The sequence below is a fragment of the Vipera ursinii genome (genome assembly GCF_947247035.1).
Source record: "Vipera ursinii genome assembly, chromosome: 2".
NCBI lineage: Eukaryota > Metazoa > Chordata > Lepidosauria > Squamata > Viperidae > Vipera > Vipera ursinii.
In genome coordinates this window covers 169449052-169693962 of record NC_139513.1, presented here as the reverse complement: position 1 = coordinate 169693962, position 244911 = coordinate 169449052, and the positions used below count along the sequence as shown (strand labels likewise).

Here is a 244911-nt window from a genome sequence, read left to right as displayed (position 1 = left end):
TCAGAAGCTCTCTGGAGGGCAGCAGCATATAAGCAACCCCACACACACACATTCCCCACCCCCCAAAAAACCCCTTGAGAGTTAGCTAGTCTATGGTATAACATGAATGAGGTCTTAAGTTTGGCTTCTTCTTTTTCATAGGGCCATGTATAAAAATACTAGCAAGAATCAGATCAATATAGAGGTCCCTTTGAATGCCTGCACAGACAAAATGAGCATCTGTTTAGGGGCTTTTCTTACCAGACACACAGCATTGTTTTGAAGACATCACTCATTAAACCTAATTCTCTGACTGTTGGACCCAACTAGGTATTTCCACTAGACATATATGTAAGAGTGCATGCAAGTTAGTAAAAGGTGGCTTCATGTTCAGCAGATTCCTTAGCTTGGCTTTAGCATATTGGCTTCCAGATCTGGAAAAGTTTCAGCTGTTAATTCATGCAAATCAAATTGCTAAGGTCACAAGAGCAGGTCAAAGGAGGGGGGGAGGGGAGGGTTCTGTCTGTCCCTGGCCAGTTGCCAGTCTAAATGCATTCTATCAGGACAACTTTTGTATATGAAAATTGTACCCTCCAGATATGTTCGATTTCAACTCCCACAATCCTTAACTAAACAGGAGCTGAGGTGCATACCAGGCAAAAGTAAACACAGTTTGTTTGTTTGTTTGTGTCTCAGCAATTGTATAAAGCCAAGCATGCTTTATGGCAGATTGTCTGCAAATTGTGGTTGATTCAAATAAATCATGGCTTATATTAAGTATACAATATGCTGTTGTAATATCATCAGCATTTTTCTGTCTTCTCTTAAGCCAGGGTGGATAACCTTCAGGAGCTGCTGTGGGTGGGTGCTGAAGAAAGATAAGGGGATCATTCAGTGCTGGATTTGTTTGCAGGGGAAAGTTCCAGGTATTTTGGGGACTGTCATCCATCTTTAAAAGAACATCTAGCTTATTTTAGAGCCTACAATACTGTAGGGACATCCAAAGGTTGTGGGCTGAGGGTTGCACTTGGATTTTGAGTCGCATGTGATGGGCAACTCTCCTAAAATGACTGTACGGATTCAGAGGAAAAATTATTTACATTAACTGCAGTTAAGTAAACCCTCAATACATTGGGAATCTCTGCAATCCATACTTCAAGGCTACATGCAGATTTAGGACTTCAAGCTAAGCTTGTAAGCCGCCCTGAGTCTTCGGAGAAGGGCGGGATATAAATGGAATTAAAATTAAAAAAAATAAAAAAGGTCTGCACCTCACTTTGTGTGTGTGTGTGTGTGTGTGTGTGTGTGCGTGCATTTTGCCTTAATGGGGCAGTTGTTAATCATTGATGCCTGGTTAGAGGTGGCTCCAGGAACTGCAAAACAATTTTGGAAGCCACCTGTAGTAAAAAAAAAAAAAAGTGAGCCATGATGATTTTTAGGTAGAATTGCCAGCAGAAAGAAATAACAAGAGCTGAAGGCTGGCCAATTGTGGTGCTGCAAATAGATCTATGCAGCCTAAGCTTTTCACAGCATAAAGCCTGTGTTGCAGTTACCAGCTAAGATCAGCACTGCAAGCTGCTCTGAAAACTTTGGTATAACCAGCAAAATATTGTGTGTCAAACAGGATATCACAAAGCTAAGTACCCCGCTTGCCAAGGAGTGTGCTGGAGCAAGCAGAGAATGGCCAAGAAATTTGGATCCTAATTGTTATTTACACTGGAAGTTTTTGGTTGACCCTGATCCAGCCATTTTTTTCCCCTCAGCTCCATCACCAGATTGTTGCCACAGCCTAGTATGTTTTTACATACACTCCCTTCATTTCATTTCATGTACCATCCCACCTTATCCCTGTGGCAGCTCCAGCCCCCAGGTTCAAGTTTGTGAATATTTTTCCATGGCCCAGATCAGAGGTTTTCTCCTGTATCACAAGTCAGTTTTCTCATCCTACCTCACTTGACAGGCTGACAATTGTTTTGGCAGAGACCATCTGCAAGCAAGGAAAGGGAGGCCTGGTGACTGCTTTCGCAGGGACGTAGCAGGCTTGGGAGTAGAAAAATGGTTCGGTTTGCACAACATGCTAAATCACAAACTTGCCAGTATCATTTTTGTCTAGAGGACTGTACAAATCCAGCCCCATGTTTATGATGTCCTGTATTGTGGGAACCCAGAAACCTGGACTGAGTAAAACATAGCTAACAATAAAGAGTAAAAATATAAATATGCAATCTTTTCTTTGTCAGTAATTTTGTAATTACCCAGCTCTGAGGACTACAAATCGTCTGTAAAGCTCAAGTTCAAAGGTCAGTTTTTTCAAAGAAATTCGCACATGGTACATCTCCCTTCCTTCCACTACAATATATGGAAGAGAACCTTTCAAAGATGCACTAATAGTAAGCCAGGTCTGTTAGGGAAAACTTCATGTTAGTTTCTGTCTAGTTAGTACTTTTTTTTCATCCTTGGATCCCTGACTGGTAGGAATTTGATACATAGTGTTGCTTCTTAAGGGTTATACCTGTTGTACCGCAACCCGATGCATAGAAATTGAGCATTATTTTCTCTGTGGAAGGAAGACACCCAATTTCTGTTCTGGTGGCACAGTGGTTAGAATGCAGTAAAGGTAAAGGTTCCCCCGCACATGCGTGCTAGTCGTTTCCGACTCTAGGGGCCGGTGCTCATCTCCGTTTCAAAGCCGAAGAGCCAGCGCTTGTCCGAGGACGTCTCCGTGGTCATGTGGCCGGCATGACTGGACGCCAAAGGCGCACGGAACGCTGTTACCTTCCCACCGGAGTGGTCCCTATTTTTCTACTTGCATTTTTACGTGCTTTCGAACTGCTAGGTTGGCAGAAGCTGGGACGAGTAACAGGCGCTCACTCTGCTACGCGGCACTCGGGATTTGACCCGCCAAACTGCCGACCATCTGATCGACAAGCTCAGCGTCCTAACCCACTGAGCCACTGCGTCCCTTTTTAGAATGCAGTATTACAGGCTAATTCTGCCCATTGCCAGGAGTTCAATCCTGACTAGCTCAAGGTTGACTCAGCCTTCCATCCTTCCAAGGTTGGTAAAATGAGGACCCAGATTGTTGGGGGCAATAGGCTGACTCTGTAAACCACTTAGAGAGGAAGTGGAGACCGAAAGGTATATAAGTCTAAATGCTTTGCTATTGTTAAAAATGCAGAAAGGCTGAGAAAAATAACAAAGTAATTGAGATGAATACCAATACCAACATTTACTGTCTCCTCTGGCCAAATTATCAGGTGAGGGTTTTCATGGCACTAAACGAAACTGCAGATCAGACTCCTGATAAAAGGCACTGGTAGTGGATGAGAGCAGGAGAACGTGCTAATCAGCAGCCTCCTTTGAGCTCAACCTGATTGGTGTGTGCTATAAAAGTAACTACCCAACTGAAATATAAAGATTGGATTATACTGTATTTACTAATGCTCACTATGACAGGTGGGTGGTGTGGGCGGTCGCTATTTTAACTTTAGTTTACCACTGCGCTTTAAAAAAAAGAGATTTAAATACAGTATACAATTTCTCACTAGACCTCAGACTGCTGAAACGTGTGGTTATATGGAAATGGGCATCAGTTTGGGTAAATTAAGACTCGTGTTTAACCAAGCATCTGCCCTAGTTTTAAGTCCCCCTTGTGCCGAGCCTGTGGCTCCTTTTATCCATTTATTCCTGCACCTTTCTCCCGTCGTCTTCCTCATTTCCTGTGCAGAGTAAGAGCTGGGTGAAAACTGTGTCTGATGAAGTAGGGCATCATTGCAGTTTTGGACTCATTAGCGGAGAGAACAAGAGCTGATGGTGCTTCTCATTTCTGTGGATGGCAGGGCTTATATATTCCAGCATGCATCAGCTACTTCCTTCACTCCTTGGGCTTTTTGGAAAAGAGTCAAGATTGTAGAAGATGTTAAGTAGCACATTTTAACATTCGCCACATTCCCACTCTTCTACTCCGCAAAGAATTTGCCACTGAAATTCTTACAAACCTTCTTGCTGGGTAGGTGTTATCATCATCCCCATTATTACAGACAAGAGTGGGGAAAGGGGTAGGATGTCAGAGTGCTTGGTGGAAAACCCCTCAGTGAATTCAGGATTGAAAATATGTAAGGGTGAGCAGGAGAAAGAAAAATGCTTCTGCCAAGCAGCCAGCAATGCCGTTACCAAATACACAGTTCTAAGGCCAAAGCGACGTATCAGTGTCGTATTCTACCCGTTTGCAATTTTGCTCCAAGGACACTGTATTTTGTTTCTCCTAGAAGTGAGCAGCAACTCTTTTCTGTCTCACAGAATTCAGTGTGAGAATTGTGGAGAATCGCTTCATCTTCACCTGCATAGCCTCCTTAACCCAAGTTGTTGGTTTTTTTTTTTGGTATTGTAGAATCTCCATTTTTTAAAAAAGAGCATGACAACAGAGAACGTTAGGGAGAGACTATTTATACGTGTGTCTGTATTTTAATCAGACCCCAATAGTTACATGGGGAGGGGGCCATTAGCAGGGGGAAAAAGCATGCAACCAGGACGGATGACTACAATTTGCATCATCACCGCAGCTGGCAACACCCACTCATTGGAATGTCACTGAGTTCCTGATGCATGGATAAATATTTCATTGTTGTTGTTCCCCCAGATCAAAGGCCCAGTTTTATTTAGATGCTCGGGGGCGTTGTAAGCAATGGGGGAAAGACACAAGGAAACGCTCAGAGAAATTCAGGCTTCTCAACTTCATCATCTGAAAACCAAAATTTATGGCTGAAAAGAGCCTGAAATATACAGCTTAATTTAATGACCGTGCTAAATGGGATTGGCAACTCTGTTAACGATGTGGTTGTTAAGTGAGACATCACATGACTTGCGATTTCACCACTAGCTTCTCCACTGACTTTGTCAGAAAGTATAAAGGTATTTCAAATTTACTGTATGTTGGAAATGTGAATATGAGCACATTTGGTAGACACACAAAAAAGCTATTAAAAAGTTATGTTCAGATACAGCAATTCAGAAGTTTTCAAAGATTAGCATTCAACTGAAATCAGAACTTTTCCTCTTGGAACTGAGGGATAAGCAGTTAGGAAAAAGTCATGGAACACGACTCTGCTGCATTTTAGATATGCAGCAAGATTATTGCACTACAAAAATGTAAATGCAACACTTATGACAGAGGAATGGTTGGTGAAAATGACATCATTTGTTGAAATGGCCAAACTGAATTGTTTGATTAAAGACAATATCTACATTTATTGGTGAATGGAAACCCCTTAATGGACTTTTTGTGTAAAAAAGAAACCTTATAATTTATGGTTTGATGACTAGATATAAAAGAAGAGAGTTGTGATTTAACTTTCAAGAGAGAGGTCAATTTATAATTGTACTTATACTCAGGGCTTTTTTCCTCATAGAACGCTCAGAACGGAGTTCCGGCACCTTTTTTGGGATGGAACTTTGTAGGGTAGGCAAGGCGGATTGTAGACATGTGTGAGTTCCGGCACCTTTTTCTTTTACAAAAAAAGCACTGCTTATACTGCTATAAAGAAGAGTGGAAGCCACTCTTTTATATTTTCTTGCTTTCTTTTCTATTTTTGTTACTTTTTCTTTTTTGCATTTTTAATTTTTGTCTTTTTTCTCTTTCACTGTTTTAGTTTGTATTAGCTTATAATTCTGTTTAAAATTATATACATATATATATATATATATGTATAATTTTATGCATATGCATCAAAATGGCTATCATGTGGCAATGGGGGTACTGCAACAATCATAAATGCACACCGGTTGCAAAGTACCCAAATTGTGATCATGTGTCTGTGGGGATGCTGCAACACTTGTAAGTCACTCTGTCATAAGTTTGAGGACCAGTCATAAAGTTACTTTTCAAGCGCCGTAACGATGTCATAAAGTTCCTTTTTTAGGACCACTGTATCTTTAAACAGTTGTTTAACAGGATAGTTGTTAACAGAGGACTGCCTGTACTTTAAGAACAAGTTGCCCTGGGGTTTTGAGTAAATAGGCAGGTAGGAGAATATATTTTTGTTTCATTCAGAAAATGGCTCTTTTTGTTTTAGCAGTCCAGCTTGAGCAAAGATTCTATCTAGTCGGAAAGCATTTAGAATAACTGCTACAATTTCAAAAAACGAAATGTTCAGTTAAGGTTATATAGCTTTGTGCAACCTCTTTCCTTCTCCCTAAATTGCTACTTTCTTGAGTCTTTCATTTGTAATCCGGTAAGTTGAAGAGACAGCTCGTTGAAAGCAAAATGTTTTTCTAAAACTAACAGTGTAAGGATGGGCTTTGGCACAATCATCTATACAGACAGAGACTCTTGATTCATAGCCCTGGCCTTGGTTTCAGATTCAAGATCTTGCTGATAAGAAACAGTTCTATGTTCCTTTACACCTTATGCCTCTTGTCACCCAGCATTTGAATAAATATAAAAAACGTGAATTTGAAAAATGTTGAAATGAAATAAACTATTTTCTTATAGCAGAGTGACTGTGTGTGATTCATTCATGCACATTGCTGAGTACTCAGAACTTCCCCATTATCAAACACCGGTAAACTTTCAGCAGCCTCTGCCAGCATGTCTAATAGTGAGGGATGCTGGGAGCTGTAGTTAACAACAGCAGGAAGATCACAGATTGTTTCCCCACCCCACCCCACCCCCGCCAATTAAAGGCCCAAGAACTTAAGGGGTGAAGTCTGACTAAAACAGTTCTTTGAATGTTTGGATTGATTTGCTTGTTGCAATGAGGTCTGACAGAAACTAAGTTTCTTCTTACATAAATGCTGTGAAAATGAATCCATGTCATTTACTGTGGCCAGAGGAAGGAATTCATGTCCCCCTTAGTACCATCAAAGCTTCCTTTGTATGGAGCACCCAACGATGAGAAAGTGCACAGGGAAGTCTTTTTTGCCAACCTCCCCCCCCCAAAAGAAAGATCAAATGTTATTTCCTAAGCTCTCCTCCCACCCTCCAAAATGCTGGATTAGCACTGAGTAGTATGTCAAAGGACTGGCCAAACAGCAGAACGAGCAGGATCCCAATATGTTCTGAAATGCTCTACCAGCAAGCAGAGATTCACTTTCTGAGCTCCAACCATCATCAGCCCCCTCGCTTCACACAAAGCAATAGGGGAGAAGGGAGAGCTAAGAGCTACAATGAACAGGAGGTGGCAGAGACTGTGTGGCTGAATCTGGTCAAGGGCCCAAAGCAGGAGATGGGCAGTCTTTTACCCGCTGAGGTAAATCAGCATGTCTTCATTAGGCATAGTCTTTGGTGGGTCATAAAGGAAGCCAAGGGCCAAGCTGACATCAAGTCAGAGCCCCAAATGGGTGGAAGCTCTGTTTCTCTCTCTTCCCCACCGAGCACCTCTTTTTCTTCCTATCCAGCAAGCCATCAACAAAGAGCAGCATCACGTCTGAACTGCCTGGTTTGAAATTAGGCCCAGAGTTACCCTTTGCCTACCCTGGACTTAGAAAAAGGATGGGAAGATGGAATACGACCTTGGCCTGGGGAAGAGACCTCTCCAGTTTATGTCTACTAACATAGTACCCACCAATTCAGATCTACTCATTTAGAGTAAAAACCACTCCAAAAAAAGAAAAAAAACACAACCCCCCCTAACCCACCATTCTTTGCATTATCAGTTACTCAACAATTACAGCCTCGTACAAGTCATTGATGTTTTTAAATAAACTTGTTGCCTTTGCTCCACCTCTATTGCTGGAAAAAAAGGGCCCAGCTGCAACCCTGTACAAGTTCTTTTGGGTTGTACCACTTTGGCTCCATCCTGCTGTGGAGAGGGAGGGAATCAGAGGAAATATATATTTGAAACAGGGAGTTTCAGAACTGACCAAACATGCAGAATGAGGGAGGTGGTATGACTGTGACTCAGAAGAAGCTACAGAATCACAAAAGCAGCTTGCGGAGGAGAATGCAGAGGGAGAGGTTTTTAAGGAAACTGAACTTTACTCCCTGGACCGCTATACGTTGAGAATGGATGATGGAGCTTTATTATGGCAGGAAGACCACCTTCTCCTCCCTCTATGGGGCAACTCCTCTGGACCAGGAATGACAGCCTTGGAAAGGAGGGAGGCAGTTTCAAAGCGGGCAACCTCAAAAATAAAGCTGCAATTGGCCATGCAACTTTAAAAAATGTGCCGCCTGCAGACAAAGCTACTGCTGCCAGGGCTTCCTACGGGGCAGCAAAGGCAGGTCCACAAAGAGGCAGGCAGCATAATCAGTGGGTGCATGATTCAAAAGAAATCAAACTGTTTGGGGGAAGGCCTGAGTAGAACAGTGATGAAGGGAGAAACTGCGCCACTAAGAGAGAAAGAGTAGCTGGGTTAAGTTCCTGCCCCTTCCGATACAGTCAAAAGACATGGTCCGACTAGAGAGAGGGGGAGGCAGAAAGTTCCAATAACTCTTCCCCACCCCACCCCACCCCACACACCAGCAGCGCAGCCAAGGGCCAAGCATGGAGGACGGCATCACAGGTGGAACTCAGCTCAGACAGCATCATCCAAGCCAGGTTCAGCATCAGGGGACGGGACACACTCTTTGCTAAGACGGACGATCTCCTGGGAAAGGACCTCCAAATCCTGGAAGAAAAGGGGACATCAGATGAGAGGGAGCCAAAAAAGGAGACCTGTGGAAGAACAGGCGTGGTATCCAAGCAGGAGAGACAAGCAAAATGCAGGCATCCTTTTCAAGTCACGCCCAATTCTACACAATCCATTCTCCCAACTAAAAACTGCTCATTGATCGTCGTTGGGCTTGAATTCACAGGACGCCTGGGAAGCAAAAAAAACCAAACCAACACAGAGATAAAGAACCAATGGCAATACATACACTTTATTAAGAGAAGGAAAGGACCCAACTTGGTTTGGACTGCAAAAAAAAAAAGGCAACTTCCTTTAATGACCCATTTCTTCTCCTTTTAGCTCAGAAGCCTGGAATAGATGCACTTCAGATCACATTCCTTCTTGCAAAGCGTTGTACACCAGAGGAGCTAGACCCACCTCCATGCCCTAGCTGGCATCTTCTTCTACCACCCATTCTACTTGCCAGCAGCTTCTTTCCCAAATGCACAATGACCCCTACAGGCCATCACTGGGCCCGCCCATAGTGTTTCGTCTGCCATGCACCATTAACCTTTCCCCCTACTCCAGACATGTCAAACACAAGGCCCGGGGGCCGGATCCAGCCCGTGAAGTGCTTTCCATGCGGCCCGCGAAGCCATCCTGGAAACAGTGAGGGAATGGCCCCCACTGCCTTGGCCCTGGACCAGAGACCCTCCTTCTGCCAGAGACCCTCAGATCTGTCCCACTCCTGCCCAGGCCCCCATAGGCACCCTTGATGCGAACAATGTAGAGCTCGCCACGCCCACCCAGCAGGCCATACGCACTCTAGCCACGCCCACCCAGTAGGCCACGCCCACCCTGGCCATACCCACCCGGCCCCCTGAGGGCAACCGCAATGCTGATGCGGCCCTCAATGAAATTGAGTTTGACACCCCTGCCCTACTCAGTATTTCCCTGCATGGCCCAAGACTTCCTCCCAGATCGGTTTCTCGAGCCTAACTGACAGTGCCAAGACAGCTTCCCTTTTCTACCCCACGCTGACTGCTCCACTGAAGCCCCAACCTTGAAGCAGCCTGTCCTCTGAGGCTGCTCAACCCCCACCCCTCCCCATTCAGACACGGCTATAAATAGCCTCTTCTTTCCGCTGACATCATTCTTTCGTCCCCTTGTTCCATTAGGACATTGGAAAGATCAGATTTTACATCAAGCTCATGCTGAAGAGGGGGGGGGGAACCACCAAACCCCAATATGCTGCAAAATCTTTCTCTTACCTCGGCATGTGCTTTCGTGATAAAAGCAGGAACGCCGAAGACTCACCTTGCTAGATCAGATAGAAGTCTATCTAAGCCAGCAATCTCTTTCTAACTAGTTAGTAGAAGCAAGGAAGCTCTCTAAAACACAGAGAAGGAGCGACTGATTTTTCCCTGCCACCTGATCCTAGACCCTGATATTTGGAAGTGCACCTCTTTTGAATATGGAGTTATCCTTTGAGATGCCAAGGCTAAGAGGAATATTCTAAAAAAAAATTACCTTGCAGAAATCTATCTAGTCCTTTGAAGAAAAAATTCTCTGCAAGTTTTATAAACTATATAAATAGTGTATGTGGATCATGTATTAAGGGGTTTTTCTTGTCACTTTTCTTTTTTGAGGGGGGGGAGCTCAAAGCATATTCAAAGTGCTCTTTTACCCAGACTCTTAGCTACCTATCTGAAAATCCAGCATTAGACCACTTGTATCAGTGGTGGTGGTGGTGGGGGAACCCAGAATGGTGAGCACTCTTATAATCTGGCCTAGCTCAGTGGTGGGTGTAGGTGACAAACAGCCAGGAAGTAACATTCCTGCTGCACCATCACCACTATGGCCAGAATGCAGATTTCTCCGCCCCACCCCCTGATATACTTCCAAGCTCCAAAAATGTCTCCCTTGAGCTACTCTTCCCCAAAACAACTGCATCACCCAAGATCTCCTCTCTGAATTGTGGGTGGCCACCCATCTGTGACACAAGAGAGAAGGCTGGAGAAAATGCAGATTGTATGAAGATAAGAGTTCTTCATTCAAGGTCATCACAGTGTTCAGGCAGAAGGAAATTTGCTACTCCCTTAGCTTCCCTTTGGTGCCAAAGCTGGGCTCTTGCTGCCTCTCTTCCTCCTCAGTCACCTTGATCTGCAGCCTGAGAAAAGATGAATGGAGAGGCAGCTACAGCAGCTGTGTACACACTCGCCCAGGACCAAGAACGCACAAACTCAGAAGCCAACTAGCTGAGAGTCTCTCTGTTCTTATTCACTTACCACAGCAGCCTGTTCCTCCCATAAGAGCTCTCTCCAATGCCACATTTTTCAACAGTTACAGGCTACTAAGGATTTGTCCAACAAGCCCTATGCCCCATAACAAGCATCTTCTCCCTCTCTGGTTGCTGGTCTTCATCCCACAGCCTTCCCAACCATAGATTCCTAGATACTGCTGGATCAGAACTCCTATTGTTGCAGGAATCACAAGAGCTATCATCCAACATCATTTGGGAATTTACGTTCGGTGAAGGCTGCTGTAGCTGCCTTCAGCATTTCTAGATTTAGCTGTAGCTGTAGCTGTAGCTGTTCTGTTCCAGCCAATGAACGGCCCTGTTTGTGTGTCAGGGACAACCCCTTCTTCCTTTAAACAATCAATAGGCTGGAAAAACCCAACCCAAATTTATTTACAGTTCAAACAAAAAGGCAACAGAATATTTCCTTCAATAAATGATTCAAAATATCAAACAAGAGTTAACAAACAAGAGTCAAACAGATTAGCAAGAACACACCAGGATTCTCTTTGAATGTCTCCAAACGGTTGCCTTCAGCAACCAGCACCGCCCACACCTTCCCCTTTTATTATCTGTCCCAAGGTGTAGCTTCTCAATGCCTTCTCCTCCTTTCACTGAGTTGCCTCATAGATTTTCTCTGCTCTGCTCTGCTCTGCTGGATTGCCTTCTGCTTCTAGCGTCTCTGGACAGATTCAGCTGTGACTCCTCTGAGTCCGACACCTCCTCCTCACACAGCTGAGCCTCATGAGGAACACGATTGGAGGGGCCAGGCTGAGAGTCCTGCAGTGCATCAGAGCCTCCCTCCGACACTGAAGGCTCTCCAAACCCCTCCATCTCCTCCTCCTCAGATTCCTCAGACTCAGCTGCTGGGAGCACAGGCTGACACTGAATCACAACAGTAGCTGTACCTTGAATTTGGTGTGCTGGGTCCCCTTCGGATAACTTGTTTTCTACCCAGCCTCTTCTATATTTTGTTTACGAGGGGGGTTGCTCCTCACCACTTAGGTTGCCAACTTCAATTTTTTGTTTCGGCTGTTCTGTTCTTCTGAATGTGCAGAGCACTGCTTTTACTCAGAAGGAACAGAAAATAGTTGCAGTAATAGCCATAGTGAAAGCCGGTATGATGTAATGATTAAGGTACAGGCTAGAAACCTGGAAACCTTGAGTTCTAGTCCTGCATTAAGCACAAAGCCACCTGGATGACTTACGGCAAGTCACTCTCTCTCCCTCAGCCCTAGGAAAAAAGCAAAGGCAAACTATTTCTGAAAATGTCACCAAGAAAACTGCATGGGGTATTTCAAGACTAATTCAAGGGCACACGCGCACAAAATTATAACACTAATACAATCATCATGGCTCTAAGGGAAGGATGCCATTGATTATATAGAGAGTGACTTCAGAATATTTTTCAATTACGGATGTTGGCACCAGGCATCTAGTTTAGGATTGGAATAATCTAGTTGAAAGGCAAAACGACAGTTACTTATAAAACTGAGCAGTCAAGGATTGGGCCTTCCTCTAGGTAAGCTGACACTGCAGTAGAGACTTCTATTTACAGCATGACCCTTGCTATCAAGGGTGTTGTCTCCTCCTGATGGTACCATGCAGATCACAACAAAAGGCAACCCCTCTCTACATGTTTCCTTAAGACACAGGAGTGCAATAAGATTAGCTCACACCTTTTATTCCAAAGTAATTGTTCCAAATAACCTCCCCACCCACCCCACCCACCCCCATCAGCATTTTTGGCTACTTAACAATGCCGTTTAGCTTTCTCCTGGGGCAGCCTTTTCTTCCTCACCATGGTGACTTCCAGATGTCTTGAAACTAGCATTCCCAGAATTCCATGCCAGCTTGTTCAAAGGCATGAATTATGCCACCCAATATTCTTCAATTCCTGCAGCCTGGGCAATAGCAAATGTTTGCATAAGCTGAATTTCCCAAATCCCAAGAGAACACTATCTTGGGGAAGACTGTGCACAGCCCAAGGCCTCAGCATGATATAAAAGGCCTGAAAGATGTAGGTGTTTGGTCCGCAAGGACCTCCAAATGTTTATCCCAAATGATCAATTTTAATGAATTAGAAAATGGTTAAATATATGATTGGAGAGCAGTCGGAAGAAATATTTTTAATTTGACCTACATTTAAGTATGGTTAAAATGAAATAAAAGCCAAGGTTAGTTTCTATCCTACCCTCACCCGTAATCTTTTTGGAGTCCCCAGCACATCCCTGAATGGCCCAGGAACTTGTCCAACTTTGCCTTGACATAGAAAAGCTGCATGTGGTGTTTAATGTAGAACACTGTCATTTGAGGGAAAATACACCTTTTGCTCTAGCGTTCCTACCCCAAATCCTTCCCAAGGTTTGAGCAACATGTTCCTAGGGAGCTCTTCTCTAATAGTTCCCCTTTGGCAAGAGAACATTATATGGAGACTTGAGAGAAGACCTTCTTGGCTGTGGAAATGCCTCCCTTGCAGAGTGCAGCCTAGCATTTTATTTCAGTCTTAGCAAACTCAAAATGTTGGGTAGTTGTGGCTACAGCATGATCTTGATTCACCACTTGCTTATATTGGACGGTGGAGTTTGCTCTTAGTGATGTTGCTTGTTTTACTGTCTGAAGTTTTCTTTTCTTGTTTGTATCACAATCAGCATTCATAAGAATCAGTTGTACGTCTTTCAGATAAATAGATATCCTGCATAAATGGCCATTTCCATTTCAGTACTCTGAATGTTCAGGGTTGCCTGTCACTCTATGCCTTTTGCCAGCAGAAGCCCTCCATTCTTCCCCTTGCCATTCAGTGGCTGACTCTGCCCAATCCCAATTTCACACACACACACACACACACACACACACACACACACACACACACACACACACAAGCTTTTTCTCCAGGCTCCACCTACAAACCTTCTGTAAGTGCATGTTTTTGGTGAGCTGCTCCTCCAGCATGTTCTGTAGCTTCTTGTTCATCTCACGCAGGTTCTCATCTCCTGGCTTCACCAGATCTCGCAGGACACTACTTAGGCTACTTCGATCAACTTGCCCGTGAGCCCCAGACACATCTGTCAAAGAGAAAAGGGCAAGGAGAAAAAGACGGCGATAAAGAAGTTACAAATGGATGTATAAGCGTAATTATGGCTGTAATGGAATCCGAGCCTCTGAGCTGCACCATTTGAAGAGGAAAAACATAGGTTGTGTATTGGATTATCCTTCCTATGAATAATTACGTAACATTCCCTGTGACAACAGTCTTTCTCTTGAGAAGTGGCTTTTTCGAAGAACACTCCTCAGAATAAAGGAGATCATGACTTAACATGTTTTGTCATCCATAGGAGAAACCAACCTAAAAATCCTTTGGGAACTAGTTAGCCCACTTACATCCTCTCACTGGATAGGGCAGCCTTTCCCAATTTGGTGATTTTTAGATGTGTTGGATAATGGAGAACCCAAGAATCAATGTCCATCACATCTTAGAGAATACCAATAGGGGAAGACTCCCAGTTATCCACCAGAGCTCTTTCCTTGGTGACCTTAAGACGTGCATAAGCAAAGGTTTGTTTTAAATGATCTTTGAAGATAGGAAGATAGTTGACCGACAAGTGGTTGGTTCTTTTTGCAAGCTTCTGAACTAAATGGTTTCATAGTTATTCCTCTGGACTTGCAATGGTATGTGGGATTGACCTTGCAAGGCAGGAGGAAGATCCACCACCTTGACAATGGTCTGTTAAATGAAATTTGAGTCTGAAGGAGGAGGGGGTAGCAAAAGCTGTTCATAAGGAACTCTTCCTAATTTTCAGGAGAGTCAGAGTGAGGAATTGGGGGGCGGGGGGCTACTTTGAGAATTGCAACACTCTGTTAATGTAACCTTAGAGTAAAGATAGACATGTCAAACACAAGGCCCAGGGGCCGGATCCGGCCCGCGAAGTGGTTTCATGTGGCCCGCGAAGCCATCCTGGAAACAGTGAGGGAACGGCCCCCACTGCCTTGGCCCTGGCCCAGAGACCCTCCTTCTGCCAGAGACCCCCAGATCTGTCCCACTCCTGCCCAGGCCCCCATAGGCACCCTTGATGTGAACGATGTAGAGCTGGCCATGCCCACCCAGTAGGCCATATGCACTGTAGCCACGCCCACCCAGTAGGCCACGCCCACCCGGCCCACTGAGGGCAACCGCAACGCTGATGCGGCCCTCAATGAAATTGAGTTTGACATCCCTGAGATAAAGCTTGTACTCCTAGTTGTGTTTCTTGTCTGGACTACCTCGCAAGACTGACAGGACTCTTATAAGGTTGCATTTAGTTTACTGTTATTGTGAATAAGTTTCCACATTCCAAAAGGGGAGGATCAGAAATATGAGAAGCAAATAAAATGGGTAGTATCTTTTAATTCCACAGCTAATTAAGAGTTGATTATATGATGATGTTAGGGAGAGTGAGGTCATGAAAAATTACTCTTAGTTTATCTCAGGCCTGTTTATTTTTAGAAACACATCCAAAGCAGAGAACCTGCAAGCAAGGAGCAAGCAATACGGTGGAATCCACCCCATTTCCAATACTAAATGCTGTATCGGTAAATAAAACAGCAACAACTGTGATATCCACCCTTCAATTCTTCTTTTTGGAACTCACATTTATCTTCCAAAGACCACCTCCCTGCACTTCTAACCATTACTCACAGCTCTCCTTCCTGGTGTTTGGATTGGTTCTAATCTCATCAGGGATCTGACATGAATCTGGGGTCTTTCCATGTAGGAAAGCTGGGGGGGTGTTCAACCATGAAATTAGCAAATCAGCGGGAAAGAAATAACAGCAGTAGACCAACCTCCATCCCACCCTAAGAAACTAGCATGAAAAAAGGCACAAAATTAAATTGGGTGCAGGGTGGAGGAGCCAACACACTTGCTTGCAATTTCACTGCTTTTGAGAGCCAAGAGACAGATTACTCCAACAAAAGGGAATTCTGTGTGGCTCCATGACAGCCTAACCTATTGTTTGAATGATGGGTTTGCAGGGATAAGGATGAGGAAACAATGGCAAATGTGCCTGAAGTACAGCAAGATATAAGGCTTCTCAAAACCAGTGCTGAAGTCAAAGCATGTTGACCATACCCAGACCCCATATATTAGGGAACAGCTCCAGTTTCAAGGAATATCCAAGTAAAATTAAGCCTCTAAGGTTGCCACTTCGTCAAGCAGCCAGTGCAGAGATAGGTTGATAATCACTATTTCATCTGAAGAAACCACAACCTCAAATTTGCCTACCATGCTCCACCAATGTCCTGCCAGATACCAGGCTAACTCAGTTGCCTAGCTTCATTCTTGACCTTGTTAGTCTGATCAGAGTTGATTTCATCAATCCAAAATGGGCAATTCTTTCTAAACCCCAACTATCTAACCTTTCCAGCTTTCCAAATGGTGAGACCTTATTTGGAAGGACATTTTCATATCAGCTTCCCCGAAATGGAGAAAGTGGTGGAGACTGAGTATTGGCGTTCCTGATTCCTTTCTCCCAAGACCAGTGGGGAAAGGCCTGCACGTTGCACCCACCCTCCCTCCCAATACAGTTTGCTACCTTCATTTCCAAGACTGATGCTAGACTAAAGCAACCCTGACATCTAGATCAATTCTCCCTGTTCTCCCTTTCAGCCTTCATCAATCTAGTTGTCTCTCAATACCAAAATCCTTCCTGTCCCTTGGCTGTGCTAGTAAGCATCGCCATACAAACACACGAAGCCTCAAAGAAGAGATGGTGGCTATGAATCTTGGGTTTGAACCTAGCTCCCGTATCAAACTCAGTTTAGTGCCCATCACACTTTCTGCTCTTCCATTTGTTCACTCAGTAACCGATCATCGATCCAAACTACAGTCCACATGTTGCCATTTAACAGGAGCAAGCACACACTGTTTAAAAATTAGCATCTGATTCTGCAAAAGCTGAACTCTGAAACCCACAGAACTTATACACTCCTGTTTGGGTTTCCTACTCTGCACATACACAAGAATCCCTACTTTAACAATAACAACAACAACAATTACATTTTTTTCTCTACTCTGTCCTTGCAGCTCATAAGCCTTACCGGCCATAATAGCTAGGAGCATGCCTTCATTTTCAGGAAAAAAAATCACATTACTTAAAATGCCAAATTTGGCACCCAGTAGTCACTTCAGGCAAGGGACGCGGTGGCTCAGTGGGTTAGGATGCTGAGCTTGTCAATCAGAAGGTCGGCAGTTTGGCAGGTCGAATCCCGAGTGCCGCATAACAGAGTGAGCGCCCGTTACTCGTCCCAGCTTCTGCTAACCTAGCAGTTCGAAAGCATGTAAAAAATGCAAGTAGAAAAATAGGGACCGCTACGGTGGGAAGGTAACAGCGTTCCGTGCGCCTTTGGCGTCCACTCATGCCGGCCACATGACCACGGAGACGTCCTCGGACAAGCGCTGGCTCTTCGGCTTTGAAACGGAGATGAGCACCGGCCCCTAGAGTCGGAAACGACTAGCACGCATGTGCGGGGGAACCTTTACCTTTACCTTTTAGTCCCTTCAGAGGGCTGTGCTCATGAGCATTCAATGAAAGGATAAGAAAAGAACCACAACTTGCCATCCTCATCCGGAATATGTGATCATACTTAAAAGTTCTGCCAGCATGTTAGGAAGCTTACGAGCAGGACTTCTGAAAATGGTCTTTAGAAGCATTTTTGTACAACCCCCCTTAGGTCAAATTTCCACTCACTTTATTGCGATCTTGACAGGATAAGATCGAATGGACTTACGCAATAAGGAGATAAGATTGCTGCCATTAGACAACTGTGCCCGACACAGCCGCAAGTTTTCCTTTCCTCTTGCTGACATTTGGTTTCAATGTACAAAATCTATCCATTATTTCCTCACATTGGCACAGCACATTTGGCGCAAAGATCTGAAAGTGTTACAGAAGTAGGAGTCGTTGCCTTTTAAGAAAAGAGAAGAAGAAGAAAAAAACCCACTGAAGTCTCCGGGGCCCTGGGAATCAAGTGATTAGAATACGGGGCTACGCGAGACTCCTAGATTCAATTACAAAGATTTGGAGGACAAATCGGGCTGCGAATAACTGCCTGATCCAGCCAAAAGGAAACAGCTCAAGATGCAGGAGGAGGAGGAGGAGGAGGAGGAGGAGGAGGAGGAGGAGGAGGAGGAGGAGGAGGAGGAGGCGGTGGTTTGTATTTTTAGCATTCATGAAATATTCACTGGCTGAATTGTGTGTTGCCAAGCTGAGGCAAAGGCGACCCTGCACAAGCTATTTATAGCTGACTTCTGTTTCATGCCCATAGCACAATTCAATGTGGATGTACAAAAAACATGCCCAAAGGATGCCCCCCCCCACCCCCACCACTTGTCTATGTAGTTGCAGGGCTGTTCACCTGAGCATGCAGACTTTTTCTAAGAGACCCCTCCTTCCTTATGATCCCACCCCTTGCAACGTGTCTGCTCCTTTGCCGTTCTGGCCCACCAGTGGAAGAGCACCAAGGTCCCATCTGGCCAAGGTGCTCTAAGGGCAGTGGAGCCTATAGAGGGAGGGGCTGGCAGAGGCAAGAGGCAATAGCACTTCAGTCCATTGTTGGACTGGACTGGGGAAAACTGCAGGGCACACACACCCAGCAGGGGGAGCGCCAGGAAAGCAAATCTGACAGGACAGCATGTTTTGAGGGTGACTCAGTTTCTCAAACGATTTCCTGTATCCAATATTTTCTCTTGCCCAAAGTGAAAAGTTGGCTGCTGACTTCACATCCACTTTCATGCATCGGTCTTGGGCAGGAAATGGTTGCCTTTGGAGCACAATACTAACCACAAACCAAGGGAACTCTATAAAAACTTTTCAAGTGAGCACTCCCCCCCACACACACACACACATACAAACCCACATTTCCTTCCCTGGCTCTTTCATTCTTGATAGGAAGAAAAATATGCCTAAAATGGCTTCGCCTTCACCTTGTAGACAGCTTAGGTTCTCCTCTTCTACCGACTTGATGCTGGAAGCATTATGGCAGCTAAAACTTATTTCTTCAGTTTCTGAACCTGTAAAATTCCTGTTTTGTTAATAAGAAGAACAGTTCGCAATGGCACAGTCCATTTTGGACAGTCCACTGATTCAGGTCAAGCATTTTGATGTGGAGCAGTGGGCTAATGCCTCCTTAAGTAACACCAGCTGCCTGCAATTAGTGCAGGTTCGAGTCCCACCAGGCTCAAGGTTGACTCAGCCTTCCATCCTTCCAAAGTAGGTAAAATGAGGACCCAGATTGTTGGGGGCAATTAAGCTGACTTTGTAATAATGCCACTTGGGGTGTGCGTGAAAGCCCTAATAAGCAGGCATATACATAGAATGAAGGCTACTGCTAAGCTTGTAAGCCGCCCTGAGTCTTCGGAGAAGGGCGGGATATAAATGGAATTAAAATAAAATAAAATAAATAAATAAATAATAAATTTTGTAACTGTACCGCCCAAGTGTGTGGAATATGGCCTTGAACTGAAACTAAATTTAATAAATTGAGGAAAAAAGAGTGAAAAGCAACTTCTAATCCTGCCAGCGCTTTTGTGTGATTTTGAGTGACAGCACAGAATTGACAGGTTAAGAAAAGGAAGGATGACTATTCAGCAGGATGGATTTACTTTGGTTAGGAAATGGGACTTGTCAGTCTCTCACAACAGCAGAAGAACTGTTGAAAGCCAAGAATCTATTGAAGATCAAAGTGCCCACCATTTCCTGATGATCATTCAAAGTCATCAATCGGCCTTAAATCTGTTTAAACTGTAGTAGTCCAGAAAGGAAATCTCGGCACAGGGAGGGGGTGGAAGAAAAGCAAATGAAATCTGCAGAATATCTGCAACTTTGTAAAAAAAGTAGAAACCCCTCCCCCCCAATGGAGCTGCTTCCCTACAAGTCAAGATGTTTGCACACAAATGAGAGATTAGGCCTACATCAAGTTTTTAATATGAATGCAACACCTATATTAGCCATGCTATACTCATTCCAAAACGTGCACTTTTCTCATCCGGCCTCATCAGAATCACGTGAAAGTAATGACATCAATCCAAATGCTTCAGAAACCAAAATCCCGTATCCTGAAAAACAGATGCTCATCACAAGAACACAGCGATCTAACAGAAATCACTGCATCAATAACACTAAACCACTATTAAAAACAGCTTATTCATCCCAGCAGAACGATTTGAGAGATAGGTCTCCCTAAACATTCTCTACAGAGTATGGGGGCAATAGGTTCCCCCTTGCACTGTAATATCGACCACACACCCTTCTAAGCTACATATTTGAATGCCAAACGAGACTATTTTTCAAAGAAGCCTGTGATAAGAGAGGGCAGCAGAAATTAAGCAGATTTATCCAGCCCTGTTCGTATAAGGCAGGGGTCAGCAACCTGAAACAGTGAAAGAGCCACTCGGAACCGGTTCCCTCACAAAAGGAAAAACTGGGAGCTGCAAAAAAATGTGTGCGCATGCGCATACATTTTTATTTTTATTATTTTTATTTTTATTCCATTTATATCCCGCCCTTCTCCAAAGACTCAGGGCGGCTTACAAGCTTAGCAGTAGCCTTCATTCTATGTATATGCCTGCTTATTAGGGCTTTCACACACACCCCAAGCGGCATTATTACAGTCAGCTTAATTGCCCCCAACAATCTGGGTCCTCATTTTACCTACCTCGGAAGGATGGAAGGCTGAGTCAACCTTGAGCCTGGTGGGATGCAAACCTGCACTAATTGCAGGCAGCTGGTGTTACTTAAGGAGGCATTAGCCCACTGCTCCACCAAGGCGAACATGGACGCATGCGCAGAACAGGGTTTGACTGAAGAGTGGAGCCAAGGCGAGATATGCACCTACCCTGCATATTTGAATTGATTGGTTGAACTTTTTTAGTCCCACTTTTTTTTTTTTGGACTGCACATGGCAGAGGACTGGGAGCCGCAGGAGACGGCTGAAAGAGCCACATGGGGCTCCGGAGCCGCGGATTGCAGCCCTGTGTCCTATAAGGGTATCCAGGCAGTCTGGCCCAGTGATCAAACTTGCAGAGTTTCATCACACACTTTCCAAATGATCTTGTGGAACAAACAGTTACCACACGAAAGACATAACTATACTGGACGTCATTTCCTAGGGAATTTCTAAGCTTCAAAAATTCTGCGGAACTGACTGCTCTCCCAAGTTTGCCCCTGCACTATATAAAGGTTAGACAGTTTTTTTAAAAAAATAAAACCTGTGGGTGGTAAACAACAGAATCATAGCATATGGATCAGCAGGATGGGTTCTTTTTCCCCATCACCAAATGCTTTAAAAGCTTAAAGCGTTCTGGAAAAAGTCAAAGGAAATGATGGGTTAAGGACTAAGCTAAATATACGTCTCGGAACCACCGAATGCTATTTGGAGATCAAGCTACGGCCAGGCCATACAAGCAAACAAGGGAAGGAGGACCCAGATTGTTGGGGGCAATAAGCTGACTTTGTAATAAAAATGCCACTTGGGGGGGCCCCGAAAGCCCTAATAATAAGCAGGCATATACATAGAATGAAGGCTATTGCTAAGCACATTGTGCTTCTTAGATTGTAAACCGCCCTGAGTCTTCGGAGAAGGGTGGGATATAAATGGGATTAAAACAAAAAAAAAGTACTGCATTAACCCCTGAGTGTGCTCCTCCCTTTATACTGCCTGAGTGGGAGGGGCTCCTTTTCCCCTCCCTTTGTCTGGGGTCTTTAATGACCTAACATGTTTTGACAGCAGACGCTGCAGCCCTTGTCACCGCTGCAAAAGAAGGTCCCTCACCACTTGGCATCATCAAGAACGCATGAAGACACAGCACAAAAAATCCCTTTTGTGGGCCAAGTCTGGTGGGGAAGCAACATCCGATGAATTAAACCAGGGGTAGGCAACCTTGGCTCTTTTATGACTCATGGACTTCAACTCCCAAAATTCCTGAGTCAGCATAGCTGAGTCATAAAAGAGCCAAGGTTGCCTAACCCTGAATTAAACCATCTGAACCATTTATGGTCTTCTCCAGTCTATAGGCTTCTTTCCACCTCTCCTGCTTTACTCAGAAATAAAAATCTTTTGGAGATTGGTTGGATATGGGCTCTTTTCCGGTACCAGTACTCAAGCACTGATTCTAGAAACCTCTTTCAATAAATGTGGATGCTGGCAGAGGAAGACAGTATTCAAGGTGAAGAGAGCATAGTTAAGGTTGCTCTCCAATGTCCTTTCCGCCCGCCCCCCGCCCGCCCAGATTTATCCAATATTATACACTCAATTCCAGATCTTTTTTCTTTGCAGTCATAATCTTTTGAGTTTAAACGTGCCAGATTCTTGCTTAATCAACTGGAAAGAAAGTGGAGGGAATGAGGTATTGTTGAGCCTGCATTTTTATTTTGAATTTCACTATTTTTATATCCCTAATATTACATCAGTTCTGTGCCCAGGAGATAGAGTAAAACAATGCTTGCTCCGTTTGATCCCTTGGAAGTGGACTCCTTCTTCCTTACACTTTAATTCTTTTAACATTCACTTTTTAATTTCTTGGGATCTTATGATTTTTAGAATATGACCTAAAGATTCACAATGTCCTAGGGACTTCATAGGATGCAGTCCAAAGATGGAACAAGAAGGCCTTCACAGAAGATCAGCCAGGCTGATATTAGACAGGCAACATCACCTTTGCTTTCAGCATCCACTCCCCCTTTCTCCTTCAACCTCAGATTTCTGGTTGCTTCCAAACTGGCTCCCTCTTGAAGACTACAGTTCTCACCAATGCGGCTGTCCATCACATAGGTCTCAATTATGGCACTCTTCCTGCATAGGTCCTCAGCCATGGAGGCACTACTGACTTCAAGGTGCTTCACCTAGCAGAGAAAAATTGCATTACTTGTTACTGCCAAGCCTGCTTCCCACAAGGCCAATGCTATTCTTAGACCTGGGAACCATCTAGCTTCAAGCAATGTCTCTTAAATGTGGCAGACCAGTCTCTTTTTACAATTTGCTCTCCAACCCAGACCTTCTCCCAGAGTTTGTCCCTCTCTCTGACCGATTCCCCCAAAGTTGAGAATTGGCATCTGTACCGACACCCTATCAGAATCAGCTCCCCAGCCAGAGACCCAAAAGTCAAGGTCAGCCAACGCTATCAGGATTAGAAGCAAAGCCCCAGTCGGTGGACTCCTACATGGGTCCTTGGGAAGGCATGCCAAGGCCACCATGTGCCTGGATGGTCTATACCAGGGGTAGGCAACCTCGGCTCTTTTATGACTCATAGACTTCAACTCCCAGAATTCCTGAGTTAGCATAGCTGACTCAGGAATTCTGGGAGTTGAAGTCCATGAGTCATAAAAGAGCCGAGGTTGCCTACCCCTGGTCTATACTGTGGGAAATCCAGGAAATACCGAATGGCCCAGGGTCTCACAAAATCCAAACCTAAAACCCAGGTGATTTTATACCTTCTCCTCCAACAGCCACTTCTCCTGCTGAACTTCTGCCAGCCGCTGGAAGAGTTCTGAGATCTCCTCGTCTGAAAGGTCGGCTGGCCGTGGAGGTTGTGACTGTGACTGTGGGCTTCCTGTGGTTGACTACAAGTAGAAAAGGTAAAAGGCAGACGCATCACTTCTCACATTTGGCCCTTTTACTACATGCCCAATTCAGCCCACATGCAGAACAACCCAATTTCCACCAAGCAGGTAAATCATTGATCTCTTGTTTCCTCTATGCAATCCTAGGCATCAGTGCTGTATGCAACAATAATTTTATAGTAATGAAGATGAAACTGTACATCTAGCTCTTACTACCAACTATCCCTTTCCATTTAAAGCATTTGAAAAGCAGATTCTCAAGTGGTGTAGTTAACTGGGAATTATGGAAGTTGTAATTTATCATGCCTAGAAACTGCCAATTGAAAAAGGTTGTGATCCAAAGCTAAAAAGATAAGAACACACAGTGTACTTTTCTAGCGAAGACATTATCGCACACCATCATTAAGCTATTTATCTAATTTTTCAAAAGGAGAACAAAAAAAATAAATTAACTAGTACGCTCATGGGCAATTCAGAAGTTATACCGGTTATACCAGTCAGGGAAATAAATTGGATGAAGGTGAGGTAGTGGAACCAATGCCTATGTTCTGGTAATGGACTGGGTCATTACCAATAATCCAAAATTCAATCCAGAAGACAAGAGATGCTTTGCCTGTCCAATGAATAAAGTTCTACCTATTCTGAAGGGAGTTGCCCTCATCTTAAAGGTTCAGGGGTTCATAGCTTTGGAGAGCTTCTGGACTGAAGCATTTTCCCCTAGCTGTGGCTTAGTCTGATAAAGACACTCCCATCACAGAAATTCATGTCCTGGTAACTTCTCATTTGGTTGGTGCAATGCGTTGGGTTGCCCTTAAATACATTTCAGTTAGAAGAAAATGCTGGCAGATTATTACTGAGCGAAACAGGGCAATCTGAACCAACAATACCTGTGCTTTATGGAGTGGCTTCCATTTAGTTTCTGCTCCCAATTCAGAGTGCTGCTTAATCTATAAAGGGCTTCACACTTGGAGCTCAGCTATCTGAAAGGAATACTTTGTCACACCTATTTCTATTTGTACCCTAACATTTGTACCCTTCCTTGGAGAGACGGTCCTGGCTGCCCTTCCACACTGTGGTGCAATGAAGGCTACTTGGCCTTTTCAGTGGCAGCTCCTTAAGTATGAAATGCCCTCCCCAGCTAGGTATGGGTAAGGCCGTGGGGTGGGGCCATCTTCCATCTTATCTGCGCCGCCAGACAAAAATATTGTTATGCTCACCAGCCTTTCAATTCCTGTTGGAAGTTTTTAATGTTTCCACATATTTTATTTCCTGTTATTGTTTTAGTTATTCCTTTGTTGATTCTACTTTGTAATGTCATGGGTTTTTATAAAATGTTTAAATATATGCTCTTATTATTTAACCTATTGCTCTTAACTATTAATATAACTTTAATTATAAAGTGTCAACATTTCCCAGCCTCCAAATCTGTTTGCAATCTTCACATTCTTCCAGGATTAATTAAAAATGATTAATTCTGTATATTTGCTATACACTTTTATGTCCTGGTTCTTGATAAAGCCAGCTTAACAAAATGAGTCAAGCATGGGATGGGAACTAGGAATCCTTCATTCGGCCTCCAGCCTGCTTTTATGCAAGCTTCATTAACTTCCTTGCACTGACATAATGTTTCAGTGAAGTTTTGTTGTTCTGATTTACTATTAGTGATGTTTGGTACCAGGTTTTGGCAGACAATACCAATTATGAATATCCGAAATTAAACAACATGTGTGAATTACTCTAAACACCTGTGAAAACATTAGATTTAGATTACACAAGAGCAGATTCAAAAACGGGTGATTTTTTTATTCCGATAGGGATCACAGACTCCTGAAGCAAGCATATACTCAAAACCATCCTATTCCTTAAAATATTTAGGCTGAGTTTGCCTACTTGGTACCAGTATTTCCCATCTGGCTTCAGCTGGCTGACCTTGGAGTCCCAGAAAAAGAGAAAGCGGGGGGAAAAAAACAACCAAAAATCCCCCAAAGCTCGAAGACTGAAACTCTGGTACTGCCGCCGTGAAGTGAAACTTGCTCGGGTGAACTATAACCTCACGCTTCACCGGTGCAAGAAATGATGCAGAGCAGGAGCAAGGGGAAGGAAAAAAAAATCACTTGCCCTTCATGGAGAAAAAGAAAAGAGCTAGACAGAAAGGGCCATTTCAGGAAATGCTGTTATTTTCTGTTGGGAAAGAGAAAATTCTCTTTATTTATGGGAATGAGACTCAGGAAGCAAAGCTACCCCATTCCAGAGGCCTGGTTTCTGTGGCTTAGAAAGACAGGCTTCTGATTTCCACCTCTGGTCCCCTCACCTTGTTACTGCCGGCTCCGGAACCTTCCTTCATGATTTCACGATAGCTGAAGGATGAGATGCTGCTACTGTCTCCCGTCTGAGTCCGACTGGGGGAACTGATATCTGCCAGGACAAGATCCTCGATCCCTGGAAGGCAAAGAGAATGCTGGAAGTCCATGAAGGGAGGAGATGTTTCTAGAATCCCAGCAGCCCAGGCCTGCAATGACTTATCGGGCCACCTAACCAGGAGAGAAAAGACATCTAGATAGCAGCGCTTTCAAGAAAATTAACCCCATTCTAGATACTCGATGGCAAAAGTTAGTTTCGCTTTTCAAAAAGGCACCAACCAGCTTCGACTCTTTTGTTAAAGTTTTGAAATGCAAACAGACGTAACCAATATAATTTAAAAAACACAAAAAGGGAGGAGTAAAAAAGAAAAAGGAAATGTAAAAAGAATATATAAAGAAATGACTTCCCCTTCATGAAGACAAGTACAATTTCAGTAACTTATCACTTTCTCTAACATTTCAACAAAAGATCTCCCCTATTTTATCTATAGACAAATTATAAAGTCTTGTCATTCAGTTCTAATTGGCAAAAGTCCATTCAGAATTACCGTACTAGAAATAACAACATATATGTCTTAGGCCTTAATCAAATAAATCAGTTCCATATTTCCTTTCCTTTCAACATAACTTTTTTTCTCTAAAAATGTAATAAAAATCTTCCCATACCTCTTATTTATAAATAATCATTCAGACCTAGTAAAAAAATATCCATTAAGAAACAACAGAAAGAACAACATATTAAGAAACTTAATCTTTTAATTTCTTCAAATAGTATCCTGCATGTTTATTTATCATTTTCTCTTTCTCCTCTCAGAAAGTCGTTCCCAAATTCAGCATGGATTAGAAATAGAGCATCTATAGGTAAAGGTAAAGGTTCCCCCGCACATGCGTGCTAGTCGTTTCCAACTCTAGGGGCCGGTGCTCAGCTCCGTTTCAAAGCCAAAGAGCTTTTATCCGAGGACGTCTCTATGGTCATGTGGCTGGCATGACTAGACACCAAAGGCGCACAGAACACTGTTACCTTCCCACCGGAGTGGTCCCTATTTTTCTACTTGCATTTTTACGTGCTTTCGAACTGCTAGGTTGGCAGAAGCTGGGACGAGTAACAGGCGCTCACTCTGTTACGCGGCACTCGGGATTCGACCTGCCAAACTGCCGACCTTCTGATTGACAAGCTCAGCATCCTAACCCACTGAGCCACCGCGTCCCATAGAGCATCTATATTTTAACCCTAATCAAATAAACCAACTTTGTAACCCTGTTTTATTATTTTAAACACCATCGTTTATCATTTTTTCTACCAATACAATAAAAAATATCTTCTTCCCATATCTTATCTATAAAATAAATTTTAAAGCCTCATCACTCCGTCTTGGTTTAGAAAAACTCATTAAAATTACTAGTTACTAAAACTTCATATATTGTTTTATATTAACCTCAATCAAACAAGCCATGTTATATTTCTTTTTTGTGTTTAAAAATCTTAATGTTTATTCCATTTAGATAGTGTCCCCTTTTCATTTTCTGTTTTCTCCTTATAACATCTTCATAACACATCTCTCTTCTAAGTCCAAGGTAAGAAAATTGTTCAAGTCACTCTTCTGATTTATTATTTGTGTGTCCCTTTTAGTTATTAAGATGTCAGCCAGTTTCATTTGATCAATGTAGCATATTATGTTCCATATTATTCTTGTAAGTTGTCATTAGCAAATATCCTTGAATTTTTCCAAAATTAAAATACTTTCCTCCATTCTGTATTAGTGTGTCTCTTCTCCTTTAATTTATAATCTTCAGTTCTCTCTGGTTAGCTCTAATATCTAATCTTTAAAATATCTTATCTTTTTTTTCTAATCCACAACATTTTCCCATACACTTAGATTCAAAATCTTCATGTGTTTTAGATAGGATTTTGAATAAGCTGCAGAAAGGAGTCTTATAATTAATTTCAAAATCTTATTTCCAACCCATCTGGCTTCTTAGTCTGTTTATAAATTTCCACAGTCAATATTGTAATAACCTTTTGCTGTTTATTTCAGAACAATTTTTTAAAAATTCTTAAATTTACATGAAACCTCTTTCACAAAGGATTGATGATGTATGATGAAATGTATTGTTCTGAAGGTTCTTAATATTCAAAAAACATTTCCTGAAGTGATTAAGAAAGGAAATGGGCAAACCCAGTGTTCATTGGAATGCTCTGTACCGCAATTTTGACTTTTCTTTGGCTCCCAGAGCTCAGAAAGCTGCTGGAGACCACTGTTTTATGGTCTTCTTGCAAGAGATCCTCTGTGTGGAGTGCTTATAGGTGATCCTAGGTCCTTCCCCTTATCCAGAGAGGAACTCTGAGGCACTGATTGCGTCAAGTCCTTATTCTGCTGTGGTTATCAGTTTTGTAATGGAGCCATCTTCAATGGGCCATTGCTTCTTCAGAGGTCAACTACCTTCAACTCTGATTAAATTGTCATCATGGCTTTTTCATTTTTCCAGGCTTTGAAACAGAACTAGCAGGTGGATAGAATAGTTTGTGAACATGTAAGAAATATGATTTTGTTTTTTCACACAGTCAACATTATAGCAAATGCTCTGAGAAAGTTGTAGGCAGAAGCAATGAGAGATTGCCCATTTTTTGAAGGATCTGCTTCAGCAATTGCATTTAAATTCCTCTTCTAATCACTTTGACCATAACTCTGACCTCATCTGATGTCACATCTTCTTCAGAGAATTAACAAACCAACCTTGAGCATAGCAAATCCTCACTCTGCAGCGTCAGTTATCACATGTGGCCTAGAAACAGTGAGAGTCTTCTAGACCAAACAAAGAATATGCACAGTCCTGACTAGAGGGTTGTGATAGTATGTGGGAACCACTTTGGGAGACAGAATGGAGAGCCACAGACTGAACAACTGGCATATAAAAGATGTCTCTGCCTATAGAAGTGGAGGATGGCTTTGAGAAGAACTTCAGAAGGGCCTTCCCTAGTTTTCCAAACAGTAAAAAGAAAGAAGGGGAGAAACATTTCCAGTCTTTCAAGATTCTGTTAATGTAACCTTACAATAAAGACAAAGCTAGTACTCCTGGATGTGCTTCTTGGGTGGACTACCTTGCAGAGCTATCACAGGCAAAGGGTAACAACAACTTTTGGGCCTCATGCTTGCACAACCCCCATAAAGTCTTCAGACTCCCTCTACTGGCCTAAGTCACAGTTCATACAAGCCAGGATGCTGTTTCCTTAAATATGTCGTGCAGGAATTAGTGGGCACAAGTTAGCATGAATGGTGCTTAAGGCTAGCTAAAGAGAGTTGTGAATGGAGGAAAAGCATAGAGAAGTAATTCAGCCCAAAACCTTCAGAAGCTTTGACTGCAAGGTCCAAATTACCTTTTGTATGAACACAGCATATTCTTTGTTCTCAGTCTCAGTTTGTGTATGTGTTGAAAGTTCTACTTTAAAGCTTTCAATTTACACTTTTTTTTAAAGTAAAGTAAAACAAAGTGTAAAGTAAAATGTAAAGTAATAATAATTAAAAAAAAACCCAGGCAGTCTCATTTGGAATCTTTATTTTTTTTAAAAAAAAAATTGTTACTCTGGTACATCTAGATGAGCAGATCAACAAAAAATATTTCAAGAGAGATGATCATGTACCATCATATGATGTACCATCATGCAGGGATGATGTGCGTAAGGAAATGGGTGAGATTATTTTTAAATGAGGAATCCTTAACATACTAATGTGTTACAGTATAGAACAGAACAGAACAGAACAGCAGAACAGAACAGAATAGAATAGAGCTGGAAGGGACCTTGGAGGTCTTCTAGTCCAGCTCCCTGCTCAAGCAGGAGAACCTATACCATCTCAGACAGGTGAATGTCTAGTCTCTTCTTAAAAATCTCCAGTGATGGGGTGCCCATGATTTCTGGAGGCAAGCTGTTCCACTGGTTGATTGTCCTCACTGTCAGGAAGTTTCTCCTTAATTCCAGGTTGCTTCTCTCTTTGATCAGTTTACAATCATGATCTAAATATAGTTAAAGCCAACCTGACATGCATCTAGTTTAACCCACCTTCTTTGGAAAATGATTAGAATCCAAAAGCAATTCCATTCAGTTATTTGAGGGAGAGGGAGGGGGGGCTAGATATTCTTGAACTACCTGCCTCTGGACTTCACAATAAACTCTGATTTAGAGTTTGCAGACGTATGAGACAATAAACCACAGAATTCTCATAACTGATAATTCTGGAGGTTATGCTCCACCATATTCAGAGGATATCAAGAGCTCTTAAATGGGAATTGAGCCTCGCTCTTGATTGATTAAATTTAGGTGCTGCTCCTCAACTGGGGAAATTGTGAGGAGAAATTCAATAGCTTCCATTTTTCTTGTAGACTAACTGCGGTTGTCACGTTGCCTGAAATGGGTAATTTGTGATTAATCTTATGTAGGATTTGCTTGAAAGCCGGAAGAATCAATCCATAGGTTGAGAAACCAAAGTTAAGCGTAGCTCATTATTCAAGTAAATACAAAAGCAGAGAGGAGTAAATGGACCCGGATGGGATATTAAATTTATTCGGAGGCCCAAACACAGCCATTAGCCACCTCTTCAGCATAAAATAACAAAGCAACAAGCATGCTACTAACAGTCTGGTGTCTTCCGGCTCCTCCCATTACCAACAACATTTTCAAACCATTGACAAGTGGGGTAGCTTGGGAGTGTCCAATGGATACCTTTGAAATTTGAGGAGATGTTGCATGCTCTTTCATAAAACAACTGCCGAGGGAGGGAAGCAGTTGTGTATTCACAAGGAAACTGCTATAGTGTACATAGCTCATCACAAGACACAACTGACCAGACATCAAACAAGTGAGATTTACTACTTCCTTTCTCCTCTCAGAATGCTTATTTGTTAACTAGATTTACATCTTGCCTTTCATTCGGGAGCTCAAGGCAGCTCCAGAATAGCACTTCCTCTTCCTATTTTTCACCAGAACAACAGTCTGTGAGGATCACTAGTCTAAGAGAGAATGAGTGGCCCAAAATCGCCCAGTTATCATCCGTGATGGTGGAGAGTGGAATAGAACCCAGACTCCATGCTCCTAGTTCAGAGGTAGGCAACCTTGGCTCTTTTATGACTCGTGGACTTCAACTCCCAGAATTCCTGAGCCAGCTATGGGAGTTGAAGTCCACGAGTCATAAAAGAGCCAAGATTTCCTACCCCTGTCCTAGTTCAACCCTTTCACTATTGCCTCACATGGCCTCTCTATTCTTGATTTGACAGCTCCCAGTTTAGCTTTGCTGGCTAGATTGTCTTCCTGTCTTGAACCAAACCACCAATATTATTTAATTTTGCTTTCTATAATATATCTGGGATCTCTATGGGGCCCAGAATATTTCTGAAAACCCAAATAAAGTTGGCAGCTGTTGCTTGGCTTTTGCCTATCACAATTCTGATTTTAAAAATTAAAGATACCTGTTAAATTGCTTGGGTGAGCCTACAAGCCTCAGGGCACCATGTTTCAGATTGTCAGCCTCTGGCTAACTGTATTATTCCAAGGCAGGCGAGTGATAATTTCCACCGTTCTTTAAAGCCATAAACCAACTTACCACAAATCATGGGGGGGGAGACTATGGGAGGTGTAGTGACTGTAACCAGCATGCATCCTGCATTTGGGTATCAAGCTTAATCATAACCTACTATGGTTACGGAGTTTGCAAACTTGCTTCTCCAATTTTCCTCAGAGGAGGCAGATGGTATGGGGGGGGGGAAACACTAGCACATTCTATGTCATAGTGTAACCCGTCTTATCCATCATACAAGAGTGTTGTGCACATAAAAAGGAAAAAATATGATTGCCATTTTGAAATCAGGAAAAACCCAAGAATGTGAATCTACTTCAGAAAATTACACACTTACATAAACCGAAAAGGCAAGGGACACTTTTCAAAAAGCAGACTGCAGAGCATAGCTTCCAATAGAGACCATCTGGTGCCTCACCAATCCCCTGAAACAACTGAGCTAGCTTTCTTTTGCTTTTGAAAACAGTGGTTTTAGCAGAAAACAAGGACCAAGCTTCCAAAACGTAAGATTAAACAAGGTCAAAACAGGCTACCGAGACCTAAAAGGGGAAAATCTGCAACAGCTGCTACCTATTCTGTTGTAGATTTCTTGACTTAAGATTCTTCAAACTAGTGCTTGCTAAGTCTCCTGGCTGCCAGCTCTCATCAGCCCCAGCCAGTATGATCTCTTTGCAGAAATAAAGACACACAAGCACATACAGCAGGGGTCTTCAAACTTGGCCCTTTTATGACTTGTGGACTTCAACTCCCAGAATTCCTCAGCCAGGGATAAAGAATGAGAGTTATGATGGCCCTGATCCAATTCTATCCTTTTACCAGAGGCTTTTCTGATAGTTTTAGGTAAGCCGGATTTCTTTTACAGTATAAGGAGGAATACAATGGCTTCTCTTAAAGGCCTCACTTGGTCTTTGTGCACGCCACACGCTTCCACACAGACACCATCTCTGCGAGCTGGGTCATACAGCTTTGAGGAGAACTACTGCAGGTTTCCCCTTCATGGATTACTGCCTTGTCGTGGCGAAGGGGCTTGCGTAATTCAACGAAGCTATGAGCTGTGCCGTGCAGGGCCACCCAAGACGGAAAGGTCATAGCAGAGAGTTCTGACAAAACGTGATCCACTGGAGAAGGAAATGGCAACCCACTCCAGTATCTTTGCCATGAAAATCCTATGGACAGTACCAAAAGGCAAAACGATATGACGCTGGAAGATGAGCCCCTCAGGTCGGAAGGTGTCCAATATGCTACTGGGGAAGAACAGAGGGCTAGTACTAGTAGTGCCAGAAAGAATGAAACAACTGGGCCAAAGCCGAAAGGACGCTCAGCTGTGGATGTATCTGGTGGTGAAAGGAAAGTCCAATGCTGTAAAGATTTTTTCTCCATAGGAACCTAGAATCAAGGCAATCCATGAATCAAGGCAAGCTGGACGTGGTCAAACAAGAGATGACAAGACTGAGCATCGACATCTTAGGAATCAGCGAACTAAAATGGACAGGAATGGGTGAATTTAATTCGGATGACCATCAGGTATACTACTGCGGGCAAGAATCGCTCAGAAGAAATGGAGTAGCCTTCATAGTCAATAAAAGAGTAGGAAAAGCAATACTGGGATACAATCCCCAAAATGACAGAATGATCTCAGTTCGAATCCAAGGCAAACCATTCAATATCACAGTAGTCCAAGTCTATGCCCCAACCACCAGTGCTGAAGAGGATGAAACTGACCGGTTCTACGAAGCCCTACAGCACCTTATAGAACTAACATCAAAAAATGATGTCCTTATCATCATGGGGGATTGGAATGCTAAAGTAGGAAGCCAAAAGATAACCGGAATAACAGGCAAGTTTGGCCTTGGAGTACAAAATGAAGCAGGGCACGGGCTGATAGAATTTTGTCAAGAGAATACAATGGTCATAGCAAACACTCTTTTCCAACAACCCAAGAGACGGCTCTACACATGGACATCACCAGACGGTCAACACAGAAATTAGATTGACTATGTGCTCTGCAGCCAAAGATGGAGAAGCTCTATACAGTCAGTAAAAACAAGACCAGGAGCTGACTGTGGCTCAGACCATGAGCTTCTCGTTGCAAAGTTTAGGCTTAAACTGAAGAAAGTAGGGAAAAGCACTAGGCCACTCAGGTATGAATTAAATCATATCCCTGTTGAATATACAGTAGAGGTGATAAATAGATTTAAGGAATTAGATCTGATAGACAGAGTGCCTGAAGAAACCAATAAGCATGGGAAATAGCAAAGTTCAGCGACAGCAAGAGGGCCCTAGTGCACATAAATAACTCAGCTCATGAATGTGGCCTTGTACATGCAGTACAGGAGACACAGGTTTGTAAAGCAGTAAAGGGCAAGAGGAACTCTTTGGGGATAACTAGACTTTTTGGGTACCAGACAGCAGTTTAGCAGGTTATGATTTAAAAATCCTCATTTTATCCACTGGCAAAGGAGTCAAGAAGCATGGCTTTTGGACCATATTTGATGGCACCCTCTCCAGAGCTCTCAATATGCTTCACTGAGGTGAATTTTCCTAGTTTTGCAACCTAACTATGTCATATATTACCAGTGGGGAAAGATGCCCAAACCCAGAGCTACCCTTAAAAAAAAAGCCTTTCCCCCACTTTTGTTCATTCTACTTCATCTGCCATCCTGACTAAGCAGCCCGGCTCTGCTCCAATCCTAACTCATCTTCTCCTCTTTCCCCATTCAAAAGAGTTCAACACGGAAAGATACAATAATTGCACTTCCCAGCATTCTCTCTCTTCCCAGAAGCCTCGCTGAGCTGATCTAATGTTTTAATGCTTACTTCCCTGGAAGCAATTTCAACTCGCCTGGTTCCCCTCCCTCCAGACCACACACAGCTGGGACAGCCAGGTGTCTGACTGACCACCATACAGGCTGGACAGCTGGATTCCTATTCCTGTGGTGTCTGGCAATTGGAGACAGCATCATTTTTCCCTCCTGGAATACAGCTTATGTTCATGACAGTGCTGATCTAGGGAGTTCTCAAAACTGCTACCAGTGCAAGTTCTGTAAATAGATGTGTATTTTGCTTCAGATATTTCATTTGTTCCCAGGATTAAATTCACGTCTTAAAAATGATGTTATAACAGATGCTGATAGAAATCTACAAGCTTGGACACTCTTTCAGGGAGGCTCAGAGCTACAAGTGGGCAGGGGATAAATCAGAATATCTGGTAGGCTTTTAAATGCGGTGCAGGAGATCTGTCAGGATTTTTGTCCTTTTACCTGTCAAACAAAACAACTGTCTTCTCTACATTGTTGGAAAAAGCATTTATGGAAAAATAAAGAACATCTCCTGCTCCAATTAGGGCCGCAAGCTGTACAGCAGGTTCCTTTGATCACAGCTTTGAACTGCAGGTCTAGTCTAACAATAGCTAAGAATCCAGGAAAATCCTCAAGCCATGGACCTGCTTAGTACAACTCAGAATAAGAATAATAGGAGCTAATTAGAGTCATTTTTTAAAAATAAATAGACTTCTGTTATGCCAGAATTCTCTTTGTTTCATCCCATTCAGATCTGCACCATGGTCAAGAACTCCATCATATTTCCTGCTGAGGTGGATATTTATATATATAAACCTGAATAATCAGCAACATATTAATAGATCACCCCAAATTAATAAGATAACCTCTCTCATCTGCTTTTAAAAATTCACATGAGATTGTTAAAATTTCCAAAATTAGAAGAAAGAAGAGCAAATATTGCAGCACCCAACAAGGAAGCAATCAACTAGCTAGCCTCTCTTTCTCTACTGATTGGACACCCACCCAGGAAAGAGCAGAAACACCATACATAGCTTCCCTTCTCCAGCCCTTGCAGATAATTCAGGAGTAGTCGTTTCCGACTCTAGGGGGCAGTGCTCATCTCCGTTTCAAAGCCAAAGAGCCAGCGCTTGTCCGAGGACGTCTCCGTGGTCATGTGGCCGGCATGACTAGACGCCAAAGGCGCACGGAACGCTGTTACCTTCCCACCGTGGTGGTCCCTATTTTTCTACTTGCATTTTTTACGTGCTTTCGAACTGCTAGGTTGGCAGAAGCTGGGACGAGTAACAGGCGCTCACTCTGTTACACGGCACTCGGGATTCGACCCGCCAAACTGCCGACCTTCTGATCAACAAGCTCAGCGTCCTAACCCACTGAGCCACCATGTACTCACTGGTACTAAATGCTAAAGGAACCAAAAGGGATGCACTCTTCTTACCTAACAAAGCCAACAAAAGCCATTCATCAGAATAACGTGTTACATTTTCCATTCTGTTTCCAGGCCTAAATCCAGACTAAAAAGGGGGTCAAGATAACCTACTTGAATTCTGTAGCTGATGCCTCCTCTACATCCTTTCCTACAAAAGGGAAGGTTGGAGATGCAATGGAAACTGTCCAATGCTTGGATCCAGGAAAGTCTTCTTTAACAAGAAATATACTGCACCTCTAAAGCGACTGGTACCACCCCTTCTCCTAGTGAGGTGCTGGCCATCTCCTGAACCCAACTAGTAGAGCTAGAGTTCCCTCCACAAGTGGTGGATCTCATCCCACCATATCCTTCCCTTTGAGTCTAGATAGAAGCCAAAAATGAATCTGATAGCATTATAGAATCTTATGCAATCAACTTTTCCTGTTATGCTCAGGTAGAGCTCAGATTTTTGCAAATATGAGCAATTTTATTGGCAAACCATTGCACAACTCATACTGTAACAGCTGCAAATGGATCATTGTGCCTGCTCTTTCTCCACAGGGAGCAAAGGTAGAGAAATGCTGGCACGTGGCTGCCTTTACCACAAAAGTCTAAGCTCCAGCAGAGGTGTATGTGTAAATGTGTCTTTCAAAGCAAATTTCTAAAGTTCCCAAAATACATTTGGGGGGAAAAAACATGCTGAATTAGTCATCCTGATGAAACAAAAAAAATGCTTTTCTTGAGTTTTGTTTTGAAGGCAAAATGACTCAAAGTAGGAATATTACTTAAATGAGCAAAATGTCAACCCACTAAAACTGCTCATTACTAAAGGGATTCTAGACAAGGGGTTGAAGTTACTCAGACACAAAGATACTTTCCGATACTAAAATTCAGAATAAGAAGCCATCTTTGCATTTGAGAATTAATGACCCCAATGGTTGCATTCAAGGCTGGGCCACTGGCTGAATTACAACACTGTATAAAGTGGAGAGGGAAAAATACCCAAACTTCTATATACACAAGCCGTTGTCCCCTCTCCCCTCACAGCCATGATGGTCACCTCTTACCTGTCCTACTCTTGCTGTTGGTCAAGATCTCCTGCAGGCGCTCCTGAAGTTTATCTGCTCGCTTCCTTTCCAGATGAAGCTGTCTCTTGAGGTCCTTCAACTGTTCGTGGGGAAAAGAGAGATGTGGAGGAAATCAAAGCTGGATTCACTGATGCTTATTCCCACCACTGGCTGTCCCACCCCCGTTTAATTCTCTTTGCAAAAGATAAGCAAGCAAGCCTGCACATGCATAATGTAGGAAGTTAACTAACGTAATTGGGGCCAGGCACTCTGTCACTAAGCAACATGGTCAAAAAATGTAAAATCATGTGACAATGCTGACTTACAATACTAGTTCTGGCAGTACCAGTTGCAGTCATTAAATGAATTGTGCATGGTCACATGACCATGACTTGTAACTTCCTGTCGGCTTCCCCACTGATTTTGCTTGTCGGAAGCCATCAGTGAAGATCACGTGACTGCAAGACACCATGACTGTCAAATTGTGCATCAGTTACCAAATGCACAAATTGTGATCACATGAGTGTGGGGGCACAACAAGAACTCTGAGGAATGGCCGTAAGGCCCCTTGTTCAGGGTCACTGCATTGTAACTCTGAACTGCCACTGAACGAGTGATCACTAAGGTTTACTGTACTTCTCTTTCACTAGTATTGGATCACAACCACCTCTTCTATACAAAAAGATAAGAATTGCAAATGTGTAGGTAGTACATTCATGTGGGTGGACATGAGGAAATCTTGGAATCACAACACTACAGTTAGGATCAGAAAGTAAAACAAAGGCAGTTTTGAAGACTTTGGAATTAGGCACTGGCTAGACATCTGCACAATTTAGCAATCTGCGGTTGCTGGCATGTACCGATAGCTTAGCATCTGAGCAGCAAGGCTAATTTCTCAGGATGGAAGGAAGAGGTTTTCCATGGGGATACCATCCATCAACTGAAGCATCTCCAACTTCTGGAATAATCTTTATTCAAGCAACTCACGCTATTCTTTCTGGTTGCTTAAATCACCAGCAACAGTGAGGAGAGAAGCCAGACCAGCGTGAAACACAGCTCAGTGGAGTAAGAGAAGTGGGCGTGACTCCACTGTAATTTAATGCATTTAAAGTGAAGGGACTTTATCAGTTGGGTGTTTGTTCCATTATCCGAGTAACAATAAAAATCTTTCCAGAAAACCAAACGGTTCTCGTTGGCCAATTCTGCCAGCTTCACGTGGCTTGATGTTTCCAACATTCTTTTTTTTTTTTAAACTGATGATGGTAGACTGGAATTTAGCAGTCTTGTCTCATAGTTTGCCAGCAATTCTCCACTTCACATTTCCTTCAGGCTTCACAAAGGGAATGGAACAGAGACAGAAACTGTCCTAGCTACCTGATGAAACCATCTCGGAGGTTAAAAGAGAAAAGCAAAGAACAGCAAGCCGAGGTCACAATAGCTCAACCAGCCAGACGAAGTATGATGTGGACTCTCCCAGACCCCCGCCCAATTTCCATGGAGAATCCCTCCAACTTACCGCTGCACTCCCTTTCTTCTCCAGGATCCGTTGCCCATCTACTGTGTCCTTCACTTCCTGCCAAAGAGACATAACTGTTCACTTCATAAATCAAAATGATGTCTCTATCACACGTGGTTAGCAGCAATACAGCTCAGGATTTCTTTCTCCGTTCATCTCATCTTTACAAGGGCCCCTCTTCGCATAGTAGGACTGCTGAGCTGCAAGTGATGGGATCTCTTTGTCACCTTCATACTCCAGGGGTGGGATAGAAGCAGAGTTTCTACCACTTTGAAAATGTCATACTGTTTACTGTTTTTTAACTGGGGTTTTATTGCAAGGTTTATATAATTCTTTTAATTGATTTTAAGTTTTGTAACTGTTGTATCTGTTTTTTAAATAACCTTGTGAACCGCCCTGAGTCCTACGGGAGAAGGGCGGTATATAAATTGAATGAATGAATGAATGAATGAATGAATGAATGAATGAATAAATAAATAAATAAATACTATGAAAGGAAAAAAACGCACCAAATCGACTTCCCCTAGCTTTATCTCCAATCCCAATTAGCCCATCTACCACAAAAAGAGTACAATCACAAATTGCAGAAAAGCAAAGCGATGACTTTTGAGAAGTGTGTGGCAACTTAACAAAGCCAGAGCTTAGCCTGGGAAAACATGAGAAGAAACCCCCTCATTTCTATATAACGTTACTACTTTTGGCAAGGACTCAAAAATAACTTCACAACTTCTCTCAGTTTGTGCTACTATTCGCATGGTACGCTGCGCCATTATTGGAATTTCTTATAATAGTATTTTATTTGGATTTATTTTAGTATCTTTGTTCTTATTTTTAGATTTTACTATATAGGTAGTCCTTGACATGGCCACCATGGAGCCCCAAATTTCTGTTGCTAAGTGAGATGTTTGTTTAAGTGAATTTTGCCCATTTTATAATTTTGCCATAGTTGTTAAGTGAATCACTGCAGGTGTTAAGTTAGGAACACGGCTGTTAAGCGAATCTGGCTTCCCCATCAACTTTGTTGTCAGAAGGTTGCAAAAGGGGAACATATGACCCCGGGACACTGCAACGGTCGTAAATATGAACCAGGTGCCAAGCATCTGACTTTTGATCATGTGACCATGAGGAAGCTACAACGGTTGTGTGAAAAATGGTCCTAAGTCACTTTTTTCCAGTGCCGTTGTAACTTTGAATGGTGACTAAACAAACTGTTTTAAGTCGAGGACTTCCTGTACTTAATGTTCTTCTATTGTATGTCAACTCTACAATGCGCATGGCTGCAGCCATTTTTTTATTCTCACCTCTGTCTGTCGGAACTATAACACTATACACATATAGAGAAAAAATGTCTTATTTCTATTATTAGGTGTTTTGTTTGCATCCGGCTTAGGTCTGTAATAAAATCTGATCGGTTGAGAAAGAAACAAAAAATTGCCCCCATTTGATTTTCTTTGGCATAAGATGGAAGGAAAGAGAAAAGCATAAGACGGAAGGAAGGAGCCTTGGTGGAGCAGTGGGCTAATGCCTCCTTAAGTAACACCAGCTGCCTGCAATTAGTGCAGGTTCGCATCCCACCAGGCTCAAGGTTGACTTAGCCTTCCATCCTTCCAAGGTAGGTAAAATGAGGACCCAGATTGTTGGGGGCAAGTAAGCTGACTTTGTAATAATGCCGCTTGGGGGTGTGAAAGCCCTAACAAGCAGGCATATACATAGAATGAAGGCTACTGCTAAGCTTGTAAGCCGCCCTGAGTCTTCGGAGAAGGGCGGGATATAAATGGAATTAAAATAAAAAAATAAAATAAAAATAAAAGTGATCGGGCTTTCAAGATTTTGTTATTCCAGCCCATATTAATAAACAACCCAGTTCTAATGTTTCCTGTTGTGTCTGTTTCCTGACCTAGCCTCCCTTGAAGGGATGACAACAATCCTATTCTCTAAACTGGGATAAGGGGATGCCTGAATAGTTGCATTGGGATTATTGAACTAAAGGCCAGCGCACTCACACGCTTGACATCTGTCATTAGCTACAGGAAAGCAGCTTTTTTCCTCTCCTAGCAAGTAAGAGCTCCGCTGGTCACATCCAGAAACTAAAAAAAGAGCAATCTGTATAGAATTTGCTTCTACCCTCCCAAGTCTAAAGAAAGCTTGCCTAGTATCAAAATATATTTCACCACCACCCCGCCGCCATTTTTCTTTTGGCACCATGTTACACGCTGCTGAAATAGTGAATTCCTGCACTAGGAGGAGGGGTGGTTTAGATGATCTCCAAGACTCCTTCCAATCCTTAACATTCTGTGATTCAGTCATTCTCTTGAATATTTTATTTATTTATTTTTATTTTAATCCCATTTATATCCCGCCCTTCTCCGAAGACTCAGGGCGGCTTACAAGCTTAGCAGTAGCCTTCATTCTATGTATATGCCTGCTTGTTAGGGCTTTCACACAACCCCCCAAGCGGCATTATTACAAAGTCAGCTTAATTGCCCCCCAACAATCTGGGTCCTCATTTTACCTACCTCGGAAGGATGGAAGGCTGAGTCAACCTTGAGCCTGGTGGGATGCGAACCTGCACTAATTGCAGGCAGCTGGTGTTACTTAAGGAGGCATTAGCCCACTGCTCCACCAAGGCTCTTTTAATATGATGAGACGTTCTACGCTCAGATGTAGTAGTCATTAGTTTCTTTCTAAGCCAACCAGGAACGGCATTGTTTGGAAGCCCGTGTTCTTAACGCTCCAAGAACCCACCGCAAAAACCTTAGTCTGAATACATGAATTGGAGAGGGACAGCAGCACCATCTGTCTATCCATGCCAGTGTACTGCAACCACTTTGGAGGAGGAGACATAATTCAGCAGGTGGGCAAGTCCTGGCAGGAAGAGAGGGAACAGATGGTCGAAGGAAGTGCGCGCTGCCAAGCACCGGTTCCAGGAGGAAGCTGGCAGGCTCAGGGCAATACACACCTGCTTCAGCCGGTGGACTGTGTCCATGTGCTCATTCCTGGCTTTTTCAATCTCTCGCAGTTTCTCCTTAGTTGCTTCCACCTCTTGGTCTTTTAACTGCAGAGGAAACAACCCAGTTGGAGCAGGGGAGGCAGGGGTAAGGAGAGTTAAAAGGCAGAAGAAGATTCCCATATTACTCCTCTTACGTGGAAAATGCCATTGGCTGAGGAAGACATTTCCAGGGAAAAAGCACAAACTGCATGGCTAAAATCTGCTGTGTAGCTACTCTTCATCGCTGAAGGAAAAAGCAGCTAACATGTGAAAGGAGCCCAAGAGGCAGCAGTGGAGAAAACAGGAAAAGCGTAAAGAAAGAGAAGGGATGGTTGACATATTGAGCCTTCCTTCCTTCCTTCCTTCCTTCCTTCCTTCCTTCCTTCCTTCCTTCCTTCCTTTCTTCCTTCCATTTCTATAGCCACCGTCTCAATAATTCTCCTCTCCAAGGGCTCCCGTCCGCTGCTCTGCACATTAGCTGCAAATATCCCATCCAGTTCAACAGCAAGAACTGTTAAACCTTAAGAGTTGCTGGACGTGGCATCGCAATCTACATTTTCAGGCTAACAGCCTGCATTTATCATCCAAAGATGCTTCAGGGATTCTTGAAGGAACTCTGATGGATGTTGGTTGAGCATGGCATGATTTTTATTAAAACAGTCCTGGTTATCTTCCCTTCCCATCTCCACCCCTTGCCGCCATAAACGTGTGGGGAAGTTCAGGGATCATGGAGGGGAAACGCACAATAGCTAAACAGGTTTCAATTTGTCAAGTAGCACCTCTCTGGGACCAAAAGACTGATAATGTTGAGGTTGGTGCTGGTAGATGGGAGAATCAGCACCACAAATGTAACACTCGAGGCTAAGGTGAGCTACAAAGTCCCCTTTAAATTATAGGTGATTCACTGCCTTTGCCAATGGCTATGTGCTGGCTGGGAATCTTGGGGACTGTAGTACTAAACATGCCTGAGGAAGACTGATATTAACCTGCCTAACCATTCCACTGTAGACCAGGGGTCCCCAACCCCTGGTCCAGGGGTAGGCAACCTTGGCTCTTTTACGACTCGTGGACTTCAACTCCCAGAATTCCTGAGCCAGCCAAGCTGGCTCAGGAATCCTGGGAGTTGAAGTCCACAAGTCATAATAGAGCCAAGGTTGCCTACCCTTGCCCTGGGCTATGGCCCACTACTGAGCCTTGAGCCATTCGGAACCAGGCCCCAGAAGTGGCGGGTGAGCTCACGGGCACATCCCCACTCACCTGAATGCGCTCTTGCCCAATGCACATGCAGAACCATCCGCTCTCCCTTTCCCCCACCCCACCCCACTCCCCCAGTCCACAAAGCTGAAAAGTTTGGGGAACTCTGCTGTAGGCCATACAAATCAAACACCAATCAAAAGCAGATTAAAATTCCACCTCAGCAATATTATTTCAAAAGCCCTTGGGTGTTTTGCCACCAGCTACCTCTGGAATGCCTGTTTCCACTAAAGAGAAAGCCAAAGACCAGACTAGCTGGGAAAGCTGCATTTAAATAGTTACTATGGCTATTTTTAAGGGACGCGGTGGCTCAGTGGGTTAGGACGCTGAGCTTGTCGATCAGAAGGTCGGCAGTTTGGCGGGTCAAATCCCGAGTGCCGCGTAACAGAGTGAGTGCCTGTTACTCGTCCCAGCTTCTGCCAACCTAGCAGTTCGAAAGCACGTAAAAAATGCAAGTAGAAAAATAGGGATCACTACGGTGAGAAGGTAACAGCGTTCCGTGCGCCTTTGGCGTCTAGTCATGCCGGCCACATGACCACGGAGACGTCCTCGGACAAGCGCTGGCTCTTCGGCTTTGAAACGGAGATGAGCACCGGCCCCTAGAGTCGGAAATGACTAGCACACATGTGCAGGGCAACCTTTACCTTTACCTTATGGCTATTTTATTAATTTGAAAAGCTTGAACAAGAGAAGACAGCAGGGAGCGGCAACTCAGAAGGGTTTTTTTTCTTTTCTCGAGGATACTTGCCTCTCCAAGGATGATCAGGACATCTACCAGAGATTTCCCAACACAAAACTTACTTTAAATATGGACATTTCCTCATTCTTCTGATATCTGCTCAAGCCTAGTCCCTTAGCCAGGTTGGAATATAAGATACAATTAACAGATAAATGCTCACCTCCTGCCTATTTTAAAAAGGTTTCAATGACAAAAGTGTTTGCACTCGAGTTTACCGTCAAAGTCTTGAGCAGTTTGACACTTTCCAGCCTTTCTCTCAGCAACTAATCAAAGGAAAGGTTGATATCAAGGACAAAGGTAACATTTCTGCCTACAGCAATCCAGTTATGGAATTTCTCCCCCTAAAAAAGTCTTATCTAAAATCAGTGCTCTCAAGCAAACAACAACAACAACTCTTTATTTAAACACGTAGACATACTATGTACCTTTTCCAATTTTTAAAATGCTCTTTTAATGTTGATTTTTCGGACTATAGTTGTAAACTCAATCAGGAATCCAATGTGATAAAAACTCGTGTAAAAAGTTTTCAGAAAAAGTCACTCATTCGCATTCACAAAAGAGGTTCTTCTTGAGCATTTCAGAAAAGCGCCGTGGCGTATTTTTCAGAATTGTATGGGTGGAGAACCTGTGGCCCTCCAGATTTTATGAATTACAATTCCCAGATCCCCTAGCCCAGGGGTAGGCAACCTCGGCTCTTTTATGACTCATGGACTTCAACTCCCAGAATTCCTGAGTCAGCTATGCTCATCTGAGTGAGCTATGCTGACTCAGGAATTCTGGGAGTTGAAGTCCATGAGTCATAAAAGAGCCGAGGTTGCCTACCCCTGCCCTAGCCCATGTCTTACATTAACCTTGTCTGGAAGGGACCAGAAATTCATTAGACCTAGCAGCCAGTCCACTGTAGACGAAAGCAGGCTGATCTTCACATCAGCACCGTACCAACCGATTGGGTGCAATAAGTCACACCTAAATGGCAGAAGGAGACAAAACCCCTTAACTGAGAAATTGGCATTGTTATTGCCAGACAGCATGGAAGCAAATGAATCTCTGTCGTTTCTCACGCCTGGGGAGGAATAGACAATTCGCAGGGGCCCCCCCCCCAGTACCTGTAAATCAGCTGCATGCTGCTCTTTGCAGATTCTCAGGGCTTCCATGTGTTCCTGCTGGTGCTTCTCTATCGACTCCTGGGGAAGAGGACAAAAATCGGATGCTCAGTAAAAGACTAGAAGGGTACCTGACTGGCCCATCCAGAGAATACCAACTCTAATTTATGGCCCAGTACTGAGATGTAAAATTGAACCAATAGATACACAAAAAACGGATTTCCACAACTGGAAGGAGTTACTGCACCGTATATCTTCCAAGTCAGTACCTCTGCCTCTTTAAGCCGCCGCTCGAACCAGCCCTTGGTGCCATCCATGGATTGGATCTGGAGCCGTAGCTCCTCCACGGTTTGTTGCATGGATTCCAGTTCTTGGCTACGAGCCTAATGAAGAAGAGGAAGGAAAAGAATGCAGACAATTCAGAAAGGAAAGGAAATTAAAGACATCAAGGGTGTCCTTTGTCCCATGGGAAAACACCCACCCACCCCCCGCAAACATAACAAAATTTCACTATTTTAGTGTGAGATCCAAAGCTCCCTTGGTGATCCTTCCTAGCAAAGCCATACCAGTGATTTCCTTTCTTGGCCCCAACATATTGTGCACATTAACAGTTGTAACCTAGGCAGCAGCTTACCTAGAATTTACAGCTGATCAATTTTAGACAATCTTTGCTGCTTGCGCCTTCTCCTAACCTTAGGAAGTTCTTGCTCCCTTGGAGAATGTGCCTTGAAATGCTCAACTTTACTGAGAAAGGCAGGAAGACAGATCAAATTTCTGATCCTGAAGCCTTGAATGCGCCCCTGGGGGAATGGGATGACTCACTACAGCCAGGTGGGCGGGATTGGGAAGGCGTGGCCATCTGAGTGCCGCCAGGTGAACGTGGGTGAGTGGGCATGGGCGGATCGACGCAAAGGATTAGGCCACTCCCACTCACCCATGCCACCTGGCGGCACTCAGATGGCCACGCCTACCCGGTAACGCCCACCTGGCTGCAGTGAGTCGTCATAGACCAGGGGTAGGCAACCTTGGCTCTTTTACGACTCGTGGACTTCAACTCCCAGAATTCCTGAGCCACCTGGCTCAGGAATACTGGGAGTTGAAGTCCACGGGTCAATAAAAGAGCCAAGGTTGCCTACCCCTGTCATAGACGCTGCCCCTGGTGCCTTCAACTCATACCTTCTCCTCCTTGAGCTGGCCACGCAGCTCGTCCTCTTGCCGTTTCTTGTGCTCATGCAGCTCCCGCAGCTCCCGCTCATAGCGCGCCCTCACAGCCAGCAACTCTTTCTCATGCTGCAGACGGAGGTTACTGAGCTCTTCCTTGTGGCGCCCCTTTTCTTGCTGGGTCTCAATGGCCATCTCATCTAGCATGGCCTTGCGTTTCTCTGCTGTCTGGAAAGCACATGCACAGCACTACACCCCACTTCCAACAGGGAAGTCCGGGCAATAAGGATTCAGATACAAAATTCCTCATCCCTCTACGCCCCCGAGTAGAAGACCAAGTATACAGGCAATCCTCGACTTACAAGAGTTCATTCAGTGACTGTTCGAAGTTACAACAATGCTGAAAAAGTGTATAATCACCGTTTTTCACACTTAAGACCACTGCAGCATCCCCATGGTCGAACGATCAAAACTGAGATGCTTGGCAACTGAATCATATTTATGATGGTTGCCATGTCCCTAGTGTCATGGGATCCCCTTTTGCAACCCTATGGCAAGCAAAATCAATGGGGAAGCCACATTCACTTCATAGCCGTGCTACTAACTTAATACCTGCAGTGATTCATTTAACAAGTGGGGCAAGAAAGGTTGTAAAATGAGGCAAAATTCACTGAATAAATGTCTCACTTAGCAACATGAATTTTTGGCGCAATTGTGGTTGTACGTTGAGGACTACCCGTACTTTAGTTTCAATAAAAGAGAGTATTTGTAGCTCAGGGTTGAACTGTGAGATCCTTGGTGGAAAATGCACTACTTTCTAGCGCTGATGATGTTACTTAAGGTAGTGAAATGTCTACAAGAAAATAACTAAGAGCGCCAAGGACCCCATACTTCAGTTTGGTTTATAAAGACCAACCTCATGAAGGTGGGGTGCAGGCCTATAATATGTCCAAGGTTTTAGTTAAAAGGTTGATAACAGAGGTGCTGTTTATCTTGAGAAGCATAAATAAAATTTGCATTTTGAGACCAAAATCCTTGGCTTCTTTAAAAACACAAAGCACTAATTTCTAGTCTTCACAGTTGCACTGAGAAATTTCAAAAGTCTATGGCCTCTTTCTGGAGAAAGCCAGAAAATCAGGCAAAAATGGAACGGCTTTCTCAGCCAGCAGATACTATTTTAACATCTTGCAATGTTCCCCTAGCTACTCCTCTTCTTTCAATGTCCTTATCCCATTCCTCCTCGTCCTTTACTTTCTTCTATTCTATTTTGCTCCAAATTTTATGAGCTTCTGCTCATAAACAAAATACTGAATCATAGTTAATTCAGAGTAGAAACTCGTAAACCCTTATTTGACATCCTGATTTAAGGGATTTTTGCCAAATGGTAGTGTGCTTTGAAGACAAATGAAATTAGTTTAGAAACCTCAACGCAGAAAGGGAGAAAGAAGCAGGCCATAGTCTGGCATTCTTCTGCTCATATACAAATATCAAGCCATATTTGTAGTTGTCTGAATGAGCTACGATGTATACCTCCACTCTAGCTTACCTTCCTTACTTCATCAAGCTCTTGTAATAATCTCTCCTTTTCCTGTCCAAGTTCTTGAACTTGCTCCATAAGACGAGCATTGCCCCGGAGTGATTCCTACAATAAAAGGTGAAGATAATGAAAAATCCTATCTTCTAAAACAACCCTTTTGTTTATCTGCACCACGGTTTTATCAGAGGCTGTCCACTGCCTCTGACAGAAGATGACAAGACCAAAAACATTTAAACAGAGAACTATCACAAAACAGCCCTGGCCCAAAGCCATATTATTGAAATATCAAAAGGATTATAGTAGCCAACTACATAAAGCACTTCAAGCATCCCACTTCAATTCTACACCTATGCCACAGGTCTGCAACCCACGGCTCCGGAGCCGCATGCGGCTCTTTCAACCGTCTCCTGCGGCTCCCAGTCCTCTGCCATGTGCAGTCCCCCCCAAAAAAAGTGGGACTAAAAAAGTTCAACCAATCAATTCAAATATGCAGGGTAGGTGCATATCTCGCCTTGGCTCCACTCTTCAGTCAAACCCTGTTCTGCGCATGCGCGCATGTCCGCACATGCGCACACATTTTTTGCGTCTCCCAGTTTTTCCCGGTTCCGAGTGGCTCTTTCACTGTTTCAGGTTGCTGACCCCTGACCTATGCTAACCCCTTTAAAGTAAGAGTGAAAATGGGAATTGGTCGGGTGAATTACCTAGCCTCCTTTCACACTGACAAATTTAAAATAGATTCAGGATTAACATACCAATACCATTTGAAATGGAAGTATGTGGGTATATTGGGAAGAACTTTGCTAACACACCAAAACGGGGTCCGGAACCTAGGTAGCAGTTGGAAGGGCAACAAGAGCAGGAGGAAGTGATCGGTCAAGGCAGAGGTCCCCAACCTTTTGGGCACCAGGGACCGGTTCTGTGAAGAGAGGTTCCTCCACGGACCGGAGGGGGCGGGGTTTTGTGTACTGCCTGCATCCTGCGAATGGGGCTTTGCTTGTTTGTGCGGACCGGTTGCTGGCATGCTGAAGCCCGGTACTGGTCCACGGACTGGGGGTTGGGGACCCCTAGGTAAAGGGATCAAATAATCAGAAGGCGAGTGTAAAAAATGAAATCACTGGCAAGAGGGTGTGAGGAGTAATAAAACGATCCTCTTGTACCATTAATATTTACCTTCTTGTTCCTTCTTTCTCTCCGTGCCATAAAGGTTCGAAACGGGGCATTTTGCATAGTGTGCTCAAAGGCGATAGGAGGAAGGAAATACAAGACATGCAGAGAGCTGGCTGGGCCTTGTAAGCAGCAGGATGGTGCTTGGGGCTATCACAGGGCCTGTATGGATCTAATGCCTTGGCCCACCTGCAACTGTGTGTTGAGGTCATCCCACTGGGCAGCCAACACCTCCTTCTCATTCTGACGCTGCTGCAGCTCATCTCCCAATGCTGCCACCTGTTCTCGCATCAGATTCATTTCTTGAGTCTTAGATGTCTGGATCTACAGGGCAAGAATGCAGCAGGGCAAGAGAAGAAGGAGAAAGTTAACAGTCCTTTCAGAAAAATCACATGGCACTCAGGCCTACCTTCCAAAGAGCAAACCTGTCAACAACGTGGGGTTTTTTCCCCCTTAAAAAAGAACTACAAACCATAAGATTTCCCACCCACCACGCTCCTCATACCCGAGCACATTTCCACACGCTACTCTCAAGTATTTTTTTTTAATTCTTTTGGTTTCACAAGAACATTTTTTAATTCACTCTGTGGGTAAAAATGAATGATGCTTCTGATGTTACCCATTGCAGAGAATCATCTGATTTCATGCTTAATTAAAGTTTACAAACCAGCTTCAAATTCCAGTGACAACAGGGATTATTATGATTAATTATAAGAGGTGCACACACATTACTGAACAGCAGAAAAATCAAAGGATATGGGAAATTGGGAGAACTGAAAGGTTTGGCCATTGACTCCTAGTCTCTTAATCTTGGACAGGATTGTCATCTCTGTATCAAGCCTCATTGGTTTAATCTCTATGAAAACCCACAAAAAAGTGTTTTTTAATGCGGATGAATTTATAAATATTTTTGAGGTGCAAATTAGCCTTTTTTCATTTTTTTTCTTTTTCTTTTACTTAGTCTACATTCCAGAATGTGGAACTATGGGATTTGATATAAATTATGCTAATTTGTAGTCGAATAAGAATTCTTAGCACCAGCACATTTTTATCAGTTTCACATAGGATTATCAAAATATTCAGAAATACAGAGTGATTTCGGATTAACCAGGTTTCATTTTAAAAAGGTAAATTATAGATTTTATAATTATCATTTATAACTTGCCTTTAAAAACTAAAACTTGGCTAATCAGAAATTGCTCTGAGCTTTTGGTCTACCGAAAGGAAATAATTCATAAAGAAGTATGTAGCACTTTAAGCATGAAATATAGTGTAGCTCTTGCAATATCATAGATTCCAAGGGGTTTTATGCCTGTTTTTCTTTAAAATGTAATTATTATCCAAAAGGTGCTTAAATAGAGATTGCTTTCATTCATGCAATGACATCATACAATATTCTAACAACCTTTTCTCCACATCCTCTTCAACCAGCTTTCTCCAATCTACCGTACAACTCCCATAATTTCCAACTAGCATGTCTTAGAGTTTGGGAATGCTTATCTATATCAAAGTGTTGGAAGAAGTGTCAGGTCTAAGGTAATATGCCAATAATGGCACATTTTCACACAGCAGATGTAACTGTTGGCACAATCTCCTGTCCATGTCTTAAACCGGGAAAAAGGAATTTTATCCTGTCATGAATGACAAATCTAACGTCTGTGATATTTTCATCGTCCTCATCACCATAGCTCCTACTCCCCAAGGACACACAGACACACACAGACACAGACACAGACACACACACACACACACAGATGCAATTTCAATCACTTTCTTCCAAGATGACACAGAACATTTCACAGCAGGACAACACAACTGACTGTAACAGAGCATTCTCCTCAAGAACTTAGATGCTTCTTGTTTTTTAGACAAGCCAAGAGCATGTGGAATTCCTGTTGTTTAAAGCCAGGAAACAAGCAAAAATTGTAGGCTTCATATAGGCTTAACTTAATTTACAAAAAAACAAAACTCAACTCTTCCATAGCCTAGAAAGAAGAAATCTGGGTCCCAAATCTATCTACGACACAGTCCTGTCTAGTGTTACTGCCGCTTTCATTGCAACTCTTAGCCACTCAAAAAAGATGCATGTCCCTGGGCTTAAACAGCTACTCGTCCTTGCTCAAGAGAAGTGTTCTGTTGTTGTGCACTGATGAAGTGAGGTGAGTAAGTTCCTTGAACTAGAGTCAGTGTGGTATAGCAGTTAAAATACAGGACCAGGCTTGGAGATATTAACATTCAAACTCCCAGTTATCCATGAATATTAGAAGACGATTTGAAACCTGTCGATTCTTACCCTGTCTAACTCAATAGGAAAGGTTGAAAATGCACGCACATCTCCCATACACAGTATACTGGATGAAGGGAGGAATGTAAATGCAATAAACAGGAATTCTTCACACACACGTAACCATTGTTGCTGGTCATTTAGCCTCACTTATGCTGTAAATATAATACACATACCCTCCTTCTTAAAATGCATAGTTACACCCTTTAATTCCATCACCCTGAACACCACCTTCTATGCCTTCCAACCACTTGGGTCACAAGACACAACCTGGTACCTGTTCTAATGCTGCAAGGTTGGTTCTCAGAGCATCATTTTCAGACAGAATGGTCTCAACCTGTTCCTGGCTCTCCGCACTTTGGCACGCAACCTGAGGGCCCATAAAGGACAGAATGGGCAACGGAAAGGAAGGAAGGAAGGAAGGAAGGAAGGAAGGAAGGAAGGAAGGAAGGAAGGAAGGAAGGAAGGAAGGAAGGAAGGGCAAAGGTGGGGGGAAGGGGAGAGCAAAAGCGGAGGGGTGGGGGGAAGGAGAAAATAAGGATTAAAAATAGAGCAAAACATGGAACTAGCAGTCTCAGGCAAGGGTTGTGATTGGTTTTTATTTTGTTTTTAGAGAAAGCAAGCTTAGAAACCATTTTTTTTAAAAAAAGGCACATCAATTGCTATGAAAATAAAACAATTAACGAAATGAAGCACATTTCAGTTACACGGACAAGGCACAGTTATTACAGACTCAACATAATCGCCAAACCTGTTTGAGAAAAGAAGGTTAAAAAAAAGGAAAGCAAATTAAGAGGAGGGAAAGGCCCCTGGGAGGATGGGAATCTAAGAAAAGAAATGGAACAATTAAACAGAAAGGAAGAGATAATTTCAGCGTTAAGTTCCTAATACTATGGTCTCTATCTCCTGGGTAGAAACTCCCCGCCTTCAAATAAATAATTCTGCCAACAACTGATGTACTGTGTACTATGAGTGAAGCAATGTGTGCAATCATTTCAGCTGTAAATTACTACATTTGAAGGAAAAAGATTTCCAGAAAATATTCAGATAAACTGATGGGCCTGGGTTAGGCCCTTTCACCCACAAATCGATCCTCATTGTCTGTAATTTCCAAAATGATGTTAAATTGCAGTGGCCCTGAATATTAAAGTATTTGTACCATTAAATAAGGGGCTCTTAGTCAGGCTTACTCAGACCTACAAAGTATAAAGGGTAGTCAAGAGTGTGTAGTTGTGCTCAAGCCAAGAACAAAGTATAATGTTAGGAGCTCTGTCAGTTAATGTTAGGAGCTCTGTCAGTTACATTTTAACACACAACCTCATTTTAAGTACATATTACATTCCTCCGGCACGACCTTTTTCTATATATTTTCTGCACATTTTTATTCTCCCAAGTATTCCACACACCGACATCTTTTTCCAACCACACTTGCTAAGAACCAGTGTGTTCCACCATTAAAAACTAGGCAAACCATAATCAAAGAAGCTAAATATGCTGACAGAGTTTTTAACAGACTTGAAGGAAATCCCCAAATCCAAATCAAGAACCAGAGTGGAGTGGAGTGTGGAAACTAGTCACATCCATATGTGTCATATGAGCCTGCCCATTTTAGATCATTACCCTAAGTTTTGTCCCTAGTCCCCCAAACTCTGTTTAAACACAACACTTGCTGTACTACTAGGCTAGGGAAACGGGGGCACTTCCAGATGCTAATCTGATAGGTAGCCAGTCAAACCTATTTGGCTTATCTTATTAAGTTAGTTAGATTGGTATGAATCAAAATCTATCCCACAAAAGTATTAATTCAATCAATCACACTTCTAGACAAAGATGCTCATAATACGATTTAACAAATGCTTTGAGTTTCACAACCAGGATGGTCCTGCCTGTATAAGCAATGGTATACAATAAATACAGCTTTTATTTATTAAAAAGAGTAAAATTGTGAAATATGAATTGGAAAAGTATTCAAGAAGCACATGCTGAAAATTCCCAGAGTTGGAGATTTCTACTGATTAAAGAAGGCCCAACATCATTGACTCCCATGACGATACCTACGGCCAAAGGCCATACGCCAAAAGAATCAAACTGTGATCTGCTAAAGTGTTGCATAGTCTTTTCCAAATGTCATCTCTGACTAAAGAATAAAGTTTAGAATGCACCCTAAATGTAAGTTAAAACAGACAGGATGTGAAACTCAACTTTTAGGAAAAGAAATCCTTTAGAGATTTTAGAAATCAATACGCAATAGCAAAAAGCCAAAAAACTAAAAACTTAAGAAACAGCCTCTTTTTCTACAAAAACGTAATAAGTAATTAGGTAGCCTAATGAACAGACTCATTGAATATATTTCTCCCTCACTTTTTTTGAATAAGTCATTACGAGATAGCATACAATAAAAACAAGGATACAACCATAATCTCTGATCCTGATACAGGTGGTGATAAGGACGAGCACAGGAGTGGTTGTAGGAAGCGCAACCTGTGTGGTATGAGACGTTATAGCTCTATTTTTTAATTATACCACCCTGATTACCTTTTCTGATCTGTTTATTAAAGATCTGTGGTATTGTTGTGACTCAGGGTCAGCCTGTGGGTTCGGCAGTTGGGTCGGACGATTCAGAGGAGGAGGAGGGGGGTGTTGGAGAGCTTGCTGAGGGTGTTGGAGAGCTTGCTGATGAGAGCCCTCAGCCAGGCCCCTCCCATCTGGTTACGACGCAGACCCAGCTGTGTGAGCCTGACAGCGTGGATGAAGATGACCCACAGCTGGCTCTCTTCAAGGACGCCCGACGCAGGAGGCAGTCAATCAAGAGTAAATAGAGGAAGGCAATGGGGCACCTCGGAAGGAGGCAGAGAGAAGCCACGCCCTGAACTGTTTAAAAGGGGAATGCGTGGGAGGGCTGGTTTGCTGAAGGCAACCGTTTGAATAGCTCGTTTCACGGTTCGTGTCTTGTTTTGCTCTGTTTTATGTTAATAAATTTGGCAGGCTTAGTTCCAGCCTCTTGCCGTTTGTAAAGGGGTTGTCCCTGCCTTTTCTGCAGGGCCGGTAGTAGGCTGGTACAGAACATGTATTTCTGGAAACAATGAAGTTCTTTATCTAATGATGGTCCCATTTTTTTCATAAAATAATGCTGTTTTCATTTCTATGTATATTTGGAAAATTAAACTAATGTGAACCCGCTGAATTTGGATTGACAATCCATCTTGGGCAGAGCTGTATCCCACAGTTATGAATATGTTTTTGAATTAGAAGTTCTGCCCTGTGACAAAATACTAGAAGTAGAGCCAAATATGAAGAACAAAGGCGAAAAAGAAAGAAGTGGGGAGGATGATTCGGAAAGAATAAAACTCTTTGTAATTGTATATGATTATGATCCTGAATTAAGTAAAACAGAAATTCTCGTTTATAGCTTTATTTATAACTTACAAAATATTTATAAGTTATCAATAAAGAATAAATGGTAAGGAGGGATTTAACCTCATGTGAGCATGGCACAATAGATTCGCACATAATCGACTTTATATTCCAATCTGAATATCTTCCAGGGAATTACAATATTATAGCAGAGAGCCTATCTCACTCTCTATTTGCCATTTTGACAAACAATATGAAAATATGGATGGAAATATAATTGCACAAATAACTTCAACACTCAAAGAGTGACTGCATTTTCAGAATGGACAGCAGCTTTGAAGGCCAATGATATACTTTTGACCCAAAGATGGTAATGCAGTGTTCAAATACTAGAACTTTTATGATCATACTAGATAGCCTGTCACCCATCCTTACCAGTTTCCTCAATGCCTCCAATAGCGACAGAACTGCTAATATCCAGTCTTCACTGGAAAAGTTGAGATACATTCAGAGATTTATTGCTCTTGAAAATGGCCCATGTTAAACTGTATAGCATAGTTAAACATCAGCACAAAAAGTGTTTTATGACATTTTGTATTAATGTTTAATAAAAGTTGCCAAATTTCAAATTTATGGGAGTCATGGTCTCAGATTTTGGATGCATTTTGTAAGTTAGCCCATTTGAGGTATTTTGGGTTAACAATTGTTACTCTATGATGCATTGTTTTGCCCAGCTGAAGGTTATTGGAATGAGAGTTTTAGTAGTATATAGATCTATAAGTGGCAAGTAAATTATCCATTTACAATATTGAAGAAGATGTAAACAATACCAGCTAAACCTACAAACGTCTCATGGGCATCATGTTGAAAACACATTCCAGATAAAATTGCTAGTGTTCTCCACACTCAAGAAGCACACTGAGGAACCAATCTGGAATTGAGAGACAACCATTCCTTCTAAATTATTATTATTATTATTATTATTATTATTATTATTATTATTATTATTATTATTATTATTATTATTATTTATATACCGCCCTTCTCCCGAAGGACTCAGGGCGGTGAACAGGGGAAACATATAAAAATACAAAGATACAAAAGTTAAAAAAGAATTAAACACAATGCCCAAGCTAAAATAATAAATATATTAAAAACGACAGTAAAATCCCAATGTTGTTGTTGTTGTTACTATTATTATCTCCAATAGGGATTCCCAAAGAGACCAATGAGATAATTTTGCTTTAGAATTAACGGAACCTTAAATAATCAAACTGGAAAAAATAATGGTGCTATAGTTTGAAGAATTATTTTCTGAAGAATAACGACAGATGAAATATCCAATTCATGGCTGCTATGTTTTTTTCCAGAAAAGAGCTTACCTGAAGAAATAATAGTTTAAAATGGACTACTGCTTACTTCACTTGAAGTAGAACAGCACTTCCATCACAATGGCATACAACACAAAACTGTGTCTAAGAGGAAATGGCTTAGGGAAAGAATAACCAAAGTTGTAAAGTAAATTTTACAATAAACTATGATCCAATACCAAATTGGAAGAAGCCACAGCCAATCTAGGAAATCCCATCTGCCTACCAAAGCACACAGCTAAGAAGCTATAAGGCCTCAAAAAAGCATCACTGGCAACATCTTACAAGGTTTCCCATAGCAACTCATTGTGAGGATGAAGTTATGGGTAACTGTGCCATAACAGCACAGAGAAACAGCATAGACTCAAGCAACATTTGAATCTTTAAAAGGGAACCAAAGAATATGGCTTTCAAATAGAACTTGGATTATACTTGAAATCAGGAGCCAACCTTTGACCCCACAATCCAGGGGCACACTGCATTTTGGTGGTACATTAGGGGTAGGTGGGCTGGAGGTCATCCCCTTCCTACATACACACACAGATATAATTTTTATTAAGAATGTTTACTAGAATAGTAAAATCTAATACAATCTAAACTTGCAAGAGACTAGAATAGGGTGCAAGGGAAAAGAAAGGTAGGAATATACCAGCAAAGATTTTTTTAATTCTTAAGGTTATGATTAAAATATATTTAGTTCAGGATAAAAGGGACAGACTCATCTGGCGTTTTCAAACTTGTTATTCCAAAGGTTTCTAATAGCTTAAAAATAGTTAACGAGGAATTTCCAAAAGTGATTAGAAAAAGAGGTTAGAATGTCAGACAATCAAAAGAATGTCAGACAATCAATGGATTTAATTAAACATAAACTTAATATTCTAGATAAAGAGAAACTAGCACAACAGATGAGAGGAGTAAAACAGAACTTTTTTGAAAATGCAAACAAACCGGGCTGATGGCTTGCATATAAATTGAAAAAACAAAAGGAGAAAAGTTGGATTAGTAAACTACGTGATGATAAAGGGAGAATACATTATCAGGAAGAGGAGAAAAAAACTATAGCCCAGGAATTTTACGAGCAATTATACAAAGATGATAGTCAGGTAAACGTGGAGAAAGTGGAGGATTGTTTCCAAAAAGCCAAATTACCTAAGGTTACAGAGGAAATCAGAAATATGTCGAACGAAGAAATTAGGTTGTCTGAGGTGATAATGGCCATTAATGAACAAAAAAATAATAAAGCATCGGGTCCTGACAGTCTCCCGATAGAAATTTATAAGGAACAACAAAATATTTTGGCACAACCCTTACTGGAGGTGTTCAATGTGGTATTAGAAGATGCAAGAACGCCTAAATCATGGTCTGAGGCAAATATAGTCCTCATCCCGAAAGATAATACTGACCATACATTAATTCAAAATTACAGACCTATTTCGTTACTCAATTCAGATTATAAGATATTTACAACAATCATAGCTGAACGACTTAAAAGATTCCTGAATGACTTTATACATGTAGACCAGAATGGTTTCCTTGCTAAGAGGCAAACTAAACATAATATTAGAGTAATACTGGATACGTTAGAATATTACGAATCACACAGCGGACAACAGATGGCATTACTATTTCTAGATGCCCAGAAGGCTTTTGATAATGTAAAATGGTCATTTTTTATATCAACAACTTAATTTTATGGCTATGGGTGAAAAATTTATAAACATAATTAGGGCAATCTATACCAACCAGGAAGCAAAAGTAATTATTAATGGGGAAACATCTAGGAAATTTCAAATACAAAAGGGAACACGGCAAGGTTGCCCCTTATCTCCACTGCTGTTCATATTGACACTAGAAGTCCTAACAAGAATAATTAGAAATGAACCACAGATAAAAGGATTAGATATTAAAAAGGAAACTTTCAAACTTCAAGCATTTGCGGATGATCTGGTCTTTATCATGGAGAACCCATATCACACGGGACCAAAATTACTGGAAGAATTAATTAAATATGGTGAGGTCACTGGATTGAGAATAAATAGACATAAGACTAAGATGATTGTTAAAAATATGACTAACAAACAAAAATAAAAATTGGCTGGAATTATGGACATAGAAATAGTCAAAAAAATAAAATACTTAGGAATCAATATTACGGCCAGATGCACTTCACTTAAAGAAGATAACTATGAAAAAACAGTGAAACAAATAAAAGGAGATTTGGAAAGATGGGGAAACTTGAACCTTTCATTATTGGGGAGAATTGCGGTTATCAAGATGAATGTCCTGCCCAAAATCTTGTTCTTGTTCCAAAATATCCCAATACAACTTGACTCAAAATTTTTCCGAAATCTGAACAGTCATTAAATTTTATTTGGCAAGGGAAAAAACCAAGAATTAAAATGAAATACTTGCAGGATACAAAGGAAAACGGGGGATTTGGATTGCCAGTCTGGGAGTTATATTACCATGCCGCGGCGTTAAATTGGATTAGAGAATGGATAATTCTGAAAAATATAAGATTACTGACTTTAGAAGGTCATGATTTACAATTTGGTTGGCACACCTTTTTATGGACTGAGAAACAAGGATTATTTTCACATTTTCAAAAACATCGGTTTAGGCAAGCATTATTTAACATTTGGAACAAAATTAGAAATCACAACTATACTAAAGTACCAGTCTGGCTATCCAACCTCGAAGCGATTGTCTATCCAAATCTATTCAACTTGGACAACATAATTTCATATAAGGACATCATGAATGATGAGGGGGAATTGAAGTCTAGAAATGAATTAGATTTACAAGGAATAAAACTAGATTGGTGGGCCTATTTACAGATTCAATCAAGATTTGGGAAAGATAAAAAAGAATGGGGGATAAACACCCAGGAAACAGCCTTGGATAAAATACTATTGGGCCCAGATAATAAACAGATAAAGAAATTATATAATTTGCTCCTGGGATATAAGTTGTTTGAGGAACAAGTGAAGGACCCTATGTTGACTTGGGCTAAAAATTTGGGTCATGGCATTGACCTTGATACATGGCAAACGCTCTGGGACAGAAATAAAAGAATAACACTGGCTTCATCTTACAAAGAAAACCTATTCAAAATGTTCTACCGATGGCATCTTCCCCCAGCACGTTTAGCCAAAATGTATAAGACAGTATTTCCCAAATGTTGGAAATGCTCCGAAGAATTAGGTACATATTTTCATACGTGGTGGTCCTGTAGCAAGTCACAAAGATTTTGGCAAATGATTTGGACCTGGCTAAAAGAAATACTAAGACAAGAAGTTGAGTTTAGTCCAGAATTTTTCCTATTGGGCATAACAAAAGAGAAATACCCCAAAGAAGAGTTGTATCTGATGATTCATATTATTACAGCAGCAAGAATGTCATTCGCCCAGAATTGGAAAAGGAGTGAAATTCCAGTAGAAAACGAGGTAATAAGAAAAATTTGGGAATGCGCAGAAATGGATAAATTAACTTTGGAAATTAAAAATAAAGATCAATCAGGTTACTACAAAATTTGGAATAAGTTTTATTTTTGGCAGGAACAAAAGGAGGGTCTCTATTAGAATTTATAGATTGGTTGATTGCTCTAAGTATTGTATTATTATATATAACTGATATGTATCTTAAGTGTATCTTATGTGTATACCGTATATACTTGAGTATAAGCCGACTCGAATATAAGCCGAGACCCCTAATTTTACCCCCCAAAAATGGGAAAAGTTGGTGACTCGAGTATAAGTCGAGGCTGGGAAATGCAGCAGCTCACCTTATGCTCCTCTCCAGAGATCTTCCCTCAGCAGCGGCCGGCAAAGTAGCTCGCACGCGAAACAAGCCCGGCAGAGGAGCCGGAGCGGCGAGCAGAGGCGCCCAGCCCAGATCCTGCAAGGCCCGGCCGAGACACGCCCCCAGCAGCGGAGCTGCTCCGGCTCCTCTGCCGGGCTTGTTTTGCATGTGAGCTACTTTGCCTGACGCTGAGAAGACCCGCTTGGGCACTCGGGTTGGTGTCAGTCTCCGCAGGCCCTTCTCGTTTCCAGGAACGTCAAGCGCGCTTGGCTCCCCACCCCCACGGCAGGGCAGGGCAGGGCAGAGACTTGCTCGCCCTTCTGACGGCCCTGAAGAGAAACGAAGGGCTTGCAAACTCCCCGCGAGAAGCTGGGCGAAGCGTGCGGCTGGGCGAGTGTGTGCCTGCGCACGTATTTACGAAAGAAACGCTCCGAGAGTTCTTCTTTCTCCGCCCCCTTGGGGGGAACTCTAGCGACTGCTGTAGCCGCGCTTCTCTTCTCGGCTCCAAAAATAGGGATTTCTACTCTCTCTCTCTCTCTCTCCCCTCCCCACCCCGCATTCTCCTGCCTCTTCGATTGCGACAATAAAAGGGCGAAGGTTGCGCTGGTTTCTTCCTCCTTCCTCCCCCCCTCCCCTCCCCTCCCCGATTGTCAGGTGAGGCAGCTGGAGGTCTGGCCGGGAGATTGTAGCCATTTTGAAACGCCGCGGCTTGAAACGCCCGATCAGCTGATTTTCGGGTGGAAGAGCCGCGGCTTGAATCTGTTTGCATCTGCCTGAATTAGACCAAAACGGCCTGAATTTGACCAGAGTTGCTTTGTAATGGCTGGAGGAACTGCAGAGGAGGTCTTGCTGGGAGATTGGGGCCGTTTTGAAACGCCGCGGCTTGAAACGCCCGATCAGCTGATTTTCGGGGCGGAAAGAGCCACGGCTTGAATCTGCTTGTATTTGTTTGAACTTAACCAGAAACGGCTCGTAATGGCTGGAGGAACTGCGGAGGGAGTGAATGCTCCAGCCTGGAATATTTGGAAAGGCTGGGGGAACCGGATGAACTGCAGCTTAAGCGACTGTTGCCGGAGGAGCCATGGCTTGAAACGCCCCAGTTTTGGGGCAGTGTTTGCTTGTTCCGGGTAGAAAAAACGCTGTCGACCCGGCATCTTTTGCGGGGAGGGGTGAGGTGGGGTGGGGTGGGGTGGAGGAAGCAGTTTGCGAAGCAGCCGAAATGGGGGTGTCAAGCCCTACGGGGACCAGGGGAGCACTTCCAACAATGCCCGCGCAGCACCGAAGGCCCATTGGCGCCCGCACCCCCCAACTGTTCGGCGGGCGAACGCCAGACCCGCTGCCGCACTTACAGCTGATCGGCGGCCGGAGGAGATTGCGAGCGGCTGCGGAGGTTCCGCGGCCGCATCAACAGCTGACCTGGCGGTTATGCAAGGTCTGCGAAGCAGCCACCCACACTCTCCAAGCCGCCATCGGACCCGAAAAGTCCCGTGAGGCCCGTGCGACCGTCGGCGGCTGTTTCTAGCTGCCCCTCAGTTGATCGCGCTGCGTGACCACCGGTAGATGTCCCCGGCTGCCCCTTAGCTGTTTGTGCCGGCATGGAACCTCCGCAGCCGCTCGCAGTCTCCTTCAGCCGCCGATCAGCTGTCTGTGCTGAAGCGGACCCTCTGCACCCGTCCACAATCTCCTCCGGCCGCCGATCAGCTGTTGATGCGGCCGCGGAACCTCCGCAGCCGCTCGCAATCTCCTCCGGCCGCCGATCAGCTGTAAGTGCGGCAGCGGGTCTGGCGTTCGCCCGCCGAACAGTTGGGGGGTGCGGGTGCCAATGGGCCTTCGGTGCTGCGCGGGCATTGTTGGAAGTGCTCCCCTGGTCCCCGTAGGGCTTGACACCCCCATTTCGGCTGCTTCGCAAACTGCTTCCTCCACCCCACCCCACCCCACCTCACCCCTCCCCGCAAAAGATGCCGGGGTCGACAGCGTTTTTTCTACCCGGAACAAGCAAACACGCAGGCAACCCTGCACTATTCAGCTCAGTGAAGTCACGCTTGAAACGGCTTGAAATGCCCGATCAGCTGATTTTCGGGGCGGAAAGCATGCGGTGTTGTTGTGTGTTTTTTTCCTCCACCCGAAAGTGAACGGCAGCTTTCCGTACTAGTGTATTTGTACTGCCGCGAGTGACAACTGACAAAGCTTGCCGGTGTGATCTTGATTTTGGAACTGATGAAGTCTGTTAACTAATTGATTGGCACTCCGGTCGCTCATCGCCGTGAAACTAGACCTTGTCTTTGGGTTTTGTTTTTTTTTACTTTGGGCTGATCAAATGGAATAAATGGAATAAATAAAAACACTGGCATGTCAAGACACCAGCACAAAGACCAAGGTACAAGCAGCTCTCCTTCAGTCATTATTGAAACATCTGATCAGCCCAACTTCTTCTTCTTATTATTATTATTATTAAATCTGTTTTTTAACCAAGCGTGACTTCACTGAGCTGAATAGTGCAGGGTTGTCTGCGTGTTTGCTTGTTCCGGGTAGAAAAAACGCTGTCGACCCGGCATCTTTTGCGGGGAGGGGTGAGGTGGGGTGGGGTGGGGTGGAGGAAGCAGTTTGCGAAGCAGCCGAAATGGGGGTATATAGAGGATGGGAGGTTCCCACCGAGAGAGCCAGCAGAGTTGTTGTCGAAGCACTTCACACGCCTTTCCAACCACCAGAGAAGGGAGGAATAAGAAAGAAACACACACACACACACACACACACACACACACCAGGAAATCGAGGGAGCTTGCGTAAGATCTGAAGGAGACACGATCGTGGGAAAGGCACCGAGCGTGCCGTGGAAAAAAAAAAAAGGGTGGACTTGGGCTCGGCTGGTTTCGCAACGGGAAATGGGAAATCCCCGCAAAAGATGCCGGGGTCGACAGCTTTTTTTCTACCCGGAACAAGCAAACGCTGCCCCAAAACTGGGGCGTTTCAAGCCATGGCTCCTCCGGCAACAGTCGCTTAAGCTGCAGTTCATCCGGTTCCCCCAGCCTTTCCAAATATTCCAGGCTGGAGCATTCACTCCCTCCGCAGTTCCTCCAGCCATTACAAGCCGTTTCTGGTTAAGTTCAAACAAATACAAGCAGATTCAAGCCGTGGCTCTTTCCGCCCCGAAAATCAGCTGATCGGGCGTTTCAAGCCGCGGCGTTTCAAAACGGCCACAATCTCCCGGCCAGACCTCCAGCTGCCTCACCTGACAATCGGGGAGGGGAGGGGAGGGGGGGAGGAAGAAACCAGCGCACCCTTCGCCCTTTTATTGTCGCAATCGAAGAGGCAGGAGAATGCGGGGTGGGGAGGGGAGAGAGAGAGAGAGAGAGAGAGTAGAAATCCTTATTTTCGGAGCCGAGAAGAGAAGCGCAGCTACAGCAGTCGCTAGAGTTCCCCCCAAGGGGGCAGAGAAAGAAGAGCATTCACTCCCTCCGCAGTTCCTCCAGCCATTACGAGCCGTTTCTGGTTAAGTTCAAACAAATACAAGCAGATTCAAGCCGTGGCTCTTTCCGCCCCGAAAATCAGCTGATCAGGCGTTTCAAGCCGCGGCGTTTCAAAACGGCCCCAATCTCCCAGCAAGACCTCCTCTGCAGTTCCTCCAGCCATTACAAAGCAACTCTGGTCAAATTCAGGCCGTTTCGGTCTAATTCAGGCAGATGCAAACAGATTCAAGCCGCGGCTCTTCCACCCGAAAATCAGCTGATCGGGCGTTTCAAGCCGCGGCGTTTCAAAACGGCTACAATCTCCCGGCCAGACCTCCAGCTGCCTCACCTGACAATCGGGGAGGGGAGGGGAGGGGGGGAGGAAGGAGGAAGAAACCAGCGCACCCTTCGCCCTTTTATTGTCGCAATCGAAGAGGCAGGAGAATGCGGGGTGGGGAGGGGAGAGAGAGAGAGAGAGAGAGTAGAAATCCCTATTTTTGGAGCCGAGAATAGAAGCGCGGCTACAGCAGTCGCTAGAGTTCCCCCCAAGGGGGCGGAGAAAGAAAAACTCTCGGAGCGTTTCTTTCGTAAATACGTGCGCAGGCACACACTCGCCCAGCTGCGCGCTTCGCCCAGCTTCTCGCGGGGAGTTTGCAAGCCCTTCGTTTCTCTTCAGGGCCGTCAGAAGGGCGAGCAAGTCTCTGCCCTGCCCTGCCCTGCCGTGGGGGTGGGGAGCCAAGCGCGCTTGACGTTCCTGGAAACGAGAAGGGCCTGCGGAGACTGACACCAACCCGAGTGCCCAAGCGGGTCTTCTCAGCGTCAGGCAAAGTAGCTCACATGCAAAACAAGCCCGGCAGAGGAGCCGGAGCAGCTCCGCTGCTGGGGGCGTGTCTCGGCCGGGCCTTGCAGGATCTGGGCCGGGCGCCTCTGCTCGCCGCTCCGGCTCCTCTGCCGGGCTTGTTTCCCATGTGATTCCGGGCCAGGTGCTGCTGAGGGCGAGCAGAGGCGCCCGGGCGACCCCAGCAGCGTCAGGCAAAGTAGCTCGGCCGCGCGCAAGTCCTTGGTAAGTTCTTTTTTTTTGTTGACTGGAGTATAAGCCGAAGTGGATTTTTTCAGCCCAAAAAGTGGGCTGAAAAATTCGGCTTATACTCAAGTATATACGGTATATACATATATGAATATTGTAGACAAGAAGGTATGTCAGTCCGTTTGTACCGTGTCCAATGTTTTAAATAATAAATTCAATAAATTTTAAAAAAAGAAAAAGAAAAAGAGGTTTACGAACTTTTAAAGTGTCCTTTAAAAAAGTCTCTGCTGCAGTTGTGAGCAAGATGGCTAATCCCATTGTCTTTTGGTGTTCAAACCTGCAGAAAACCTCTGTCTGTACTGGTAGCCCTCAACTTTGGATCACAGTTGAACCCTTAAAATCCCCTGGGAAAAAATTAGCCTCACCTATGTTGATTGCATCATGACATCACCAATTTCCTGTGACTGGAAGGAAAAGGTACAACTCTCAGAACTTCAAATATTCCCCCATCCCTGCTTTAAGACGAGAAAGTGGCCTTTCAGTACTGTGGACCTGGATGAATTATCTGAAATCCAAGGCAATTCAGTTATATTATGTGATGGGAAATAGAATATTTAGAGTATGTAAAGTATATCCAAGCCTATCTCAAGATAACAGCTGGCTTCAAATGAGGGCGTTAAGGGTGTATTTTGCTCCATTTTCTAGCTTTGGCATCGCTGAAGACACAGGAGGAAGAAAATTGGTAGTTCTGAACAAGTCACCAAGTGATCCTGCAACAGAGAATATAGAAATCCAAACATGTGTGAAAGGTAAGCAACCGCCTGAAGGATTAAAACGTTTCATTTCTGAAATTTTAGTTGAACGTTGCAATCCTATTTCTAGTTACAAAAACAGGTAATAATAGCAAGACTCTTAGGAATGTCCATATTTCCTGCTTAAAATAAAACTGATGAACTCTTGACGTGTGAAAATCCCTTGGAGCTACATAGTTCACGGGAGAAGAATTACCTTTCAGAACAAAGACTTGCAACTAGGTCTTGGTTGATCGAATATTGTAAATCAAAAATCAATGGAAGCCAGGTGAGTCACTTTTATAGTAAGGAATTAGCCTGGAGCATTGCCCAAGAAACACTGGGGAGAGGAGGATCAAAGGGAGAACAACATACAACAGTAACAGCTCAAGAAGGAGAAATTGAATGGCATAAAGGAAAGGAAAACAAAGAAATCTTAAGATTATTTCATACTAAATGGCATCTGAATTTAACGAGTGTTCTGAACTGTATATTTTCAGAAAGAGAGAGCTTATCTAGTACATATTTATATATACTGTTATCCAGTGCTTTTTTTGTAAAAGAAAAAGGTGCCGGAACTCACACGTCATACAACCCGCCTTGCCTACCCTACAAGGTTCCATCCAAAAAAGGTGCCGGAACTCCGTTCTGAGCATTCTATGACAAAAAAAGCCCTACTGTTACTTAGAAAATTCTAAGTTTTACATCATCTGCTCCTTGGATGAAATTAAGCCTACGGTAGCAGGTTGTGCAGAAGGAATGAAGATTCTGATACAATATTCTCAAAATAGCATGGCCCCCCAAATCAACAGGTAAAACATGTTGAATATTCTCTCTGGAGAGACTTACAATGTGAATTTGGTATATAAAGTTAATACCGACAAGGAGAACATACCAGAGAGAGAATGTGCATCAAATTTCCCTTAAAAATACATAGATGGTTTTGCATACATCTTTCTCTCTCGTGACTCTTTCCATTCTTCTATGTGGGCAAAGCCTGATCGATGCAGTGGCGTTTTCCCAATGCCTACTTTTTCAAAAGATTGAAGCCAATTGGATTGGTTTGAATTGTTTTTATTTGCCATAGGTTGAGAATGGAGAAAATCAGAATTTAATTCTTCTCCACAACCTTGAGATTAAAAAAAAACCACTTCTTCCCCTACCAGCATAACCTCAAAACCTGAAATTACTTTCCCTTTTCATTCAGAGCCATCAAGAATGACCCCATTTAGAAATAAAAAGAGATTGTGAATGGAGAAACTTGCACTATAAAAGAATTAAGATCACTGAATGAAAGTTATTCCCATGTGCATCGTTATCATTTTATTAAAAGGAAAGATATCAGATTATTTGAACTATTCTCCCATCACTACAACCATGGCCAAAATTCTGAGATTATACAATATATATTGTTACACTTCAACTCAGTATTACAATAAATCTGGGGTTTCCACGCTTTCAACTCTTTATACTGGAATTAGTTTCTTCATTTGGAGACTTTTAGGAGCAACTCAGCTAGTGTTGGCAGAATATATATACAGCACACAGAACCTACATATATGTCAATGCTCTAGTTTAAATTCTAGGGAGCTGAGATCTGTTCAGATAACAATTCTCATTAATGGCTACACTAGCTTCACATTTCTTCTTAAATACTTAACAGCATTATAGGTTTTCCCCATCTTTTGCAGCCTGATGGTGCAATAATGGATTTGTCAGATTTGTATGCTGTTGAATCAATACAGCAGCATACAAATATGATAAGTCCATTCTCACATCAGTTTACGTAAGATCAGTGATTAAAATTTTTATGCTAAACAATGTAACTAAAATATCCATAGTAAAAGGTCCACGGTAACATATTCAATGGTAAACAAAACAAAGAACAGTCACTCCTAAATGACATTGCAAAAGATAAAATAGACACTGGTTGATTACAATCTCATTGCCATGTATAAACTCAGTATCACAATGTACGACTATAACTACACATACAATTTATATTCAATCAATGCACATACAAGACAATCATCATCCACAAAGGCCTTTCAGTTCTGATTCTCTTACAGAGAGCATACTAGGAACACAATGCAGGGGGACAATCTTTGTGTTGGGAGGACAATACGTGAACTCAGGTTCATAACAGATAACTGCCTTCTACAACCTTCTGACACTTTCGCATATTAGCACAATTTCACATTTACATATGCTTATGACTAAACAAGACATCATTCAAAGGAAGAGAGGATAGCTAAGAGGAATGCATTCAATAAAGCAACACATGGCCTTGTCTGAAATTGCATCATTTTCAGCATGGAGCAAATGAATGATATAAACCCATTGGATACAGTATCTGTCCCCCCCCCCCCGACACTAGAGATGTATTCACATGGCAGTGATACAACAGCCTCCTTGGGGTGAGGAAGGGGTGCTTTAGTTTTACAGCAAGTTTCCATTATTTATATTTAATTCTTTTGGAGCATTAGTTCAACAACTGCCACTAGTAGTGTTCATGTTTCAAGTCCCAGGTTTCTCATTTTTTAGCTGTTGACTTCCATACTTAGAGAAACATTACAATGCAATTTCGTATCAACCTTAATAGGTTTTATTAGGTTCAGTTGGATTTACTGCCAAGGAAGTATCCCTAGAAAGATAACCCCATCCCCACCAGCAAATTCAGATTTCTTTTATAAAGTACCAAGGAGACACAGATTGCTCTGCATTCAACAATATACTTGGGAAAGACAGACTGAGATAAAATCATACTGGATCAACATAATTCACACACCCACACATAGACTATGGCAAGAATAGGAACAGAATGCCAATATGCAACTTACTGAATTAAATGGAAAGGATAGCACGCAAATTACTTTATGGAAAGTAAGATCACAGTGCCAAAAAACCCAGATGAATCTCTACTGAAGTAACTCAGTGAATGAACAGAGGGAGGTTGTATCAATCCTGCAGCTAGCCAACCAATTTGCCCGTCAGCCAGATGGCTTGCTTTATTTATTTATTACCCACGTCTTTATATGTGACTTATGACCACATGTCTTAGAGTACACAATCTAAAAACAGCCATAAGATAATACATATAATGATCGTAACATAACATGAAATCGCTATGGTGATTTTGAACGCCAGCAGGCAGTCCCCACCCCACCCCAATCTTCTGTGGGATGAGCACCTGAAGCCCCCTCTCTCTGCTTCACACAGATTCTGTTGTGATTCAGCAACAGCCTGTGATACTGGCAGCTGAGTCTGATGATTCTGAAGAGGAGGAGGAGGAGGGGTTTGGAGAGCCTTTAGTATCAGAGGGAGGCTCTGATGCACTGCAGGACTCTCAGCTTGGCCCCTCCCATCATGTTCCTCCTCAGACTCAGCCATGTGAGCACAAGGCATTGGATGTAGATGATTCACAGCTGGATCTATTCAGGGACGCTAGGAGCCGGAGGCAATCCAGCAGAGCATAACAGAGGAAGGCAATGAGGCAACTCAGTGAGAGGAGGAGAAGGCAATGAGAAGCCATGCCTTGGGACTGCTGATAAAAGGGGAAGGTGTGGGAGGTGCTGGTTGCTGAAGGCAACCATTTGAAGATCTTCTGCTAGAGTCCTGGTCTGTTATTCCTGTTTAACTCTTGTTTGAACTTTTGATTTCTTTGTCAATAAATTTGGTTGGGTTTTTCCCAGCCTGTTTATAAAAAGGGGTTGTCCCTGACATTCAAACAGGGCCGGTCGTAGGCTGGAACAGAACAGATTCTACCTGGAGGAAAGGAGTCGAGAGGTAGCAAGAGTTCACGTGTATAGAGCGTATATGTAATCATCAGCACTCTGAATTGGGCCAGAGGCCAACAGCAACAACCAGCTCCCATAAAACAGGGGTTATTCTGCTGAACTGGCTAGTACTCGATAGCAAGAAGAGAGCTCTATTTGATGCCAGCTGCACTTCGGAATCACTTTCAAGGGCAGCCCTATGTAAAGTAAATGAGAGAAGTCTAGCTGAGAGATAAGGCACTGTCTTTAGTATCTCCTGATCCAGCTGGTGTTATCTGCCAGAGCTGCTCAAAGGCCTCCTTTTTTTACATTTCAGGCTTCACTAAGATAATTTGTTCTAAATGTTTCAGATTCCTATTAGCCTCAATCACTTGGCCAATGATCAGGGACGATTAATAATTAGGGAAGTGCAGTTCAACCCTCTACAGGACTTCGGGCTGACCTATGTCACAGTATCACAGGAGAAAACTACAAAGCATAATAGCAGGCACAGTTGTTGTTGTTGTTTTTACTTCAAAAGCATCTCCAGCTTTTATGATTTGAGGAACACTTTATCATTAGAAAAATAAATCTTTGTCCATCCCTAGAAAAGCAAAATCAGAATGCCACATTTTCTAGATCTAGAACTCCCAACGCCAATGTACTCAAATGGCATAATTAACACAAGCCATATAATTCTGCTTCTTTGGTGGCAAATATGAATCACCCTATAGAAAACTTTGAAACCATATAGCTCTGGCAAAAACTAGAATCCATTCAGGGAGCTCTCTGGGTATCTGTTACTTCTAATGCAATATACATTTTATCATCTTACTTCAAGAACAGGCATATTATGCCTTTCATACGCCATTAGTTCCAGCACCCCAGTACAGCTTGAGACTGATGGGAGCTATAAGACCAACCTCCCAAAGGAGAAACAGAGATCCAATCCTCTGCACAGGCCTACAACATCAGAAAGTAAACATCTCGCCAAAATTATAGTTTGAGGCAGATCAGAGGAGGGCAGGCAGGTAGAAGGGTTGCTCACCTGGTCCTGCAGACTCTGAAGGGCCAATTCATTTTCTTTTTGACAACTCTGCAATTGGTCCTTTAATTCCAAGAATCCCTGAGAAAGAAGGAACAAATTTACCACATAGAATGTTAATGGAGGATTTCACTGTCGCATTAAATTCCACTAGGATCACACCCTAGATCGGGCATGTCAAACTGCCAGCCCACAGGCTGGATGCCTCACGCTGAAACCACGCCTACCCCATTGCCGGCAATGGGGAAAAAGTCGTGATACGTTGCGTGACGTCACGTGACGTTGCAAGTTTGGCATGCCTGCCCTAGATGGAGACAACCATGCCCATAAAAATTATCAGGTGGAATCAATAAACCTCAGGACCATTAAAAAGATAGAAGCATAGATTCTTTCCTTTCTTAGGGAAAATGGAGGGGCGGGGGAGGAAATCCTATTTTCTAGAGCAGGAAACAAATGGCCCATTATTGTTAGCTATATTTAAGCTTTATCCACTTTACAGGTCTATGGCATTTCCTCCAAGGAATTGCAGCAACTATATTTCCATGCGATAGTAGAAATTTATCTGGTGAGTCGGACAACCTATACATATGATTTACTGTATTTTCTGGCGTATAAGACGACTGGGTGTATAAGACGACCCCCTACATTTCCTGTTAAATTATAGGGTTTGGGCTATACTCACCGTATAAGACTACCCCTCTTCCAACGCACACCAAATAAAAATTAAAAAACATCAGATTTGATTTTAATATGGTAATTTTAATTCAAATGCTTATGACATGCAGGTACTTAGTAGGAAAACTGTCACTTATAAACATAAGGCTGTTTGTCATCAAACATGTAAAAATAAAACAGTGCAAGTGGATTAAACTTTTCCTAATTCACTCTAAAGCTTTCCCTGCGCAGACCAAATGGGAGATCCGCTCCAGGTTTTCCAGCCAGCCCGCCCAGTTCCTGAGTCAAATGTGTCCTTAGAGCTAAGCAGCTGCTCTGACTGCTGCATTCCCCACCTGCCTTTCATGTTGGGATAGACTGCAGCTGCTCTTCAACTTTAGAAGGAAAGACACCCAGACCCCAGCCTGTAAAAAATCACAGACTGCAGCTTCTTCTCCAATTGGTCCCGCTTTCCCTGCGCAGACCAAATGGGAGATCCGCTCCAGGTTTTCCAGCCAGCCCTGTCCCTAAAGTTTCAGCACCTGGCGTATAAGACGACCCCTGACTTTTGAGAAGATTTTCATGGGTTAATAAGTCGTTTTATACGCCAGAAAATACGGTATAAACCAGCAAACAATCCTAGCTCTGTCATCTTTCTCATACTTCTCAAGCTTCATTGGGGAAAATTGTGGCAGTTAAGTCCCCAAAAGACAATCATGCTTTAGATCAGCAACCTTAAGACGTGTGGTCTTGCTGGCTGAGGAATTCTGGGAGTTGAAGTCCACACATCTTAACATTGCTGAGGTTCGGAAACACTGCTTTAGACACCAAAAGGCCAAAATTATTCTCAATGTACAGATTAGAGAACCAAAGCTGAAACACAGCTAGGCTTTTGCATCAAGACCCCTCAAATGATAAAACTAAACATTTTCGATCAGGAGGTTTTCTTGCCGACGGAGCCTAGCTCCTGGACACCGCTTTCTAAATCTGACGAATCAGGTCTCTTTAGCCGTGCCTTAAATGTAACTCACGACTGAACTACAGGAGAAGGAAAAATGCCTTTTACCTGGTTTGTGGTCTGGAGCTCCTGCTGCAGCTTCTGATTACGAACTTGCAGAGATTTGAGCTCCTCTTCCTTCCGCTGTTGGATCTCCTCAATTTTGGTCCTGAACAGTGGAAGGGAAAATTTGTTTGCAGAGGAGAGGGAAGTCAGGGATGGCGCTTTCTTCTCCTTAAGCTGCTCTGTTGCCTTTGGGTAATTTTGCTGGCTGCTTCAATCTCCTCTCTCACCTCCCTACTTTTGGAGGAAATGCCTTTTTCATTCCCATCTCATCCACTCATCCCCATTTCCAGCTACTGCTGCTGTTATTATTATTATTACTGAGTTTTTTAAAGAGTTTTTTAGAGTATTAACCTTGTGAACTCTAAAGCTTCCTCCTTCCATTATATATTCAAGATGGACAGTGATTAATATTTATGTTACTTATATGTGAGGGTGTAAGTCTATACATATGTTGTATATAGTATGTTTAAATGTGTGTTAGTATGTGTACACTTTGAGAGCAAGCAATTTTATTTCATTTTTAATGTGTGCCATTGTGCCCACAGTAAAAAAAAAGACAATAAAGGTTATCTATTTCTATCTTTTTATTGCTTGTTTTCCCAGGAATACGCTCCTTTCCACACTTTCTCCTCAGCACCCACCACTGCAGCAGGTTTTTCATCAAAGCACTTTTAACACTGTTACTGCCCAGTGCTCCAGCCCCAAATCCAGTTTCATTTTTAGTTAAAACCTGCACCCAGCCAAGGCAAATTCCAACCAAGAAAAAAGCAAGAACCTCCACTTTTCAGCTATGCTCAAATCTGGGGACTTTCATAGATACATCAAGGCTTTCTAAGCAGTGTAACGAAAGTGGTTTGCCACTGCATTCTTCTATTGTACTCTATTAATTCAACGTTGAAATCTGGCCAACAGCTCTGAGACTCCCAGATGGTCCCCCATCCAAACAGTAATTAAGACTAAGTTTGCATAGTACTCAAGACCAGCCAAGGTTAGCTAAGAGGTACAACAGTGGATCTAAATTGTGCACATGTGTCTAATCTATTCTGTATCAGGGTCTGCTTTACACAGATCATTTGTTTTTGCTAAACAGGGGAGATAGATCGGCACTCTTGAGCTTAGAGGCCCTGCCTCACCTACCCGCATGGTATAACACTGCTTTGTTCAGCTACAGTGTAATCTGCCATTTTATTATCTAATTTGTTATATCATTATATCTGAAAGCTGTACTGCAATGGCTTAAATAAATGCAATGGGGCCAGGGATCACTCAAGAGGCTGGGAAGAAGGGGAAGAGTCCCAAGGCTTTCTGCTTACTTAACTGGGCCCACTTCAGACCGGTCAGGCATGAGTGCAACTCATTCCAAGCTATCAGCTGGTTTGCGCAGCGGATTCCCATTGGGATCACCTTGCCAGACTTTATGTAATGCTTTCACACTGCAGTGATTTTCTGATGATCTGGATTGTAATACCGGCAATGGATTTCTCCATCTTCCTCCTGTTGTTTCTCCCACCCTTCCCTCGCAAAGCCCCGGCTTCAAATGTCCTTTGCAAAGCTCTATTCCAACCAACCACCCGGTGCTTCTCAAACAGGCTTAAGTGAAAAGTGCGTTGTTGCGCTGGCGCAGAGGGTGAAATTCCAGATTGCTCAGCCCATACCTGCTGTCGTTGTAAAGAGCTTCTTTTTCTGTCTGAAGCCGCACAAAGCTAAAAGAGGACGAGACACCAAGGTAGGGAGAAATTAAAACACAGAATGCAAGAGAGACTAAAGCTGGTTCCCAAAGGAAAGCCCCCCTGCAGAACATATTAACATTCTCTCGGCAGTGGAGGAAGGTGTCATGGTTCCAATTAATGAGACAGTTCAAACAAAATTCAGGCATTTTTTTTATCTAAAAAGTCTTAATGAAACGCCAGCATCGGCACTCATGGATGGATGCCAGAATCTGAAATCTCCTCCCCTAAGCCCATCGTATCATACACAGTTCCCACCCTTATTTACACTCCATTAATCACATTATCCAATTAGTTTTACCTATGAAGTTTCACTTCCCTTTCTGTGCCCAGCTATTTCTTCTCTTCTCAAAATAGCCGTTTGACATTTCCCTCCCTTCTTTGATTCAAAGCGAAGCAGTTTAAACAAAAGGCTGTCTCTTATATTGTCAGTGCAAAAACATGTCAGTGTTTGCAGCATTGACAGGAGGAGCATTCGTTCAGACTTCTTGAGATGATGGCAAACTTTCACTTGTAACAGGAAGAGCAATCAAGCAGGTAGGAGCCCGGCTAGCTAACAAGAAGTAAATCCCATTCCTTAGCCTAAAATGACCAAGCTCCCCACCTCCAAAACATACCTCTCTTGCTTCTTCTTAAGCTTCTCCACAAGCTGCGTAAGAGAGAAAAGGCTGTAAGTTCCCACCAGCAATCCTCACCCTTCCACTAACCCATCGTCTCCCGAGAATGTGACCAGCCATACAAAACTGTCTCCCCTCTTACCTTGGAGAGCTCTTGCTGCAGGCGGGAGGTCTCTGCTGTCTTGGATGCCTATAGGAGGGGAAGGAGAGGCAAACACAATGACCTGTCTCAAGCATTCAAAGTCTTTCACTGATCTGGCAATGGTTTTGAACAACTCCGCCAGGTGGTTCTATAAGACAACAACCATATTAGGGCAGTGCTGAGACAAGGAAGAGGCAACATCTAGGTCTGTGGTGGTGAACCTATGGCATGGGTGCCGCAGGTGGCACGCAGAGCCCTCTCTGTGGGCACGTGCCCCATCGTCCCAGTCCTAGGCCTTCAGCTGGGTTTTATAAAAAATTTTTGCTTTAGGCCTCTGCCGCCGTGTGCAAAAAAAAGGTTCAATCAATCAATTTCAACTTCTCGCGGGAAAAAAAGATCTCGCAAAGTTGGAATTGATTGATTGAACTTTTTAGTCCCACCCAGTCTGCCGTGACCACCACAGCCACGCCCACCCAATGGGCCACGCCCACACAATGGGCCACGCCCACCCGGCACCCGACGATACATAATTGGGCACTCGGTCTCTAAAAGGTTCGCCATCACTGGTCTAGTTTAAAAACCAGCATGCTGAGGATCATTGACTTTACCCTATCCAACCAAAAGTTCACCATTCCCTCTTCTGGGAAGAAAAAATAAAAATAAAGGCCTGCATTTGGGAACAAAGGGCCAATCACTACGATACGGATCGTCTCCTGCTTTCAAGTCTCTGTATTATTCTTTACTGGAACATTCCCTGCCATGCGAACAACAATGGCCATTTTGCTATTAACATTTATATTAGATCAGCACACTTCTAATTCAATATAATTTAGTTATGTTGTTAGAAAATGTATATGACTGCTTATCTTACACACGTTTACATGGACAGCTCAAGGCAACGTTCCATAAAAAACAGATAAATATAAATCCACACCTGCTTCCCCCCAAAAGCACTCATTACCTATCCTGCCACAGTACCTCAATATTCCACAATGTCCAGGTTTACTGGTCTCACTAGCACTCTAGCCCAGTGCCTGAGTGAAGAGCCAGGTCTTCACAGTCCTCCAGAAGGCTGATAATTTCCATATCTCAGGGAAAAGGATGCTCCAAAAGGCCATGACAGCCACAAAAGAGATGTGCTTCCAAGATCCCTCCAGATGGCAACACTTGAAGGAAGGGATCTGGGTGTGCCCACCTTATTCGTCCTACAAATAACCTGGCCCTGTGCCATCAGGTCTTTAAACATGATAACCAGCACCCTGAATTGCTTCTGGAAGCCAACGAAACACATATAGCAGCAGCATTGACATGGGCGAATTGCAAGCTCCCCTGCATGAGGCACTGCTGCATGATGAAACAGGTACAGCTTCTGCATGATCTTCAAGGGCAGCCCCAGGTACCACATTAATGGAATGGAATGGAATGGAATGGAATGGAATGGAATGGAATGGAATAGAATAGAATAGAATAGAATAGAATAGAATAGAATAGAATAGAATAGAATAGAATAGAATAGAATAGAATAGAATAGAATAGAATATCTTTATTGTCATTGTGTAACTCACAACGAAATTAAGTGAATTAAATTAAATTAAATTAATCCAAGTGAGAAGTGATTTCACATGCAAATCCAGTTATTATGAGCCACGGCAACTGGGCAACAAATGCTTCTGAGCCAAGGTGGCCCAGTGGTTAGGATGCAGCACTGCAGGCTACTTCTGCTGACTGCCGGCCGCCAGCAGTTTGGCAATTTGAGTCTCATCGGCTCAAGGTTGACTCAGCCTTCCAGCCTACCAAGGTCAGTAAAATGAAGACCCAGATTGTTGTGGGCAATATGCCGACTTTGTAAAATTGCTTAAAGATGGCTGTAAAGCACTGTGAAGCAGCGTATTAGTCTACGTGCTATTGCTATTCTTTGGTACTCGGAAGATAGTGTTCTGTACCAGCCTGCTACTGGCCCTGCAGAAAAGGCAGGGACAACCCCTTTTACAAGAAGGCAAGAGGCTGGAACTAAGCCTACCAAATTTATGGATACAAAAGCAAACAAGACACGAACCATGAAACAGGAGCTATTCAAGCGGTTGCCTTCAGCAAACCAGCCCTCCCACGCATTCCCCTTTTATACAGTTCAGGGCATGGCTTCTCTCTGCCTCCTTCCGAGGTGCCCCATTGCCTTCCTCTGTTTACTCCTGATTGACTGCCTCCTGCGTCGGGCGTCCTTGAACAGGGCCAGCTGTGGGTCATCTTCATCCACGCTGTCAGGCTCACACAGCTGGGTCTGCGTCGTAACCAGATGGGAGGGGCCTGGCTGAGGGCTCTCATCAGCAAGCTCTCCAACCCCCTCAGCAAGCTCTTCAACACCCCCCTCCTCCTCCTCCTCTGAATCGTCCGACCCAACTGCCGAACCCACAGGCTGACCCTGAATCACAACAGATAGGGCAGGGATGGAAATGGGCAAATGCAATCTGGAGCAAGGCTCCTACGGTCCACCGAGATGCCACTGAACTGCCAGTCGCGGGAACCCCAACCGACATAGCCTGTGGTGAGAAATGCTGAGAGTGGACAATGTTTGACCGCATCCCAGGGACCACAACCTCCTCTGGCAAAGGAGAGCAAACATCAAGGAGTCTTTCTGACCTCGAGGTTCTGCAGCTGCTCCTTCAGCAGTATTTTTTCCTCTCTCTCGGTCTGCAGTTTCAGTTCCACCTCTGAGAGAAACTGCTGGGAAACGGCACCGCTACCGTCACTACCGTCCAATGCCGGCTGTTCTGAAGTCGTCTCTGGCACAGTGGGACAAGGATCTAGAGAGCCGTCACCTTTCCCGCCACCTCGGTTTTCTGCTTGCCGGGCCACTTCTTTCTCGTAGCGCTCCTGTAAAGCTGCAGAACAAGGATCGCCCATTCCGAGCAGACCAGAGATTCCTCCTTCCGTATCCCTTTTAAATCTGTCTTTTTTTTTTTCAAACCGGGCAACTTTTAAGATGTATGGGCCACAATTCCAGATGGCTGGAGAATTCAAAGCCATGAAATCCGCACGTCTTAAAAGTTGCCAAGTTGGAAAAATACTGATATGAAATCAAGGATGGGCGCTTTCAGGCCCAGGGACCAACTCTGCCTCCCAAACTCCTTTCCCAGTCTGGAACATCCCTCACCCTTTCAAATCTGCTGATGAAATCCTGTGAAAAAGTACCCAGTAATAGTCATATGATATTTAGTAGCCTTTCGTCAAAGTTAGAAGTACAATGGTGTAATAGGCAAGTTTCCAACATGCTTATTACAGTGATTTTGTTTTTAAACAAATCTAGAAGGGAGATAACGTTTTCTCCTACAATACTGCAACCTTGCAGGCAACCTTCCCCATCGTGCTGTATGGACTTCAAGGCCCAGAAGTCTCAGCAATGGCCATATTTGGGGAAGGTTGCTGTAGAGTGCTCCACCTTGCCAATCTTCCCTCTGTCCGATTCCTTGGATTTTTTCCAAACTTCAATTTAAGCCCCCCACAGTTGTATGCAAGTAAGAGTGCTACCTGCCATGTTCTTCTGCAGGGCAGAATTCTCTGCCTGTAGCCTTAACAGCTCGCCATCCACGGAGCTGGCTGGGAACGACCCTTCGCCGGCTACTGCGGTCTTCCCTTCCTGAAGAATCTGATTATCCTTCTCCAACTGCTCAAGCTGCGAGCACAGCTGCATTTGAAAGACCAAAGGACTGGATTTCAGCAAGTAATACATTTCCCAGCACACTGAACAAAAAGAGTAGATGATCCACCTGAGGGTGAAATTGGTCTGCAGCTGATCCCAGATCTTCATGGCATGAAAAAGCACTTGTTATTCCAGTTCCCCAAAATAAGTCCCAAGAGAGTGCTCTAAAACAGGGGTCCCCAACCCCTGCTACTGGGCTGTGGCCTGTCTGAAACTGGGCCGTGTGAGTGATGGGCAAGCATGCACGTGTGAAGTTCCACTCATGCGAGTGGTGGGCACTTGAGCAGAGGGTGCTTGCACTCACGCACAATGCTCCACTCGCACAAGTGGACGGCGCTTGCGCACAAAGCTTCAGTCGTGCAAATGGAGCTTTATGCACAGGCACTCGCCACTTGAGCAAGTGGAGCTTCGCAAACGAGCACAAGCAGCCTCTGCTCATGCGCCCTCTGCTCGCACGAGCGGAGCTTCATGTGCCAGCACAAGTGCCTGCTGCTTGTGGGAGTGGAGATTTGTGTGCAAGCGCAAGTGTCCTCCACTCAGGCCTGAAGCTCCATTTGCGTGAGTGGCGGGCATTCGCGCCCACCACTTGCACCAATGGAGCTGTGTGCGCCTGCGTGTGCATACCATTCACACTTACCCTGCGCCGAGGCCCGGCCACCAAGTAGAAAGGTTGGGGACTGCTGCTCTAAAGAGTTGACTATAAAGGATGTAGTGATCCTTCCCTTCTTCAGTGGCTTTGGTTTAATGAACTAGGACAGACATGTCAAACACAAGGCCCGGGGGCCGGATCCGGCCCGCAAAGTGGTTTCATGCAGCCCACAAATCCATCCTGGAAACAGTGAGGGAACGGCCCCCACTGCCTTGGCCCTGGCCCAGAGACCCTCCTTCTGCCAAAGACCCTCAGATCTGTCCCACTCCAGCCCAGGCCCCCATAGGCACCCTTGATATGAACTATGTAGAGCTGGCCATGCCCACCCAGTAGGCCATACGCACTCTAGCCACGCCCACCCAGTAGGCCACGCCCACCCTAGCCATACCCACCCGGCCTCTTGAGGGCAACGGCAATGCTGATGCGGCCCTCAATGAAATTGAGTTTGACACCCCTGAACTAGGAGGAGTAATCTAATAAATACGCCAAATGCATGGAAAAGTTCCCCCACACCTGCCGATTAGCCTGCACTTTTCCAAACTCAAGAAGCATGCAAACAGCGGTTGCTAAGAAAAGCTTCCCACTCAGAATGCTTTTTTAATACCACACAAATGAGTCAAACACCAAACCGTGAGAATGGAAGGAAAAAGAAGAAAAAAAAAACCATTTGCAGCCATTGGGCTTGCCAATCTGATAGGCAAACTAGGGTGAAAGACAAGGAAAAAAAATCTTCACATATGCAGGAAGAAGTTGGTTGGGGAGCTGAAGGCTGGTTTTTGTCCCACCCACATTTTACATTTAGTACCTGTTTGGGGCCAGCAGTAGTAACAAACAGAATAAAAGATTAGAAAAGATAAGATGAACCGCCGAGGCAAAGAACCTCTCCGGCCTGAGCTGAAGATGTTGGATTAAAAGTATTAAATTATATATGTAGTTAAATATTTTGTCCAAGATTTTAGAGTCAATGCGCAAAATGTGTTTTGCGCAAAATGTGTTTTGAAGGACACGGGAGAGTGAACCTGGCGCCTGTCTGCAACACCTTCACGAGGTCTTTTCTCAGAACCGATCCTTTAAGCGGCTCCAGACAAGCCGGCATACCTGTGCCTTCCCATGTACTCTTTGGAGACTGAGTCTGAAGCACTGCACAGGCCTAATGCATTCCGTTCTGACTTTGAAAGTGGCTCCTGCACTTTTGTAACTTGCGTTTTGTAAGACTGGATTGTTTTCAAACTGAGGCTCGGTAGACATTCGTTAAGAAACCAGACTTTTGACTTTCCGCACTAGCCAGAGGGTTGAGTGCGCCTGCCTAAAGGATTCCTTCAAAACCCTACGGCGGCTCTAGAATTCTATCTCAGAATTCCGCATGGTTAACCTGCAGTGCTATTTGTTGTCACACAGCACCCCCTGGCACGAACTTGGTGGCACTGCAAAAGAAACAACAGTCCGGTACCTTGGAGAGCTCCTGCATGAGAGTGCTATTTTGCAGCCTGAAGTCGTCCTCTTGGCTATGCAGTTTTCCCTGAAGCATTTCATTTTCACTAAGCAGTGCATCCACCTCCTACAAAGTCAATAAAGGTGCATGAGATCCCAGACACACATAATCACGGCAAGGTTCACTTCTTTCCACTAGATGGCGGGCCCAAATCCTCAAGCAGATTGCGCCTCCTTTGCCAATCTCCTAACAATATTAGGAAATGTTCTCACCTACTACCTTCCTGTATTTTTTTTTCCTACTCAAATTCTAGCTCAGTGGTGGCGAAACTATGGCACGGGTGCCAGAGGCGGCACTCAGAGCCCTCTCGGTGAGCACCCGCGCCATGCCCCGGAGGTGGCAACTGTCCCTCTTCAACCAGCCACCTGCTAATTCGCCGAGGTTCCACATGGCTGAATGCATCCTGGCATGGCTGGTTTCCCTCTCCCCCCATCCTCTCCCTCCTGCCTTTGCATGCTCTCCTTTTCCCAGGCATGACCCACTGCATCACCTCCTCGTCTGTTGGCCGACCATCCATCTCGGAGGCAGCTTCTTTGAACTGCTGGCAATAGGCTGTGGAGCCCCAGAGTGCGCCGGTCGAGGGGCTGGCAGGCTATGGCTGACGGACACCGTCGTCCCCATGAGCTCGCTGGCCTCTGTGTGCGGGGGACGATGGTGTCACGCAGCAGCTGCCCCACCCCTTGCCTTGCCCAATGGCAATGGCACCCCCACCCTGGCTTGCCTTATCCCGCAGATAAGCCTCCTGCCTACCGCCCCACCTGCCGAAGACCTCCTGAAGCTCCCCCAACCCTGCCCACCCCCCACAGGTGTCCCTCCCCACGAGCAACATTGAGGTGACCACACTCACCTTGGCCACACCCACCCAATCTTCCATGACCACCACAGCCACACCCACCCAGTGGGCCATGCCCACCAGGCACCCAGCAATAAATAAGTGGGTTTTGGGTTGCAGTTTGGGCACTCGGTCCCTAAAAGGTTCGCCACCACTGTTCTAGATGGTCTATCTTATGCCAAGTGGCCCTTAATTCACGATGGAATGCCAGCAGTTATGTAGTGAGTAGCAGAGGAATTTCTGGCAGGATGTATCCAAGAGGAAGAATAGGTAAAAGAGATATGGAAATCATCTAGCCCTGGCGTCCCCAACCTCTGGGCCGCGGCCCACTACAGGGCTGTGGCCTATTTGCAACCAGGCCATGTGAACGGTGGGGCTGGCACGCACTGCATGTGTGACTTGCACAAGTGGCAGGCCACTACACTTGCACACGGGCGTGCAGCTCAACTTGTGCAAATCAAGCACATGCTCCTCACGTGGCCCTCCTCACGCTCCCCCCAGGCAGGCTGCCAAGCCACAAAGCTTGGGGACGGCTGATCTAGATCATGGTCAGCTACTTCTCTCAGACCAACTAAATGGCACACGTACATGTACTCCTTGACTTACAAGAGTTCATTGAGTAACCGTTCAAAGTTACAACGGCACTGAAAAAAGTGACTTATGACCGTTTTTCACACTTATGACCGTTGCAGCATCCTCATGATCATGTGATCAAAATTTGGATGGTTGACAAAAGACTCATATTTATGACAGTTGCAGTGTCCCAGGGACATTTGATCCCCCTTTTTCGACCTTCTGACAAGCAAACTCACTAGGGAAGGCCGATTCACTTAACAGCTGTGTCACTAACTCAGCAAGAGCAACGATGGCAAGAAAGGTCGTAAAATGGGGCAACACTCACTTAGCAAATGTCTCAACGAGCGACATAAATTTTAGGCTCAATTGTGGTCATAAGTCAAGGACTACCTGTATACGAAACGTTTTCTTTAAATTTGGGGGCCTCTGAATATTTGCATAAAAATTTATTTAGGAAATTTATTTGCCATCCATCTTGTATCCAATGTCTCTAAATCATAGCTTAGCAAAATCAGAGAACTAAGATTGCCCCCATTTGATTTAGATCAGACATGTCAAACACAAGGCCCGGGGGCCGGATCCGGCCTGCGAAGTGGTTTCATGCGGCCCGCGAAGCCATCCTGGAAACAGTGAGGGAACGGCCCCCACTGCCTTGGCCCTGGCCCAGAGACCCTCCTTCTGCCAGAGACCTTCAGATCTGTCCCACTCCTGCCCAGGCCCCCATAGGCACCCTTATTTTTTTATTTTTATTTTAATTCCATTTATATCCCGCCCTTCTCCGAAGCCACGCCCATCCAGTAGGGCATATGCACTCTAGCCACACCCACCCAGTAGGCCACGCCCACCCTGGCCATACCCACCCGGCCCCCTGAGGGCAACCGCAGTGCTGATACGGCCCTCAATGAAATTGAGTTTGACACCCCTGATTTAGATTATTGATACTCTCTCTGGACAGGGAAGTTGGAATCATGCGGAAGAAGGAAAGGAAGACTTGCAGACGGGTGAGAGACAAAACAAAAGTATTAGAAACAAGTGATGGCAGATAGTCTGGATCCAGGCAGGACTGAAGTTGACATGGCAATTGATACTTTATACTGATACCTTACCTGAGCTTTTTTACTCTTATTCAGAGCCTGTGAAAAGAGGGGAAGTTGTTAACAAAGCAACAATAAGGTTTAGGTACAGTTTATGCTAATTATGCCAAATTCTGATTTTTATCCTGCTTATTATTTACATTTATAGATCCCCCTGAAGAATGAGTACAAACTCCTGTAATTATAGATTTTGAAATTATTTAACTCTTTTAAAAACTTAATTATGTCCTTTCACCATTTAGCAATGGGAATGTAATATGAGAGAAGATTGTCCACAACTATTACTGTACAACTTGTATGTCCTCTGCGTCCTCTCGTATGGTATTGTGGTCTGGTATGCTGGTCTGACAGCCGCGGATAGGAAAGTATTACAGAGGGTAGTGAAGCACAGCACAAGACATTGTGGGCTGTTCCCTGACACCACTGGATGACATCGCCAGGGCTCGTTGCCTTGGAAGAGTGAGGAAGATTCTCAGGGATGACTCACACCCTGGACGGTATCTCTTAGGAATATAGCCAGCCGTACCAACAGGCTGAAAAATAGCTTTTATCCGTGGGCTGTTAGGCTTTTAAATGGGACATAATCTTATGCAGAATTGACTTGGGAGGCCGGTGTGTGGTGTAGTTGGTTCACATGGTGTGGTGGGATGGAGGGTTTGTTGTCACTGTGTGTTGGGGGGAGAGAGCACGGGGGGAGGCTCAGCTAATCTCAATGTACACATGTTGTACTTTGACAATAAAGGTTTATTTTATTTATTTATTTATTTATTTATTTATTTATTTATTTATTTGTGTGTGTGTGTGTGTGTATAGACACACACACACACACACATTTATATATCCATTATTCCATTAAAGAATCTCACTTTACCTTCTGAGCCTTAGCAAATTCCTTGTCTAAATAGGCGACCCGTTGTCGAAGCCCATTTAATTCTAAAAAAATCAAGAGAAAAACAAATCACGAATAAGAAAACATTTTAGAAATAGAGCATCTGTCTTTTGCCATTCTGAACATGTAGGATAAGGTATGAAATATGGTATCCGATCCTAAGTTTCTGATCATTCTGATTTTTTTTTGAATGTGTACTTAAAAAGCCTGGTTCTAGCCTTCTGTTCTATCAGTCTGCTAAAGGTAAAAGAATTTATGCAGCAATGCATGCTTGCTTGGCCTTGTGAGCAGCAAAATGAAAGACGCACCAGATTTAGAGGAGTATTGTAGCAAGATACGCAACAGATCATTTTAATTACAAACTGAGAAAGATTTTTTAAAAACTTTTTATGCCTTCAAAATGATGCAGAGAATATAGTCATATTAAAGATGAGAGAAGCAATAATTTTAAATTTTGGGGCTATTGATTTAATTTTATTTTAATTTTTATATTGTATTGTTTTAATTTTGCCCTGTAAACCGCCCTGAGTCCTTCGGGGCAAAGGGTGGTATATAAATTGAATTAAAATAAATAAATAAAAATAAAAATAAAGAAATAACAACAACAAAACACTAAATGAAATCTTATTTCCTCTCCAAAAGCCAGAGAAGATGCAAAGAAGTGGGAAAAAAGATGAATGTTTTTACAGCCATTTTCTGAGCCCAGACTAAATATAAGTTTGCCAAACCCCTGAATAGAGAGAACTTTATTCTGCTTTTGCTCTTCGCATGGAAGGATGCGGTGTTAAATAGATACTGAAGCCTTATCCTCAAAACCACAGGAAAGCTTCCTTGGCAATCTGCCTGCTCCTAATATTTCATCATACATTGTCTGTGCATCTTCACTCATAACTTCAAACATAACTTCACATAGCTGAGAAAGCCATTTCTTTTAAACAGAAACTGAACTCTATGGCCAGTATTAGATTCTAGCTATTTCTTGTAACTTTTCACAGCTATTTATTCCACTGCTTTTTTTTCTATTACACCTTTCCTTGGAAGTTCAGATTTTGTAAGACTCATGCTGAACCAGCATAACCGTTATGAAAACGTAGGCATATATGAATACGTGCAGACATTTTGATGCTTTCACACTGGACACAAAATGTAATGGCCCAGATCACAGCATTACTTAGGGAAGTAGAACTGAGGAGAAAGTTTTACCGGCTGTGTTCTTGCGGAGTTCATCAGAGAGCTGATAATTCTGTGTTCGAAGTTCTAATAATTGGGCCTGCCGAGAGAAAGAAAAAAGATTTTAATAAAAAACAACCTCACCAGGAAAAGTCATGTAGATGACTAGGCAGGATTAAGACCAACTTGGTTTTTATAAAGATTAAGGCAGGAAAAGTCATGTAGATGACCAGGCAGGATTAAGACCAACTTGGTTTTTATAAAGATTAAGGCAGGAAAAGTCATGTAGATGACCAGGTAGGATTAAGACCAACTTGGTTTTTATAAAGATTAAGGAAGGAACCAGCAGCTTCCTCAACAGAGATGGCTGCTCAGCTTCATGGCCATTGAGTGCTATGCCACATATCTACTAATTCAGAAGTTGTACCTACGAATGTTCATCTTTTCCACTATGACAGGGGGATACATCAGTTCTGCATGGCTTCACTCCTGACTACAAAAAAAAATTTCTAATGTAGCTGAACCAAGTGTGGGAATCACTGCCAAGTCAAGCCAAGGAGTTGAACTAAAACCATGAAGCATCAGGAGATCCACTCTTTAGGTCAGAAAACCCAGCAGTTCATTTCAAAGCCTGGGCTCTGAACGCACACTGTTTTGAGACACAGTGTGTGTATGAGTCTTTTGCAAAATGTTGGCAACACTGCTACTAATTCTTAATTATTTTTTAAAATAACTCTGTATTATTCTTGACTGTCAAAATGAGATAAAGATTAGAACCGAATTGCCATTACTGAGGGGGCCTTGAACCCAGTTATCTAAAGTCCATCCAGTAAACCCAGACTGGCTTTTAAGAGTTGGAGAAAAAAGATGCAAAGCAAATGGGAAGGTTTCCATTGCCCTGTATTGTGATCTGTAACACTTACTCTTATAAATTCCATAGAGGGATTTATTTTCCCCACTTATTCTTTTAATACGGAAGGCCCTAACTGCATTTGGGTTTCCACCTATCCTTCTAAGGCCTTGAAAACTACACTCCAAAAGAGTCTTCTGCTAAACCCACTGCAGCAGCATATTTTACCATCAATACATCACACTTCTAATCCTGGGCTGGCAATCACAAAGATGAGTTGTTGCAGTGACTAAGACAGCTAATATCTCTCTCTAATTCTCAGAACACCCGAAATTCACAAGGTGTGCTGAACGTGTGGGAAAAAATCCATATTAACCTCCAGAAAGATATTTGTACTTCAGCACCAAATGAAAATTAAGTATTAACTGAGAGTTGCAAAGAACTCTGCAGGTATCAAAAGCTTATCTGAGATAAAATATTTGTCTGAGCCAATAATTATGAAACCCACAACTGACCAAGTTCCCACATGGCATTGCAAAAAATGTAGTGTCCACATATACTGAATTTTTAAAAAAAATATTATTAAACATCTATGCTGCCCATCTCGCTAAGGTGAATATTATCCTGATAATAAAACTGATCAACTCTTTTACTTGTAGAATTTTCCACCAGGCACAAAAAATTATCTGTAATCATAAGAGGAGAGATAAAAGGAAGGGGTGGAATGTATGGTCTCCCCATATTAAATATAACATCTTGAAATGGGAACACTATTCACCTTTTATCATGTTACAACTGGAAAAGTACAAAGGCAAGAGAAAGAACGGACACCACTCTACTTGCAGAAAGGAGCTGAAATGGGTCCTCAGTGAACCTTGAAAACAAGCAATGCATAGTAATGCAACTCAGGGCAGGTGGGTGGGTATATCTATGCATTTACTCTTGAGTACACAAAGACAGACTTTCTCAAGGTGGTGCACACCCAATATGTTCAACTGTTATCACTGTTGGTTCTGTGATTGGGATTTGTAATCTGAAACACCCAGACGTTACCAGGTTTGTTAAAGCTTAATAAATGCAATCCAAACAGCAGAGCTTTTTAAATACTTTCGCAAAAGAAGAGATGCTGATAAGCAGAGTTTGTAATGTCGGGCATGAGAAAAAAAACAACTGTCTCCGGAAAGATTCCTTCTCTTATATAATGATAATGATGATAATAATAGAGTTGGAAGGGACCTTGGAGGTCTTCTATCTAGTCCAACCCCCCTGTTCAGGCAGGAAACCCTATCATTTCAGACAAACGGTTGTCCAGTCTCTTCTTAAAAACTTCCAGTGTTGGAGCATTCAGAACTTCTGGAGGCAGGTTGTTCCACTGATTAATTGTTCTAACTGTCAGGCAATTTTTCCTTAGTTCTAGGTTGCTTCTTGTCCTGCCTTCAGGTGCTCTGGAGAATAGCTTGACTCCATCTTCTTTGTGGCAACCCCTAAAGAGACATCAACCCCATTTTCCCTTAGGCCACCCCAGTAGAGTGATGACTAGCCAGTTCCGCATCTGTGGGGGGCGGAAGGGGGGGGCGGAGAGCAAAAAATGAGGCAATGCAATACCAACCAAGTCTCCATGCCAATCTTAGTGGGGAGGCGGCTCTGTTCCAAGAATCAGATTTAACTACGCCCACCGGGACCAGAGCCACCCCCAACCCACCCCCATCTATTAATTAATGTATTCCCAAGGCAGCCTTCCACCATCACTGCCATCCAGATGGGCTCCACTACCACTTCCAGACGCTACCCTGCGCAGGGATCTTGGGAACTGTAGTCCAAACAGAACCAGCTGGGGCAGGCAGCTGGCACTGTAGTCCAAACAGAACCAGCCGGGGCAGGCTGCTGGCTTCAGGCGCTTGAAACGAGCCTTGGAAGAAGGTTCGAAGCGCAACTGCGGAGAATGTGCGTAGAGCTAAGCTGGGAAAGCAGCTGCGGTGGGCTTGCCCGATCATTAGCAGAACCTCGGATTTTGCTCTAGGCTCCGGCGGGGGAGCAGCCCGGGGGAAAAAAAAAAGACGTTTCCCCTATGCCAGGGGTAGGCAACCTCGGCTCTTTTATGACTCATGGACTTCAAGTCCCAGAATTCCTGAGCCAGCTTGGCTGGCTCAGGAATTCTGGGAGTTGAAGTCCATGAGTCATAAAAGAGCCGAGGTTGCCTACCCCTGCCCTATGCGCAGCTCTTAGGGACATCGCGCCCCCTCCTCTCGCCTTTGCAATCCCCCACCACCACGACCCCTCGCATCACTCTCCGCTGGGAAAGATTCCCGGAACCGGAGCCCGCTCCTCCACGGCGCGTCTCTTTCCCCACTCCCGTCCCCTTGCTCCGAGGATGCTTCACAGGTTCCCCGCCGGCACCTCTCGTTGTTTTTTTTTTGCTCCCTCGCCAGCCAGACGCACCTGCATGCGCTCGAACTCCTCTTCGGACAAGGCCTGCGCCATCTTCCCTCCCCCGCCGCCGCCGCCGCCCTCCCCCCTACTCGGCTTCAGCTTGGTACGATCCAAAGGCGAGAGGAAGAAGGAATCGCGAATGCCACTCGTGGAGGAAGATGACGAGGTGGCTTTAAGAAGATATCATAGAGGAATAAGAGAGAGAGGGAGAGAGAGGAAGGATGTTTTGAGAGACGGTCTCTTTTCGTCTGCACCGGAGAGAGGAACAGCGGAACCGGCGGCGGACTGGAGTTTGGGGCCGGAAGTGAAGAGGCATAGAGATGCGAGAGGGCACTAATTAAGAAGGATGATTGACAACTGGAGCTTTGGCGCCCGAGGAAAGAGGGAGGGATGAGGAGTGTGCGTAAGAGGAGAAAGTGTAATACTGCGGTTCGGATACTCCCATAGAAACAGAAGCCTAGAAAGGATCCAAGCGTTTTCCTGTGCGGGTCATAGAGATGCCGGAAGTGATGATTGCGCTCATAGAAATAGGGGGCGAAGCCGCCCGCTGTGTCATATAGATTAAAGCGAAATGGCCGAGGAGGTGGGTGAAGGAGGCGACTTCGGAAGTGATCAGTAACAGTTGAAAAAACGCGCGTCCACGGCGTCTTCTCGTTCCTGGGGTCACGTCACAATTATTTTCTCCTCCTGCATGAGGTGTAAAGTCGCCAGTAGCTGACGAGAGTTGCGCGTCCTCTTCTGCAGCGTTTCCCAACCTTTAGGAACTTGAAGATGCGTGGACTTCAACTCCCAGAATTCCCCAGCCAGCATAGCTGGCTGGGGAATTCTGGGAGTTGAAGTCCACGCATCTTCAAGTTCCTAAGGTTGGGAAACGCTGCTCTTCTGCCTCCGCTGGGGATCATATCTCGAGTTCTGCCCGGATACTTTGGGGAGGGTCTCTGGGTGTGGAAGCGCCTTACAACGAATCGTATCGACTTCAGCAGCCCCTCGCAGTCTTCCTGGAGATCGTGAAGATGGCACCGAAGTCTCTTGCGTGCAAAGCGGGTGTTCCAAGAACTGATCCCCGTTAACGGGAATTCTAGCGGATAAAGCCGCGCAGGGGCACTTTTTGCGGGAAACAAAGCAATCTCATACTAACTACATTGTTTTAAGGCCCCTTTCGTTCAATAACATGGCAAATTATGTAGAGGAAGGTTCTGTGAGGGTACAATCCTAAACATAGGTACCAAGAGAATACTTAAGACTTACTGTTGTGCAACTGTACATAGGAAAATAAAAGTCTCTTCAGAAGATTCCCAGGTCTTAATATATTTCATTTATACGAGATAACTACATCTATTACAGCTATTCATACCTCATACTAAACCAGATTTACTTGTTTGATAAAATATAAAGTATGTGAAATAAATTCCATCCCCCCCCAAAGAATAAATTAAATGGAAGCTTTATCCATGTAGTATGTCCCATTCTGGAGCTGTTCTCCCCTCCCCATTTATTTCCCTTGGGATTAGGTGGATTAGTTTGAATTAAGTCTACCAAGTTTTACATCTATTTTCTGCATATAATCAGTTCAAACCTTTCTAAGTTTCCAACTTATAAGCACTTGTGAACTAAAATCTGCCAATTTTTCCATAACATTCATCTGCGTTGAATGTGCTACAAAACAGAGTTTAGACTTCAGTCTAACAAATGTCTCTGGGAGGGCCACCACCATCTGAATTAATAACCAATATCGGGAAGTTAACACTGAAGAATGGCTTCTTATAGTAATAAATTGGAATCGGTACCATTACAAATAAGACTACCAGCCTTGAAAGCTATCCAGCCATTAGCAGCTTCACAAAATGCATGAAACATACTGGCCACAAATACTATGCTCTTGAAGCAGAGAATATTCCTAATTTCTAAAGTGCTATAAAAGAGATTCAATGTAGCTGTAGTCCAAACTAGTATTTGCCTGTCCTTTGGAAACTGTTGCTACTAGAAGTTAATTTTATTAGCTTTATCATTCATTGACTATATGGCAAACCATGCATTCATTAAATATGTATCTGTTTATGAGAAATAACTGTATTATTTAAATACAAAGTTATTCCTTGTCAACAGATACTTTTGTAAAGTATCTGTTTACTTTTTGTAAAGTAGCTGTTTGATTCCTTGAAAGCCTGCTAAGTAGCATGCTAAGATCAAAAAATCAGGTCCCTGTATCTCAGTAAATAAAAACATAAATATAAACCTTTCATTTATGAAGGATGCTTAATCTTTAACTCTGAATGGCTGATGACAAAACTTAATTCATATTATTTCTCTTGCCCATAACTTTGGTGAGTGTATCCCTTATTTGTGAATGAAGGAAATAACAGACTTCATATAAGACCCAGAATTGATGCACTCAACACTCTAGAATCAGAAATGTGCATCTGAATGCCAAGTGTGACACTAAATGTGACTTAGTAACCCTGTTTTTATTGAATTTTTAATAAAAGCATGGACTAAGCTTGTAAGCCGCCCTGAGTCTTCGGAGAAGGGCAGGATATAAATGGAATTAAAATAAATAAAATAAATAAAAAATAAACACATCAGTTAACAAAGATTGCATTTGAGATTTTGTTGTTCCGTTGCTGACTTCAGAATAGAAACTAAAATAATGGTGGTCAATTGGAAACCCAGAGATTGAATGACATTGTTATCAAAGTGTGGAACGATTGTTTTCTCAGCCATCCTTTATGTAAAATAAGGTTAATGGATATGAATTTTCACCAGCTTGAATCCAGATCCTCTTTTTGAACATGAGAAATCTTGATCTTTTGATCACCAACCAGATACAGTGTTTTTTTTTAAAAAAGACACCTTAAATTTTGCAGGACACAGTGATGAAACAGGTGGCATAATTCACTATAGAAAATGGTCATTGTTCATTTATTTGTTTAGAAGCCTCTAGTACTGGTAATTGGAAATGTTTAAACATACAAAATAAAACAACAGAAAGTGGTATCTGGGTCATTAAGGATGTAGAATCCACAAAAGAGGAAAAACAGTCTCCCCAAATTTGCAATTCTTCCCCTTCTTTCATCCCCTGAACAGTCCAACTCAATTCATGTTAAGAACTGAAACCACTTGCCCAATATAATATTTCCAGGCTCTGCCATCTTTCTTCTTGCCAACGTGCTAAAACACCACTACGCAACATCTTATTTACACTGACCACCTAATCCCATTTCCTTGTCTCTTGCTCAAGATCTCAGCTGAGAAGCTGCCCACATACTCATAATTCTCATTCCAAAATTGCTACCTACACTATCACATCCTCCTGTAAAGTTCAATCTATATCCCATGCATCTTCAGACCCAACTCCTCTTAGGAAGTTCCTCCCAGATTCAGTTATCCTTCCTGAAAAACAGAAGTGCCAAGCAACTTTTTAAATCTAGGCATCCAATAATATTGGAGGTCTAAGAGTTTATGTGTTCAGATAACCTTTTGGAACAGGGTCATCATATCTTCAAGAGCATTCAGATACACGGTGTGATGAAGTTTCCAGTGAAGCCCAAATGATTGTCTTTGCAACAATTTTTGCCCATTTTTTAAAAACACCCAGAGAACAGGTCACAGATCTGCTTCCAGTATTTTTAGCCTAACAAATCAGAAAACAGTCCTGTTTGTTAGGTTTCTGCTAACATCTATCTAGTAAGCAAGAAATTATTTTTTTAAAAAAAACTGATTAGTTTCCTTTATCTTACCAAAACCAGGGGAAGTGGCAATTATATCCTACTGAGCAACCATGACTCTTCAATAGTTACATGTGCAATTCCAAGGACATTTTTTATTTTTCTTTTCCCTGCACCTTTGCCCAGTGAAGCTCCAAGAGGTACCGTCTTGTTGCCCTTCCACATGGGCTAGCCGTATCATGAAGTAGAGTGTCAAGTAACTCAAATATTAAATGTGAAGTAGAAAGTGGCAGTTTAGTAAAACTTGGAAACAATGATAGGAAAAGGCTGAGATGTACAAATTAAAAAGTCCAATATCTATATAAAATAAAGCTCTCTTTTTTTTCTTTTTAAAAAAAAGTAGTGGCTCTCTGCTTTCGAAAAATGTTGCAAAAGAAGTCCACTTTCCTCCTCCCCTCCCTTCCCAATTCTGCCCAAATTATATACAGGAAAGGTGCAAGAGTAAAAGGTTAAAGTGAAGGAATCAAGGTTTGCGATTACATGCTCCTTGCACAGCATTAAAGCAACACCTTATTGAAGTTTAGAATAGGTATGGGAGATGTCCCAAAGATGCTTTTTCACCTGGCAGCTGGACTTTCTTGTTTTTCTTTGAAGGCATGGTGCAGTCCCCACCATCCAGTCAGAGCTGAAAAATCTTCTTGGATGAGAAGCGAAACGTCTTCGAAGAAAAACAAGTCCAGCTGCCTCGTGAAAAAGCATCTTTGGGACAACCATGACCTGGATGGACTGAGAATCTCCATGGACAGCTACGGGAGATGCACAAGTTTACCACACTGCATTTCTGAGCCTTAATGGGTGCAGATAACATACAAATTATCCCACAATTTGTAACAAAATTCTGTTTCTACTGTGTTAAGAAGAAAGTTTGGTACTACGTGGTTTGAGCCCACCTTCTATTATAGGAAGGTTTAACCGTGTGCCCCCACCCTTTTTGTTAAAGACCTTTAAAAATGCAGGATATTATGAAATGAGTGGTACTTCCAGAGGGTTATAGCCTACAGCAGCCTCCAGGTTTTGAAGCCGATGAGTGTAAGCAGCAGTCTGCAATGGGTCAGAACAAGACATGTAAAACGAGGAAGCCATTTGCAGCTCTTCCATCCAAGGGCTGCCATCATGAATCATCTTCCATGCTAAAGCTGGAACGGCGGCTGCTACCCTTCGAGGCACCAGGAGAGACAGAGGAAAGAAGTGGATCCGAGGCGCCCAGTGGGGACAGAGCAGCCCCGTCGTCCATGAGAACATCTTGCAAGGCTCCCCCGTCAGATCCCAGTGCGAGACCCAGACCCAGCTCTTCAGCTGAAAAGGGCAGGTCCAGGGACTCTGCAAATGGTGGAATTGGATCTCCTCCCAAGGACTGTGCCAGAAGCCCCTGGGTGGAAGTCAGAGGCAGCCCGTGCATCTGGACCTGAAGTTCCAGCTCCTGCAGAGGAAGTTACAGACAAGCTTATGAGACTCAGCAGCAGGCTTCAGCTGCACTGTTCTCTATCCCGTCCCCTCAGCAGCTGTCCTACCTGTACTCGTAGTTGCAGGCTGCGGTTCGCTTGCTCTAATTTATGCTGCCTCAGCTCCATCTCCCTGGAGCGTTGCTGTTCCTTCTGCAATTTGCGGATGTAATCTACTGAGGCCTTCAGGATAGTCCCTTTATTCCAGCGCATTTCCCTAAAATATGCAGTGGGAGGGGACGTAAGAGATCAGGGATTAAGTGTCCTTAGACCTTACTCCATTTAATTCTGGAAAGGTAATTTCTTTCAGCTGGGCCTTACAAATGTCTTGTACTGTTAAATTTCCAATGTTCCCAGTTGGCATGGGCAAAAAGGCAACATTCAGTTCTAGATAAAACTTTTCATTCATACCAGCAGTGGGAACTGAATGACAGTCACAGTATGACTGAGCCAACACAGGCTTCTCAGGGTAGTGGAAATGCAATGACTTTCTATATACAACTGTTTCCCACACCGTTTTATTTTATTCATGCATTCAGTGTTATATATCACCAGCAACTGAAGTGTTCACAAGATAATTTCTACATCTACTGAGTCGTGGTTAGTCTAGAGCAGGGGTAGGCAACCTTGGCTCTTTTATGACTCGTGGACTTCAACTCCCAGAATTCCTGAGCCAGCTGGCTCAGGAATTCTGGGAGTTGAAGTCCACGAGTCATAAAAGAGCCAGGGTTGCCTACCCCTGCTCTCGAGGGTTGTTAAATAAATTACAACTGACTATGATGATTATTGTATATAATACATAATCATAGTTGACTTTATACCAAAATCACATCAAATCACCTTTTAAAATGTGTTTTATACATCACTCAGGGAAGCTCAGTGGATTACACAATGAAGCCTATACAAGCTTGTGTCCCTTTTTGCAGATAAAACTTATTTTGATTAACTAGTTATCATCAAGCTGTCATACTTACGGATCATTAGATTTGGGGATGAGAGTCCCCAGTTCTTTAATTCGATCATTTATATTAAATCGACGACGACGTTCAACTGCAAAAAGAGAGACCTGTGTAAGAGGCCCTGTGGACAGACAGAGGACCCCTGCTTTTGCTACAACTATTAATATAATAAACGCATATGCCTTAATTTTTCCAGCAAGCAAAGCAATTTGCTTTTATAGCATCCAAATGAATCTCTCAATATTTGTTAGATTAATTCCCCATTATGCCAAGATACCTTCAAAGTTAGGTATGTATTGTGATTGTATGCTATTATTCTTGGGCACAAAATTCAACTTCCAGATTCTTTAAAGGCAAAGGTTCCCAGCCTCATGCTTCTAAACATATATTTTGAAACACAGTATAAAGGGAAAATGTCAAAAATCTCAACCCACATGAATCTGCTTTAAGTTCTTCTGAGGCTGTTTCTCCAAGGGCTTCTGTTATTCAAATAATGCCACTGAAAAGTAGAAAGGGGGGAGGGGGTTTCTAAGCAGTGGTGCATCTTTAAAGAGACTCAGATATACTGCAATCTTTTTCAAAGCAAGCAAAATATTTTTATTTGCCTAGGCAGTTTAACACTTCGTTTTTAAATTGGGAGCTAGCTCTTATTAAATTACAAATAATTTTGCTCTGGACTGAACTGATTGTCAGGGCAACGACAGACATGTAAATATTCTTAAAAATAAAGATGCAAATTATTTCAGTGGCTGGAAAATAGGGCTCTCTGCAGTTCGTTATTTCCCCATAATTAACAGGGAACTGAATTATGCACAAAGTAAGCTATTCAGAGAGCCTGAAGTCTGATGTAGTAGTTAAGGCGTCAGACTAGAAATTGGGAGGCTGTGCAGTTCTACTCCGACCTTAGGCACGAAGCCAGCTGGATAACCTTGGGGCTAGTCACTTTCAATCTTAGGAAGGAGACAATGGAAAATCAATTCTGAAAAACCTGCAGGCACTTGTCCAAGCAGACTCTGAGAAGTGGACATGATGAATGGAAGAAGAAAAAAAATCCAACACTGATTACTATTTTTTTTATTTATATCACATCTTTATTATATTTATAAAAGACTCAAGGCAGCGAACATATCTAATGCTCCTTCTTCCTCTGGCTTTCCCCACAACAGCAACCCTGTGAGTTGAGTTGGGCTGAGTGTGTGTCACTGGCCGAGCTGGCTTTCATGACCATACTTTATTAAGTTTACTATTTACTATTACTATACTTCCCCCCCCCCTGCATGCTGTATGAGCCTTGCATTTGACACGTGCGGGGCATAATAGTTTTACAGCTGGTGTCTTTCTTTTTAGAAATAACAGGAACACTGATGTTTGACTGTCTCTGTCCAAAAAGGACTTTTCATAAACATCCATTATGTTGTCAGTGCTTTCACCTCTTTTCCAATTCTGTCAATAGAAGTCAATTAAGGAATGTGCCATATTCCAATAAAGCATATCAGATCCTTCCTGAATTTGCACATAGAACCTTTCCCTGCGTTTGCGTAAAATCTTGAGTTTGCACAGAAGCTGAAACACAGCTGAGTAATAGGGCTGCGGGTTTGTCAAGCACAGAAAAATGCTTGACAAAATGCAGCACTGGGTGGAGAGAGGGGAAAGAAAGGAATGTATTAACCAGTCTCCCCACCCGGACCCCTAATCAATGACAGGCCAATCCAAGGCAACTTCTACACACTGGCCTAGCTGCTTATTCTACCTCAGGCTTCATCAGTGTCATATGCCTGGCAGCCATTTTATCATTTTATTCTCTCTCCCACTTCTGGAATGCAGTGGGTCAAAACCAACCTTTCCACAGTCCCCCTCCCCCTCCCCATGAATCAGATTCTCACAAGCCCACCTAGTATAGTATTCCTAGCTTCCAAGCCAACATTTGCTTAATTTAACAGTCACTTTCAAATGAAGCCACTTGATCTTTGCTCTCAACCATAATGGATTTTAGATTGCCCGGATTTTTCAGCTTAAAGCCTTCACTATTACTAAGGATCTCACAGGAAAGAAATTTGCCCAAGGATTTAAAAAAACAACTCTTCATGCTACATAGAAGCTGAAATATGTGTTTTCATTCAGTTAAGGTGGTCTCATGTTCGGGAGAGAGGCACATAAAATAAGTAATTTTTTTATCTCATACACAAAAAAGGGTAGAAAATTCTTCCAAGAAAGCACACAATGTCTCTTCTTCTCTCCCAAAATGTAGCATCCTAATTAAAATAGAGGGGAATGCTTAACTGATTAAAATATTTAATTTATTATATTGTATATGGTTCAAGATTACAAAAGAATGAAGAAAAAAAGATAGAAAAGGACCTAAGTAAAAATATTGTGAAGGAGAATTTGAAATTCTTCCCTTCCCTTCTTTTTTCCCCAACTACTAGCCACAATTTAAACATCTATGTTAAGCTTTTAATATTTAATATAAAACAGTGGAGAAATTTTGCTTGTTCAAGACATTTCATCTGTTGTTTTAAATTAGTTTCTTGACTCTTTTCCTGGAAGCTGTATGAATGAGACTTGCTGCATAATGTGTCATATATATAGGGAAGTTGAAATTGCTGAGCTCATTACTACTTGTGGAAGATTACAAATTTTTAACACACTTTCCCTTATTGTAAGTCCCTTACCGTTCTTTTGTTTCTTTGTATCATGAAAACAGTACTTGTGAAGTCTAGTGCAGGGCTTTTCAACCTTTTCACCCATTGTGCCACTTTTAGGATATGGCAACATCCGAGTACCACCAGTCGCCTAGCAAGGTGTCAAAAACTTGATAACCAAAAAAAAAAAAAAAGGAAAAAAAGTGATGAAGTACAGGTAGTCCTCGACTTACAACAGTTCACTTAGTGACTGTTCGAAGTTACAATGGCACTGAAAAAAGTGCCCCCCAAGCCACAGCCGAGTAAGACACCTGCCTGCCCGCCCGGGGGCGCTCTTCCAACCTGTCCGAGGTTTTCATTGTTGTGAGCATTTCTGTTGAGGATTGGCAGCGGGGGTGGGGTGGGGTGGGGTTTGGTTTTTATTCCCCCCGTCTGCTGGGTGGTTGCAGCAGGTTTGGGTCCCTTCACATGACCCTGGGACACTGTGACCGTCATAAATATGAATCAGTTGCCAAGCATCTGAAGGTAAATCACAAGACCCTGGAGATGCTGATCGGTGTTTTTTCAGGGCTCAGAAGTGTCAGGATCAGCACCGAGCTCCATCTGGAGCCTGGCGCTGATCCTGGCGCTTCCGCTGAGCCCTGACAGCCCTGCAGCTCCAGCCGTCTCTTGCTCAGGCTTGTGCGGTGCTGCCACCGGTTCAGCTCATTCCCCTCCCCCGCTACCACTTTTCTAGGATGGTCGCGTGCCACCTGCTAGGTGCCAATGTACCACAGGTGGTACCCATACCACTGGTTGAAAAGCCCTGGTTTAGCGGCCATGCCAGCTCCTTCTATAACTGCTATTATAGTTATGCTATTCAGAGATTGTGTCCATTGTGTTATGAATGATGGATAGCTTATTTGATAATATAATTTAAAGTTAGAAAATCAAGTCTACTACCTTTTGAGTCCTGCAAAATTTTGACTCTTACTTTCAGGTTTTAAAAATTTAAGATGTGCAAAAAGGCCAAACCAATTCTGCTTTGAAACACTGAGACAGTAAACCAGGCCAATATAGAACAATGATATCCAATTTCACCAAATTTTACTCTTGATTTTCTTCCTCTCTCTGTTTTGTGCACACGTGCACAAGCACGCACACACAGATAAAACTCCCTCATCTGAGGGAGAAAAAAAATGATGTGCTACATCCTGCTCATTTTTACTCGGAATAAAGTTCTGCTGATTTCAAAGAGATTAGAACTTAGTGATCAAGTGCCTGCTTTGCCTGTAGATTTCTTTTTTCTTTTTTTATGGTTTTAAGCCCTGGTGTCCCTATTCAAAAAGATCATGTAGAAGATGAAAATCCAAGAGAGCCAATCAGAGGAGATAGAACAAAACATGACCTGGCCTCTAACCTCATATAAGTCAGTTTTCTTTTACCAAAATCAGCAGGTAAGCATATATAGGGGGTCTCATAGACATGAAAACGTTTTTGCCCTTTTTCTCAGCACTGAAATATTCATTTCAAACCCAAAGTAGAAAGTCACGGATAGTCCATCCAAGAGGCCACTCACTTAAATTGTGGTTGTCTTTCTTCTGCCTTTCCTTCAAAAATGCTTTGGTTTCATTTTCTGCAAAGGGGCACAAAATAAGACAGAAATAATAATAATAAAGCTACCCACCATGTCCAGCTACTTTCTTCTGTGGGTCTAGAGAGAGAACTAGAGGAAATCCAGATGCCAGGCATGGAAGCATTATGGTTGCCCCTGCACACCCCAAACTCTTCCTTCAACTTCTAAAAGGAACAAATTCACTGATCTTTCCTCCTTTATGGAGAAAGAGACATAACTTCCAGGCAGCTATTCTAGGAGCAAAACCTAAACTCCCGCCTTCTAAACGCCCACCGTAATCAACTCTGATTATATCACTGCAATGTAGCACTGTCAGTCCTAGAGAAGATCAACCCTGACTGCTCTTTAGAAGGCCAGATCCTGAAGTTGAAACTCAAATACTTTGGCCACCTAATGAGAAGGAAGGACTCACTGGAGAAGAGCCTAATGCTGGGAAAGGTTGAGGGCAAGAGAAGAAGGGGACGACAGAGAATGAGGTGGCTGTGTTGTGATTCAGTGTCAGCCTGTGGGTACGGCAGCTGAATCGGACAATTCTGAGGAGGAGGAGGAGGAGGGGATTGGAGAGCCTGCAGAGGAAAGTTCTGAGGCATCGCAGAGCTCTCAGCCAGGCCCCTCCCGTCTTGTTCCTCCTCAGACCCAGCTGTGTGAGCCTGAAAGCTTGGACGAAGATGATTCACAGCTGGCTTTGTTCAAGGACGCTTGAAGCAGGAGGCAAACAAGCAGGAGTGAACAAAGGAGGGCAATGAGGCACCACGGGAGGAGGCAAAGAGAAGCCACGCCTTGAAACTGTGTTTAAAAGGGGAATGTGTGGGAGGTGCTGGTTGCTGAAGGCAACCGTTTGAACAGCTTCTGATTTAGTTGTGGTTAGTATTTGTTTTGCTCTGTTTTGGATCTGTTTCGTTTCATTTGTGTAAATAAATTTGGTTGTCTTACTTTCAGCCTACTGACTATTGAAAAGGGGTTGTCCCTGACATTTCTGCAGGGCCGGTAGTAGGCTGGAACAGAACAGTCTGGATGGAGTAGGCTAAATGGACTCCAGAAGATGGTAGAGGACAGGAAGGCCTGGAGAAACGTTGTCCATAGGGTCACGATGGGCCGGACACGACTTCGCAACTAACAACAACAATGTAGCACTCTTCTATGCCTAACTTTGACATGCTTTCAATTCCTCCAATCAAGTACCTGACATCTCCCTCTTGATATTGGGAAGGTCAGCCGGGCAGGAGTTGCTAACAGTTACAGCTGGTTCCATCATTCCTGGGTTCCCGTACACATTCAGGAGGTTTCCAGAGACTGGCAGCTGTGCGGAACAGAAAAGAGTTGAAAGGACTTGCAGGCTAGTAGCTCAGAAAGTTTTGCTGCACTGTTAGATGGCTACTTTCTAATCTACCTTCTAATCTAGATCTCCCAATCTAGATCAGAAGGTAAGTACGTGGGAACTAAGAGTTATGGATGGACCCCAAATCACCGAGGGACATTGTTTCCCATTGAATGGGGTTCTGATGCTACATCTCCCCAGTCCAGTCCAAGTTTCTGCCCACTACTCCACGTTGGCTTATCTTAATGGCCAATAGGATACTCTTGGGAAGAAATAAATGGGTACTATACACCTTTGACATCGAGACAGAAGATATATAGAATGCAAAAAAATTCTACAATAACAAGTTCATTTTAATTATTGATATTTACTGAGAATGCCTAAGAAACCAACCACTCTGGAGGAGTACTTTTTAAAATCACTAGGCTTAAAATAAAAACATTATTTTTTTATTTTTATTTATCTTTTTTTTTAGTTTGATTCTACTGTGTTAGTGAAGAGGAAAATGACTGATATTTCCATAATGGCTGTTCTTTGTAATACTTTACTTACTTCTCTCCATCTCTCAAACACATTTTATACCAAGCAATTTATCTATTTGAAGAGAGTTGCAAAGCAGTTGTCCTACTAGTCTGGTGGATCAAAACCAATAGAGAATCTTAGGGCACAGAAAAGAGAGACGGGTGACCCAAAGCCTCTGGGTCAAATAACCTTCCCCCTTTTGTTTTTTGCAGCAGCTTTCCCCTCCCCCAACCCAGTTACCCAAGGTACACAGCCAGTATTCGGCAAAAACACTCTATTATAACGGAATATTTTCCACCAAGTTAGGGCACAAATCCTGTATTTTAAGTAGCAAAAAAAAACACACACAATAAGGTGGAAGGAGGTATAAGAGAAGATGCTGCCTCCCCCTTGGTCTAATACTTTTCATGGTATCAACTTCCACTTGCTGAAGTCAACTTATGGCCTATGAAAACGTAAACCATACTTTCAGTCTTTTGGATGTCACAGGCTTTCCCCCCCGATGATATACATATAAAAAAATCAAAAGCCACTCACAGTGCTGGGCATCTGCAGGCCACTGTAGTTCAGGATTTCATCATTGTAGCTGGATTCCAGGCTGATAATCTCATCAATGACATCATCAATCTGACAGAGAAGAGAGAGGGGTGGGATTAGACGTCTCTGACATGGGCGGCGGAGGGCGGGGGAGGGATGGCTACTGGAAATATTGAGAGAGCAAGAATGGAGGGAAAAGGCAAAGAAAGGCAGTGGGAATATGAGAGACGAAGGTGATAGGGCAGACATGTCAAACACAAGGCCCAGGGGCCAGATCCGGCCCACGAAGTGGTTTCATGTGGCCCGCGAAACCATCCTGGAAACAGTGAGGGAACGGCCCCCACTGCCTTGGCCCTGGCTCAGAGATCCTCCTTCTGCCAGAGACCCTCAGATCTGTCCCACTCCTGCCCAGGCCCCCATAGGCACCCTTGATGTGAACGATGTAGAGCTGGCCACGCCCACCCAGTAGGCCATACATACTCTAGCCACGCCTACCCAGTAGGTCACACCCACCCTGGCCACACCCACCTGGCCCCCTGAGGGCAACTGCAATGCTGATGCGGCCCTCAATGAAATTGAGTTTGACACCCCTGTGATAGGGGAATTTCTACTCACTTCTTTCTCAGAGTTGGAACCAATGTTGAGCATTGCCATAGGGCTATTGGGGGCACTGCCAGTGCTTCCTGCCACTCCCTGCTGGTGAGCCAAACCAGGTGGGGGCTCAGGACCTGAAACAGCCTGTGGGGAGCAGGTGGGTGCACCAGGGCTAGTCCCGGATAATGACTGTGTTGACATCTTGCTCCCCATAGCAGTAGAAAGATACTGTTTGACTTGCTGTCGCTGTGCCTGCTGGATGTGGTACTTTGTGGGGTTCTCCAAGTGGGTTTGAACCTGAATTCAAGTGAGAAAAAGAGAGGGAAAGTATGAGTCAACCATCACTTGGGCAGTGCCATTTGACTATTTGCAAGACAATTTACAAGCATTCGGAAATCCTGAAGGCAACACACCAAACTTAACAAGCTGAAAGCCTACCTCTATCCCTAAACGCTGGCAAACTGAATATGAACCTCACCCTCAGTTACATACACAAATGTAATCAAATTAACAGAAGGAGCCAAGCTTATGCCTGTCAAGCAAAGACTACTATCACATCCAATCTTCCCTGCTGTTCCCAATGAATTCAAATTTACACTTAAAAGTTGCACCCCGGGTGAAGAGGTGCCACTGCACCTGCAGCATAGCCTGGCATCGGGAAATATGAAGGTGGGGAAAATGGACATCCAGCAAGCTTGAACTTAAATCTATTTTCAGAGAATTTGCCAATGTATTTTGTGTTGGTTTAAATCAGACTTATAAACAGGTGACATGAACAACCCTGACGCAAACGGATGTCTCTCTGTCCAATAGGAGAGCTGGATGTCCAATAGAATAAGACGTATACCAGATCAAGGAATGCAGCTCTCAGACCTTTGCATGGAGAAAAAGGTTATGTCATTCTGTCCCATGACTACGGAGAAATGGATGCAAGGAAATGGAACAGGGTGAAAGAGCACTGGGGCCAAGCAGTTATGGCCAAAAATGAGAGGCAGGGCAGAGAAGCTACCTTAGGGCTCCAAAAGCAGTTCCAGTGTTATTGTGTACCCTTTGTAAATATGAAAATATTTCAAGTGAAGGAGAATCCCTTTCAGACTGTCTTTCAATCTCAAAGTCTTCTTCTTCTAACTAGGTTTTTGGGGGTTTTTTGGCTAGGATGAAACCTGATTTCCCTCCAAGGCAGAGTTGCTTCCTCTTTCCTCTTACCTTCAATACCTCCACAGGCACCTGGGCAGGTGCAGGGCGAGCTAGTGGGCTCACAGAAATAGCCGGTGTGGCTGGTGCAGCAGGTGCAGGAGTGAACTGTGCTGCCTGCTGCTGCTCCCGACGTTCCTGTTCTTGCGTCTGTGCCCGCATGAGCTGCTGCCGGAGTAGAACCCGGGATGACATGTTAGGACTTTCAGCTGGGGCCGTTGGAGGGCTGGAAAAAGGAGAGAGGGAGAGGGAGAGGGAAAGGGAGAGGGAGAGGGGGAGAGAGAGAGAGAGAGAGAGAGAGAGAGAGAGAGAGAGAGAGAGAGAGAGAGAGAGAGGGAGGGAGAGAGAAAACCATCAGAATTAGTTTACTGCTCTGGCCGGTACATTCTCCAAAGACGCCTTGCTGCTAAGAGAATACCAGCTGCTGAATACAAGTGGGACATATTTTTTTTAAATATCCTATATTAAGTAAGCTGCCAAGACTTGTCAGAAGGTAGCACAACAGAAATGCAATAAATAAATAAAGCAGGCTGTTATATTGAGCATAATTAGAATAGGCACTTGTTAGATAAAGCTTTCTTTCCACTAATGAAACGATGATGCACTAAAATAGTATGCATAGGAGATACGGTATATCTTTCCTGATATCCCAATAGGGGCAATTGTTGAAATAGGTTGTCAGATTGTAGGCTGACAGCAGCCTTCAAGGACCCAGCTCCCGAGAATATTGTGGACAGTGAAACCAATGGATTGCCCAGCAAATCAACCTAGAGTTTTCACTTGAGGTGCAAACAATCAGGCTGATATTATCTTATTTTGGACACTAGGTGAAGACCTAGCTCTGATGCTGAGACACGTGGAAGGAAAGAGAATAAGAGTGTGACCATCGGCAAGGTAGATGGATTCAGTTATTGTGGGGTGCACTTTTCAAAGACATGAAAGTCTAGCCTAGGGACAAATCCTCAGGGATGAATTCTGTTTATGTGGTCGCTAAGAGTTGGCTCCAACTTGATAGTACAGAATCAGTCGTGACCAATATAGGCATTCCCTAGAAAACTTTTATTTCACAACTAGATGTAATCATGGCCAAGTGAATGAGACCCCCTCCCTACTTCCATTGATATCTACCAACAGATTGTTCTGAAGGAAGATAAGGTGGCAGCTAAGAATTTCATTTGGAAGAAACTGCAGTGAGAGACAAGGCAATTTTCTATTACTGTCTTATATTTTTTATTGGACTCATTTTTTTTTCTCCAAGGCAACATACAACCCCTCCCCACAACACACACATTTATCCTCCCAGCAGCAGATTAACATGAAAAGACACTATCAGACCTTATCATTAATGACTGAGTGGGCATTTGAATGTTAACCACTCTAACCCTAATCTACCATTCTCTAACCATTACTCTATTCTGGCTACTTCTAGAATTGCCAGAGAACGGCAGAGAGAGAGAGAGAGAGAGAGAGAAAGAGAGAAAGAGAGAGAGAGAGAGACAGGCTTCAAAGAAATTTAAAATTGAAGTTATAAAAACAGAGCTGGAGTCATAGTTGCTTGAAAACAGAGGCGCTTTCCACTCTTTGTTCAATCCCATCCAACTTCAAATGAAAAATAGCACCAGGGGAAAAGCTAAGAAACCTTTCCCCTTGAAAACAATTGGTAATGAGTTTTCTCTAGCGTGGAAAATTCCAGATATGTGGACATCAACTTTCAGACTTTTTAGTCATGGCCATGCTGGCTGGGGGATTCTGGGAATTGGTCCACATATCTAAGATTTGCCATGACTGGGAAACTTTGGATTACTAGACCAATAGTCCCCTATTGGTTTTAAATTGTGGGAACTGTACTTCCAACAGAATTGCAGGGCATTCTGTTAACACAGGCTGGCCACATATTTGTGGGCTGGGGAACATGAGCATTACAGCATAGATTCCAGTTGGGGGGGAAAAATCAGGGAGCATTTAAAAGCAACACATTCTATTATGTATTTTATAATTACATTGTTGCAAAGTTGGCCACTTTGATTACTAAGACTCTTGGCCGCTCAGAAACTGATAACAATGTTGCTGCTCATAAACTGCAAACTAGGAAAAAGGCAACTGAGGTGTCAAACTCAATTTCATTGAGGGCCGCATCAGCATTGCGGTTGCCCTCAGGGGGCCGGGTGGGTGTGGCCAGGGTGGGCACCACCTACTGGGTGGGCATGGCTGGAGTGGGTGTGGCCTACTGGGTGGCCGTGGCCAGCTCTGCATCTTTCGCATCAAGGGTGCCTATGGGGGCCTGGGCAGGAGTGGGACAGATTTGAGGGTCTCTGGTAGAAGGAGGGTCTCTGGGCCAGGGCCAAGGCAGTGGGGGCTGTTCCCTCACTGTTTCCAGGATGGCTTCGCGGGCCACATGAAACCACTTCGCGGGCCGCATCCGGCCCCCGGGCCTTGTGTTTGACATGTCTGCTCTATAGAATCTGGAATTTTAAAAAAGGAGGGGGAGTGAAAGAAAAAAAACCCTCTCAAACTTCTTGGGTGGGGAAGAGAAGCTTGAGGGTTTAGATATGTTGTCATTGTTGTCAGCCATTCAGTTGTGTCCGACCCTTGGCCACTCTAGGGATCAGCACTCTCCATGCCCCTGTCTCACACCGGCTCCTTCAGATCCGCCACAGTCATCCCGGTGATACAATAGTTCCTGTCAAAGCTGATCAGGAACTATAGTGGCTAAGAGGTTAAATTCCTGCTTAAAGGGATATCTTTACTCAAATCACCACATTTCTTAAATATAATCTCCAACTTGCTCTCCTTCACCTTTTCTGACTCTCTTTTAAAGTATATGCGCACACATTGCATATTGCAAGAAATGCTCACAACAATGAAAACCTCGGACAGGAGGAAGAGCGCCGCCAGGTGGGCAGGCAGGTGTCTTGCTTGGCTGTGGCTTGGAGGGCACTTTTTTCAGTGCCACTGTAACTTCGAACAGTCACTAAGCGAACTGTTGTAAGTCGAGGACTACCTGTACTTCATCACTTTTTTACTTTTTTTTTTTTGATCATCAAGTTTTTGACACCTTGCTAGGCAACTGGTGGTACTCGGGTGTTGCCATATCCTAAAAGTGGTACAATGGGTGAAAAGGTTGAAAGGCCCTGTTCTAAATCTCCTTTTGCTTAAAATAAAATAGATGACTTTATTGACTTATATTCCTCTCTGGGATCTCATCTCCCTCCTGTTTACAACTATAATTTCCTCAGGTCAAAGTCCTTTCTTTACCCTATGTCAGTGGTAGGCAACCTCGGCTCTTTTAGCATAGCTGACTCAGGAATTCTGGGAGTTGAAGTCCATGAGTCATAAAAGAGCTGAGGTTGCCTACCTCTGCCCTATGGTATCCTATCTTTCCTGAGAGCCCTACAGAGAAAGCAGTACTCTGTCAATAAGAGGCCAAAAAAAAAACCCTCACAAAAATTCCTGGGCAGAAATCTGAAGAAAGTTTGCATGCAAATACTGCACGTACTATTTGGTATATGGATGCGTGCTGTGAAGCTGGAGTAAAATGTAACGTGATACACAATCTGAAGGTAATTTGGCAGTAAGTAAAACCTGAAGGGTAACTTTGCTTTGGATTAGAGAGTCCAATAGCACATTGTGTAGTTTGCAAAGCTAGATACCTTGATACATCAGCAACAAGTTCATGAAATATGGAATTTCCCTTATCTTGATTGTCTTCCTTCTCACTATTTGCATTGCATTAAAAGACCAACAATTTCACCACATCTAAAAGTTAACATGGATCGAGGAACAATCACACCACACCAGCAATTTCTTTGGCCAAAGCTCAATTATCCAACTTTCAGCATAATTCTTACACCACAATCTTGCAACAATTACTACTGCTGTAAACTGCTTCATGATGATAATATGCTGTAGTCTAAAAATGTTCATGTGTATTTAAACAAAGATGATTCACCTGAGGTCAGAGCATCAGATGAAGAACAAAAAAACCATCCAGGTTTTAAGCTGCCATGGCTATTTGCTAGAAATTTGGGGAAATTCAGTGCTTAATATACTACAAGAGAAGAAACTCACATAATTAAAAGGGATCATTTGGGAAACTAAGTACAGCTCCATTTAAGAATGTTTGACCAGTCCCATTTTAAAAGATAGGGGAATAAGGTTTTATTTTTAAAATAGACAAAAAATATGTTATGTGCCAGGCAAAAGTCTACGATGTCAATGGAAGCATCTGGTATTGCTTGAATTTTATGAACATAAATGTGTACAAGCATTAGGGGGGGGGGAAATTGTGACAGCAATTTTGGCCCATGAGGAAGATTACCAAAAAACCAAGATGCATTATTTAGCTTAACCTTAGCTTGAATTACCTTACCTGTCTTTCTTTTTCTTACAGGTAACAATCTAAAAATCTCACCTTTAAAAGCCATAGTTTAAACTAAATCTCAGGGCTAGCTGAAGTTCAGGAAAAAATACTACAAAACCTGAGAAAGGCCAATGATAAATAAATGAAGCACCTACAATTAAATGTGTCATTTTGAAAACCTAGAATGGAAGGATTATGTTATCTACCTACAAGTGACAGAATAAAGTGTGCCAGAGAAATGAATGAACTGCGCTTAAAAAAAAAACACAAGGAAAATCCTCTCAATAGTATCATCTGATCTTGGAATATTCAGAAATTCTCCTTCCCGTTATCTTATCCCACCACCCTAGTAACTGAGAAGCAGAAAGATAATAGCTCCACAGAGCCCGGGGATAACTATGCATCGTCCTTCCTACCTGACACCAATGGGTTGGCTCTTGAGTTGGTAGAAATTCTCGCTGCTCAGAGACAGGATGTTTTCCAGATCAATGTCGGCCACGATCCCAGACTCTGGAGGCACAGAGCTGAGGCTGTTTGAAAATATAGACAAGGATTAAGACACAATGCTTATTTCTGTTGGAACAATTAAAATTTATCTCAGCCAATAAACTGAGACTCAGCTCCTCTAAACCATTCTCTATACAGCAGGAGACATCCAAGGCCACCCATTCTTTAATAGTATATAACTGGACTACTGTAACACATATACTACCTGGGCCTTAAGATATCCTTAAAAAAATGTTCTTTGGTCTTCAGAGGTTAACTGCTACCCTGTCATCAGAGACAGATCACCGAGTATTATTCCAGCCTTGTTAAGTCTGTATTTATATGTTTCCTTCCAGGTTCAAATTCTTAGTTTGAAAGCTGTTCTTGGCTTCAGGGGCTACAATTTTAAGTTATACTTCCCCTATATCTTTATTCTTTCCCCACATGCTTAGTCAATGTCAGAGCTGAAGTCTTCGTTCCTTTAGCATCTGAGGTTCAATATCTCCCAAAACAGGGCTCCTGCCCTGAGGAATATCCTTCACAGAGACAACGCAAAACTGTCAAATGCATGTGAAAACGTGGCATTTTTTAAAAATGGATTTATTACTGATCCATTTGTTTGTTTGGAAATCACGTTGCATTTCCTGCTGGTGATGTGACAGAGCAGTATCCTTTTCAACGAACAGAAGCACGTCCGTTCTGCTTTTAGTTATTTTTCATGAACTAGGACAGGTGGCTAGCAATTATAATCCAATACATCACAAAGTTGTGCTTGTTTGTATTTTGCTCTTGTTCTCCGCTATTGGTTTGTTGCTTGTTGCTTATCTGAGGGATATTGATGATTTTAACAATTAATGTTGCTGGCCACTTTCATTTTCTTTAACAGGCAGTCCAGACTTCAATAGTAACAGTTGGTTAAGCTGTAACAACCCTTGCAACTTTCCATTTTCTTGGCATCATTTTTACCTGGCAACCATCCCCAGACTCTGAATAAATAAGAAGGGTTTCTTGTGTCTGCAGATCACAGTCTTGGGCCATAAACAAGTAGAGGGGAAAAGGTAGGGAAATTTCCCACAAGGAAATGGAGGTAGCAGAAATGCCAGTGAAACATGATTTGAACGTTAAACCAAGCATGACCCCTTACCTCACTAAACATTCAGATCTGAAATGTGCACATTTGTCTCAACCCTAAGATCATCAACATATGTTTCAGAAAGAATACGATTTACCCAAATGTGGTCAGGGAAAATATTTTTACTTCCCAAGCATGATTTTTAAATTGTGACAACCAGTAAGCCCTTCAGATAGCTTACTAAGGAGCTTCATAATTTGGGACTTGTATCTTTGACAAAGATGGAAAGAACGTGGTCTTTTAGCAGCAGGATGTTTTATTTCCAAGAATGGGGACTGACAATTCTTTCAGTGTTTTTTTTCCCCCTCTCTGCATGATTTGGCAAGACTTTAGTGCAATGTTAGCACAGTTCTGTATCTGATTACATCCAGCAGGGCTTTTTTTGTCATAGAACGCTCAGAACGGAGTTCCGGGACCTTTTTTGGATGGAACCTTGTAGGGTAGGCAAGGCAGGTTGTATGACGTGTGAGTTCCGGCACTTTTTTCTTTTACAAAAAAAGCACTGACATCCAGTTAACATCTCTCAGATGATTTAAACATTCTGTCTAGGACTGGAACCTGACGAAGAAATCAGTGCTTTTTTTGTAAAAGAAAAAGGTGCCGGAACTCACACATGTCATACAACCTACCTTGCCTAACCTACAAGGTTCCATCCAAAAAAGGTGCCGGAACTCCGTTCTGAGCGTTCTATGAGGAAAAAAGCCCTGGTGGGAAATAATAAGTACATTTCTCTCTTTTCCTTGGCCCTTTCTGCATTTTTTAAAAACTATCTGGCCAGCTGCAGAGTTCTTTGAAAATCAGAAGCTTCCACATTGTTTCATAATCCTTCAAATAGTCTCATAGGTATGTTGTTACGAATTCTGGATAGTTCTTTTTTCCCCACAATCAGCTTAGCCCCTGTTGCCTGTTTTGTAAGTTTCCAGGATGGCCTTACGTGTTTTGCTACCTGAGACATTCAAATTCTATGTTGTGTACTGATAAAAGCTGGATTAGCTTGTAAGCCGCCCTGAGTCTTCGGAGAAGGGCGGGATATAAATGGAATTAAAATAAATAAAATAAAATAAATAAAGTTTACTTTAACATTAGCAATGGGAGCACATCTTTCCCTACATCTGGGGACAGCAAAGACAGGGGCCAATGAGAGGATCTAGCAGCCCTGACTTCCAGGTTATCTGCATGAAAGTGCCTGCTTCATTCTGCCTAACCACAGATCTGATTCTGAGAAAACCACATCACCCAAATTCTTTGATTTCAGCGGTTCAAGTAAACAGCCTGTTGATACTCGAAAAGCCCCAGATGATTGGAAAGCTTGTTGATTCAGTCATCTCAACAATTGTTTGTTTTATACATTTATTAACCTCATACCTTGCCTTTCATTCAGGAGCTCAGGGCTGTGTACACAGCATTCTTTCTTTCTGCTTTTCTCTGTAACAACAGCCCCGTGAAATAAGTTGTGCTGAGAGGGGGCAGTTAGCCCAAAAACAAACAGTGAGCTTTCCTGGATGAAGAAGGAAAAGAATCTTCATTTTTTTTTAATTCCATTTATATCCCGCCCTTCTCCGAAGACTCAGGGCGGCTTACAAGCTTAGCAGTAGCCCTCATTCTATGTATATGCCTGCTTATTAGGTCTTTCACACACCCCCAAGCGGCATTATTACAAAGTCAGCTTATTGCCCCCAACAATCTGGGTCCTCATTTTACCTACCTCGGAAGGATGGAAGGCTGAGTCAACCTTGAGCCTGGTGGGACTCAAACCGTGCCAGCCTAACGCCTTGCCTATTATAGCACATTGCCTCTGAGTTAATTATTGTTATTAGCACACATTAGTCTTAGCATGCAAGTTATTAACAGATTTTTTTAAAAAATCCATAAATATTTTATTAATAACAAAATACTGTTTTCATAAGCTATCCTATGTCTCTGAAGGGATGGATGTAACTATCTCTGGAACTTATGGCTTCTAGCGTCAGCCTCACTGGGTAGAGCAGACTAGGAAATCAACTCCACAAGAAAGGCTAAAACTATTTTTATTGAGATTGACTATAATCAGGGCTTTTTTTGTCATAGAACGCTCAGAACGGAGTTCCGGCACCTTTTTTGGATGGAACCTTGTAGGGTAGGCAAGGCAGGTTGTATGACATGTGTGAGTTCCGGCACCTTTTTCTTATACAAAAAAAGCACTGACTATAATTATCTTGCAGGTCTGATTGAGGTGTACCTGCTCCTCCTCCTGTTATACTTAGTGGATTAGGGAGGCGTCTTCCTGAACTGCCCCTAAATATTATCTCACTGTTCTGTAATTTAAAAAAAAAAAGTTCAGCCCTTTGCCTAGGTAATGGTTCCTCCATTACTCTGGCAAGATCATTTTTCTTACTCTCTACACATGAAAAGCTTCAAACCTTGCAATGAATAACATGCCACACTCAGGACAGTAATGGACTGAGCAGGGGGTTGGACTAGAAGACCTCAAAGGTCCCTTCCAGGGTGGATTTGATTTAAATCAAATCGATTTAAATCACGATTTAAATCATAATTTTTAAAGTGCAACTGTCATCTGCAGCGGGTCCTCCTCTGACCCGCTGTTGACTCACCGACAGTCCCATTCACTTTAATGGGAGGGCTGGTGATGCGGCAGTGACACAACAAGGTGAAGGATGTGGCAGGCAGCAGGTGAGTGGATGCCCGCTAACAGGTGCTGCCATGATGGATCTGAAATGCCAGGTGCTCTTTAAATATAAGGACCCATTCTTGCTGGTAGTTAGAATCTTTAAGGTTTCCTATTTAGAATAATAAGCTGTCATGTTAGTAAAACACTGATATCAGAACCTATTTTAGGTTAATAGGTTAATCACACGTAGTTGGAGAACTACTCAAATTCTTTTATTTAATTAAAACACTTAGAGCCTGTTACAGATGCATTTCTCTTCAAACAATCATACAGTCTGAAGTGTACATAGATTTGCAAAACAACGGGATAAAGGAATATTCCTGAACTTTGTTTTATGATTTATCTCATGGTTACTGTGAAATTGTGTGAATACATCAATGCAGTTCATGTTTCCTCAGCTTGTAGAGCTTGAATACCAAAAATGTAAATATTGCAGAATATACAGCCTCATGCTACATAACTAAGCTCCATTTTATGCTGATTAAACTAAATTATTAATTTATCTTAAATAGAAAACTATATTTAGATAGATGTTTACTCTAAAAGTATTTCATTAAAAAAATCAAAAAAATCTGATTTAAATAAAAAAATCCTATTTAAATTTAAAAAATCCTTTTTTAAAAAAAATCATTTGATTATTATCCACCTTGGTCCCTTCCAACTCTTTTTATTGTTGTTGTTGTTGATAAATGTTTAATCAAGAGATGAAGAAGATACAGAAATGAGTTAGTAGAAGTGTATGGTGGGTGGTAACAACCAGTCTATTTGCTGAAGGGTGAGCTTTTTCATTTAAAGAAAGAACTAAGGAAATTGGTAAAAGTATATAAAATGATAAAGAGCTGCAAAAAGAAAAACCAGAAATTAGAAACTGTGATTAAAAAAAATGAAAACCCTGTTCAGATTTTTTTAAAAAAAAAAAAACTACAACAACCAGAATTTATTAGCTTCTGATTATAATAACTGACCAGGGCAGCTTCTTATACAAAACTAATTTATTTCCAGTTACCATATTCTGGGAACAATCTTTGCAGAAATGTCTGCAAAGGGACCTTATTCCCCTAAATGGGATTCTGATCATAGGAATGAGGTTGTTTGGGGTCCAGGAGGTTCCACCACAATGGTGATCATACATTAAACCATTCAGTCGCCTGAATCCACCAATTTCACCTTCCCCAAATCTCTGAAGCTGGAAATGCTTGTGTTCCATTTGGGAATGACTGACCTGCGTTTAGCACCCTTATGCTAAATTATGTTTGGATTTTAAGTGGAGTTACTACTGTACACAGCTCACAAGGGAACCTTTCTCATTGTTGCCCTCTCCAGGGATGGAAAACTGGCCCCAGAGGCAGGCAAGAGGACAAGTAAAAGTTTAAAACTGAGCTATGAGACCATCCTAACAAAGCACAAAACTAAGGCAAAATTTACAACTTAGGCGGAATTTGTGGTAACTCTTCCGAGCCAAACATGGCGGAAGTGAAAACGGAGATTCCTAATCTGGAGAGAAGAAATTGTACAACTAGCATGATTAAAGACCTCCTTTCTCCCAAGAGCCAAATTTGAGGAAGTGAAAAATATTGCAGCTGGTGAGCTCTGCACAACCACAAAAGAAATTCCTGTATCAGAGCCTGAGTCTGTAGGAAAGGAGCAGAAATTGTAGTCTTCTAGCACAGGGGTCCTCAACCTTGGCAACTTTAAGACTTGTGGACTTCAACTCCCAAAATTCTGGGAGTTGAAGTCCACAAGTCTTAAAGTTGCCAAGGTTGAGGACCCCTGTAATCTAGCAGGCAAACAAGTGGATGAAATCTCTTGAGTTACAAAGCTAGTATCATGGTTCCGACAAATGCAATACTTCAACATTGGATGTTCTTGCTTGACAGCTAGGTTTGGCCTTCCTCTAAATCATAAAAAAAGTCTGATTTCATTCAGAAAAAATACTAAAAGCCTGGCTTAATCTTTCAAACACATGCATCCAAAAACTTCACAGACTATAATCTTTGTAGCACCCCTGAAAGTTACTTAAGGAGAAGTATATGGTACTGGTGGAGCAAAGGTACAGTTGGCTACCACAAAGAGGCAAAGGTAACAGTTGAGCCAAGGATTCTTTGACTCAGCCTGGCAATTACTCTTAGGTCTTAGATTGGACTGAACCCACAAGAATTGCTGGTGAGATCATAAAACCATTGATTGAAATGATAAAAGACTCCCGTGACATTTTACCACCTTGCGAATGGCAAGAATTAATGAGCTTTAAAACATCAGGAATCATTCAAAAGGCTGGTTTCACTCTCTATACAGACTTTTACATCTCGGGATCAAGTACCTAGAAACAGTAGGCGTGGACTTAAACCTGCCCATTCATTCAAGTCATAAAGAGTCTGATGCATACTATTTTGTCTCCATGACAAAGTATTGTCTGGTGTTCTATATCAGGCAACATAGCACAGTGTTTGTACACATGTGCAAACTTTCCTATCTTGGAGAAAGAAGCAGAGAGACCAGATTTAGGCTGGGAACAACCAAATGGGATAGGAAGATGAAGTGAGAAGACCAGACCTGGAAAGACTTTACATGAGGAGAAGAGAAAGAGATAGTCTAGGGCAGATATTATTGAGAGACAATAGGGAAATAAAGAGTGTGAGCGCATGAAAATTATTGGGTTATAGGAACTGGGGGAGTGAATATCAGGGACGTGAGAAGAAAGAGAAAGACATTTGGAGGGCAGTCTTGAAGAAAGATCATGCACTGCAGATGTATTGGTTTCCATTGTCTCACTGCCTTTCTCTGAAAAGCGTGTTTTGTGATTCACTGAGTGATTCATAGGAACTATTTTGTGACTGAGGCCCTAATTCCATATATGACTCTTGACCCCACCCCAAAAAGGTGGAAATCCCTGTTGTACATTGAGAGTTCATTGACAAGCAAGGCTAGAGTGTAGTCAAGACTGAAATGGCACCTTTGAGACCAACATATTTATTCTGGCAAATGATTATGTGAACCAAGTCTACTTCATCTGAGTAGCAGAGAGTTTCATACATTGCAACTCAATTTATTTTGTAATAAACCAATTTATTCAAAGGTAAACAAACCCCTTGTCTCATAAGCTCACTAATGGTCAGCCAGATCTGGAGTTCCTTTCCATTGTGCTCAGGGATATTTCAATCCTTGGCACCTTTCAGGAGGATTGGAAATACAGGTATTTTGGCATATAAAACATATGCTCTTCAAATCGATGCCACTTTCCTGGTGACTGCAACATTTCTATCACCTACCACAAGATCAGATGGGTACTGGAGATGATCGGTGGAGAAAATGCTCTGGAATTCATAAGAAAACTAAGAAACTTGTTCCTCCATCACACATCTCAAGCACGGAGAGGCTGTTCAGTTTGAAAGCAGCAATAAATGGCCCACTGGACATTACTTTGGCAGGGTTGTTCTGCTGCATTATCCAAAGCTGTGCAGAAGGTTGAGATGTGCCAGGAATGGGTGATTCCAACATTTCCATTCTTATTCATGTCACCATAGTTTCTTACTCTGTTAGACGGTTTCTTGGGAGCCAGGAATATAGTAGAGCGTTTGAAGCAAGAAGGAACATAACACATCCCCAGTGATTTGTTAAAGATGTGTGTAAAGATGGGAGTGAGTTGATCAGCACAAACTTTCAAGCAAGAAGGAGTTATTCCATCTGGGCCTGGTGCTTTTCCAATCTTTTGTCTATGAAATAGCCCTCATACAATCTTTTTCCAAGCTCACCAGAGGTGGAGGGCCCAGAGGGATGGAGATAGGTATTGGAGACTTTCGGCTTAGAAAGTCAAGGCTATGGTCTTCCCAGTTGCAATGTATGGCAGTGAAAGTTGGACCATAAGAAAGGCTGAGCGCCAAAGAATTGAGGCCTTTGAACTGTGGTGCTGGAGAAGACTCCTGCGGGTCCCTTGGACTGCAAGGCGATCAAACCGGTCAGTCCTAGAGGAGATCAATCCTGACTGCTCTTTAGAAGGCCAGATCCTGAAGCTAAAACTCAAGTACTTTGGCCACCTAATGAGAAGGAAGGAGTCACTGGAGAAGAGCCTAATGCTGGGAAAGATTGAGGGCAAGAGAAGAAGGGGACGACAGAGAATGAGGTGGCTGGATGGAGTCACTGAAGCAGTAGGCGTGAGCTTAAATGGACTCCAGAAGATGGTAGAGGACAGGAAGGCCTGGAGGAATGTTGTCCATAGGGTCGCGATGGGTCGGACACGACTTCGCAGCTAACAACAGCAACATTGGAGACTTGGCTATGGTTGGTATATCTGAGATGGGGAGGGTAGCAATAATTGACTGTGATCTCCTCTCAAACCTACAGTAGAACACATTCAGGTCATCTGCCAGTTGTCAGTTCTCTTCTTTAAGGGAGGGAGGGATGTCTGCTATAGCCAACAATATTCTTCCGCTTTTCCACACATTTGCTGGTTCTTTAGCTAAGAACTGATTCCTCAGCTTTTCAGAGTAGCTTCTCTTTCCTGCCCTGATCTCCCTTGTCAATAGGTTCCTGGCCTGACTGTACAACATTCTATCTCCTTTTGTGTAGGCTTCCTCTTTGGCACAAAGTAGCTGCTTGAGCTTAGCTGTGAACTGAGGTTTATTATTATTATTATAATATACGCCCACATTCTTGGTTGGCACACACGTCCTCATAAAAACTAATGTATGATGTCACAGTATCAGTGAGTTCATCCAAGTCCATTGAAGCAGCTTCAAAAACACGCCAGTCTGCACAAGCCTGTAACTCTAACTTTGCCTCTTCAGTCCAAGACTTCACTGTTTTGACCACAGATTTTATAGGCAGGTACAAGGTGGATCATAGAATGATCAGAGAAGCCCACAGCTGCTCTTGGTAGAGAGCAATAAACATCTTTTTAATATGGAGTAGCAGTGGTCTAAAATTTGTCCGCTTCTAGTGAAATAGCTGACATGCTGCATGTATCTGGGCAGTTCTTGATTTAGATTAGCACTGTTAAAATCCCCTAAAACAAGGAGAAAGGGAGTCTGGATATTTCTATTGTGTACACAGAATTTGGACAGCTAGGGTGTGCAACACACTGCTTATGCAAGCATGGAGTGATATATATACCCCAATCAAGATGAATGAAGAAAATTCTCATGGAGCATAAAAGGGCTTGCAACTGAGGAATAGTGTCTCTAAGTCCACATCGCAAAAATTCTTTAGTGCTGTAGCATTCTGACACCAGTGGCCGTTAACATAGAAGCATGTTAACACAGAAGTGTTATCCAAGCAAAATGAGATGCATTATTAACTACTCAGAATCTTGCCCTCTGAACCAGCAACAATTGTCTTCACGTTAGCTCTTGTAATAACCCAGCCAAGAAATGACCAAGTCATGAGTGACCACGAGGAGGATCTAAGAATGGCCATAACTGATGCTCAAAGGCCATCATAGCCACAGCTACCACCTCTCTTAGCATTCTCCACCAATGCATACCTCTGACACAAAGACTCAATCTTTGCCTGCTTCAATCTGTAGAATATGATCAGGTTTTGGTCTGTGTGTTTCCTGACTATTTCATTTACAGAGACTTCCTAGAGAGTTGGTATAACTGAAGAACAATTCAATTTTTAATTCATTCTCTCACCCAAATACAGAAATAAAAAGTAGGGAACATTATATACATGGCTCTCTTAAGCCCTCCCTCATGAACACTTTTTACCATATGACATTTATATTATTAGGGTTGCAAGGGTCAATTAAGTTACTTCAATCAATTTAAACTGTTCCTAAATAAAGAGCATTTTTAAAGGGAAATAATATACTTTTCATCTAATTACTTGAAAATATATCCAATATGTAGATCCTTTTATTGGAAAAATTATCTGGAAGAATGGCTTGGAGCCTTGGTGGAGCAGTGGGCTAATGCCTCCTTAAGTAACACCAGCTGCCTGCAATTACTGCAGGTTCGCATCCCACCAGGCTCAAGGTTGACTCAGCCTTCCATCCTTCCGAGGTAGGTAAAATGAGGACCCAGATTGTTGGGGGAAATAAGCTGACTTTGTAAAAATGCCGCTGGGGGGGGGGCGAAAGCCCTAATAAGTAGGCATATACATAGAATGAAGGCTATTGCTAAGCACATTGGTTTGTGCTTAAAATGTAAGCCGCCCTCAGTCTTCGGAGAAGGGCGGGATATAAATAGGATTAAAATAAATAATAAATAAATAAATTAAATTGAAGAGCCTTATAACTGAATAATTAAACTGACAGCCAGTTTGGTCTAGTGCAGGGGTGTCAAACTCGCAACATCACGTGACGTGTCACGACGTATTGCGACTTTTTTGCCATTGCCAGCAATGGGGTGGGTGTGGTTTTGCCATGATGCCTCTGGCCCGCGGGCTGGCAGTTTGACACCCCTAGTCTAGTGGTTAAGGCACCAGGCAAGAAACAAGGAGATTCAGTGTTCTAGTCTTGCTTCAGACATGAAATCCAGCTGGATAACTTTGGACCAGTCACACTCTCTCAGCCCAATTCAGCTCATAAGGTTATAACTGTGGGAAAGAGAGAAAGGGGAAGAAGCCTTAGGTATGTTCAATGCCTGAAGCTATTTATAACAATAATAAAGGTGAGTTATAAATAAATAAACATAAATAAATTGTAGGGCTATGTGTTGATATCTAAAATACCTTTATATTTAAGAAGTAAATCTGACACAGAATTTAATTCTAATTGGAAATCATTCTTGGATTACAATTCCTCATACAGGAAATTCTACTGTACCTAAAATTTGGATTTTAGACTTTATATTTTAATTTGAATAGCAATTTACAATATAGATTTAATGTATTGTTTGTGATACACAGTCTTTTCTTCATTTTTTTGAACTGTGTTAACCAAGCATTTCAGCTCAAAATTCAACAATGCAAAACGGATATCAAGAATCTTGTAATATCATAGGCTTTCAATGATATTGTGGTTTTGGTCATTTAGATTTGTTGTTGATCTGCCTATATTTCATTACCTGTACCCAATTCTTCTATTTTTTACAATCTAACTTCCATATTCTTTAAAATATATAAAACAATAGAATAGAAAATAAAATATAGACTTGAAGGAGGGTCCCATATTTATATATTCCTCCCTGTTTTCAAATGAGTTTCTATCCAAGGAGTGCAGGTGTGACTAGAACTTTAATCCTGCCCTGAAATAGTTTTACATTCCAATATAAAAAAGCAGTTTATAAAACTCCAGGCAGTTATCCTAGTTATATAGGCAGTATTTATTTACCATGTTCATTGAAATACACTTATGAACTCTCTCACATTCGCTCAACAATTAGAGACTCACTAATCCACAAATTATACTAGAGCTGATAAAAAAGATGTGTAAAACAGATAACTGACTCTCTGCAAAGTTTTTATCCTTAAAGCAAAGATATCCTTCTGATTACCTTCTGCCTTGACAATAGAAGTAAAGCAAGGCACTGCACAGAACTTAGTGAATAAAAAGTCCCTTCACTTTCCACTTCTGAAGACTCCTACCTGGAATTGCCTTTTTGATTTAATTGAAAAGTCTAGTCTTGCCCGTTATCAGATAGCTATGATTGGGAGCAGCCCAGAGTTGGTTAGAAGATGGTGGCTATAAAAATGTTTGAAGGGGGAAATCAAAATTAATATTTTCATGTGCTAAGACAGACATGTCAAACACAAGGCCCGGGGGCTGGATCTGGCCCGCAAAGTGGTTTCATGTGGCCCGCAAAGCCATCCTGGAAACAGTGAGGGAACGGCCCCCTCTGCCTTGGCCCTGGCCCAGAGACCCTCCTCCTGCCAGAGACCCTCAGATCTGTCCCACTCCTGCCCAGGCCCCCATAGGCACCCTTGATGCGAACAATATAGAACTAGCCACGCCCACCCAGTAGGCCATACGCACTTTAGCCACGCCCACCCAGTAGGCCACGCCCACCCAGTAGGTCACGCCCACCTAGTAGGCCACACCCACCCGGCCCCCTGAGGGCAACCGCAATGCTGATGCGGCCCTCAATGAAATTGAGTTTGACACCCCTGTGCTAAGATGTAAATAAACAATGGCACTAACACTGCCCTTAATCGGAATTTGCTTTTCTCTTTGTTTTTATATTGCAAAGTTCTACGTAGACCCACATCACCCCTGCCAGAAGCAAACTGATCTCATTTATACCAATAGTATACTGTACAGACAATCAATCGGATGGTTACAGAATTGCTCAACATGAAAAACATATTAATATACAGCACTTTGGAGCAACTGAAATGTTTTCCATACATAGTCTTCATATACTTGCAATACTTTCTTTTCCTCCTGGAGGAAAATCTGTGAGGTGCTTAAGAACTGATGCCAACTTAATGACACATACTCAATCAGTTCCACAACCTTTCCAAAAGCATGTTGAAATACAAACCCCATCGTCCCCACCTTGCGTGCGGAGTGAAAACTCCAACAGATCTAGAAGACATTTAGAACAAAGGTCGCTTTATCATTTTCTCCATATTATTGAAGGGGAGGGTAAAGTTATTCTTGAATTTGGGAGAGGAGGGGGTAAAGCTAGTTATACTTCAAGCTATGTAGTCAGAAGTAAGTCCTAGTAAGTTCAATGAAATTTACTTCTTCGGAATTATATTTGAACTTGGAATTAGCTCCCTAGCAAAATGATCATCTATGACGACAACAGCAATACAGGAGCAACAACGGCTTCTTGAAAATAGCAAATTTCCTGCTGTCCATATTCAAGAGATCGACTGATGGCAGAGAGAACAACATGCTGCTTAACCGTCCCGCAGTCTTGCTACGTAGGCTTCAGAAGTGAACCATCCCGAATGAAACAGGTTTATTTCGAAGCAGCTTTAGACAGCCGTACTGCACACGGTTAAACAAAACCCCGTGCAAAAAAAACAACCAACCAACCAAAACCCGTTTGTGTAAAAATACCACGCTGGGTTCTTGAAAGTTTCATCTAAGTTTAGGCATCCGGGAACGGGGAATTGGGAAACTGGGATATTTTGTTTTGTTTTGTTTTGTTCCTTCTTCCCTTCTAAGATTTCGGAGGAAAAATAATAACAAAATCCTCAATCGCAATTCTCCTAAATACAGAACGTCCTCGCTTTCACTCAAGAGAGCTGATACCGACGGGACGTGGGGGCGGGGTTTGGGAAAGAGAGTTTCCTAAAAACGTGAGAACCAAGATCAAGGCCCGGAACTCGCTCACCTCCTCCTCCTCCACCTCCACCTCCTCCTCCTGCCGAACTCTTTCCCCCGCCCTGCCGCTGGCTTGGATGGCGTCCCAGAAGCGGCCCCGCGCAAGCGGTGGGGCATCCGGGCCGGCAGTTTCGCGATTCCCCCTTTCGCGATCCTCGCTCCCCGGCTTCGCTCTGCGCGCCCGACGATTCCCGGCGCGCCTCCGACTTCCTGGCCCCACTTTAGGCCTCTGCAAAGGGCTTCTTGCGTTTCCTGGCAAGGGCCATTTTGCAGAAGGGTTTCAAGCCGGCATCGCTTGAAGCGCGCGCGGAGAGCCAAAAAACAAGCCGGCAGATTTGCACCCGCCGCTCGGCCAGACCCTCGGAGCGCTCGTCCTTGCAAAGTAGGCAGTGGCTCCGCCTCCCCCCCCTCCCTCCTGGGTGTGTTGCTCCGCGCAAGAAAGCACAAATCCTCGCTGCGCATCTACAAACGCGCCCTTGTTTTGGAGCTATTAATAGCCTGCCCGTGGAGAAATTACGCGTTTGGAGACAGGAGCAGAAGCTATTCGGCGGCGGCGGCGCCTCTTGGCCACTAGGGGCAACCCAGAGTCTCACTTTCCGCTCGCCAAAGCCCTTCCTCTCGCTAGGAAGGTTCAGTTTAAAGGAGCCGCGCCGGAATTCCTTCCCTACTGTCGTTCTTTTCTTGCCGTGTGTGTGTGTGTGTGTGTGTGTGTGTGTGTGTGTGTGTGTGTGTGTGTGTGTGTGTGTGTGTGTGTGTGGTGGCGATTTCATTTCATTTCATTTATTATATTTGTATACCGCCCTTCTCCCGAAGGACTCAGGGCGGTGAACAGGGCACATAAAAAATACAGAATACAAAAATTCTTCTTCTTCTTCTTCTTCTTCTTCTTCTTCTTCTTCTTCTTCTTCTTCTTCTTCTTCTTCTTCTTCTTCTTCTTCTTCTTCTTCTTCTTCTTCTTCTTCTTCTTCTTCTTCTTCTTCTTCTTCTTCTTCTTCAGAGAAATTATTTTCGACTCGCATTCTTTGGTAGAAAAACAGGTTACATAAATATGGTTACATATGTAACCTTATGAAAGGTTGAGATGAAAAATCCAGAAGAGGCAAGGCTTCAAATAATGTGATGTTGAGAGTGGGAAACATCTGATTATGATGGTTGTTAGTATTACAGAGTGGCTTATTAACATAATCGTGTAAGACTGTGATACTAATCGTTGCATGTACTGGCGGGGAATTATTATTATTATTATTATTATTATTATTATTATTATTATTATTATTATTATTATTATTATTATTGAATTATAAGAAAGCAATTGGGAGGAGAATGCACCCGATCACATTAACAATATTGTATCATGTACTCTTAAAAGTACATGATACATGTACAAGCATCATGAGAGGCTTGGAGAATTATAAACAAAATAACCCATCCACCCAAATTATCAAGAAATCACCTTCCCTGCCTCTTGGTCTCCCAAAACAAAAAAAAAATATTTTTATTTTTATTTTATTTTGAAAAAATATTTCAAATATTAATGCATCTTGACAAATCTATTGCTATCAATCAGATATCCTCCCTCCAGTGAAATAACTTTTTTGATTGGGCTATATCTGCCTTTTGGTACTGTCCATGGGGTTTATTATATATGGTAGAGGACAGGAAGGCCTGGAGGAACATTGTCCATGGGGTCGCGATGGGTCGGACACAACTTCGCAACTAACAACAACAATATCTGCCTAGAAAAAAGCCAACAATCCACAATGCATATCTTAATTACATTCAAATACCAGGAATATAGCTGAAAAGAACACGTGCTGATTGGGAATTAAGAGAATCAGAATCCAGAACAGGATGTCAGCATGTGGACATATTTCCCAGGAGAATGCCCCATTAACCTTCGGACTTCGCTTCCAAGTAAACATGCATTAGTTAGGAATTTCAAGGGCTTTTTAGCTTGTACTATAGGTGTAGCACAGAACATAGCATGTTTACCTGCCTCACTAAGCAGCAAGATACGTTACAAAGGATCTGAGCAGACCATTCTTTGCAAGATGTGCTGAAGCTGATTTCCAAGGAAGTGTATGCTGTATAAAAAAGCAGAGATTATAGTACTTTCGTCCCCAGGAAGACTTTACTCGGAAGAAAGTCCTTACATGATGATCAAACAGGCTTTCCCCCCCCTAAGAATGGACTTGAATAAATCAGGTTTAGCAATAGTTATAAATTCTGAGTGCCTAGGTAAGATATTCTTCTGATAAGGTGTGCATCAGTGAACAAAATAACTGCTCATTTTGAATCAGCTTTTTCTCTGCTCTGATATGAATAAAAACACGGCACTTATTAAAGATGTCAATGGCACTGTGGAAAAAATGATCAATAGGCTGTAGGGTATTTTTCTTCTTCTTGTAGGAGTTCTATAAGAACAGGAATCCTCTAATGTGGAGGGAGTAATTCCTTCTCATTATCACTACAGTGGTGCCACCTATATTTTGGAGTAAAATATGTATTTTATATGCAGACACACTCAGCTTCCGTTTGCAGCCTCTCCAGTTAAACAAACCAAAGATTCGTATCAGAAACCTCGCAAAGTTGTCGCCAATCAACATCAACAGTACTTGTGCAAGATATCTGTAGTCCTTAATGTCAGCCATATATAACTATAGGGAGGTGGGTGGGCTTCTGAACAGGATGGCAAGTTCTTATTGCTTTTCTTCCTTCTAAATCAGACATGTCAAACACAAGGCCCGGGGGCCAGATCCAGCCCGCGAAGTGGTTTCATGTGGCCCGCGAAGCCATCCTAAAAACAGTGAGGGAATGGCCCCCACTGCCTTGGCCCTGGCCCAGAGACCCTCACATCTGTCCCACTCCTGCCCAGGCCCCCATAGGCACCCTTGATGCGAACGATGTAGAGTTGGCCACGCCCACCCAGTAGGCCACACCCACTATAGCCACACCCACCCAGTAGGCCACGCCCGCCCTGGCCATACCCACCCGGCCCCCTGAGGGCAACCGCAATGCTGATGCGGCCCTCAATGAAATTGAGTTTGACACCCCTGTTCTAAATCATCACAGCATGTGGTGAAAATGATTTGAATTTTAGTTTTTTTGTTCTTTCTAAATTTCATAAAATGCACCCATCCCTACCTCAGCCCCTTCTATCAGTTGCCTAATGTAAACCTAGTAAAAGACAAAAAGGAAGTAAGTTTTCCTTTTTGTCTATTCTTACCATGACCATTTTTGGCATCCTAGATACCAGGACTCAAGACACACAAACAAAAAAGCTCATAGGTCATGCTTCTACTATTATTGTTAAGGTTTCTCTCAAGGATTAATGTACAGCCATATGGGAATAATCTCCACAGCAACAGTTTTCCTGGGAAGTAAGTATAGGACAATATTATTGATTTATTGTGATACTTCTTCTATAAAGGTAATTTAGGTGAATGAGAAATCACACGGGCTCCCCCGAATTAGCCAGCAGAATTCCTTTTGTAATTCTCTAAGTAAGCAAAAGGGCATGGGTTGGAAAATGGACAGAATAAGTAGTAGAATAAAACCATAATATTGTCCTATACATACTTTCCAGGAAAATTGTTGCCGTGGAGATTACTCCCATATGGCTGTGCATTCATGTTTGAGAGAAATAGTCAAATCTCACCAGGTCAGCCTGCCAGTCATTTATGTTCACATTCCAAGCTATCTTTACTTTGCTCACATCCGTCTGCTCTGGATGTGTTCTGTTACAACTCCATTCCTCATTCTTCAGTTTGTTTTTGATGTTTGAGGATGATAGAGATTGTAGTCCTACATGCAGAGAGTAGGAAAACGGTTAATTCCCAAAACAGTTTGCTAGAAACACCGATTCTAGCATTGGAAATAGAATGCAAATATTTTTCATTTTCTAAACCAGGAATGAATAAATTATAGCCATCTTAATGAAATGGAACTACACCTTCAATAATTCTCAGTAAATATGGGCAACAGCAAGGGGTATTAGAAATAATGATTAAGTAACATGCAGAGGTCCACATATAGGTTTTCCATTCCTCCCCCGCCCACTTGTTTTGATTACAGCTGCTTTTGTAAGTATCTTCTTAAACTACAACTTCCCCCCATAAACTCAAATATATTAGAAGTGTACATGGAAAGGGTGAGTTAGTTTTCTGACATTTTTGGTCCAGAGAAGAAGTGAAATATATAAACAAACAAGAAAGAATTTTAAAGTCAGTTGGTAGCTGAGCCTGAACTAAAGTCGATTGTGCTTTTACAGAGAAAAAAAAGTCGAGATCAGCATTTTTAAAAAAAAAACAGAAGTGAAAACTAATCTCAGGGGACCAGTAAGCAAAACAGAAGGAAATTGAATCATTAAGACATTTCACCCACCATCAAAAACGCACAAACATACACATTGTGATTTTCTGCAAATTCAAATCACAGGACCAGCAAAATACCAGCCGCTGAGATACAGAACATTTAGATCCCTGTTTCAAAGCCCTATCTAGCTTGGATTTCCCAGCCCCGCTGGAAAGGATTATCCCCAGTGTTCCTTTAAGAGGAGCTTTTGTCTTCCTCTTGTCTACGTGTTCCATTTTATTAGGATTACAAGCAACTTGAGGAAAGAGGAAACTGAGTAGATGGAGGAGAATAACAACCTTGGCATCTGCTGAGATGCACTTTCCCTTTTTCGTGTTTTCATCTCAGAGATGGCAGGTTTCTCACAGTCAAACTGGGCTATTCTGCAAACCAAGATGAGCTGAGACAAAGTCAAGACCAGGGGGTCTTCAAACTTGGCCCTTTTATGACTTGTGGATTTACCCCCCAGAATTCCTCAGGGCAGGGTAGGAGTTGAAACCCACAGGTCATAAAAGGGCCACGTTTGAAGACACACACACACACCCTCAAGACCATTCTGTAAAACACCTAAAATTGGACTGTAAAGCAACATCAATTCTGAAGTCAGGAACTCTGCCAATAAACTTAACAGTTGATACCGAAACATGATTAGGGGAACAGCCCACACCCCTTTGTGTCATTCTTCTTCTACATTTTAAGGGGGGAGGGGAGGGGAAAAAAAGAAAATCTGAAATCCTGGCTGCCAAGAGCATTCAGCGCAGCACTTGGCCCTTTTCTTCAAGCACCCAATTCCAACCAGCTCTGCTGTGACTCCTCTGAATAAAGCAAGGGAACACCAACATGTCAAAATCCAGCTGACTAGAATTTGGACTTCCCGGAGCTGCCTTGAAACTCCCTAACTCCCTCCCCATCCTCTTGATGGATGGGATAAGGCAGGGGTCGGCAACCTCGGCTCTTTTATGACTCGTGGACTTCAACTCCCAGAATTCCTGAGCCAGCTTAGAGTTGGAGTTGAAGTCCACAAGTCATAAAAGGGCCAAGTTTGAAGACCCCTGGAGACATTGACAGTCCCTAGCTTCCTCTGTTCTTAGATGGATGGGATGGATGGGATAAGGCAGGGGTCGGCAACCTCGGCTCTTTTATGACTCGTGGACTTCAACTCCCAGAATTCCTGAGCCAGCTTAGAGTTGGAGTTGAAGTCCACAAGTCATAAAAGGGCCAAGTTTGAAGACCCCTGGAGACATTGACAGTCCCTAGCTTCCTCTGTTCTTAGATGGATGGGATGGATGGGATAAGGCAGGGGTCGGCAACCTCGGCTCTTTTATGACTCGTGGACTTCAACTCCCAGAATTCCTGAGCCAGCTATGCTGGCTCAGGAATTCTGGGAGTTGAAGTCCACGAGTCATAAAAGAGCCGAGGTTGCCGACCCCTGGGATAAGGGCAATTGGAAGCCCGGCTTCATCCGGAGAAGCCAGGTTGAGAGATGGCCGTTAGAAACTAACAGAGAAAGAAGATTCTGATCCTTCTTGTAGGAATTTTACATTCGTGCATAGGAAGCTGCTCCGAACTATCCGGATCCCGGCCGTCATCCCGAGGAAGGAGGAGAGCCCCCCACACGGATTCTCGCCTAAGATCAGGCCCTTTCTCGGAATACTCCCCAATTTCCCGCTACGGCAATTCCAGTAATCCTGGGGAGGAGGGGAAGGGGGGGGAAGGGAGGGGCCCTCATCTCACCTGAGCAGCTGCAGGGCGTCCGTCGACCGTGGGTCCTCCACTAACACGTAGACAGTGGCGGGGGGCGGCTCTGGGTTGGGGGGCCGCTCGCTCGTGTCAGGGGACATCATCCCCGCGCCCCACCTCCGCGGGAGCTGCCTGGAAAGCAATCGGGGACTCTCAGCGGTTCACGGGACGAGAACGGGTGTGGGATCCAAGCGCGATGCAATCGTGATTTTGTTGTTGTTGTTGTTGTTGTTTTGCGGCGCGGAGACAACGAGGCGCGGGAGAGAGGGACGGACGGGGGACGGGGCCGCTCCGGATCGAGAGACGGAAGAAATCAGTAGCGGCTCGGCCTCCTCCCAAAGCAAGAGGAAAACATCCAGCCGGAGGATTGCTTCATTTTCCGGCTCGGGAAGAGAGAGGGGGTGGGGGAGGTCAGCGGAGGAGGGGAAGTCCGCGGGAAATGACATCAAAGTGGGATCCACCCACTCATCTAGGAAAGGGATAGGGCGGTGAGGGGCAGAATCTGTCTCGAACGATAAAAAAAAAAAACCAAGCCTGCGAGCTTTTCTCTCCTTATCTTAGCCCTGCGCCGAGGGCAGGTAACCGTTGAGTAAAGGGAGACCTTGTCAGAAATGGAGGGCTTGAATTAACCCGGTCAGCCTAGATTCAGCCATAGGCTAGCCCCACCTTGCGATCGCAGTCTGTGAGCCACAAGCTATCCAAGCATCTTTTTATCCTGGCTTATTGCAGAACACTGCCCTGCCCGGGTTCAGTTAGGTTATTTATTTATTTATATGCTGTCTACTATTTTTACAAATAACTCAAGGCGGCAATCATATCTAATACTCCCTCCTCCTATTTTCCCCACAACAACAACCCGGTGAGGTGAGGTGAGGTGGGCTGAGAGAGAGTGACTGGCTCAAGGCTACCCAGCCTGAGGTTCCTTCTTTAATGTTGAAGTCTGTCTTGCAAGTTAGAGGTTTCAGATTTATAGGGGGAAGGAAAAGACTTTCCTCACATTTTCGTAGTCCGTTGTGCACGTCTAATGTTATTACCTTTCACTCAGTGAATCATTGAAAATGATGCAGAAATAGTTAAGACATCAGCAAAGTCTAACCCTGCCTTAGGCACAAGGTTGGTTGGGTGACTATGGGCCAGTCATTCTATCTCAACCCTCAGAAGGAGGCAAAGCAACACACAAGAGGAAATCAGAGTCCAAAAGTGAAACTCTTCTGGAGCATCCAAGATTCTACATTTACATAAAAATTTGGAATTATTTATTATTGATGAATATCTATTGCTAATTAATATAGTTTGCTGAAGTCTCACAAATTCCAACCAGAGGTCACGTATTGAATCATGTCTACTTATGCTTAAAATAAATCTCATATATCAAAACCAGAGACATTTTCATTTAACTACTCCATCTACATTCAGCCTTTTCTTCCGAGACATTTGCTCAATCTTCAGTGACTGCTGAATGCTGTAAATCCTTATTGACATTTTTGTTCAATGAAAGCTCAAGTATCATGTGAAACTCCTATCAAATATAACCGATCTCCTTAAAGTCTTTACACAGAAGGAAAGAAATTTTGAAATGTAGACTTCTTATAAAACAAAATTCTCTTTAAAATAATCTCAGCAAGTCTTCAAGATTTGACTCTAAATTAATTCACTGAAGTAACTGCACCCTTTAAAGAAGATATTATACCAATCAATGCCTTTCTTGAGTCTATTGGAGGGCTTGTAATTTCTGGTATCCAATTTGCTAAAATACCTTCCAGGCAAGTAAAAAAATATATTTCTGGACAGGAATATTGAATATGGATTTAAGATGGCAAACTCCTAATTCTGTTGGCGTTTTTCTTTGTTTCCTGTTTTTTAATTTTATTATTGCCTTTTTATCATTAATGTTTTTCATGATAAAATAAGGATTAAAGCAGAAAAATAAACTGCATTTTTAAAGAAATTACTTGGTAGGAGTTGGTATGAAAGATTTGAAGATCTGCAGAGATTTTAAGTTGCAGAGTCACTTCACCTGTGCTAATGTCAGCTTTCCAATAATAGTTTTTAATTCTAGACATAGTATCCAGAACAGACTGAGATAATATGAAAATGATGTCAAACATATTTATATAAATCACATCCTTTGCGTTGCATGTGCCATTATTTGCCTTCATGCTTCTGACTCTTTAGAAAACTCTAGAACAGGGCATTTGACTTACAAAATGTAAAAAAAATGCAAGGCAGTTCTAGTGGAAATTTAAAAAGCTGTTCCAAGTAAAGCTGCCTTTTGCAATTTATAGTGATTTTGTCAATGCCAATGGTGTTCAAGTGGTGTTCCAGTTGTTTTGAGATTGTACCCAAGGCACTTATTACTACTGATACTATCTTCACTTTCTTTTCCACACAAAAAAGAGCAAAGACTGTTACCATTATTATTCTGGAAAATCTACAATTAGATTCACAGTCAAAGACTGGTGGAAAAGTAATAATTCCAGTTCTAACCAGGGAGCCAAAAATTGTTATGGTAGAGTCCAAAGATACATCAATCAACTCAATCAATTGTAGATATAGTCAAAAGGCTCAAAAACAAGTTGCAGACACAATCCAAACTTGGCATTGAATAAAAACAGCTCAACAGATGAAATCTTTGCCAAGAAGTTCTCTGGCCTACTTTAAAATCTAAACCAAGAAGAGATACTTTTGAATACAGTACATAAACAAGCTTGAATTTTACATTTGTTATGTAAAATTTATTAAGTATTTTATTTATCGAACTGTTTTATCCAGTGCAAAGTTTGGGTGGTATTTTAATTTGCTTTTAATAGTGTTTCAACCATAACTAACTAATAGTGTTTCAACCATAACTAAAATTGAGTGAGGATGTGGGCAGTTTCAAGCAGAATACTTTTGGATGGGTGGGGGTAAAATTAGGATGTTTAGAGCAATTCTCCAGATGCCGCGTTGTATCTCAAATGCACTTCTGTGCCTAGAGACATACATGTTGCAACGTATCGCAACTTTTTTTGCATTGCCGGAGCTGGGGTGGGTGTGGCCTCCATATTATGCAACCGACACATGGGCCGGCAGTTTGACACCCCTGCATTAGCATGTTTTTCCAATTAACAAATTGGTTTTTGATTGTTTCTTTTCTATACTTGTTTTCAGAAGCTTCCTCTGATTGACTTCCTTCAATAAGGACTCCTCACGTTTCTTAATATGCAAGCCATGTTTTTCTTCCTCCACAATTTGTTTCACCTGTAGGAATCTTCTGGTCCTTCTATTCTTCTTCCATTCCAAATAATCACTTTTTGGATGTAAAGCATAGTATAATATCATTACTTTTCTTGTTTTCTGATCCAAATAATCAGGTCTCATCTGGATTCAGTCAACTATTCCTGCTGTATATGGTATAATAGGGAGTGCTCCAATTGCTTTAATGATCTTTCCAGCCTTTAGCCTTGATTTCAAAATTCTTTGAACTTGTTTGATATATTTGGCAGAAGTACTTTCTTTGACTTGGTTCTTCCAAAATTCCTAAATCTTTGTATCCTTCGCTTGTGCTCTTGCCTTTATCAAATCTTTATTATTTATTTATTATTTATTATTTTGATTTATATAACGCCCTATTCCCGTAGGACTCAGGGCAGTTTACAGGGCAGTTAAAATCATACCATACAAAAATTAGAAGATTTAAAACAGTTAATTAAAACAATTAATTGAATTTAGAGCCCAAAATTTAAAAAATTAAAACATTAAAACCCAATTAAAACCCCTCAGTCTAGGCCCGACAGCTCAAAGAGCCAAGTTTTCAGGTCCCGGCGGAATGAGCGGAGGTCGGAGGCAGTCCTAAGTTCCTAAGTTATTATCAAGCTATTCCATAATCCTCAACTATTTTGCCTGCCTTTATGGGTACATTGCACATTTATCAATGCCAAATTGTATTCCAATATCTTTGCTGAATTATTTTGTGCTTTTTTAGCAAGGAATCCAGTTCAACTCTCATTTTTCAAATAATTTTAGGCCATACATATAGGGCAAATGTGATTTTTTTTACTCCTTTTTTTAGCCAGTTCATATCCACAATTCATCTTGTTTAGAATTGTTGTTAGTGACACCACCAATAGTACAAAAAGTAAAGGTGGTAATAAATCATTTTGAAAAATTCCATGTCTAATTTCAACTTCTCCTAACCTTTCCCCATTAGTCATTATTTGTCAAAGCTTCATTAAAGTATCCATAAACTGTCAAATGTTTCTGCTGATTCCAAAATGTTCAAGACCTTTCTCAAACCAGCTATGTGTAAACAGGATCAAATGCTTTTTTTTAAGACTATCCAAACCATAAACAAATTTGAATTCTTCAAGATCAACTTGTCAATCCATAACTTTGTCCTTTATTCCCCTCAAATTTTGGCAGCATCCTTTTTGTTCTGTAGAGAATAAATGATTCCTTTTCAGATACCCATAAATTTTATTTGCCATTATGCCGATAAGTAAGTGGTATATTATTGACAGGCAGGTTACAGATCTGTAGTTTTCCAGGCTCATTTCCCTTCCCCTTGTCTTTCTGAATTAGGAGTGTCCTTCCAATTGCCAATCATTCTTCATTTTCTGTGCTTCCAAAACTCTATGCATCTTCTCTGCCAGTCTCAAATCAATGATTTCAGCCAAAACCTATGAAGTTCATTTGGTCCAGCGACACTCGAGTTTTGAGCTTCTTTGATTATTTTCATACAGTTTCTTCATTTATCCTAATGTTTTCCATGCTGGGTATTTTCAACATGCTTGATTCATGTTGTTGTATGGATCTGTATGGATTCTCATCAATGCACCTGTCCATCATGTAGGTCCGAATAATGGGTCTTCTGGCACAGCCATGGAGGCACTATTAACTTTGAGCCAGTCACTCTCTCTCTCACCCCAGCCCACCTCACAGAGTTGTTGTTGTGGGGAAAATAGGAGAAGGAAGGAGTGGATGAATATGCATTAGATACAAAAGCGTGTGACTACTACTAAATAAGGACTTTGAGGTCATTTTGATCAGGGCCACATAGTTTAAATGAGGATCAAATTGCAAAAGAAACATATAAAGGAAGAGTAAATGGGTCAAGAGGAAAGAAAACATAAAAAGAAGTCATGGTTGGATGGAACTAATGAGATCCTTAGAAAGAAACGGGCAACAGATTTAAAGATCAACTAGCAGTGTACAAAATGGTGTGTGGATATGGTAGAAGCCAGATGGGTTTGCAAGAACAGGAGTTAACTTTTTCTTATCTCATGATTTTAATTTCTTTGATGTACTGTAGGTAGTCCTCGACTTACAATAGTTCATTTACTGACCATTCAAAGTTACAACAGCACTGTAAAAAAAGGGACCATTTTTCATACTTATGACCATTGCAGCATCCCCAGGGTCATGTGATCAAAACTCAGATGCACTGAAAAAAAAGGGACCATTTTTCATACTTATGACCATTGCAGCATCCCCAGGGTCATGTGATCAAAACTCAGATGCACTGAAAAAAAAGGGACCATTTTTCATACTTATGATCATTGCAGCATCCCCAGGGTCATGTGATCAAAACTCAGATGCACTGAAAAAAAAGGGACCATTTTTCATACTTATGACCATTGCAGCATCCCCAGGGTCATGTGATCAAAACTCAGATGCACTGAAAAAAAAGGGACCATTTTTCATACTTATGACCATTGCAGCATCCCCAGGGTCATGTGATCAAAACTCAGATGCTTGGCAACTGACTCATATTTTTGACTGTTGCAGTGTCCTGAGGTCACGTGCAACCTTTTGCAACCTTCTGACAAGCAAAGTCAATGGGGAAGCCAGATTCATTTAACAACCGTGTTCCTAACTTATCAACTGCAGTGTTTCGCTTAACAACTGTGGCAAGAAAAGTTGTAAAGTGGGCCAAAAGTCACTTAACAAAATGCTTCCCTTAGCAACATAAATCTGGGGCTCAATTGTGGGCATAAGTCGAGGACTGCCTGTATTTTGAATTCCTTTTCTGTGTTTTGCAAGATACTGTTTACTCTGAAAGGAAACAGTGTAATGGCTATATGAATGGCTATCTTCTACAGCAGAAAATCTGTATCTGTTTAGTTGCTACAAACTTATGCTTCCAGTAATGATCCCAATCTTCCTGCCCAACAGTGTAGAATGTTGGGAATTGTAATTCAGAAACATCTGGAGAACTTTCCTATCCTTTTCTACAGCAGAGGCTGAAAATGCCCGGCCTGTTGATGGACCTGGGCTACCATGTCTTTCCATTCCTACCTATCACCCCTCCCTGCTAACCTGTTCTGTTTTCTCTCATGACCAGTTGGTTCCCAATTGGCTGAGTATGGAGAGATTAGTTCTTATCTCTCCCACTGCACTTCTCAGTTACAGGAAGAAAACAGCTTCAGAAGTAAGGGAACCCTTACATCTACAGAGGAAAAGCATTTCTTATTTTTAAGGGACAACTTAATACATCTTCTTGCCGGGCTTTTTATACAAAGCCTAGCCTGCAGTCTCGAGAGCAGCCGATGGCCTTGGTTCCCACAGGATAAAAGTTTATTTTGACTAGCGAAGCACCTGACAAACCCCTCCCTTCCTTCTATGTGTCAACCGAAAATGAATAGGGACAATGGCTGCAGCCATGCTCATTTCTAGAATTGACAGCTGCCTTTCTGCACTACACATGCCATGGGTATGCATGCAGAGATTGTGAGAGAGGGGCCTTTGGCTCATGGTCTCTTGCGATTTTGCCTCAGTCATCATGGATATATACAGTAGCTCTCAAAAGGGCCTGCTGGCCAGGAATTCAGGCAGTTGTAATCCAACATCCCAGAGAACTCACAGGCTCCCTTTTGCTGGATGGGTTCAAGGAGAGGCTAGCCCAGGGGTAGGCAACCTCGGCTCTTTTATGACTCATGGACTTCAACTCCCAGAATTCCTGAGTCAGCTGTGCTGGCTCAGGAATTCTGGGAGTTGAAGTCCATGAGTCATAAAAGAGCCAAGGTTGCCTACCCCTGGGCTAGCCTAAATGGCCCCCTCCAAGCCCAGACTGTACTGAAGACATTAAGATGGGAAAAGGGCTAATGAAATGGAGCCCCCACCGTGCTGAATAATAATAAGGATGGCCAAGAAGAAAATTATATATGATAGCCATAACATAGCAATAAAAAACATGAAAAGGAAAGCAAATGGGCTGTCCGTCCTCTCCTCCCCACTTTCCCAGGTCTACCATTATCGCCCCTCTGAATCTTTTTTTTTTTAGCCATACCGAAGCAGAGCCTCAAAAAATTAGTACAAAACTCATAAATCTTGATCGAAGGCATTCCTCCGCTGTATGTCTGTGGAGATTCTCAGTCATGCAGGTCAATAGTTGTCCCAGAGGTGTTTTCAAAGGGCAACTGGACTGAGGTTTCTTTTTTTTCCCTAAGGAAGAAGAACAAAACAAACGTTTCACTTCTCATCCAAGAAGCTTCATCAGTTATGGAGGGGGGGGGGCGCGTGGGAATGGAAGGCTAGACCAGGGGTCTTCAAACTTGGCCCTTTTATGGCTTGTGGACTTCAACTCCCAGAATTCCTCAGCCAGGCATGCTGGCTGAGGAATTCTGGGAGTTGAAGTCCACAAGTCATAAAAGGGCCAAGTTTGAAGACCCCTGGAGACATTGACAATCCCTAGCTTCCTCTGTTCTTAGAAAGCATGGAAATACCTCTGCAATTCCCAGTTGGCTCAGAAGGGGCCGCTGTGGCACTGAGCTGCTCTGCAAGCACCCACTCTCTCCGAACACCTCGGTCCTCGCCAAGCGAGAAAATGAAGACGGGACGCGTTGCAGATATCGGAGCTTTGATTTCAGCTGACCGATTGGCGATTCACCCTAAGGGCGCGCTTGGCAACACAGGCAGTCGTGGGCAGGAAGAAGGCAGCGCTCCCAAGATCAGCCGCTGCTATTCCGGGAATCTTGGGCTGGGTCTGTTACCCTCCTGCGGGCGGGAAGGAGCGGCTTCCCAGCAGGGGAACATCTGCCGTCTGCGGGTGTCTCAGAGGTACTAAGGTCCTCAAGTCCAGAAGGCTGAAATCAGCCTTTTTCCAGCTTGAAGCCCTTCGAATGCCTTGGGACTACAATACCCAGAATTCCCACCCACTGCAGACTATTTTTATTTATTTTATTTTAATCTCATTTATATCCCGCCCTTCTCCGAAGACTCAGGGCGGCTTACAATCTAAGCACAAATTAAATGTGCTTAGCAATAGCCTTCATTCTATGTATATGCCTGCTTATTAGGGCTTTCCCTCCCCCCCCCAAGCGGCATTATTACAAAGTCAGCTTAATTGCCCCCAACAATCTGGGTTCTCATTTTACCTACCTGGGAAGGATGGAAGGCTGAGTCAACCTTGAGCCTGGTGGGACGGGAACCTGCACTAATTGCAGGCAGCTGGTGTTACTTAAGGAGGCATTAGCCCACTGCTCCACCAAGGCATCCTGACTACAGTCCCTGTAGTTGTGAAAGGCATCGAGTTGTGAAAGATCGTTGTAAATACCATATCACTGTTATTAGAATCCTTTCCAGAGTTACCTCCCTTTCGGTCATCTGATCCTGAAAGGTAAAATTCCTTTGAACAAAGCTTGATTCCTGGTGATTTACATGGATCTTATCCATACAGTTTTCTTGACAGCATCCAGAAGTGGTTCATCCCTGCCTTAAGGGATCTCTCCTCTCCTCTCCCTTCCCTTCCCTTCTCTTCCTATGCTGCTGTATTCTCATTTTGCATCCCCAATGCAGAGATATTACTGGGATAGAAAAGCCAGCTTCAAATTTCTTCATTCAGTTGTAAAATTAACTTTGGAACACCTGCTTTCTCAGTCACATTACAGGAGAATTGTTAAAAGAGTGTAATCTGTTATCCTGTTATATATGTTAATGGCTTATTTATTTGGCTCGCTAAATAATGTAATAACACTGAATGGATTTGCCCAACAGGTAAGCCTGTAGATGGGCTAGTGTTGGAATGCAAAAATTGGAGAAACGGAGGGAATGTAGAAAGGTAGAAAAATGTGGGTTAGACAGCATCACCACCAGATGGATTCGTAGTTGGCTGACAGTCCTCAATGGAACTGCATCTACATGGAGGGAAGTGTGTAGTGGGGTGCCCCAGGGTTCTGTTCTGGGCCCAGTGCTCTTCAACATCTTTATTTATTTATTTTATTTTAATTCCATTTATATCCCGCCCTTCTCCGAAGACTCAGGGCGGCTTACAAGCTTAGCAGTAGCCTTCATTCTATGTATATGCCTGCTTATTAGGGCTTTCACACACACCCCAAGCGGCATTATTACAAAGTCAGCTTAATTGCCCCCAACAATCTGGGTCCTCATTTTACCTACCTCGGAAGGATGGAAGGCTGAGTCAACCTTGAGCCTGGTGGGATGCGAACTAATTGCAGGCAGCTGGTGTTACTTCATCAATGATTTGGACGAGGGGATAGATGGGGAACTCATCAAATTTGCAGACAACACCAAGCTGGCAGGAATAGCCAAAACTCCATAAGATAGGCTTAAGATACAGAAGGATCTGGACAGACTCGAACACTGGGCACTATCTAACAAAATGAAATTCAGTGGTGAAAAAAGTAAAGTTCTACATTTAGGCAAGAAAAACCAAATGTACAGGTATAGTATAGTTGCTCAATAATAGCAACTGCGAGAGGGATCTCGGAGTCCTAGTGGACAATCACTTAGATATGAGCCAGCAGTGTGCTGCAGCTGCCAAAAAAGCCAACATAGTGTTAGGCTGCATTAACAGAGATCATGTGAAGTGTTAATACCACTTTACAATGCCTTGGTAAGGCCACACTTGGAATACTGCATCCAGTTTTGGTCACCACGATGTAAAAAAGATGTTGAGACTCTGGAAAGAGTACAAAGAAGAGCAACAAAGATGATTAGAGGTCTGGAGGCCAAAACATATGAGGAACGATTGCTGGAATTGGGTATGTCTAATTTAATGAAGAGAAGGACGAGGGGGGACTTGATAGCAGTCTTCCAATATCTCAGGGGCTGCCACAAAGAAGAGGGAGCCAAGCTATTCTCCAAAGCACCTGAAGGCAGGACAAGAAGCAATGGATGGAAACTAATCAAGGAGAGAAGCAACCTAGAACTAAGGAGAAACTTCCTGACAGAACAATTAACCAGTGGAACAACCTGCCTTCAGAAGCGGTGAATGCTCCAACACTGGAAGTTTTTAAGAAGAGACTGGACATCCATTTGTCTGAAATGGTATAGGGTTTCCTGCCTAAGCAGGGGGTTGGACTAGATGACCTCCAAGGTCCCTTCCAAATTTATTATTATTATTATAAGGTTAGGACTGAATAAATACAATAAAGTAGGCTAAGTTATTCCAGTTTTGCAATGTGGATTCCTTATTGCCAATACCTGCTTTAGGCAATATAACCAAGCCTATACATCACCAGATGCAAAACATTGTAATCAGATCAACTGCCTAATAGAAACCAAACATTAATAAAGTGCAAACTGGGACACTTTCAGATGAATGGTGTGCAACAGATCATAATCTATTGATGTCAACTAATTTGCTATGCTTAACCTGTATGAAACAGAAGCTAACTAGAATAGATAAGAGATGTTTTAAAAAATGAAGTTGAAAATATATTCCCCAAATTTCAAGATGCTTTTAGAACAAACTGTCTTGATAACCAAAATCTTGAACAAGAAGAACGATGTACAATGACTAAATGCAGACTTCCAACATTGTGTAAGAAATGAGGGAATGCCAACAAATGGAGAGAATAAACAAGAAAAAAATAAGATTTTTAAAAAAAGATAACTAAAGAAATCACAGAAAAAATACCATTAAGATGGAACTCTTGTGTAATCACAAAAAAGGCTACTACCTTGTTTCCCTCAAAGTAAGCCTTACCCTGAAAATAAGCCCTAGTTTGGGGGCGAGGCACAAATCTAAAAATCAAGCTAGGGTGGGGGGTGGATCTGCCCCAAGCACCACCACCCCACCCTTGCAGCCAGGCCTCTCCTCGCCGGCCCACTTCTTCTGCAGCCAGGCCTGCATTTCTCAGTCACAGGCCTTTCTGGAAGGCCTCTGGCTGTAGTGACCTTCCAGAAAGGCTGGAATGCAGCTGCAGAATGAAGCTGCTCCTTCGGCTGCAGAAGTGGGCTGGCTGGGCAGGGCTGTCGGTGCTGGAGGTGGGTACAAAAGACATCCCCCCAAAATAAGACCTAGTGCCTCTTTTGGAGGCAAAAAAAAAGACTCGGTCGTACTTTCAGGGAAACATGGTAGAAGCAAAAGAAGTTGAAATAAGATGAAAGACAATACCAAATCCTTTTATAAAAAGTTTTACAGAGTAACGGAAACATTTGCAGGAAATTTATTCAAGAATTAACTCCATTAGAAAGGAAATGTAACATGCAATAGAGTAGACCATATGCCAAATATGCAAGTAGGAAGCATAGATGAAATACCCATTGAACTATTTAAACCTGCAGTTTTGAGGGGGCCCCCCCAATAAAACACCACTGTTAGCTAAAGTAAAAAAGATCTGGAGGAGCTCACTACAAAACTAATAGGATGAAATTAATATAAATACGATGAGATAATAGATAAAAATGAAAATGAAAACCCTTTAATATTGAGACAACAAATAAAATGTCAATCGCTATACTTAGTGAACTCAGAGTGAGCACTGAAAGAATAAAGGTAACAGTTTTATTTTGGACCCCCCCCTCAAGAATAGATATAAATGATCAAAGTGCTGGAAAAGTGAAAAGGAGAAGGAATGTAATTACTAACTTAACAAAATGAAGAGTAGATCTATTTCTATCACAAGAATACTAAAGCATCGGTATTTAATGAAGTGATTGACTGGATAGCTGTGAAAGATGGACATTGAGAAAAAAAATTGGCAGAAAGGAAATAGATTCATTTGAATTATGTCCTGGATTTGGGGCTTACAGGAAAAAGCTCAGCAGAATTTTCTGAATTCTCAGCATAGCCTACCTAGACTTTAGGGCTCAGCTCAATAAGAATCTTTCTTACTTTCTGGTAATGTGAAGTTGCAATTCCCTCTAGCTCTCAACTCCCATACTGGAAATAGTTACTGGGGGTACAGTGGGTTAAAAAAGAGCCAGTCAATTCTAGATTAAATAGTTTCCAGCTTCTGCTTTTAAATGGATGGTCTGTAATACGCCTCCCTCATCTGCAATCTAATCATGGGTGAGAGGGCGAAGCTGGTGTGTATTACTGGGACCTGGCTGAGACCTGATGGGAGGGATGGCCCTTTTGGATTCCAGATATGTCATCACCTAAAACTCTGTGACAGGGGTTAAGGTGTACTGACTGTCATCTAGGAATCCCTTATGGCAGCGGCCACCAACCTTTTGGGCACCAGGAACCAGTTCCATGGAGAGAGGTTTTTCCACAGACCGGAAGGGCGTGATTTTGTGTGCTGCCTGCTGGACCACAGACTGGGGGTTGGGGACCCCTGCCTTATGGCCTTTAGATGTGCTGCCCCACAGGTCATGGGATGTGAGACACTATTCTTGAATTTGAGCTTTAAGGATCCGTTGGGAACGTTGCTGTTGTACCAGCCTCCCTACTGCACAGCAACCTGAGCAACATGAGACTGTTTTTGCTTTGGTGGTGGAGTTCCCTAGAATTTATGCTCTTGGGGGATTTCAATCTGCCATCTCTAGAATTAGGATCTGAGATGGCTTGGGAGTTCCTTCTGGACTCACGACTCCTGCTTGAAGAGTAAGAGGTGGTTGCCACCAAGAAGGCTTTTGAGCAGCTTCAAATTGTGCACCAGTTACACCATTCCAAACTTGGGGGGGTTCGCAGTTACTCATGCAATAGTCGCCTCCCAATTGGATGACCGCAATGTGTTTTGTTCCTGGGGCTGCCCTTGAAAAGTATCTGGAGGCTTCAGCTATGTTGTGATTCAGGGTCAGCCTGTGGGTTCGGCAGTTGGGTCGGACGATTCAGAGGAGGAGGAGGGGGGTGTTGGAGAGCCTGCAGAGGATAGCCCTGAGGCTTCGCAGAGCCCTCAGCCAGGCCCTTCCCATCTGGTTACGACGCAGACCCAGCTGTGTGAGCCTGACAGCGTGGATGAAGATGACCCACAGCTGGCCCTGTTCAAGGAAGCCCAACGCAGGAGGCAGTCAATCAGGAGTAAACAGAGGAAGGCAATGGGGCACCTCGGAAGGAGGCAGAGAGAAGCCACGCCTTGAACTTTTTAAAAGGAGAATGTGTGGGAGGGCTGGTTTGCTGAAGGCAACCGTTTGAATAGCTCCTGTTTCATGGTTCGTGTTTTTGTTTTGCTCTGTTTGCTCTGTTTTGTGTCAATAAATTTGGCAGGCTTAGTTCCAGCCTCTTGCCTTTTTGTAAAGGGGTTGTCCCTGCCTTTTCTGCAGGGCCGGTAGTAGGCTGGAACAGAACAAGCTAGTGCAAAATACAGTAGTACTGGCAATTGTGAGTGCTTCTAAAATAACACATTAGCCTTCTGCCCTGTGAGCTGCTTAGGTGTACAATTAAACAAACAGTTAAAAGATAGCCATCGTAAAAATATATTTTTATTAGAACAAATGCTGAGGTCATTCAGCAATCAAGAGAATAATATCAGATGGAAACCCAAATTCCCCTGGCCTAAAGCCACGTCTTTAAAAACTTCAGAAAGGCAGGCGGGATTGAAGTGGCTTGGATCTTGAGGGGAATGACTTTTTGTAGGCAGGCAAAACAACAGAGAAGCCAGGTCTCCTGACTCCTGCAAGATGACATTGCTTAAGAGATGGGACCTGGAGCGCCCTGACCTTGTCAGATCTTATTGGATGGGCAAAAATGATTTGAGATAGGCAGTCCTGCAAATAACATGGTTCTCGTAAACTAGGTTCTTCAATATAATTCCAATTTAATCATTTGTGTCCATATTTATTTTATTTTAAATATGTTTAGTCTGCTCACTATCCAGCAGATCTCTTCTGTAAACACTTTCAGTTATTCAGTATACACTGGGGAAATCCTATTGTAGTCCTTTTCTTACATGGGAGAAAGTAGAACTGAAATCAACAGAGGAAACGTTACAATAAACAAACCATGTTACCCGTGTGGTTACTGGCCTGCCAAAGTTTGGTTAGTATTTTGAAAAAAAAAATCAGCATTAGTTGCTATACATTTAGAGAAAGTAGGAGTTTGGAGTTTTCTGGGAACATTTTTTCCAGAAAATTAAAATGATGGTGAAAATTCAACATTAAACCTTTTTAAAAAACCATATACGCATACTCACAAAGATATAAAGTAGCTTTTCCCAACTTAAATAAAATCTGGGACCCTCCTTCAGACGTATTGGGACACAACCTGACCATATTGGATGGGAATGATGGGAGTCAAAGCCCAACACGTCTGGAAAGCATTGAGGTAGGGAGGGCTGTTCTATATGGTTATAGCTTACACAGTGTGTTTTGCCTGTGTCTCTTTTATTCATTTATTGATTATACTTTGATTGATTGTACCAATAATTTACTGAACTCTTCCTTTATACATTGAAGATGAATTGCCTGACAATTATACTATTCTTATGTATTTGTGTGTGCCTAGCTGGATTGCGAATTTATTTGTGCATGTATGTATTGAACCTAATGCGTTAAAATAAGAATACACATTAAAACTGTCCCAGTCCATGATTGCATTTTCTGAGAATAGTCAGCTACCTATGCAGCTTTATATAACACACCCACCCAACTTCAGACCATCCAGTTGTACTGAGTTACAACTCACATCCTTTTTGGGAAAATGTTACAGAGCAGAGTTATGCCACTTCTAATGATGCCTCGGGGACACCATGTATAATCCATGATATCCTGGGGGCGCTGTGTCAGTCATTTGTCAGATTATAAAGTAAAACATTTCAGCTAGTTACTGGAGCTATATGACTGTGTGTGTTTTTATTAAAACATCTTTGTGCCACAGGTTTTTATGAGCCTGTGCACTGGCTCATATAGGCGTACGTACGTTCGTTTTTCCCCCCTGTTTTTGAATGCCATTTGCTTCTGACTTATCCATAAATGCCAATTAGTTCATTATTGCAATATCATAGAATTAAGGGTTGGAGGGGAGATCTGCTAATCCAGCCCTGCCCATTTGTCATCCCCAGTGCTATCTGACCTTTGCCTGAAAACCTCCAGTGTCCCACGACTCCAGGAAGGAGGCTGTTCCCTTGCTTGATACTGTAACTCTCACAGTCAGGAAATTCCTCATTTTGAGTAAGAATTTCCCTCTTAAAGCTTCTACCCATCTTCTTACCCTGCTTGTCCTACCCTTAGGTACTATGGAGAATAAATCCATACCTTGTTTCTTGTGACAGCCCCTCAAATATTGGAAAAGTACTTTTCTGTTCCCTTTATTTCAATTGGGCTCAACAGCAACGAGGAATGGCTCCTGCAAATAGACCATCTACATGGCCACATAGCTTGTTAAACACCTTAAAACCCTGTTGGGAATCAGTTCAGACATGCTGGCTTGAATTTGCACCATACATTAAACCTGAAATCCAGATTAACAAACTATAAGTACTGGACTCACTTAAAATACCATTTCAAAACAAAATGCCTAGAACAGAACAGAATAGAATAGAACAACGTTATTGTCACTTTAAATGTACATTAATCAGCAGACATTAAAATGAGATTTCGTTGCATACAGCTCTCAAAGGATAACCACTTCCAATATACACTTCATAAACATGACAAAAATAAAATAATGCAAATACCCACATACACACAAATGTATGGTCCACAGAAACAACACAGTCATGCAACATTCCTGGAGAATGGAGGGATTCCTACGACTTGCAGAACTACAGACTTTAACCCTCTTCTGCAGAAGGAGAAACGTAGGATGCTGCTCTCGTGGAACAAAACCCAGGATTTTTAATCTATGTTATGCTAAATAAGCCATCAATTCATCCATAGTACCATAACTGAGAGCCAGTTTTGTGTAATGGGAAAGGAGGCTGTGAGTCCTAGTCCCATGAAGGCCTGCTGGGTAGCTTTGGGCCAGTCTGTTTCTCTCAGCCCACCTCACAGGGTTGTTGTTGTAGGGAAAGTAGGAAGCAAGTGTTTTAGGGGCAATATGTTAGCTGCCTAGAATTGAGTAGATAGATAACATCAAATAATAACTGTTAACATTCACTTACCGATCAAGGCAAGCTACCTTAAATGAGTCCCACTTTGGCTTAGCGCACATATGTGAACCGAAAGACAAATGACTTGTTCATCCTGTGAAAGAAATCTGAAAAGCACATCATATCTCAAAGCCATGAATAGATTAGATTACACAATGAAGAGAGTCTCATTCCCTTACTGTCAGAGACTAGGTTGTTTAGGTTGCACCCTCCTTCTTGTGATCACAGCTTCTTGCTAACCAAATAATAGGTTATAAAGAGTTGGTTAGCAATATCTTTAGGCCAAAGACTGGTCAATAATAAGGTTGACCACACTTGCCCGGTTACCCAAGATACAATTCTGGTCACACCCAACGGCGGTCACCTGACCTCTCCTCTCCTCTTGTGGCAGGACTGTCTTGGCTTAAGGAGGAAAAATCTCTTAGGGAAGATAAAGGACTGGCCATAAAAAAAAAGCTTACATTTAGGGCTGGGGATGCTACTATATGAATAAGAGGGTTGGCAAGATGGAGGGAAACTGTTTGAGGAAGGCGCCACACACTTTCCAGGTAAAATATTTGCAGAAATATTTAATAAAATATTTTAATATTTTATTAAAAGGGCTCGTGTCCATATATCATTTGGGTTTTTCCCCACGTAGAATTGAAGGTGTAAGAGCAACGTTTCGATGAAATCTCATCCGTCATCCTCAGGCTGGTGGCTTGGGGTTTATTTATATATATATATGTGTGTGTGTGTATATATATATATATATATATATGTGTGTGTGTGTGTGTATATATATATGTGTGTGTGGATCCTTGGTTTTTCGGGTTTTTCCCCGCGTAGAACTAAAAGTGTAGGCGCAACGTTTCGACGGAATCCCATCCGTCATGTGTGTGTGTGTATATGTGTGTGTGTGTGTGTGTATGTGTGTATATATATATGTATATGTGTGTATATATATATGTATATGTGTATATATATACATATGTATATGTGTGTATATATATATACACACACACACACACACACATATATATATACATATACATACATATATATATATATAAATAGTTCGAAATGATCATCTTAGCCTCCCAAATTCTTTATTAGCAATTTGAATAATTTGCACAAATAATGAGCTGTCATAAGTTGACTAGTTCCTGTGGATAAGCCCTGAGCCGGGCCAAAACAGGAATGAAAGAGTTAATTAGCAAGGTCCATTCAAAAAACCTTGACAAATACATATATATATATATATATATATATATATATATATATATATATATATATATGTATGTATGTTATATATATATATATATATATATATATATATATATATATATATATATATGTATGTATGTATATATATATATATATATATATATATATATATATATATATATATATATATATATATATACATATATATATATATATATATATATATATATATATATATATATATATATATATATATATATATATATATATATATATATATATATATATATATATACCCCAAGACAATTCCCAGATGGTCAAAACTAAAGGGAGAGTGCCTCTGAGCATATGCAGCATGCCCCCTTTTCTCCTCCGCCCTGGGTAACCCCCTCACCGGCCCTCTTCCTTCCCACCCGCACTCGTGGGAGATATAAAGACGGAGGCATTTTTCAGGTACGAAAGAGGGCGTGTTAAGCCTTCCGAAAGGAGGGGGCAGGGAGGGAGGGAGGGATGAGTCTCGACCCTCCGCTCTTCTTTCCCTCGCGCCATCGCTTCCTTTGAAGGAAGGGAGTCCCCTCCCCCTCCCCTCTCCTTCCCCGTCCGCCGAGCACACCCCGGCACAGCACGGCTGTATGCGGATCTCCTGCCAAGCCGCCGAAGGGTTAAAAGGCAGACGGCGGGGAGAATATCGCGCGCGCGCCTCTCTCTTTCACACACACACACACAAACACACACACCCAGAGACACCATACGCGGGAGGTGTGCAGCCGACAGCCACGCTACGTTCCAGCCGGCCCTCTCTGCGCGTCTGTGTTTGTGAGAAAGCGGGAGACATAACACAGGCGGGCAGGCAGGCAGGCAGGCAGGCACCGCGGCGAGGGGAATGTGGAGCCGTGTATAGGGGCAGGACGCGAGGAGGTAAACAAACAACAACCGCACCCCCCCCCTCCTTCCCTCCCGCCCGCAGCCTTCAGTCTCCGGCCGCCTGTATGGTCGCCTCTCCGATCCCCCGCCTCGTGTCGTTTGCCTGATCGACACCCCCGGGGGAAGGGTGGATTTTCCTCGGATCGGCGAGCCCAGCCCGGCGCCCTCGAGATGAGGTCGAAGAACGCTCCCTTCCCCGACTGGAGATGGGATCGGCGCTGGGAGTGAAGATCCTCGGCCGACCCGGCTACGCACACCTCTTCTTTCCTACTGCCCAGCCAAGATCTGTATGGCAGGGGGAAAATAAAAATAAAAAATCAAAACTCAACTCGCTTTATCCAGAGGAGGAAATCGGTGCCGTCTTGGGGGAGAAGCAAATGGTAAGGAATCCTGCCCGGGATTTGGGCAGGAAAGGGTGGCTGCTTCTATTGTAGTTTCCAGCCCTCCCACCTTAAAAGTTTGCAAGGGGGGGGGAAGGAAAACCACTTATCATCCATTGAGGGCAGGGAGGGAGGGGGTGCATTTTAGCCCTGGGCCAGCCCTAGACCAATGCCCTGGGAGCTGGGAAGTTGGGGGGGGGGGGAGAGATTGAAACTACACAAAGGGGTCAGAATTAGGCTGGGGAACCTTTGGCCTCCATGGGAATTTGCCAGCTTTGAGTCAAGCTTTGAAGGAATGTGGGTTGAGGGGAGGGTCAGGGAACAGGAAAGGGTTTGGGTTAAGAGCCTGTCCTTAATGTTAAAGCAGGTGATCATGGTTATGCTTGCTGTAGTTGTGTAAAGTACCTTTCCCCACCCCCCTCCCCCATGTCGTTCCCATTTTACAGATGGGACCTTGGAGGAAGAAAGATAATAAGAATTTGCTGGGCACCTCTGGGATCCACAGCAAGATTGTGGCCCAGAAAGGCCTATTTCAATGCAGCCCTGAGTATATAAGGGGAACATCCAGAAGGTGGTAAAGAGGCAGGATATAGACTCAGCTGGAGGAAGTATTTAACTCTTCCTTCCAAACTGTGCTCCAGCACCATTCCAGTCTTTCGCAGGGCAGACCAGCAGATCTGTCTGGATCACACTTCCCAATGGCCTTTGTAGGAGATGTTTGTGAGCTTCTGAATGGATATAATTTAAGGGCAGGATGGCTGTACTTTCCCACAGGAAAGGACCTCCGAAGAACAGAGGATTTATCCCCTGGAATCAACAGAGGGCAGAGACTTCAAGAGAGAGAGAGAGAGAGAGAGAGAGAGAGAGAGAGAGAGAGAGAGAGAGAGAGAGAGAGAGAGAGAGAGAGAGAGAGAGAGGGAGGGAGAGGGAGGGAGAGACAGACAGACAGACGGATGACATTTTGTGTGACTTTGAGGGTTCTCTAAGTGGATTCTGTAGGCAACCTCTTTCTCTGCCTCCTCCTGTAAAAGAGCCAAGAGATGGTGGCTGTGGCTTGGTTTGGGCTAATAGCTCTCTGGCATGAGCTATGCTTGAACCCCAGAGCTTGAGTGAGAAAGCATGCCATAAATACCTTTTCACTGTCACTTGGAAACAACCGTATTTCAATGCTGGGGGAAGGAAACCCCACCAATAAATGTTCACACTCCCCTTACCTGAGATGTGTTTACCTTTTGGAAGTCTTTGGGTGCTATTTGGGAGAGGAATTCTCTTTAGGACCAAACTTTAATGAACAGTGCAGTTTGTTCACTGGAGGCAGTGACTCTGAATGTGTCCCTGTATTCATGGCCTTATGCAAGATACTGATTGTGCCTATTATTTTACTTACTTCAAATTATCTTAGGGGAGGCTCTTTTGATAATTGCAGGTATTAACTTTATTTATTTCAAAATAAAGGGTCCATGTGCCTATGTTTGGGAGATGCTGTGTTTGGGAGACTGTTCTATCCATTTTGCTGTAAAGGCCCTTGAGCATCTGTCCCAAAGGAATTGCCACTGACTCAGATGCCAAATCTGTGACACACACATACACAGATAGACAAAACCCATCTCCTATCGCAGGATAAACAGGAGCCAATTAAGCACTGAATGAGTGAAACAAAACAGAAAAAGGTAGGAAAGGCATTCAAGTCTGATCAGGGGTAGAACAATGGGACATTGTTGGTCTGAAGCTTACATATCAGAAGGGTGAAAAGCCTGGCTGAAAAGGCGGACTCCTTGTCTTTGCTTCCTGTTAGTTGGATGACTAGCAGGATTAATGTTGCCACTGCTGGAAAGGCAAACTTCTGAGATCTCTTTCTAATCGCAGTAGCTGGCCCAGTGCAGGCAAATAAAGGAATAAATTCTTGCTAGACTGACCTAGTTTGGTGTATCCTCCCCACTCTTCCTTGTACCCTCCCAAGTGGCTTAACCAAATAACACAACTTTTCCACCTAGCTGACCTGGACTGACAGGGATTTTAATTATGTTTTAAATTTTTTAACTCTATTTTTAATTTTAATTTTAATTTTAATTTATTGTACAGAGGCCTTTAATTTTATCTTAACTTCTGTATTTATTGTATGTTATTGTTGTTAGCCGCCCTGAGTCCTTCGGGAGATAGGGCGGCATATAAGTCCCAATAATAAAATAAAATAAATAAATAAAAGAAGCGGGGAGAACTGGGAAGCAAACAGCAGAGCAATTACTTCACCCTATCGTATCAAATCAAACCAAGAATCTTGAGCATTTGCAGAAGGACCAATATATTGTAGCATAACTCGAGTCCCCAGCTGAGAAGGATCTGTAACTCAAAACAGGTTCTCCAAGGTCCAGAAGGGGATTAGAAGCAGTGACGTTGTCAGGCTTTCAGTAGAAATATAGGTTCTGCTCCATATAATACGTGAGGTTCCAGCAGGACTGCCTGATCTCTTGGAAACAAGACACACTATTGTATTTAAAAAAATGGGGGGGGGAATCTATAAGGTCTTCAGATTTATATAATCATTTTATGATTTCCTTCATAAATTTATTAACTGTCCCACTGGAAGGGACTTCAAAACAGGAGGTCCAAATTGAAAAAAAGCAGTTGGTCTGTTTTGGCCACAATAGCCAATTTACAGGACTGCTCTGTTCCTCTAAAGAAGTCAGAGAAGGAGGAAGTGATTTGCAGCAGTTTAGTAACTATTTGATATTTATATGCTTTGGGGAGAGTGCTGTGCATTTGGGATAGGGTCCAAATCAAGGGATGCTGCAGTCAACCTGCCATCTGGCACCTTGAAACTATTGGCTGAAAGTAAATTAACAGGGAATTTTAAAAGTGTAACAGAAAGAGCACGATGAATTGAACAGGGAATATCCATACAATTTACACGGATGATTTTTGTTTCTTGCAAGAGGGGAAGAATGCCATAGGAGTCGGGTATCTGAGTTATCTCAGTTTTCACATGCTGATCTGTGTGATAGTATTGTGTGACCCATGGTAATTTTTGTGCTAAGTGGAGATTTCCAAGACTCCAGATCCACATTCCTTCATCCACCCTTCTCTTCTTTTCCCTTCCCAAGGTCTCCTGAGTTACAAGAAGGCTGGATGGGGCTGGGAGCCAGGAATCCTGAGCTTTTGAAAGAGGAAGGAGACCTGGCTGTTGAGTAGATTAGAGCCGGGCTTTTTTGCCTTGCTGTGAGAAAGGATTTAAAGAGTTAAGCCCTCTAACTCTGTCAGCAGGGAGCTTAGCCCAGCTCAGTCCAACTCCTGGGAGGGCCCAAGGAAAATTACCCTAGAAAGGGTCAGGCGCTTTTCTTTCTCTTGCCAACTTCCTAATCCTCACCTTCCCTGGAGAGAGAAATAAATGGGAAGCAGGCCCAAGAAATGGGAAGCAGGCCTACGACTAGGTGATGGAGAAAGCTTTCAGCCACTTAATCTATTCTCTGCTCAAATAATAGAGAGGGCAGAAGTCTTAATATCCCAAATGTTCTGCTGCAAAAACCCTCAGACCCCCACAGACAGGTAGGTGGAGAGATAGCCTCTCTTTTTTTGGACACTATTCCTTACTCTCCTAATTAAATCCCACCTGGGCATCCCAGAGAGATGGGGAGTAGACTGATATTTTGCCCAATTGTTGGATGAAAGATATAGCTGCAGTGGCAGCTGTAGATTGGGGGAGGGGACAGGCGGAATCTATACCTCTGCATACTTGATTTCTGATTTATTCTGATTTATTGTTATGTTGCTTAATGTAGCCTACCTTCTCTTAAGAGATACAGATGTTATATTATGTCATACCCCCATGTCTAAGGGTTTACATAACTTCCAGTGCTGTGGGAGAGGAAATTTATTTTTTACACAGCATGTGGCTCAGTGGGTTAGGACGCTGAGCTTGTCGATCAGAAGGTCGGCAGTTTAGCGGGTCGAATCCCGAGTGCCGCGTAACAGAGTGAGCACCTGTTACTCGTCCCAGCTTCTGCCAACCTAGCAGTTCGAAAGCACGTTTAAAAATGCAAGTAGAAAAATAGGGACCACTACGGTGGGAAGGTAACAGTGTTCTGTGTGCCTTTGGCGTCTAGTCATGCCAGCCACATGACCACGGAGACGTCCTCGGACAAGCGCTGGCTCTTCGGCTTTGAAACGGAGATGAGCACCAGCCCCTAGAGTCGGAAATGACTAGCACGCTTGTGCGGGGGAACCTTTACCTTTTACCTTTTTATGTATCTTATATGGTGTTTTTATGTAGAGATTTACAATAAAGCTAAGCCAGTGAAAGGGTTAAAATACTGTCTGATTTGGCAAGTTTTTTTTCCCCTGCTGTCTAATAGAGTTAATGTTAATTTCTTTTAAAATATCACGAGTATTATACTTTTCTTGGGTCCTACATATATAGCCAAGTTTATTACTGTAATTAAGTGGTTTTGGAGTAGAGCGATCAACATTTTTGACTCTTCATTGAAAAAATATGGATTGGGTGAGGGATCAAATAGAATTTGTATACAGATAGTCCTCGACGTACAACCACAATGGAGCCCAAACATTTCTGATGGTAAGCGAGACATTTGCTAAGTGGGTTTTGCCCCATTTTACGACTTTTCTTGCCACATCTGTTAGGTGAATTGGGGTAGTTAAATTAGCAACACGGTTGTTAAGTGAATCTGGCTTCTCCATTGACTTTGCTTGTCAGCAGGTCACAAAAGGGGAGATCACCTGACCCTGGGACACTGCAAGCACCATAGATATGAGTCAGTTGCCAAGCATTTGAATTTTGATCATGCGACCGTGGGGATGCCGCAGTGGTCATAAGTGTGAAAAACAGTCATGAGTCCCTTTTTTTTAAGTGCTGTTGTAACACTGAATGGTCACTAAATGAACTGTCGTAAGTTGAAGACTACCTGTACGTGTTTAGCAAGACTTAGGGGACTTGCTTCATTTTTTTTAAAACAACCTGTTTTCATGTTATACTAGCTTCACTGAATATCTTGGGAAAGGCCATTTTTCTACTTCGGGGAAGAATATAAGAGGCTCAAGGCAATCTGTTTTGCTCCTGAAACATTCCTGCTCCTTTCCATTCCTGTTATTTCATTAATTTTCTTGATTTCTGAGGGCCAGAAATGAGGCATCCTGAGACTCCTGGAAACAGCTAAGAGCATGGTCCACCTGCAGGAAACCTGCCAACGCCCAGACATTTGTTTGGTACGTATTTTGCTTTGAACAGCAAGTTTTGACTAATAATCTCAGATGATTGCTTACAAATCAGTATGCAGGTGGAGACTTATCAATACAGGTAGTCCTCAACTTACGACCACAATGGAACCCGAAATTTAAGCTGCTAAGTGAAGTGGGTTTTGCTCCATTTTGCTCCAAACTTTCTTGCCATAGTGCTTACAGGGAATCATTGAAGTTGTTAAGCTAGTGATACGGTTGTTAAATGAATCTGGTTTCCCCATTGACTTCGCTTGTCAACAGGTTGCAAAAGGATCACCTGACCCCACCCCCACCCCACCCCCGGGACGCTGCAACTGTCATACAGTTGTCAAGGCTCTGAATTTTGATCACATGACTCCAGGGAGGCAGTAACGGTCGTAACTGAAAAATGGTCAGAAATCACATTTGTTTGGGTTGTTGTAACTTCCAATGGTCACTAGATGAACAGTTGTAAGTCGAGGACTGCCTGTATTGGTATATCACCGGGTCTGTTATTCAGAACAGGGAAAATGACCAGCTTTGGTTTGGTTCATTTCTCACAGCTCAAATTTGATCCTGCTTCTGCGCTGATTTTCATTTTTCTTTCTTAAAAAGCCACTACTCAAATTTAAACAAATAATTCTTCTAACATACGGCTTTTTGCACGCAATCTTGTTTGACAGTGTACCTTTGCATGCAATTTCCCTAGAATGCCTCTTCCCCACGACTGCTGCCGCCATATATGCTTTTCCCTCTGATAGACATTTTTGTAAGTACTATTTTATGGGAGAATAACAGGACTCGGAATGGTACCAATGTTGAAGTGTAGCTGAGCTATATAGTCTGCCTTGTGTGGGAAGTATTGAATTAGCTATGTTCACCAAACTAAGGTGATTTTTTTTTAACTTGCGGAGAAGATTTTTATGAAAAAAAATATATAGTGACTTTAAAATAAAATGTAATGAAATAAGATTAGCAGGGTCAACTATATCCATAGTTACCTCTTCTCTGTAGCTAACTCCTTTTTTTATGGGCATATGTCCTTGAATATGGATAAAATGCAAAACCTTAATTAGCAAAGCTTCCTACTTGATGGGGGGGGTTGTACTGTGGGTAAGCGCTATGGAGCACAGGCAGGTCTGCAGTGGCTATAGGTGGCCCTGCAGGGGCTGTGGGTGAGCCAACCAGGACTGTGACTGAGTGGGTGGTCCTGTGGATGTTACAGAAGGCAAGTAAATAAGGTGGAGGGTGGCTGCTGGGCACTACAGGTAGTCCTCAACTTACAACGGTTTAGTTAGTGACCATTCTAAAGTTACAACGGCATTGGAAAAAAGTGACTTGGTTTTTGAAAGATCACGATCCAGAATGCAGCTTTATAAGAGGGGTAAGCATCCTGAAGCTTTAGGTCCTCTTGTCTATTTTGAAAATTCTCTGCAGGCGATTAATATAGATATATTAAAAAAAGATGTGCATTTAATACACCTGTCCCTTCCCTTTCACCTGCTGCTTACAAAAGAAGTAAGAGGATCTTTTTAAAAAGTAGAAGAAAAAAAAGGAGTGTGTCACAATGAAAGCAGAATATTTGTCCCAATTACTTAGGTTGTAGGTTTCTCACACTTCACAACCTTTGCAGCATCCACATGGTCACATGGTCAAAATTCAGTTCATATTTATGACGGTTGCAGTGTCTCAGGGGTCATGTGATCGTCTTTTGCAAACCCCTGACTAGCAAAGTCAATGGGGATGCTAGATTCACTTCACCAGGTTACTAACTTATCAACTGCAGTGATTCACTTAACAACTGTGGCAAGAAAGATCATAGAAAAGGACAAAACTCATTCAACAAACATTTCCCTTAGCAACAGAAATTTGGGGCTCAGTTGTGGTCATTACCTGTGCAGAGTTGTGCATGGATGCTATGGAATGCAATATCCCTGGGATCCCTAATGCTGTTGTAGGATTCCTCGGGAGAAAAAATAGCAGGAGCAAAATTTCCTGCCAGCTTCCCCATAGATTTTGCTTATGGGAAGCCAGCAGGGAAGGTCACAAACAGCAACTGTGTGGCTGAGGGATACTGAAACCATCGTAATGGTGAGCTGGTTTGCCAAGTGTCCGAATTGCAAGCACGTGATGGAGGGCGTGCTGGAACAGCCCGATGTTCAAGGACCAGTCATAAGTACCACTCACTCGTTCAGCACTCTTAGAAGTTTGAACAGTCGCTAAACGAACCACTTGTATTGTAGACTTTAGAGCAGACATGTCAAACACAAGGCCCAGGGGCCGGATCCAGCCCGTGAAATGGTTTCATGCGGCCCGCGAAGCCATCCTGGAAACAGTGAGGGAACGGCCCCCACTGCCTTGGCCCTGGCCCAGAGACCCTCCTCCTGCCAGAGACCCCCAGATCTGTCCCACTCCTGCCCAGGCCCCCATAGGCACCCTTGATGCGAACGATGTAGAGCTGGCCACACCCACCCAGTAGGCCATACGCACTCTAGCCACGCCCACCCAGTAGGCCATGCCCACCCAGGCCACACCCACCCAGCCCCCTGAGGGCAACTGCAATGCTGATGCGGCCCTCAATGAAATTGAGTTTGACACCCCTGCTTTAGAGTGATAGGCATTGGATGAGGTAACTGGACATTAGCTTTGGTTCAGTTTAAAAGATCACAATCCAGAATGTGCAGGAAGGGTAAGCATACTGAAGCTTTTGGTCCTCTTATCTATTTTGGAAATTCTCTGCAGGTGATCAATGTAGATGTGTTTTTAGTGTATCTATTCCTTCCCTGTCACCTGCTGCTTACCAAAAAAAAAAGTAAGAAGGTCTTTTTAAAAAGTGGAAGAAGAAAAAAGGAGTGTGTCACAATGAAAACAAAATATTTGTCCCAATTACTTGGGCTCACTGCATCAGTCCATTCCACACAAAGTACTCCTGTGGGATTTTAGTCCTTGGCAGAAAATTTCCTGGCTTTAGAGGAAGAGATCCTGAAACCACTTTGCCTTTTGCTCCCTCTGGATAGCTGCTGAGTCAGCAGCTGTAGTATAGTTGCCTTGCATTGGTGACCTGCAAGCTCCTTGTCTTTTACTTTACACAATGCTTGTCTTTGTATCCAGGATGTGTAAGTGTGCTGTAGCCATATGTCTGAAATTATGAAGCAGTGAATGGATAGAAGCATTGTTAAGCTGCAGCTGTTTCTGAGATGGGTGGACTGAGTTGATAGTATTAATGATTCTAGACTAGAGGGATTTGTAATGTGTGTTTTGTTTTATTTTTGTCTCTTTGGTGAGATGAGGGTAGCATTTATGGTCTTTCTGTCTCTAGAGAGAGACTCACTGCTTCGGGGTCACTGGTGAGATTTACGATTAAGGCGTTTGTAGCTGGATCTCCCTTGTCAGATCCAACAATGTGACCCCTAGCAACTGGCAACCCAACTGCTATGGGTGCCAGAGAACCCATAGTATCCAAAATGGCATTCAAACTCCCTGCCCTCCCCTAAATAAAAATGGCTACCATCTCACATTACAAATCTTGTGAAATTCAGCATTTGTGCATGAAGTCTACATGACCTGGACGTTCTTGTATGAGCTCTCTGGGAATCGGTGGATCTCCCAAGATGGTGGCTACTTTTGATTTTAAAAGAATGTGGTATTGTTGAGAAGATGCTCAGGCCATCATGTGATGGTACCCAGGACCTGAAAAGCTGATGTATCTCTGATCTGTTTCAGCTTTCCCGGTTTAATGTCTCTCCAGATGTGTTGGAGGGCAATCCTTAGCATCTCCATTCTGATGGGAGAAGGCCACTTTATGTACTGTGCAATAGACATCGGAATGTGTTCTCCAAAGGGGAGAAATGGCTGCTTCTGAAACTTGTTTATACTCCAAGTGGCCACCTCTGCTTGCAGGAGATTGCTATTTATAACTGTGATCTCTTAATGGCTGCTGCTGCACCAACTCTCAAATCGGAGGAGAACGGGAGCAGTGGCCGAAGAGGCCCACTCCATTATTGACCATGACGGAGGAAGATTGTATGGGAGGGTTCAGAGAAGCTTTGTTCCTTTGCCTGCAGACCACGAAGCAAGTTTCCTGTAGCAGAAAACCCCAGGCACTGCACTGCAGTATTGTATAAAGAAACTTAGCCAGGAAAGATTTATTTCACCTCAATTCTTCTCCGGCTTTTTATTTTCTTTTTGTTCTAGAGTTGAAATTGAGTTTCAAATGTGACTTCCTCATTCATCTGAGGTTAGTATGGCTTCCGCACTGGGATTTTCTGTGATTCCATGTCAGACCTAGAATTCTGTGTCAGTATCTTTTTTTCTTCTTCTCCCCCTTAAGCAGCTGGTGATGAAGACCGATTTACCCTGAACTCTTAGGGTTGTGCTGTGGGAATTTGTGCCGCTTGGAAGTTTGCAAACTTTAGTCCCTCTCCATCACAAAAGCGACCTTTGGGGGGTTTACTGAAACTACAAGGCGAGAAGTTTTGGTGGTGGACAATTACAGGACGTGCTATGATTATGTGTGTGCTTTGAATATAGGGGTCAGCGATAGTGAACAGGATGATAGCCGTCTCTCCCACCTCTTTTCAGATCTGCCTAACAAAAGAGTGGAATTCCAAATCACCACGTCATTATTTTCTGTCCCTGATAATGCCTGTGCGGTATTCACATAGGCTCCTTGCAAATTTGAGCTACCACTCTGCTTTCTTGTTGCCAGTCATTGTTCTGTTTCAAAAACCACAATGATAATGGGCAGCAGTAAAGTGCATCTGAGATCACAATGTGGTTATGCCTCCAAATGGAGCACCCGAGATAAATGTTACCAGAAATAGGAATGCTTCCAATTTTTTTTGCTCAGACCCTTCAGAGGTCAAACAGACTACTCTTTCTCAAATGTATAAGGCTTTCTTTTCCATTCTGGTCCTTTTTTATACTAGGATTTCTGGGGCTTGTACTCCCAGCCCATCTGTAGAATGCCTGTTGGGCAACACTGGTGTAAAGGCTTCTGAATTCAATCTAGCAAACTTTAAATCTTTTTTTGTAACCCACACCAAGAATATTTGCACATGAATTTTTAATTTCTGTACTGTGTGGTTGGGATGATTAAGCAGCCAGTCCTCACTGTCTTCCCCTTGACAATAGCTGCAAAGCACTACGTGTCCCAACTGGCAGGCATTTTTGTTGCTTCACCTGCTTGCAGCCGCTGTGGCTGTGACTCCACGTTGATCTAGTGTTATAAAGCCAGAGATTGAGCATATTGATTTGACTTACAAAAACTGAATATATTGATTTGATGGAAAGCTGGGGTTTCTTTAATCTGATTTACACCGGGGGCTAATCCGTGGTTTCTTCAATCATGATTTACTGAATAAAGCACTGTTGAGTGGATTTGTGCAACCCGTTGTATCACAAACCTTATTTTACAGAACCACGGTGGCTAAATTCATATATAATTCACTGAACGTATGACTAGACAAGGCAAGCGTGGCATTATGTGACATGGAAACTTACTATTTCTGATCTTGCAATAGGCAGGACTTCTAAGGACAGCTTATCATGCACACCATCTTCCTAAGGCGTATTGTGGTGATATGCATGGGCAAACCCAAAAAGTGGTGTTGTGGAAAATAGCCTTTATCTATTTTGAACTATAACTCAGAAATCACATTACAAACTATGACAGGGTTCCCTGTCTCAATCCCACCCACCTCCAACGTATTAGTAGGTGGAGTAGGTAGTAGATGGGGCTATCGCTTCATTGAAACAAACATTTTAAATAAAGGAACCGCAGGTGGACACCTTGATTGTAGGTACCTTGGATGCTTTACCGTCATAGAGGGACATTGAGTTTTTGGAAACCAAAATGTATTTTCCTTCCCAATGGAGTTTATATCTGAAGTTTGGAAGTGGAAGAGGCAACGGGAAATTGGGGGAGGATGAGGAGGAGAGGAATTGAGAGGGAGGAATGTAAGTAGATCCACACAGGAACACTTGGCTAGTGCTGTTAGCAGCAGACTGTTTGCGTGAAAGTTAACATGCAGGTTTGTTGTTTTTATGGCCACGCTAGGGACTGCCAGGATGTGTTTTGCTAGACATGGCACATTGCAGGTGGAAGATCAGCTTGATTTATAAGCACTCAATATTCAGGCTAGTTTTCTTCCTGCAAGAAGTGCATTAATCACTAGGGGGCACTGTGCTGCAAGTGCTGCTCCCATTTCCCAACATCTGAGCCTTTTCTAGAAACTGCATTAGGTAAGTATGCCTGGGTAGGTAGGAATTCTGTATATTTTAGAGTTACTTTCTGCTGCAGACAAACTGCAGCTGTAAAGGAAACAGCGCCTCATCTATAGATTACAAGCCATGAATCATGTATTCCAAATAAAATGATTTACTTCTCTATTCCAAATAAGTAAACCAGGTTGTATTCTGGATAACTGGAAATGTGGTCCCTGGAGCCCCTCCCCAAACTACTGTGTTTAGGGCATCCTAAATTCCAGACACTCATTTAGGTGGCAGTAAAGAGAGACTATCGGGACGCGGTGGCTCAGTGGGTTAGGACGCTGAGCTTGTTGATCAGAAGGTCGGCAGTCTGGTGGGTCGAATCCCGAGTGCCGCATAACAGAGTGAGCGCCTGTTACGCGTCCCAGCTCCTGCCAACCTAGCAGTTCGAAAGCATGTAAAAATGCAAGTAGAAAAATAGGGACCACTACGGTGGGAAGGTAACAGCGTTCCGTGTGCCTTTGGCGTCTAGTCATGCCGGCCACATGACCACGGAGACATCCTCGGACAAGCGCTGGCTCTTCGGCTTTGAAACGGAGATGAGCACCGGCCCCTAGAGTTGGAAACAACTAGCACACATGTGCAGGGGAACCTTTACATTTACATTAAAGAGACACTGAAAACTAACAGCGTTGCTGCTGTCTAGCAACCCTGGAATTCCAAGCCCAGATCTGATAGCCTAACTGCTGTATCTTAATTCTTAATGTGACGGAGATTAGAAATAATTAATGAGGAATAATTAATTGCATGTAATTAGTTTGCATCACATTTGCATTCCATTAAGAATCCTTTTTATCCTCGTCTTAACCACTTTTAGAACATGCCCAAAAAAGGTGGACGCAACCCAGGAATAAACTGGCCCCAAGACCCAATGCCAAAAAATAAGGCTTCATTGTAAATTGAAGCCATTTCTTCTTCCACAAACTAATTTAGAATTGCCTTTGCAGAATAATTGAAATTTGTGGGCCGCAGAACCAGCATAAGCTCTATGACAGTAGCAGAACAAATATCTCATTTCCTGCCATAATAATAGATTCACCAAAGAAGTATCCCAGATACACGAGGATGGAATCTCTTAAAGCGGGCAGATTTGTGGGTGGGACAAAGGGCCACTTATCTTTTGTATTCAGTTTCTTCCTATCTTTAATTGGTAGGCATGCTGGGGTATAGTTGCTGTTTTTACTGGTTTGGGCTTTTCTGTTTATTTGCCTTTCCACGGATCTAGCAAGAGCTTGCATCTTCTCCCTCCTTTTAGCATAATTAGAATAGGAGAAGAATCTTTTTACCACACAGGATGAAAAAGAGTTTTCTGTGGGTCAAAAGCTGGGTTTGGTGCACTGGACAACTTTTTTCTTAACCAGAGCGCTGTTTTGCAACCATGCAAGTGAAGGATCCAACGATCCTGTTTCTGGAGATCGAGATTAATGAACCTGCCCACCTTGTGGTCTTCTTTGTTGTCAGTGACCTCAAGGCCATGCTGGACAATACATTCCCCTCCTCCGAAATAAGGAGTATCCTGTGGGAGTACATGGAGTCTGATGTTACCCTGCTACAACTGAGCAAATGTATTGGTATGTGAAATGTGCAATGCAGCAAGGATCACAGATGTTTTTTATTTAACCTCTCCCCAGCGCTCCATATCAAGAACCGCTCTGAGGATGCATTATTTTGAAGGAGAAGGTGGTGGTGGTGGGGGGGAAAGGAGCACATTCCAGGAAATGAATTTCATAAAACCCACAAACAGTTTGCTGATTTGTGTCTGCTCATCCCATTCTCTCTGCGGAGTAGCACACAGTAGTAGCAGCACCTTCCCTTTGGAAGTTTTGCCTCTGGCAGGTTTTTATTGTACAGTTTTGCTAATCCTTAGTCATCCTGGAAGCTCCATCGTAAGAATCAAGGGTGAGGAAAAGAGGAGGCAGCATTAATTTGGTAGTTAAGTGTTGAAGGCAATAATGAAGACAGGATGCATTTTAGCTATAAGTAGATGAGAGAAGATGGGATAACATACAGAGGAAGAGGCTGTGTAGACAAACATCTGCCTTGTCACTACAATTCAGTATATGTTGACTGATGGTCCTGACCGGCTGTGATTTTGTTCTGGGACATTTTCTCCTCCAGTTTTGCATCTAGTCTTCATCCATCCTTTTTTTAACCATCATTCCTTTGGATCATTTCATATTTTAACACTCCACTCATCTGCCCCTGCTCTCCTTTCAAGCCCCTTCTAGCATTTTCTCTAGAAGAAGCTTCTACGGTGATCTTTGAGTTCTGGCCATAATTGACCCTGGCAATTATGGTTATCATTGGTGTCAGTCATAAAACAGATCACCATGTGACCAGACCTGATTTTATAATCTTTTTTTGCAGTGGTTGTTCAGCGAACCTCTATGGGGCTATGGGGCAGTTTTTTCAGAAACTGCAAGTAAAATGCCACTTTCTGGCAAAAGTGTCATAAATCATAGTCCAATTACCACAGGATATTACCAACAACAGTAAATGCAAACTGGTTGCTGAGCACCCACAATGCAGTCACATGACCACAGGTGGGCAGTATTGTAGCTTAAAAACTGGGTCATAAGTAGCAGGGACGCGGTGCTCAGTGGGTTAGGACACTGAGCTTGTCGATCAGAAGGTCGGCAGTTTGGCGGGTCGAATCCCGAGTGCTGCGTAACAGAGTGAGCGCCTGTTACTCGTCCCAGCTTCTGCCCACCTAGCAGTTCGAAAGCACGTAAAAATGCAAGTAGAAAAATAGGGACCACTACAGTGGGAAGGTAACAGCGTTCCGTGCGCCTTTGGCGTCTAGTCATGCCGGCCACATGACCACGGAGATGTCCTTGGACAAGCGCTGGCTCTTCGGCTTTGAAACGGAGATGAGCACCGCCCCCTAGAGTCGGAAACGACTAGCACGCATGTGCGGGGGAACCTTTACCTTTACCTAAGTAGCAGGGGGGCGGGCGGGATGGGTGGTGGTCTGTTGTAACTTCAGAGGGTTGCTAAAGGGCTAGGCTAGTTGTAAGTCAAGGGCTACCTGACTTGGTATTTGTTCTAAGGCTCACCAGGAGAGAGTTAAGTGACTCAGTCATTAGGAGTTTACATGACCCAAACCACTCCGTGTACCTTTCCCACCTCTGGCCTCCACATACCTTCACCTCCCATTGGCCTTAAAATTTGACAGTCCTGTTTAAGGCTGCTGGGAGTTGTACTCTAGAATAAACAACATGTTCTAAAATATTACAGGAAATCCTGTTGACTAAGAAGTGGTTGGTATATAGTATATGTAACCCTGAACTAAGGAATTAATCTTTACACCAAACTCAGATTTGTAGACTAAATTCTTTTATGCCTTACCTACAAAAATGTGTGGGATTTCTAAATTATTTGATCTGTGAATACATTCACATCACTAATTGCTAGTAACAAAACTTTTTATCAGTTTTAAACACATTCAACGCCACGCCATTTTTTTGCCATTGCCAGCTGACTGCCTATGTCTTTTTCTGCACCATCTATTTGCCCATGGTTTACTCAATGCTTTCTTTTGTACTCCCACAACAAACTGGGCTCTAAGTAGCTAGACAGGCTGATCTGAACAACACGCAAGACTAAAATGTGGTTAGAGAAAAACCAGAGACCAGCATGATACGTAATAATTCTACGTATTACATTTCTTGGTCTAACGTCCCTGCTCAAGATGAAAATCACAGCTTTCCTATCTTGGATTTTATTCTCACCTGGATGACAGATTAGTCAAAGGGAAAGGGGGACAAGCTCAGGTGTTACTGGCAAATTTCATTTTCAGGTGGAAGATAGACCCCTCCCACTCCCATAATACACTTTTGGGTTCATTGGGTAATACTTCAGCTCTCTGGACCCTAATAAATTGAACTTGGAAATAGAGAACAGAGGTTAATCCCCAGCTGTATATGTTATAGGGCAATCAACTGCAAAGAGGATCCTGTGTGAATAGGATTCCAGGTTGTATGATACACACACTGACATTTTCTTATATGTTTCAACCTCAGGAGATGGGTACAGTACTGCATGATCAATTTATTAGGAAAAACAAGGCCCATGTTTGGCTTCTGTTTGTAAGACTGTATGCTCATGACTCTTGTTACCACAAGTCTTCTCCACTGTGATCCCATTTGGAACACTGAACTACATCAAAATCCCAACTTGTGAATTTGAAAATTCTAGGAGTTGTAGTCCAACATATTTGGAAAGGGAAAGAAAGCTCCATGGCATTGTCTGTAAGAAATTCTGTCTTTCCTGTTCTTCTTCCTGCTAGGATGCCATTAGATGGAGCCTGAGGCTGACAGGGCAGGATGGCTGCTGTGGAGATACTCCAGGGCCATTTTTCCAACATAGGCCCTTTTCATTGTCACTCTTTTTACCTGCAGGGCAGAAAGCCAAGAATGCAAGGAATCTGATCTCATCCCAGGCTAAGGCAAACACCCAGCACAGCAATACCTTGTGCTGGGTCATACCATTTGCTTACGATGGAGGGGGGCTTAGGTTAGTGCACGGCTAGAAGTAGAGTGGAGCCTAGTAGATTAAGCCACTTGGGAGTTGTTCTTGTTTTTTAAGCAGGAGAATGCAGTTGAATTCACAAGGAAATTACATCCTGACTTTGAAAGTTACATGGAGTTTTTATGGAGTAACTAGAGATATTTGAAAGACTGGTTCACACTTTTTGCTTTGATTTTGCTTTCGGTGTGGAAAAGCTTTTGTTTATTTGGGTTACCCTCTGCAAGGACTCCCCTTCCCAGTTATGTTGGAGTTACAAGATAGAAAACAAACATCCATTGCTCTGTTTTCCCTTTCTCTTTTCCCACAAATTTGCTAGGAAATGTTTTAATAGCTAAGTAGTTTATGGGTACCTTTCCACATATTTCCTAATATGCTTGTTCTGTACTGGAATTTGAAAGAGCATCAGCGGGCAAGGAGGAATGTACAGATTCAAGGGGAAATATCCATGTCCTTGGTCTCCCTAGAGTTCCAACAGTTTCTGATGGCCTTCTACCTTCCCTTTCCCCTCCCCCCTCCACAAAACCCGCTTGTCCCAGAGCCACAAGGTCTTTCGCCTGCTGATCTGCATCAAATGACTTGGTGGCTTTCTGCCCCTGCTACTTGATGCCTCTGGCTCTGAGGGTGGGCCTCTGAAGGAGCCTTTGTGTTAGTTTTGAGGCTGAGTGCTGTTTGATGCACATGCCATATCTACAGCAGAAACAAATGGTAGCATCCTAAAATGGTGGAATATATTATTCCATACCAGGAATGTGCAAAGCTAACAAACATCATCTTAACAAGTCACATCAATAAACTAGGAGAAGCTAGGCTGGAACTGTTGCTTATCTTTTCAGGATGTGTGTGTTTTTTTTTAATGGCATCATTCAAACAGGCATGTTTATAACCTGAAGTTAATTCTTTGGCTTTAGAAGTCTGCCATTTCAATCAGTTGCATTTGTGGCTTATCCCAAGGTATGCAGAAATAAACTGGCAGAATTCTGGATTATAACATTTTAGGCTGTCATATAGATGCATATTAGAAACCCTAAAATCAGTTCCATGCATATAGCAAATTCTTATAGCAACCAAGCCTCCTTCTCTTACAGACAGCCTAATTAGTAACTACATTATTCAATGAAATTTTTCTGTAAATACATCTTTGAGTCAGTCTTGATTCCTGGCAACTGCAGTCCTGACTAGTCCCTGCAATTTTTGGGCAAGATTTTGAAGGTGATTTCCTATTGCCTCCTTCCTAGGGCTGACAGAGAGTGGCTGGCTGTAGGTCATCCAAGCTTTGTACCAAAGGCAAGACTCGGTGTTCCTGGTCTCTAGCCTGGTGCCTTCACCAAACTGACTCTCCAGTCAACCTATTAGCCATCTCAGGCAGTGAAGCAACTTTAAGTAACTATAAGATAAAAGATTTTTTGGGGGGTGGGGTGGGGAAACAGGCTAAATGTAGCCAACAGATAAGCAAATAAAAAATCACCCATGTTGAGAAACAGCAATAAAACAACATAGGCCAACTGAGTCATAAATTGCCCTGCTCCAGGGACTGTTGAAAAAAGATGGGTCTTCTGGATTTGCAAAATGGATTGGGGCCATAACAGATTTCAGCAGAAGCTAATTCAAAAGACAAGGTCACCAAGAAAATGTCTCTGGGCTTCCACAGGATGCATTGATTGGTTAATGGGATCTGGAGCATACCAACTCTGCCAAAGCTTACTGGGTGACTGGAGAGAGGGGGCTGCACCCAACCTTCAGTTTGAAATAATCAACACATTCCTAAGAATCTGCAATAAAAGCTCCTGCCTCCAAGGTTCCCTATTCGTTCATACATAGTCATATGATAGGAGATGGAGTCAGCTCATCAAAACCATTCTGTTTTTGTTTTTCTCCTTGCAGGAATTTTCAGATGCTTTAAACAGGCATCTAAACACCCACACCCACCCACACCCTAAAAGCACCATCCATAAAGCAATAAGTTGGAGAAGCAATTAATATGATGAAAATGGACAGCCCAAATAAGATTGATTGAGAGCCACCGGTAATTGCAGCACACAGACAAACCAAGAGCTTAGACTTCTGCCTGGTGTTGAAAAGTAGCCACCGGGCATCTGTCTCTGGGCTGGTGACCCAGAGCTAAGGACCCCCCCCCCACACACACACACTAAGCAGTCCTGAGCCCAGGCATCTTAAAAGTTTATCTTCGGTGAAACAGAGCGTTCAGTTCAGAAAGTAGCGTGTCAACTTTGGGCTGGGAGTTTAAATGTGTCAATTCTCGTTGGAAACTATTTTCAAGCTCATGGTTGCAACAGTCCTCCTTGAACGTAATAATATACTAGTGATTTTTTTTAAATCTTACTCTGCCCTCGCCCAATCTCTGTGTTGGACACAGCTGGAGGGCACCAGGTTAGGAAATGAAACCACTGGGAGGGGCAGGGAGTTGTCTTGGTCTTTGAGTACTGCAAGGTTTTTATAAGTGCAATCCTAATCCGGATTTGTGCGCCTGGGAACAAAGGTGATATCTGATCAAGTTTCTGCCCTAATAAATATACTAGCATTTAAGCAACCATCACACAATGTTGGTTTTAAACCTGGTACGCTTTTAGCATGTGGCACATTTGCAGGAACCGATACAGAACGGCCTTCTATTTTTGCTGCCCTTAATACACAACAGCCTTGCATTATACTGCCCTGTAGAAGGATTTCACGTTTTTTCCCCCTCATCCCTCCTTCCCTGTTCTCTATTTAAAAGACAGGGGTCCCTTCCCTGTGGGTTGCTTAATTTCCTTCCTAGACTCCCAGGCTTTTTTTTATTTATTTATCCCATTTATATCCCGCCCTTCTCCGAAGACTCAGGGCGGCTTACAATCTAAGAAGCACAAATCAAATGTGCTTAGCAGTAGCCTTCATTCTATGTATATGCCTGCTTATTAGGGCTTTCACACACACCCCAAGCTGCATTATTACAAAGTCAGCTTAATTGCCCCCAACAATCTGGGTCCTCATTTTACCTACCTCGGAAGGTTGGAAGGCTGAGTCAACCTTGAGCCTGGTGGGACTCGAACCTGCACTAATTGCAGGCAGCTGGTGTTACTTAAGGAGGCATTAGCCCACTGCTCCACCAAGGCTCTTTTTCCCCCCCAAGTGAAATATCATTTATGCCTGCTTATTAGGGCTTTCCCCCCCCCCCCCAAGCGGCATTTTTACAGTCAGCTTATTGCCCCCCCCCCCCAACAATCTGGGTCCTCATTTTACCTACCTCGGAAGAATGGAAGGCCGAGTCAACCTTGAGCCTGGTGGGACTCGAACCTGCACTAATTGCAGGCAGCTGGTGTTACTTAAGGAGGCATTTTTTTATGGCTGAAGTTCTAGGCAGGGAAACCAGTTCACGGCAAGAGGCGCTGTCTCGTTCTGGGAAGTCAGGATGAAGGTTTCCACGCCAAAGGGCGTACGTAGCAAGTAGTAGCTGCTGGCCTTTGGGGAACTCGGCTAGTGCCGGCGGGCTCCTCTGGGCAGTTCATTGGCAAGGCAGGGGTTAAAAGGAGCGGCCCCTCCCTCCCTCCAACCCTTCGCTTGTTGCTCTGGAGGTTGATTCGCCTCCTCCTCCTCCTCCTCCTCCTCCTCCGCAGTCACTTCGGTTTTGCCCGGCGCTCCAACTGGGGCAGTTTTTCGGGGAGCCGGTCTCCTTGTGATTCTCGGTCTTTTTACCTCTCGGGGGTCCCCCCTCCCTCCCTCCCTGGCCCCCTTCTCCCCGTTGCCATCGGCGGCTCTCGGCTCAAGTTGCGAGCGACGGAGGTAAGTAAGTCTGCCCGAGGTGTCCGCGGTTTCTTCGGCAGGAGTTCGCCCAAGTTCGCCCCCCAAAGCGGTTCGCGTTTTTTCCCCCGGTGGGGCCGGCGAGCGCGTCCCCGATCCCGTTCGGGGGGGGGAGGGTTGGTATTATTATTATTATTATTATTATTATTATTATTATTATTATTATTATTATTATTATTATTATTATTATTATTATTATTATTAAAAAAGCACGTCTTAGTTTGAAACTTCCCGGACTGCCCCCCCCACCCAATCTCCCGATGGCGGAAAGCTCCTGGGTGGAAGAATCGGCAGCTCCCCTCGCCGTTTCCTGGTGGAGGCGAGTCTGCGTGTCAGGGAGGCAGGCAGGCGGGTGGGTGAGGAAGAGGAAGCGGAGTCCCCCGACCCGCTCGGGAGGCTTCGATCCTGAGTCGCTTCCCTCCTGTACCGGGAAGGCCGGTATTGTTAAGTAGGCGCGCTTGCAAACTCCGGAGGAGGAGGAGGAGGAGGAGGAGGAGGAGGAGGAGGAGGATGGGGGGGGGGGGGAATGCGGACGCGAAGTTCATGGAAATCGGTGGCTAGCGGCCCATCTCGGCCTGCGCGCCCCGTGAAGTTTTTCTTTTTCTTTTTTTTTAATTTTAATTCCATTTATATCCCGCCCTTCTCCGAAGACTCAGGGCGGCTTACAAGCTTAGCAAGTCCCCCCCCCCTTCCCCTCTACCGTCCTCAGGGAAAGGGCGGTATATAAATGCAATAAAATAAATAAATAAATAAATAAATAAATAAATAAATAAATAAATAAATAAAAGCTATCGCTCCTGTCTCGAGGAGTCCTGGCATCACTTGACTCCCCTCTGAGGCTTGTGAGTAACCAACAATCTTAAAGAGACGTTTGTGCCTTTGGGAGGCTGTCCTTGGACGGCGTTACAATCAGTCGGGTGTCCTGCTTTTAAAAAAAAACACGATACGGCTAAGAACGGCTTAAGGCTCCAGGGGTCTTCAAACTTGGCCCCTTTTATGACTTGTGGACTTCAACTCCCAGAATTCCTCAGCCAGCGTATGCTGGCTGAGGAATTCTGGGAGTTGAAGTCCACAAGTCATAAAAGGGCCAAGTTTGAAGACCCCTGGCTTAAGCCTTTCTCGAGGGCTGGGAACGCAAGGAAGGGGCAAGGTCATCGGAGCGCTGTAAGGAATGTTTATGCCCTGGTTGGGTGCAGCTGATGGTGTGTGTGTGTGCACGCGTTTGTGTGATAGTGGGGAAAGATTCTCTAGACAGGAAAGTTATATTTGATTTCCTTTAAAGATTGTTATCTAGAATGGGGGAGGGGAGAGAATTCTATTTGATTTCCTTTTGAAGGTTGTTATCTAGAACAGGGCAGCGGTGGGATTCAACCTGTTCATACCACTTTGGCAGAACCGGTAGCTAATTTTTTTTTGTTGCCCAGGCCCAGAATGGACTTCTGGAAGCGGCATCCACACAGAGAACCGGTTGTTCACATATTTGAATCCCACCAGTGGAATAGGGGTGGGGTGGGGTGGGGAGTCCGTGCTTTGCTTTAATTATGGTTTGGCCCAAGCTTAGGGAATATTGCAGGAAAATTGGAAAAAGAGGAGTCAACGTGCACTGACTTTGGTGAGGTGGCTGGCTTACAACTTTGATAAATGCTTCAGCCTTTTTTATGGCAAGGGAGATTTCATATATAGGCATTAATGTTTATTTGATCTTGCTAAAGCCAACTAGAAGCAAACGGCCTGGTTGGTGTAGTAGATTAATTGTATTTGTTTTATATAAAGCCTATTTCACCCAAGACATTAAACTATGAATCCCAGTCCCTGTTTGAATCTAATCATGGTGGATGGCTTTAGGTTTAGGCAAAGCTTCCTCAGCTTTGGCCCCTTTTATCTCATCTGAAGTGTAATTATACCTACCTAACATGGTTATTGTAAAGTAAGGATAGAAACTTCAAATGTTGCTATACTATAACTCGAGTCACCCCTGGCCATTGGTGTCCTCATGAAGTCACAATTATGTTGATTGTGCAGAAACATGGTTGGAATCGCATCTCAGGCCAAATATAGTTAAGTAGTGGGTTGTATAAGCCATAATTACCTGTGTAATTGAACACATTAAGCAACGAAACCCTGTTTTGCAGGTCACAGTGGTTGGATTCATCCAGTACACTGTCAAAATCAATGAAGTCCTAATATAGTTTAGTGCAGGAGTCTTCAAACTTGGCCCTTTTATGACTTGTGGACTTCAACTCCCAGAATTCCACAGCCAGGCCTGCTGGCTGAGGAATTCTGGTAGTTGAAGTCCACAAGTCATAAAAGAGCCAAGTTTGAGGACCTCTGGTTTAGTGCAATCCACAGGTTGCATACAACTACTGATGTGAGAAATGGATCCTTTCGTGCATCCCTCCCTCCCTCCCTCCCTCCAATTCTCTCCAAAGTTCCTTGAAAGGAGATTCAAGCCTTCCTATTTTAGTAGGAGGGAAACTGAAGACAAGAAAGAGTTCTTTCTTTCAGACAGAGAAGACAGACCTGGATTCACACTACTTGTTTAACTCAGGAGCTATGTACACCAGAGGTCTTTAAACTTGGCCCTTTTATGACTTGTGGACTTCAACTCCCAGAATTTCTCAGCCAGCGTGCCTGGCTGAGGAATTCTGGGAGTTGAAGTCCACAAGTCATAAAAGGGCCAAGTTTGAAGAGTCCTGATGTACACAATACGTTGAACCCACCACTCTGGGGTTACCCAACCCACTAGAGGACGTACTCCATTAAAGTCCAAACAAGCCACCAAATGAAATCTATCTGTCTATGCAACCTTTGGGTTTTTTCATCTGAACTAAGTGGGTTATGTGAACCCATCAATCAAATTAGTTGCTTAAAAAGAAGCATAAAGGACAGATTTATCAAACTGCACCGGGCTGGCAAAGTTCACGACAGACCTATAATTTGTTCTTTGTGCAGTATGAAAACCAGCACAAAGTGGCAGCAGGTGAAAGAAAAAGTGAGCTGCAATTCCCCTTAGTCATTAACTCCATAGGGACAACTTTGGCTGGGTGTAATCTCTTGGGCTCCCCCACCTTTCAGGGCTGAGATGAAGATAAGTGCAGTGAGGAAAAAATTCTGAACTCCTCATGAGAGGATGAGAACATGAAAAATCAAGGGGTGATCAGGCACCTGATGGGAAGGAAATGAAAACACCTTTGGAAATTTTAGTTCTGTAACATTTGCTACAAATCAAGGTCAAAAGAGACAGAGTGAGTTAGAGAATTGGGACACCTATATTTGATCTACAGCAGGGGTGTCAAACTCAATTTCATTGAGGGCCACATCAGCATTGCAGTTGCCCTCAGGGGGCCGGGTGGGTGTGGCCAGGGTGGGCGTGGCCTACTGGGTGGGTGTGGCTAGCTCTACATCGTTCGCATCAAGGGTGCCTATGGGGGTCTGGGCAGGAGTGGGGCAGATCTGAGGGTCTCTGGCAGGAGGAGGGTCTCTGGGCCAGGGCCAAGGCAGTGGAGGCCATTCCCTCACTGTTTCCAGGATGGCTTCGCGGGCCACATGGAACCACTTCGTGGGCCGGATCTGGCCCCCGGGCCTTGTGTTTGACATGCCTGATCTACAGCCTTCAAGAGAATCAGTCCTAGGGAGCTTAATTTTGAGTGTAATACTGGGGCCTAAGCCTGCTTACATCTCTCTTCCTCATTATCTTTCCAGTTTCTTTCTGCATGTAATGCATAAAATCTGACTCTTGGGGCATAGGTGGTGCCTCTGGAACTGGATGCAATCTGCACAGCAACCATTGGATGGCAGTAAAGAGTGCACAATTTTTGTAAGTCAACAGAGGAGTGCTTCACTTTTCGCATTCAGGGATGAACTGAAGTCTTTAAAAAAAAAGATCTGGAGGAAGGGGGGGAGGGAGAAGGGAGGGGGAGGGGGGATTTTTTGGGGAAAAATTGTATGTTAAAACTTTTTAATAATAAAAAAAAAGATCTGGGGCTAAAAAATGAAGGCCTTGGTCAGAAACAGGGGTGTCTGAATTTTGTCTAGCACTCTGAGCTTGGGAATCAATGATTCCAGAAGCAGAACAGGGGGTGGGTGGAGGGGTTGAGGAAATTGTTATCTTGCTGACTCTAGGAGGATGTGTTCCTGCCTGCTCTGCTTGACTCTTGTCTGGGGATTAGGTGAACCTTTGCTGCAGGCTGCCAGCCAAGGTGACGTGACCAGGTGTTGTAAGGGTTTCCGGGGAAGGGCTCCACCTACTGAACTCTACACCAATGTTGTAGTCACCATGCAGGAAATTCTTTCACTTTGGCTGGGTCTCACCTCACACATTAAACTATAATGTCCTTTGTTGCTTTGTAAGAACCCAGTCAACCAGTTTATTCAGTAGACTGCAGTTCAGTAAATTGGTTTCATGCAGCGTGCAGATACATAACTATGGCTTAATGCAGGCCTGTATTTGGATTCCACATTGCTTGCCTTAGTTCTCCCCACCCCTGCTCTGTATGCAAAATGGGAAGAATAGCAATAGCAATTGCAGGTAGACTTACATACTGCTTCCTAGTGCTCTACAGCCCTCTCTCTAAGCAGTTTACAAAGTCAGCATATTGCCCCCAACAATCTGGGTCCTCATTTTACCAACCTCAGAAGGATGGAAGGCTGAGTCAACCTTGAGCCGGTGAGACTCAAACTGCTGGCACAGAGTGGTAGCCCATGTCTGGCTGACTAAATTCCACATGGCTAGTTCATACAAATAAGCTGAATTCAGGCATCGCATTAAGCCATAATATAGTTTATTTGATTTTGGATTAGGAGATCCAAACTCAGACAGTCATGGCTTACTTATTAAGCCAAAGCAAAGCAACCGGTAATTCAGAGCAATATATGAACTCATGACTGAGTTCATATATTGCTCTGAATATAGATCAGAGAGAGATCTGATCTATAAGCACCAATACACCCAGCTAGCTCCTGCTCCTGCTCCTCATGGCTGGCAGAGGTCTGTTGGATTTTTCTACATTCACCTACTTCTATTTTCCAGTTTGATTTTTCCAGGCTCACCTACTTCCATTTCAATTTCCCCTTTCTTTCTTAATAGAAATGGAGCAATATTTAATAGAGCAGCACTAACAGTATTTTCCTGGCTCCCAATAGTCACCTTTCTTATCCACTCCCTGAGAACAATCACTGGGAGGGGTAAGAAGGAAGGTGTTGACACTAAAGAGTCATGGAAAAGGAATTGGCTGTGCTAATCTCAAGAGCCTTGGAAGTGGGGGGGGGGGAATGTCAGTGACAAGGCTTGCTTCCCCCTTTGCTTTCTGTCCCCATATTGTTTTGTGGAAGTATGGTAGGACGATCTATTCACTAACATGTAGAAATGTCAAATGTATGTGTTTATGCGTGTCTGCAACAGGGGTGGGAATTATGGCTGTATGGATTTGTATTTGCTAAACCTTGTTTTTAAGTGCTAGACTAGAGGATTTACAGGTAGCTTTCTCAAGCTTGGCAGCACAAGGAGCTCTGAATTAATAATAAAATAATAATAATAAACCTTTATTGTCAAAGTACAACATGTGTACATTGAGATTAGCTGAGCCTCTCCCCGTGCTCCCTCCCCCCAACACACAGTGACAACAAACCCTCCATCCTACCACACCATGTGAACCAACTACACCACACACCGGCCTCCCAAGTCAATTCTGTATAAGTTCACAGAGATGATATCCCATTCAAAAGCCTAACAGCCCACCAATAAAAGCTGTTTTTCAGCCTGTTGGTACGGCTGGCTATACTGCTATATCTCCTACCCAATGGTAGGAGAGTAAAGAGATACTGTCCAGGGTGTGAGTCATCCCTGAGAATCTTCCTCACTCTTCCAAGGCAACGAGCCCTGGCGATGTCATCGAGTGGTGTCAGGGAACAGCCCACAATGTCTTGTGCTGTGCTCACTACCCTCGGTAATACTTTCCTGTCCGCGGCTGTCAGACCAGCATACTAAACCACAATACCATACGAGAGGACGCGCTCTATAGTAGACTGGTAAAAGAGGGTCATTAGCCATTGTTCTACCCTGTTCTTCCGCAAGACCCTGAGAAAGTGAAGCCTCTGTTGGGCCTTTCTAGCCACCTGGGTTGTGTTAACTTTCCGGGTCAGATCTTCACAGAGGTAGACTCCCAGAAATTTAAAGGAGGAAACTCTCTCCACACAGTCCTCCCCGATGTAAAGTGGGGCAGGTTCCTCCTTTTTTCTCTGGAAGTCTAACACCATCTCTTTCGTCTTGCCGATGTTTAGGTGCAAGTTGTTGTTACTACACCATATGGATAGTTTTTGTGCCTCCGCCCTGTATGCTGTCTCATCCCCACCTGTAATAAGACCCACCACAGTTGTATCATCTGCGAACTTGATTATCGCAGTGGATGGGTCAGATGATACACAATCATATGTGTATAAAGAGTACAGGTAGGGGCTAAGCACACAGCCCTGTGGCATGCCGGTGCAAAGCTTCAGGGAGGTGGACAAAGCAGACCCGACCCTCACTGTTTGTAACCGGTCCCTAAGAAAGTCTTGAATCCAATCGCAAATGGCGGGGGAGAATTTCAAGTCAGTCAGCTTCTCGATGAGAATGCTCGGCAAAATGGTATTGAAAGCCGAGCTGTAGTCAACAAAAAGCATCCTGACATAACTTCCAGGTTTCTCGAGATGACTTGCTACAGAGTGTAAAGCAGTAGCTATGGCTTCGTCTGTCGACCTATTTCCCCTGTAGGCAAATTGATGTTTATCAAAGTCCAGTGGGAGGCATGTCCTAAGATGTTGGAGAACCAGTCTTTTGAAGCATTTCATGACTACAGACGTTAATGCAATAGGTCTGTAGTCATTCAGGCACTCAACTGCAGTTTTCTTGGGGACCGGGACAATGGTAGCTGCTTTCAAGCACGATGATACACAGGCCGTTTGCAAGGAGATGTTAAAAATCCGTGTCAGCTCCCATACTCCATAACAATTGTAGGTGGTGCTTGCAGTGGGTAATGGAAGTTGTGGTCATGCACACATGGACAACATAGAGTGGAGAGTGCTGGAACTTTAATGGTGAGATATAAGGGACGCGGTGGCTCAGTGGGTTAGGACGCTGAGCTTGTTGATCAGAAGGTCGGCAGTCTGGTGGGTCGAATCCCGAGTGCCGCGTAACAGAGTGAGCGCCTGTTACTCGTCCCAGCTTCTGCCAACCTAGCAGTTCGAAAGCACGTAAAAAATGCAAGTAGAAAAATAGGGACCACTACGGTGGGAAGGTAACAGCGTTCCATGCGCCTTTGGCGTCTAGTCATGCCGGCCACATGACCATGGAGACGTCCTCGGACAAGCGCTGGCTCTTCGTCTTTGAAACGGAGATGAGCACCGGCACCTAGAGTTGGAAACGACTAGCACGCATGTGCGGGGGAACCTTTACCTTTACCTATAAGGGCAAATTCTTGGCCTGAAAGAGGACACATTCTACTTTTAATTGGTTTCAGTATTTTCCAATAAGCAGCACAACAATACAAATTCTAGAAAAGAAAAGGAACCACTGAGAAAGTTGACTGAATTTGACCATGTTACAAGGCACAATATCGAACATTTGTTAGGCACAATTTATGATTTTCTTGTGAAAATAGGGTTGGAACCCAAACGTATCAATGACTGTATGATTAAATGCTACAGAATTAGAACATAGTTATAGATATACAACAGTGGGAACCGTAATGGAAAAAGAACATTAAATTTACCTTACCTATTATATACAGAAAGAACGGGTACAAGATGTTTTGCTGCTAATACATCATTCCAGTCTTGATTGCTATGATGAGTTATTTTTCTGGAAAAGTGATGGAAATGTTGGATCCTTTTTTCTTATGTGGTGGCAATGTTGCAAAGCTCAGTCATACTGCAAAATTATTTAATATAAAATAGAACAAATCCCGAAAGTTGTAATCCCGTCGCATTCAGGGATAGTTTTATTAAATTTCATTCAGTCCTATATTTCTTCAGAATATTCTGAATTGGCATTATGTATGTTAATGTGTTCTACATGCTTTTTATTAGAAAAGATGCTTGATTACCTTCTTCAGAAGAATGGTTAGCCAAATTTTGGGAATATGCCTCAATGTCTAAAATAACTTCATATTTAAAAACTAAATCTGAGGTAGAATTCAATTCTATTTGAATTATTTAATTGTACAGTGTTGTACATAGAATTGTGCCATATACAGAACTGAGGTTTTTTGAAGTTTATATTTTAACTTGACATACCATCTACAGAAAGTCCTTGTTTTATGGCCATTCAATCAGCAACTGTTGATGGTGCTGAACAAATGGTATTTATGATGGGTTCTCATAGGTCCAGCTATCACAGTGTTCCTGCAGTTACAACATTGCAGCAAACTCTGGTCACTTGATCGTGATTTTCAGTGTGCGCTACCATCTTCCCACAAACTCAATGGGGAAGCCAGCAGGAAATCCAAAGTTATAATGATATGAGGTCTTTGTTTAACAATTCACACAGTCCTCCTTTAACAATGGTAACTGGGACCTGCGTATGTATGTATGTATATATATATATGTATAAGCAACACAGTCATGTAACATCACACTTTACAATTTTGCTTAGTGACAGCAATTCCAATTGTTGATCACCTACCCTTTCTCTCTTTCTATAATAATTTGAATAGTGTTGACCAAATATCTTTAGCTTAAAGTATATTGGGATATGTTTTGATTGGAAAATGGATATGAAATGACATTATATTTTGTAATATTATAATAATGTATTAGAATATGGTTATTTCAGATTCATTGGCGATCCACCCATATCTTACTGCTTATATTTATATTTACATAAATATATTTCTTTACCTGTATTACCTGTTGTTTATATTTTCATAAATTTGTACTTACATTTGAGTTATCTGTTACCCATAATTTTTTTTTTAAAAAAAACCTAGTTAAAAAAAAAGATGACAGAAGCAGGGCCAGGCTGTACTGGACAGAAACTTCCCAAGCAAGCCTACCTGACCAGGATGTTGTTCTTGGTGTGCTTTTTGGCAACAGCTGTTCTTGGCCTCAGCTGTGACTTGAATTAATTATGTAACTTGGGTGGTTTTTTGGCCCTGCTCTTGCCCTGGACTCCCAGCTGGCTTGGCCAGGATCGGGTCTCACCGAAAAGCAGCTGCAGCCTTTGGCCCCAGCACAGAGATTGTGTAAAGAAGGGACCAGCTGTCTTACTGCCCCCAGACTTCCCATCCGGCTTGTTTGTGTCAGTTGAGTTGGTGGGGAAGGAGGAGAAAAACAGCCGGAAGCTCTTTTGCCTTTTTCCTCCTTTTGAGGGCTGCCCTTCACTGGGAAAAAGGGGAACCAGCGCAAAAATTCCCTTTAGGCCCATAATTACCAGGGCTGTCCCCAGCAAGGAAAACTCCTCAATGTAACAACATCAAAGGATATAATACATGCATAGAATGAAGGCTACTGCTAAGCTTGTAAGCCGCCCTGAGTCTTCGGAGAAGGGCGGGATATAAATGGAATTAAAATAAATAAATAAATAAATGTCTATTTAAATTGAGAGCACTGTGCTGGGAAGGCTAGAAATTGATGAGTCTTGCGTCTGAAAGTATCCCTGGCTGAGGGGAAGGAAATGAAAACATGGGTCATGTACAGTTGCTAAATGGAGTCTTGTATTCAAGAGGCACAATGCCCGTGAGCTCTAAATGCTGGAGGGTTGAGGGCACGTAAGAAGAGAGAGTGAGATCAGCGGACACCTCTTTTCCTCCACGTCTAGCCTCCTGCTGCTGAAGTATAAGAAGACCCATTTTGGTATGTTGGCATTTGAAGTAGGAGTTCTCTCAAGCTCTTCTTGAAGGTTCAAGGTTTTGGTTATGATCTTTAAGTCCCTACATGGCATGGGTCCGCGATACCTCGAGGACCACCTGCTGCCGGCGTCGATTCCCCTCCGCCCTGTGCGTGCCCACAGAGAGGGCCTCCTCAGGGTGCCTCCTGTCAAGGAATGTCGACTGGTGGCCCCCAGGGGGAGGGCCTTCTCTGTGGGTGCTCCGGCGTTATGGAACCAACTGCCGGTCGAGCTCCGGATGGCATCAGACCTCCAATCCTTCCGTCGCGGGTTGAAGACCCATTTATTTGAACTAGTGGGTCTGGCCTGATGGGGGTACATGGGTTTTTATAGGCTTGTTTTATTATTCTTGTTTTAACTTGGGCATTGATTTAATTGTCTTTTAATTTTTGTATTGTCATTTATATTTATGCCCTGTGAACCGCCCTGAGTCCCTTTGGGAGAAGGGCGGAATAGAAATCTCAATAAATTAAATTAAATTAAATTAAATTCTTGCAAGAAAAAAGCAATCTTTTCACAACACCATATCTCAAAGTAGCAACTCATTGCACTTAGGATTCCTGGGGTAACTTACATGTAGTGCTCAGCTTACGACCAAAAGTGAGACCAGAATTTCCGTTGCTAAGCAAGGTGGTTGTTAAGTGTGTTGTGCCCAGTTTTATGACCTCTTTTGCCATAGTGGTTAAGCAAATCACTGCAGTCATTGGATGAGTCGCTTGAAATGAATCCAGCTTTCCCCATTGTCTTTGCTTGTCAGAGGCCAACTGGGATGGTCCTTAAATGCTGATCACATGAGATGCCCAGCCACGGCAGCCATCACAAATACGTATCAATTGCCGAGGGCCCAAATTTTGATCTCTTCAAAATGCTGTGGAGATGCTGTGACTGTTCTACGTGCAAGGAGGACCAGTTGAGAGTAACTTTTTTAAAAATAATATTTTATTAGTTTTCTAATTTTACAATTAAGTATTTAAAAAGCAATGTGGTGACTGGGTTAATCAATGATTCAATAACATACATAAATCTTTAGTACAAATCTCAAGTTACAACATCAGATATTTCCTCTCTTTTTTCCCTTAATATCTACTATCTCATATTAAAGGTAAAGGTTCCCCCGCACATGCGTGCTAGTCGTTTCCGACTCTAGGGGCCGGTGCTCATCTCCGTTTCAAAGCCGAAGAGCCAGCGCTTGTCCGAGGACGTCTCCGTGGTCATGTGGCCGGCATGACTAGACGCCAAAGGCGCACGGAACGCTGTTACCTTCCCACTGTAGTGGTCCCTATTTTTCTACTTGCATTTTTACGTGCTTTCGAACTGCTAGGTGGGCAGAAGCTGGGACGAGTAACATATTAGGCTAATATAATTATTATCAACTAAGTAAAAACATCACTGTTACATTTATCAATAATTTTAGCTTATACATATCTTAATTGTGTTTACATTCAGTCCTTATATACAATCAATGTCCTGTTATTGCTTTTTTCCCAAGCTTTAATTTCCCATCAATATTCAGATTAACAGTTGGTATTTATAATTTCCAGGCTTTAGGTAACCAAAGTTTCCCTTATCTCAACTTCTTCCTTTTTCCCATTTCATAACAAAATCTAATATTCTAAATACACATCTTATCTATTTGCATATAGTCTTGTTCTGTTTTCTAAAAGTTATCTATTTTCCACCATATTAAACCATCTAATTAATAATACGGTATTCCCTATAATAAATTAAAACCACTATATTGTCTGGGTTAATCAATAAATCAATAACATACATTTTTTTTTCATTTAGATCTAATTTTTAAGACATCAAATTCTCCCTCTCTTTTTCTGGTAATATCTATTATCTCATATTGAGCAAGCAGAATTCTTATTTTCAACTGATTTCCAAATATTTTAAATTAGGTGACCAAAATTTCCCTTATCTCAACTTCTCCCTTCTTCCCTTTTCATACCAAAGTCTATTAGTCTTGTTACACATCTTACCTATTCAATTATAATGTTATTTTATTTTCTAAAAATTATCTATTTTCCACCATATTCAACCCTCTAATTAGTAATATAAAATCCCCTCTAATAAATCGAAACCCTAGTTTTCTTCAGCCTTATTCTGGCTTTCTTCCTTTGCCAACTAACCTTCCATGTAAGTACTTTTGAATCATCAAATAGTTCTCCCTCTGTTATTATATATATTATTTGAAATAAGAAAGACCATTTGGTTGCAGTTTTTTCAGAAAAACTAGCCCATTTGTATTCATTAGATCGCCTCCCTATTACTCCAATTTCCCACAATTGTCCTGATAGGTTTATCTTCCATTCAATCTGTTCTTCTTCCTTTTCCTCAAATTTCTTCTGATTTATGTAAAAAGTCTTTTCCATTTTCAGTGTTGTTACTCCCTTTTCTGATTTTTCCGTTGGCTGGATCTGTTGGTCAATTGTTCCATTTCTCCTGTTATTTTCTGCATTGTTAGTTCTTTGGTTGTAATCAAGATCTCGGTTTGTATATCTAAGCTGGCATTTTGTTCCTTTATGTTGCATCTTATTTTGTCACAAGCTGAAAGAATGGTTTCATGTATTGATTTCAACATGGAAAGGATTTTTTTCCTGCTCTTCATCCATATTCTCTTGATAATGTGTTAAGTTGAAGACTTTAAAATCAAACGTTAAAAATAGTTTTTTTGTTTTTTATAACTAGGTATGGGACATCTATTTCACATGTAGGTAGTTTTTATAGTGGAAATAAGAATTTATAGTCCAAGGTATTCCATCATCTCTTGTAATAACAGATGCTTCTCATGTAAAGAAATAGGAAAGCAATTCCCCACGTATAGTTCTGGAAGTGAGTAAAGGTTTACATTCATAGTTCAAACAGGCCAGATATGCCGCCCAGAAGTTCCTTCTTTGCAACTGAGTTTTTCACAGGTGTGTATCTGTCAAGGTCAGAAAATTTTTTTCTAGAGTCTGGACTTCAAGCCAAGTCTCATTTAGGCCAGGGCTTTTCAACCTTTTCACCCATTGTACCACTTTTATGATATGGCAACATCCGAGTACCACCAGTTGCCTAGCAAGGTGTCAAAAACTTGATGACAAAAAAAGGAAAAAAGTGATGAAGTACAGGTAGTCCTTGACTTACAACTGTTCGGTTAGTGACTGTTCAAAGTTACAATGGCACTGAAAAAAAGTGCCCCCCAAGCCACAGCCGAGCAAGACACCTGCCTGCCCGCCCGGTGGCGCTCTTCCTCTTGTCCGAGGTTTTCATTGTTGTGAGCATTTCTGTTGAGGATTGGCAGTGGGGGTGGGGTGGGGGGTGTTTGGTTTTTATTCCTGCCCCCTGCTGGGTGGTTGCAGCAGGTTTCGGTCACTTCACATGACCCTCGGACACTGTGACCATCATAAATATGAATCAGTTGCCATGCATCTGAATGTAAATCACAAGACCCTGGAGATGCTGCAACATTCCAGATGATCAGCATTTCTTTTGGGCTCAGAAGCACCAGTATCAGCCCCGAGCTCCAGCTGGAGCCCGGCGCTGATCCTGGCACTTCCGCTGAGCCCTAACAGCAGCTCCAGCCATCTGTCGCTCAGGCTTGTGCGGTGCTGCCACTGGTTCAGCTCATTCCCCTCCCCCGCTACCACTTTTCTAGGATGGCCGCGTACCACCTACCAGGTGCCAATGTACCACAGGTGGTACCCGTACCACTGGTTGAAAAGCCCTGATTTAGGCAATAACAAGTTGTAATACCATACGTCACCGATGCCATTTAAAGGTTTTTAAGTCCAAAGTTTTTGTGATAGCTTTTCAAGTTTTATTTCTTTTTTTTTAGATAAAAACAAACGTCTCCAAGTTTCAAAAGCATATACATCCAATTAGATTAATATTGTTCTTATAGTTTCTCTGATTCCCCTGGGTAGTTAGTCACCGCTTTTGTTAGAGGGTTGGGTAAAAGTTCCCTTCCCTCTCTCCTCACAGGGGAAAAAATACTTTGGGCAGCTTTTACAGGAAAAGATATTTAAAGTCTTAAAGAGAAGATCAGATCTCACCCAGTTTCATCTGCATTGCTTTAAAGGTGCTTGGTAGTAATTTTGACTTTGGTGTCAGCAGCTTAGTGATGAGCCATGTTGCTATGGCAGGTCTTTCCCCCGCTGGTTTGGAGGGCTTCCCCAGATCAAATGGAAGGGCCCAGATCAAACGGGGGTCCCCTCCTTGCTGATCGCCCCTCAGGGCGAATTTCGACCCTTTCCAGGGTCCCCCAGCGGGATGAATCCGGATGTGAAAGACGGAGCTCGTCTTCCAGCATCCACAGCGCTGTGATGGCAAACTATAAGTCTAGAATAACTTTTTCAGTGCCCTTGTAACTTTGAACATTTGCCAAACAAATCATCGTAAGTCGAGAATTACCTGACCTATGCTTAACATTTGGGTGATTTCATGCTTATGTTTTGTGTGGGACTGTTGGGAACAGTAGTCAATATCTTGGAAGGAGCCAAATTGAAGAAGATGGACAAGATGCATTCCTCCCTCCCTCTACAATTATAGGCATAATACAAGTGCCAATTAAAGCTAGCTAAAATGCTGCCTACAGTGCAGTCTTTCTTGTAATAAACACTCTCCAGATGCCTTAGGCCTACAACTCCCAGAATTCCCAGGTTGGGTAAAGCTTCCATAGAATCTTCTGCTGTGTGCATCTGCCTCACAGACCACAAAAGGTTGAATTTCCAATGGTTGTGTCCTTCTCTGTGCTCTTGACTACAAGAGTTCTGAGTGATCTGTTGGGAGTAGTTGAATACTACCATTAACAGGAATCTCAGTTTGCCAAATATGGTTGCTGAGAGGTGTGTTACCCCCAAGTTAGAATATTATGATTCCAGCATTGACGCTGTGCCTTGGAGAATTGAATAGGGCCCGAGGCAGCAGAACACAGATTTGGTGTTGCAGTTTTCCACCATTCACTCAGCAGTCTATGCTCCTGGGTCAAACAGTAGAAACTGCAAGTCATCTTAGGCTAGTAGTCTCACATCCTTCGGTTCTCTGTGCTGGCTATGGGAGGTAAAGTCCAACATGTCTGGATGATATCAAGTACTCTTTAAGAACTCTCCAAAGAAACAGGCATCTTCCATGGCGTTTTTTTTTTTTAAATTTGTGAGCAAATTGATCTCTGCAACTTCCTCCTTCCTCAAAAGTGAGTTGTTTTGAGCACAAAATACCACTCCCGTCCCTGCTTGTCTCTCTGTGTGGTTATGCATGCCCTCTGCCACAGTCTGGCAGATTTTTTATTTATTTATTTATTTATTTTGGCAATATCCTGCCCTCTGCTGATGACTCACCTTGCCTGGGCCAGCAGAAGCACGCTCCCTTTCTATTCCTCCTTTCTCTCTCTTTGACAGTAACCGTCTGCCGTCCTCCATCTAGGAATTCCTGATGGGACTCAGAGCCAAGTGATTTCCCTTGGAGGCAAGAGACGAGGTGAACTTCCCCAGAAGACATGGAGGTGAAGGGGCAGCTGATAAACTCATCCAGCTATAGCTCTTCAGGTAACTCCCTTCCCTCCACCACCTGTTCAGCAACATTTCTGTGACATACAGTGGGTCTCAAGCCTCATCCCTTGTTTGCTGCTCTGTCTTTGCTTTTGCAGAAGCTTTGCAGCGAGAGTTCTGTCCCCGAATTCGGCTAGAGCGGGTGCAAGAACTCCTGGAAAAGCAGAAGTCTCTCCAGCAAGTGCTCAGCCTACGTCTGAAGGAGCTGCGACGGGTTTGCCTGCAGGAAGCGGTACCTAAGCATGACAGGAGGAGGATAAGGAGCCAATGGGAGGGACTGAGGCAGTGGATCTGCTGCTTGGAGAAGCTAGACGTTCCCAACTGGGGGACTAAGATGTTTGTTAGGCCATCATTCCCATCACTATCGTTGAGCAACAGGCTTTGTAGTCCAGGACATCTGGAAAGCACTAGGTGGGGTTAGGCTGAGGTATGCAGCCAACCTTGAATTTAAAAGTTTTCTGCTCTGTGTCAGGGTTCAAACCTTCTGCAGAAATATAAGCAGGAAAAAGGCTGGCTGAGTTTCCTCAAGAATTAATAACCTAAGGAGACGCCGCCTCAGAAAGGTGTAAATTGGGCCAACCCAATGGTGTAAATTGGGCCAACCCAAAGGTGTAAATTGGGCCAACCCAATGTGGCCTTCTCTGGCTCTCTGCTCTCCAAATATTTTGGAATACAACTCTTATCCTCACTGGCTAGGCTGGCTGAATAGTAAGAATGGATCAGCATGGCTTAAACCCATCAGATTCTGGAAGGCAACTGTATATGAGACAGTGATTTCCAATGAACCAAAATGGCTTTCCATGGGCCAAATTATTATCTGCAAAGTTGAAGAGTTTCTTATAAGTGCTGTGAAGTTTGTCTCCTTGGGCCAAATCTAATATCAAGTGAGATTGACTCTTGTTTTCACCTCTGGATCTCATACCTATTTCATGTTTCTTGCTTCTCCTCTCGATGCCAGGAACTGACAGGAAAGTTGCCACCAGAATATCCCCTGGAACCTGGAGAAAGGCTGTGGCCAGTGCGGAGGAGAACAATAGTGGCATCCCGAATTGCCCCTGTCTTGAAGAATGAGGTGAGCAATCCGTCTGCGCGTAAGAGAATGTGGGAGCCCGTGCTTCTCTATGGGAGGAGGCCTGTGGGCTTTAGGGATGCTCCTGATGCCACATCCCTATCGTTAATTAATTTATATATCAAATTTGGAGACTGCCCATCTCACTCACAGAGCAACTATGGGCGGTGTTCAGTTAAAAGCCTAAAAACATAAACATATAAATATGTGTTATTATAATGCGTTATATTATGTGTTAGCATAATATAATATGTATGTGTTAATAGTTTATATGTTAATATATGTTATTATGAGGTCTTATACATATTGTGTGTGTGCTATATATATAAAACCACCTAAATGTTATATTTTTAGGAAAACCCTTCACTGGAGGAGCTGGCCCAGGATCTGGCACTGCAGCAACAAGTGGCTGAGGCTGCCCGACGGGTAGCAGTTGCCCCCGACTTAACCGTTGATCAGCGCCGGCGCCGGCGGCAAGTCCAGGCAGATGCTGCTCAGCGCCTGCGGGAGCTGGAGGTCCAGGTAGCAGAATGCCGGGCACGGCTGAGCAAAGGACCCCTCCAGAGGGTTGGCCTCGGTGAGTTATGCCGGTTGCTTAGCCGATTGCTTAATCGATTTGTCAGCTGCTTCACTGGCCACAGCAATGCTAGGCAACAAACCAGAGTGTAATAGACATGGTTTAAAAGCACAAGCAGAGATGGAAAAGGAATTGGTTAGGATGATGACAAACTACAAGAACCAAAAAAAACCCACTATTGGCCAGTCTCAAAAGCAGGCTCCCATCCATCCTGCCGAAAGAAACACTCCTTGTGGCCTTGTTAAAATGCAGCAGGGTGAGGAGACTTGATGGGGATGCTGTTCCCCAGGGGAGAGGCAACCCCTGAGAAGGCCTGTCTCTCAGGCCCCATAAGATAGCATTGTTTAAACTACAGAACCTTTTAATCCCTTCTAATTTTCCAAACATCCCAAATATTCTTATCCTCCCCCTAGATCAGGGGTGTCAAATTCAATTTCATTGAGGGCAGCATCAGCATTGCGGTTGCCCTCAGGGGGCCGGGTGGGCGTGGCCTGGGTGGGCGTGGCCTACTGGGTGGGCGTGGCTAAAGTGCGTATGGCCTACTGGATGGGCGTGGCCAGCTCTACATCGTTTGCATCAAGGGTGCCTATGGGGGCCTGGGCAGGAGTGGGACAGATCTGAGGGTCTCTGGCAGGAGGAGGGTCTCTGGGCCAGGGCCAAGGCAGTGGGGGCCGTTCCCTCACTGTTTCCAGGATGGCTTCGCGGGCCGCATGAAACCACTTCGCGGGCCGGATCTGGCCCCCGGGCCTTGTGTTTGACATGTCTGCCCTAGATACTTCATTAGAAAGGCTGGCCATTATTTAGCTCAACAGGTACAGTTGCTACAGAGGGACTCAAATTTTAGGGGAAAATGGCAGGCAGGGAGTGGGGGACATGCTCCAAAGAGGAGTTTGCGGGAGGTTTCAGGACATCAGTGTTAGAACTAGAGCAGGGCTAGGCAACCTTGGCTCTTTTATGACTCGTGGACTTCAACTCCCAGAATTCCTGAGCCAGCATGGCTCAGCTTGGAAACCTCTTCCTTTCCCCTCAGCATAGCTGGCTCAGGAATTCTGGGAGTTGAAGTCCACGAGTCATAAAAGAGCCAAGGTTGCCTACCCCTGAAGAGGAAGATGGGACTGTTCCCCTGCTCCATGTTGGAATTCCTTGAGATTGACAGCCAGTATGGGGTACTGTTCCAAAACCTTTAGGGATTTTTTTTGAAGACTTTGAACATAAGCACATTATTTTAAGGGTGAAGGTGCTGACTGGGAGTAGGGAGACCTAGTATTTAGTTCCTCCTTAGACCCAGAATCCTACTGGGTGATATTAAGCCATTCGTTCTCTTGCTGTGCAGCCTATCATAAAAGATAGGAAAAAAATAAGAGGAGGAAGCACTATGTACGCCATCTTGAACTCCTCACTAAAAGATGGGATATAAATCAAACAGATTGAAAAAACAACAACCCAATACACTAACAAATTTAAAGTTTTTTTTTTAAAAAAAATATTACTTGCCAGACAGAGAACAATTTGGAGGGGCACTCAGTGTTCTGTGGAAGCATCATAGTGTTTTATTCACTTCTTTTTTAAACTATAAAGATACTTGCCTAAGCAATGATGATTCCTCGTCCTGGAAAAGGTATCATCATCATCAGCAACAGCAGCATAAATGTATATGTGAATCCCATTGAATGAGTAGTACAGGACCCACCACAGTTCAGCTGATATATTACATCAATGGGTCTCAACTTGGACAACTTTAAGATGTGTGGACTTCACCTTCTAGAATTCCCCAGCCAGTTGGGGAGAGTGGGGGAGTGAAGTCTACACATCTTAAAAGTTGCCAACATTGAGAAGCACTTTTTTTTTATCTTCCGACTTTCTCATCCATTTTTTTTATTCTTTCTTTTTAAGAAGAGGCATTTCACTCGGAGAGCAGTTCCCTCTCCGAATCAGCCAGCCATGAAAATGGTAAGCACGTCTTAGTTCTCATTCTCAGGTCAAAGAAGAGTACTTGATGGTCTGAGAGAAACAGATACAAACTACATTTCTGACAAATAAAATGGTCTGAAAATTCAACATTTCTTAGATATTCTTGTCATCTAATTCTTGAGGGATACTGAATGATGAGACAAAGATTATATATGTGCAGAAAATGACACTTTACCAATTAATGGACTGATAGAAAACCACATAGGCTGTGCATGTGTATGGGGTTGTCTCATTTAATGTATGCTTTGAGACAATATAAGGCCAGTATTTCGCCTTATAGTTATGTCTCCACCTGGAGGGGAGAATCTGGAGACAGTTACTCATGCCTTAGTAGTTGACACTCTTAGGATGGATTACTGCAATGTGTTGCATATGGGGCTATCTTTGAAGACTACCTGGATGCTACTATTAGTACAAAATGCATCAATCCTCCTGCTGACAGCTGAGAAGTACTGTATGTACAGTAGCATAGCATTATTGTAGGCAGAGTGTTGCCAATGGTCTTCTGAATATAGTTCAAGGGACTGGTTTTAAATGTTAAATAGTCTGGTTTTCAGTATTAAAACATGAAGTTGTGGATGGCAAGAGATAACATTTTTGAGTCTTTACTTGACTCCCTGGAGATCAGGAGGGTTCTGTTAAAAGAGAAGTGTGAAAACAGTTATTTCATAGAGCTTTTAATCTATTAAGGTTTCTGGAATTTTGGATGCAAAGGAAGGATTATTTTTAAGCTGTTAATTGTTTTATACAAATATACTGCAAACTGTTAGGTGTTTGGGCAGAGGTGTGAGGTCAGTGGGGTATAAGTATTGTAATAAGTATTCAAAGCAGAATTTGGGAGTTAATTTAACCATCATTTGAAGCCAGGATTCTTGAGTTTGTTTCGTGATGGCTTGAGCATAGAAGACGAGAATTACCCAACACCATCTTCAAAATGCATGAGTTGCGAGACCCTTTAAAAGTCTTTAAAAGGATTAGAAACTCTCATATGTAACTTGGGCACCGCAGCTTCTTATTCTACTTTCTGTACAATGCTAAGTTGATAATTTTAATTAGCAGCCTAAGAGTTTCTCCCATAATTTAGTTTTCTATATGTGTTCTATAGATATGTTTATATCTAGAAGCAGTTTCCCCAGGTGATAGTTGTTTGTTTATAAAAAAGCTATAGAGTGTTGAGACTAATGGATTTTTTTTAATGTGGGGGTGGTGGTTCTCTTTTGGCCAAGAAGGGGGTGTGCAGATGCTTCTAACCTATGTACTATCTTCTGTCCTCAGATGATCCTCGCAGCTTCCATCCCTCCAAAGTCTCCAACCATCAGGGAGCTTTCCCAGACAGATCCTCACCTCCCAAGGCCCGAGATCACCTACGTGCCATCTCCAGCAGTCCTGACCGCCGGCCAGGCTGGCGAATTTTGCAGCCAGATCTGTACAGTGAGGCCAAGGACCGCAGGAACTCTGTTGCCAGCCCAACCAGGTTAGCCAAAGATGCTGGGAAGCTGGGCTGAGCAAATGGAGAGAAAAGCAACCAGGGCTGACCTGTCAACATGAATATAGGGTCTTGTGTGGGCTGAGAGGACTGATTTACAAATGCAACAAAAGGAGCTGATGGAATTGTGGGATGTAATTATTTAATATTTTGTTTGTAAAATAATTCCTGGTCAGCTTTGCAGGTAGTGGAGAACAGAAGTGAAATAGACTAGATTCTGAGTGCCTGTGGTCTTATTTTGATAAAATGAATTCTTTTCCTTTTTTTTAACCATACAGAAGAATTCAGAAATCTGCTAATAGAAGGACCGTTAAAAATAACACTATCCCAGGAGTTTTCTGGCTTGCTCAGTTGATTGTGTAAGCTTGGTCCATTGTTGTCTAGATTAGGGACATCCAACCTTGGCCACTTTAAGCCTTGAGGACTTCAACTCCCAGAATTCCTCAGCCAGCATGGCTAGCTGGGGAATTCTGGGAGTTGAAGTCCGCAAGACTTAAAGCGGCCAAGGTTGGATGCTCCTGGTCAAAATTTCCACTTATGGTTAGGAACTAAAGTGGAAACTAGTGACTACAGACAACAAGGGAAGGAGTAGAAAATCCCATCCAGCTGGTACCTCTCCATCTCTCCCTAGAGTTTGTTTTGTGAAGATTAGTGGGATCGAACCCTTCCTTCTCAGGAAAACGGGGGGGGGGGGGGGAAGGCAGCCTAGAGAGGGCAGCTTTTAAGCTTCTTCTGCAAACCAAGCTGAGCTATTTCCGTTTGTGTGACCCAGCTCTTGGAGCACATTGTTTTTGAAACTGGGATCTTCCTCTTGCTCTAAGTATTTGCACATGTGTGAGCCTGCAACGTGGCTCTCGAAACATGAAGCGCTGAACCCACTCATTTAAAAAGGATCCCTTGTCTGTTTATACAGTCCCAATCGCACCCTCCCCAGAAGCATGTCCAGCTTTGAGGGCCGAAGTGTCCCAGCTACTCCCGTGTTAGCAAGAAATGCATGCAGTGGAAATCATCAATTAAGGTATCCTATTCCCCTTTCTTTCCTTTTTTCTCCTGACTGGGTTTGCTTGTAGGCTGCAAGCCGAGGGACAGGGTTTGTTTTACTCTTTCTCTTTCTGTGCAGTAACTAGCAATTTGAAGCACAGCAAATTGTTGCTATACTTTGTGTCAAACTGCACTTAACTGAGCCTTTAAATGCAGGGTTGGGTTGGACAAGGCATCCAAAGGGATGTTTAGGGGAATTGGCTGCGGGTAGTGGGTTAGGACGCTGAGCTTGTCAATCGGAAGGTCGGCAGTTTGGTGGGTCGAATCCCGAGTGCCGCGTAGCAGAGTGAGCGCCTGTTACTCGTCCCAGCTTCTGCCAACCTAGCAGTTCGAAAGCACGTAAAAATGCAAGTAGAAAAATAGGGACCACTCCGGTGGGAAGGTAACAGCGTTCCGTGCGCCTTTGGCGTCTAGTCATGCCGGCCACATGACCACGGAGATGTCCTCGGACAAGCGCTGGCTCTTCGGCTTTGAAACGGAGATGAGCACCGGCCCCTAGAGTCGGAAACGACTAGCACGCATGTGCGGGGGAACCTTTAGCAAAAAAAAGGACAAGATCAGTTTTCAAAGATCCTGCAAATTAATCATGAAGAAAAGCAGTGCATATGCTGTTTTAGTCAGCCTTTCTCATCCAGGATCTTGCAAACTTTTGCTAACTTTTTTAAGGTACATACTTGGGAGGAATACTTTAGCATTACTTCCCCAAAGTGGACTGTTTCTGCTTGAACATTTTACTCTGGGCATGCCTCAAGTTTGGAAGGGGAAGACTACATATAGCACTAGTCATAATATTGTAATAGTAATTCATGCAGAGAATTGAGACCTACCATTCTCTTCTTCAGAGGGCGAGGAATCTTGAATTGCTCCAGTCATGCTGGATGCAGACGTAACACTAGAGTTATTTAACCCAGTCCACCCCCTGACCAAAACAAGTGGACTGAAAAAGAAGCAAAGCTAAATGCAACAGGCAAAACAACTTCTCTATAGATGGATGTTTAGGAAACGCAAGAGATTCTTATTCGCCTCCCCCAATAATGCATGTAATGGCAAATCTTATTTCACCGATATCCAGCATAAAATTAAAAGCAATAATTTCAACTCTATTTCCTCCCAGGTCAGAGGCCCCATCTCTCCACTCCCGTCAGTGGTCAGGCAGCCACGATTCCCAGCTTGGCCCCCCTAGCCGGGACACCAGTGCCGACAGAGCTTCTCTCTTTGCTGCTCGGACCCGTCGAAGCAACAGCTCTGAGGCCTTGATTGAACGGGCCCCTTCAGAGGACCCCCTGCTGCCCACTGCCCCTCCTTTTAAGAGTGCTGAGGCCCTGACCCCTTCCACCTCTGGCTGGACCCCTCGCCCACCTTACAACGATCTCCTGTTGGACTATTACCTGGAACGCCGGAGCTGTGGGGGTGGCGAGCATTTGTCTCGCAGGGATGGGCCTCCCCAGCTAGAGTGGGGAGCCTTTTCTGAAAGCCCGCTTCAGCGCCGAGCCCGACCTGCGGCCCGCACTAAATCCTGCGGGCCACTGTTGCCTCCACAGTCCCGTGAGGTTGGTTATGGACCCCCCTTGCCCCCTCAGCGCAACTTCCACAAAGCGCTTGCTCTGGAAGGGCTCCGGGACTGGTACTTACGCAACGCTGGAGTTACCCAACGTGGGGCACCCGAGAGGCGAGGACCATCTCAGTCTGTACATCAGCACCTGCGCGGCTACTGCGATCCGGGACCCTCCAACCCCGACGTGGGATATTACGCGGGGCCAGGAGGCGGGCTGCCTCACTCTGTGAGCTATGCGGGCCAGCCGCTCTATGGCAGGTACGCAGGCCGGTTTTTTCCTTTGCCCTGACAAGCTCAGCACGCCCTCCTCCTTCCCTCGCTTGGCTAGGGCCCACCCTGTGCCTCTTCTCTCTGCCCTCCCACTTTCCTTGGTTTCACTCCCTCTTTTTTTCAAAACAACTGGTGCTTCTCTGACTGCAGATTTTAGACTGTTTTGAAAGCCCAGGGTGAGGAAGAGAAGGAAAAGAAAGGAGGCAGGTCTCCTTATATAAAGCAGCTTTCCCTAACTCACCACCCCCTTCGCTGGCTGAGAACAATGGGAGTTAAAAGTCTAAAGCCTCTGGAAGGCAGGCAGTCGAAAGGCTGGTTCTTTTTGACCCCTTCGTCATGGTTGGAAAGGACCCATTTAATGAACCAAAGTACGTATGTGGGGGAGGGGGGGGGAGAAAGACTGGGGTTGTGATTACTGTAGGGTAAACGGGATCCAAAATTGTAGATAAACCAGAACTGGAGATAAAACACTTTCTTGCTTGCTGCATGATTCCTTGCTGCCCCTTTGTCTAATTCTTTCTTTTTCTCTCTCTCCTTTCTTTCTGTGCTTTACTCTGCCCAGACCTTTTGCCGACCTGCTTTATCTGGAAGATTCTTCTGGTCCTTACAGTTTGGATTCCACAGAGCACCCAACCCCAGGGACGTTGGTTTGACACCCCCCCTCACCCTTTTCCCCCAAGGGGATCTATCTGGAGTGCTGTTTCTTTTTCTTTTCCTTTTGTCGCACTGGTGCCTCTCTTTTGGGTGTGATGCACCATTGTGGGGATGGGGGCTCCCTGCTGGCAGGGTAGTTTCCACATGTGTGAGGGGAGGGTTGTTGCATGTCACACTGGACACATGATGGGGGGGGGTGTAGGAGTGTGTCCGTAGTTCTTCCTACAATTGTTAACCTCCCCGATTTCAGACTTTGTGGGGTGGGCGGGGGAATCTGTGTTTACTGTACTACTACTCCATAAAAGGGTTTTTCTGCTGTGGGTGGCGCCCTCTTGTGTTCACTGGAGAACAGTGCACTGTTACTGCCATGGTGCTCCGAGTTGGGGTGTAGCATTATAAACCCTGGACCCTGGAATGTATAAATGGAGAGGTTTGTGCAATGTGTGTTTCTTGTGAAATGTTATATAGCACAGACCTGTCATCTTGCTAATGAACATCAGTCCTGTAAAAAGTAGAAAAAAAAGAGATCTATACCACTCCCGTTGCCCTCACTGTGAAAAACTTACGTTTACCCTTCAATGTGTTGTCCCTTCCTACACATATCCTGCTCTTGCAAAGCCCTGAGTGAGGGGAAAAAAATGCGTAGGGGTTTGGGAAATGTTTACCGGATCCATTGGGTGAACCTATTTCATGGCCCAACCTTTCTCCTAGCAGGGGAACGCCACCATAGTGCTAGATACAGGAATGCGGTGATTGGCTTCACCCATTCAGTTCAGTTATGACCTCTCACAGGCGGAGAGGGCAGGAGATCCCAGCTGAAGGAATAACACAGTCTGATCCATGGGGTGGGCTAAGGGAAATGCCAGCTGATTCCATGTGGCCTTCCCCAAAACTGCTGTGGGTGTGCCTGCGTGTATCAAAACCCAACTCTCACTGGGAAGGGGTTGCGCCAATTGTAACGGGCCATGCAATCCTTTCATTTTTCTAAAAGTACAGCTGCACACCGTTTTCCGCCCTCTAGGCTGGACGGTTTATTTCCTCCTGCATCCTTCATCTGACATGCTTTCTGCCTTCTCCCCCCATTTTTCAAAACTGGAAAGAACATCTTGCCTTTTCCCTTTCGCTGTAATAATAACCATTATCCTCCTCATCATAATTGTAAAATGTGTGATGGTTTTCTCCTGCTCTCAACAATTGCACATAAAAGGAATAGTCACTTTGTTTAAACTCTGTGCCAATGGAATCCAGGTCATTCTGGAGCAGAGGGAGGGAAGGAGGGAGGGAGGAGGAGAGAACCCGAGAGGGGCTCCGATTTTCTCCCCCTCCCATCCCTGGCTGAAGGAACAAGGGCCATATTGGAGTCGCTGTCTTGTGTGTCTTTTTAATATACACTAATGTATAGATTATATATGGGGATCTAAATGTAAAGCTGAGCACTGTGCATAAGGAGAGAAGGTTTCTATAATAAAGATTGTAAACGAGGCTGTGATGTGTGAAAGCTTCATGTCAGCATCAGTATCATGGTGTAGACCAGGGGTGTCAAACTCAATTTCATTGAGGGCTGCATCAGCATTGCGGTTGCCCTCAGGCGGCCGGGTGGGTGTGGCCTGGGTGGGCTTGGCCTACTGGGTGGGCGTGGCTAGAGTGCGTATGGCCTACTGGGTGGGCGTGGCCAGCTCTACATCGTTCGCATCAAGGGTGCCTATGGGGGGCCTGGGCAGGAGTGGGACAGATCTGAGGGTCTCTGGCAGAAGGAGGGTCTCTGGGCCAGGGCCAAGGCAGTGGGGGCCGTTCCCTCACTGTTTCCAGGATGGCTTCGCGGGCCGCATGAAACCACTTTGTGGGCCGGATCCGGCCCCCGGGCCTTGTGTTTGACATGTCTGGTGTAGACAGTACGGGATAGTGACTAGACAGCCTCTGATCTGTGAGCTAAAACTTCACTTAGTAACTGGAACATCTTGTGTCTATTTCAGCATGACTGGCCTTGAGGAATTGATACAAAAACAAAACAGATAGAAATGTGCCACAAATGCCTCAAAGTTTTCCTCATGGAGGAAAAATGGCTAAAAGAATCTCTGCTCATTTAATTTGGTTAGGATCATCAAGGGGTAATATCGACAAGGAGGAACCCACTTTGATTAGAATAGAATTCAATGATGCACACATCTGAAAGATCTTTTTAAAAGTTGCCAGCTCACAGGGTATTGGATGTTCAGCTTTTGTGTAAGCCTCTTAGCTAATTGTCAGGGCTTTGCTAATCCTTTGTCTTGTCCTTGTTTTATGAAGCAACTTTTTTGAATCACAAAGCTGCTCACATCTGGTGCAGCTGCTTTGAATGCTGCTCCTATCTCTTTCGGCAAAGGCATTAGACTTGCAAAGCAGCTGTAGAGCAAAAAAGGCAAGAAATGTAAGGCTACAATGTGAAACGGTGTCATGAAAATCACAAGACTTTATTTTCCATATGCAGAGGGTTTAAAATGGTACACTTAAACAGTAAAATACCATTTGTTTTATTTCTGAGAAAACTGTAACTTATGCTGTTCCTTGTCTCATTCCCATGCATCTGGCCCTGAATGTTCAACTGTACACATTGGGGCAATGATTCAGAAAAGATCAGTGTACATTTCTGAAAAGCTCCTTTAATCAAATTTGAGGATTTCCACACGAGGAGCAGTCTTCAAAGTTGACTCTTCTGTAATAAACCGCATTTACATACAGACACGACACTATGAAAAGCTAAACACTCTGAAAACCTTAACCTAAACTATCATGATTACAATCGAAAATTATTCTGCAATTCTATGGCTAGTTGGAAAGATATCCTAGTAATTTGGGCACATATAAAAGTATAAAAACAGAGGGAGCCCACAGTTCAACACTAATCAACAAACTTAAAGCCTCAGAGACATTTGGTGAAACCAGCATTTCCCCATCCTTCAATAGACTATTCGATGGAGGGATGCTCTTCACCACCTGATTCATGATTTCTTCGTGGCAAACCTCTCACACCATCTCCAATAGCTGAGCAAACTGAGAGAAAGCTACTTCCCATGTCAGATGTTTCCTTTTTAAGCCTGCATCTCTTTCACTAACCCAGGAAGAAATCCCAAAATGAAACACGATCTCTTCAAACTGCAGCTGTACGCATTTTACCTTCAGTTCCTTCAACTTCAATTAGGTGGTTGGGTTTGTATATGCATGGTCTACAGGTGAGGAATGCAGCCTCTAAAGAATGAGGGAACATTCATAATCTATATGTGTCAATATTTGTTACATAATTCTACTGGGTTGTGAGTGATAAGAACATCTTTCAGAAAAACACAAACTGCAATTTCCCACTTAGAATAAAGAATCTGTTAATTTCTTTCCCCTTTCCCATAATCACCCAGTATAGTATGCAGACTTACAAATGGGGGCATACATGCTTTGCATTCTGTTGTAAGGTTGCAAGGGGCTTGCCTCACATCTTAACTGATTCATCCAGGTATGACAGAGAAAAAGCCTTTTTTATGATGCCTCATAAAACTTGGTAGAAAATGATGCCACGTAGTTTCTTTCCTACTGCAAAACTATGTAGGCAGGAAGAGAAGTCTACTTCTACTTGTATACTTATACATAAGTATACAAGATACTTATGTCTTAAACATTTCTAACTTAATGACTATATCAAGAATTGCAAACTATATACCAGGAAGTCCTCTGCTAGGATAACCAATGTGGTGCCTCCAGTTGGGTTTGATTACACCCCATACTGCTTAAATACTGACCATATCATGAGCATCCCGATTCCAGTAGTCCCATTTTGAGCATGCTATAATGTCTCTCTGAATTAACAACTCTAAATCTCCCTCCATATTAAAGTGGGAACCGAAAGGGTGAGCAAAGTCAGCAACTCGCTTCAAGAGAAGTATCATTGGCTTCACCCACTAGTCAACTGCATTTTTATCACAATGAGCTGTATGAATCCAGCTGAAGTGGTTAGTTTATGGCACAAATGTGTCCTGCAAATTCAGAAAGCCTTTGTGTTATACACCTGTATGGGTCAGTTTATAACCCATTCCTCACAGGCTTTTAAGTTTTTTTCCCTTCAGCCTCAGCCAAAGGACTTGGGAATTCTTCCAAATACTTGAAAAGCCAGTAGCCTGCCAACCCCTGCACTACATCATTAAATGAGAAGTTCAGGAGATGGTGTAGATAATAAGATTTGATAGCTGAAGTGAGCTGTTAAGGACCCTGGCTTGGGAAACGTAAAACACCCAACAACTAGCTAGCAGATGTCATGAGACACAAAAATTATATCTGGTGTATTACACACATATTCTACCCAGTACAAAGGCAAATGGAAGCTGCCCACATGCAGTTCCAGATGCAAGTCCCCAAACAGCCAGCCAGCCCCTGATCACTAAGACTAAGTAGTCAAAGTTTGATCAGAAGTGGAGTTAATGGTTGTTATATTCTGCTTCATAACAAACAGGGTCCATGCCTTTCCTTCTAGAGACCAAAAAAACGGAGTGTAGAAGGACTCTTGTTAAATGATCGTAACAGCTGGAAAGTCCCTTTTAAAACTATGTGTTTAATTGTTGCTTCTTCCCATCCTTTTCAAAACCAAATGATAAAGAATATGATCAGTATGGACCATCTTATTTGTATATATTGTACGCTACTTAGAACTGTGCAGAATTTATTTCTCTTAAGTATTGTACAAGAACCATCTGAATTCCAAATGACCTGAATATAGTTGTGAGCTAAAATAGCTGCATTCACACATAATTGTAAAGCCAGATTTAGGATTATGATTTGTGATTATGCTTTACGCATCCTACCCTATTATACTGTGCATATTAAGCTAATCTAAAAGTAAACAAATTGAATTGCACTTTATTGCCATGCAGGAGCCAGGACAAGGTTTGAATTTCTCTACACTAATCTGGTCTTGGAAAGAAACAAAAGTTCTTTTGCTTCTTAAATTCACTCAAAAGTGGGGAGGGGGGGGCAGCTCCACACCTTTGAACTGGAATGTATAGTCTGCAATATCTTATTAAGGTTATCAAATCTAGGCTGCAGAAATGCAATCTCCAGAAGCTAATTTAGATATTAAAATAAACAAATTACCATTTGATGCCATTTTGTGGGCATTTTGCACATCATAATAATCTCCTTTACCAGCATTTGAGAGTTAGCCTTCCCTTTTGCATTCATGAAAAAATCCTCTTAAAATTAATAAGTGATTACCCTCCATCATTTATTCAAAGGTTTAGCTAAATCTTCTCCAAACAGGCTTGCACCCTTTTGCTGCCAAACCTCATAGAAGTTGCTTTACTTGGTGCCTCCATCTAAATACCAAGAGTTCAGAATCTCTTAAGAAGAGGCGATGCAGTTCAAGAGTAAGCAAGATAAATAACCATCCTAACCCTCCTATTTCAATCTTAGCTCTGCTATGAACGTGTGGGGTTGGGTGGGGGGAAGGCTGAAGCATTCTGCTCTACAAAATCTCAGCCCACTATGTGCAATAGTGATATAGGCGTAAGTAATGATATAGGCCTAAGTAAAGGGGTTGTCCTAATACTGTTTCTGAAGCCCTTAGAACAGTGGCATTATGCAAATAATGAATAATACATTGAAAGCCCCCCGAAAAACAATCCAGCCATCGCTGGAACAGCCTCCTGCACTCCAGGAAATTCCCAGCTAACTGGAACATTTGGCAACTGTAGTTTTGACACATCTGGACCACACCTTGTGGGAGAAAACTGAATTAGAACAACACTGATTTCATTTGGTTCTGATCTCAATTTTTGTCCTTTTCTCAACCAGCAACTATGTATTCTAAACCAACAATTTATTATTGAGTTTTTTTTTAAAAAAAATTATAGCTTTCTTTCATTGTGATTCCTTCCTTTCCAAAGCAAAACAATGTGGATTCCGATGGGGAATACTTAACATTAAACTGGAACGTTAGGCTGATTTCAGTCCATTTCCTCTCAGCGGCAGGCCAGGAGTTCTGCTGAGTATGCAAGCTGGAGGCAACTGTGTCTTCTGCAGGAACTCACGGCCAGGTTGCTGGATGGAGGCAAGCAGAGAAACAAGCAGCAGAGGCATCTGTTGGAAGGAAAGAGCAGTTCCAGTGGAAAGGGAAACCAGCGCTGATGGTCTAGGATCCAGCCTCTTGTTCTTGGCCCACGGCTTCCAGAAGCAGCCCCATCGGCGTGCGCTTAAGCCCAATGTTCTCGATTTTGTTCTCAATCTTGTTTTTAAGGTTCCGCAGACGCAGGGAGGCGTGGGTGAGGCTCACTGCAAGGGAATGGGTTGCTCATTGGTAACAGAGGAATAGGCAGAACCGCCTCCTCCCGCTTCGCACCAGAATCTCAACACACACCCTATTCCCTTAAATCAGTCCTCCTGAATGGACCGTGGGTATGCTTAAATTCCTTAGCTAGGGGAAGATGCAGGGTGGGGAATCCTTGGCCCTTCAGATCAGTTTCAGTTTTATAAAAGAGAGACAGTGAGGAAGAAAGCCCACCACAGTCTGCAAACCCAAACAAGCCAGCAAGCCATGCTGTCAGCTTTCAGTTTCCCCTTTATTAAAACAAACCAACCAACCACAACTTGCCATTGTTTTCCTAAGAGTATGGCACATATAATAAGGGGGATTAAAAGCAGTGACACCTCTTGAAGTGCCATGGTTTTTTCACTCCTGTAGATCATGCAACTTGTTTGAAGCCTGAGCAAAAATCTCTTCCCCTATCTTCTCTCTACATGAAGCCGTGGGCAGCATATGGGTTGCAGCGTAAGATGGGAAAACGAAGCATTTGGCAACGACTGCTTCTGTGTTTTCACATTGATCCTTACTACAGGAAAAGAAGAAACATGTCCTCTCATGCTAAATGAAATCCAATTCTCTTTGCTTGCATGTCTCACCAAAGTCCACCCCTTGAAAAATTCTGCCCACCACATCCTGAGAATAAAGCATGCATTCTGCACAAGCCGTAAAACAGATTGGGAGCGACACAACAGATGTAGGGAACAGCAGGCATACTGGCTGCACCGATGCCACGTAGCCTTCCCACATAGACCTCGGCTGGGAACTCACACATTATGGGCAGAGCGATGAAAATCAAGAAGATGGCAGAGCCTTCGAAAAGAGACACCAGGAAATACACAGCACCAAGGACGGCAAAGAAACACAGGCCAGGGTAATTCCGCCGGAAGCGTCGCATGGGAGGCTTGTTCTCAGCTGCCCAGACAAAACCTCCAAAGAGCAGACATAGGAGTAGGCAGCTTAGCAGAATCAGCATGGGTTGGAAGTACCTGCAGAATGAGACCCCAGAGTCAATCTTCACTTCAGCCCATAAGGGAGTACCATATGCAATTCAGATGTGCATTTAATCCAGAAGACGTTTTTGGGTGGCCCACTCTGAGGCCCTTCTGTAGTTGCTGATGGTTTGGGATCTCCTAAACACCTGGAGTGAGGGAAATGGGTGAGGAACATGATTAGGGCCTGAAGGTCCCTCTGCTGCATTTGCTGAGGGTCCCAAATCTGAGGGGGATGGCATCTATAGAGACCTTCCAATGTGAGACCGTTCCAAAGAGCCAGCCCTATATGCAAAAATGCTTCCAGGCTTCGTTCCCCTTGAACGAAGGTGAACAAAACCTGTTTTCCTCCTGAAAACAGGGAATAACCACCCACTTCTTCTGCACAATCAGATCTGCGGGCCATCTCCAGTGGTGAGAAGTGGTGCTGCAATGAACTTAGAGCCAAGCCCTAAAAAGGGCTTTTATGCATAAAAACCAGTAGTTTAAATTCAACTTGGAAGCTACTAGGGATCCTATAGAGCAGACATGTCAAACTTGTGGCGTCACGTGACGTCGCGCGACGTGTCAGAACTTTTTCCCATTGCCGGCAATGGGATGGGCATGGTTTCTCTGTGACACTCTGGCCTGCGGGCTGGCAGTTTGACACCCCTGCTATAGAGGGAGTTCAGTGCAACTGTGAGGCCCTGGGCTGTTGCATTTGGTGCCTATTGAAAGTTCAGGTTAGTCCTGAAAGGCAGCCCTATGTACAGGTAGTCCTCGACTTACGACCACAATTGGGAATCAGAATGTCCACTGCTAAGTAAAAGGCTGTTGTTCAGTGAGTGGTGCCTCATTTTATGAGCGTTTTTGCCATGGCTGTCAAGTGAATCACGGCCGTTGTTAAGTGAATCACACGGTCATTAAGCAAACGTGGCTTTCAGAAATTGGGTCGGGAAGGTCGCCAATGGCAACCGGGTGGCCTTGAGCGGCTGGCACCCTTGTGAATGAATACAGGCCGATTGCCAAGGGCCCGAATGTTGATCACATGGCCATGGCGATGCTGCAGTGGTTGTACATGTGAAAGGACCATAAGTCACTCTTCTCAGTGCCGTTGCAACTTTGAATAGTTGCCAAACAAACAGTGGTAAGCCAAGGGTTACCACCTGATCAGTGTGTTGCACTAATCTAAGCAAGGTGATGAGGGCAATGGGGCCCTGTAGCGAGCTCCTTACATCCAGGTAAAGGTAAAGCTGGGCAAAACCTCCCCACTGCCTCCACTGGGTTGCTCCAGTCAGAGTCAAACTACTCCCTGATAGCTTCACATGGATAAATACTGAATAATGGAAGAGAGAACTTGACCCCTGTGCTACAGATACAACTTTGACTGACAACCTTTTGTTTAGTGACTGAAGTGACCACAGCACAGGGGGGAAAAATGACTTACGACCGTTTTTCACACTGATGACCATCGCAGACTCCCCACGGTCACACGATCAACGTTCAGACGCTTGGCAACTGGCATGCATTTATGACGGTTGCAGTGTCCTGGGGCTTTTTTTGGGGGGGGGGCGCACACTGCAGCTTCAAAAAAGCCCAGCTTGACTCTGCAACCAGGCCAGTCGTGCCTTGCCAGAAGTGGGAACAAGAAGATGGCGAGGGTGAGCTGGAACAGCAGAGCGCAAGGTGGGGATGGCAACTGCAGCTGGGACTGGGGTTTCCTGGGGTATGGCAACCAGCCCCAGAGCGGCACAGTTCCGGGGCTGCTTGCTGCCCTATAAGGCAGGTTGCATGGTGGTCAGAAGGGCAGAGATGGGGAGAGAGGCAGACAGAGGGGAGTTGAAAGCAGCCCCTTAACGAGGTTGGGAGGGACCAGGCTCAGAATGACTTGGATTGGGGTGGGTCCCCAGCTTATGACCGGTGGAATTCACCTATTATGGGAAATGGGAAGTGCCATCACTAAGCAATAGTGATAACAGTCACATGACATTGTGCTTTACGACCACATCACTTAGGGACAGGGACTCCATTCCCAATTATAGCCTCAAGGGTGCCATAATTGCCACTACCACTCAATCTCTTCATCCCTACCACTACAATGAAGTGGCATGTGGAAGAAGACCACTGTTATTTCAAGCAGTTTAACGAGGTATTTTGATTTCATGTTCACATTTTAAAAAGTCTAGAAGTTTAGCGCTCATTCCCTGCTAGGTTTTAAGGAGGGGAAGAAATCTTCATGTAGCTTCGAAGTTTTTCTTGCTGTGAAAGTTTCAGAGTTTTGATTCCCATCTCAGAGTCATGTGCCACCCAGTCAAGGGCAGATCCTGACCACAGCAGGGCCTTGAAGTCACAGTGACAGGTTTTGATAAAAACCTTGGGGTTGTTTTTGTTTCCGTTGGGTAGTGTGAAAATTGGCCACCCTTGGTGTACCTCTGTTATTAAGGAGCTCCTAGGTGGAGCTTGTAAGAGATTTGAGTTTTATGCTGTTTAATTTGTTTGCTTTAGCTAATAACATTTAAAATACCTTTGTTTACTGGGGTGTTCATTGTCTCTGGTTCCAAAAGAACCGATTGCCTGGGCACCTGATTTCTGCCCTGGCACTTGCCAAAACACTACTGACTAGAATCATCCACTAGAGCAGAAATACCATAAAAATGCCTCCAATCCACTGATGATGATCCAAAAGATATCAAAGTTCACTGAGAAAAAGGCCAGGACAGATACACCAGCCCTATGCAGGGGTCAGTGACAAAAGCTGTTTCAGTCACATGCTTTGACGGATAAGAGCCCAAACAATTCCATTTGCAAAGAGCTATTCAAACATAGTTTTTCAGAGCAGCATTTGCAGACTCTGCTGCCTGGGGACAGAGGAAGACTATCTCGTTGTTACAGTTAGGCTACAGAGTAGACTTTCTCGCACTGTAGTTTTAAACTTGAGTACCAAAAGCCTAGGAGGAAGCTCCAGTTTGCCATCTTCCAGACGCGTTATGATTACAAGTTACGATTTCCCATTTGTTGGCCACGCCGTTTCCATCGCCGGCAGTTCCCCCCCCCCACTACCTACCCCAGGGTCATTAAAGGCACAGGCACTTCTTTCGCATCCTCAAACTTGGCCCTTTTATGACTTGTGGACTTCAACTCCCAGAATTCCTCAGCCAGACAGGCTGGCTGAGGAATTCTGGGAGTTGAAGTCCACAAGTCATAAAAGGGCCAAGTTTGAAGACCCCTGGCCCTATCGTATTAATGTTCAAAATCGCAGGAGCATTTAAAAAAAAAAGTGGCAATTTTCCCGCTTGCGTCCCTTTTTCCCTTCCCAAGACTGGAGCGGAGATTGTACTTAGCTTCCGTAATCCCACCTTCGGGTGATGAAATGTCTTCTCCTACAAAGGCCGGATTTCAATGATAGTAAAAAAAAAAAAAAACAACCCACCCTTCTCCATCTTAGTTCGGCCCTTCGCCTCCACCAACTAAGCCTGCCTGCCTATTGTTCGGTAACCGAGTCTCACCCACCCACCCACCCCACCTGCGCCCGATCCTCGCCTCCCGCCGGACTTCGCACAGTCGGACTCTCCTTCCGGCCGTGCTCCGCCCGCCGCCCTGGCACTCACCCGCCCAGCAGCAGCCCCGCGCCCAGCAGCAGCAGGTAATTGCTCTGGTAGTACAGGAGGTTGTTAACCACGCGGTTGTGCCAGCGCTGCAGGTCCCGCACGTCGGGGGCAGCTAAGCGAGTGGAGCCCAGGAGAAAATCATCCAGCCCCCGAATTGGGGGCAGCCGCACCTCGGACATCTTCGCTCGCTCGGGGCGGGAAGGACTACCATCCCCACAATGCATTGCGGCGATAAGACCTGCCGGCCGGAAGACGTGGAAACGGGAATTATTGCGGAGGAGACGGGGCAGGGCGTCGCCTTTAGCCGGCCGCTGGACTGGCTTTCTTTTCCTGGCCTTCTGTAACTCAGGAATCTTAATTGCCTCATAGCAACAGGAAAGATACGGCTCCTCCAAGGAAACGTTGAGGACTTCTACAAAGACCTGAAGGCAACCGTAGAAGCTACTTATAGATACAATAGGCCAGGGGGTCTTCAAACCTGGCCCTTTTATGACTTGTGGACTTCAACTCCCAGAATTCCTCAGCCAGGCACGCTGGCTGAGGAATTCTGGGAGTTGAAGTCCACAAGTCATAAAAGGGCCAAGTTTGAAGACCCCTGCAATAGGCTAAGCTACCTGAAAAGTCTGGCGTGACTTTTGAAAACAAATTGGAATGGGCCAAATAAATAGAAAAATGAAAAAAAAGCAAGATCGCTTTTGTGGCTTCTTCTGCTGTATTATCTTAAATATTAAATGGATTGATGGATCAATGACTTCAACTCCACGCCAGATGCAAATTTCCTTTGTTACGGTATCCCCCAGATGTGGCCATCTGGCTTCTATTTCTCTGCCTCCAGTAAAGCAAAGCCCACCACAGTTCCACTATTGGGTACCATTAGGATTTTTCTGATTTTAAACCAAAACCTACTTCTTTGGTGTGTGAACATGTTTTTTGGTCCTGTTCTTCAAACAAGTCTAAAAGGCTTGCCTTTTCTACAGCTCTTCAGATACATGGAAACAATCATTGCATCTCTCCATTGCTTTCTCCAGCTAAGTGCCTCCAATATGTTTTTCCTTAAAGGCCCTCATCTTGATTGCTCTCTTCTGGAAAAGTTTCAGTGTGTCAATCTTCTTCCTAAAATGCAGTATCTGGAACTGGATATATCATTCTAGTGTCCTGAGCAATGCACAATAGAAAGGAAGAAGGCTTGTTTCTCTTGATCCTGATACTGTTTTTCAGTTGATGAAGTTTAGAGCTGGCTTTGCTTTTTTTATTTTCAGCTGCACCGCATCTACCTCTGGTTCTGATCCATCAAGATACCCCAAATCTTTTTTTTTCTCCTGTGCTGCTACCCAATACCCTCCATCCTCTAATTTTTGAAATTCGCCTTATTAGTTTCCACCCAATGTTCTAGATTTTGGAGATTCTCCTGAATCTTGATACTGTCCGGTAAGATGTTAGTTCCTGTGTGATCAACAAACCTTGGAGGGCAGTCATGGGAAAGACACAACAGGCACAAAAGACACAATAAATAAATGACAATGCTGGGATTGGAAGGTTGTGTATTTGCTTTTTATCATTGCAGTCCCATTTGTATCTGGTCTTTCTTTTTCCAGAAACATCATTCCATTTGTAAGATGCTCACATTTAGCTTATTGTATCTTGGAGCCTGATCATGTCAGTAATCAACTCTCAGCTCCCATTATTGGTCACAGAAGTTCTTGGGTTTTTTCTTCACAACTATTCTCCTACATGTATGACATCAAACCATAGGGCAGTTTTAATGTAGTATGATGTGCAAATGCAGTCAAAGTTGAACGTCCCTCAAGTGCTAAGAAAATAGCAGCGAACAATGTTGTAAGGTTTCTAGCTACGTGACAGAATTGAATTTAATAAACACACAAAATGCTAAAAGCTTTTTTTGGAAAACAAAAATTTAAAAGTCCAAAATCTCACCAAATCTTATTGGTTCTTAATCTTACAAAAATTCTTGTTAAAACAATTTTGTGACTTCAAAAAATTCTGCTCAGTGTTTATTAATTAGAATGGCAGGGGGAGGCATTCACAATGGTAGTTATGAGTACTATACTGTATTTATATAACTAAATACAATAATATTGTTATAGAGAGAGATCAGAGAGAAGGCAGCACTAAAATGAATTAGTAGAAATGGAAAATAATTTAAAGCCACACAATTCATATGATGTTTAAATTAGATAAAGAAGAAGAGCAGAAGTATCTCTGTGTTTGATTTTCTGCTCTAATCTACCTGCTCTTATAGAAGTAATAAGGAAGGCATCTAGTCCACCCTAGCCTTTTTTCTCTATGAGGATGGGTTGCTATCTGGCCTTCTCCAATAAAGGATTACATACGGAATGACACTTCCCACATACATATACAGACAGACAATGATTAAGATTTCACATCAGAATTTCAGTTCTTCAGAATGTCCCCCATCCTTTATTGATCACAGAATGTCAATTAAACAACATAAACATCTGTTCTTGATTCTTAACGTTAACTGTGCCTTTTTCCTCCTCCCCAAATGCCCATCATTGTCGGGCGCTTCCAGATACTGTACGTACCTCCTAAGGTTCCAGGGTGTAGGAAATACAGTGATCTGACCAGTTCTCGCTCCCCAAACTCAGCTATATTTCTCAGTCCCACATGAATATGGCAGCTGAGTAAAGCAGCAATAAGAACAGACATCTGGAAAGGTGGCATCAAGAAATAAAGAATACAGCTGTTGTCCAGAATTCACCCCATCTTACAGCAAGGTTCTTTCTGCCTTTCCCATCTCAGCACTCTGCATTATATCTAATGATGGTCTTCTGCCAGCAGAATTCCTATTCCCCACAGCTTTCCCCCACACCTCCAAATTTGTTATGGAATATTAAGGAACCTCCCGGAACATATGGGGGCAAAGGTGGAGAGGAAAGGAGACTCCTGTTTGCTGCCTGTGCAACACTGGATTTCAATGCTTCAGCTTCACATGCTTTTGCCTGAACAATGGAAATAAAGCTACACTCAAAAGTCATCATCGTCGCATATATCCAAGTAGACGTCAAAGGCCTCGCGGTTGCAATTTCCATCAGGAGTGAAGACATACTTATGGAAAGTACCATCCACACAGATAGCTGTAAGAGCAGGAAGCAGAATTGAATGTGGGTGAGAGATCAAGAATGGGATTCATGAGAACTCAATGCATGACGAGATCACACGGCAGAAAATCTACAACGGTGCCACTAATAAATATAAGAAAACCAAACAGGAAAGGGAGGGAGGGGGTCCTTAACCTAAAGCAGACTGCTTTGCCATACTCAATGGCAGCACTGGACCTGGGTCATGGTTGCATGTGATACACTTGAAGAGGCCCAACACATCCCCTGCCTCTCATCAATGCCACTCACCAATGACTGAGTTGACGTTCTTGGAGGTGTTTCTCCCAAAAGCACAGATACAAGCAGACTCCGCTGGCACGGTGAAGCTGGCCAAGCTCCACTGAGAATCCACATACTGACCTATCATAGGCCCAACCTTTCCCACACGAGCCAATCTGCGAGAGAGCAGGAGAAAGAGTGGGATGAAAAGTATTACTGATGACCGTCTTTCATACCCATTTATAACACCATCCTCCCTGCCCCCGCGCTACATACGCTGAGCGGCGATTTAATCGGGTATCTTTCAAGGCAAAGATATGGACAGTCCCTTTGTCACTGGATGCACAGAGAAATGAAGAGTCGTGGCTGAAGTTAATGCTGTGAGGAAGAAAGGAGTTTCATCTGACAATTCAAGGTTTCTTCCTACGATCAGGTCACTATAATAGCAAATGCCTTCTTTTCAGGACATATTACTCCTGAAGAGGAGCCTGGTAAAATATCCCTTGACTGAGCCTCTCTTTCTGGAAATATTGGGAATGCAACTCCCATAATTCCTAGCCTGCCTGGCTAGGGAGTAGGAGTTATGGACATCATTATGGCGATGCCCCAGCACGATCAGTTAAATCCTTGGTGGTTTACATAGTAGTAGAAAACAAAACACCCACAAAACACAGAACTTTGTAACAGTGAAAGAAGAACAAAATAAGAAAAAACAAAATATTGTCCCAAACGGATTAAAAATGGGTTTTGTGAAGAGCTCTGTCTTCAACATCTCCCAGAATGTCCTTGCAGCCCCAATCCAGGTTGAACTAGGCTGAACTCTATTAGGAGTTTAGCAATTCCTAAAGCTATTATTATTGGCCACTCCAGATCACTGGGGCCTCTGAGAACACAACCAAACCTGGAATAGGATCATCTCACTGACACCCAGAACCCATAAGGAAAAGTCTATTGGAATGGGCCAAGAGCTTGCCAATTTTACCAGCATCTGAGATGAAACCTCTGAGAAACACATTAACAAGAAACGGGAGTGGCACCTATTCATAGAGTTGTTAAAGGTGGACCAAGTCCTTAGATATTGCCTTCTGCAGATTGTATCTCTTGTGCTATGCAAAGTTTCACTTGCTTAGTTTGCAAGCTTGCTTCACTTGTTACACAATAGCAGCCCAGGTTCCCTCACTTGTTTGCAAACTACTGGAGACGTACTGCTTTTTAGCTAGCAGAACAAACCAGTCTAACTGTGACTTGCAGTATTTGCTCTTCCAGTAATAGTGCATGGACTGATTGATTGATTGACTGACTGATTGGTTTGATCTGCATGGCTCTTCCATTTGACAAATCATTCTCTGTGGTAAACCACAAGCTTAAAACAATGATAAAAACAGCAAATTTGCCTAGGGTAACATACATCTGCATCAATTACCCACTAAAAATATCTTCCTAGCCAGTACTCAGGCAAAAGACAAATTCTGAAGCTTAAGAAGCAGGAAAGGTTTGAAACCTGAAGCCTTATTTTTCCACGTACAGAATAAAACCATCTAAAATCGTGATCGCTACAGTAAGGTGGCTTGATCTGATCTCACCTTCTCAATTCAAAGCTGCCTTCAAAAGTTAATAACATTCATCCTAATGCCATTGTGCCATTATCTGCCTCTGCTACAATCCCTCTGTGAGGTTTGCCTCAATTAGAAGTCTCACCACAGTACTTCAGGATACAGGGCCTGGCATTTCCCAAGAAATGGCATTAACAAGACTATCAGTTTCTCACCCCAAAGCCTGTAAATCAGGGGTGTCAAACTCACCACGTCTGGTGACGTGTCATGACTTTTTCCCCCCTTGCCGGAGCTGGGGTGGGCGTGGCTTCCGTGTGGTGCATCCAGCCCGCAGGCCGGGAGTTTGACACCCTGCTGTAAATAATTCAGCAATGCAGCTCATTCCCCTGCCTATTCTTTCATTTGTCTCCAGCAGTTGCAGTTAACAGATTATTTATTTCTCCACAGCAGGCTTGCGCTAATTCCTGCCAATGTTTTTTTTTTAAAGTAGTAAATTTACAGCTGCTGACATTGCCCCCCCCCCAAAACAAGTCTCACCACTGTCAGCTCCAGAACTTCCACTAGTAGAAGAATAGTGCATCAGTAGTCCAGGTGTTTCTCTGCAACCAGCAGGGATTTTTAATTTATCCATGTGGCCCTTTCGATAAGTTTTGCAGGCCTACCCTCTGGGGCGGATGGGCGGAGACTGAAGCAAGAGATCAATGGAGGAATGGAATCCGAGGTGCAATGCAGCCTTTCCAAGTAGCCTAGCCCAGGTAAAGGCAGAGCTTCACGCAATTTGCGAGGGAGGACCTACGTGAAGTGGGAACAGAGGGAGTTCTCACCAATACAAAGTTGCTGGATCCGTCCCTCTCCTGAGCTCTACTAGCTTCTCCTTGGTCTGTGTGTCAAAGAGGCGGATAAGGGTCCCTTTCTTTGAGGCAGAGGCCACAACAGTGCCCTGTTGGTTGAGGGAGATACAGGCAATCTCGCTCTGATGAGCATTGATGGTGAATGGGGCAGACGAGGTGCCGGGCTTGGTGCTTGAAAGATCCTAAGGTGAGGACAAATCATAATGAAGAAGAAACAAGATTTGATTTTGATTTCAACAGAGTGGTTTGCAAAAAGCCTGTCACATGCTTGGATATTTCCTTCTGGCCAATGCAGCCTCTTACCAGACTATGCTTAAAACACCTGAATCGGAATTTGCTCATTACTGTATTAGGAACTTTATGTCTACGACACCAATGAAACAAATTATATATTAGAAAAAGGATATCCTATCAGAATCTAAGAGCACAACAGTAAAAACAATATAAAGAAACTTAGAAATAACAGTACAATGGTAAAATACAAGCAAATACGGAAGGAAGAAAAGGGTAAAGAATGCCTGAGTTGAGCTTAAATCTTCGCTCATAAGCATGTCTGTGTTTCTTTCTTGCTAGTATGGGGATTAAATCCACACCCCAAGCCCCCTGCCCCAAATAAAATCAGAACTAATGCCATCAACATACAGAAAACACCCCCTGTAATAATAAACACGGGAAGAAAACAGAGCATGATCCAAATCTTTGGCAACTTCCAATCTTTCTCATGCAGAATGAAAGCAAAAGAGCCCATCTGATAATCAAGTTGAAATTGGCCATGAAATGTACGGGGAAGGCGACCTGGGAAACGCAAGCTTCTCTTTTTAGCGAAAGCCTCTACAATCCTGGAGGAATAGACCTAATAATGAAGGTGCAGAACCCTGTCTGAATGTGTGTACTGCAATGTTGGGTCTAGAGCAGACATGTCAAACACAAGGCCCGGGGGGCCGGATCCGGCCCGCGAAGTGGTTTCATGCGGCCCGCAAAGCCATCCTGGAAACAGTCAGGGAACGGCCCCCACTGCCTTGGCCCTGGCCCAGAGACCCTCCTTCTGCCAGAGACCCTCAGATCTGTCCCACTCCCACCCAGGCCCCCATAGGCACCCTTGACGCAAATGATGTAGAGCTGGCCACGCCCACCCAGTAGGCCATACGCACTCTAGCCACGCCCACCCAGTAGGCCACGCCCACCCTGTCCATACCCACCCGGCCCCCTGAGGGCAACTGCAATGCTGATGCGGCCCTCAATGAAATTGAGTTTGACACCCCTGCTCTAGAGTAAACATGACGAGGCCATTTTCCCACACTAAAAAAATCAGTCCCGGGCATTGCTCTTTGCCCCATTTTACACAATCAACTAACACAGGTGACTCATTTGATTTCTATTTACAGGTTGTCCTCAACTTAGGATTGTCCATTTAACAATTCAAAGTTACAACGGCCTCCCAAAAACTGACTTATAACCTATCCTCGAAGTTATGGCCACTGTACCACTCCTGCAGTCACATGATCACGATTTGGGTGCCTGACAGCCGGTTTGCATTTACAACACTTGCAGGGTCTTTTGGACACGTGATTTGTTACCTTCCCAGTCAGTTTCTAACAAAGAAAGTCAATCGGGGAGGCCGGATTTGCTTAACAAATGTGTGATTCACTGAATAGTACACAAGTCACTTAATGACCATGTTAAAATGGTCATAAAATTTGATCTGGTCATGTGAGAACTCACTTAACAACCACCTCACAGTGACCAAAATTCTGGTCCGAGTTGTGGTTTTAAATCAAGTGCTACCTATACAGGTTACTTTGTGTGATAAATAACACAATATTATGAAGTATGTCAGAATCAAATGTGATTATCATCTGCCTATAAAGAAATATTGTCATTCTCACTAGCTTACGTAAGATTATGTTGTCTTCTTTTTGGTATTGGGCATGGTACAATTGATTAAGATTTTCTCATGTCCATCCTGTCATCTCCATCACCCTACCACATAACACTCACCACGAGCTGTAAGCTGCCACATTTATGCCCAGGGAAAACCAGGAGCTGCTTTTCCAAACTGGGACATAGATCACAAAGCCCTGAGGTGAGAGAGAGAGAGAGAGAGAAAGACAAAAAACAGAGAGGCATCTGTCAGACTTAATCCATATGAAGGAGCAGCACTTCATTTATGCAAGTAAAGGAAAACAGGAACGAAATGAGGGAATCACTGAGTCATTTTACCTTTGGGGTTGTCCCTGGTGTCAAACTCAAAGAGCTTAGTGGGGTTGTCGGGGAAGGAATACACATAGATTCGATTCCGCAGCACAATTATTATTCTGCAAAGACAATACAGGGATGTACAGTTGTAATACAGGAATACAGGCAGCCCTTGACCTATAACTACAATTGGGACTGGAATCTTGGTCGTTGAGCAAATCAGTTGTTAAGCGAGAGACTGCAATCAAGGCATTCCCGTGTGGTCCTTAATCAATCTCATGGGTCACTGAGCAGATGAAGTCCCAGGTAAGGAGCATGGGGTACCTCAGGGGGGTGGGGGAAGCCAAGACAGGCTATGTGTGAGTCAGGGTGTGGACGCTGCAGATAAGTGTCTCTGCTCAGAGGTTGAAAATCCTGTTTGGATTTTGGTAGGGAGGATTTTCAGCTCTGGAGCAAAGAGAGACTTGTCCACAGCATGACAATAATTTACGTGCAGTCTGTGCAAGGCCCTCCCAGACCTCCTCCACCCACTTGAGACACCCCAGGCTCCTTGCCTTACTGTGCTGCTTCTCCACTCTGCTTGAATTTTGGCAAGGAGGATTTTCAGCTCCAGAGCAGAGAGGCTTGTCTGCAGCCTTCCAGGGCCTCCCCTACTCGCATTAGGCTCCTGTGCTCCTTACGTTACTACACTTTCCCTTCACTCTGCTTGGATTTTCAGTCCCTGAGCAGAAGGACAAGTCTCTGCAGTCCAGAGCTGAATTTCTTCCCTGCCAAAATCCAAGCAGAGTGGAGACATAGTACGATAAGGTACCTCGGGGGGGGGGGGGTAGAGGAGTTGGACTTAGTCTGTGACTGAATCCTCTTTTGATTCCATCCCAAGTTTTGCTACTACTTCTCCTACATTACCATTATAGTATTATACAAAAGTATTAGAGAATATTGCTGCAGAGGCTATTTTATTTATTACATTTATATGCCACACATCTTGCCTAGAGGCAACTTAGGCAGCTTACAGCAGAGTAAAAACAAGGCAAAATATTCAATTAGAATTGTATATCTTTACAAATTTGTATTTGTTTCCAACCAGTGGGTCAATATGACAATGCTTGATACAAGAATATAAACTGATACACATTCAAATGTTCTAATTACCGGTACTTTTTTTCTGCTTCAACCAATGATGCCAGTACAGACTTTACTGTAAACAAATTGCATTGATATAATATTGTAATAGGTGTTATTGTGGCAATCAAATTCAGATAAGCAGAAGGATATAGCACCCTACCCATGTTCCGGAACCAGTAGAAAGAGAATGAACTCGAAACATACTTGTCATGTCTCATGCGAACAGCCAGTGCTGGTTTGGTGAAGGTGAACTCCAGTACTAATTTGTCTTTGCCTTCCTTTCCTTCACGAGAATCATCCCAGATCAAGACTACAATGGAAGCATGAGGAAACAGAAGACACAGATCAACAAGGACATAGAGAAACAGGGAGAAGATATGTCCCTGTTAGGGGAGAATCAGAGATCATATTTGCTTCTCTCTGTAACACTGTTGAAATTTAGAATTCATGATTCATTTGCTTTGATTCCACTTCCTCCCCTGAGAATACCAACCTGAGATCTCAGAGAATTTAGGGTTGCCACCTCCTCCTACAATAGCAAGGAGATTAGAACGGTGTAGCATTTCAACCAGCCCTACGCTGCCCACCTGTTCGTGATCTAGCGGGGAAAAAACCAAGAGGAAATATTGTAGGACTTACTGCACAGAAATAGAGATATTTCACAATCTTACAGTTTTAGCTCTTTGCTCCTTACCAAGGTGCCCCTTCTCCATAAGTGGTTCCACATTATAGATCCGAACACCTGTCTCCATAGCACAGCAGAAACAACCTATTATGCGAGAGGATAGATCAACTGTGTGGTATACTGGGAACATCATGACTCACTTGTGCCAAAATGAAGACTATAATGTACTAGTGGTATTAAGACTACCAGCCCAAGAACCCCTGAAACAAAAAAGGCATTTCCTAGCAAACAGAAAGTATATTTCCATCAACACGGCTATTCTCAGATGCAGGGATTACAGATCACCTTATGAGCTGAAAATATCCCAGAATTCTTGTTTTGAAGGGCCTGTGACTCTCAGTTACAACTCCCTAATAAAAGAGTGCTAGATCTCCTGAGGAACAGAATTCAGACAAATTAAATAACTTACTCTGATCTTGATTGAAGCGCAGGCTATTAACCCCACGTTGCTGAGCCATAAGAGCTTGATGGGACAGCCTCAGTTGAGGCAGGCACACAATGTTCTTGGTTCTTTTCTGTTACCCAATAAGGTACCCATCATGGTGCAGAAAGACAAAATCAAGACAGAGATATGATGCCAGTGGAAGGCCAGATAGCCCTGATGACATTTTTCAGCAGGTCCTAAGAACATACTAGCTTTCCTATGTATTTTGTCATCTCAGCTGAAGAGACCACCCTATATAAGGGCACCAGGTTTTTTTAAATTTTATTTTTTATTTTAATTCCATTTATATCCCGCCCTTCTCCGAAGACTCAGGGCAGCTTACAAGCTTAGCAGTAGCCTTCATTCTATCTATATGCCTGCTTGTTAGGGCTTTCACACACACACACCCAAGCGGCATTATTACAAAGTCAGCTTAATTGCCCCCAACAATCTGGGTCCTCAAACAATCTGGTTGCCAAAGATACCTTTGGCCACTCATATCTGTCTCATTTAAGAACTTCTATTTCTCTTCAGTTGCTTCAATTTAACCTCAGTTCCTTCCGTTACCATTCTTTCTTCATGGGCTGACTCCAGTGTTTGTTCTCAGGACCTCTTCTTACTCCCTACAGCCCACTAAGCAATAAAACGATTCTCTCTCCTAACAGGGATCTGGTCTTATCAACCTCACAGTCACCACTATCTCTTCCCGTGCAAGGGTTCATACTCCTTGCAAGGTCTCCTCAAACAACATATACCTACTTCCCACTTCGGCAAGCAAGCTAGCCCGTCCTCCCCTCCCCAAATTCTTCCAACACTCAACTCAGTCTGTCCTAACAGTGGAGATACAGGAACCTACCTGCCATTTCGGTTTCTTTCCTAAAAATCTGAAGAGGCCTACCTGAAGTTTGCCACCCCTCTTCCTCCCTCCGCTTCACCCGCAAGATTCCTTACCTTTCCCCACTTTATTTACATCGACACCAGCTATTCCTGTGGTAAACAACAGCTGGCACGCAAGCTACTTCCGTTTTAGACCGCAGAGAATAGGCACCAGAGCGCTTACGTAATCTAGGAAGTGCTAAAGTCTCGACGGCCATGTTGGAAACTGGCAGGGAGCCGTGAGCTGTGAATATACGGGGATTCTCTCTCTTGCCACAGGGGAAGGGGCCGGGTCTGTTATCAAGGCGGCCATTTTTGAGACTGGCAATACGAGTCATTCAGCCGTCCCGTTGCGGGAATCTACCGGGGCTAAAGATAAAATACGTTTCTAAAGAGTTTAAATAATGTGATCAAGTAATTAAAACGCAGTAACAGCGCTGCTCCTCAGAAACACAACATTAAAAAAATAAAGGTGTGCATAAGGAAAGATAAAAGCACCTGTTGTTTCACTGGCTAATGGAAAGGACCAGATTTATCTCCAGGAAATAACTTCTCAGAGCAAGGGAGGAAGCCAAACTGCATAACATATGTTAGAGATACTTTGGACTCTGTGATCCTTAATATTCTTGAACTACTTAAACTTAGGAGAATCCCAAATCAACATAAATTCCCCTTAGTAAATGGCCCAAATCAAAATGCTTATTTGCATTTTCTAATGGAAAGGACCAGATTTATCTCCAGGAAACAACTTCTCAGAGCAAGGGAGGAAGCCAAACTGCATAACATATGTTAGACATACTTTGGACTCTGTCATCTTTAATATTCTTGAACTACTCAAACTTAGGAGAATCCCAAATCAACATAAATTCCCCTTAGTAAATGGCCCAAATCAAAACGCTAATTTGCATTTTCTTAATAGCGAAGAACCTATAATCCTCTGGAGATGTGGGCATGGAGACACGTTTTATTTCTATTTAGAGATCCTTTTCTTCTTCAATGCCTTCATCCTATTCTTTCAATATTTGCATGTGTTCTCATAAAGTTTTAAGATAAAGGTAGTAAAAAAACAGTAAAACCCAAGAGTGCTTGGTTGGTTCAACAGTTTTGCAACATGTCAAGTATTTGATTTAAATTTTTTGCTTTGGAAATTAAAGACCATCTTAGATAGCACAATTTACTGATCACAGTTTTAGTAACAATCAGACAAAAAATAGGCAAAAATAAGATTTTACTTATATTATTGCCAAAATGAAAGTAAACTATCAGTGAAATCCATGAAACCTAATTTACACACAGTAGTTGTATTTTACACAGGTGGCAGGAAAATGGACAGTAATTTTACATGACATTTTGAGAGGGAAATTTACACACAATCTCATTTGTTTTAGCAAAATCAGACACCTCCCAAAAGATGATTCATCTATGTTCATTTCTGATGTTTATTTATGTTTAGGGCTATGATGAAAATACACACCCCAGGATAATGTAAGATAAGTATTATTCCTTCTTCCAGGAATGCCTTGTAATCTTGTCAGTTTCTTCCAACAAAAGAACTTTTGCAAACTTCCATACAGTGTAGCAATTCTCTTTTCTGCCTACTAATTGCTTCAGGATTTTGTGAATATAAGTTCATTTTAAAAAAATGACCATCCTGAAAAAAAATCAGGAAAATACATTGGTTCCAGGTTCCATCTGTGAATGTTTTGAAAATTTTAGTTTAAGAGCAAGTTATTTTTACATACATTTTACCAGCCTTCAATCCCAAATTTTCAGATGACACAAATTGCAGTAGCTATTCTCTAGAAAAGAACTTAAGGGAGTATAACTCCGCATCCCAAAAAACAATTTATAATGGAAGCTCATGAACCACTAGTTCTAAATCAGAACTCCTTGTTGCTAGGAGCGGCTTAATTTTCAGTCCTCTAGATCCAGAGATGACCAGCAACTGTTTGATTGTGCCACACAGTTCCTTTACTAGATCACTCTCGTTTTTGGTTGATTCTGGAGCACCATCATTGATTCAGAGATTTTGATCATGTCACTAGCCAAAAAGAACAGCCCATCTAACTTTTATTAGAGGGGGGGAAAAAGCCAAATAACTGAATATGAATCATGGATTGCTGAGCATATGAAGGCTGCCGGCGGTGTCATCTGTCATGCTTAATACTTCCAACACCATTCCGCTGAGATGCCATATTATGGACTTGGCTTTTTATCTTGAGCCTCGGAAGAGAAATTCCTCTGTTCTGTAGATGTTCTCTTTTTGGAGGAGCTGTGGATGTCAATCATCCTCGACGCCACCAACATAGTGACAGATAACATCGTAATCCAGGGTCAGTAGCTTTTCTTCATCCTGTTGCAGTTGCACCACTGCACGACTCTGTCCCTTGTCTCGACGCAGAATGCGGCCCATCTAATTTAAGAGTGAAAAAGCGTGAATGAGATTGTGTTCCTATCCTGAAGAAAAGCAGGCATACCAAGGGTAAGCAAGCTGTGGAGCTCTAAATATTGTGTTATTCCAGTGATCAACAACCATGACACGTAGTGAGCATAACTCAATTTCCTGTAATATTGCAGTGCCAAAAGAAAGCCCCAAACCTTATTAAATCTGTGTTCTCACATATGATGTGGCGCATTTTAATTTACTTTGTAACTTTTTTTAAAAAATTGACTTATGCCTGCCCGTCACTATTGTAAGTCATGACAGTCATAAAGTGGGTCACCCATATGATCCACCCAATTTTACAATGTTTTTATGTAGGTTATTAAGCAAATGCTGTGGTTGTTACATGAATCAACAGCTCGCCATGGGTTTGTTTTGCTGAAACCTGAAAGTAACTGCTGCTTTTTGGCAAAAACATTGTTAAAATGTGCTTATGTGATTATGGGATGGTGCAAATGGCAGACTAGTTGCCAAGCACCTAAAATGAAGCTGTTTGACTATTGGGCAGGGAGGGGAATCATCAGGACCATGTCATAAGTACCCTAGGGGAGGTCTGCTGTAACTTAGAACGATGGCTAAGAAATTGGTTATTAGTTGAGGACTAGTGGAAGTAAATGGAGCTTCTTATAGTAGTGTAAGCAATAAAGAATCTGTAGCGGTTGCAATGCTACAGATTCTTTATTGCTCCATTAGCCTTGGTGGAGCAGTGGGCTAATGCCTCCCTAAGTAACACCAGCTGCCTGCAATTAGTGCAGGTTCGCATCCCACCAGGCTCAAGGTTGACTCAGCCTTCCGTCCTTCCGAGGTAGGTAAAATGAGGACCCAGATTGTTGGGGGCAATAAGCTGACTTTGTAATAATGCCGCTTGGGGGGGAGTGAAAGCCCTAATAAGCAGGCATATACATAGAATGAAGGCTACTGCTAAGTTTGTAAAGCCGCCCTGAGTCTTCGGAGAAGGGCAGGATATAAATGGAATTAAAATAAAAAATAAAAATAAATAAATGCTAAGCTTCAATATCTTATAACTACTATCTGCCTAAATCTGCATGATAAATATTATGGGATAATATAAGATGTAACCCAAAATTTTGACCACAAGAGAGACTGAATCTTGGATCACCTGCATTTGAAATAACAATTTGTTATACCTGCAATTTACCATTGTGTTAGTGGCATACAAATTTAATAATAAACAGAAATAAACAAACAAATAAATAAACCCATATCTCTATAGCATGAAATTCAGGGGTCTAGAGAAATTAGTTATGTTCCATCTCACTGGATTAGTGACTTACCTTTCCAACATGTTCCCCTAATACCACCATAACCCAGTCTGAATCATTCCGAGGAATTACAGTCTCCAGCATGGACTCATGGATTCCTGTAAAAGAGGTCAAAGCAAGAACCTGAAGTCATTAATACTACTACCTGAAATATCACTCTTCCATTAGCTGCCTGAAAAATCATGTGAAAGAGAATTTCTCAAACACAGTTTCTCTCATTTCAACTGAAACTGGGAACCTGGCCATCACATGGGTATCTTCTTATCCTACTTTGGATGGTCCTTAAGCAGCATTTTGTATCTCACATCATTTTCTTACCAATTATCCAGTTATTAAGATAAGATTGAAAGTTTTGGACCAGTTTTTGAAAGAAGCTCCAAGCTAAAGCCAGACTTTCAGTGGTAATTGTAAAGCCTTTTGTGCTAAAAATTGAATGTAGCACATTTTTGAACTGTAGTGGCATAAATTATTGCGTATATCATAGACAGCCAGAGCAACCAACAGAGAGGTGCTGAATCGTATAAAACCAGAAACATCACTAGAAGCCGAAATTCAAGACCATGTCATGCGTGCAAATTCACTGAAGTCAATGACACAAGGAATGGTTAGTGGATCAAGAAGAAAGGGCAAGCAACGTCAAAGCTGAGACAATGATGGGCATCCAACAACTGAAAGAAGCTGTACTTGACTGGAAGCATGGAGAGAGCTCGCCTATCAAGTCATCAAGAGTCGTTCAAGACTGATTATATATGTTCTGCCTTCACCTACTAACACTTAAGTGTTCAGGATTAGGTACTGAAATTTGGGTGGAGGGATATTTTAGTTCCATAGCAGAAACAGTTAATCGGGGAGACTATAAAATAATTGCTCAGATTCGTTACCACAGCTGGAAACAAAAACCTAGATAGCAAAGTAATTCTGCTACTAAGAGTAGTAAGCATTATAGAAATAAAACATTGCAAATGCTCACATTTCTATCAGTATCTCAAAAAAGCAGATATACTGAAATTCTGATTAACAGTACATTTCACAAATTTGCTTAATTTGGCATACTGCGGATAATCTATCAGCTCATAGTCCTATTAAATAAAAAAAAATCTCATTAAAATATTATGCACTGAAGGTCTCAAATATGCCTGCATCTCCATATACTGATGTATACAGCGTTCCTTATTACAAGATTTCAAAATCAAAGAGTAATGTTTATCTATAAAAGTATTAAAACACACGGTTAAAAGCAAGACAAGAACCTTAAGTATCTTGAGAGCATGGACAGAGTAGCAAAAGTAAAAGACAAAAATCACCTACAATCACCTCTGAGAAAAAGGAAGTCCAGAAAAGAGTAGACAAGCTTAGTATTTGGGGGGTTGACATGAATGCAAACCTTCTTTCAGAAACTTGGGATCCCAAATCACAAGTGTCTTTTTTGGAAGCACTAGAACGTCTGCACCAAAGTTGGTCAACTTTCTTCCTAATCAGCAAGCTAAAGATGCGGTTCTAAAAATATCAAAGGTCAAGTCTTGAGCCTCAGACTTAAGCAGTAACACTAATACACTCACCATCCAGAATTTGTCCTTCGTCTATTCGGCAAACACAGGTATCTGGCTTGAGGACATCTTCAATTACCATCTGGAGACAAAAACAACAACAACAACACAGGATTTCATACCTTCTGGGCCCAAACAGTGGGTTCAGTTGAGTCTTTATAACCCTCTTTGCCTGGAACTGGCCCTCAGCTGCAAACACTTATAACTTGAAAGGACACAGGCTTCTCCCTCACAAAAACAGGCCTTTAGCTGCTCATAGAGTCATTAGTTATTATTTGATCAACACCGCCCCGAGTCCCTCGGGAGAAGGGCGGTTTATAAAAACTAATAAATAAATAAATAAATAAATAAAATATTAAAACTTGGTATCCCTACCCCATCACTTCAATACATCTAGGCTCCAAGAAAAAAAAACAAAAAACAAAACCCACAGCTTTTCAGAAATGGCACCTTGCTTGAGAGGAAAAGCATTGGTGAGCTCCCCCCATTTCTATTGCATTCAACTCCCCAAGCAAAATGTTGCAAAATAAATAAATAAATAAACCTTTACTGTCAAAGTACAACATGTGTACATTGAGATTAGCTGAGCCTCCCCCCCCCTGTGCTCCCTCCCCCCCCAACACACAGTGACAACAAACCCTCCATCCCACCACACCATGTGAACCAACTACACCACACACACCGGCCTCCCAAGTCAACTCTGCGTAAGTTCACAGAGATTATTTCCCGTTCAAAAGCCTAACAGCCCACAGATTGTTTTTCAGCCTGTTGGTGCGGCTGGCTATACTGCTATATCTCCTACCCGATGGTAGGAGAGTAAAGAGATACCGTCCAGGGTGTGAGTCGTCCCTGAGAATCTTCCTCACTCTTCCAAGGCAACGAGCCCTGGCGATGTCATCCAGTGGTGTCAGGGGACAGCCCACAATGTCTTGTGCTGTGCTCACTACCTTCGATAATACTTTCCTGTCTGCAGCTGTCAGACCGGCATAGCAAACCACAATACCATACGAGAGGACGCTCTCTATGGTAGACCGGTAAAAGAGGGTCATTACCCGTTGTTCTACCGTGTTCTTCTGCAAGACCCTAAGAAAGTGAAGCCTCTGCTGGGCCTTTCTAGCCACCTGGGTTGTGTTAACTTTCCAGGTCAGATCTTCACAGAGGTAGACTCCCAGAAATTTAAAGGAGGAAACTCTCTCCACACAGTCCTCCCCGATGTAAAGTGGGGCAGATTCCTCCTTTTTTCTCCAGAAAAAAGTACAACCTGGAGAAGGTTCTTTATCACTGCAGGACACAGCACTTTTGAAACCATTGCAAATAAATTCTGCATAGATAGTTAGTTATTCAAGGTATAATGACGCCATGGGCCAAACCGAATACTGCTATTCTGGCAAAGATGAAAAGCTATCCTCCATTTCTGCTGCTGCCTTATGAGAATTAGACTGAACTGACTTGACCTCCCAGCTCCATCTATTGTCTACATAATAACTTCACCTCTTTCATAACTAAGAGAAGTGCATTATTTTTTTAAGAAGGCATTTATGATATAGTCTCAGGTTTTTGAATGGCAAAGTTCAAAGAGTTGTCATGTGGTCCTTCATTATCTTCTCCCACCAGGCTTAAATCTGCCTTCACCAATTTGGTGTTCTCCAGAGGCAATGGGACTACAATACCCAAAATTCCTAGGAAACAAACATGCTGGATGGAAATTCTAGGAACCCAGCATATCTGGAGGATGTCAGTTGGGACAGTTGGGTTTGTTGGCACAGCAATTTATCCTTTTCTTCACCCACACTGTAAAAAACTATTACAATGCTATTACATTAGATGCATAACCTGTACACTCTAGGTTCAAATAGTAATACTGTATTAATGATGATGAGAAGCAGGTTTCTGCAAGTACCTTAGTATTATAATATTTGCCCCCTTTGTAGAGCTTATCTATAAAACGGACTCGCAGATCTTGGCGTAACCAGTGAGTAGCTCTGGAAGAGGAACTGTCAGCAGACTTACTCTGCTTCCTAGTATGATTCTCTCTGTGGGCACAAGAGAAATTATTGAAGAATTATTAGTTGGAAAGGGTCTTTTAGGCAATCACCTAATACCTACTTAGTGCAAGAATTCAGATTAAAGCAAGCTGAATGTATGCAATTAGATGGCTACTTCGCCCTTGCTTATGTAAATCCTTTGAAGGGAAGACTACCACTCCTTTGGGCCAAAGGTTCTACTGTCAAACTGTCAGGATATTTTTTCTTAACGTTCTCAGAGAAACTGCCTTCTTATCATTTACATCCATTATTTCATGGAGAGAGAGCGAGAGAGAGAGAGAGGAGAGAGGAGAGAGGAGAGAGGAGAGAGGAGAGAGGAGAGAGAGACAGAGAGAGAGAGGGAGAGAGAGAGAGAGAGAGGGAGAGAGGGAGAGAGAGAGAGAGAGAAAGGGTTTTGGCCATCTTCTGTGTAATGTCCTTCTAGGGCTTTGAAGAGGGCTACCTTATGTCCCTTGTCATTTTTTCCTCAAGTCTAAAGAAATCCAAATCTTTCAACTCTTCATATAGCTTAGTTTCTGTTCCCCTGATCATCCACGTTATCTTTTTCTGAAATTGTTCCTTTTTAAAGTGTAATGTCCAGAACTGACCTGATCTGACCTTCCCTTCCCTTAAATAGTTAGAGGTTGTTTTAGGGCTTGAAAATGGTTTCTGAGCTCCAATGATACAAATTATCTTCCATGTCATCCCCTGGGCTTTTCCTCCATTTAACTATATTCTTTAGAGATCACTGCTTCCAATGTCCATTAGTGCAGTAGGACTTTGTTTGAAATGATAAATCCTACTACCTTCTCATTAGCTGAAGTGGGACCATTTGCTTCTCCAACCCTTTGGCTTTTTTCTGCTATGACAGGGGTAGGCAACCTCGGCTCTTTTATGACTCATGGACTTCAACTCCCAGAAATCCTGAGCCAGCAGAGGTTGCCTACCCCTGTGCTATGAGATAGGAAGACTAATATGTCCTAAGTCCCACAGCTCATAATTGCAGATTTTGGTCTATCTATTTTCACATTTCCTTCTTAGGAACGACCTGTCGAAAAGCTACCTTTTTTGTTCCCCTTTTTATGCTCTCAAGTTAACCAAGCTCAAACTTTAGGCTTAAGGCTTCCCAACTGAACTGACTTCTTGATAATTCTCCATTTGCTCACTCATTTGCAAGGTCTCTACACATGCCAACTCACACTGAATCAAAAACAGAAATAGTGGGGTGAGAAGACATCAAATGGGATTTGATTAAAAATGATTAAAAATATATGTTTTGGAGTCAGCGCTGTGATCCCCACAGAATAGGCGCTCTTGCACTAATATACATTATATTCTAAATAATAAGCCAAGTGAGGTCTTTTCTCATTTCTCCCTTCACCACTGTTGGAAGCCGTATTCCGGCAAATGCTTGATCGAACCATCAGCAACCATATAGCTACAGACTTTAAAATAGCACTCAGCACTTGCCATAGCACAGGGGTGTCAAACTCAATTTCATTGAGGGCCACATCAGCATTGCAGTTGCCCTCAGGGGGCTGGGTGGGTGTGGCCAGGGTGGGCGTGGCCTACTGGGTGGGTGTGGCCAGCTCTACATCGTTCGCATCAAGGTTGCCTATGGGGGCCTGGGCAGGAGTGGGACAGATCTGAGGGTCTCTGGCAGAAGGAGGGTCTCTGGGCCAGGGCCAAGGCAGTGGGGGCCGTTCCCTCACTGTTTCCAGGATGGCTTCGGGGGCCACATGAAACCACTTCGCGGGCCGGATCTGGCTCCCGGGCCTTGTGTTTGACATGCCTGCCATAGCAGGACACCTTTACCTATCTGCATCGGCTGCGTGCTTCCTTTTTTTGTCCCTGCTGTCATTTTTTCCTTTGGAGGCCCTGTTATCCGAGCTGTCCTTGGCCTCGTTCCTTTGTTCCTCCTCCTTCTCTTTGTGAGCCTTGCTGAGGCGACCTGTACTGGGGAGAAGCAAATCGTTGAGAGAATTCAACCCATGAGGGGAACAGAGATTTACAGCAGATTTTCACCCCAAGTTCTACAATCAAGATGATTTGGTTTTTATATTGACAAGGAGGGCCGCCATGAGAGGAAAAGCTAATATTGCTACTTAGCATCCCCAAAGAGCAGAAGTAGTTCTGGTGTCTACGTGGGAACAGTGGGGAAATCTGCCTTAACTTACTTAAGTCTTTGGCCAGCTTGTCATATTCTTTCTGGGTAACCGGCCGAACTCCATGTTGACTCACGGTGACCACTTTGCTGCCAATTGCCAGTTTCACCATGACACGAGCGTTATCTCCATCAACACCTTCAATCTACAAAAGACACAAGTCAGGGCCCAGTAATTAAGTGAGTGTGGTGGTAGCGCTGGATTGAGACTAGGAAGCCTTAGTCCCCACTTGACCCTGGAATTAACTGGGCAAATTTGGGGTACTGTATAATTTCTCTCCCAACTCAGTCTATCTCACAAGGTCACCACTGAGAGGATAAAATATTAAGCTCCACATTAACTACTGTGAACTCTTAACAGAAAAGTGAATACAATAATGTATGAATAAAAAGAAATGCTCTATGTGGATAGCTGAGAGAAGAGATTGCAAATAAAGGCTATATCTGCACTGCAAACCGATTCAAGCCCTGTTTTAGAACATCCTCATTTTTTAAAAAAAATTAAATCCTCGGCGGTAGCTTGCAAAGCGAAGATTAGGAACAGCCTACGTTTGCACAACAATTTCATAAGCAAATGAATCGTAATGAAATTAGCGTTATACACATTTGATAAATAAGAAATATTTCTGCAGTACTGCCACAGCAAAACTCATCACTGGGACACAAGCAGGCAGGGGCTTTCTACCTAAGACAAAGGTGGAGGGTTGCAGAGAAAAGCCGCACCCCCACTCCAAAAGAAGAGCAAAAGGGTTTATTTCTCAATGTGTGCTCACTTCCCAAATCTTCTTTGGGGATGAAGGTGTGGGTTTCCATTCATTTCAGTCCAGAGTCTAAAAAGCAACTAGCTCAAGAAAAGTGTCGGTTCACCTTTCCATACAGCTCCTTATGAGGTCCACTTTCGATGAAGACGGCACCTCCTGGAACCAACCCCAAAGGTTCATCTTTGCTCTTTGAAGGTTCCTCGCCTGGTTTGGGGGGTCGCCGGGATCCTGAGGGCTGCAAGTCCTTGGCTGCTGAGCGATCTGCTCCAAGGCCCAAGCCCTTGGGCCGAAGACGGTTTTCTGCTGGCTTCACGTCCCTAAGATAGGCAAGCAAAGCAGAACAATGGGACAAAAGGCAAGAAGCTGAGGTCACTATTTATACCTGAAAAAAATGCAAAATTATGTTACCTAACAGAAATAGCAACAGCAATAGCACTTACACCTATATACCGCTTTACAGTGCTTTATAGCCCTCTCTAAGTGGTTTACAGAGTCGGCATATTGCCCCCAACAATCTGGGTCCTCTTTTACTGACCTGGGAAGGATGGAAGGCTGAGTCAACCTTGAGCTGATGAGAATCGAACTGCTGACAGTCAGCAGAATTAGCCTGCCATACTGCATGCCAACCACTGCACCACCATGGATCATATATAGCACAAGAATAGCTCAAGAAAGACATGAAAGCACCTTGTTCAAAGCTTAGCACAGACGTGATACCTTGGAATGAACTTCTTATAGAGGAAATATGGGATTGATAATAATTGATCATCTCCTCTTACAATGTTAACTGCTTTTAAGCAATTAAAACTTATATGAGGTAATTTAACTGTAAGAGTTTGAAACTGGTGGCAACCTATATTGCTGTGCATTTACATGAGGGGTAGAAAGAAAAGAATCCATACATGCATCGGAGAACATGACTCAACCATTTTTTTTCCATGCCCAAAGCTTTCTCATTCTGTCAAATAACTTTTCTACAATAAAAGGTTGTAATTCCTCTCCAATGGCATAGGCATTTCTTTCCCTTGCTTCTACTACACTCTCATGGAAGATCTTGAGGAATTCTTTGATGAGATCAAGATACACCATGGCTACCATTTTCCTGTGGCTGCTTGCTCTATCAAACGAGGAGAATAGACCGGTGTGGCATCGTTCATTACAGATAGTCCTCATTTAATGACTATTCATTCAGTGACTGTTCGAAGTTAGGATGGTGCTGAACAAATGGGACTTATAACCTATTCTTGGAGTTAGGGCTGTTACATTGTTCTGCAGTCATTTGATAATCCTTTGTGACTTTCACTGCCAGCTTCTCACAAGAAAAATCAATGGGAAAGTTGGCAGGAGATAGGAAATGGAGACTACATGATGCTGCATTTAATGACGACGGAGGAAACGCTTTACAACTGCAAGAAGTGCTGGAACGGCTGTCATAAGGCAACACACTCATGTGATGCTATGGTCCCCATTATTGCGAGACCACCTGCTGCCATTGTCAACCTCCCATCGCCCGGTTCGCTCCCACAGAGTCGGCCTCCTCAGGGTTCCATCGGCTAAGCAATGCCGGCTGGCGACCCCCAGGGGGACAGCCTTCTCTGTGGGCGCGCCGACTCTGAGTTGCCTCCGGAGCTGCGGATGGCCCCTGACCTTCGGTCCTTCCGCCGTGACCTGAAGACATGGATGTTCCAACAATCGGGCCTGGACTGACTATAGTTTTAAATTTGGTTTTATTGGGTTAATTGTTATGTATTTATTATATTTTGTTTAATTCTTTTTTAAATTTTGTATTTTATGTTTTTTAACTTTTTATTGTTGTGAGCCGCCCTGAGTCCTCAGGGAGAAGGGCGGCATATAAATTTAATAAATTCAAATTCAATTCAATTCACTACTGGTATTGGCAAATCCATGCCTACTTCTGCCAAGGAATGCATTCTTTTCTACATGTTCTCAAACCAACTGCCTAACACGTAAACCAGACTGATTGGTCTGTAGTTATCCAAGTACTCATTCCCTCTTTCTGAAGACAGGAACATATCTGCTCTTCTTCAGTCCTCTGATACTTCACCTGACCCTCAGGATTCCTCTTTTTCATTCTGAAAAGTTTCTTTGTATATAAGTGGTGGCAAATATTATTGCTACCATTAATCTAATAATATTGCTTCCAGCAACTTGGGACACTTAATATTCTTAAATTAGTTTTTGATTAGAGTCTTTAAAGCATTTCAGTTAGATTACCTTTTTAAAAAAATAACATTATACATTAACAATGTAACAAATAATAACGAGCACATATGTAAAGAATACTTGCTGTTTAAATGTGTGCCCGATGCCTTCTCCTGCCTTCCAGCCCATGCCCTTCAACATAGCAAGACCATAAGCTTCCACGGGTACCTCTTCATAATTTGCCTCAGTTGACTGCCAAAATATACGGAGAGAGAGGGGGGGGGGGAAGGAAAAAGAACAGGAATTAAACCATCTGAACTAGGAATTCTAAGAGATATCCAGAATAATGCAGTTTTATTCTTACCGATTCTGGGCGGAGGCTGACATCCACTTTCTCCCCGTCTTCAAAGCCATCAGGCACACGGTTCACCATGAGGAGAGGAATTGCAAAGTTGGGGTCTACCCTGCTTCCACTTTCCCATAGTTCCTGGGATTTCTTGGATTCTAAACAGCAGTTAACCAAAGCATAAGAGTGAAGTCAAGAAAACTCAGAGTCAAATATTTGTTTCCTAGGTCCAAAGGGGAGAAATTAAGAGCTACTCAAATCCAAACTGATCTGGATATTCATTACAAGAAATTTTCCAGGAAAGTAGCAGTGAAGTATCTGCTTTATCAGGTTGCATACTTCACAGCTCCTACAACCACCAGATTTTCTGTTTGTGGCTTAGAAGCATTGGTATTCATTTAAATACATCAACAACTAACAAAACGTTAGTATGCAAGCATAAGGTATACAGCGCTATAGTTCAACTGCATACTTACAAAAAATACCTGTAGACAATTAACTCTTCCAAAGCTTAATGTTTAGGTTATCTAAATATTAGAACAGACATGTCAAACTTGTGATGTCACGTGACGTTGCGCAACGTGTTGGAGCTTTTTCTCCATTGCTGGCAATGGGGTGGGTGCGGTTTTGGGATGACGCGTCTCCGCGGGCCAGCGGTTTGACACCTCTGTATTAGAGGTGTTAATAATCTCTAGTTAACACTGTATAAATACCACCATACCCAAATAATATATTATTATTAAATGTATTTGCTGCCCACCCATCTTGTTGCAGGGCTACTCTTTACACCCTGTGCATTAAAAATGTAAAGTGATAAAAATGTAAGCATAACATTAATAAAATAAAGAAACAATACAAATAAACAATGAAAGTACAGCAATATGATTAAAAGATGGGCAGGGAGGGAGCAGGATGCATGGGGGAGGGAGGTGGGATGTATTATTAGTCCAATAACCACCTCCATTGTGGTACTCCCCATTGGGTCCCCAGGCCAACTGGCTGAGCCAGGTCTTCAGGCTCTTACTGAAGGACAGGAGAATGGGGGCAGGATGTTCCAGAGGGCAGAGGCTACCGCAGAGAAAGCACTTCTCCTGAAGCCCACAAGACAGAATTCCTTGACCAATGGGATCCACAGCATGCCTGCCCTGCCGGCAGAAGTGGGGCGACCTGTCCTAACAGACAAGATGCTTCATCAAGTAACCAGCTGCCCTGCCATGGAGGGCTTTAAATATCATAACCAACACCTTGAGCTGCACTCAGAAACAAAGAGGGAGCCATTGCAGCTCATGGAGTAGCGGTGTACCATGGGCCATTCTAGGGTATCCCAAAAACTGCTCTATGCACCACTTATGTTTTGTAATAATACAATAAAGCAATATTCTCAATGCTCGGGGAAAAAAGTAAGATATGGAACAAGAGAGGGATGTACAATGATATTACCATTAATGGGAGTTACTGCAAAGAAAAAGGGTCACTGGATCTGAGCGTTGTAGATTTAGAGGGGCTGGGATGCTAAAAAGGAACTAGAAGAACAATTAAATGGAATGAAAGCGAAAACATGTCTCAATCGATTTTTTTTAAAGCGAACATTTCTAAGAGAAAAACAGAATAAAACAGAAGACACTGTCAGGCCAGTGCAGGTCAACAGAAAGCCAGTCTAGTGTAGTACTTAAGGTGATAAAGTGAAAGCAGGGAAATTAATCACCTCCATTCATGAATCACCATTCAATAGGTGACTTTGAGACAGATACTCTTTCTTTCTCTCTCTCTCTCTCTGCCTAATCTACCTCATAGATTTGTTGTGAAGAAAAACAGTAGTAGGGAGTGCTACACAGGTTGACCTTATGGCCACAGTTGGGATAAGTTAGTTATTAAGTGAGTTGACCCAATTTTATGACCTTTTTTGGCACAGTTAAGTGACTCATTGCAATGATTTTGCTTGGAGGAAAACGGCTGGGAAGGTCACAAAGGGCAATCCTATTACCATGACCCTGCAAACATTGTAAATCCATGCTAGATACCAAAATATCTGAATTTTGATCACATGATCATGGAGATGCTGTAACGGTTGTAAGGGCGAGGACCAGTTGCAAATCATTTTTTAGTGCTGAAAAATGCACTGAATAACTTTGAATGGTTGCTAAACTAATGGCTGTATGCTATGTGCTATCCTGAGCTCCTGCAAGGGCAGCAATCAATCATGTGATGGTCAGGAATAAAATACATAATTATCAGGTGATGTCCAGCAGTATCAGTCTTAACTTCATCAAGTTGAGAATTGGTAAAGTTAATGCTATGGACATACATCATAGCAAGAAACCTGCAAATCATCACTTCCTCCCAATTACGCTAATTTATGTTTCTCGTGGATAGGGATGTTTAGGGAAGGGAGAGTTCAGGCTAAAAGTTTGAGATTCTAGTGGTCATTAAGGTATCCCTGCTCCATGTTCTAACAGGTCAGAATCATTTTCAAGCAACATCACTGGCAAACAATCTATTGATTTCTCCATAGTCTTAAAATTAGCCCATTACAAGTTGCCATACCAGGTTTCTGTAATTATAAACTGAAAAAAGAGCATACTCTGTTTTTTACTAGTGGACAAAGTTGCAATTCTGTCATTTATTCACCTTCAATGAGTTCTTTGACTGCTTGTGCATCGACACCATTAATCCCATCCTGCTCCTGATGGGTTGCAGATACCTCAGGCTTCTTCCACTGATTCTTTCGGATCAAGGGAATGACAAGCTCTTTTGGCTGAGGGGCTGGTCGAACACTGCAGGGAAAGAAAGTGTGTCAATAAAAATTGTGATTGGGGCTTTTCTATTCACATACACTGTGGAGACGTTTCAAGAGGCTAAACTAGTCAAGCACTAGCCTCTCACAGAACTATGGCCCTTACTGTATGCTAGCGAAAAAAAAGTCAGATTTTAGATTTTGATTTTGATTTTATTAGATTTATATACCGCCCTTTCCCGAAGGACTCAGGGCGGTTTACAGGGCATTTTAAAATCATATCAATATAAAATACAAAGTTAAAAGAGAATTAAAAGATTAAATTATCCCTGAAAATAAAACCCCAGTTAAAATTCTCAGCCTGGGTCAGAGAGCTCAAAGAGCCAAGTCTTCAGGTCCCGGCGGAATGAGCATAGGTCAGGGGCAGTCCTGAGCTCCACGGGCAGCTGGTTCCCGATGGTAGGTGCACCCACAGAAAAGGCCCTCCCCCTGGGTGTTATCCGCCGGCAATCTTTACCGCCGGCACTCTGAGAAGACCCTCCCTCTGCGAGCGCACTGGACGAAGGGAACTTGATGCTGGCAGCAGGTGTTCCCTCAAATATCCCGGACCCAAGCCATTGAGGGCTTTATAGGTCATCACCAGCACTTTGAATCTTACCCGGAGGGCAACCGGAAGCCAATGCAGCTCACAGAGTAGAGGTGTTACATGGGAGTATCGGGAAACCCCCATCACAACTCGCACGGCCGCATTCTGCACCAGTTGTAGTCTCCGAATGGTTCTCAAGGGCAGCCCCATTTTAAAGAAATTACATCAATATGGAGACCAAAGTTCCCAAGTAATACTTAATCCATCCATAAGTATTTAAAATGTACACTCATTTTGAGCTTACAGCAAAAACTTTATAAATTGCACTCTTTTTCATTGCTTCACACTGCAAGGAAACTTAGGCAACTGGCTCAGGAAGAAAGTCATGGTTACTTAATGTGTAAGAATGAATTAATGAAAGAAGAATTACACTGATAAAATTACACTCTACAGCTCCTGTTCCTTTTTTGCCCATTACTACACTTAAAATCTCATGTCCAAAAAGCTTTTAGCTGGCCTCAGACATAACCAATAACCAAACCTTCTTGCGATATGGCATGAATAGATAAATTTGCAGAGGTGACTATCAAGCATTAATTGATAACCCTAATGTGTTTGGTATGAAAAAGAGCACAAGATGGCCAAAATAAGTAGACGCATTTGATTTGCCTGTGAATGGCATGCACAAACTTTTTGGGTAGCAAAAAAGAAATAAAGAACGACTTGTAATGGATTTGCTGAAATGACAAGCAATTAACACCACTGCATTTACAGTAACATCCTCGTTCCACAAAAAACAAAATATACTTTTAATTTATATTATGATCCCTTCGCTCTTTTCCCTGTCCTGAACATTACTAAAGGATAGACTGGAACTTTATCCGAGTAATAGATAACAGATTTTTGGGTGCTCAGTTGGCAGGAAGTTGGCAGGCTATATACAATGGGATGTAATTGATCAATCAATCAATCCAAATAAAGCTGGAAGGGACTTTGGAGGTCTTCCTAAGTGCAGCGGCCTCCAGCCCTTTGGGCACCAGGGACCAGTTCCAAGAGAGAGGACTGGAGGGGAGGCATGGTTTCACATATTGCCTGCATCCCGCAGATGGCGCTTCGCTTGTGGCCCGGTTCTGGTCCACAGATTGGGGATTGGGGACCCCTGTTCTAGTCCAACTCCCTGCTCAAGCAGGAGACACCACACCATTTCAGATAGGTGGTAATCCAAACTCTTCTTAAAAACCTCTAGTGATGAAGCACCCACAATGTCTGAAGGCAAGCTGTTCCACTGGTTAATTGTCCTCACTGTTAGGAAGTTTTTCCTTAATTCCATTTGCTTCCATCCATTGTTTCTTGTTTTGCCTTCTGGTGCTTTGGAAAATAAACTGACCTCCTCTTCTTTCTGGCAATCCCTCAAATACTGTAGTACTGCTATCATGTCACCCCTAGTCCTTCTTTTCTCTAGACTTATCCAAACCCAAATCTTGCCACCGTTCTTCTTATGTTTTTGTCTCCAGGCCTTTAATCACCCTAGCTGCTCTTCTCTGCCCTTTTTCCAAAGTCTCAACATCTTTTTTTGTAATGTGGTGACCACAACTGGATGCAATATTCCAAGTGTGGTCTTACTAAGGCTTTATAAAGCGCTACTAATACTTCACATGATTTTGATTCTGTGCCTCTGTTTATACAACCAAGGATCGTATTAGCTTTTTTTTTTGGCTGCTGCAGCACTTACAGGATGAAACAATTAAACTTACAGGATCATTTAGGCAGCACTAACTGATCCTCAGTATAGTAGGGAAACTGTATCTGGCCTACCCTCTTCCAGCAGCGGCTCACACGATCGGGTACTGTACTCTTTCCTAACCTGAAACGGAAACAAATCTTCCACAACAGAGTGAGGGCTCTGGGAAGAGACCCATGGCAGAATCCATCTTCTTGACCTAGCAGCTTTCTATAAGCCGGGCTTTCGGTACGGGGGAGTTGGGGGAGGGAGTTTATCCCGGGCAACTTGCAAAAGGTTTACGACAGAGTGCACCAAGCCCGGACACGAAGCCGCCTCCGCACGACAGATCTTCTCTGCTTAATCCGAACCGCACAACCTCACCACCACCACCCCAAACCTGCTTCCGCCGAATCCACACCTTTGCAATTCTTTCCCTTCGACCGCGGAGAGGAAATCGGGTTCCTGTTTCGCTTCCCTGCCATCCTGCCCAGTTATATGGAGAAACCGCTTCCGTCCGCTCGTTCGGGAAAAACTGAACGACACCGGAACTGCTGGCACACCGGCTGGCTTCTCGGCCATCTTCCATTCACTATCTGTCCATCACTCGCTTCCGACCACGTGGCGTTCCGTGGCACCCTGGGAAACGGAGTCCTTTAGAACGTTAACTTCTCATTCAGCGCTCGAAATCGGGAGAATTAGACCTTACAACTCCCAGGATGCAGCGCCGTACAGTTAACTCGCTACGGGTCACTGTCGAAGACTGTCCTGGAGCTTTGCTGCAGAGCGCGGGGATACGTTTTCGCTGACGCGTGTTATGTGAGTTGCATTCGAAATCCGAAGGTATTTTAAGAGTCACCAGCCGCAGGAGGGAAAATGGGACGCTCCTCCAAAGACAAACGTGATATTTACTACCGTCTGGCCAAGGAAGAAGGGTGGCGAGCTCGTAGTGCATTCAAACTTCTGCAGCTGGATGAAGAATATCACTTATTTAAAGGTAGGGAGAAAATATGCTCGCAAATTGCATCATGAGTTGATCGCTAACGTATTTCTTGCTTTGCCAAAGCAGCTACTATTTCCCAGAGGTATCATAGTAAAGTATAATTCCATCACCCACCAGTGCTTTGAAGGGGCTGCATTGGAAGGTATGTGTGAGCACTGAGGCCAATGACACATTTTAGATCCATGGTTTATCCCATGAACCTATAAAAGGGATTTGTTTAACACTTTTAGCTATTATCTTTCTTTCAAGAACGTAAGGGTCATGCATGATCTTCTCTATATTGTTGAAAGGAAAATCTTAGTGTCCAGTCCAAGCCAGGAATAAACAAAATGGAGGCTGTTTGGAAAGAAGGTTGTTGTTTATTTTGTTGCCAGAAACTTTAGTCACAGCAGCATGTTTCTGGGGTGGCTGACAAAATGGAGCTGGGTTTTTATGCCTTCTTGGGCTTTTGTGTTTGGAGTTGTTCCTGTGGCATTGTATTTGAGGCTCTTCCTATTCCTGTGCAATAAACTTTGACCTGAGGTTGAGTGTGCCCTTTCGGTATTCTAATGGTGGGTTAATCCTATTATGTCCTAAAAGTCATGTGCTGCTTCCCTGGGGCTGGGGCTGATGGCTATGTCCTATCTTGGATTTTTTTGGGTGAGGGGTTGCTGGTTCTAATCCTATCACTCTGCTGTTATTAGCTATCAAATCTTGCTCCAAGGGATTTTGAAAGATCCTGATTTGAATGGGCTTCTGGAGATAGTATTTGCTCATGAGTGGAGCCTCAGTCTTTCTGAATAGGATTATCAAATCTGCTTTTCTGCCTTTAAGATCCTTTGGGGAAATATAACATTCTGCCTTTTTTAAATATTCCCCAAATATTTCCTTCTCTAGAAGGGTGGGGTGGGTGTTAACTTCCAACATTATCTTCACAATAGTCCTGAAAGTCAGCTGGACTGAGATAGAAACAGACCCAAAGTAATCCAGGAATGGTCAAGTAGGGATTTGAACTTGGATCTCCACACTCTTAACCCTAACTCTATAAGCATTAGCATCTTTCCATTAAAAGAAGAATCGCTTTCCCATGTGTTGTGCATCCTAATTCCATGGAGTTAAGATTGCTACAGAAGACAGAATATATATAGCTTATCAATCAGTCCTTATGTTTCAAGATTTATGAGCTTGTACTTCCAGCCTCATACATTAACTGTGATGATTACCTTGAAATAAGCAAGCTATCCAGGAAAGAAATATTACCACTGAACATGTGCAGAAAACTACTTGTTCACAGCAAAAATAATACTATTTGGGAGGCAGAGCTAAGACCTCTGGAATTTTTACGAATTTTACAAATTGTTTATAAAACTTTACAATTTTTTTTCAAATTTTTACAAAGCAAAATTTTGTGTTTTGTGGTTTTCCTCCTACAGTTGTATTGCAGTAATGCAATTATTTCTTCTTTTGCCCTTTCTAGGTGTCTCCCGGGCTGTAGATCTTTGTGCAGCACCTGGTAGCTGGAGTCAAGTTCTCAGCCGAAAGCTCAAGTAAGGAAACAATTTGCCTTCAGGGTGGTGGAAGGTTATGCCTCTCAGGGAGAGAGCAACATCATCCTACTTTCTCCTCTTTCCCTTTCTCCAGAGGAGAAGATCCCAAAAATGCAGATATCAAAATAGTGGCAGTAGATTTGCAAGCCATGGCTCCATTGCCAGGAGTCATTCAAATCCAAGGGGACATCACCAAGGTACGTGTTGTCTAATGAAGCCATATAGGAAATGATCCCATGTTCTGCTCCCATCCTAGCCCAGGGCAGAATATGACCCCTATTTTATTTTTATTTTTTTAAAAATCCCCCTTGTTCTTCTTTGTTTTCCTCTTTTCTATCTAGGTTTCAACAGCTCAGGAAATCATTCATCATTTTGAGGGGCAACCAGCCGATCTGGTTGTATGTGATGGAGCCCCTGATGGTAGGTCTCAACCTAGTCTTATCAAGGATTATCAACTTTGGCAGGCTGACATCTGTTTTCTTGTGGAAGGGGGAGAAGCTGCATTTGGTAGCCTTAATGAATGTTACTTTTGCTCTTGCAGTGACTGGACTCCATGATATAGATGAGTACATCCAAGCCCAACTGTTGCTTGCTGTAGGTATATTCTAATTTTATTCCCATGTCTGATGACTAAAGCAAACCACATAAGATGCTACGGGAGGTTGTTGTTTTTTCCCCTAAATTTCTTCCTCTTTTTTGCCAAAGTATTATGAGAGAGTGGTTGTTCTGTTGCCATAGAGCACAGGTCTGCAACCCACGGCTCCGGAGCCGCATGCGGCTCTTTTAGCCGTCTCCTGCGGCTCCCAGTCCTCTGCCATGTGTAGTCCAAAAAACAACAAAAAAAAAAGTGGGACTAAAAAAGTTCAACCGATCAATTCAAATAAGCAGGGTAGGTGCATATCTCGCCTTGGCTCCACTCTTCAGTCAAACTCTGTTCTGCGCATGCGTGCATGTACGTGCATGTGCACACATTTTTTGTGGCTCCCAGTTTTTCCTTTTGTGAGGGAACCGGTTCCGAGTGGCTCTTTCACTGTTTCAGGTTGCTGACCCCTGCCATAGAGACACCAGCAGATGCTAGAACTGTACTTAAAAATACTTCATCTGAATCAGCCATCCCACTGATGTTCTTTTTTCCTCTTTTATCCAGGCCTTGAACATTACTACGCATGTCTTAAAGAAAGGGGGGACATTTGTAGCTAAGGTGAGCCATGCAGATGAAGAATCATTGGATATAACCAAACACTTCTGGGTATCACTTATTCAAGCCTGCTTGTATCCAGCAGCACAGCAAAGTGAATAGTAGTTTTCCAACACTAGTTCTTGCCTTAGAGAAATAACTGATTCAATGCTGAAGCAAATGTGGTGGATTTCAGTGGGCAAGTGCAGGTCTGAACCTGCTGTCTGTCAGATCAAGGTGGATTTCACCTATTTCAGCAACAGTCTGGGAAATAGGTCCTTCCAAACCTTGATTAGCAATTAACTTTGAGAGGACTTCAGATCACGTACAAATTTATTTGCCCATGCTATGTTGGGCTGTTGGGAGCTGTTGGTCACCAATATAGAGTTGCAGCTGTATGACTGATGTCCTTCGATGAAGACCTCAAAGTTTCAGTACTGTATTTTGTCATTTTCACTGTAACTGATGGGTTGGTGATCTTGGTATCACAGAACCTCAGATTGGGATTACTGCCAGAAGTACTAAGTTACTGCACCTAGCTGACAGGTTGCATTTCTTCTGGAGGTGCCCTCAATTTCTCTCTCTGCCTCTGCTCCTGGATTCATTGTACCCCTAAGAACTCCTTGCTTCTCATTCAGTTTCTGTGACAGTGTAACAATGCAGCTAATCCAGGCATGATGTAGCATTTTGTCCTCCCATTTCAGATATTCCGAGGGAAGGATGTCACTCTTCTCTATTCCCAGTTGAATATATTCTTCCCTGATGTGACATGTGCCAAACCCCGAAGCAGTCGCAACTCGAGCATTGGTGAGTAACAGTTTCTTACACGACTGCTTCTTCCATGCTTATTGACCATTTTTGGTTCATGGGGAATCGTGCATCAAATCTGACAGAATTGGAAAGCTTTAATGGAATCATAGGTAAAGGTAAAGGTTTCCCCGCACATTCGTGCTAGTTGTTTCCGACTCTAGGGGCCAGTGCTCATCTCCCCTTGGAAGTATTGCAACGGTACAGCATGTGTACTGCTTCAGTGCAGAGTGTAGCTTTATTTTAGGCAGATAGAGGTATGTTATTTGCACTCTTCTGTGACTTAATTGAGGGGACTGAAGAGGACTGAAGAAGAGGCATCCAAAGCTTTAACTTCCTTTCCATTTTCAGAAGCCTTTGCTGTTTGCCGAAACTATAGTCCCCCCGAAGGTTATGTGCCAAACATGTCCAATCCCCTATTGGATCATTGTTATGGTAAGAAACCTTGAAGACAAGAGGGTATTGTTGTTGATATGCTGGGAAATGTGGGAGAAGGATGCTGAAAAAAGGGGGTGAATGGTTTGAGTTATTTGTAGGAACATTGTAAGTGATGAGATTCTGGGAGTGATTGATGCTATTATCTTGAGAAATAGCAGATTTCCGTACCCTAAAGGCTTCTAAGCAGAAAGTGGATGGCCATCTATCTGAGACGCAATATTAATTGGTTTCCTGCATTGGAAAGAAATTGCCCTAGATGATCTTCGACTGTATGGCCCTTGTTGCTGCTGCTGGTAATTAAGGAGGGGCTTGTGCTTAGACTGCTATTCTTTTTCTCAGAGAACTCTGAGCAGCAACTGCAGCTAGAACTTGTTTGTTACCTGCTCTTGAAATCAGTTTAAACATCTTGAGAAACTAAAAGTCAAGGAAAGGGAGGAAAGAATCTTTGGTGAAAGAAGGAAACTTCTTGGATGGAGGAACCAGAAGGCAAATTATACTGGCTCAATTTTGCTTTTTCCAGCCAGCAAGAGATTAATTGTGAGCCTAGATTATAATGCAGTTTAATGTAAATTGTCCTCAATACTTTAGGGAACATTAGACAACTTTTGAAGTACCTTGGTTGAAAACCTGTTGCCCAGTAATGCACCATTTTACCTAGGTAAAGGTAAAGGTTCCCCCGCAGATGCGTGCTAGTCGTTTCCAACTCTAGGGGCTGGTGCTCATCTCCGTTTCAAAGCCGAAGAGCCAGCGCTTGTCCGAGGACGTCTCCGTGGTCATGTAGCCGGCATGACTAGACGCCAAAGGCGCACGGAACGCTGTTACCTTCCCACCGTGGTGGTCCCTATTTTTCTACTTGCATTTTTACGTGCTTTCGAACTGCTAGGTTGGCAGAAGCTGGGACGAGTAACAGGCGCTCATTTTGTTACGTGGCACTCGGGATTCGACCCGCCAAACTGCCGACCTTCTGATTGACAAGCTGAGCGTCCTAACCCACTGAGCCACCGCATCCCTACAGTTAAAGGGTACACACAGACAAATATGAGAAGTTAGGAAGGAGGAGGGAGAAATTTTGCTTATTGTTTCTTTGTGCAAACATCAGAATATAAATCACCACAAAAACTACCTCTGCCCTAAAAATTTTCCTAAGGAAATGTTTGGGTTGCAAGAAACTTCCTCAGTTGTGGAAGAGAAGCACAAGTAGAACAAATCTATGAATATTTAGGTGAGGACAATAATTAGAAGGGGGTCCTGTTGCAGGCAAGTGTGTAAAGAGAGTACTAATTGTCTTCTCGCTTTTGTGATCTCTCTTCACTACAGATGTGGATTTTAATCAGCTGGAGGGTCCCAATCGGGTCATTGTCCCTTTCCTGGCTTGTGGCGATCTGAGTGCTTACGATTCCGATCGGACCTACCCGCTACAAGTAAGGCCTGGTGTCCTGTTGGTGTAGCAGGTGATCTGGAAATAAGCAGAGATGGCTCATCCAAAATCATTTTCACATGAACCAGACTTGCTGAGCTTTTAGTTGGGAAAAATGTAAACCCAGCAACTAAGCAGCAGGTTTGAATAGATAGATGCAGATCCCGTTCTTTGTCCAACCCTTTTCTCCAGCAAAAAAAGGGGGGGTACCTACAGTTGGTGCCAAGTGTTTGAATCCACTCACAGGACAAGAGCTCTGGTGCCTTAGAACAGCGCCGCCACCCCCAACCTCTTGGGCACCAGGGACAGTTACATGGAGTTTTTTCTGTGGACTGGAGGGGACATGGTTTCATGCACTGCCTGCATCCCACAGATGGGACTTCGCTTGTTTGCTTGGCCTGGTTGCGTTGCATGCTGCAGACCGGTGCTGGTTCATGGACTGGGAGTTGGGGACCGCTGCCTTAGAACTGTTGGCAAGGAAGCTTGACAGCCGGCAGAGAGAAATTTGGAAAAGAAGAAATGTTGGGAGTCTGTGGTGTTCCCACCGGGGGCAGCTTCCTAGATGAGCTAATGTAAGCTTTTCTCTTTCTCCCATGGGGTCAGCTGGATCCTGAGAAGGAGTATACCTACGTGCCCCCGACCCAGCCGCCTATCCGTCCTGCCTACGAAGAAGCCTGCTTCTTAAAGAAACACAACCTCCTTACCAAGGAACAAGGGCCCCAGCCTCAGCTTTCAGGGCCGGGGGCTTCAAATTTTCCTCTAGAGACGGAGGTCGTAGACGCCCTGGAGGAACTGTCAGTGTAACATAGTCACAGGACTCGGGAGAGAAAAATATGACCCTGTGCCAGGTTGAAAGACTACATTTTATCTTCTGCGGGAGCAAAGGCAGAGAAGATGAGCTTGTCTGGAGAGTTGGACCTTTGAGGGTGCTTGTTCTCAGGGCACATTAGTACTACTACAACAGGCCTTCGGAGGCATACTGAAATGCCAAAGTACTTTGCCCTTCCAATATATACACATAATCCTAGACAACCCGGCTATCCAGCAGCAGACTTCAGAAGGAGACTGCATATAACAAGAGATTGGCCAGGGCAAGGGTAGGCAACCTTGGCTCTTTTATGACTCGTGGACTTCAAGTCCCAGAATTCCTCAGCCATCTATGCTGGCTGAGGAATTCTGGGACTTGAAGTCCACGAGTCATAAAAGAGCCAAGGTTGCCTTCCCCTGGGCCAGGGCTTTTGTGCAGGGCTGTCGTGTTAAGACAACCTGGCTTTACAGAGCAGCTTGAGAGTCTTGTCTCTTTCATCCCCACTTCCTGCCTTTTGTTTCCCCTCCCCTTTTCCAAAGGGGAGAACTTGTAAAGCCACGGTCACTTCTTCTTCGTCCCTTTTCCAGTTTGCCCTACTCCTAGATCTCCAGATCTGCATGAGGGTGACGACCGAAGCAACTGCAGAGATGGAGTGCTTTTGCAGGGCTCTTTATCTCAATCATAGATACTGCGAGCGAGCTAGGAAGGGGAGTGTAGTTTCACTCCAGACAGTAATAGGCCTATTGAGGTAACTGAAACGTTGCATCTTTGTCAGTTCTGTTCTAAAATCAGAAATTGTGTAACTTGAATGCTCGTTTAATGTCAGATCTAGGGATAAAAGCTGCACATGAGCTTGCTCTTGTTAATTTAAAGGATATTTAACTTAATTTCTGGTTAGTGTGCACCTTTTCCTATTTTATTGCTCAAAATTGCAGCATTTATTTTAATAAAAAAAAATATCATTTCTTCAATGCTTTCTTCAGTACAGACCAGCCAAAATATCTCCTTTGACTAAGTAACTTAACAGGTTCCAGGAAAATATTCAGCGTGGCCGGTGGCGGAGACCTTTAATCAGCAACATTCTTCATGACTTGGATCAGATGTTCCTAATTTCTCTTGCTCAGCTTCTTTTAAGTGCTTCTAGCTTAATGACAGCAAGAATGGATTATTTGCCAATTTTTCTCTCAAACAAAGCACATACAAAAGTATAGTCTGCAGATTAAATGCCAATTCCTAGGTTTTCTCAGTGTGTTGAATCCTATCCTTTTGTACAAACCTGGATTTGTATGATGCATGAAGCCATAAAGTAGCCAGACATATTTTAGTTTAATGAGTCCTGCAAACAAGAGTTGTGCAGTGTTGAACAAGAATGGCCTTTAATTTCCTATGCCACTTGAAAAATGCTTCACAAGAAAATAAGTTAGGCTTCTGGAAAGAGTAAGAGGAAAAGGAGGTTACAGAGGAAAAGGAACAATGGCTCTGTTTTCCCAACATGTCTTCACAATCCACTCCTGAGGCAGTTTAGCCATGGCTAGAACAAAGGTTCTCCACCTAATACAGAAGCGCTGAAATCTCCCACAATATTATATTTATGGGCATATCTCCACACAGATGCACATTCTTGCCTGGTCATACCTGGAGTTCAGTATCCCTCCACGCTAGTCTGTATGCCTTGACATTATGCATACTTCTGAATTCAGCTGTCACTGTGTCTCCAACTTCTAAAGATGGTGGCTATACCGCAGAGGCTCCATTTGCTTCCATTTTGCTAACGTGGGATTGAATTTGGATTTCACTTGACGCTTCAGTTCCAGGTTGTTGTAGGCTTAACCTAAGTCCCTCTGTCTTCAGGGCTTCTCTGTGGCAGCCAAGTCCCCAATTTTGCTGCTGTCTGTTCCCAGGCTCCTTTCCAATGAAATTAAAGCGGTCCAGGGGAGAGTGTTCAATTGTACAGAAAGCCTCATCACAGAGGTAGCCAGGGTTTGTTCCCTCCACAGATACACCCTCAGCAGGACTACCACGACCAGATGGGCCCTCCTGGATCTGGGAGGCTTGATGGTGGATGACCTGCTGAGCTTCCATGGAGGGTTCAACTCTTCGGAAAGAATAATGAGCAAATACGCCAATAAGGAACATCTCAATGGCCAAAGCATAGTAGTAGATCACTGGAAAGATAAAAGAGAAGTATGAAGATAGGGTAGCCCAGAGAAAGGATGTTATTTGCTGACCTCTCAATTCCCTAGGAGCATAAACACACGACTGGAGGACATCAGGTTGAGGAAATACAGTCTATGTGTTTTGATTTTGCACAAATCCTGAAAATGGGGTGACGTGTGCAAGGCAGCTTCCTTTTTGTAAAAGTAGCCACAAAAAATACTTTTGAAAGTGTGAGGGCAGCGGCTAAGGAAAACAGAAAAGATCTTGCAGAACGTCTCTATTTGCTGAACAAACAAAGCTGCAACAAATTCTTCAAAAAGGCGCTATGCGCTTTGTAACTTTTGACAAATCGAGACCTTCAGCTTGAACTATTCATCGTGAGGCAGGCACCTGCGTAATCTTTGGAAAGGAGCAGAATCGGAGCTTCCGAGTCCTTTTTCTGCAACTCCCAAGATACAAGGCAAGCTGGTGCATTGCTGCTACCCCTGCCACTGCAGACAGCAAGATCGCTAGGTGGGTGCACCTACATTCAGGCAAGGAAGTCATACTTCACTGTACTTGTGCTTCAAAGCTAGACTCATCATCTACTGTTCCCAAGCCATTTTTTCCCCCTCATGTCTACTGGAGTATTGTAATGTGCTCTACGTGACGCTATTCTTGAAGAGTATTCGGAAGCTACAAATTACACAAGGCAGCTGCATGGACACTCCTAGGGGCCCTTAGGTTGACCCATGAAACACCATGGTTGTGTAAGCCATTTTGCTTCTGGGTGCAATTCAAGCTTTTGGTTATTACCTTTAAAGCCCTTAATGGCGTGGGACCTGGCTACCTGCAGAACCATCCCACCTCAGTGGGATGAGCCCACTCCACTCACTCCGGCAGAAGTGGCCTGCTGTGGATCCCGTCAGTCAAGGAACTTCAGCTGGAGGGGTCTAAAAGAAAAGAGCCCTTTCTGCCAGGGCTCCCCACCCTCGGGAACATCATGTCGCTGGAGATGAGATCCGCCTCCCACCTTCCAGGCCACGGTTGCCCAACCCCCGGCTGCAGACCAGTGGCAGTCCATGGCCTGCCAGAAACCAGGCCATGTGGGTGAGAGAAAACCCATCCACACACACACACACATGGGATGCAGACAACCATGTGAAACTAGCCCCCCGCCCAGCCTGCGGGAAAACCGCTCTCCACAGAACTGGACCTTGGCGCCTTCCAAAAGGGCCTCAAAACCTGACTATGCCAATAGGCTAGGGTAGGGGTAGGCAACCTTGGCTCTTTTATGACTGATGGACTTCAACTCCCAGCATTCCTGAGCCAGCCATGCTGGCTCAGGAATTCTGGGAGTTGAAGTCCAAGGGTCATAAAAGAGCCAAGGTTGCCTACCCCTGGGCTAGGGGTTCCAATGGAGGTGTTTCATGCTGGAGGTGGTTGGTGGATTGAGAAGATCCCAGCTCCATCTTGGTCGTGTACTTGTTCCTGGTTTACCCGATTTTTGTTAATTTTAATGTTTAACATTTCTAAGTTCTTAATGTTTTTATTTTATTCTTTTTACAATGTTGGGAAGCGAAATGGGTGGCATACAGGTTTAATAAATGTATGTATGTATGTATGTATGTATGTATGTATGTATGTATTGGTATGTTTAGGCTCGTTATTCAACTGCTAAGGGAAAAAAACCTACAGTACAACCACCTAGCGAAAGCACAGAAAACATTCTTGCTAAAAGGCTTAATTGCCCACTTGCCAAAGTCTCTTAAGTCTCTTAAGTCCACCCATTCCACCTATAAACCACGTGCCTCATGGATATGACTTACTTTGGGAGCGGGTAACAGGCGAGAGAGAAGGGCTGCAAGGAATGGCACCTAAGGCTCCCATCGTCTCCACGATTCCACTCTGCAGCTCGCAAAGGACAAGAACCAAAATGATGCAGACAAACTTGTAGCGCAGGTTGTAGCCCTCGAGGGCCGGCTTGGTGGCCTTGTAAAAGAGCAAATAGCCATAGAAGGAGAGGAAGGTGGAGATGGCTATGATGACACTGATGTAGGAATTGGGATTGGTGTAGCCCACCTGGAAGAGAAAAAGTCACGACACACTACGGGTCTTCTCGGTTGTGACCCACAGAAAGCCATAAGTTGATTTTAACCCTCCTGAATTTGAAAGGCAGGCCAAAAAACCTTTGGCTTAAGAAAGTTCCTGAACATTATCTCTCTAGAGCAGGGGTGTCAAACTCAATTTCATTGAGGGCCGCATCAGCTTTGCAGTTGCCCTCAGGGGGCCGGGTGGGTGTGGCCTGGGTGGGCGTGGCCTGCTGGGTGGGCGTGGCTAGAGTGTGTATGGCCTACTGGGTGGGCTACATCGTTCGCATCAAGGGTGCCTATGGGGGCCTGGGCAGGAGTGGGACAGATCTGAGGGTCTCTGGCAGGAGGAGGGTCTCTGGGCCAGGGCCAAGGCAGTGGGGGCCGTTCCCTCACTGTTTCCAGGATGGCTTCACGAGCCACATGAAACCACTTCACGGGCCGGATCTGGCCCCCGGGCCTTGTGTTTGACATGTCTGCCCTAGATACTTCATTAGAAAGGCTGGCCATTATTTAGCTCAACAGGTACAGTTGCTACAGAGGGACTCAAATTTTAGGGGAAAATGGCAGGCAGGGAGTGGGGGACATGCTCCAAAGAGGAGTTTGTGGGAGGTTTCAGGACATCAGTGTTAGAACTAGAGCAGGGCTAGGCAACCTTGGCTCTTTTATGACTCGTAGGATATTGTGCACAGTGATTCTATAAGAAAAGTCTTCTGTTTTTCAACATGCTAAGACTATTAAAAGTATTAGTTTCTTCCTAATCTCTGTAATATATCTGTTTTGTTTAGCTTTTTACTGGAGCTAAAAACTGTTTAATCAGTTACAAAACTGGCCACTTGCACCTTCAGGGGTCCTTCTTTCTTCACTGTCTTTGGATTACCATTTGTCTGAAATGGTATAGGGTTTCCTGCCTGAGCAGGGGGTTGGACTAGATGACCTCCAAGGTCCCTTCCAACATTACTGTTGTTGTTGTTAACCAGGGAGTAGAAGAAAAAGTTCAGTGAGGAGTGAACATCTTTTAATAGCCTTGGGATGCAGGTTTACTAATACAGGAAAGGATTCAATGGAGAAACTTGAAAAGGAGCCTTCCACACTATAGTACGGCATTTTGTGGCATTCCACAGCTGTCAATTATATACATTACTTTCAAAATGAGACAGCTGCGGTATTATCCACAACATCAATATATTTCCCTCAGATAGAAGTATACAGTTGCAAGAAAAAGTATGTGAACCCTTTGGGATTACGTGGAGTTTTGCATGAATTGGCCATAAAATGCGCTCTAAACGTCATGTAAGTCATAACAATAGAAAAACATAGTCTGCTTAAAATAATACTACACAAACATTAGCTGTTGTCATGTTTTAATTGAACATAACATGTAAACATTCACAGTGCAGGGTGGAAAAAGTATGTGAACCCCTAGCCTAATGACTTCTCCAAGAGCTAATTGGAGCCAGGAGTGAGCCAACCTTGACTCCAATCAGTGTGATGATATTGGATGTGTTGCTGACAGCTGTCCTGCCCTTTAAAAACACACACCTGTTTTGGGTTTACTGGTCTCAAGAAGCACTGTCTGATGTGAACCATGCCTCACAGAAAAGAGCTCTCAGAAGACCTACGATCAAGAATTGTTGACTTGCATGAAGCTGGAAAGGGTTACAAAAGTATCTCCAAAAGCCTTGATGTTCATGTGTCCACGGTAAGACAGTCTACAAATGGAGAAAGTTTAGCACTGTTGCTACTCTCCCTAGACGTGGTCGTCCTGTAAAAATGACTGCAAGAGCACAGCGCATAATGCTTAATGAGGTAAAGAAGAATCCTAGAGTGTCAGCTAAAGACCTACAGAAATCTCTGGCACATGCTAACATTTTTGTTGACACATCTACAATAAGGAAAACATTAAACAAGAATGGAGTACCTGGGAGGACACCACGGAGGAAGCCATTGCTGTCCAAAAAAAATATTGCAGCACGTTTGAAGTTTGCAAAAGAGCACCTGGATGTTCCACAGCACTACTGGCAAAATATACTGTGGACAGATGAAACCAAAATTGAGTTGTTTGGGAAAAACACACAACACTATGTGTGGAGAAAAAAAGGCACAGCACACCAACATCAAAACCTCATCCCCACTGTAAAACATGGCGGAGGGAGCATCATGGTTTGGGGCTGCTTTGCTGCCTCAGGGCCTGGACGGATTGTTGTCATTGATGGGAAAATGAATTCCAGAGTTTATCAGGACATTTTGCAGGAAAACGTACGACCATCTGTCCGCCAATTGAAACTCCGCAGAGGATGGGTGATGCAACAGGACAATGACCCAAAGCATACAAGTAATTCAACAAAACAATGGCTTCAACAGAACAGAATACACCTTCTGGAGTGGCCCAATCAGAGTCCTGACTTCAACCCGATTGAAATGCCGTGGCATGACCTTAAGAGAGCGATTTACACCAGACATCCCAAGAATATTGCTACACTGAAAGAGTTTTGTGAAGAGGAGTGGTCCAAAATTACTCCAGATCGTTGTGCAGGTCTGATCTGCAACTACAGGAAACGTTTGGTTGAGGTTATTGCTGCCAAAGGAGGGTCAACCAGTTATTAAGTCCAAAGGTTCACATACTTTTTCCACCCTGCACCGTGAATGTTTCCATCTTATGTTCAATTAAAACATGACAACAGCTAATGTTTGTGTAGTATTATTTTAAGCAGACTGTGTTTTTCTATTGTTGTGACTTACATGATGTTTAGAGCGCATTTTATGGCCAATTCATGCAAAACTCCACGTAATCCCAAAGGGTTCACATACTTTTTCTTGCAACTGTAGCTGTTCTCAGATTGTTTTGTTCAGCCAAATCTTGGTGATAACCAAGACAAGCTTCATTGCTCCACCAGATGTAATACCATGTTCATTCCAGTTATCTCAATCCAATGGAAATGTCTATCAACCAAACATGTAAGATAAATTATTTCCACCCACCCATGGAAAAAGCCTCTTGACCATTCTCTACTTCAGAGGTCTCCAACCTTTTGGGCACCAGGGACCGGTTCTGTGGAGGAAGGTTTTTCTATGGACCGGAGAGTGTGTGGTTTTGTGTGCTGTCTGGATCCCACGGATGGGGCTTTGCTTGTTTGTGCAGACCAGTTGCTGGCATGCCACGGCCTGGCACCAGCCCACGGACCAGGGATTGGGGACCCCTGCTCTAGTTAACAGGAGTTCTCTCCTTTGCTCATAGTCTACGAATTTCAGGGCCCAAAATTACTCACAGCACCGTAGTCATATTCATCATCAGTCCAGAGGATCAGGGTGATGAAGAAGAGGATGGTCCGGATGAGGGAAAGCTGATACACTGCCACAGTCATACATCGCAAGTTTGCTCTGCCAGGGTGGGTGAGGGGGACAGAGAGAAGAAGGTCAAAGAGTGACTCGCTATGTGATGAAGAGGAGGGAAAGTAAGGAAGGTTAAAAATGTCTCTTACCGATTGGCAGCAATCTCAGGAAGGCAACAGCAGCAGCAGCATGGAAAAGGGTTCGGAGAAACGTGCTGCCCTGCCAGTTGCTGGACCATCTGTTCTGAGCCGCCAAAGAAGTCCCGGATCAACGCAAGGAACTTCCAGAGGGTGATGGAGTGGTATCTGCAGCAATAAGAATAGGAACATGATGTAAAACGTACACCAGCTAGTAGGTAGAGAAGAAGAAATCTGAGTGGCCTGTTTCAGCTTCCCCGGGATACCGAAACTGAAATATGGAATGTTTATTTTCAACACTTATTTCAACGGCTGCTCATTTTGAAAATAGAAAACATAATTGACAAGCCATAACTATCAGGGAGATTGGTATGGAAAACTGAGGGTTGGGGTGCAACTCTATGACTTCTGCTCCTATGCCTATTTTCAAGGCTAGAGAGACCTACAATAAACAAACTCCAATGAAGACTAAAATACTGGGACGACTGACTGGTAGTAGGTCAATCCAATTACTAATTTCTGGTGAATTAAATCGTCATGCATCTGCACACGTACGGTAAGAAAGACAATCATATGGCGAAGGAATTGGACTCTGTCATCTAGATGGCCCAGCCATACGTTTTTATTGTTATGTATCTTAAACAAAAATCAAAAGAATTGTTGTTCAATTAGAGAGCAGATGCTTTTCATGTAGAAAATCTCAAGCATCTTCAGCAAAAACAGCAGAAAAGAACCTGTTTTGGTTCCCAATAGGCTACAGGCACTGAGAAATCAGGGCTCATATTTACATGCACACAAGTTAGATGACTGCAGATATTAACACATGAATTTCCATACATAGCCATCTCGACCACCATTTGTCTGAAATGGTGTAGGGCTTTCTGCTTGAGCAGGGGGTTAGATTAGAAGAACCTTCTAAGACAATTCTGTTAGATTCAAGGAAGCTACTTTGACTCTCAGAGACAGTATTTTTCTTATGCTGATGGCAACTTCCATGCACTGGACAACAGATAGGACCTCAGGAAGATATTTCCCTCCACATTTTCCACTGTACAAAGGGTGCAGGAGAAATGATTGAGAATCTAAGGCATGTTTGGATTCAGTTTCCTGCTTTTACTGTAAAGGATCAAGATTGAAATTTGAAGCACACTACACTACAAGGCCTAGCTCAGATAAATAACCCAGCATAATTCAATGCCTGGGGTTAGAATGCTGAAATTCTTTGCATTTGTTTTCAAGGGTGAAAGCTGCTAGTACAATTCCTTTGACGAGCTGGAGCAGAAGTTGTGGTGCAGTTGGAGTTTTCTGCATTCTCCCCCCCCTCCCTCGATTGTCCCCATGGAAAGAAACTTACATGGAAGCCACAAAGTTACAGACAAAGGAAGCTCGAGGGATGTACAAACAGATGAGGGAGGTGAGGTTGAATACCTGTTTGAGGACAGTATAAAGATAGATTTGTACCTTTTAAATTTAAATTTTTCCTAGCCAGCAAGGCACCCTACAAGTATTCCTATGCACTCTATCATTCCTGAGATTATTACTAAACACTCTTCTTTTTTGATTGCTACTCCACCCACAAAAGAGATGAACAAACATCTAGGCAGAATTTATACAGTACATGCTATTTCCCCGTAGTGTGATATTTTCACTGTGCAGTTTGACCTACTGGTATTCCGAGATGTTACATTTAGCACTCAGATCTAGTGGCTCCTGAAAGAAGAGCCTGTCGTGATGATTTTGTTGCTATAGCAAAGGCCACCCATTCTATCTTCCAGCAACAACTGGTGTGGGTTTGTAAAGAAGCGGCTGTCAATGAATGATCTATCACAAGAAGACTTGAATCATGGCCTGTATGTCATAACCCTATTTCTTCTTGAATAAATTATGAGGAGTGATCTTGAGCTATGCTTTGCTGCAGTCCTATTTTAAAAAAAGAGCTTGCTTGTGGCAGCTGCTACTGGACACAAATTTGCTAAATAAACTACTCTATGGAGGAATTCAATGAGTTTTCTAAACCTTATATTCAAGAACATATACTTAGTGGTGGCGTTCCTTCTCTCCATTCTTACCGGATAAACTCCCAGGATCCAAAGTAAGACACTGGTGCGATGGGAACTCTTGCCATGTCGTAAGAAGAAGCCTATTTGTTCCAGAAACAGACCAACTTGCACAAGACCCAGGAATACTGGGATTAAGAAAATCCAGATCTGAGCCTTAATAACTGTGGGAGACAGGCAAATGTGGTTTGGAGAGATGAGAGCAGATTCTAATCTCCATTCCCAATTCCTGCTGGAAGTCCTATTTTATTGAATTCCCTCCCTTTTAATCCAAAATGTTGTAGAACACGCTTGCTCTTGTAACAGAGACTTTGCGTTGACCAGAATGCTCCCGTTACTACTT

The 244911-nt window shown here is 43.4% G+C and overlaps 8 protein-coding genes across 26 annotated transcripts in view; 2 read left to right on the top strand and 6 right to left on the bottom strand.

Annotated features, from left to right (window-relative positions):
* Window positions 1–8236: 8236 nt before the first annotated feature.
* Window positions 8237–87040, bottom strand: GRIPAP1 (GRIP1 associated protein 1). Of its 7 annotated transcripts, XR_014491766.1 has the most exons (27): window positions 86888–87040; window positions 83632–83698; window positions 82411–82472; window positions 81552–81578; window positions 78996–79103; window positions 76725–76881; window positions 75837–76078; window positions 73200–73247; window positions 73058–73089; window positions 72369–72416; window positions 70717–70816; window positions 69000–69077; window positions 50685–50777; window positions 48313–48447; window positions 46969–47064; window positions 45438–45671; window positions 44531–44644; window positions 44265–44342; window positions 41136–41231; window positions 38177–38233; window positions 36661–36760; window positions 25772–25899; window positions 23332–23460; window positions 22557–22743; window positions 13778–13932; window positions 11776–12101; window positions 8237–8586 (listed from the first exon to the last, which is right to left on the bottom strand). XR_014491766.1 is itself a non-coding variant. In XM_083356721.1 (26 exons), the coding sequence occupies exons 1-26, from the start codon at window positions 86927–86929 to the stop codon at window positions 8494–8496; spliced, it is 2706 nt and encodes a 901-aa protein (XP_083212847.1). In that variant the 5' UTR covers window positions 86930–87040; the 3' UTR covers window positions 8237–8493. The 7 variants fall into 7 exon arrangements, 6 of the variants coding, with proteins under 6 accessions (XP_083212847.1, XP_083212849.1, XP_083212848.1 ...); XM_083356721.1 differs by lacking the exon at window positions 11776–12101; XM_083356723.1 differs by lacking the exon at window positions 11776–12101 and having other exon boundaries at window positions 22650–22743.
* A 2741-nt stretch (window positions 87041–89781) lies between these two features.
* Window positions 89782–125779, bottom strand: TFE3 (transcription factor binding to IGHM enhancer 3). 4 transcript variants are annotated; one of them, XM_083356734.1, is made up of 10 exons: window positions 125374–125779; window positions 106203–106316; window positions 101439–101652; window positions 100254–100529; window positions 99639–99728; window positions 98444–98561; window positions 97205–97261; window positions 93020–93095; window positions 92115–92262; window positions 89782–92023 (listed from the first exon to the last, which is right to left on the bottom strand). In XM_083356734.1, the coding sequence occupies exons 1-10, from the start codon at window positions 125481–125483 to the stop codon at window positions 91715–91717; spliced, it is 1512 nt and encodes a 503-aa protein (XP_083212860.1). In that variant the 5' UTR covers window positions 125484–125779; the 3' UTR covers window positions 89782–91714. The 4 variants fall into 4 exon arrangements, 3 of the variants coding, with proteins under 3 accessions (XP_083212860.1, XP_083212859.1, XP_083212861.1); XM_083356733.1 differs by lacking the exon at window positions 125374–125779 and adding an exon at window positions 119297–120480 and having other exon boundaries at window positions 106203–106310; XR_014491767.1 differs by lacking the exons at window positions 89782–92023; window positions 125374–125779 and adding exons at window positions 93439–93503; window positions 119297–120480 and having other exon boundaries at window positions 92252–92262; window positions 106203–106310.
* A 17732-nt stretch (window positions 125780–143511) lies between these two features.
* Window positions 143512–189399, top strand: CCDC120 (coiled-coil domain containing 120). 6 transcript variants are annotated; one of them, XM_083356748.1, is made up of 10 exons: window positions 143512–144085; window positions 149219–149302; window positions 179132–179278; window positions 179380–179513; window positions 180240–180353; window positions 180705–180927; window positions 182821–182877; window positions 184174–184372; window positions 185298–185402; window positions 186540–189399. In XM_083356748.1, exons 3-10 carry the CDS (start codon window positions 179230–179232, stop codon window positions 187267–187269), a joined length of 1611 nt encoding a protein of 536 aa, XP_083212874.1. In that variant the 5' UTR covers window positions 143512–144085; window positions 149219–149302; window positions 179132–179229; the 3' UTR covers window positions 187270–189399. The 6 variants fall into 6 exon arrangements, with proteins under 6 accessions (XP_083212874.1, XP_083212876.1, XP_083212875.1 ...); XM_083356750.1 differs by having other exon boundaries at window positions 149213–149302; XM_083356749.1 differs by lacking the exon at window positions 149219–149302.
* Window positions 189400–190335: 936 nt separating this feature from the next.
* PRAF2 (PRA1 domain family member 2) lies at window positions 190336–199100 on the bottom strand. Its single transcript, XM_083354149.1, has 3 exons — window positions 198800–199100; window positions 194992–195209; window positions 190336–194192 (listed from the first exon to the last, which is right to left on the bottom strand). Exons 1-3 carry the CDS (start codon window positions 199021–199023, stop codon window positions 194053–194055), a joined length of 582 nt encoding a protein of 193 aa, XP_083210275.1. The 5' UTR covers window positions 199024–199100; the 3' UTR covers window positions 190336–194052.
* Window positions 199101–201215: 2115 nt separating this feature from the next.
* Window positions 201216–210080, bottom strand: WDR45 (WD repeat domain 45). 4 transcript variants are annotated; one of them, XM_083356205.1, is made up of 11 exons: window positions 209944–210080; window positions 208978–209083; window positions 208578–208652; window positions 208377–208481; window positions 208088–208193; window positions 206783–206877; window positions 206561–206640; window positions 204536–204744; window positions 202435–202536; window positions 202189–202334; window positions 201216–201915 (listed from the first exon to the last, which is right to left on the bottom strand). In XM_083356205.1, the coding sequence occupies exons 2-11, from the start codon at window positions 209024–209026 to the stop codon at window positions 201806–201808; spliced, it is 1077 nt and encodes a 358-aa protein (XP_083212331.1). In that variant the 5' UTR covers window positions 209027–209083; window positions 209944–210080; the 3' UTR covers window positions 201216–201805. The 4 variants fall into 4 exon arrangements, with proteins under 4 accessions (XP_083212331.1, XP_083212332.1, XP_083212333.1 ...); XM_083356206.1 differs by lacking the exon at window positions 209944–210080 and adding an exon at window positions 209891–209911; XM_083356207.1 differs by lacking the exon at window positions 209944–210080 and adding an exon at window positions 209849–209867.
* A 969-nt stretch (window positions 210081–211049) lies between these two features.
* On the bottom strand, window positions 211050–228232 carry GPKOW (G-patch domain and KOW motifs). The gene is made up of 11 exons (XM_083356760.1): window positions 228061–228232; window positions 225228–225373; window positions 222618–222757; window positions 222399–222505; window positions 220197–220407; window positions 219343–219475; window positions 218981–219116; window positions 217042–217174; window positions 215154–215223; window positions 213607–213692; window positions 211050–212281 (listed from the first exon to the last, which is right to left on the bottom strand). Exons 1-11 carry the CDS (start codon window positions 228219–228221, stop codon window positions 212150–212152), a joined length of 1455 nt encoding a protein of 484 aa, XP_083212886.1. The 5' UTR covers window positions 228222–228232; the 3' UTR covers window positions 211050–212149.
* A 168-nt stretch (window positions 228233–228400) lies between these two features.
* FTSJ1 (FtsJ RNA 2'-O-methyltransferase 1) lies at window positions 228401–236536 on the top strand. Of its 2 annotated transcripts, XM_083351847.1 has the most exons (10): window positions 228401–228636; window positions 230099–230168; window positions 230263–230365; window positions 230510–230588; window positions 230710–230762; window positions 231316–231369; window positions 232050–232152; window positions 232504–232587; window positions 233908–234011; window positions 234611–236535. In XM_083351847.1, exons 1-10 carry the CDS (start codon window positions 228516–228518, stop codon window positions 234809–234811), a joined length of 972 nt encoding a protein of 323 aa, XP_083207973.1. In that variant the 5' UTR covers window positions 228401–228515; the 3' UTR covers window positions 234812–236535. The 2 variants fall into 2 exon arrangements, with proteins under 2 accessions (XP_083207973.1, XP_083207974.1); XM_083351848.1 differs by lacking the exon at window positions 232504–232587 and having other exon boundaries at window positions 234611–236536.
* A 13-nt stretch (window positions 236537–236549) lies between these two features.
* Window positions 236550–244911, bottom strand: part of SLC51A (solute carrier family 51 member A) — a gene marked incomplete at its 3' end in the record, with an annotated part of 8681 nt that continues 319 nt past the window's right edge. The window contains exons 2-7 of the mRNA XM_083351142.1: window positions 244581–244732; window positions 243866–243939; window positions 242524–242679; window positions 242311–242422; window positions 238781–239033; window positions 236550–236980 (exon numbers count right to left, since the gene is read on the bottom strand). Coding sequence (XP_083207268.1) covers window positions 236550–236980; window positions 238781–239033; window positions 242311–242422; window positions 242524–242679; window positions 243866–243939; window positions 244581–244732 — 1178 coding nt within the window. The remainder of the gene's footprint in view (window positions 236981–238780; window positions 239034–242310; window positions 242423–242523; window positions 242680–243865; window positions 243940–244580; window positions 244733–244911) is intronic.

Excerpts from the sequence above, each read along its gene's own strand:
- GRIPAP1 (XM_083356721.1), bottom strand. The coding sequence starts at position 86,929 with ATGGCGCAGGCCTTGTCCGAAGAGGAGTTCGAGCGCATGCAG. Across the intron at positions 45,672-46,968 it reads AGCTTGATGAAGTAAGGAAG|TGCTGTGCATGTGCTTTCCA; the intron begins GTAAGCTAGAGT and ends AGTGGGGTGTAG. Across the intron at positions 41,232-44,264 it reads AGCATGCAGCTGATTTACAG|TTAAAAGACCAAGAGGTGGA; the intron begins GTACTGGGGGGG and ends TTTCCTCTGCAG.
- TFE3 (XM_083356733.1), bottom strand. The coding sequence starts at position 119,748 with ATGCGCAGCGAGGATTTGTGCTTTCTTGCGCGGAGCAACACACCCAGG. Across the intron at positions 106,311-119,296 it reads TGGAGGTGGAGGAGGAGGAG|CTCTGTGCCTCCAGAGTCTG; the intron begins GTGAGCGAGTTC and ends AAACAGCCTCAG. Across the intron at positions 92,024-92,114 it reads GCCTGCAACTACGAGTACAG|GAGCTGGAACTTCAGGTCCA; the intron begins GTAGGACAGCTG and ends CTTCCTCTGCAG.
- CCDC120 (XM_083356749.1), top strand. The coding sequence starts at position 179,230 with ATGGAGGTGAAGGGGCAGCTGATAAACTCATCCAGCTATAGCTCTTCA. Across the intron at positions 179,279-179,379 it reads ATCCAGCTATAGCTCTTCAG|AAGCTTTGCAGCGAGAGTTC; the intron begins GTAACTCCCTTC and ends TTGCTTTTGCAG. Across the intron at positions 180,354-180,704 it reads CCCCTGTCTTGAAGAATGAG|GAAAACCCTTCACTGGAGGA; the intron begins GTGAGCAATCCG and ends TTATATTTTTAG.
- PRAF2 (XM_083354149.1), bottom strand. The coding sequence starts at position 199,023 with ATGCATTGTGGGGATGGTAGTCCTTCCCGCCCCGAGCGAGCGAAGATG. Across the intron at positions 195,210-198,799 it reads GCGGGGCTGCTGCTGGGCGG|GTACTTCCAACCCATGCTGA; the intron begins GTGAGTGCCAGG and ends CTCATTCTGCAG. Across the intron at positions 194,193-194,991 it reads CATCGCTCTGCCCATAATGT|TGAGCCTCACCCACGCCTCC; the intron begins GTGAGTTCCCAG and ends ATTCCCTTGCAG.
- WDR45 (XM_083356205.1), bottom strand. The coding sequence starts at position 209,026 with ATGGCTCAGCAACGTGGGGTTAATAGCCTGCGCTTCAATCAAGATCAG. Across the intron at positions 202,335-202,434 it reads CGATTAAATCGCCGCTCAGC|ATTGGCTCGTGTGGGAAAGG; the intron begins GTATGTAGCGCG and ends GCTCTCTCGCAG. Across the intron at positions 201,916-202,188 it reads GAACGTCAACTCAGTCATTG|CTATCTGTGTGGATGGTACT; the intron begins GTGAGTGGCATT and ends CTGCTCTTACAG.
- GPKOW (XM_083356760.1), bottom strand. The coding sequence starts at position 228,221 with ATGGCCGAGAAGCCAGCCGGTGTGCCAGCAGTTCCGGTGTCGTTCAGT. Across the intron at positions 217,175-218,980 it reads CACGCAGCCGATGCAGATAG|AGAGAATCATACTAGGAAGC; the intron begins GTAAAGGTGTCC and ends TTGTGCCCACAG. Across the intron at positions 215,224-217,041 it reads GCAAATATTATAATACTAAG|ATGGTAATTGAAGATGTCCT; the intron begins GTACTTGCAGAA and ends TTTTGTCTCCAG.
- FTSJ1 (XM_083351847.1), top strand. The coding sequence starts at position 228,516 with ATGGGACGCTCCTCCAAAGACAAACGTGATATTTACTACCGTCTGGCC. Across the intron at positions 230,366-230,509 it reads TCCAAGGGGACATCACCAAG|GTTTCAACAGCTCAGGAAAT; the intron begins GTACGTGTTGTC and ends TTTTCTATCTAG. Across the intron at positions 232,588-233,907 it reads CCTATTGGATCATTGTTATG|ATGTGGATTTTAATCAGCTG; the intron begins GTAAGAAACCTT and ends TCTTCACTACAG.